Source organism: Dipodomys spectabilis, unplaced genomic scaffold, assembly GCF_019054845.1.
Source record: "Dipodomys spectabilis isolate Male_0828 unplaced genomic scaffold, ASM1905484v1 ptg000492l, whole genome shotgun sequence".
NCBI lineage: Eukaryota > Metazoa > Chordata > Mammalia > Rodentia > Heteromyidae > Dipodomys > Dipodomys spectabilis.
In genome coordinates this window covers 1-257,194 of record NW_024871169.1, presented here as the reverse complement: position 1 = coordinate 257,194, position 257,194 = coordinate 1, and the positions used below count along the sequence as shown (strand labels likewise).

The 257,194-nt window shown below is 43.9% G+C and overlaps 8 protein-coding genes and 1 non-coding gene across 12 annotated transcripts; 5 read left to right on the top strand and 4 right to left on the bottom strand.

Moving 5' to 3' along the window:
* Positions 1 to 32,719: 32,719 nt before the first annotated feature.
* On the top strand, positions 32,720 to 34,238 carry LOC122098799 (zinc finger protein 182-like). Its single transcript, XM_042669257.1, is given in 2 exon segments — positions 32,720 to 33,639; positions 33,641 to 34,238. Coding segments are annotated over 2 exon segments (1,518 nt in total).
* A 37,698-nt stretch (positions 34,239 to 71,936) lies between these two features.
* Positions 71,937 to 98,450, bottom strand: LOC122098798 (zinc finger protein 81-like). Its single transcript, XM_042669256.1, has 5 exons — positions 98,424 to 98,450; positions 97,185 to 97,343; positions 91,736 to 91,862; positions 82,778 to 82,873; positions 71,937 to 73,813 (listed from the first exon to the last, which is right to left on the bottom strand). Exons 2-5 carry the CDS (start codon positions 97,239 to 97,241, stop codon positions 72,117 to 72,119), a joined length of 1,977 nt encoding a protein of 658 aa, XP_042525190.1. The 5' UTR covers positions 97,242 to 97,343; positions 98,424 to 98,450; the 3' UTR covers positions 71,937 to 72,116.
* On the bottom strand, positions 82,148 to 82,255 carry LOC122098822. The gene has a single exon (XR_006145812.1). It is a non-coding gene; the product is annotated as a U6 spliceosomal RNA (small nuclear RNA).
* A 13,924-nt stretch (positions 98,451 to 112,374) lies between the features above and the next one.
* Uxt (ubiquitously expressed prefoldin like chaperone) lies at positions 112,375 to 121,551 on the top strand. The gene is made up of 7 exons (XM_042669238.1): positions 112,375 to 112,425; positions 112,602 to 112,708; positions 114,538 to 114,619; positions 114,766 to 114,833; positions 115,122 to 115,229; positions 121,216 to 121,279; positions 121,452 to 121,551. The coding sequence occupies exons 2-7, from the start codon at positions 112,611 to 112,613 to the stop codon at positions 121,503 to 121,505; spliced, it is 474 nt and encodes a 157-aa protein (XP_042525172.1). The 5' UTR covers positions 112,375 to 112,425; positions 112,602 to 112,610; the 3' UTR covers positions 121,506 to 121,551.
* Positions 121,552 to 122,646: 1,095 nt separating this feature from the next.
* On the top strand, positions 122,647 to 141,154 carry Elk1 (ETS transcription factor ELK1). Of its 2 annotated transcripts, XM_042669237.1 has the most exons (7): positions 122,647 to 122,781; positions 134,332 to 134,575; positions 137,154 to 137,337; positions 137,512 to 137,603; positions 138,515 to 138,946; positions 139,584 to 139,685; positions 139,770 to 141,154. In XM_042669237.1, the coding sequence occupies exons 2-7, from the start codon at positions 134,366 to 134,368 to the stop codon at positions 139,866 to 139,868; spliced, it is 1,119 nt and encodes a 372-aa protein (XP_042525171.1). In that variant the 5' UTR covers positions 122,647 to 122,781; positions 134,332 to 134,365; the 3' UTR covers positions 139,869 to 141,154. The 2 variants fall into 2 exon arrangements, with proteins under 2 accessions (XP_042525171.1, XP_042525170.1); XM_042669236.1 differs by having other exon boundaries at positions 137,154 to 137,603.
* A 4,769-nt stretch (positions 141,155 to 145,923) lies between these two features.
* Positions 145,924 to 152,731, top strand: LOC122098766 (complement factor properdin). The gene is made up of 9 exons (XM_042669186.1): positions 145,924 to 146,078; positions 146,172 to 146,322; positions 148,371 to 148,546; positions 148,930 to 149,100; positions 149,239 to 149,430; positions 149,625 to 149,798; positions 150,041 to 150,232; positions 150,374 to 150,485; positions 152,506 to 152,731. The coding sequence occupies exons 1-9, from the start codon at positions 146,015 to 146,017 to the stop codon at positions 152,666 to 152,668; spliced, it is 1,395 nt and encodes a 464-aa protein (XP_042525120.1). The 5' UTR covers positions 145,924 to 146,014; the 3' UTR covers positions 152,669 to 152,731.
* A 5,283-nt stretch (positions 152,732 to 158,014) lies between these two features.
* On the top strand, positions 158,015 to 226,443 carry Syn1 (synapsin I). Of its 3 annotated transcripts, XM_042669183.1 has the most exons (14): positions 158,037 to 158,520; positions 169,622 to 169,679; positions 169,784 to 169,875; positions 171,328 to 171,484; positions 172,003 to 172,092; positions 220,142 to 220,204; positions 220,847 to 220,989; positions 221,082 to 221,156; positions 221,250 to 221,352; positions 223,133 to 223,279; positions 223,592 to 223,679; positions 223,791 to 224,105; positions 224,190 to 224,379; positions 225,358 to 226,443. In XM_042669183.1, exons 1-14 carry the CDS (start codon positions 158,144 to 158,146, stop codon positions 225,491 to 225,493), a joined length of 2,034 nt encoding a protein of 677 aa, XP_042525117.1. In that variant the 5' UTR covers positions 158,037 to 158,143; the 3' UTR covers positions 225,494 to 226,443. The 3 variants fall into 3 exon arrangements, with proteins under 3 accessions (XP_042525118.1, XP_042525116.1, XP_042525117.1); XM_042669184.1 differs by having other exon boundaries at positions 158,015 to 158,520; positions 223,791 to 224,379; positions 225,396 to 226,443; XM_042669182.1 differs by having other exon boundaries at positions 158,015 to 158,520; positions 223,791 to 224,379.
* Positions 211,086 to 214,651, bottom strand: Timp1 (TIMP metallopeptidase inhibitor 1). Its single transcript, XM_042669187.1, has 6 exons — positions 214,539 to 214,651; positions 213,524 to 213,652; positions 212,317 to 212,396; positions 212,015 to 212,141; positions 211,681 to 211,805; positions 211,086 to 211,329 (listed from the first exon to the last, which is right to left on the bottom strand). Exons 2-6 carry the CDS (start codon positions 213,642 to 213,644, stop codon positions 211,159 to 211,161), a joined length of 624 nt encoding a protein of 207 aa, XP_042525121.1. The 5' UTR covers positions 213,645 to 213,652; positions 214,539 to 214,651; the 3' UTR covers positions 211,086 to 211,158.
* Positions 226,434 to 240,375, bottom strand: Araf (A-Raf proto-oncogene, serine/threonine kinase). The gene is made up of 16 exons (XM_042669185.1): positions 240,210 to 240,375; positions 238,150 to 238,304; positions 237,917 to 238,020; positions 235,019 to 235,121; positions 234,770 to 234,924; positions 234,560 to 234,658; positions 232,860 to 233,001; positions 232,732 to 232,759; positions 232,487 to 232,632; positions 232,185 to 232,387; positions 228,881 to 229,057; positions 228,746 to 228,792; positions 228,136 to 228,254; positions 227,790 to 227,921; positions 227,193 to 227,327; positions 226,434 to 226,998 (listed from the first exon to the last, which is right to left on the bottom strand). The coding sequence occupies exons 2-16, from the start codon at positions 238,243 to 238,245 to the stop codon at positions 226,864 to 226,866; spliced, it is 1,821 nt and encodes a 606-aa protein (XP_042525119.1). The 5' UTR covers positions 238,246 to 238,304; positions 240,210 to 240,375; the 3' UTR covers positions 226,434 to 226,863.
* Positions 240,376 to 257,194: the final 16,819 nt, after the last annotated feature.

Sequence of the window (257,194 nt, the reverse complement as noted above, 5' to 3'; positions counted from 1 at the left end):
AAGCTACATGCCCAGCCTTCTCAGGGGTAGTCTGTGCCTCAGAAACATTTCTTTTTTCTTTCTTTCTTCTTTTTTTGTCCGTCATGAGGCTTGAACTTTGGGCCTGAGTGCTGTCCCTCAGCTCTTCAGTTCAAGGTGAGCGCTCTACTACTTGAGCCACAGTCAGTTTTCTGGTGATTAATTGGAGATAAAGAGTGTCACAGACTTTCCTGCCTAGCCTGGCTTTGAACAGCAATCCTCATATCTCAGTCTCCTAAGTAGCTAGGAGTGTGAGCCACTGACACCTGGCTCAGAAACATTTCTGGAGCTGACCATCAACACATCTCAGTTTCAATAGGAAATGTACTCATTACCTTGCTCATGTACTTATGTAACTGTAACCTCTCTGTACAGTACTTTTACAATAAAAAAGTATTAAAAAGAAAAAAAAATCTCAATTTCAAGCAACTCTAAAAGAGATCCTCCCCTTTTCATAAGTGTGTGTATGTGTATGTGCACACTCATCACACTTAAGATGGTGAGGGATGGTGTTTAGAAAAGAAAGGAGACAGATTATGGTGGGCCTTATAGGTCCAGCCCTGCTTATTTTCCACCTCTTAATGAATTGAGGGAGTGGACAAATATTATACCCATAGGGTTCTGATTCTTCAGGGAGCAAGAGATTTGAGTTCCTTTTTTGCTTTCTCTTTTTGCCTCTTATGCTAGGGATCTCCATTCCTTGGCTGGTTTTAATTGTTTTAGAATTACTTGGACACTTTCTAGAAAGTCTGTTGGAAAGTGAATAAACGGAAGAAGAGTAGTAATGGATGTAAGTTATGCATATGAGTTTGGAACGTGTGCCCATTAGCAAGTTACTTAACTCTGTGGCTCACTTTCTTTAAATCTGATTAAGTGGGGATGACAGAACTCTTGTAGTGACTATTGGAGGCAGGCTGTCAAGTGCTTTAGACAGTGCTGGGTACTCAGAAGATTCAGATTTATCTCATTTCCTGGTCTTCTCATTTTCATCCTTGCTCCACAAAGCATCCTAAAAGTCATTTAAAAATGTTCCTTAATAAAAAGATATAACATATACACACCATATTTCATTTAAATAATAAAAACAGCCAGCACTTGCTGTGTAGCAGACTTTGTTCTAAACCCTTTAAAATCATGAACTTATTTGTCACCGCCACTTTAATGAGCTAGGCACTCTTATTATACCTATTTTATAAATGAGGAGAACTGTACAGAGAAGTTGAGTCGCACCCTATATCACATAGCTGATAGGTGGAGATTTAAACTTGGCTATTTAAACATGACTATTTGTGGCTGTTTTCCTTCCTTGCTATGCTAGCATACTGGCTGTCATACAAAGGAGATACTTTAGCAAATCCCACAAGAGGTTATTATCCTAATAAGCAAACAAGTAAACAGGTAATAAGCAAACAAGTAAATATATATATATGTGTGTGTGTGTGTTTGTGTGTGTGTGTGTGTGTGTGTACATTTTTCCTTACTATATAATGCGAGGTTGCTTTGTTCTGGTCTTTCGGTTTCCCATCCTATAGAGAGTAAATGAGACTCCTTCCTGGCTATGCCTAGTTGCTACTCAAGACCTCCTGCATCCCAACATCCTGAGAGTGTCTCTCATCACCTCCCCCAAAACAACAACAACAACAATAACAATCTGTCAGCCACTGCTTAATTTTTTACCCCCGTTGAGTGTGTATCGGCTCCCTCTGTTTATATTTCAGCTTGTTTGGCCTTTCGATTCTAGAACGTAAACACCCAGCACTAGCCACTGGATGGAGCCAGCAGCTTGTTCCAAGTCTCTTACTTGGTGCACATAGAACATTCTGCCTAGCAACCAGTCTTTGCGTTCAATTACACCTGCAAACTCCATTGCTACCCGCTGAATTCAAGTCACGAAACTCCCGCCTGCTAGAATCTTTTCGTTAATTAAGCACCTCCTTTCCTTTCCCCGCGGTAGTATATTGGCTGCTGGAATGTTCGCCCGCAGAACAAACTAAACACCCGCTCACTGGGCACAGACAACCCTGTGGGGATGAGCGGCAGTGGCCAAAGTAATCTCCCATGGGCACAGTGACGTCACCGGTGCGTTCACCTTCCCTCTGCACCTGCGTTGTGGCCCCACCGCCTAGGCTGCCCCTTACTGACTATTGGCAGATGCGGTCCCAAATGCAACACTGAGCATGCGCAAACTGTGCTGCTGCAGCTCCTTAATGCTGGAGAATATTCCCGAAGTGGAAGCACTTCTCAGGGCCAGTTTGTGTAACGGTCTCAGAAGCTAGCCGAAAATTTATTATGGAGAGAGTGAGAAGATGGAGGGGAAAATGCCGGGGGTTGTGGGCTGAATGATGATGAGCCCAGTAAGTGGGGAGTGGGGAGGAATGAGTAAAGGGAGGTTTGAGAGGATCATTGATGTTGAGGGGCTTGTCGGTTGAGTGAAAAGTCAGTGAATGAGTCTTAGAGCGAATAAAGTTAGGATTGAGGAGGACTCATTTGACTTTGACACTTATTTTTGTTGGTCATGGGGCTTGAACTCGGCTTGGGCGCTGTCCCTCAGCTCTTCAGCTCAAGGCTAGCACTCTACCACTTGAGTCACAGCACCACTTCCAGTTTTCTGGTGGTTTATTGGAGATGAATCTCACAGACTTTACTGCTGGGGCTGGCTTTGAACCACGATCCTCAGATCTCAGCCTCCTGAGTAGCTAGGATTACAGTGTGTGCCACCGGCTCCCAGAGACACTTTTGTTCACTACAGTGACAAGCAGTCTTTCAGACCTCTGTTGAGACGCCCCCTCCCACACATCTCTTCCTCTGCCACCTACCTTCTCCCAAGGTGGGGGCCTGGGTGCGAATGCTCCAGTTGAAGTGAATTTGCACCTGAAGGTCTCACTTCTGACACCTGGGAGAGACGATCCCAGTGAGGTGAGAAGGAAAAAGAGGCACTAGAGAGATCCACCCGACCTCGATCCTTGGCCTTAGTTTGAGGTCTGCGGGTGGAGAGAGCAGGACCTGATGCCATGGCGGGCTGAGTGCGTGGGGGGGGGGGGGGGAAACGTTAGGAATAATTCGTAGTTCTAAAGTTCAGAGCGCTTTTGTTTGATTTGTCAGTATTGACTGGGGCTTGAATTCAGGTCCTTAGTTTTCTTGCTGGTGATCTGCTCACCATGGGTGAGCTCCAGTTTCAGTTCTGGCTTTTTGCTGGCTTTTAAGAGTTTCACAGACTTTTCTGCCGGGCACCTGGCAGGTTTTTTTTTTCATTTTATTTATTTATTTATTATTATTATCTTTTTTTTTTTGCCTATTCTGGGCCTTGAACTCGGGGCCTGGATGCTATCTCTTAGCTTTTGTGGGTGCTATACCACTTGAGCCCCAGCTCCACTTCTTTTTTGTGTATGTACTGACTAGCACTTGAACTGGGGTCCTGGGCACCATCCCTGAGCTTTTTAACTGGAACTCTCTCCCTTGAGCCTCAACTCTACTTCCAGAGTTTTGCTGGTTAATTAGTGGTAAGAGTCTCACAGGCCTTTTCTTCTAGGAGCTGGCAGGCAGAAGTTTTTGGTTTTTTGGTTTTTGGTTTTTTTTTTACTATCCTGAGTCTTGAACTCAGGGCCTTGCTCTGTCCCTTAGCTTTTTCACTCAAGACTGTCAACTGAACCACAGCTCCAGTTCCAGCTTTTTGCTGGTTAATGGGAGGTTAGAGTCTTAAGGATTTTTCTTCTGTGGTACCTGGGAGGTTTTGTGTGTGTGTGTGTGTGTGTGTGTGTGTGTGTGTGTGTGTGTGTGTGTGTGTGTGTGTGTGTGTGTGTGTGTGTGTGTGTGTGTGTGCGCATGCGTGCGTGTGTGCTTGTACTAACTGGAGGTTGAGCTCAGGAGGTGGGCATTGTTCCAGTTTTTTGCTGGTGCTTTACCAATTGAGCACCACTTCTGACTTTTTGATGATTAATTGGCAAGTCTCACAGTACTTTTCTAGCTCTCTGAACAATCTTTTCTTTTTCTTTCTTCCTTTCTTTCTTTCTTTCTTTCTTTCTTTCTTTCTTTCCTTCCTTCCTTCCTTCCTTCTTTCTTTCTTTCCTTTCTCCTTTTCTTCCTCTCTCTCCCTTTCTCCCCCCCCCCTCTTTCTCCCTTTCCTTTTTTTGCCCCTGTACTCACTGGGGCTTGACCTTGGGGCCTGGGCACTGTCCCTTAATTTTCCTTCTGGCATTCAACACACTTGAACCATAGCCTCACTTCCAGCTTTTTGCTGGTTAATTGGCAGTAAAAGTATCACAACACTTCTTCCCACTGCCCTGCGGTGTTTTTGTCCCTTTGGTGGCTAATTGGCATTTTGATGGTTAATTGGAAATGAGAGTCTCATGGACTTTTCTGCCAGGGCTGGCTTTGAATCAGGATCCTCAGATCTCAGCCTCCTGAGTAGCTAGGATTACAGACATGAGACACTAGCATTTGGCTTAAAGTTCAGGGGTTTTTCATGTTTTATAAATGACACATTTGAAGAAAGGAGTAATTGGGGATGAGAGGAAAAGAAAATAATTTTACTTTTTAAATGTCCATTCTTAGATGTATAGGGGTATGTCTTTTAAAACATTTAACTTAGGAGTTTTAAAATATGTTATAGCAGTTTTACAACCTACTTCTTTTCATTTAGATGTTTATTTAATATAATTCATCCAAGTGTGATGGCACATGCCTGTAACCCCAGCACTAGGAAAGCCAATGCATGAGAATCATGGAGTCCAGAGTGGGCTGCATAGTGAAACCCCATCTCAGAAATCCCCCCCTAAAAGTTTACTATAATTCAACTTAAGATTTTTTTACCATAATTCTAAACGGAATTGCGATATATGTACCACAAATTACATAGATACTAACTGTACAGTTCCATACAACATTTTAACAGTGCATCACTCCCTTTTGTGAGCTTACTACTTCCTTATTATGAGTCATATGGGATTATTTAAATTTGGTATTACTAAAACCAATGCTAGCCAGGCACTGGTGGCTCACACCTGTAATCATACTCAGAGGCTGAGATCTGAGGATTACTGTTCAAAGCCAATCCTGGGCAGAAAGTCCATGCAACTCATTTCCAATGAATCAGCAAAACACCACAAGTGTAGGTGTGGAGCTCCAGTCTTGAGTTTAAAATGTTAAGCAAGAGCTCAAGGTCCTGAGTACAAGCCTCAGCACCAGCACAAAATCAAACGAAGCAAACAACAACAAACAACATTGCTAAGGATTGTGGGTGGAATACTTGCCTAGTATGTGCAAGACCTTGTGTTCCATACCCAGCACTGCAAGAAAAATAAAAATTAAGATTGTGTTATAGAGAATTTATATATTATGATAAATTATTTCATTAGGCCAGGCACTGGTGGCTCAAACCTATAATTCTAGCTACACAACAAGATGAGACCTGGAGGGAAGAAAAGTCCTCAAGATTCTCCAATTATTCAGCAAAAAGCCACGCTGGAGAATGAGTCAAGTGGGAGAGCACCAGTTGTGAACAAATAAGATAAATGAGTTCAAGACCCTGAATTCAAGCCCCAGTATAGACAAAAAAAAGATTGCATTAAGGAAAATATCTAAATACATGATTTCTATGTCAATGTATAGTTTTTACATATAGATGAATATAGCCTTTTGTGTTTAATGCTCACATGATGAAAAATAAATACACAGGTCATTATTATTATTATTTGTTGGTCGTGGGGCTTGAACTCCAGTCTAGGCACTGTCCCTGAACTCTTTTGCTCAAGTCTAGTGCTCTACCACATTGAGCCACAGTGCCAGTTCCAATTTTCTGATAGTTAATTGGAGATAGTCTCACAGACTTTCCTACCTAGACTAGCTTTGAACCGTGATCCTCAGATCTCAGCCTCCTGTGTATCTAGGATTACAGGTGTGAACCACCAGCGCCCAACCACAGGTTATTAAAACTACATTGTTCCTTGGATATAAACAATTGAACTATTATGTTTTTAAAGGCATTAACATCACACATAGAGCCAATGTAAAATAAGTACATTTTTATAATTACAGTTGACTCTGTAAAAGTGAAGACAAACAATGCATAGTTGCCCAAACTCTCAAAATGTGGCCTCTTATGTGAGGTTTCTAGGCAGATAATTCTGGGCACTGCTCTGCTCTCCTCTATCTGTTTCAGCTCAGCTTTCACAGTTCTGCCTTTTTCTAAGAACAGGAAGAAGTGGCCAAAGCCCAGGTAAGCATGTTGTCTGTCTGCCTGTCTGTTCCTCTATTCTATCATACATATGATGAGATGTCTAGGTATCTTCCATGTAAAATGGGAAATTAGTTGTAAATAAGAATTTGGATCAGGAAAAAATGAGAGACTGTTAATGTAGGCCAAATTAGAGTTGTAGATAAGTAGAGATTTAAGAGTAATAGATGCATGGATGTTTCTTGACTTATGATAAATTCATCACAATTTGAAAATTCATTTAATACCTTACTGACTGAACCTGAGAGCATGGCAGTACTTTCACCGTGTGTGAATTTCTTTTTCCCTGGTGATATGACTGACTCGAGCTGCTGCCCAGCATAATGAGCATACTGTCACAGATCACTAGTCCAGGAAAAGTTCAAGATTGCAAATATGGTTTGTACTGAATGTTTATCACCTTTGCACCACCACAAAGTTGGAGAATCATTGAACCATTAGTAGGGGACCACCTGTATTAATGTTGAGCTGCCAGTTTGGCTTTGAGCCTTCTGACAGCCAAAGGAAAATACAACTAATATCTTGGCTCACTTCACTCATTAGAAGAGAGCACAGCAAGGCCTAGGGACACCAACAACTTCCTGGAATTGTATTGGAGGGCAATATTTTTTGCTGGGTTTTCATGTGGTATTATCTTCAACCACTGTTGATAAGTGCAATCCCTTATTTCCTATATTTATTTCTCATATCAGTGACCCGGAGACATGGTCAAATTATGATTTGGAAATTAAATATCTTAGGGAACCTCCCTGTCTTTGAAATAATTTTCCTGAAATAATTTTCTCAGTTGGACTTCAAATTCACTTTTGGCTTAAAGACAAAGTTCATAGCCCAAAGCCTACCATCTTTTACTTTCAATTTTCAATTTTTTTTTTTGGTCAAGGCTAGTGCTCTACCACTTGAGCCACAGCACCACTTCCAGTTTTCTGGTGGTTTATTGGAGATAAGAGTCTCATGGGGGGACTTGGAAGGTGGCTCAGTGGTAGAGTGCTTGCCTTGCATTTATGAGGCCCTGGGTTCAATTCCTCAGCACCACATAAGCAGAAAAAGCCGGAAGTGGCACTGTGGCTCAAGTGGTAGAGCACTAGCCTTGAGCTGAAAAGCTGAGGGACAGCACCCAGGCCCAGAGTTCAGGCCCCATGACCAACAAAAAAAAGTGTCATGGACTTTCCTACCGGGCTGGCTTTGAACCATGATCCTCAGATCTCAGCCTCCTGAGTAGCTAGGATTACAGGCGCAAGGCACTTCAATTTTCAATCTTTTTTATATGGAAGTAGTAGAGTTTGAACTTAAGGCCTCAGGCCATAGTGCTCTACCACTTGAGCCATTCCCTGCAAGCAAGGCTCAATTTTCAAATATTATTTTTCCCCTGTATAACATGTAGGTTGAGCCCAGGTCCTCATGCTTGCTAGGTAAGCATTCTATCACCTGAGTTATGCCACAAACCCTTTTGTTCATAAATTTTGTTTTTAAGATAAGATCTGACCAATTTTGCCTGGAGTGACCTTGAGCTATGATCTTCTTGCTTCTATTTCCAGAGTAGCTGGGACTACAGGTGTGTAACACCATACCTGGATACTGTTTTATTTTATTGTTTAGATTACAGGGAAATTGATTTTTCTCTTGTACAAGTTGATACATGTTGACACATTTGGATTGGTGTAACTAGGCTATGGGATAAATAATAGTTTCATCACTCCAGAAAGCTGCCTCATGCTACCCTGTGTGGTCCTGTCCTCTCCCACCCCATATCAGAAAGCTATAGATCTGTTTGATGTCATAGTTTTGTCCTTTGAGGACCTTAACAGTTTCTCTGTTCTACTGATTCGTGTATCCCTTCATTATTGCCACTTTCTAATATAAGTCATAAAATCAGGTAGTGTGAGGTCTCCAACTTTATTTCACTCTTTCAAGATTGTTTGACTCTTCTTGTTTCATTCTCTTTGCCTTTCTTTATAAATTTTAGAATATTTTTCCTACATATTTTAATTACATTACCAGAATACCTTATAGATCATTTTCAGAGAATTGGCATGGAGACTTGCCATCCAAGAATATAATACGTCACTACATTTATTTAGATTTCTGATTATTTCACATTTGTAATTTTCAGCGTTCAGATCCTATACATGTGCTTTGGTACGTTCAGAATACCATAAGAAAATACCATAATTTGTCTTCAACAATACAGATTTCAGTGTGTGTGTGTGTGTGCGCGCGTGCGTGAGCGCATGTGCACCCATGTGCATGTGCACTCTCATGCATGTGCATATGTGTGTGCCTGCTCATACATGCCAATGCTAGGGCTTGAACTCAGGGCCTGGATCCTGTCCTTGAGCTTCTTTTGCTCAAGGCTAGCCCTCTGTCACTTGAGTCACAGCTCCACTTCTGGATTTTTTTGGTAGTTTATTGGCAATAAGAGTCTCACGAACTTTCCTGCCCCAGCTGCTTTTGAACCACGATCCTCAGATTTCAGCTTCCCAAGTAGCTAGGATTAGAGGCATGAGCCATCAGCACCTGACTGGGATTTCAGGTGTGTTTTACAGTTATAGAAACCAGCAGAGTGGTTTCCAACAAGTCATCTGTTCTTGTTTAGTCAGCTGCCTTTGTGTTGTATCTTTGCATTGCTTTCCTACCCTGAGAGAGGAGTTTTGGTGTCTCTCCATATGAGGACATCTGTTCTATTAGATGATAGTCCACCCTTCTGGCCTTATTTAAACTTAATTACCTACTTAAACATCCCATCTCCAAATATAGACACATTTGGGATTGAGACCTCAACATGGCTATTTTGGGGGACACAATTCAATCTATAACGGTGTAGATTGATGTGGTTCAGTTTTTAAGTTATTGTAATGATTTCTTTTGGCCTGGATGCTGTCCCTGAGCAATTTTATACTCTACCACTTCAGCCACAACTCCACTTCTGGCTTTTTTGGTCCCTAATTGGAGATAGGCTGTGGTGATATCATTTTTTTACTTGTAGTGTTTTATTTTGGGGAATGTCTTCTATTTAAATATTTAATTTCAGAGGCTAAGAGTGTAGTTCAATGATAGAGTGCTTTCCTAGTGTGTATAAGCCCATAGGTACTAGCTCTAGCATCACAAATATAAGTAAATAAATTATATTAAATAAATAAAAAGTAAACATTCAATTTTTGTCCTATCCTGGGTTTGAACTCAGGGCTTGGGTGCTGTCCCTTTAGTTTTTCACTCAAGATTAGTGTTCTACCACTTGAGCCACAGGACTACTTCTTGCTTTTTTTTATGTGTCAAGCTATATATTTTTCATTTTTTATATTTTTTTATTGTAAAGATACTGTACAGAGGGGTTACAGTTGGGTTACAGTTGCATGAGTAAGGTAATGAGTACATTTCCTATCCAGCATTGTTATCCTCTCCTTTGTTTTCCCCTACCATCCCTTTCCTCCCCACCTCCCCAACTCCTCCTTCCCCCCACCAAGTTGTAAAGTTCCTTTTCTTTTTTTGGGGGGGAGGGTCCAGTTGTGGGGCTTGAACTCTGGGCCTGGGCGCTGTCCCTCAGCTCTTCAGCTCAAGGCTAGCTCTCTACAACTTGAGCCACAGCACCACTTCCGGCTTTTTTTTCTTTTTTTGCTTATGTGATGCTGAGGAATTGAACCCAGGGCCTCATGCATTCAAGGCAAGCGCTCTACCACTGAGCCACCTTCCCAGCCCCGTAAAGTTCCTTTTCAACAAGTGTCTTGTACATCTCTTTGTTACAATGGGTCAACCTATATCCTTGTTTCAGCATTTTGAATTTTTTATTTCACTTCTGCTTTTTTTTTTTTTTTTGGTCTGTCATGGGCTTGAACTCTGGGTCTGGGCGCTGTCCCTGAGCTCTTCAGCTCAAGGCAAGGACTCTACCGCTTGAGCCACAGCACCACTTCCAGTTTTCGAGTGGTTTATTGGAGATAAGATTCTCATGAACTTTCCTGCCCCAGCTGGCTTTGAACCCCGATCCTCAGATCTCAGGCTCCTGAGTAGCTAGGATTATAGTCGTGAGCCACTGGTGCCCGGCCACTTCTGCTTTTTTTGCTGTTAGTTGTAGGGCTTGAACTTAGGGCCTGGACACTGTTCCTGAGTTCTTATGTTCAAGGTTAGTCTACCACTTTGAGCCACAGCTTCACTCCTGGTTTTCTAGTGGTTAACTGGAGATAAGAATCTTAGGGGCTTGCCTGTCCAGGCTGGCTTTGATCTCAGCAAGCTAAGTAGCTAGGATTATAGGCATGAGTCATCAGTGTCCAGCATACTTCTGGCGTTTTTGGTGGTTAATCGGAGATAAGAGTCTCTCAGACTTTCCTGCCCCAGCTGGCTTCTAACTGTGTACAGCCTGAGCAGCTAGGATTACAGGCATGAGCCACTGTCATCCAGAAAAGGTTCAATGTGTTTTTATTAGCTCTAGAACCATCCATCTTGAGTGAGTTTTGGAAGTTTGTGGTTTAAAGAAAACTGGTCCATTTCATCTATGTTGTCAAACTTTTGCTTTCAGAGTTTTATGGAATTCCCTTTTGCCTTTTTAGTGTCTAGTTTATTTTTGTATGTCTGTTCTGGAACTGGTGCTCAAACTCAGGGACTTGTGCTTTTTCTCAGCTTTCTGCTTACTGCTGGCACCCTAGCCCTGGAACCATGCCTCCAGTCAGGCATTTTGCAGGCTAATTGGAGATGGTGTCTCATGGATTTTTCTTTCTGGACTGGCTTCAATACTTGATCCTTCAGGTCTCAGTTTCCTAAGTCACTAGGATTATATCCATTAGCTATGGGCACCTGAACTTATAGTTTCATTTCTGATATTGGTATTTCATTTCTTCTATTTTCCCTTTGTCAGTCTTGTGAGGACTTTGTGTTATTGTCCTTTTCAAATTATCAACTCTTGATTTCACTGATTTTTCTACTTTAAATTTTATTGATTCCTATCTTCTATTACTTTGTCTTTTTCTTTTTTTAGTTTTTTTTGGGAGGGAGGTCCAAGACTGGGACTCGAACTTAGTACCTGCCACTTTTACTCCTTGGCTAGCTCTCTACCAACTGACCCATGCCTCCAAACCCTTTTTTTCTAGTTTACTGAGAATTTAATGGTGTAAGAGTTCCTCTAAGCACTACATTGTAGAAGTTTTTGTGTGTTATATTTTCATTTTTGTTCATTTCAAAGTTCTTTCAGTCTTTCTCTTTAGCCAGTATAATATTTAGAAAAATGTTTAATTTCCAATGTCTAGTGATTTTCCTCTTATCTGTTCCTGTTCTTCCCTACCCCCTTTCTGGTCCGGGAACATACATAGCATTATTTCAATTGTTTTAAATTTGTTAATGCTTGTTTTCTGACTCATGGTCTATCTTGTTAAGTACTCCACATATACTTGAAAACATGTATATTCTGTTTTTCTTGGAATGTATAAGTCACTTGCCTATAGTTAGTTGGTGTTATTAAATGTTTTATTTTCTGTATACTCATTTTATTAGTTTCAGAGAAAGGCATATTTTGGTTTCCAATTAGAGTTGTAGGGTTGCCTATTTATCTTGTTAGTTTCTTCAGTTTTTGCTTCTTGCATTTTGAAGCTCTGTTGGTAGGTACATTCAAGTTTAGGAATATTACATATTTAGTGTCAGTCATTATCCTGAGTGCCTTTTTATTGGTCTGCAGTCTAATTCGGCTCTTATGAATATGGCCAGTCACTTGCCACTTTAGACTTTTTATTAATGTTTCCATAGTATTTGTTTTCCTTTTTTTTGTGGAACCAGGGATTGAAACCAGGGCCTCATGTATGCTAGACTGATCTTACTTTTTGCCTAGTTATATTTTTACATTTGAAATGAGTTCTTTTCGACAACATATAGGGTATATTAGCCTATTAGAGCTACCATAACAAAGTGCTACAGACTGAGTGGCTTAAGTAAAAGAATTTTTTCACATTTCTAGAGTTTTAGAATTCCCATGTTAAGGTGCCATCTGATTTATGTTGAAAGCACTCTTTCTGACTTGCAGGTCGCTAATTTACTGCTGTGTCTTTGGCTTTTCCTTTCATTATCATTATGTTGGATGTCATTATGCTTCCTTTTATCTTTCTCTCTCTTTCTTCTCTCTCCCTCTCCTCCTCTATCTCTTTCTCCCTCTCCTTATTCTCCCAGTTTCTCCCCTCCTTTTTCTTTTCTTCTTGTGCTGAGAATTGAATGTAGGGCCTAGAATGTACTCTACTTTAACAATTTAAGCCTCACCCCAGGACATTTCGGGTTTTTGTTGTTGTTGTTCAAAACAAGGTCTCTCTGACTTTAGCTTTCATGAAGTTGTGACTCTTCTGTTTTCAACTTCCTAGGAGCTGAGATTTCAGGGATTCATTGATTAATTACAGGGATTAATTACAGGGATTACCATGCCTATCTTGTTTTGTTGAGATTGGGTCTTCTTAACTTTTTGGCTGAGACGGCCTTAAATTATGATCCTACAAATCTCCCTGTCTTCTAAAGTAAGAACTAGTATTTGTTATTTTGTTGGCTTTTTTCTTATTATCATTGAAGTTGGGTATATTTCTGTTTTATTTATTTTTATGTTTGCCAGTATCAGGGCTAGAACTCAGAGGCTTCAGGCCTGCTCACCTTTGTCACTCAAGGCTGGCACTCTGCCACTTGAGCCACAATTCCACTTCTGAGTTTTGAGTAGTTAATTGGGGATAAAACTTTCATGTACTTTTCTGCCAAGGCTGGCTTCAAACCATGATTCTTAGTTCTCAGTCCCTGAATACTAGGGTTGCAAGCATAAGCCACAAGGGCCTAGATAAGCCACAAGTGGCCAGTTTATTTTCTATTTATATGTCTTTTTTGGGGGGGGAGGTCTAGTCATGGGGCCTGAACTCTGGGCCTGGGCGCTGTCCCTCAGCTCTTCAGCTCAAGGCTAGCACTCTACCACTTGAGCCACAGCGCCACTTCCGGCTTTTTTCTTTTTCTTTTTGCTTATATGGTGCTGAGGAATCAAACCCAGGGCCTCGTGCATGCAAGGCAAGTGCTCTACCACTGAGCCACCTTCCCAGCCCTATTTTTATGTCTTTTATGAATTCTTTTTGTTAACCTAATATTTTACAGTATTTCTTACAATTAAGGACATTTTCCTTTTATCTTTCATGTATGTTATAACAGTCTTTTCACCTACTTTTTCATTTATCTTTGGCTGTCTTTTAAAAAAATAAGAGTTTTCTTCTTTTTTGGTGCTTATACTTAACCTTTTATTCCTTACACTCAGGTCATAGAGGCATTTGCCTGTGCTTTCTTCTAGAACTTTATATGGATTCACTCTTTTTGATTCATTTGATATTTATTCTTGAATATGGTATGGCATGAGCATCTAATTTAACCTTTTCAAAATGGTTTTCCTATTGTCCTAGTGCCATATATTTAAGTAAGTCTTTTAGCTGAGTGTGGTGATATATGCATGTTATCCTACTAGCACTCTGGAGGCTAAGGCAGGAGGCTAAGGCTAATCTGTATTCCAGACTGAGCTAAATAGTGAGATCCTGTCCCTCCAAAACTGAGTGTATTACTTGATGCTTTAAGAGAATATATGTATCAAAACATGTTTTAGTATCCAATAGGACTATTCCCTCTCTCAGTGTTTCATTTCCAGTAATTTTCCAGGTGTTCTTATATATTTGTTTTTATACTTATGTTTTTATTAATTTTGGGGAGAGGACAGAGTCTCACTGTGTAGTCTATTCTGTCTCAGACTCATTATGTAGCCCAAGCTGCCCTTAAACTCACAATCTTCCTGCTTCTGTCTTCTGAGTGCTAGGATTACAAGCATGTGCCAATATGCAAAGTATCATACTTTTATTTTTATCAGTATTTGGGTTTGAACTTAGGGTATCTTGCTTGCTTGGCTAGTGCTCCACCTGAGCCACTCCCCCAACTCTGTTTTCTAGTTATTTTTGAGATAATGTCTTCCTGTCTGTTAGGGTGTAAACCTGAACCATGATCCACCTGCTTTAGGCTTCCTTGTTGCTGAGCTTACAGGGACATGCTACTATGTACAGCTTCCTTATGGAGATGGATCTCAATCTCTTTATTTGTTTAGCTGGCCTAGGACTGGGATCCACTTGGGATGAAAAGCATGACACTACTCAGCTAGGATTAGGAAGAGGTCTTAAGAACTTTTCTGTCCAAGATGACCTTGAACTGCCACCTTCCCATTCTCTGCCTCCCAAGTAGCTCTGATTATGAGTATGAGCTAGTCATTGGCTGTGCTTACTTTTGTATATGTGTGATGGTACTGGGGCTTGAATACAGGGACTAGGCACTGTTCCTGAGCTTATTTTGCTCAATGCTAGTGCTCTACCACATGAGCCACAGCTTTGCTTCTAGCTTGTTTTTTGTTTTTGTTTTTTTTATTTTTTATTTTTATTTATTATTTTTTGGTCGCTATTGGAGGTAAGAATCTCATCAACTTTCCTGCTTGGACTGGCTTTGAACCATGATCCTTAGATCCTCAGATCCTTAGCTCCTTATCTACCTCCTTAGTAGCTAAGATTATAGGGGTGAGCCACTGGCACCCAAATTATGCTTACTTTTGTTAGTGTTAGGGATTGAGCCAAGGCCTTTCATGTTATAAACACATACTCTACCACTGAGCTACACTCCATCTAGTATTGCCTTCTTTAGCAATATTTAAAAGCTTGTATTTAATTGGTATGTCATTAAATGTACATATTATGAGATAATTATGTGTTTATTACTTTGTTTTCACTTGGCAACTGTGAATTGAGATAATCCCCAGACAAGACCACTTTAACTTCTCACACTGATCAGGTATCCCAAGACTATTACTAGGTTTGTAACTCACTTCAGAATGCACTAAAAGCTGTTATACACATAGAGATGGCCTAGTACAGTGAAAAGTTACAGATTGGAATTAATCTGTAGTCAATCAATGAAAAGAAGTACATTGGCAGGATCCAAGAAAATTCCACATTGGGGCTGAGAAGGTGGCTCAGTGGTAGAGCGCTTGCCTTGCATGCATGAGGCCCTGGGTTCGATTCCTCAGCACCACATAAGCAGAAACAAAAAAGCCAGAAGTGGCGCTGTGGCTCAAGTGGTAGAGCGCTAGCCTTGAGCTAAAGAGCTGAGGGACAGCGCCTAGGCCCAGAGTTCAGGCCCCACGACCGGAACCAAAAAAAGAAAAAAGAAAAAAAAGAAAATTCCACATGTGGAGTTCCCATTTTCTTCTCAATGTAGAATAAGAATTCATTCCTTTTTTATTTTTTTGTGCCAGTCCTGAGACTTGATCTCAGGGCCTGGACTCTATCCCTGAACTTTTGTGCTCCAGGTTAGTGCTCTACTATTTGAACCACAGCTCCGTATCTGGCTTTTTTGGTGCTTAATTGGAGATAAGAGTCTTGGCCTTCCTGACCAGGTTGGCTTTGAACCACAGTCCTCAGATCTCTGCTTCCTGATTAGCTAGGATTATAGGTGTAAGCTACCAGTACCCAACAGAACTCATTACTGTCTTGTCATCTGTGTGACAGTCCAGATTAATATCAACAAGGGATGCTGTCCCGACCCTCAAGTGTTCAGAATTTTTGTTTGGGCTTCATCATATAGGCATGCTTGATTGTTTCTGTGGCTAAGTCTCTGTCTCCAGCTTCTTGAGTATGACCCAGGATTGCTACCCTGTGTCTTTCTATGGTGATAAGGCCCTTGTGCAAGCAAAAATATTATTAGGCATGATATCTGAAAGAGTGTCTCCTAAAATCCAAGGACAAAGGCCATTTTTTATTTACTATGCACTACCAGGAACAGAGGATATGCTTAATTTTGTGTTCAGTAGTATTTTAAAAGTCTTCTTCATGTAAACTTTTCACTTCTTTTAAAGATTGCTCCTGGATATTGTATTTTCTTTGTTGCTATTATAAATTTTGCTCTTATTTATCTCTTTTAACTGACATCTGCTTGCATACATGAAAGTTAGTGAATAGTAAATGCTTGTTTTATTTAGTGCTACTTTTCTGAATACTTGAAATGATTGTTCATCTTATTGCCAATAATTCAATTTTCAGATATTCACATGTGTTTTACAAGTAGTTTTCTTTCTTCTCAGTTCTTGTGACTTTATCTTTTCATAATTAATTACATTGGCTCATTCTTATAATAAAACATTTCATAGGAATGGTGATAATAGTCCTTCTTGCTTTGTTCCTGATGTTAATGGAAATGCCTCTAGAATTTTCCCATTAAGTAAAATGCTGGCTTTAAGATTGATCTATATTGATATATCTCTACCTTAACTAAATTACCCTTCAATTTTAATCATCTTCAATCTTTGTAAAGTCAGAATTGAATAATAAATTTTTTGTTAGCATTTTTCAATCAACATTTTTATGTTAACCACACAAATTTTCTTTATTTAAGTGGTGAATTATACTTTGGGTTTTCTGATAATAAATCATTGAATTCTTGGAATAAATTTTACTTAGTCATGTTGTATTGTTGTCTTAATGTACCTCTGTTCTCTTTGTTTATATTTTATTTAGGATTTTTGCACTGACATTGTTTCTTTTTCTTTTCTGTGCCAGTTCTGGTGCTTGAACTCTAGGCCAAGACCCTGCCCGTTAACTTTTACCCTGAAGCAAGTGCCCTGCCATTTGAGCTGCAACTCTGCTTCTGGCTTTTTGATGTCTAATTGGAGGTAAGAGTCTCACAGACTTTCCTGCCCAATCCGGCTTTGAACCATGATCCTCAGATCTCAGCCTTTTAAGTAGCTAGGATTACAGGCGTGACATCAATGCTCAGCTTGTATGAATTGGTCAACAATTTTCTTATTTTGTACAATCTTAAAGTCATTTAAATATCAAAATTATAGTTGATTTATATAAAGAATTTTGAAACCAAAGTTTCAAAAGAAAAAGAAATAAATAAGTGCATTTTATTAAATTACCCAGTCTCAGGTACTCTGTTTCAGCAAACAAAATACTCTATAATGACATGATAGGCTTTTCTGGTATGGTGAGCCCTACCCTGAGTCATTTCTTTAGATGAAATACCTAGGATCCCATCTGGAGCTACTTCATTAAGATCCACCATGAATAACAAAAGACACTTAAGTCAGTTGAGAGTTGTAGTTAAGTTATTAAATTGAGGTCTTTTTTTTTAAGTGTGCTTATAGCTATACTTTTCCCTCTTACTACTGGTTTTACTTCATGTCATAAGTTTCATATTTTTTTTTTTTTTTTGTCGGTCGTGGGGCTTGAACTCTGGGCCTGGGCACTGTCCCTCAGCTCTTCAGCTCAAGGCGAGCGCTCTACCACTTGAGCTACAGCGCCACTTCCGGTTTTCTGGTGGTTTATTGGAGATAGGAGTCTCACGGTCTCTCCTGCCCGGGCTGGCTTTGAACCACGATCCTCAGATCTCAGCCTCCTGAGTAGCTAGGATTACAGGCGTGAGCCACCAGCGCCCGGCATAAGTTTCATATTTTTGTGCCAGTACTCTGGCTTGAACTTGAAGCCTGGGTGCTGTCCCTTATCTTTTTTTGCTCAAGGCTAAGGCTCTATAGTTGAGCCACAAGTCTACTTTTAGCTCTTTTGCTGGTTAACTGTAGATAAGAGTCTCATGGACTTTCTTGTCTGGACTGGTTTCAAACCATGATTCTCAGATCTCGGGCTCTTGAATAGCTAGGATTACAAGTGCAAGCAACCAGTGCTGGGGATATTTTGTATTTTCATTTGTCTCAAGGTGTTTTCTGATTTCATTATGATTTCTTTTTCTTTTCACTTTTTAGTTTGAAACACATTCTCATGATATAGCCCAGGCAGGCTGGCCTCAAACTTATCATTCTCTAGCCTCAGGCTGGTATTACATGTGTGGAACCATATCAGACCCCCTTGTGATTTCTTCTTTCACCCATTGTTTGTTCAGAAGTGTCAATTGCCCTATATTTGTGAATTTTTCAGATTTTCTTCTGCTATTGATTAATACTTTTATCCCATTATGATTGGGAGAGCTATTTTCCATGATTTTAATCTTTTCAAGAAATTTTTTTGTGGCTTAACATATAGTTTATCATGAAAATGCTTTATTTTAATAGCCATAGCAATACCAGACACCCATTAAGAGACTTTATGCTGAAAGTACAGAACCTTGGTGTCATTTGTTGTTATAAATTGATATATATTAAGGATGTTTTGACTTCAACTAATTGTTAGTGGCTGATTAGAAGAGGGTTAATAATAATTAGCTAGTAATTTAAAAAGACATATATGTTGAAATGGTAAAATGGTAAAAAAAATCAGTTAATATTACTTATACTTTTATAATATTAATTATAAGCTTCACCATTTTAACAGATTATAATTTTTAGAGTTACGTGCATATATATTTTCAGATTTTTTTCTTTTCTGTGCCAGTCCTGGGGCTAGAACTGAAGGCCTGGGCACTGACCCTGTGCTTCTTTGATCAGGGCTACCACTCTGCCACATGAGCCACTGCTTCACTTCCTGCTTTTATGGTGATTAACTTGAGATAAGAGTCTCATGGACTTTCCTGCCTAGGCTGGCTGTAACATGTGATCCTCAGATCTCAGACTCTTGATTAGCTAGGATTATAGGCATGAACCACCAGTACCTGGCAACAGTTTAGATTTTAAGAAACCATTACAAATATTGTTGGCTATGATGTCATGATAATGCTACAAAGAAAGCTTACCACTTGTCTATTAGAGTTAATACTGAAATCATTACTATGAACTATTACGATTATTTAGGATTTTAAGATTACAAAAGAGGGGCTGGGAAGGTGGCTTAGTGGTAGAGCACTTGGATTGCATGTATGAGGGCCTGGGTTCGATTCCTCAGCACCACATAAGCACAAATTAAAAAAAAAAGCTGGAAGTGGTGCTGTGGCTCAAGTGGTAGAGCGCTAGCCTTGAGCTGAAGAGCTGAGGGACAGTGTCCAGGCCCAGAGTTCAGGCCCCGTGACCGGACCCCTCCCCCCAAAAAAAGATTACAAAAGAATTTATTGTGACAAATGTATTTAACAAATGTCTTATTTTGGTGTTGAGTTAAAGATAAAATTTGCCTTGATTCTCAGAAATATTTCATGTACACTTGAGAAGAAGTTGTATTTTTTATTGGATGGAATATATTACAATTATCTGTTAGGTTGATTGTTACCTAGTGTTGTTCAAGTCTTTTTTCCTCACTGGTCTTCTATATATATGGTCTTTTCAGTATTGAAAACAGCATATTGAAGCCACCTGTTGTGATAGAACTACTTTTCCTTCCATTCTGTCAAATTTTTTTGGTCAATGTTATTTGGTTTATGTGTGTTTTCATTTGTTATATCTTCTTGATTACCCTTTTGTAAGTAATGCTCTTTTAACAGATTTTTTACCTTAATGTCTATTTTATTTTTTACCAGTATAGTAATCATAGATTTCTTTTGGATCATTTGTATGAAATGCCTTTTTTATTCTATGTTTCTGTTTGTGTCTTTGGAACAAAAATCAATTTCTGAAACACTAAGAGCTTTACAAAAAGGAAGAAAGCAAAACAACAGATTTTTTTAACCCAGACACCTTTGCTAATATTTAAAATTTGGCTCTGTGACGGATTACTCCTTTAACACTAAGCCACACTTGCATGGAGTCTATGCGTTAGCTTGAAGTTAGAGGTTAGCCTCTCCCCATGTTACTTGTGACTGTGTCTTATCCAGGACATGGATATGGCTTTGTAAGTTTCCCTGCACATAAATATTTCTGTATTTCCTAATTTCCCAAAGATTCTTTTCAGCAAATGACTATAGTCATTTGGCTCTGTGGCCACCTGCCATCTTTTGCCCAGGCCTTGCAATCTTATAGAGAAACCATGGCTTTTCATGTTCATTTCTTTCCCACATCTCTAAAATAGACAAGAACTTTGCACTGAGCCTTCTGGCAGCCTCCACACAGATTAGTACAAACACACATTCATTTATGAATAAGGTTTGCTCTGATTTCCTGTCTTTAAATTGCCTTTTTCTTGCTTTTATCTTTTTGTTAATTGTGAAAATACCGTACAGAGAGGTTACAATTACTGGGCAAGGTAATGAGTACATTTCTTATCAAGCATTGTTGCCTCCTCCTTTGTATCCCCTTCTCATCCCTTCCCATCCTCCCCCTCCTCCCCACCCCTCCTTGCTTTTATCTTTGTATGTTTTCTACAAACCTGTATTTTTTTTTTAGATTAAAGATCTTTAATGCAAAGCACTGGTGGCTCATGCCTATTATCCTAGCTACTTTGGAGGCTGATATCAGAGGATTGTGGCTCAAAGCCAGCTTGGGCAGAAAAGTCTGCAACATTTCCAGCAAAGCCACGTGCTAGCGGCTCATACCTGTAATCCTACCTACTAAGGAGGCTGACATCTGAGGACAATGGTTCAAAGCCAACCCAGGCAGGAAAGCCTCTGAGACTCTTATCTCCAATTAACCACCAGAAAACCAGAAGTGGAGTTGTGGCTCAAAGTGGTAGAGCACTAGCCTTGAGTGAAAAAGTGAAGGGATAGCAGGTCTGAGTTCCAGCCCCATGACTAACAAAAAATCAGGATTGCTATTAGTCCACACTGTGGGAAATAAACTTTGGGAGCAAAGCAGAGCTAGGGAATGCTCATGAGAGTTGGTCCAGGTATCCTGGCCACTCATTTCCTTTTGTAGTCATGCTATCTCACAGCCTTGTGTGAACAAATACAACAGTGGTACTCTCTGGACTTGGAAAATGAACTATACAACCTGTGCATGGGGATGGGAGGGAAAAACAGATAGAAAGCATAGGAAGGGGTAGCATTATCCAGAAAGAAATGTATTCATTACCTGATTTATGTAACTATAACTCCTCTGTACATCACCTTTATGATAACAATTTAAATTTTTTAATTAAAAAAAATCACCACGAAGGCAGTGACATACACCAGCCACCCAGGGCTGTGGCACAAACCTGTATTTTTTCTAGAGTTTTGTCAAAGTTGACTCTAATGATTTGTTTGTACGTTTTTTATGATGCTGGCATTTGAACTCAGGGACACGGGCTTGCTATGCTAGAGATCTACTAATTGAGCCATTCTTCCAGCCCTGCTTTTATGCTGGTTATTGTTTTTTTGGGGGGGGGGGAGGAATCCAGTTGTGGGGCCTAAACTCTGGGCCTGGGCGCTGTCCCTCAGCTCTTCAGCTCAAGGCTAGCGCTCTACCACTTAAGCCACAGCGCCACTTCGGCTTTTTTATTTTTGCTTATGTGGTGCTGAGGAATTGAACCCAGGGCCTCAGGCATGCAAGGCAAGCGCTCTACCACTGAGCCACCTTCCCAGCCCCTATGCTGGTTATTCTTGAGTTAGGTTCTTACACAGGTGCAAACACATCTAAGCCCAGATCCATCTACTTGAGACTTACTGATGCTGCTGGGATCACAGGCTCACACCACCTGGTTCAGCTTCACTATGGGAAGGTGGAATCTGAATAAACTTTTCTGCCTTGGCTGGCTTGTGATCTTCCTCAGCCTCCTGTGTATCCTGTAGTGACCAGTGCGCACCTCTGTGCCCAGCTATAGGTTAAGAAAGGCTCTGGAGAACGTTTCTGCCCAGGCTGATATCAAGCTCTGATCTCTTCATTTTCAGTCTTTCAAGTGGCTGGGATTACAGGTGTGAGGCACCAGCACCTGGCTTCTTTTAAAAATGTTCTATGGGAAGGTGAAAGCTTGGAGTAGACTACTTTAGCATTTTGTTGTTCGTTGTGGGAGTAATTATTTTTGTCACCTATTTTTTTTAATCAGTACTGGGGTTTGAAATAAGGGCCTTGTGCTTGATCGACAAGCATTCCACTACCTGAGCCATGTGCCAGTCCCCTGATATTTTTGTCTTTGTAGTGTTGGGGATAGAACCCAAGGTCTAGAAGGAGCTTAGGTAAGTTCTCTAAGCAAGCTGCTTCAGGCCCCAGTGATTAAAAGTTTTCTCATTTTCCACTGTCCACAAAGAAACTTTGAAAGTGCATTATATCCTTCTATTTTTGTCTGAGGACAGGATTAGGGGTTGGAGTGGTGGGCATGATTCTTTGTTTAAGAGCACTATGCTTGACAGTGATGTGGTACCACATCCTTCATGGATGACTTTTCCTTCTGGCACGTTCAAGAGAGACTGTATGATCTGCTTTGTTTTTGTTCTAGTCATTTTTGTCATAGGTGAGCCTAAATTTTCCCCTCTGAATTTCCTGCCATAATCATTTTTTCCCTTAGAAGTGATGCTTTTTTATAAACCTCACCTTGGGTCCTGAACCTCTTTCCACCTGGTTCTCTGTTATATCTGTCCAGTTTTTCAGTACTTTCATATTTATGGATGGAAAGCAGTGGGATACTTCTAAGCATGAATTTTGTTTACCCTCGGTCTCTCCATTCCCCTCTCTTTAGTATTTTCTTTCTTATATTCTAGACATATTTGTGGCAAGACTTTGGAAGGTAGCTAAGCTAGAATTTGGTATTTTTTACACCTAAATAAAGTGTAGGCTTTAATAATAAAGTAACAATATTGCTTTGTTAATTGTAATAAGTATAACACACCATTATGTGATGTAAATAATAAAGGTGCAGGGGTCATGGTAACTTTGTACAATCTTCATAGCTCTTTCTAAATCTTAGACTGCTCCAAAAATAGTTCCAAAAATACTCTTTTGAAAAAGAATGTGGGATACGTTATTTCATTTGTACAAAGTTCTCAAAGTAGCCAAACTGGAGGGGGAGCAAACTTTAGTGGTGGTCAGAGGTTTGACATGGTGAAGGGAAGAAGGGTGGTTAGCAAAGATATCTTTTTGCGGCAATAAAGCAGTTGAATATTTTGACTGCTGTGGCAGTTACACAAGGCCATACATGTGACCGAATTGTGTATAAATCACAGGCACAGCCACAGACAGGCATGGAATGAGTTGTACACACAATCAAGTGGATCTAAATAAACTCAGTGGGTTGCGCCAATGTCAGTTCCATGCTGTGGATGCCACACTGTGACTGTGAAGTGCTGGTATGAGGGAGAACAGTTGGGAGGGTGCTGCACAAGACTTCCTCCAGTATTCCTTCGCAACCTTCTCTGAATCGATAATTGTTTCAAAATAAAAGTTCCAGAAGTCTTTGGAGAACTGAAAAAAAAAATTTTCCTTGAAGTTCTTGGGGATTGAATCTAGGGCTTCAAACATGTAGGCAACCACTCTACCAATTGCACTCACCAGCCCTTTTATTTTTATTTTATTTTACATTCAGCTACTCACTAACTTTGCCTGGGCTAGAGATCAACTCTTCAATCTACCTCCCAACTAGCTGAAAGTGAAGATAAACTGAAGACATCCATTGTCTACTAGCTTAGTGAATTATATTGTCAAGGATATCCTGCTGAAGTTTGACACTGTGTGGTTTCACTGTTTTCTTCCCACCTTTCCCAACAAAGAACTGGGATGATTGTTTTGAGGGTGGGGAAATGGGGTATTTTGGAGATTGAAGCATTGCTTTCTAAAATGAGCAGTGTGTGTCTTGGGTGTGTGACTGGTGTTAGAATTCTCAGGGGCAAGGGTGGCTTGGATATTTCTAAGCAAGAATTTTGTTTACCCTCAGTCTCTCCATTCCCCTCTCTTCAGTATTTTCTCTCTTTCTTATATTCTAGACATATCTGTGGCAAGACTTTGGGAGATAGCTAAGCTAGAATTTGGTATTTGTTTTTTACTTTTAGGTAATTAGATATTTATTCAATGTCTGCTTTGTAAAATACATTATACTGAAGATACTGGTTACATGTGGTTTAGTGTGCTGTTTGCATGAATCTGTATAGTTTCTTGGAGGATATATGAAGAGATTTAAATTTATATGCATGCAGTTATTCTACATTATCTGCAAAAGCCTTTCTTAAATAAAAAAATATAGTATACATACAGTAAAAATGGACCCTGCATTTTGACAAACACAGTTGCACAAATGACCACTACAATAGTGAAGGACATAAATGAATTCGGTCATCACCCAAGGGGTTCCATTTGGAATCAGCCCCTCACTGCCCCTTCTCCCCTAATCACCTTGAATGTTGTCAGACTACACTTTTCCCTTTCACATAATGTTACATAAATGGAATGAGACATCAAATAGTCTTCCCAGCCTGGCTTATTTTATTTGGCATAGTACATTTGAAGCTAATCTATGTGTTAGGCTACACAGATGAGGTTCATCCATGGTTTTAGTTCTTTCTTTTTTTAAATGTGCTTGTCCTGGGGCTTGAACTCAGGGCCTTGACACTGTCCCTGATCTGCTTTCGAGGACTAGTGCTATACCTCTTGAGCCATAGCTCCACCTCTAGCTTTTTGGTTGTTAATTGGAGATAGTAATCTCATAGACTTTTGTACCTTGGCTGGCTTTGAACTGCAATCCTCAGATCTTAGCCTCCCAAGTAGCTAGAATTATAGGCATGAACCACTGGGGTCTGGCTAGTTCTATCATTTTTATGGTTGAGTAGTATTACAATTTATAGATTCTAGGTTGCTTCTCAATTCATTGGCTGAAAAGCACTTAGTTTACTTCTAGGGTTTTTTTTTTATTAGAAATAGAGCTGTTTGATGGGTACTGGTGACTCACATCTGTGACCCTAGCTCAGGAACATGTTTGAAGACAGCCCAGGCAGGAAACTCTGTGAGGCTCATCTTCAATTAACCATAAAAAAGCTGGAAGTGAAGCTGTGTTCAAGTGCTAGAGCACTAGCTTTGAACAAAATAGCTCATGCCCAGAGCCCAGGCCCTGAGCAAGCCCCAAGACCAGCACCAAAAAGAAAGAGAAAGAAAAAGATCAGCTAGAATGTGATGCTATCTATTGCTGGTAGAGTACTTGCCCAGCATGGATTTGATTTGGAGATAGATACAGATATAGATATAGATATAGATATAGATATAGATGCATACACATCTATATAAATGTTCATTTGTAGGTTTGAGGGTTTGCATGATTTTTATTTCACTGGAGGGAAAATACATGGAAGTAGGTTAGCAATATTGTTTGATAATATATTCTTAACTTCACAAATAACTGGAAAACCATCTCCAAAGAGCCTGTGTTGTTTTTGCATTCCTACTCGTGTCCAGAGGCCCAATGGCTCCACATAAATATCAGCATTTGGTACTATCAGTCCCACCCCCATTCTGGTAGGTGTGCAGGGCTATTTCATTATGGCTTTAATTTGTGCTCTCATGACTGACACTATACAGATTTTTATGTATTTATTTGCCATTTGTATATCTTCATTGAAGTATTTATCTTTGCCCCATTTTTTTAGTTTTGTTAATTCTCCCCCCCCCTCCCTGCTTTTTGGTTCTGGTCCTGGGGCTTGAACTCAGGACTGGGTCCTGACTCTGAGGATGTTTTGTTCAACAGTACCATTCTACCATTTGAGCCACAGCTCCACTCCCAGCATTTTTGGTAGTTAATAGGAGGTATGAGTCTCATGGACTTACCTGCCCATGCTAGCTTTGAATTTTGATCCTCAGATCCTCATGAGTAGCTAGGATTACAGGCATGAGCCACTGGTGCCCAACTTTGTTAGTTCTTATTGTATTCTCAATATAAGGTCTTTGTCAGGTCTTACCTCCAATAAAAACCACTAGAAAACCAGAAGTGGCGCTGTGGCTCCAGTGGTAGAGCACTCACCTTGAGCTGAAGAGTGCAGGGTCAGAGCCCAAGCCCAGAGTTCAAGCCCCATGACCGACCGACCAAAAAAAAAAATATTTGACCAACACAAGGTTTAAAAACTCTAGATATATTATATAGGCTTAGGCTTTATATTTAATTCCGTGATCCATTTTGAGTTAATTTTATGTATGTTAGAGGTACTAATTGAAGGTATTTTATGATATCAAATTGTTTGAGAGTTACTTGTCAAAATAGGAACTATCATTTTCAATTGATGTTGTTTATACACACACACATACACTCACACACACACATTATTTTTTCTGCTAGTACTGGGGCTTGAACTCAGGAACCTTGTACCCTCTTGGCCTTTTTCTTTAAAGCTCACAACTTTGGCTATACTTATTTGAATCAATCTTCCAGCCTGGTTTTTTGTGCACCATCACTGGCTTTTCTGCCTTGACTGGCTTCAAACAACGATCTTTATATCTCAGCCTCCTAAGTAGCTGAGATTATAGGCACAAGCCACTGGTGTCTGACAGAATTATTTCCCCAGTGGTAAAGTTCCAACTTAGGGATATATATATATATGTATATATTTATATATATAGTTAGTTAGGACTCTACCATTGAGCTACATCCTTACCTCTGTTGAAAATAAAATTTATGAATACATTTAAGTATAACATATATAAAGTGCACAGTTTTATACTATACAGCTTGATAAGTTATCACAATGTGAACATACTCTATAGCTATCACACAGGGTAAAATATAGAACACACTCAGTACCTCAGAATACCTCCACCATGACCTATCCCTAAATCATTGCCATTCACAGAAGTAATCGCTATCCTGGCTTCTAACAACATGGATTAACCATATCTCTGTTCTCTTACTCTATATAAATAGAAACATGCAGTATATTTAGTTTTTTTTGGCATTTTTCTCATTTAGTACAGCTGTGGTATTCGTCTGTTACATATGTACAAAACAGTTCTCTGGATGGCTTTCAACTAATGCCCTCACTTCTTACTCTTTTCACTTGTAGCTTATGTATATATTTATTTATTTACTTATTTCTTTTTGTAGCCCAGTCTGACCTCTAACTTGTGATCCTCCTGCCTCTGATTCCTGGAATTACAGGTGTGTATCATCAATAACACATTTTTTTCAGCTAGAAATCAAAAGTCTTGAGCATGCCAGGCAATACGTACTCTGCTAAGCTATTTTTCCCAGCCATCACTTGTAGTTGTTAGGGATAGCTGATACAAGGAATATAATAGCCTAAAAAGGAATCTGGTCAGAATTGCTTGAGCTCTATTTTAGTCCTCCCATAGAAACAAGATTTCCTTCAGGGGTTCATTTGGTCCCCAGGTATAAAACATCATGTGATGGACTGCCTTCCATGGCCTGCTCAATTATGTATAGCACTAGCACTGAGCAAAAGAGCTCAAGGGACAGTATCCAGGCTCTGAGTTCAAGCCTCATCACCAATCAAAAGAATTATCTTCCTCTCACTGCTTTACTGTGGCCACCTTGTCATGAATCAAATGTCTGCACGTTTGGTTTCTCTTTGTTGTTCTACTGTACTGTTTATCCTTGGGCTAATGTTAATTTATTACTTAACAGAATAGTTTTTCTCATGCTTGTGATTACTCCACAAAATAGATCATTAACTTACAATTAATTAGACATCCTGTATTATCACCTTATGTTCTATCTTCATGGCCCTATGGTCAGCATTTAGAATAAAAGGAATGTGTCATTACAGGAATTAGTAGCATTTGAGGATGTGGCTATGGTTTTCACCCAAGAGGAGTGGCAGTATCTGAGCCATTCACAGAAGACCCTATATAGAGATATGAGGCTTGAAACCTGTAGCAACTTTGTCTTTGTGGGTAAGATGGCTTCTCAGATAATTTTACTCTTGATGATTATTGTATTTATTGGTGGCCCTTCTTTCTCAGTTTCCCATTTTTCTTGCCTGAAAAGAAACTCAAAACCCTGGCTAAATGGACAGATTTCACCATTGTGTCAAGGTTCGGGTCCTCTGTGCTGCCTACTCCCAAATTGTAACTTCTGACCTAGGAGTTCTGAAAACCAAGGAGGTATCTGTCATTTCTCATTACCAGAGCAGCAGCTTACAAAACCAGATCACATCCTCAAGCTGGAGGTGGAAGAACTAAGCCCAGCAGATGGGAAAATTTGGAACTTTCCAGGTATGTAGGATTGACATATGCTTTGAGTACATGAGGTCCCAGCCTATCAGTTAGGGGTGAGGGCTTCTTAAAAGCCTAAGAAGAATGTCTTGAAGAGCCTGGCACTAGTGACTTATACCTATTATCCTAGCTATTTGTAAGGCATAGATAGGAAGGATTGTGGTTTGAGTCTGGACATAATCACAAGACCCCATCTCAGTAGTTGGACACAGTGGCAGATGTCTGTCATCCTAGATACGTGGGAAGTATATAAATAGGTAGGCAAGGGTCCAGGCCCACATGAGCCCCTATTCAAAAAATAATGAAGGCAAAGGGATGAAGAGTGTGGCTGAAGTGCAAGTGCACAGTTCTGACTTCAATCTTCAGTACAACCAGAAGGGGAAGAAAAGGCTAACTACTCAAGTGGCTGAGATATGAGGATTATGATTCAAAGCAAGCCCAAAGAAAGAAAGTCCATGAGACTTTTATCTCCAATTTATGACCAGAAAGCCAGAAGTAGAACTGTGACCCAAGTGGTAGAGTGCTAGCTTTGAACAATAAGGCTCAGGGACAGTGCCCAGGTCCTAAGTTCAAACCCCAGGACTAGCACATAAAAAAGCAAGGAGTAGGAAGAGCAGAAAGAACAAGAGGAGAATAAAGAGGAGAGGGGAGGCAGGGATCGATGAAGGGAGAAAAGAAAGAAAGGAATGAAAGAAAAAGAAAGAAAATTGCTTTAAGGGAAAGGTTGCAGCCCTTTGAAGCCATTGGAAGACAGTGATGTGAACACCTCAGAATAAGACTGAAACTTACTCCATCCACCCACCTCCACACCAGATCACACTACTTAAATTAGCATTCACTTGCAAGTTTCTATACAGTTCCTTTGTATTCAGTATGTGTCTTTTTGTTTTGTTTTGTTTTGGTTTGTTTTGGTTTGGTTGGTTGTGGGGCCTAAAGTCAGGGCCTGGTCCCTAAGCTTTTTGCTCAAGGCTAGCACTCTACCACTTTAAGCTACAGCTCCATTTCAGTTTTCTGTTGACTGATTTAAGATAAAAGTCTCATGGGCTTTCCTGCCTCTAACTGGCTTCAAACCAAGATCCTCAGATCTCAGACTCCTGAGTAGCTAGGATCACAGGTAGGAGCACAAGCTCCTAGCCTGTATGTGTCTTTTGAATGCTAGTATTCCCTGACTGTACCTCTTTTATGATTCTCATCTGAAGACAGCCAGGCTCACATTAATAATAGGCCTGGAGTCCAACGCTGTAATTACAGGCTAGTTCTCTGAAACATTCTTCACATTCAACCGTAGATATTCTGGCCCAATTTGCTTTCCTGAAACGTGGTCATTTTCTTTTCAGCTATTTCCTTATCTCCATGAGTATCTATATAAAAATACCTTATTGAGATATAATTCACTAATAAAAATTCAGATTTTTAGTTCAGGAATCTTGAGTACATTCTGAGTTTTGTGTCTTCATCACTGATAACTGTAGAATATTTTATTGTCCTTTTTGAAACCTCTCCCTTTGGTAGTCATTTTCAATTCTTGGTTCCACCATTCCCTGATGAGCACTAATATACTTCTTGTCTCTGTGCTATACTTTTTTATTTATTGTGGGCATTTCATATAAAACATGGCCTTTTCTAGCTGGCTTCTATCACTTCTCATATTTGCAAAATTCATCCATGTTGTGGCACGGAACAGCAATTTACTCCTTTTATGGAGGAAAAATATACTGTTGTACAAATAGAACACATTTTGCTTATCAATTCATCTGTTGATAGATATTTAGTTATTTTCATCTTTTTGGCTATTGTGAATAATGCTGCTATGTTAGGTTTTGATGATGATGTGTTTCTCATTTCTTTCTTTTTTTGTCAGTCATTGGGCTTGAACTCAGGGTTTGGGTGCTGTCTCTGAGCTTTTTTGCGCTAGGCTAGTACTCTACTACTTCAAGCTACAGATCCACTCCTGGTTTTCAGGTAATTAATTGCATAGAAGTCTCATGGACATTCGTGCCCAGGCTGTCTTCAAACTATAATCATCATATCTCAGCCTCCTAAGTAGCTAGAATTACAGGAGTGAGACACGTATGCCAAGCCTGTTCTCTTTTATTTTGGGTAGACATATAATGTTGGAACTGTGCCATATGGTAATTGTATTTAATATATTGAGGAATTGCCAAATTGTATGAATACCTTGTTTGCAAAAATGATAACCCAAGCCAGGCACTGGTGGCTTACACTTGTAATCCTAGCCACTTAAGAAACTGAGATCTGGGGCTGGGAAGGTGGCTCAGTGGTAGAGTGCTTGCCTTGCATGCATGAGGCCCTGGTTTGGTTCCTCAGCACCACATAAGCAAAAATAGCTAGAAGTGGCACTGTGGCTCAGGTGGAAGAGTGCTAACCTTGAGCTGAAGAGCTGAGGGACAGTGCACAGGCCCAGAGTTCAGTTCAGGCTGCACAACCGATGGGGGGAAAAAGGAGCTGAGATCTGAGGATCGTGGTTCAAAGCCAACCCAGGGAGGAATGTCCATGAGACTGTCATCTCTTCATAAAATTAGTTCATAAAAATCTGAAAGTGTAGCTCTGGCTCAAGTGGTACCATTGATTATAAGATATAGCACCATAAAAGAAATATTGCCACAAATATAACTATAACATATCATCAATTGTAAGGTACAATTGGATTCAGAGATTTTTCAATGTGAAATTAAAGGCAAGGACTTGCAATTTTGGCTGTCTAAATGAGTAACGTAGATGATCAAATATAATAGAAGTTAAAATTTTTATATAGGAAAGTCAGAAAAACTTTTTTTAAATGATTGAACAGGGGTTGAGAATTTGGTTCAGTGGAAGAGCACTTGCCTGGCAAGTACAAGCCCCTAGTTCAGTCCTATGCTGTGCAAAAAAAAAGAAGAAGAAATAAAAAAAAGAAAAGAAAACAATGGAATGGCCTCTTGAACATTAATCTAGATCCTGAATATATTACAATATGGAGATCAGGGCTATGACTATTGGGTAATTTTATATGAAAAGGGATTTGGAGTTTTAGGCATAGTTTTTACAGGAAATACAGGGGCAGAGATTATGGTATTGAAGATCTGTGAGTGAAAGTTTATGTGGAGACACTGTGAACCCAGAATACATAAAGATTTTTAGAGGGTTTTTTTTTTTTGGGTCCGGTTGTGGCACCTGAACTCTGGGCCTGGGTGCTGTCCCTCAGCTCTTCAGCTCAAGGCTAGTGCTCTACCACTTGAGCCACAGCACCACTTCCGGCTTTTTTCTTTTTGCTTATGTGGTGCTGAGGAATCGAACCCAGGGCCTCGAGCATGCAAAGCAAGCGCTCTACCACTGAGCCACCTTCCCAGGCCCTAGAGGGTTTTTTGAAAGCTAATTTTTTTTCTATAATTGATGGAGAATATAGATTAAGGGATATTGTAAGATGAGTTCAGTGGTACACTGTCGCATTTCCTGTTAAGTGGAGGGAGTATAAATCATATATAGTTTAAAATTCATGTGATAACTGAGATTTGAGTTTGGTGAGGTTCCCAGAGATAAGATAAACATAGAAATAAGAAACCTATAGCTAGATGCCTGAGGCCTATATCTAGATATTTAGGAAGCTGAGAGCTGAGGTTCACACTTTGATGCCAACTTGGGCATAAACTTCAATGAGACTCTTATCTCCAATTAACCACCGAAAAGTTGAAAGTGGGGTTGTGGCTCAAAGTGGTAGAGCACTAGCCTTGAGCACAAAAAGCTCAAGGACAGTGCTGAAGTCTCTGAGTTCAAGCCCCAGAACCATCACACACAAAAATAAAGAAACTGGGATGTCAGTGTAAGATTAAACACACATGCCAGTAAATAGCATTTATTAAGAAATTCTTTTTCTAGGGAAACAGGGGAAAACATACAACAGTGGGACCCATCTGCTGCACTGATCAAAATGAACTAAGCAACTCAATGGCAGCAGTGGGAGGGAGGGAATTAGTGGGAAAGAGGGAACAGTTGACACTAAGCAAAAGGAAAGGAATGTACATATCACCCAATGTGAAAGAAATAGTGATATTGTCAAAGCTCATAGAACTCATAAACTTTATAGACCACAATAGACAATTTGCCCCATGGAGATTAGAATGTGTTTGTGACTTTAACTAAGTATCACTATCCCACAATACTGTGAAATTTGTGAAGTTATATAATCACTTAATCACAATAAATAATTTGAAAAAAAAAAAGAAATTCTTTCTCCAGGGACTTGATAAAATAATAGTGTCTCTTTTTTTATTTGTTAGGACATTTCTGGTGGTTAATTGGAGATAAGAGTCTCATGGGAAGTTTCCTGCCTGGGCTTGCTTATACTGTGATCCTCAGATCTCAGTCTCCTGTGTAACTAGGATTACAGGTGTGAGCCACCAGCGCCCAGCTTGTTAGGACATTTCTAAAGAATATTTATTCTCTAATGTCAAAGTATATAGATGGCTTATTGTACTTCTTTCTAGAAGCCTATAGCCTATGATGAACAGACTAAGAAGCAGTATCAGGTTGACAAAAATAATTGCCAGTCAATCCAAGTTGGATTCCCTGATGAGGGAATAATTATAATGCAAAGTGATGAATTTGGAAACAGACCTCATCTGAGCCCAAGCCTTACTTTTCCAATACAAAGACCTCATGAACTTGAATCATTTGGAAATAATATGGTAGATAATTTAGACTTATTAAGTACCAGCTCTGCAGAAACAAAACATAATAGATGTGAGATTTTAGTCTTTCCTCCTAAGGATGAAAAAACAAATTTTGTGCTGAAACCATATTTATATAAAGAATGCGAGAAAGGCTTTAAGTGTAAGAAAGGTCTTAGCCTTCATCAGAGAATTAAAAATGGAGAGAAGCCCTTTGAATGTACTGCATGTCAGAAAACCTTCAGCAAGAAGTCTCACCTCACTGTACATTGGAGAACTCATACGGGAGAAAAACCCTTTGGGTGTACTGAATGTGGAAAAGCCTTTATCCAAAAATCTCGACTCATTATACACCTCAGAACTCACACAGGAGAGAGACCTTTTGAATGTCCTGAATGTGGCAAAGCCTTTCGAGAGAAGTCAACTGTCATTATTCATTACAGGACTCATACTGGAGAAAAGCCTTTTGAATGTAGTGAATGTGGAAAAGCCTTCACTCAAAAATCAAACCTCATTGCCCATCAGAAGACGCACACAGGGGAGAAAATGTATGAGTGCACTAAATGTGGGGAATCTTTCATGCAGAAACTTGATCTAATTATACACCATAGTACTCACATGGGTAAGAAGCCCCATGAATGTAGTGACTGCAAGAAAACTTTCAGTGACAAGTCAACCCTCATTATACATCAGAGAACTCACACTGGAGAGAAGCCTCACAAATGTATTGAGTGTGGGAAATCGTTCAATGAGAAATCAACTCTCGTTGTGCACCAGAAGACTCATACTGGAGAGAAACTCTATGAATGTGATGTGTGTGGAAAAACCTTTACTCAGAAGTCAAAGAACTCATTCAGGGGAAAAACCTTTTGAATGTAATGAATGTGAGAAAGCCTTCGCTCAGAAATCCTATCTTATGCTGCATCAAAGAGGACACACAGGTGAGAAGCCGTATGAGTGTAGTGAATATGAAAAGGCCTTTACCCAGAAGTTCTATCTCATCATACATCAGAGAACACATACTGATGAAAAACCCTATAAATGTAATGAGTGTGACAAAGCCTTTCGGGAAAAGTCAAAGCTCATTATCCATCAGAGAATTTACACTAGAGAGAAACCCTATGAATGTCCTATGTGCTGGAAAGCTTTCTGTCAGAAGTCACAGCTCATAATTCATTGGAGAACACACACAAGAGAGAAGCCCTATGCATGCCCAGAGTATAGCAAAGCCTTCAGGGAAAAATCTACATTCACTGTACATCGAAGAACTCACACTGGAGAGAAGCCATACAAATGTACAATATGTGGGAAAGCTTTTACCCAAAAATCCAACCTAATAGTACATCAGAAGACCCATACAAGAACGAAGGCCCACTTGAGGGTTCACAACCGCAAGGCATTAGGGAGGAAAAGAAATGTGTTAGTTATGTCAGTTTAATATATTAAAAGTACATTCTAGGACCTGGGAATGTGGCTTAGTGGTAGAGTGCTTGCCTAGCATGCATGAAGCCCTGGGTTCTATTCCTCAGTACCACATAAACAGAAAAGCTCAGAAGTGGCACTGTGGCAAAATGGTAGAGTGATAGCCTTGAGCACAGAGAGGCTCAGGTATAGTGCCCAGGCAATGAGTTCAAGCCCCAGAACTGGCCAAAAAAAGTACATTCTAGCTAGGCACCAGTGTATCATGCCTGAAGTCTTAGCTACTCAAGAGGCTAAGATCTGAGGATTCTGAAGCCAGCTCTATCAGGAAAGTCTGAGACTCTTATGTCCGCTAACCTACAAAACAAGCCAGAAATGGAGTTGTAGCTCAGGTGGTAGAGTGCCAGCCTCGAGCACAAAAGCTCAATGAAAGTTCCCAAGAGCAGAGTGCAAGCCACAGGACCAGCAAAAAAAAAAGTACATTCTGATTGTGCTTTAAACATGAGGAAGAAAGTTGACCTTTTTTCTTTTTTATCTCTGTATTTTGCATCTCTGCATCTGATCTAATTAGGAGATAGCTGCATCTAGAGGACTGCCAGAGGCGTAGACAATCAAGAGCCTGTGGAGATTTCAGAGCATGTTTAAGGCCACAGATATGAGGCGGCAAAGGCTAGGATGCTCCACTGAAGGTGAAGATACACTTCAGTGCAGGACCACAGACAGCTTTGACAACAGTAATAAAGTTCTTGGACAGGTAGGAGGTTTTCCAGACCATGTGAGATCTGAGGAGTAATAGGCAAGCGATATAACAAGGAATAACTCAAACAAACCTTATGTATGGAAAGTAGTTTTTACAGGTAGGAGAAATAATTGGAGGAACTAAGGGAAAGGAAGAAGTAGAACTTTTCCTGTCTCCTGACTTAGGAGCAGTAAAATCTGAAACAACTAACAAATACTTTTTGAGAGTTTCTTGCTTGTTAAAAAACACTCTGATCTGCCTAGTATGTGGCTCTCGTGTGTTCTGCCATGTGAACCTCCAGCAAATAGCAAGTTCAGGAAGAGCTCTTAACATTCAGAGAGAACCATTTAAAAGTAATTCAGAGGCTGGGAAGGTGGCTCAGCAGTACAGTGCTTGCCTTGCATGCATGAGGCCCTGGGTTTGATTCCTCAGCACCACATAAGCAAAAAGAAAAAAGCCAGAAGGGGCGCTGTGGCTCAAGTGGTAGAGTGCTAGCCTTGAGCTGAAGAGCTGAGGGACAGCGCCCAGGCCCAGAGTTCAGGCCCCACAACCGGACCCAAAAAAAAAAAAAGTAGTTCAAACCACGAATGGAATTTAAGCCAATTCCACTTCTAGAAAGGTATATATTAATTTGTTTGCAAAAAAAAATAATGAGTACACAAGTATACTTGATGTACTATTTTGTTTGTGCAAAGAGGGTTAGACAGTGTATAAATGACATGACCATGACTCTGCTTCCCAAAATTGGATATATTCATACAGCCAACTCCCAGGTAGAAAAAAAAGTAATAAAGAGCTTGTTGATATTATTTCCACAGTGATATGATAATCTGTTTGGTAGGAAAAAGCAAGCTTCAGCATGGTGACTAAACATACTGCCACATGTAGTAAAAACAAAAACAGGAGACAATAGTAAGTACATCATTGATTGTATGTACATTTGTTGATTTCTGGAAAGAGGCATAAGAAGCTGGTAGCCCAAAGTGGCAGTGGGCAGCTGCAAGGATGCACCTGGAATTAAGACCCCTGTGTGTCTTTTCATAGCTTTTGAAAATTATACTCTATGGCTGTGCTACCTTTTTAGAAACAAAAATTTTTCAAGCATATTTTATGATCATTACATTGAATATTGTTCAATATAATAAGCAGTATATTGTTATATTACTTGTTATATTGTCCTATATTTTGTAATACTTAATTTAGACCTGCTCAGTGTGTTTAATTTTTTAGTGAATACATTGAAAAACAGGTGGACAAAACAGCAGAGATTTAGTCATATTATAAGCACATAGGCAGTATTTTCTGAGAGTGTCTAAATAAAGTGATTCTCATGTCAGCTGGGACCACATTCCCTGAACTTAAATACCAGAGACTGGAATATTTTTTTCTTATTTAGGATGTGCAGTGATAGCCATGCAAAGACACTGTATTAAAGCCCACAATGTCTTACTGAATCTTAAAATGATCTGCTGTATACACATGCACATATACATACGTGTCTAAGCATTTTTACAAGAGATATAAAACATGAATCATCAGGGAAACTGAGGTACATCTCTCTCCTAAGCTCACAATACCTGATAGCACATATTTTCCAAGATGAAAAACAATATTGATTCCCATGGTCTGTTTGACCTCAACCAACAACCTCATAACAGGACTCTTGCAGCAGAACAAGAAGTCTTGGTTGTAAATTAATAGTAATAGTAGTCTTTGTAGTAGCATGGTTATGCAATGGGTACAGTGGAAGTGGACAAGGCAAGCTGTGCAAAACTTGGGGAATGGGCAGCGTTTTCATTTATCAAAACACATGGGTTATATCTGTGACCCTGTCTGTGCCCCCACCCATGATTTTTTTTTTTTGGGTCCGGTCGTGGGGCTTGAACTCTGGGCCTGGGTGCTGTCCCTCAGCTCTTCAGCTCAAGGCTAGCGCTCTACGACTTAAGCCACAGCGCCACTTCTGGCTTTTTTCTTTTTTCTTATGTGATCCTGAGGAATCCAACCCAGGGCCTTAGGCATGCAAGGCAAGCGCTCTACCACTGAGCCACCTTCCCAGCCCCCATCTTTCTTTTTATCCCCGAGTTATCTTGAACCATATGTGACACTATCCCCACAGATACTGAGACTTGAACTTAGGGCTGGGCCCTGAACCTTAGTTTTTTGCTCAAGGCTAGCACTCACAGACTTTCTTTCCTCCACTGACTTCCTGATATTATCCTATCTCGGCCTCTTGAATAGGCTGACAGCGGTGAGCCACTGGTGCCCAGTCACCCCACTCTATAATGAACTCTGAAAGTAAGACATTTCTCAGTGCCTTTCCAGGAAGAGGAAAGTGGGAGTAGACTGACTTGTTCTTGGTATATTCTAGGAAATATGCCCAAAGCAAATGAACACAGTTATTTTATCTGCCTATAGATAGAGTATTCCTGAGTTATCCGGACCATTAAAAGACATAGTTCAGTGGGGGGTGGAGGCTAGATTGCACTCATGTATTTGGATTCCTGCTTTCTGGGACACAGACTGCAAGCTGCTTGCTGGGCCATACATTGGCAAATGTGTGTGAAGCACACACCTAGAGGGGAAGGGATAAGGATGAACTACAGGATGCAGTCTTCTTTTCTTTTCACAAAAGGGATGCCTATAACCCTCTGCTAGTCACTGGAGAAGCAAAACTCTCAAGAAATTCCTTTTATCAGTGATACAGCTTTTAGCTCCTTCTTCAGCTTACAACACACACTGGTCTGGTGCTGCTGCTTTATCTCCTAGGGAGTCTACAAGGGGCCTCTAATGGGGTGTGAGGACTCAGCTGGCCTAAGGGCTATCTAAATGAACTTGAGAAGCACATAGATTTCTCCTAGAGATGCCTTATTAACTGACACAACCCACCACAGGTAGGCAACCCTCCCTTTGGACCCCCTCCCTCCCTTTTAGCAGGGGCTCTGCTTACCTTTTTTTCCAGTAACTCTTGCCAACTTGTTTATAACTCCTTATCACTGGACTCATTCTTGAACATTCTTGATGAGAACCTGATCCAGGATAGTTGTTTTCTTGCTTGCTTTTTTATTTCATGCCTGTCCTGGGGCTTGAACTCAAGACCTGAGTGCTGTCTCTGAGCTTTGTCACTCAAGGCTATTGCTCTACCACTTGAGCTACAGCTCCACCCCCAGTTTTGGTTTTTCAGTCTCAAAAGCAATTAAAGTGAAAGCTGGTAGCTTATGCCTGTAATCTTAGCTACTAAGGAGGCCGAGATCAGTGGATCATGGTTCAAAGCTAGACCAGGCAGTAAAATCTGTGAGACTCTCATCTACAATTAACCACCAGACAAACCAGACATGGAGCTGTGGCTCAAAGTGGTAGAGTGCTAGCCCTGAGTAAAGAGTTCATGGACAGCACCCAGACCCCCGAGTTCAAGCCCCATGACTGAAAAAAAAGGAAGCTAAACTGTCTTCATGCATTAGGGACTTTCCTTTAACCTGGTCTACTTGTTTTTTTCTTGTTCTGGTACTGGAGCTTGAACTAGGTCCCTTTCCCATAGCTTTATTGCTCAAGGCTACCACTTGAACCATACCTCCATGTCTTTTTTGGCTGGTTAATTGGAGATAAAAATTCTCATTTTTTTGACTGCCCTGGCTGGCTTTGAACCTCAATTCCCAGATCTCAGCCTCCTCAATTGCTAGGTTTACAGGCACGAACCACCAGCAACTAGCTTTCTACTTGTTTCTAACTGGAATCTCTCCTTGCAAAAGACTTGAGTCAAATGTTTTCTTTGGATTTGAATTCGCTGAAAGGTGAATCTGAAGCATTCACACCTGCTTCTGAAGGAGGTAAAGACCACCCTGACTGTGTCTCCCTTCCTTCTTTATGCTGGAGTCTCTCCTTCCCCTACCCTATCCAGCTCCTACAGCTTCTTCCCTGTACCTACACCCTGCAGCCTACAAAGGTGGAGCCATTAAAACAACTTGGAGAACACCAATTCTGCTTGTCCCTGTCTCTTCTAGTACTTGCCTACCCTTGCACTAGGTGGGCATAGAGCTCAAACTTAGGTCCTTCCCTCCTTCTGCTGGACCTACCTGCTCCTCTGGAGGTTCTTGTTGAGGTTCTGAGATTTAGCATCCTTCCAGCGGCTATCTTGCTGTCAAACCTGAGAGACTGGGTCACAGTCCAGAAGGAGACCCCCAAGGTCTGCATGTGGTGCCCTATCATCTGCCCCCTTCTTCCACCCATTGTAAACCACTTGGCAAGATAGCATAGTGCAGTCCTAGGAAGAAGGCCAGCTGTGTAACTGAGGCCAATGTCCCCACTTCCGCTACCCTCCCCAGGTGGACACTACTTTGCTCAACAGGGGAAACCTTTGCAGTGCTAAATCTGCTGTCATTTGTGGACAAATAGAGCAGGCTTTAATTCCAGCCCTGAGGAATAATAATAGCTTGACAAAGGGGAGCCAAGACACTGACACACAGCTCAGGATCCTGAGCTGTTCTCTGCCTAATATTCTCTCAAAATCATAATCTGTGCACCTCTCAGGGCCTTCTAGCTAAGCTTCTAATGACAAACTATTTAGCCAAGCCATTCTGGCGGAAGAGTATCATGCCCTATTAGGTTGAGAGAAGAGATGCTCCAATGAGTTAGGAAAATCTGTGGTTAAAAAAAAAGGGGGGGAGCAAAAATCAATGGCTTTTCTGTATGCCAACAATGAGAAAAGTGTGGCTGAAATTAGGAAAGCAACTCCATTTGTAATAGCCCCACAAAAAATAAAATACCTAGGAATTAACTTAACCAAAGAAGTGAAGGACCTCTATGATGAAAACTTTAAAATCTTGAAAAAGGAAATCAACACAGAACTTAAAAAATGGCAAAACCTCCCATGCTCCTGGATTGGAAAGATTAACATCGTGAAAATGGCAATACTTCCCAAGGCTATCTACAAATTCAACGCAATACCTACCAAAATTCCAACCTCATTCTTCAAGGAAATAGAAGAGGCAATCCAAAAATTCATATGGAACAATAAAAGACCCCGAATAGCAAAAACGCTCCTCAACGGAAAGAACACTGCTGGAGGAATATCAATACCAAATTTCAAACTCTACTATAAAGCCATAGTAATCAAAACAGCTTGGTATTGGCATAAGAACAGACCTCAGGACCAATGGAATAGAATTGAAAACCCAGAAATGAACCTACAGACCTATAGCCATCTAATCTTCGATAAGGGAGCTAAAACAATAGAATGGAAGAAAGACAGCCTCTTCAGTAAATGGTGCTGGCAAAATTGGTTAACTACATGTAGAAAACTAAAGCTAGATCCTTATATTTCACCCTGCACCAGAATCAACTCCAAATGGATCAAAGACCTTGAATTCAAAGCAGACACTCTGAAAACATTACAGGATGGAATAGGAGAAACCCTAGGTCTCCTTGGCTCAGGCTGAAATTTTCTGAATAGAGACCCGGAAACACAACAAATCAAAGAAAGGTTGGACAAATGGGATTGCATAAAGTTGCAGAGCTTCTGCAGGGCAAAGGACATAGCTAGCAAGATCAATAGAAAGCCCACAGATTGGGAGATCTTTACTAGCCATACAACGGACAAGGGTCTCATATCTAAAATATACTTGGAACTCAAAAAATTAAACCCCCCAACAACAAATCCTCAAAGAAACAACTGCCCAATAAATAAGTGGGCGAAAGACTTAAAGAGAAACTTCTCTGAAGAAGAAAGAACGATGGCCAATAGACACATGAAGAAATGTTCAACATCCCTAGCCATAAAGGAAATGCAAATCAAAACAACATTGAGATATCACCTTACTCCAGTTAGAACGGCAAAAATCAAGAACTCTAACAACAACAGATGTTGGAGGGGATGTGGACAGAAAGGAACCTTACTTCATTGTTGGTGGGAATGTAAACTTGTTCAACCACTTTGGAAAGCAGTATGGAGGTTCCTCAAAAGACTTCACATAGAACTCCCCTATGACCCAGCAATCCCACTTTTGGGCCTTTACCCAAATGTTTACAAACAAGACCACACTAAAGCTACCAGCACAACTATGTTTATTGCAGCATTATTTACCATAGCTAAGATATGGAACCAACCCAGATGCCCCTCAGTAGATGAATGGATCAAGAAAATGTGCTATATATACACAATGGAATTCTATGCCTCCATCAGAAAGAACGACATTTCCCCATTTGTTAGGAAATGGAAAGGCTTGGAAAAAATTATATTAAGTGAAGTAAGCCAGGCCCAAAGAAACATAGGTCCCATGGTTTCCCTTATTTGCAATATCTAGTATATGTATGAGTCAAGCGGAAAAGGTCAGATAATGTGATGTCAGGAAAATGAACCCTTAGATATGTATTTTAAGGTTTTTTTTTTCTTTCATGCATGTGTTTCTAACGCATTTATAAGATTATCTCTTTGTTGCTTTGTATGTCCCTCCCCCACAGTATAACCCCTGCTTTCACTATATTTGATGTCAGTATAACTTGTGGAGGAGATGGGGAAAAACCAGTTGTTTAAGGATACAGGTGGACCTGTTGCAACAATGAGAAGTACAAGTTGTCATGTCCAAAATGAGCTTTACAACGTCAGTGCCGGGGGGGGGGGGGGGGGGGGGGAAGGGGGGGAAGGAGAAGGATTGGGATTGGGGGGGGAGGGGGGAGGCTGGGAAGGGAGGTGAAGGGTAAACAAAGGAGGAGGCTGCAATGCTTGGTAAGAAATGTATGCATTATCCTGCCCATGTAATTGTAACCCCTCTGTACAGTATATTCACAAATAAAATAAAATTAAATTTAAAAAAAAGGGGGGGGGGCAATGGCTACTTTCCCCTAGATATTTTCTTTGTCCTCAAGCTGAGTTTTGGATGCCCATGTGCATAGGCAGATGTCAAAAGCCAGACCTGGGACTCTTGGTTATAGGGATTGTGTTGTCCTTACAAACAGGTAACCTAAAACAGATTATGGATTGTTTGTTCCCAGAATTGTACTCTATCTTTCCTAACTCCCCTACCTTAGGAGAGATCCCATTCTTACCTTTTTTGGGGGCAGAGAATCTTCTCTAAAGCTATCTAAGAATATTTCATAGTTAAGTGGGTGCAAGAGTTGGGAATTGCTATTGAGGCTACAAGCACTTGAGGAAGATGTTGTGGAGACAGTAATCTATTACAAGTGGTGCCACTTGGTAACAATCTGTGTCTGGAGATGTCCATTGATCGGTAGTTAGTAGAGCTACTAGAGAAATGTCCAGAGAACAACCAAGGCATGAATTGGGACCATGAGGATATCCTGGTCTCCAATCTACATGTTCCAAGGGCCACCCTTCTTTTTATAGTCCTCCCTGCCATTATAGGCAGGGCATTCCTGACCAGAATAAGTAAACTTCCTTCTGTTCCAGTTTAATAACAAGGGTTCTTCTACTCCTTTCCAAGTCTTTCATTTTCTTTATTCAAATAATACCAGAAGAATCCAGTTCCATCTCTTTTATTTTTTTGCCAGTCATGGGGCCTGAACTCTGGGCCTGGGCGCTGTCCCTCAGCTCTTCAGCTCAAAGCTAGCGCTCTACCACCTGAGCCACGGCGCCACTTCCGGCTTTTTTTTTCTGCTTATGTGGTGCTGTGGAATCGAACCCCGGGCCTCATGCATGCAAGGCAAACACTCTACCACTGAGCCACCTTCCCAGCCTCCCCCCCCCCCGCCCCATTCCATCTCTTAATTTGATATTTTTTGCAAGTGACAAGGGTGGTAGATGAAAATCCCTTGTCCAAGCCTTTATTGCTCTATAGTAAGTCCTCTTACCCAGTAAAGACAAAGTAGTAAGAACTAGGATGTCCCCAGATAAGGATCTGATTAGAGACTTGGACATTCTTGGTGACTAACTCTGCAGGGAGCTGCTCCTATCTCTGAGAGGAACCACAGCCTCTCCCATATCTGACAGCTCCTCCTCTAGGACCTCCTGCACCTCAGAGGAACTGACCCCTACTGAGTTCCCCCATACTCAGATGGGACACTGTACTCAGTTCATCAAGCCCTCTTCCCTTTAAAAGCAGCTGCCAGAGCAGAAGGGCTGGCTTGAGTTTAGATTCCCCTTGCAATAATATATCCTCTAGTGCAACAAAACAAGCAAAAACAATGGGACCAGGATAAGTGCCACTGCCTGGGCCTAGGAAACAATATAGAGCCCAAGCCCCATGGCTAGTCACCAGTCCTAAAGAAATAGTTCAGCTATATGAATCAGCAGACCCACCAGACTATAGGCAGCTTAAGATAGGGTTTATCAGGGGTTATGCTGGGTGAGAGGTGGGCCATTTTCTCTGTGGTCCAGCCTACCTCAGACAGTCCAGTACTGAGATTACAGGCTGTATTACCATGCCTTCCTACTGGTATCTTCTTTTAATCCTCCAAATATGGCCATTTTAATCACAATACTCTTATAGATATTGCAGGGTATTTCAGTGTTTGAATGTGTGCTTATTAGCCCATAAAGGCCCTGGGTTCAATCCTAGCAGAATGAAAAAAATCATTCAATGAAACAATAAAACCAACATTTAAATTTTATTTGACAATCTATATGTAACAAAAAATAAAACATGAAAAACAGAAATTTCAACTCAAGGGCACAAGCAGAACCTTTAATGGAGAAGAAACCAGGAATCAAGAGTCATCAGTGGGAGGCTTCAAATTTTCCCAGAATGGTTCCTGGCTTATAGAACCTTTAATGACCTACAAGTAACTATGCAGCAGGCAGCCCATTCAATACAGTGGGTAGATTCTAGATGTTCTTGGGCTACAGGGAGGTTGCTCAAGAGAGGGGCACAACTCAAGATGTGGAAGGGAAGGAGACCTGCTCACTCCCTATATTTTCTCTCTGAGAGGCTGGATTTAGGGGATGATGGTCAGGGAGAAAGGTTCACCTAAGGATAACAGGGCTAGGAGTGGAGATTAAGCCCAGGCCACAAGTGTGTGTGTGTGTGTGTGTGTGTGTGTGTGTGTGTGTTGTGGGAGGAGTCCAGGTGATCGAGGGAAGGAGGAAAAATTCTTAGCCTTGGAGCTGACAGGAGGGTAAGGAAGAGCTCCTGTGAATAGCAAGATCATGCTGAGAGACCAGGTACTAGACCTCAGGTTAAAATGAGCTGCTGACACAGATGCAGACAGGGTTCAGCAGAGAACTGGCCTTTTCTGAGTTGCATGGCTCCTGAGGATGAAGCCTAGGATACACAGGACTGCAGATAGCAGAACCTGGTGATGGGGCAAAGAAAACTGTGGCAAGGTATGGCAAAGTGGCAATGTTTTGAAGGGCAAGGCATGTTAATTTGGCCTAACTAAGAAGTATAGGACCTTCTAGTTTAGCTTGGCTGTAGATGAAATGGCATGGTGGTTTGTCCTGGCTGTTAGTTGGGCCCAGTCCCTTTGCACAATTAGAGTGGTCTGGCAGACGATATTCCACCCTGTCTATACTTGGGCGTTTTGCCTTGCTGTAGAGCTAATCTGGCTGGGTAATCTGTGCTAACTAGGGAGAGATGGTCTTGCATGAGGACTTTGAATGACAGGTCCTGGTGTTTTCCTGGCTGCCAAAGGCAGGTTGGGCTTAGCTAATTAGGGGTGGAAGTTTGGGCTTGAGGGGTGGGTTGGACTTGGGTTGTGGAGGACCAGGCCTGGGGGTGTGACATGGCTGCATAGAACAAGATCTGATGGTTTGGCCTACATATGGGATGGAAGGGCCTGGTGATTTACCTGGCTATGGAGGATAGGTCCTTCCCTGGTTGAATGACTGCCTCATGTAGTACTTGGAGATTTGGCCTAACTGTACAGGAGTATCTGTTCGGGTGGTACAGGCTGGACTTAGCATGGATACAGGACATCGTTAAAGAGGAAAGTAATAGGTGGATACATTGTTGTGGAGAAGTGAACCAGTCAGGGTACTATAGCTGCAAAGACCAGCATCTGGTAAGGATGAATGTCCTGGCAGTATGGTTGTGCTGCTAAGATACAAGTCTTCCAGAAGTGATATCGCAGTGTCCAGGGACAATTAATGTGGCCTGAGGAGCCTCCGGGCTGCTCGCTTAGTACGACGGCGGTGGCGGCTAGCACGGTGGCCCCCAGGGGAATCTGAGTGTGACAATTCAGTCTGGTTGTGGTGATGGCGACGGCGGCGGCGACGGCGACGACGGCAGCGGACAGCAACGTAGTGGGACCCAGATGCACTGCCTCTGAGGACACGGCTTGGCAAATTGTCCCGGTTGCTGAGATCAGCAACTGCATTGGTAGAATGGCTGCGGTGCTGGCTAGCATGATGGGACCCAGATGCACCACTCCAGAGGACGCAGCCAGGCAACTCAGCCCCATTGCTAACATTCAGGCCTGCCTGAGTAGTACGGTGACGACGGCAACGGTTGCGGCGACGGCGACGGTGGCGACGGCCATCACCTTGGGACCCAGAAACATTGCCCCTGAGGGCACAGCATGGTATATCAACCTGATTGTGGAAATCTGGGCCTGCACCCATAGTAGGACCATGGCTACAATTATGCTGTGACCCAGATGCACTGTCCCTGAGGGCATGGCCTGGCAAATAGGCCTGACTGTGGAGATTCAGGCCTGCTCTGGTAGTATGACCAAAGCAGCAATTACAATAGGACCAAGAGGCACTGCCCCTGAAGGCCTGGCCTAGCCAACTGGTATGGATATCTGGGCCTGTCGCAGTTGTACAGCCACAATGGCCATCACAGTGAGACCCAGATGCACTGCTATTGAGGACATGGCCATGCAAATCAACCCAGTAAGGGAGATCCAGGCCTGCTTGACTAGTATCAGGATGGCCGTGGCCACAGCCATGGTAGTGGCGGCGACCATGGCGACGACCACGGCGGCAGCGGCGGCGGCGGCCAACATGATGGGATGCAGATGCACTGCTCCTGAGGGGGTTTCCTGGCAACTCAGTCCCACTGCAGAGATCTGGGCCTGACTGGGTTATATGGGGCCCGTGGAGCCCAGCACAGTGAGACCCAGATGCATTGCTCTTGAGGCCATAGCCTGGAAACCCAGCTCCAACATAGCCTACTAGAGTGGTATTGTTTAGGGCATTAGGACCTACCACAGTATTGCAGGAGAGATCAGAACCTGCATGGCTAGGATAGCAGAGGCAGCTGGGCTGGCAATGGCTGCTGTAATCAATGCCTTCCTGCTCAAATGAGCCATCAAGTACTGGGCCAAACCCTGATGCAGTGTGTTGGGGACCACAACCTAATATCTCAGCTAGATTGTGTATAGTCTGGCTATCTGGGATAAAATGGCTCTGAAAATCAGGGTAGGACCCAATTGCACTGCCCCAGAGAACATACTCAGGAACTGTGGTCAGGTACTGTAAATACCAACTTGCCCAGGCAGTACTATAATAGACATCATGCTGGAACTCAGATGTACTGCTCTGGAGCACATAGCCTGGTAATAAAGCCCATTGCTGGAGATCTGGGCCTGGCCAGAAAGTATGATGAGGCACATTATGGTAAGGCTCAGAAACACCACTTAGGAAAATATGACCTTCTTGAGTAGCCTCTTTCGGAAGATCATAATCTGCCCTGGTGGGGTCAAGGAGGCATCCTGGATCAGAGCCTTCCTGGATAGCCTGACTATAGAAATCAGTGCTGGATCCTGATGCACTGCTCTGGAGAACAAGGCCTTGTTGACTGGCCTGGTTGCAAAACTCCATGCCTGTTTGGGCAACATTGTCATAAAGATCAGTGACTGCCATGGTGGGGTAGTGACAATCTAGTATTTCAAGAGTGGCCTGGCCATAGAGATCAGGATCAAACTCTGATGCACTGCTATGGAGACCCATGTGTGCCAACCCATCCCAGTTGTGGAGATAAGGATATGCCCAGGTACTATAGCTGAGGACATCAGGGTGGAACCCAGATGAACTGCTATTAACAATGAGGCCTTCTCGAGTTGCCTGGCTGCAAAGATCCTGACATTGGGTAAAGGGGGTCTGGACATCAGGATCTGCCAGGGCAGCAAGGTAGGACTCATCTGAAACTTCCTGAAAAGAGTCACAGAGGCTGCTTTGATCAGAGCCTTCCTGCACAGTTAGGCTACAGAGTTCAGAGCCAGACCTTGATGTGCCCCTCCCCAGACGCAGCACCGTGGGTGGCAAAGGTTCCCAATCACAAAGATCTGGAACTGCAAAATCTGAGTGAGACTCAGGGCTTTGTCTACTAGCTTGGTTGCAGATATCTGCACCTCTCTGATTGGTGCTGCCCATATCAGAAATTGCCCAGGTGGAATGACTGGGAAAATCAGTACCATGTGCAGATACAGGACTTTGCAGAACAGAATCTGACACAGATGCATGCCTAAAGAGAGCAGTACCTGGTGTGGCTGTTGGCATGGTGGCATTGCCAAGGGCAGGCTCTGGATAGGATGTCTGTCTTCCTCTAGAAGCTGCAGGCTGGCTGCTGCTAGAGGGCTGAGATGCCAGTGGAGGAGTACAGGGAGGAGGCATGGGAGACCCAGGAAGCAGATGGGGACTTGGAGGGTTTGATGCCTGTTCACTGTAGGACTGATTCCCACCAAAGTTGTCCTCAGGGTTCTGTGTCTGCCTCCAATTCTGGCCAGCTGACGAAGTGCCCTCTGGGTCTTGGCTGGTCCCTGTGGTCCCGAAGTCCGTAGGGACTTCGTAGGGGCCCCAGATTTTCTGACCCAGATTAGAGCACATTTCCCAACTGCAGTCCCTAGGGGATGGCGCCTCATCTTTAGAAAAAGGAATGGATGCTGAAGCCATGGTACCTGGTTTGTGGCTTCAGAACTGGTAAATCCAAGTCAGTCCGCATGCATGTCGAGGGCTATGGCAGCCCCTCCATGTAGCTGAGGTGCCAGGGAATTCAGCGGGTGCTTTACGGAAGCAGATCTGTAGACTCCTTCAACTCTCTGCTTAGGTGAGGCATCTCATCGACTCAATACCGGCTGGTTCTCAGTCACGAACAAACAATATGGCTGCCAGGGCACCTTCGGCAGGAGCTCTATGGACTACTTCTGCCCTCCACGTATCGTGAGGTGCCGGGGAGTCTATACCACCAAGTTCTCAGTGGGAGCCATGTGGAGGCAAGTCTGGACTCTTTCTGCTCTCTGCGTAGCTGTGGTGTCTAAGCGTCTACACCAGCAGGCTCTCGGTCATGAACAAACAGTATGGCTGCCAGAACGCCTTCAGCGAGAGCCGCGCGGTGGCGAGGCCTGTGGAAGGGGTGAGGTAAAAAATAATAACTGAATTCCACCTCCTCTGATTGGCTAGGTATCAACTGGCTACTTCCAACATGGCGGAATGTTGGGATTCGCGCGTGCGCGTGTGCGCTCGCTCTAGCATTCTCTCCTCCCACTTCCTGCATCTTGCCGCCCTTCCCGCTTTTTGCTGCCCTTCCAGGTTCCTGCTGCCCTTTTCACTTCTTGCCTCCTTTCCTGAGTCTTGCCACGAGACCCTTCCCCTCCCTCCTACCTCTGTCCATATCTGCAGGCGTCGACCCGAGGAGGACCAATGTTTTAGGCAGAATCTCTGAAAGAATTCTGCCAAAGTCTACCGGAGGATATGAAGAGTCTGCTGGAGTTTTTCAAAGGAGTTTTCTGGAGAACTCCACAGAGCACGCAGAGTCCGCCGGTGTTTCCCAAGGTCTGACGGGAGTTTCTCGAGGTCTGCTGGGAGTCTCCCGAGATCTTATGGGAGGCTTTGGGCGGAGTCTGTCGGAGTCGGCCAATGTTTTCTGAAATCTGACGGGAGTTCTTCGGCGGAATTTGCCGAAGTCTGACAGGTCTCCGCAAGGAGTTTAATAGCGTCTGACGATGTCTTCCGAAGAGTTATGGGAGTCTGGGTGGAGATTGCTGATGTCTGCCAGTCTGCTGAGGTTTGCCGAAGACTGATGAGGGTCTTTAGGCAGAGTCTGCTATACTAAGGGAGTCTGCCGAAGTCTGAAGAAGTCTGATGGAGAAGTCTGACACAGGAGGCTGGTGGAGCCTCACGGTGCCTGACCAGGTCTCGATGAGTGTGACAGAATCAGTGGTGAGTTCTGGCATGTGCCACCCATCTGTTTTCTGCCCTCCAAAGTTAATAGTGGGCATTTCCCTATCCTTAACCATAATCCTGAGAGTGTTCCAGTAAAGGGTTTTGGGGTGTACACATCTGTATGAACAGGGTAAAGCACTCCAGACCAGCTTTGTCAGCTTTCAAGCATAGATCCTTTAAAAGATACTCTTAAGATGGAAACATGCCATATCCTCCGCCTTTTCATGACCCCATGGGGAACAGATCTGGAACTCCTCTTACCTATCTTGATAAGCCCCCATGAGGTCTAGTAGCTTTTATGGCTGGCAAGAGGTGACAAAAGGTGACACCAGGGATGGGATCCACACAGTCTAGGTTGGGAATCTTCAACATGGGATGTGATGCCACTCTTAAGTCCCACACACCAAACAGAGGGGAATTCCAAATCATCAGTGAGGTACTTCCAAAAGGACCATCCCAGAAAACCATGTAGACACACAGTCACATACAGAGAAAGAGGTTTATTGTCACCAGAGGAGCTAACAAGACTAGCTTTTACAGGGTTTTCAATATAACATGTCAGTTTATGAGCTCAGTGCAACTTGATTAATGTCATTCCTTCCATCATCCCCCCACCTATCCTAACTTCATCCATCCCTTCAAGTTACTTAATTCAATTTTTACATATGTAAATTGAATATCATGTTGGATTTTTCCACTCTTCTTATCACCATTCATCTCCTCCCTATTTCCATAACTTGGCTATGGTCACTAGTGCTGCAATGAAGAGGGGTATGCAAGTGTCTTTGTTGAATTCTGATCAAGTTTAATATTTGGACACATTTCTAATCATTATTACAAAAGGTCTTTTATGTGACTCAAAACAAAAAATCAAATGCAAGCAAACTAGCACTTAAATTCTAACAAACCCGGGGCTGGGAAGGTAGCTCAGTGGTAGAGCTCTTGCATTGCATGCATGAGGCCCTGGGTTCGATTCCTCAGCACCACATAAGCAAAAAGAAGAAAGCTGGAAGTGGTGCTGTGGCTCAAGTGGTAGAGTGCTAGCCTTGAGCTGAAGAATCTGAGGGACAGCACCCAGGCCCAGAGTTCAGGCACCACAACTGGACCCCCCAAAAAAAAAATTCTAACAAACCCATAACTGTAAAATGGACATCTTTAGACGTTGTTAGACCATTCAGATTGAGTTCTCATTGTCACTTTGGTTTTTCTTTGTTAGGTCCAAGACTAGGACTCAAACTCAGTACCTGACACTTTTCACTCATTGGCTAGCACTCTACTAGCTGAACCACACTTAAATCTGTTTGTTTATTTGTGCGTTCTGTTTGTGCTTGTATTGGGTCTTGAACTCAGGGACTGTTACCTTAGTTTTTTTCTCTCAAGACTTTTGGTTAATTGGAGTCTTACAGACTTTCCTGCCTGGGCTGGCTTTGAACTTTGACCTTAAGGTCTCAGCCTCCTCAGTAGGATTACAGCAGAAAAGCTCAGAAACAGCACCGAGGACCTGAGTTCAAGCCCCATGACCAACAAAAAAAAAATCTCAGGGACTTTCCTGCTTAGGAAGGCTTCAAACCATGATCCTCAGATCTCAGTCTCCTGAGTTGCTAGGATCACAGGCATAGAGACTTTCTTTATCTAACATCCTCTAGGATCTCTGGGTGGCTTAAGGCTGAAAAGAGTCCAGTGTTAAGTTCCTCCATGGTTTCCCCTACTTTTGTGTGTCAGGATTTCTTTCATATGTGCAATTTAGTGGGGAAATAAGTATATGAATGTAAAAACCTGACTATTGGGAATGTGGAAGGAGAAGGGAGGAGGTGTGAGGGATGACAAAGAATTTTAGGGGTGAATATCACTAAAGTATGTTATATGCCATGTGAAAATATAATAAAACTCTTTTTTTTTTTTTTTTTTGCCGATCATGGGGCCTGAACTCTGGGCCTTAGCACTGTCCCGTAGCTCGTCAGCTCAAGGCTAGCACTCTACCACTGGAGCCACAGTGCCACTTCTGGGTTTTTCTGCTTATGTGGTGCTGAGGAATCGAACCCAGGGCCTCATGCATGCGAGGCAAGCACTCTATCACTGAGCCACCTTCCCATCCCCAATAAAACTCTTTTTTTTTGCTTAATATTGCCTTATGAAATATTCTACCCATGCTGCACACTGTCTTGGGACATACAGTGAAATTCCATCACCAAAACAGAAATGACATACAGCAAAAACAAAGACCTATTTCCACCAAAACTAGCCATAATCCTCTACTTGGTTTGTTATAGTTCCATTACCAGGTAACATAAATCAGCCAGTGCCTTCTAAGCTCAAAATAATGGAGGTTGACTAGAATTGTAGCTAAGGCCCCAAAGCACAATTCAGTTCTCCGTGTAGGCAGGTATGGGATCATTTAAGCCCTGTGCTTATTGTATATGTCTTAACTTCTCTTAAGAAACCCCATAATTCCTTTTCTTTCTTTCTATTTTATTGTGAAAATACCATACAGAGGGGTTACAATTTCATGGGCAAGGTAATGAGTACATTTCTTACCAAGCATTGTTGTCTCCTCCTTTGTCTTCCCTTTCCCATCCCTTCCCATCTCCCTCCCCACCCCACCCCCGAAGGAACATGCCCCATGATTAGCTAGGTCAAAAATATGCCAGGTACAGGGAGCAGCAAGTGTAAAGGCCCGGATGTAGGTATGAGCCTTGCAGATCCAAAAAAGAGTAAGGAAAACTAGGGTATGTAATCAAGGACCAAATGCACACCAGCCTTGTCAAGAAGCCTGAATTACAAAACACAGATTTTTGCCACCCAAATTGGTTAAAAAAGAAATAGAGGTATTACTGTAAAATGGAGACCTTTATGAGACTTTCCTAAGTTTAATTGTCTTTAATCATCTCAGATAAATTTTAATTTAAGGGGGGTATGATTGGGTGGGGGGGAGGGGGGAGGCTGGGAAGGGAGGTGAAGGGTAAACAAAGGAGGAGGCTGCAATGCTTGGTAAGAAATGTATGCATTATCCTGCCCATGTAATTGTAACCCCTCTGTACAGTATGTTCTCAAATAAAATAAAATTTAAAAAAAAAATTTAAATGATTTTAGCTTTGAAGTTGGGACTGATTCCATAGTGTGACACATGATAGCTAAGTATTCCACCACCCAGGTCCAGCTCCAGCCATCCAGATAATTACTTTCTTATTTAAGATGTTTCCTGTGTGTGTGTGTGTGTGTGTGTGTGTGTGTGTGTGTGCGCGCGCGCGCGTGCGTGCATGCGTGCAGCATGCACTATACCACTCTCCTCCACAGCTGGTCTTCTCACACTCGTGGGATGACAGGTCTGTCCCACAGTGCCAGGCTTATTTGTCAAGATGGACACAATGCTAACTTTCTTGCCTGCACTGGCCTTTAACATTGAAGCTCCTAATCTCTTGTCTCTGAGGGGCTGGGGTTAATAGGTGTGAGCCACATACCTGTCCTCTCAGTTAATTTTTTTTGTGCCGGTAGTAGAGTGTGAACTCTGCACATGGGCACTGTCCTTTAGGTTTTTTTTTGTTTTTTTTTTTTTAATTTTATTTTATTTTATTTGAGAACATACTGTACAGAGGGGTTACAATTACATGGGCAGGATAATGCATACATTTCTTACCAAGCATTGCAGCCTCCTCCTTTGTTTACCCTTCACCTCCCTTCCCAGCCTCCCCCCTCCCTCCCGCCCAATCATACCCCCCTACCCCCCCCCCCACCGACATTGTAAAGCTGGTTTTGACATGACATTTTGTACTTCTCATTGTTGCAACAGGTCCACCTGAATCCTTAAACGACTTGTTTGTCCCCGTCTCCTCCACATGTTATACTGACATCAAATATAGTGAAAGCGGGGGTTACACTGTGGGGGAGGGACATACAAAGCAACAAAGAAATAATCTTATAAATGCGTTAGAAACACATGCATGAAAGAAACAAAAACATTAAAATACATATTTGAGGGTTTGTTTTCCTAACATCACATTATCTGACTTTTTCTGCTTGACTCATACATATACTAGATATTGCAAATAAGGGAAACCATGGGACCTATGTTTCTTTGGGCTTGGCTTACTTTGTCCTTTAGGTTTTTCACTTGAAGTTGGTGCTATACCACTTGAGCCACAACTCCACTGCTGGAATTTTCTACTAAATTGGAGATAGGTTTCTTAGGCACTTTCCTACCTGGGCTGGACTCAAAAAGGGATCCTCAGATCTTAGAACCTTGAGTAGCAAGGATCACGCCTGTGACCCCCAATACCCTGATCTTCCAGATAATTTTCATGTGTGTACATAATCTTTTTCTCCACCATTTTGTGTGCTGTGTATGTGTATTTCTCCATGTTCAAGCTAATTTGCTCTTCATTTTTTTTTGTTGGTCATGCAGTTTGAACTCTGGACTTGGGTGCTGTCCCTGCTCTCTTCAGCTCAAGGCCCTTCCGGTTTTCTAGTGGTTTGTTGGAGATAAGAGTCTCACGGAGGGCTGGGAAGTTGGCTCAGTGGTAGAGCACTTGCCTTGCATGCCTGAGGCCCTGGGTTCAATTCCTCAGCACCACATAAGCAAAAAAGAAAAAGTGGCACTGTGACTCAAGTGGTAGAGCGCTAGCCTTGAGCTGAAGAGCTGAGGGACAGCTCCCAGGCCCAGAGTTCAGGCCCCACAACCCGACCCCCCCAAAAAAAGTCTCATGGACTTTTTCCTGGGTTGACTTTGAACCATGATCCTCAGATCTCAGCCTCCTGAGTAGCTAGGATTACAGGCGTGAGCCACCGGTGCCTGGCTTTCTCTTCATTTTTTATGAGTGTGCACCTGTACTGGGGCTGTCTGTTAGGTCCCTTTCTCAAGGATTGAGCTCTACTTTCACAGCCACAACTCTACTTAATTTTGTGTGTGTGTGTGTGTGTGTGCGCATGTGTGCGTGTGTGCGTGCACATGCGCGTGCGTGCAGGTCATGAAGCTGGAGATCAGGATGATTTGGGTACTGTCCCTTAGCTTTTTTGTTTTTTATAATTTTTTTTGGTGAAAATACCTTACAGAGGGGTTACAATTACATGAGCAAGGCTATGAGTACATTTCTTATCAAGCATTGTTTCCTCCTCCTTTGTTTCCCCTTACCATTCCTACCCTCCCAGCTCCCCCCACAACCCCTCCACCAAAGTTGTAAAGTTCATTTTTCAACATAACGTCTTGTACATCTCATTGTTGCAATGGGTCCACCTGTATCCCTATGTAAACAATTTGTTTTTTCCCTTCCCCTCCACACATTTTTATACCAACATCAAATACAATGAAAACAGGGGTTATACCATGGGGGAGGGACATACAAAGCAACAAAGAAATATCTTATAAATATGTTAGAAACAATAGCAAGAAAGAAAAAACATTTGAGTCCTTATCTTGGGGTTCATTTCACCTAACATCAACTTATCTGACCGTTTCTGCTTGTCTCAGACATATACTAGTTATTGCAAATAAGAGAAACCATGGGACCTATGAAGAAACCCCATATTTCCTTATTGTCTTTAAGAATTAAGGTTTTATTTTGTTTTTAAAGATTGCCAAAGCTTGTCTTATTGCTTTTGCTGTCAGCTGATGATCACAATGGAAGTCCACACTCTTGCTTTTTTACTTTTTCTTTTGTTGTGCCAGTCTTGGGGCTTGAACTCAGGACCTGGGTGCTGTCATTTAGCTTTTTACTAAAGGCTGACACTACTACTTGAGCCACAGTCCACTTCAAGCTTTTTGGTGGTTACTTAGAGATAAGAGTCGCATGGACTTTTCTGCCCAGGCTGGCTTCCAACTGCAGTCCTCAGATCTCAGCCTCCTGAGTAGCTCGGATTACAGAAGTGATCCACCAGCACCTCGCCAAGTCTGCAGTCTTGTTACAATCTCAAATAATAGGTGCAAGCCATCAGAACCTGACTCTCCCAATAGTTTCATAGTTTGGGCTTAATCTCTACTTCTAGATCTGCTAGCCTTATGTGAACCTTCCTTCCTGACTATCATCCTCTAAATCCAGCGTCTCCAGAAAGCAAACACTGGGAACAGATCTCACTCCCTTCTCACTTGAGCTGTGACATCCTCCATGAGTTCTGTGAGCTCATGTAAGATGCATCCTCCATGAGCTCCAAATGCATCTGCCTGCTGCATAGTTCCTGTAGGTAATCAAAGGTTCTGTAAGCCAGGAACTATTCTCCTGAGCAAATTTGAAGCTTTCTCCCCATCACCCAGGCCTCTCCCACTGATGACCCTTGATTCCTGGGTCCTTCTCCCTGAAAAAGTTCTTGTACTTCTGAGTTGAGATTTCTATTTTTCAGGGGTTTTTTGTTATGTATGGATTGTTTAACAAATAAAATTTAAATGTTGGCCTTATTTTTTTTTTCGGTCATGGGGCTTGAACTCTGGGCCTGGGCACTGCCCCTCAGCTCTTCAGCTCAAGGTGAGTGCTCTACCACTTGAGCCACAGCGCCACTTCATGTTTTCTGAGTGGTTTATTGGAGATAAGAGTCTCACGGACTTTCCTGCTTGGGCTGGTTTCAAACTATGATCCTCAGATCTCAGCCTCCTGAGTAGCTAGGATTACAGGCATGAGCCACCGGTGCCTGGTGGCCTTATTTATTTTTACCTTTTTTTTCTTACTGTTACGGATTAAGTTTAGGTTCTTCTATATGTTATGCACACATTCTAATACTGAAATAACTATACTGATGCATCTTACAGTAGTTTATGTTGTGAAAAATGGGTAATTTCTTGACACATTTGGAAGATTAAAAGAAGGTAGCTGTAACCATGCATCATGATACCGGCCTGTAATCTCAGCACTGGGGAGTCTGAAATAGGAGGATTATGCATTTGAGAACAGTCTCAGCTATATGGTAAGACCCTGGTTCAGGAGAAAAGCTAAATTAAATACAAAATAAAAGAATGAAGAGGCCACCATGTTCCGGTGGTTCACACCTATAATCCTAGCTACTCAGAAGGCTGAGATTGAGGATCACAGTTTGAAGCCATCCAGGCAGGAGAGTCCATGAGACTCTTATTTCCAAACAAGTACCAAAAAGCCAGAAGTGGAGCTGTGGCTCAAAGTGGTAAAGCACTAGCCTTGAGCAAAAAAGCTCAGGGACAGCAAGCTGTACAACTGACAAAAAAAAAAACAGAATAAATGGGACATGCTATTTGAAATTTTAAAAGTGAAGTGGAGTAAGATCAAACTGTCAATCATTTAATGTCCCTCAAGTGGAAGTCTGTTCAGAAAGTTTGCACTTTGACACTATTATACACTCTTAGCACAGGTAATCTGTAACTTCAATGAGACAATTTTGCAGGATTTAACACAACATGTGTTTAGAAAAGGAAGAGGGATAGAGATATCTAGGGTCAGAAACATGGCATGTTCAAGTGTGACTGGGGCTTCTGGGAGGAAGGCCTAGAAACAGGAATGGAGGAAAGGGAATCAAGGAGCCTGAGGGCATGGCCTCAGTTTCTAGAAAATCTGTATGCTGGCCATTGGGACTGCTGATATCAAGTGGAGGGGCCAGGGGTGGGATGGGGAATGATTGACATTAATGATTGACATAAGAAAATTTCAAACATTAACCAGAAAACTTCATGCAAAATCACATTGTAACAAAGAATTCTGACCTACTTTGTGAGAAGGTATAGGAGGCTGAGTGTGTATGTGGGTTGGTAGTGGTTTATATATATGTGATTGGCAGGAACTTCATGGGCATAAACCATCCTATAGACAGGCTTCATTCTGGATTCTTGGATAAACTGGGGATGTGGTCTACTTCTTTGCATGTTGTCTTCTTGTTTTCCTTTCAGCTGCAAGCTGACAGTGTTTCTGCTTGAAGTTCCTAAGAACCAGGTGGGAGTCTATATGCATTTCTCTGGCATTTGCTCTGTTAAAGTAGTCCCATCCATACTTTTGGTGAATAACCACATTCTTTATTTGGGGACTGCTGACACGGCTTAGAGACAGCAACTTAAAATTCTCAGAGGCTGCTGGTAGGGCTAAGACAATCTGAGATGCTCAGCTCAAGTCTCTTGAAATGTGTTTCATGGGACTGAGTGCTCTGAAATTTTGTTCTTTGAGCTTCATTAAAAGTTTGGACAGAGGGGCTGGGTAGTTGGCTCAGTGGTAGAGTGCTTGCCTTGCATACATGAGGCCTTGGGTTCAATTCTGAGTACCACATAAGCAGAAAAAAGCCAGAAGTGGCACTGTGGCTCAAGAGGTAGGGCATGAGCTTGAGCTGAAGAGCTGAGGGACAGTGCCCAGGCCCAGAGTTCAGCCCCCACGACCAACAAAAAAAAATAAGTTTGGGGGCTGGGAAGGTGGCTCAGTGGTAGAGCACTTGCCTTGCATGCATGAGGCCCTGGGTTCGATTCCTCAGCACCACACAAGAAAAAAGAAAAAAGCCAGAAGTGGCGCTGTGGCTCAAGTGGTAGAGCGCTAGCCTTGAGCTGAAGAGCTGAGGGACAGCACCCAGGCCCAGAGTTCAGGCCCCATGAGTGGACCCAAAAAAAAAAAAATAAGTTTCGAGAGATGAGTCATGTGCTAAGACTGACATCTGTAATCCTAGTTATTTGGGATGCTGAGGTCAGAAGGATCTTGGTTCCAAGGAGCCAGCTCAAGTTAAAAAAAGAAGTTCCAAGAGACTCCTTCTCAGAGAAAACAGCAGGGTGTGATGGGGCCTGCCTTTCATTCCAGCAATGACTGGGATTGTGAAATGGATATATCATGATGTAGGCATGGGCATGGTCCAAAAGTGACACCCTGTCTCATATTGGCAGTGCAAAAAAGGTCTGGAAGTGTGGCTCAGCAGTAGAGCACATGCCCTAGCAAATATTTGGCCTTGAGTTCTGCCCTTAGAATCTCCAAAAATATTGGACAGGCACAGCCTTAGCTTTCTTCCTATGCCACAATTTCAGAAGTAATCTCTTCATGTTCTCTTTTCCCTGTGTAGATAGACAGAATTGCCTAAGTCTGTGAGCCTTGTTTCCTTTTTTGTTTTATAGTTCTTTCACAATTTTCTTTCCTTTCCAATGTCCTACCATAGCAGTAAGAGGAAACATGGCTACTCCCTGGACATATGTTTGGAAGGCCCCTTGTCTACATATCCAAATTCATCGTTGGCAAATTCAGCTTTTCACACCCCTGGAGAATATAATCCTGCTAAGGGTACTGCCAGTATACAACAAGGATACTCTGTGTTGTTTGTTGTTGTTGATAATTTGATTATATTATATTCCAGTGTGTTACAGTGGAATACACACTAAGACATGTGTGTAGGCACAAAAATGTGGTTTAATCTGGCATTCGGATCAGTGCTCTCCTTTGTTCTGGATATGTGCTATACTTTAGTCATATTTGTTATTACACTGTCTCGACATTGGTTGAGAGCAAATTTAATCAAGTCTGTTTACTAAATTTGAGCCATTAAAACATAGATGTCTGTTTTTCTCAACTCTTTAAACAAAGAATGTATTTTACCAGATGTTCCTTTTTGTTTGTATGTGCCAACAGTGGGACTTGATATCAGGGCCTCACACCCTTGCTTAACTCTTTTACTCAAAACAGGTACTTTACCATTCAAGTCAATGCTTCACTTCTGGCTTTTTGGTGGTTAATTAGAGATAAGTTTCTCATAGACTTTTCTGCCTGGGCTGGCTTCAAACCTGGATCCTCGGATCTCAGCCTGTTGAGTAGCTAGTATTGCAGGCATGAGCCACCAGCACCCATCATCAGGAGTTTCTTTTTATCTGTACCAGTCCAGGACTTGAACTCAGGGTTTAGGCATTGTTCCTAACTTTTGTGCTCACGGCTAGCACTCTAATACTTAAACCACAGCTTCACTTCTGACATTTGTTGTTTGTTTTTGCTGAAAACCAGGACTCAGTATCTGACACTTTCTCTAACTGAGTATCTGACACTTTTTCTCACTGGCTGGCCCTCTACCACCTGAGCCATGCCTCCAACCCCATGTCAGATAATTGTGGGTGTTTTTTTGTTTTGGAGTTGTTTTTGGTTAATTGTTAAGGAGTTTCACTGACTTCCCTGTCCAAGCTCACTTTGAACAGTGAGCCTCAGATTTCATCCTTCTGACTAGCTAAGATTACAGTCATAAGCCCCCAACACTAGGTTCTCTCTGTTCCTTTGTTGATATTTAAGATCTTTGACCAACTTTAGACAGCTGTTTAAAAGTGCTCATTTTGTAAATCTAACATGTGGTCTACAACAGATCTCCTACAGTTTGGTTATTTCTTGTCCATTCATTGGGCTGTACTTTTCCTATTTCTTTGACTACCTTGTAGCTTTCATTTGAAAAGTGAAATGGAAGTCTAGGCCAAGTAGTCAAGCTTCAGCTTGAGTAAAAAAGCCTTGCAAGAGCACATGGCCCTGAGTTCAAGTCCCAATACCAATTCACTCACACACACACACACACACACACACACACACACACACACACACAAATGTACAACCTGAAGGAGGGGAAAGTTGGTTGTAAGTTTAACTACATGCATGTGTGTGTGTGTGTGTGTGTGTGTGTGTGTGTGTGTGTGTGTGTGTGTGTGTGTTGGTATTGGTATTGGTATTGGAACTTGAACTCATGGCCATGCGCCCTTGCAAGGCTTCTTTTTAGAAAATACTGCATAGGGCTGGGAAGGTGGCTCCGTGGTAGAGTGCTTGCCTTGCATGCATGAGGCCCTGGGTTCGATTCCTCAGCACCACATAAGCAGAAAAAAAAAAAGCCGGAAGTGGCGCTGTGGCTCAAGTGGTAGAGTGCTAGCCTTGAGCTGAAGAGCTGAGGGACAGCGCCCAGGCCCAGAGTTCAGGCCCCACAACCGGATCAAAAAAAAAAAAAAGAAAAGAAAATACTGCATATAGGTACTGTACCTGAGATAATCCTGAGGCATAAACTGGAAGTATTCTCAGGTCTTTTCTTTTTTCTTTTTTTGTTGTTGTTCATGGGGCCTGAACTCTGGGCCTACGTGCTGTCCTTCAGCTCTTCAGCTCAAGGTTAGCGCTCTACCACTTGAGCCACAGCACCACTTCCAGTTTTTTTCTGCTTATATGGTGTTGAGGAATCGAACCCAGGGCATGCAAGGCATGCATGCAAGGCAAGCGCTCTACCACTGAGCCACCTTCCCAGCCCTCTCAGGTCTTTTCTGAGAATACAGCTTTCAATGAGCATGGTCAGTAACTTTCTCTTTTTTTTGGTCTGTCATGGGGCCTAAATTCTGGGCCTGGACACTGTCCCTCAACTCTTCAGCTCAAGGCTAGCTCTCTACCACTTGAGCCACAGTGCCACTCCAGCTTTTTCTGCTTATGTGGTACTGAGGAATCGAACTCAGGGCCTCATGCATGCAAGGCAAGCACTCTACCACTGAGCCACCTTCCCAGCCCAGTAACTCTTAAGCTTCTCTATATATGTTCTGGTCCCAAAGAAGAAAAATAGAATAAATGTGGGGTAGAAAAGGCAATGGACCAGCACATTGCCTACAAATCACTTTAGCTGGAGGAGGAGGGTCTTACAACAATGGCACTAGTATTTGTGTAGTGTGTGTGTGTGTGTGTGTGTGTGTGTGTGTGTGTGTGTGTATGTGTGTGTGTGATATGTATTGATCCTGGGGCTTGACCTCAGGTCCTAGTTGTTGTCCCTGAGCTTTTGTGTTCAAGGCTAGTGCTCTATCACATACATGAGCCTCACTTGTGGCTTTTTGCTAGTGAATTGGAGATGACTCTCATGGTCTTTGCTTCCCAGGCTGGCTTTGAACCACAACCCTCAGATCTCAGCCTCCTGAGTTGCTAGGATCATAGGCATGAGCCAAAAGTATCCAGCCATTTAAAAATTTTTATATATGCAAAATATTTGTAATATGTATTTGTTCTATGGGTTTTGACCATGGCTGACATCTGAGGGTCGAGGTTCGCAGCCAGTCCAGACAGGAAAGGCCATGAGACTCCAATAAACTACTCAGAAAAATCTAGAATTGGCACCATGGCCCAAGTGGTAGAGTGCTAGATTTGAGCAAAAAGAAGCTCAGGGATAGCACCCAGACCCTGAGTTCAAGCCCTTGGACCAGCAAAAACAAAAAAACAAAACAGCTAGAAACTACTAGATGCTGGTGGTTCACAACTATACTCAGGAGGCTGAGATCTTAAGATAATGATTCAAAGCCACCCCAAGCAAGAAAGTTTATAACTCTTATCTCCAATTAAGCACCAAAAATTTTGAAAGTAGATCTGTGGCCTAAGTAGTATAACACTAGCCTTGGGTACAAATGCTCAGGGAAAGTACCCATGCCCTAAGTTCAAGCCCCAGAATCAGCAAAAATTTAGCTAGAACAAGCCAGGTGTCTGTCACTCCTGCCTGCAATCCTAGCTATAGGGGAAGCTGAGATCTTAGGACCATGGTTCAAAGTTAGCCCATGCAGAAAAGTCTGTGAGACATTTATCCCCAGTTAACAGCTAGAAGCTGGAAGTAGAGGCATGACTTAGGAGCACTTGCTTAGCAAGTATGAAGCCCTCAGTCCAGTCCTGAGTACCACACACACACACAAATTGAACATTTTGTTCTTCTGTTGTTTAAGTGATGAGACAAACGTGGGAGAAAATGTTTATGAAATATATAGCCAGAGGATGAAGGATGGAAAGGGTGACATTGACCACCATGCATTATATTTGTAAACTGACATGTTGAGTTTAAACCCTTTTGTCCAACTGCTTAAATAATAAATTTTTAGAAAAGAAAAATATAAATCCAGAAAGGACTTATATCTAGAATACACAAAAAAAATCAATTCACCAACAGAACAATTCCCTTAAAAAAATGGTTCACTAGGAAGTGGAGCTGTGGCTCAAGTAGTAGAGTGCTAATCTTGAGCAAAAGAGCTCAAAGACAATGTCCAGGCTGTGAGTTCAAGCCCCAGGACCTAACACCAAAATAACAAACAAACAGGTTCACTATCCAGGTGCGAGTGGTAATCTTAGCAATTCAGAAGGCTGAGATCTAAGGATCAAGGTTCAAAGACAGCCCAGGCAAGAAAGTCCATAAAACTCCCAATTAACTACAAAAGCCATAAGCAGAGCTGTGGCTTAAGTGGTAGTGTCCTAGCCTTGAGCAAAAAGGCTCAGGCACAATGCCCAGGCCATGATTTCAAGCCCCAGGACCAGATGCACATACAGTCCCAACTACTCATTAGGTGAGGCATCCAGATCACTTAAGTCTCTTAAGTTCAAAACCCCCCTGGCCAACATAGCAACATCTAGTCTCAAGAACGTATATCCAAAAAGTATGGCCAAAATATTTTAAAAGCTGTATCATCCAAGATAATCATTATATGACCAATAAATGCATGAGAAGATGCTCAGTAGTATTAAGGAAGCATGAATTAAAACATCATTGAGCTAACAGTACACTTCAGTTGGGTGTGGCTCAAGTTGTAGAATCCTTGCCTAGCAAGCACAAGGCTCTGAGTTCAAATCCAGTACAACCCCCCCCCCAAAAAAAAAGTAAAAGCAAAGAGAAAGAACAGTATACTCACGACTAAAATGAGAAATAACAATTACATCCTGCAAGGGCAAAAACAGGAAGCAATTTTTTTTTTGGTCCTGTCATGGGGCCTGAACTCTGGGCCTGGGTGCTGTCCTTCAGCTCTTCAGCTCAAGGCTAGCACTCTACCACTTGAGCCACAGTGCCACTTCCGGCTTTTTTCTTTTTGCTTATGTGGTGCTGAGGAATCAAACCCAGGGCCTCAGGCATGCAAGGCAAGCGCTCTACCACTGAGCCACCTTCCCAGCCCAGGAAGCAATTTTTATACTTACATAGAGCTGGCAGAAATTTAAATTTGTGAAACAGTCTGTCAGATTGTGAGTGTGTGCGTGTGTGTGTGCGCCTATCTTGGAACTTGGGTGCTGCCCTTGATTTTTTCTCAAGGCCAGTACTTTATCACTTGAGCTGTAGCTCTATTTCCAGTATTTTTTGCAGAGATATGAGTCTCATGGACTTTCCTGCCCAAGTTGGATTCAACTAGCTATCCCCAGATCTCAGGCTCTGAGTAACTAGGGTTAGAGGCATGAGCCACCAGCACCCAGCTAGTTTGGCCTATTCTTAAATAGTTAAATATACCTACCATGTGCCTGAACAATTCACTCTAGGAATTTATCCAAATCAATAGAAACTGTCCACACAGACAACTTGCATCCCAATGTCTTTTAAATCAATTTTATTTGTAATAGACAAAACTAGAAATACAAGTTTCCATCAGTATATGAATGGACAAAAATTTTGTTCATACCATAAAATACCATCAAGCAATAAAATGTAACAACATATATAAATTTCAAAATAATTTTGCAGAGTGAAAGAAAGTCAAATACAAGGATTTACAGTATAATTCCAGTTGTATTAAGTTGGATAAAATGCAAACTAACCTTATGAGAAAATAAGCCTATGGGGGGAAAGGGGAGGGGAGGAGGGCTAGATGACAGAGACCTAAGGAAACTGTTTCATGGTAATGGGTATGTTGGTGATATTTATTGTAGTGATGGTTTGAGAGTGACACCCTTAACATCAAAACTCATCAAATTAAAGCCGGGTGCCGGTGGCTCACACCTGTAATCCTAGCTACTCAGGAAGCTGAGATCTGAGGATTGTGGTTCAAAACCAGCCCAGGCAGGAAAGTCCGTGAAACTCTTATCTCCAATAAACCACCAGAAAACCGGAAGTGGCGTTGTAGCTCAAGTGCTAGAGCACTAGCCTTGAGCTGAAGAGCTGAGGGACAGCGCTCAGGCCCAGTGTTCAAGCCCCATGACTGACAAAAAAAAGAAAAAAGAAAAAAAAACTCATCAAGTTAGTTGGGCACTGGTGGCTCATGCCTGTAATCCTAGCTACTCAGGAAGCTTGATCTGAGGATCATGATTCAAAGCCAGCCCAGCCAGGAAAGTCCATGAGACTCTTATCTCCAATTAACCACCAGAAAACCCGAAATGGTGCTATGGCTCAAGTGGCAGAGGGCTTGCCTTGAGCTAAAGAGCTGAGGGACAGTGCCCAGGCCCAGAGTTCTAGCCCTATGACCAACAACAACAACAACAACAAAAAGCTCATCAAAATGTTTAAAGTCAATACTTCAAGCAAATTAAATCAATCATGTGATAATTATGCCACAATAAAGCTATAAAATATATTGGGGAAATGAGAGCAACTTGAAAATATATTAGATTTGACACACAATAAAATGAGATTGATAATGATATTCCAGTTATGTGGGAAAACTGTTCTTATTTGTAAGAGAGTTGTGCCAAATTAATTAGGGGTGTGATGTTATATTGTCTATATCTTACCACTGGTATTTCAGGAAAATGTAAATATATGCATTGTTAAACTAAATGAAAATTATATGAATATATATTGTATTATTCTTTCAAAACAGCTCTACATTATTGAAAATGTACATAAAAACAACACATAGGAAAACACTATGTGACTGTTTTATTGCCCAACCTCCTTTTCAGATCAGAGACATCTTTACTATCCTGGAACAGAACGACATCTACTCTGAGAATGTTTCCAGAGAGAAAGACATTTCTCCTTTATATCCAAACATGAAAGTACATCTGAACAAATTGGAAATTCATTAAAAAAAAAACTGTCTCCCACCAGAAGGCTAGACTCAGTCACATAAAACCAAAAAGTAAAGCCAAGCACTAGTGGCTCAGGCCTGTAATCCTAGCCACTCAAGAGGCTGAGATCTGAGGATTGCAGTTTGAAGCCAGCCCAGACAGAAAAATCCTTGAGACTCTTATCTCCAACTAACCAGCAAAAACCCAGTAGTGGAGGGGAACCAAAAAAAGCCAAATAAAAACACAAGTCCCAGATTTCAAGGCCCAGGACAGGCACCAAAAAAAATGATGATATGAAATGAATGCAGAGTTGTACCAAAGATATGTATAGATTGACAAAAATATTTTATATATGAATAGCCAATGTTCCCAAAGAGAAGAAAAATAGATCAGAAAAAAATATTAAGAGAAATAAAATTTACTTGAACTGAATATTTGTCATGACTGTCTATAACCCAGGTAACTTTAACACTCAAACATCAGGAGCAAGGCATAAGCTTCATAGATCCTTCAAGAACAACAAAAAGAATCATATGACCAAAAGGTATATTATATACAAGAAAGAAAGACAAAATTGTTCTAAGACTTCTCAATGGCATCATTCAATATTATAACAACTACTAAGTTCTCAGGGAAAGTATACCTAAGTTTATCAATCAAGAAAACATAACCAGCCAGGTGCACACATAACCAGTGGCACACACTTGTAATCCTAGCTACTCAGGAGGCTGAGAACTGAGGATTGTGGTTTGAAGTCAGCCTGAACAAGAAAGTGTGTGAGACTCCTATCTCCAATTAATCATTGAAAAGCCAAAAGTGGAGCTGTGGCTCAAGCAGGAGTGTGCTAGCTTTGAGCAAAAAAGCTCAGGGACCGTGTCCAGTCCCTGAGTTCAGGCACCAGGACTGGCACAAAACAAAAAAGCATAACCACTATGGAATACAATATTAAAAATAGTAATTAGATCATTGACACTTTATAGGAGTCATTGGAGGAGGGAAGCAGGCAAAAAAAAACAACTGGAAGATTCACCATTGGGATAGGAAATAAAACAAAGTAAAGTAAGAACTCTTCTGATAGGAAACTTTAAAAAGTCTCTGGGCCATAGGCCAGTAAGGAAGCAGCTATTGACAAAAGGACACAAAATCCCATGGGCTCACCTATAATACTAATGCCTGAAGCTACTGCATGCAGAGCAGCAAACTCTGTTACCTCCAGAACACAGATGAAGATATATTATAAGTACAAGGAAAAAGGGAAAAAACCCACTCTTCTATTCATTAGTGAAGGGCAGGAAACCATCCTGGGCCCAGACCATAAAAGAATTTCTACCAGAGCTAGACACGTGAGAGCATGCCTGTAATCACAGCACTTTGGAGTCTGAGGCAGGAACATTGGGAATTTTAGGTCAGCATGGACTAAATTGTGAGATCCTGTGTCAGAAAACCAAAAAGAACTTCTAGGGCATGGGTCAATTCTGCACAACTCCCTACACATTCCTGATCATCAAGAACCTAGTAACAAAAAAAAAAAAAAAAAAAAACAGTAGTACTGAAGGAGAAATAAGAATATGAAGAAAACGCCTCACTGAGATGGAGGCCCACAGGAAAGACCTAAGAGTCCGTGTGGTCCTAGGATACTGAGAAAGCCAGACTGGTGGCTCATGCCTGTAATTCTAACTACTCAGGAAGCTGAGATCTGGGGATCATGGTTTAAAGACAGCCTGGGCAAGTCAGGAAAATCCATGAGACTCTTGTCTCCAATAAACCACCAGAAAACCAGAAGTGGTGCTGTGGCTCAAGCAAGTGGTAGAGCACTTGCCTGGAGCTGAAGAGATCAGGGACAGCACCCAAGCCCAGAATTCAAGCCCCATCACCACCACCAACAACAACAACAACAAAAAATGAAAAAAAATCTCTGAGGGAACCAATGAATGTCTACAAAAACACAAGATAACATTAGAGAAATCTGAAGCCCATGGCATTCTGAGTTACAATAGCAACAACAAAACCCAAAGCTAGCCCAACTCCTGACTCAGTTCCACCATGCTAACAGCCTAGCAGAAGAGCAGCCATACTTATTTCTGGAGATAAACTAATTTACCTCAGTTTCTATTATCCTGCATATAATAGCTATCATTCGGTTAAAAAAAAAATCATTAGATTCAAAACAGCACTCACGGCTCACACCTGTAATCCTAGCTACTTGGGAGGCTGAGATCTGAGGATCATGGTTTGAAGTTATCTGAACAGGAAAGTCTGTGAGACTCTTATCTCCAATAAACTGCTCAGAAAAAAGTTGGAGGTGGTGCTGTGGCTCAAAGTGGTAAAGTGCCAGCTTTGAGCAAAAGGAGCTCATAGATAGCACCTAGTCTATGAGCTCAAACCCAATGACTCAGGGCAGAGGGGGCCAGGGGGGAGACGGGGATGGAGGACAGTAAGAGAAAGCAACCCATTCTCAAAAAGAAGATGTAATCAGTAGACTCAGACTCAGTCTCATTCAGCCCAGTTACTTCAACTATCAGACAGGAAACTTATAATAACAATGATTGAAATGTTAAAGGGGCTGGGCCCTGGTGGCTCTCACCTGTAATCCTAGCTACTCAGGAGACTGAGATCTGAGAATCATGGTTCAAACCCAGTCCGGGCAGGAATGTCCGTGAGACTCTTATCTCCAATAAACCACTCAGAAAACTGGAAATGGCGCTGTGGCTCAAGAGGTAGAACACTGCCTTGAGCTGAAGAACTGAGGGACAGTGACCAGGCCCAGAGTTCAAGTCCCACAACTGATAAAAAAAAAAAAAAAAGTTAAAGAGTATTACAGAAGTTAGTGTCTCTTAAAATTTGTATGCTGAAATCCTAATCCCCTATGTGATGGTTTTAGGAGGTGCTGGCCTTTGAGAGGTAGTTGTCATTAGACAGAGCCCTCATGGGCGGGATAGTACCCTTAAAAAACTCTCTAGCTGTCTTCTTGCCATGTGAGGATATAATAAGAAGTTGGTAGTCGCAACTCAGAAGGCTTTCACCAGTACATTACCATGCTGGGACCCGAATCTCAGATTTCCATCCTCAGCACATTGAGAAGAAAATTTCTGTTGCTTATAATCTCTCGATCTATAGCACTTTGACACAGTAGTCCAAACAAAGACAAAAGAAATGTTGGGAAGTGGAAATAATATACATGAGTAGATATGAGAATTTCAGTAAAAATTTGAAGCTGGCACCAGTGGCTCACACCTTTAATCCTAGCAACTCAGGAGGATGAGATCCTTGGATCTTAGTTCAAAGACAGCCTGGACAAGAAAGTCCAAGAGACTCTTGAATTGATCACCAAAAAGTCTGGAAGTGAACCTGTGGTTCAAGTGGTAGAGTACTAGCCTTGAGCACAGAATGTTGGGGACAGCGCCCAGGCCCTGAGTTCAAGCCCCAGGACCTGCACCAAAAGAAAAAGAAAAAGAAAGACAGACAGAGGGGGGAGGGAAGAGGGAGAGAGAGAGAGAGAGAGAAAGAGAGAGAGAGAGAGAGAGAGAAGGAAGGAAGGAAGGAAGAAAGGAAGGAAGGAAGGAAAGAAAGAAAGAAAATTTAAAGACTATCAAGTGTCAAATGGAAATACTAAAAATAAAAAAAGGAAACTGAGCTGGGCGCCAGTGGCTCAGCTAGGATTACAATGGCGCCTGTAATCCTAGCTACTCAGGAGGCTGAGCTCTGAGGATCCCGGTTCAAAGCCAGCCCGGGCAGGAAAGTTCCTGAGACTCTTATCTCCAATAAACCGCTAGAAAACTGGAAGTGGCACTGTGGCTCAAGTGATAGATCGCTAGCCTTGATTTGAAGAGCTGAGGGACAGTGCCCAGACCCAGAGTTCAAGCCCCACGACTGACAAAAAAAAAGGAAATTGAGATAAAGAATGACTATCATGAGTTTATCAGTAGACTTGATAGAACCAGGATGAGGAGAAAAATTATTGTACTTGAAGACAAAATATTAGAAATTATCCCAATTTAAACAGAAATAAAAACTGAAAGGAGATGTACTTAAAGTCATGCAAAAACTTTTTAGCATTTTTCTTACATGGGTGTATCTTCTGATCAGAAATTATTCACATTACCAGCCCATGCAAAATATGCTCATTCCTATTCCTCCAAATATCTCATCCAAAATTATGACATCAGGCTTAAATCTAAGATATCAAACCTGTATTTGGTTCAGATGTGGCTGAGGCTCCTTGAGTGATTTTTCAGTTTCTTGATTCAGACACCTGTGAGCTAAATGAAACGTTAAAAGAACCCTCTTCTGAATACACACACACACACACACACACACACACACACACACACACACACAGAGTGCATATACTAATATTAGGATAGAATAGCTGCAATACACATTCCCATTCAAAAACAAGAGGAAAGAAAGATTGGTTCAAAATAAGACAATTCTGAAATCCCATGGAGTAAATGATCAATCCTCTTGTGTACAAGCAGATAGTGCTTCATGATTGGGGCACAGTTCTCCCTGGGAATGGCTCCCCAGTCCATGTTCATCTATTGTTCTTAGGTCTTTCCTCTGATGTCCTTTATTTACCACAAGAAACAGTCCATATTTGCAGCTGAGCAAAGTTCTTGGTTTGCATCCTCTTCACAGAGGCTAGGGAGGAAAGTCCAGAGGCCATTTTCAGTCCCTTTAAGGACAATCTGGAGGTAGTTCCACTGGTAAAACTCTATTCAAAACTTTATAGGTTTTTCTATTAATTTTGTTGGATCTAGCTCATGCTCCAAATGTCACACTAATAAGTTTTTTTTAAGAGTACACATAGCAGTATGTCAAGCCACTGTGGGATATTGTTATAAAGATTTTTTTTGTTTGGTATTGGTCTTGGAGCTTGAACTTACAGCCTAGGCACTGTACCTGAGCTTTTTTGCTCAAGGCTAATGCTCTAGTATTGAGCCACAGCTCTACTTCTGGCTTTTTTCTTTTTTCTTTTGCTGGTTAGATAGAGGTAAGTTTCATGGACTAGGTCTCTTGTGTAGCTAGGATTACAGGTGTGAACCACCGGTGCCTGGCTGTTATGAAGATTTTTAGATGCTTATTTTTGGTTGTTTCTTTTTGTTCAGTTTTATTTTTTGTTGGCCGTGGGGCTTGAACTCCAGGCCTGGGCGCTGTCCCTCAGCTCTTCAGCTCAAGGCAAATGCTTTACCACTTGAGCCACAGTGCCACTTCTGGTTTTCTGGTGGTTAATTGGAGATAAGAGTCTCATGAACTTTCCTGCCTGGGCTGGTTTTGAACTGCAATCCTCAGATCTCAGCCTCCTGATTAGCTAGGATTACAGGCATGAGCCACCAGCACCCAGCTTAGATGCTTATTTTTAAATGCTCATTAGTTACTGACTCGCTCCAGCACCAACATAACACAATATCTCACACCATAACAAAGAGTAGTCTTATAAATACACTCATTATTGATCTTTACCCTGAGGCCATTTTTTAACACGGCAAATAGTTTGATAGTAGAATAGATTATGTGAATCTGTTATTTCCCAATCTAGAAACTCCTGACTTTTCCGTATTCGGATTCTGCTGCCAGTGGAGGTTTTCTACTAAATTTTTTCTCCTTCTGTACTTTATCATGTATATCTAAAGAAGCAAACTGACCCTTTTTGTATTCTACTGCAAATCCCCTAGTCAGATCCACAAGTTCCATTTGGTTTAATCTCTATCTTCCCACAAGGATAATAACTGTTTAGCCATTTTCCCCTTACTAAATACTACAGGCTGCCTTGCTAAGTTTTCTTACTGTTTTTCTGGTCTCCAGCTGCTGCAAAGGCCCAAAGACAGTGCCACATTATGTTTTGAGAAAATACTCTCCACGCACATATACAGTTATACATGTGTTATTGGAGTTTGACCTCAGATCCTCAAGATTGCTCAGGTTGCTTGCCCACAACTGGCACTCAACCCCTTGAATCATACATCCAGCCCTGCTTTTTGCTAGTTAATTGGGAATGGAGTCTCAAGGACTTTTCTTCATGGGCTGGCCTCAAAACATGATCACCCATATCCTAGCTTCTTGAATAACTAGAATTACAGATGTGAGCCATCAGTACCTGGCAAAATTATGTTGTTCTTTTTTTGGTGGTCATACTGGAGTTTGAACTCAGGGTTTCACACTTTGTCTTACTTATCTAGTACTTGACCACTTGAGTCATACTTCCAGCCCTTACACATATATACTTTTATCGCTGCTTAGCATTTGCATGTAATAAAACAGCCCAAAGTATAACTATTCAAAACAATGAACATTTTATTTGTCTGACTATTTTGTGTGTTGGCTTAGATAACTGATACGGCTATTCTGAGCTTGGCTGTCCTGAGTGGATCTGGAGGTCTAGCAAGGCCTCGCCTCATGTCTGACAGTTGGTAGTATAAAGGGTCTCGTCTAGGCTGGATTGTCTTTCTCATCTCCCTGCGGAGCAATCTGAGCTTATTCACATAGAGGTTCCTAGATGCCAGACAGCAGCAAGAAAGGGTAATTAGCAAGGCAGGCTTTCATACTTCTCAAGCTTCTTTTTCTAGGGACTTAAGACAGCACAGATATATTGTCTAACATCCCCTAAATCAGAAGTCTAATATGGTACTTGCTGGGCTAAATACAAAACAATGTCAGGGCTGTGTTATTTTCTGAAAAATCAAGCCTCTTCTTAAATCTTCACTAATGACCATTGGCCAAAGCAAGCTTCACAGCTAAGTCCAAAGTCAAGAAGCAGAGAAAAAGAAGCTACTTCTTACCAAGAGAAACAACAAACTGACATTGCAAAGGATCATGCATGAAGGGTTGGGAGGAATCTGTGGAGAACTTTCTTCATATCCACAGTCAAAGAAGATAGGAATGCTATGTCAGGTATTCCACTGTAATTACACTAATATGTCTGCACATTGGGTATCTAGAAAAAAAGAACTTTAACTGTTCCTCCTGTTATGAAATGTGTCTTGCCATAAATACTCTACAGAACTGAGAGGTTTACATATCAAATACATTCTATTCTTATTCTTCTTTTCATTTGTGTGGTACTTTAGAGTATCAATTTAATGTTATTTATAAAGTGTAAAGTAGTTATAATAGTACACACTCACATTAGTGTCCTGATTTTGCATGGTTTTGCACGATTTTTGCATCTTTCTTCCTATAGAGATAACAACTTGCCTTGTTATGCTTCCAGCAGAAAAGTTTTTCCTAATGCATCAAACCTATAAATCCAATTATATTTTGCAAGGCTGTGCAAGCATGGAAACTCCCTTCTTCTGATGCACTCTTACAGGGTACCTTCTATGTCATTTTTTCTCATCTTGGGTGAGATAGGCTAATGAACACTTTCTCAGACAATGCATTCATGAAGGATTGGTCTCAGGTGAATGGTGTAATGTACATATGGGCCCAGCATCTGTGAAGAGGCTCCCTCTCTTTAGGAAATGGGATTTACTTTCAGGAGTGAATATTGCGATGCATACTGAGCACTGATTTCTGGGTGAAGCCCTTCCCACAGTCACTGCACTTATAGGGCTTCTCTCCAGTGTGAATGGTCTGGTGTTTGTTGAAATTGGACCTGTCGGTGAAGGCCTTCCCACATTCAGCACATATGTATGGTTTCTCCCCAGTGTGAATTCGTTGGTGCACCTTCAGATGTGGTTTCTTGGAGAAGGACTTCGCACAGTCAGGACATTTATAAGGCTTCTCAGTAGTATGGATTCTTTGATGTGCAGTTAACTCTGCCTTATGGATGAAGGCTCTCCCACAGTCAGCACACACATATGGCTTCTCTCCAGTATGAATGGTCTGGTGCTTGTTGAAATTGGACCTGTCCGTGAAGGCCTTCCCACATTCAGCACATATGTACGACTTCTCTCCGGTATGAGATTTTTGGTGAGTGTTGAGATTTGACCTGTTGGTGAAAGCCTTCCCACATTCAGTGCATACGTAGGGTTTTTCTCCTGTATGGACTCGCTTATGCATCTGGAGTTGGGACTTGGAGGGGAAAGACTTGCCACAGTCACTGCATGAATATGGCTTTTCTCCTGTGTGAATTCTCTGATGAGCAATCAAGTGGGCCTTCTGGATGAAGGCCTGGCCACACTGGGCACACACATAGGATCTCTCCCCCGTGTGAATTCTCTGGTGCATTCTGAGTGTTGACTTTTGGGTAAAGGCTTTCCCACACTCATTACATTTATGGTGCCTCTCTCCAGTATGGATTTTCTGGTGGACACTGAGGGCTGAGTTCAGGGAGAAGCCTTTCCCACACTCACCGCACTCGTAGACTTTTCCTCGGGTATGAGTTGTCTGGTGCCTGAGGAGAGACGATGGTTGGAAAAATGATTTCCCACATTCACTGCATTTATAGGGTTTCTCTCTTGTGTGAGTTTTCTCGTGCACCATTAATTCTGAATTTTGGAGAAAGGCCTTTCCGCATTTTGTACATATGTACAGTTTTTCATCTCTGTGTACTCTCAGGTATATGCTGAGTAGTGGCTTCTGTGGTAAACCATTTGCACATTTGCTAAGGTCATGATGTTTTTCCACACTGTGAATTCTTGGAGGTGTGAAAAGGCGTGATTTAGGGGTACAGACTTTCCCAAATTCAGTACACGTGTTTGCTTTCTCCACAATAGGAGGCTTTCCATTTTGTTTAGGGCTAGAGACTTTTCCACATGGATTACTTCCATAGAATGTCACTCCTGCAGGTGAATTTGCATGGTTAGTATAAGAAGTGCCCTGGGTAAAAACTTCACCTTGCCCAATAATTTTATCTAAGTTCTTTTCTGAACTGTGTTTATTATGAATATGGACATCTAAATTATGTTTAAAATGCTTCCCCAATGAGTTAGGTTTGGGGGGTCTCTTCTGTGCAGGTGTAAGTTCTGGACTTGGAAGTACATATTTCCTCATGTCTGTATATTTGAATTCCCACTCTGTACTCAATGTTTTCTTAGTGAGGAAAGCAGCATTGCTCAGCAGCTTTTTCTGGTTTTCCTTACACCTTTGTATCTGTTCAGCATCTTGCCATAGGTCTTCTAAAATGGAATACAATGGATCATCTCTCCTATGGTCAATTTCTATTTCACTATGAAATGGATTTTGGCTGGAAATTCTTCTTTGTGAGTTCTTGCTCCCAAACTTGCCATCTAAAGGGGAAGAAGAAAAAGTAAAATTGACATGAAGAATATCTAAAAATAAGTGCCCATAAATAAATCCCAGTTGAACACCTGAAAGTCAGTAAAGATGATGATGACAGTGACAATGGCAAAGGTTATAAGAAATACATATAGATAAATTTTTATTGCTGACCTCTTCTGTGACTCCTCTACTAGCTCAGGCATTGTCCTGGGAAAATCATACATATGAATTCATATAATACCTTCCAAAGTTCTCTTTGTCTACCTTCTGTAGACAAGGAAAGTAAAGTCCTTAATTGTTATATGATTTGCCAACACACCTGGTTATAAAGTAGTGGAAACTGGAATTTAACATAAGAGCTTAGTTCTATGCTAGTAGGAAGCTTGGCTATCAAGTGGGTTGAATCAATAATGGATAAGACAAGGATTTGGGCCAAGTGTAGTAGCTCATGCCTATAATCCTAGCTACTCAGGAAACTGAGATCTGAGGATCATGGTTCAAAGTCAGCTTAGGAAGGGAAGTCTGGGGGCTGGGAAGATGGCTCAGTGGTAGCGTGCTTGACTTGCATGCATGAGGCCCTGGGTTCAATTCCTCAGCACCACATAAGCAGAAAAAGCCGGAAGTGGGGCTGACACTCAAGTGGTAGACTGCTAGCCTTCAGCTGAAGAGCTGAGGGATAGCGCCCAGGCCCAGAGTTCAGGCCCCACGACTGACCAAAAAAACAAAACCAAAACAAAAAACGTTCAGGAAGGGAAGTCTGTGAGACTCTTATCTCTAATTAGCCAGAAAAAAAGCCAAAGTGAAGTGTGGCTCAAGTGGTAGAGTGTCAAACGAGTAAAATCCCAAGCAAGAACATGAGGCCTTGAGTTCAAGCCCCAGTAATGGAAAAAAGGAGAGACTCCATCTGTGGTAGAGTCAGACAACTGTCAAGTAGGGTATCTCCTCATTTGTTTGCATTAAAGGAATATGGCTGCCTAACCATACAACATTTTTCAGCCTCCTTTGCAGATTGCTATGGCTATATGGCTATATGGCTACTTTTCTGCCCACTGGAATGTGGAATTAGCAGCAACACAAGATCAAACAGGTAGATTCTAGAAAAATCTAAAAGATGGTGGATTACTGTACTGAAGAAGCCTGGATTCTGGAATAAACATAATAAAAATGTATTCCTCTATAAGAGGAGTAACTTTATTTAGCAGTTAAATCGATGTATCTCATAATCTCTTCGTTACTGCAAATTAACTTTAACATAATTCATACAGCACTCCCTTCGAGAGTATGGACATTTCCATGAGGTACATTAGATTCTTCTCTTTTCTTTTTCCAGTGTTGAGGATTAAATCCAGGGCCTTGCACTTTCAAATGCTTTATCACTTCAGCCATGGCCCAGCCTTTTTATTTGTATTTTCCTTTTAAGATAGTATCTCCTTAATTTTGCCAGGCTGGCATTCAATTGAGATTCTCCAAGCTCTTCCTCCTGGGTTACAGGCCTGCACATCACACTTGATCCTTGATATCATTTTAATGTAATTTTCATTATTTTTATGTGGTTGTTCAAGGGAATTTCAATTCAACATAAATACAATGCATCTTGAACAATGTCACCCCCTCTATCATTTTTCCCCAATCTTTCTCAACCCCATCCATTTACTATCATTTTAATGTCTATGAAATTTGTAAAAATAAATTGGATGCCTATGGCTCATGCCTATAATCTGAGCTACTCTGGAGGCTGAGAACTGAGGATAATAGTTTGAAGCCAGCCCAAGCAGGAAAGTTGGTAAGAGCCTTATCTGCAATTAAACACCAAAAAGCTGGAAGTGCAGACCTGTGGCTCAATTGGTAGAGCACTAGCCTTGAGCACAATATCTCAGAGACAGCCCAAAATGTAAAAAAAAAAAAAAAAGCTTCTTTTATTTATAGCCTTTCTTTTTCTTTCTTGACTAATCATAGTTATTAATTAATAGTACTGATCTTTAAAGAACCAAGTTTTTATGCTCTTGAGAATGGAGCCAAGGGTCTTGCACATGCTAGGCAAGTACTTCACCACTGAGCTATACCTCAAGCTACTCACAGAATCAACTTTTAGCTTTCTTAGTTTTCACTAGGGTATATCTTGACTTGAAAACAAAAGGAGGGCTGGGAAGGTGGCTCAGTGGTAGAGCGCTTGCCTTGCATGCATGAGGCCCTGGGTTCGATTCCTCAGCACCACATAAGCAAAAAGCAAAAAGTCAGAAGTGGCGCTGTGGCTCAAGTGGTAGAGCCAAGTGGTAGAGCACTAGCCTTGAGCTGAAGAGCTGAGGGACAGCGCCCAGGCCCAGAGTTCAGGCCCCACAACCGGACCCAAAAAAAAAAAGAAAAAGAAAAAAAGAAAAGAAAAGGAGGCAGAATTTAGAGGGGAGTTAAAAGTTGGAAGTAACCAGTATGCAAGTGCTTCCCTCTTTTCATGAGTTCCTGTGGAATAACTATACTCTTACCAAGAGTGTGGAACCACTGAAATTTCTTTAAAATCTTGTTATCCTTTTGCGAGAGGAATCAGGAGAAGGGGGACAGGGTGCCCAGGAGCACAACCCCCAAAGGAAAAACAAAAAGGTATAAACCCCAAATACCATATAAAAACTCTGCATGAGTCTCTGCCTGACACCTCCATGCTGCATGGCCTGGGCAAACAGAAAGCAAAGTGGGACTGAGGGCTGGGTGCTAACACTTAAAGTGAGACTGTGTTTCCTGTTTGAGTCCAACATAGTTAATTGCCTGCTACAACAAGAACATGAGATGCTTCAAAATAATGTGACCTGTGACTCAAGCCTTGTAATACTAGCTACTTGGGAGGCTGAGATCTGGGATCACAATTAAAAGGTAACTAAGACCCAAAAATCCTGAATTGGAGCTGTGTGGCTCAAGTGGTAGAGCACTAGCTTTGAGCACAAAAGGGCAGAAATAGCACCCAGGCCCTGAATTCAAGCCCCAGGACTGATACAAAAATTCCCATCAAGAAAATTTCAGATCCCAGCACTCAAGAGGCCTGGACAATAAGACTGTAAGTTTGGGTCCAGCTTAGGCAACATACTAATCTCAGTATGTTGTCTTAAAGAAGGGAAGATACTGGGCACCGGTAGTTCATGCCTGTAATCCTAGCTACTCAGGAGGCTGAGATCTGAGGATCATGGTTCAAAGCCAGCCCTGGCAAGCCCATGAAACTCTTATCTACAATCAATCACCAGAAAACCAGAAGTGGCACTGTAGTAGAGCACTAGCCTTGAGCTGAAAAGCTCAAGAGCTGTGGCCCAGCACCCAGACCCAGAGTTCAAGCCCCACGACTGACAAAAAAAAAAAAAAAGAAGGGAAGACGAGAAAGAGGGAAGAAGGGAAGGAGGGAGACTTCAGGTCTAGATTGTTTTCCTGGTGAATTCCATGAAGCATAAAAACAATAGTCTTAGAGAGGTATTTCAAAAAAGCAGAGCTGGGAATGTGGCTTAGTGGAAGAGCGCTTGCATAGCATGCATGAAGCCCTGGGTTCACTTCATCAGTACCACATACACAGAAAAGCTGGAAGTAGTGCTGTGGCTCAAGTGGTAGAACACTAGCCTGGGACAGTGCCCAGGCCCTGAGTTCAAGCCCCAGGACAGGCAAAAAAGGCAGAAAAAGGAACCCTTCAAAATTCCTTTTATGTGGTCGGCATAACTCTAATATCAAAACAAGACAAAAACATTGCAAAAAACGAAAACTGTGGAATCAGAATTACTCATGAAAACTGCAAATGTTTTAAACAAAATATTAGCAAATAGAATCCAACATTATGTATTAAGGAGAGTATGCCAAATCTAACCAGTATTTATCTGAGAAATGCAAGGTTAATTCAATAGTTAAAAAATCCAGAAACAAACTCACCATATTAGCAGAAGTAATGAGAAAAAAAGAAATAAAGTACTTGGCAAAAGATAACACTCAACCATGTTTAAAAAAAATAAGCACTTCACCAAGCTAGGATTGAAAGGAGCTTACATAACCTCATAAAGGGCAGCTAGCAAAATCCCACAGCTTACATAACAGTTAAGGGTGAAAAACCTTGATTCTCCTTCCTAATATCAGGAACAGGGAAAGAAAGCATGCCCACGCTCACAGCACTCAACTATACTTTAGTCTTAGTTTTTTTTTTTTTTTTAAAGGAAAGGCAAAGCAATCAAAAGCCTGAGATTGGAAAAGGAGTCAACGTGTCTCTATTTTTAGATAATGATTACTTAGATGAAAAAGCCCCAAGGAACTTATAAGAAAACGAATTAGTAGATTCAGTAACATACAAAGTCAGTGTACAAAAATCAATTGCCAGCAATTTGTACTAACAAGCTGAAAATTTTTTTAATTTACATTGTTATTATATATTAGCAAAGAACAATCCCAAAATAAAATTACAATGCAGACATTTATAACAGTTTGAAAAAAACATCAAATACTTAGAGATAAAATTAATGAAGGGTGCATAAGATCTCTACATTGAAAAGAATAAAACTCTGCTAAAAGGCATTAAAATACATAAATGACTGCAGAACTATGCCATGCTTAAGATGCCAATTCTCCTAAACTTCATCCTCATGGTCAACTGAACAAAACAGTGGTAGGTTCATGAATTACTTGCATTCTTGCCTTACATTTGCAGTTTTAATGTGTTTATTGGGATTTAACCGCTCCGGTAGTTCAGAAAATAAATCAATTTTAGGAAACATGCCAAAGAAATTCAATGAAACAAATCAAACTTCTTCAACAATTTAGAACAAATAGATATCAGTATTTTAAAAATGAGCCTTAGCTGGATGCCAGTGGCTCATGACTATAACCCTAGCTATTCAAGATGCTAAGATCATGGTGCGAAGCCAGTCTGGGCAGAAAAGTCCATGAGACTCTTTTTATTTTTTTTGGGGGGGGGGGGGTCCAGTCGTGGGGCCTGAACTCTGGGCCTGGGCGCTGTCCCTAAGCTCTTCAGCTCAAGGCTAGTGCTCTACCATTTGAGCCACAGAGCTACTTCCGGCTTTTTTCTTTTTGCTTATGTGGTGCTGAAGAATTGAACCCAGGGCCTCATGCATGCAAGGTAAGCGCTCTACCACTGAGCTACCTTCCCAGCCCCCATGGGACTCTTTATTTCCAATTAAGCATAAAAAAGTCAGAAGTGAGCTGGGCACTCGTTGCTCATGCCTGTAATCCTAGCTACTCAGGAAGCTGAGCTCTGAGGATTGTGGTTCAAAGCCAGCCCGGGCAGGAAAGACCATGAGACACTTATCTCCAATAAACCACCAGAAAACCAGAAGTGGTTCTATGGCTCAAGTGGTAGAGCACTAGCCTTGAGCTGAGGAGCTAAGGGACAGTACCCAGGCCCAGAGTTCAGGCCCTATGCCCGACAAAAAAAAAAAAAAATTCAGAAGTAGAGCTGTGGCTCAAGTGGTAGAGTGCAAGCCTTGAACAAACAATGTTCAGGGACAGCACTCAGGCCCTGAGTTGACCAGCACACACACACACACACACACACACACACACACACACACACCACAGAGAGCGAGCCTTGGTCCTTCCATCACATACATATATAAAAAGAATACTATGCACCTAAAACAAAAAAGATGATTAAAAAAAATCTACTATGCCTGGTGGGGTTCACCTATAATCCAAGCACTTAGGAGACAGTAGACAGGATTGAACATTTAAGGCCAGTCTAGCCTACATAGAAAGACATCATTTTCAAAATAAAACAAAACACCCTCAATAATAAGACAAAGACAAACAACCCAGTAAAAGCAGGAGACATGAATAGATGTTTCATTAACAAATGTATAAAAGACGCTAAGCGGGGCTGGGAAGGTGGCTCAGTGGTAGAGTGCTTGCCTTGCATACATGAGGCCCTGGGTTCGATTCCTCAGCACCACATAAGCAAAAAGAAAAAAGCCGGAAGTGGCTCTGTGGCTCAAGTGGTAGAGCACTAGCCTTGAGCTGAAGAGCTGAGAGACAGCGCCCAGGCCCAGAGTTCAGGCCCCACGATCGGACCTTTACTCTTATCAGAGGAATAAAACTTAAATCATACTGCAACACTATTGTGCATACAGTTGAATAACAAAAATGAAAGACTGATACTAGTAAATGTTGAGGAGGAGGTGAAGCAACAGGAATAACTATATTATTGCTCTTGGGAACATAAAATCATATAACTGATTTTGCAGACAGTTTGGCAATCTTTTGGTTAAAGGCCAGTATACATGTATGTATGATTCAGCAAGTCCAATCTCTGGAATTTTCCCAAAGGTTAGGATTTAGGTAAAAAATGCCCCCCTAATCCACATATTGAAGACTTGGTTGAAAGCTGATGGTCTTCTGTGAAGTGATTTGATCCTAGGGGCTCTGATCTCATCAATGGATTAATTCCTTGATGTGGTCATAACAGGATGGCATTATTGGAAGGTAATAAAAACAAAGTTGGGGCCTAGCTGAAGGAAGTAAGTCACTGGGGACATGTAACAAGCCAGCCTGAGAAAAAGAAAACAACAGTTCACAAAAACCCATCTCATCAGAGAAAGCTGGTCATAGTGGCATGTGCTTGTCATCTAAGCTATAACAGAAAGTATAAATAGGAGGGTTGTGGTCCAGAGTGGCCCACTCAATAAAGGAAAGCCTATCTCAAAAATAACCAGAGCTAAAATGGCTAGAGACATGGCCCAAACAGTAGTGCACCTGTTTGGCAAACATGAAGCCCTAAATTCAAACCTTGGTACCACCAAAACAAACAAAAAACAAAAATAAGAAAACAGGAATGGTTATCTTATAATCCCAGCTAGGCAGAGGTAGAAGTAGGAGGATCACAATCTGAAGTCAGGCAAAAAGTATGAGATCCTATTTCACAAATAACCAGAGCAAAAAGGGCTAGAAGCATGGCTCTAGTGGTAGAGTGCCTGACCAGCAAGTGAAAGAAATTGAGTTCAAACTTCAGTACCACCAAAAACAAAACAAAACAAAACAAAAAGAACCAAATTTGACTGCAGCAGCTTCATTTATAATTACCAAATTTTAATAAGCTATCCATAGACACATGTATAGATTAACAAATTATAAGTCTGTTTAAGTACCTTTTATCCAAAATAATTGAGACAAAAAGATTTCTAGATTTTGGAGATTTCTGTGTGTATGTGATTACTGGGCCTTAAACTTGAGGCCTGGATGCTATCCCTTAGCTTTTCTACCCAAGCTGGTGCTCTAACACTTAAGTAATAACTCAACTTCTAGCTTTATGCTAGTTAATTAGAGATAGAGTCTTGATGATTTTTCTGCTCAGGCTGGCTTCAAACTGCAGTCCTCACATCTCAGCCCCCTGAGTAGCTAGGATTACAGGTGTGAGCAGAGGTTTTTTTCTTTTTCTTTTAGAATATTTGCATTGATTTTATCAGTTAAAACATCCCTACTTCAAAAATAATTAAGCAGCCAGGTACTGGTGGCTCACACCTGATATCCTAGCTACTCAGAGAGCTGAGATCTGGAAATTGCAGTTCAAAGCCAGCCCAGGCAGGAAAGTCCATGAGACTCTTATCTCCAACAAACCACCAAAAAAATAAGAAGTGGTGCTTTGGCTCAAGTGGTAGAGTGTTCAACTTGAGCTGAATAGCTGAGGGACAGCGCCCAGGCCCATAGTTAAGCCCCATGACCAACAAAAATAAAATAAAATAAAAATAAGCAATCCAAAATCAGACTTCAGAGCATTTTAGCTTTTTAATTTTTTAATGAGTGATGCTCAACCTGTATAGTCACACCATGGAATATTTCTCAGAATTTAAGAGGAGTAAGACTAGTGACATATTTGGTAACAAGGATAAATTACAAAATCATTGTACTAAATGAATGAAGTCAGGCTCAAGAGAGTACACAGGATATGATTCCATTTACATGAAGCCCTAATAAAGACAAGTCTCATCTGCAGTGAAGAAAAGCATGTCAGTGGTTGCCCAGAACCAAGGTGGTTCTGGCTACTGAGTCCAAGGGGCATACAGAAACATTCTGTGTTGGGCTGGGAAGGTGGCTCAGTGGTAGAGCGCTTGCCTTGCATGCCTAAGGCCCTGGGTTCAATTCCTCAGCACCACATAAACAAAAAGAAAAAAGCTGGAAGTGGCGCTGTGGCTCAAGTGGTAGAGCACTAGCCTTGAGCTGAAGAGCTGAGGGACAGCGCTTAGGCCCAGAGTTCAGGCCTACGACTGGAACCCCCCCCCCCAAAAAAAAAGAAATATTCTGTGTAATGGAATGTCACATACATGATTCAGTGGGTTGTTAAACTGGTGTATCTTTATGAAAATACATCAAAATGCACACTTTATTTTTTGGAACACTTCTTAAATTTGCACATCATCCTTGTACAGGGGTCATGCTAATCTTCTGTGTATTGTTCCAATTTTTAGCATATATACTACCAAAGTGAGCACAAAGTGTACACTTTAAATGGATACATCTTATTCTATGTAAATAATACCTTAACATTTATTTCAAAAGAAAAAATGAGCTGGATACCAGTGGCTTATACCTGTAGTCCTAGTTACTCAAGAGGCTCTGATCTGGAGGATCACGTATCGAGGCCAGCCTAAGCAGAAAAGTCCATGAGCCTCCATCTCCAAAACAACCAGCAAAAAACAGGGCTAGAATATGGCTCTAGTGGCAGAATGCCAGTTGGGCAAGTTTGAGACACTGAGTTCAAACCCCAAATACTGGAAAATAGGAAAGAAAAATTGCTAAGTGACAGTGACCATAAAGTCAGAAGATAGGAAAGAGGATGGAAGGTGTAGAGAAGTGAGGAATCTAAAAGCAAAAGGAATGAAAGCACAGCTTAAATGACAAACATGAGGTCCTGAGTTCCATCCCCCATATTGGGAGGAAAAACAGTAGCAATGATCACCGGTTTCAGAAGGAAAGAAAATACTTACTTATCTCTGTGCCTGATTCACACTTACCAAAACAGCTCTGATGTGGGACTTCATCCTCCAACATCCATGGTTCCTCTCCTTGCTCCAACTTGAAGATGACCTCTGGCTTCGGAACTTCAAACCCTGTCAAGAGAATATTATAGATAAAGAATTGTGTTCAGACATTTGCTTTCTATTTACTCTTTGGGAAGTAAGTACATTTCTTTGAGAACAGTGCAATAATCACAGAGGTGAAAAGCAGATGAAGGACCTCAGACAAATCAAGGTCAATATCATCCCATATGCCACAAGTTCAGCAGGTGGCCCAGCAGCTGAAAGTGCTCTCTCTCTCTCTCTCTCTCTCTCTCTCTCTCTCTCTCTCTCTCTCTCTCTCACTTTTTCTCACCAGGTCTTTGTTCCTTTTCTAGTGCTACTACATGCAAAAAAACATTGAGTCAAGTGTCAGTGGCTCACACCTGTAATCCTAGGCTACACAGGAGGCTGACGTATGTGCATTGCAATTCGAAGCCAGCTTGGGCAGGGAAGTCTGTGAGACTCTTATCGCCAATGAAACTACCAAAAAAAGCTGAAAATGGGGCTGTGGTTCAAGTGGTAGAGCATTAGCCTTCAACAAAAGAAGCCCAGGGACAGTGCACAGACCCTAACTTCAAGCCCCAGAACTGGCACCAAAAAAATCATTGAAAATTGGTAGCTTTAACAGCCTCTTCAGTAAATGGTGCTGGAAAAATTGTTTAATCACTTGTAGAAAACTAAAGCTAGATCCTTATATATCACCCTGGACCAGAATCAACTCCAAATGGATCAAAGACCTCAAAGTCAAAACAGACACTCTGAAAACATTACAGGATGGAATAGGAGAAACACTAGGTATCCTTGGCACAGGCCGAAATTTTCTTAATAGAGACCCAGAAACAGAACAAATCAAAGAAAGGTTGGACAAATGGGATTGCATGAAATTGCAGAGCTTCTGCATGGCAAAGGACATAGCTAGCAAGATGAATAGAAAGCCCACGGATTGGGAGAAGATCTTCACTAGCCATACAACGGACAAGGGTCTCATATCTAAAATATACCTGGAACTCAGAAAATTAAATCCCCCAACAACAAATCCTCAGAGAAACAACTCCCCAATAAGTAAGTGGTGTAAAGACTTAAAGAGAAACTTCTCTGAAGAGGAAAGAAGGATGGCCAATAGACACATGAAGAAATGCTCAACCTCTAGCCATAAAAGAAATGCAAATCAAAACAACATTCAGATACCACCTCACCCCAGTTAGAATGGCTGTAATCAAGAACTCTAATAACAACAGATGCTGGAGGGGATGTGACCAGAAGGGAACCTACTGCATTGTTGGTGGGAATGTAAACTTGTTCACCCACTTTGGAAAGTAGTATGGAGGTTCCTCAAAAGACTCCACATGGAGCTCCCCTATGACTCAGCAATCCCACTTTTGGGCATTTACCCAAATGATCACAAATAAGACCATACTAAAGCTACCAGCACAACTATGTTTATTGCAGCATTATTTACCATAGCTAAGATATGGAACCAACCCAGATGCACTTCTGTAGATGAATGGATCAAGAAAATATGGTCTATATACACAATGGAATTCTATGCCTCCATCAGAAAGAATGACATTGCCCCGTTTGTTAGGAAATGGAAAGACTTGGAAAAAATTATATTAAGGGAAGTAAGCCAGGCCCAAAGAAACATAGGTTCCATGATTTCCCTATTTGCAATAGTATATGTCTGAGATAAGCAGAAAAGGTCAGATAAGATGATATTAAGCGAAATGAGCCCCAAGATAAGGACACAAATGGTTTTTTCTTTCTTGCTATTGTTTCTAAGGTATTTTAAAGGTACCACGTGATTTTTTTTTTGTTGCTTTGTATGTCCCTCTCCCATAGTATAACTCCTGTTTTTACTGTATTTGATGTTGGTATAATTTGTGGAGGGGAAGGGAAAAAACAAATTGCTTAAATAGGGATACAGGTGGACCCATTGTAACAATGAGATATACAAGACGCTATGTCAAAAAACGAACTTTACAATTTAGGCGGGAGGGTGGGGTGGAGTGTAGTTGTGGAGAAGGGAGGGAAGGATGGCAGGGGAAAAACAAAGGGAGAAGCAACAATGCTTGATAAGAAATGTAGTCATTACCTTGCTCATGTAATTATAATCTTTCCGTATAGTATTTTCACAATAAAAAACTTATTTAAAAAATGCAGCAATAGTACTCACTGGACACTATGTTGAAAATGAACTTCAAACTTGTGGATGGGGGTGGGAAGGAAAAACTGGGAGTGAAGATAGTTATGACATTGCTCAAAAAGAAATATACTAACTTTTCATTAAAATCAGTACAGAAAGACAAGGACAGACACTACATATTAATAAAGGGAACAAACCAAGAGGAGGATATTACCATCATCAACTTATATGCCCCAAATATTGGTGCACCCAGATATGTCAAACAAATGCTCTCAAACTTACAGAATAAAATAGATCCCAATACAATAATACTAGGAGACTTTAACACACCACTCTCACCAAAGGACAGGTCTACCAACCAGAGGATTGGCAAAGAAGCTACCGAATTAAGTGAGGCCATACTTCAAGCAGAATTAACTGACATCTACTGAGTATTTCACCCTAAAACAACACAGTACACATTCTTCTCAGCAGCTCATGGAACTTTCTCCAAAATAGACCATATCATAGTTCATGCAAGGAACTTAAGCAAATACAAAGGGATCGACATAATCCCCTGTAACCTATCTGACCACAGTGGAATCAAGCTAGCTCTCAATAACAAAGCATACCGCAGAAATTTCTCTAATACATGGAAATTGAACAGCACACTCCTTAACAATGCCTGGGTAACAGAAGAGATCAGAGAAGAAATAAAGCATTTCCTACAACTCAATGAAAATGAAAACACCTCACAAAGAAACTTGTGGGACACAGCAAAAGCAGTCCTGAGGGGCAAATTTATTGCCCTCAGTGCCCACATCAAGAGAATGGAGACAGACCAAGTAAATAATCTCATGTTGCAATTAAAACAGCTAGAAAAACAAGAAAAAATGGGACCTAAAGCTACTAGACGAAGCCAGATAACCAAATTAAGAGCAGAGATTAACCAATTAGAAAATCAGAAAACCATAACCAAAATAAACCAAACAAAAAGCTGGTTCTTTGAAAAAATAAACAAAATTGATGGCCCGTTGGCAAGATTAATTAAAAAAAAGAAGAGAGGAAACCCATATTAATAGGATTAGGGATGCCACAGGAAACATCACAACACGTACCCAAGATAGCCAAACAATTCTAACAGTCTACTTTCCAAAGCTATACTCTCTAAAGGAAGAAAATCTGGCAGAAATGGATGCATTTTTAGAGAAATACAAGTTGCCCAAACTGAGCAAAGAAGAAGTTAACAAATTAAATAAGCCAATATCCTATAATGAGATACAGGAAGCTATCAAAAGTCTTCCAACAAAAAAAAGCCCAGGACCAGATGGATTCACAGCAGAATTCTGTAAGACCTTTAAACAAGAACTAATACCCATACTCCTCAAGCTCTTCAGAGAAACAGAGAAGGAGGGAGCTATCCCAAACTCATTCTATGAAGCCAATATCACACTCATCCCCAAACCAGGCAAAGACCCAACCAAAAAGGAGAATTACAGGCCAATTTCCTTGATGAACACAGATGCAAAGATCCTTAACAAGATTCTAGCTAACAGAATCCAGAAACACATAAAAAAAATCATACACTATGACCAGGTAGGCTTCATCCCAGAGACACAGGGATGGTTTAACATACGTAAGTCAATAAATGTAATCCAACATATCAACAGAGCCAAGGTCAAGAATCACATGATTATCGCCACAGATGCAGAAAAGGCCTTTGATAAAATTCAACATTCATTCATGCTAAAAGCTCTGGAGAAAATAGGAATAGAAGGAACATTTCTAAAAACAATAAAAACCATTTATGACAGACCAATAGCCAATATTATACTTAATGGGGAAAAGCTACAACCAATTCTCCTAAAATCAGGAACAAGGCAAGGATGCCCACTGTCTCCACTTCTCTTCAATATAGTCCTAGAACCCTTAGCCAGGGCAATAAGGCAAGAAAAAGACATTAAAGGGATCCGCATAGGGAAAGAAGAAGTTAAACTATCCCTTTTTGCAGACGACATGATACTATACCTCCACGATCCCAAAAACTCCATCCCCAAACTTTTAGAAATCATAAGTCACTTCGGCAAAATAGCAGGATACAAAATAAACCCACAAAAATCAGTTGCCTTCCTATACACTGATAATGTACAGGAAGAGAGGGAAATAAAGGGAGCAACCCCATTCACAATAACCTCCCAAAAAATAAAATATTTAGGAATTAACCTAACCAAAGATGTAAAAGAACTATTTAATGAGAACTATAAAAAGTTAAAGAAAGAAATTGCAGAAGACACTAGGAAATGGAAAGACCTCCCATGCTCCTGGATAGGCCGACTTAATATAGTAAAGATGGTAATACTTCCAAAACTAATATACAAATTCAATGCAATTCCTATTAAAATCCCAATGACATACATCACTGAAATACAGAAAACAGTCCAAAAATTCATATGGAACAACAAAAGACCTAGAATAGCCAAAACAATTCTAGGGGATAAAGACAATATGGGAGGGCTATCCATGCCGAACTTCAAACTCTACTACAGAGCTATAATAACAAAGACAGCCTGGTACTGGCACAAAAACAGACCCGAAGACCAATGGAACAGAATAGAAGATCCAGAAATAAATCCACAGGCCTACAGCCAGCTGATATTCGACAAAGGAGCCAAAGACATACAATGGAAGAAACACAGCCTCTTCAACCGCTGGTGCTGGGAAAGCTGGGCGGCCACATGCTGAAAACTAAAAGTGGACCCCAGCCTATCACCATGCACCAACATCAACTCAAAATGGATTAAAGACCTTAACATTAAACCTGAATCTCTGAAACTACTGCAGGACAGAGTAGGAGAGACACTTGAACTAATAGGCACAGGAAGGAACTTCCTGAACAGAGTCCCAGGGTCACAACAAGTTGGAGAGAGACTCGACAAATGGGACTACCTTAAAATAAAAAGCTTCTGCACAGCTAAATCTATCGCAACTAAGCTAGAAAGACAACCAACTAATTGGGAAAAAATATTTACCAGCAATATATCAGACAAGGAGTTAACATCCTGTATATACAGGGAACTCAAGAAACTAATCCCTCCCAAACCTAACAAACCAATTACTAAATGGGCAAGAGAACTAAAGAGGGACTTCTCAAATGAAGAAATAAAAATGGCAAAGAAACACATGAGGAAATGTTCATCATCCCTGGTGGTGAAGGAAATGCAAATAAAGACAACCCTGAGATACCACCTTACCCCAGTCAGAATGTCCCACATCCCCAACTCAGCCAACGACAAATGCTGGAGGGGATGTGGAGAAAGAGGAACCCTATTACACTGCTGGTGGGAATGTACACTTATACAACCACTTTGGAAAGCAGTCTGGAGGGTCCTTAGAAAGCTAAAGATTGATCTCCCTTACGACCCAGTCATACCACTTCTAGGCATCTACCCTGAACAACAGGAACCAATATACAAGGACATGTGCACCTCCATGTTTATTGCAGCACTGTTCACAATAGCTAGGATATGGAAACAACCTAGATGCCCCACCACAGATGAATGGATCCAAAAATTGTGGTATCTATACACAATGGAATATTATACAGCCATTAGAAATGACAAAATAATGGCATTTGCAGGGAAATGGATGGAGCTAGAAGGAATCATGTTGAGCGAGGTTAGCCAAGAACGAAGAGACAAACGGTACATGGTCTTCCTGATAAGTGGATGCTAAATCCAAAATGTTAGGTGATATGACAAAACTAACAGGACTTAAACAAAGAACTCCCACTCATCTGGTTGAACCACTACTAAATATCCCCATGCTGCTGATCACATATATGGTATATAACATGTGAACACCGTTATATATTACAGACTGTGATAGACAATTTGCTCCAGGAAAGTTAGAATGAACTTGTGACTTTAAATGAGCTTCATTATTCCACAATACTGTGAATTTCCGGAAATTATGTAATCACTTAATCACAATCAAAAAAAAAAAAAAACAAAGAACCTCGGGGAAGGGAGGGAGGGAGGGGATGGTAGGGGGAAAACAATGGAGGGGGTAACAATGTTCAAGAGGAAGTGTACTCATTACCTCACTCATGTAACTGTAACCCTCTGTATAGTATCTTTACAATAAAAAAAAAAAAGAGGCAAACGCTAAAAAAAAAAAAAAAAAAGAAATATACTGTTTACCTGACTTATGTAGCTGTAACCAATCTGTACATCATCTTTATAATAATATTTTTAATTAAAAAAAAGAAATAATCTGGGGCTGGGAAGGTGGCTCAGTGGTAGAGCGCTTACCTTGCATGCCTGAGGCCCTGGGTTCAATTCCTCAGCACCACATAAGCAAAAAGAAAAAAGCTGGAAGTGGCACTGTGGCTCAAGTGGTAGAGTACTAGCCTTGAGGTGAAGAGCTGAGGGACAGCGCCTAGGCCCAGAGTTCAGGTCCCACGACCAGAACCCCCCCCCCCAAAAAAAGAAATAATCTGACATTTTGAGGATTATGGGACACTTGTCCTAAACTACCACTAATGCCAGGAGACTTTAATGCTACTGTGACTAACTAGTCAGTGGAGAGAATTATGAAAGAGAAGGGAGTGGCTTGGGGTGTGGCTCAGCAACAGAATACTTGCCTAGCAAGTGTGAGAGTTTGAGTCCATACTCTAGTCTTGCCAAATAAAGACAGAGCTTGGCATCACTGGCTAAAGCCTGTAATCCTAGCTACTCAGGGGGCTGAGATCTGAGGATTGTGGTTCAAAGTCAGATAGGGAAGGAAAATCCACAAGACTCTTATCTCAAATTATTCACAAAATAGCCAGAAGTGGAACTGTGGCTCAAGTGGTAAAGATCTAGTCTTGAGCAAAATAGCTTAGGGACAGTGCCTGGGCCCTGAGTTCCAACACCAGGATCAGCTCAAAAAACAAACAGCTAGGTGCTGATGGCTCATGCCTGTAATCCTGGATACTCTGGAGACTAAGATCTGAGGATGATGATTTGAAGCCCATCTGTCAGGAAAGCCAGTGAGATTCTTATCTCCAATTAACCACCAGAAAACCAGAAGTGGAGCTATGGCTCCAAGTGGTAAGTGATAGCCTGGAACAAAAGAGCTCAAGGACAGTGCTCAAGCCCAGAGTTCAAGCCTGTCCACAACCCACAAAATATAGAATTGAAGCAGAGAAAGAATGGAGTTTTAGCTCAGGTCACCTCCCAATGGGACCAAGGGATCCTTGAACCTGTCCTGTGATTATATTCCCAATTCTAGAATATTAACTGGAACCCACAGTCTCAGACCTGTAACATGAGGGCTCTGATGGTGGGACAGACCAAGTAGAAACCACTAAAACCTAGGAAAAAAGAAAAGCCAAAGCCATACCATGCTCCTAGAGTGATTTCAGAGACTATTGCTACCATCAAGGACTTGAAAGGGGAGAGCTTGGGACTCTTACCACATCCTCAGTTCATTTTGCCTATGTAACCTACACAGAAAATGCTGGAGAAACATCACAAACTTAACTAGCTGGGGGACTCTACCTACAGGCATTGTTCCAGATGTAGCTTTATTGCTTGAAAAAATTCCTTGCTAAATAGTATATAACAATGGATCCAACAAATGCTTTTTCATGGTACCTGATAGTAAAGACAGCTTTTATCTGGCTCCTTATGCTAAATGAACCTACTGAGCAGCAAGCAGCAACTACTCTAGAATTATACGTAAGACATCTGCTTACCAGAGGACAGAAAATGAATGGGACAAAACTCAATGGTAGTAAAGTAAATGTGACAAAAAGTAGACTTTCTACCTCATAGAAATTTCTAGGGATCCAGTGGTGTGGGATATGTCAAGACATCCCTTCTAAAGTGAAAGATAAATTTTATCTGGTCCTTTTCACAGGAAAAAAAAGGAATACTCTGTCACTGGGCCTCTGAGGCCTTTGGTGACAAAAACTCCTTATTTGGTTCTGCTACTCTGACACATTTACTATGAGATTTAAACAGCTGCTAAATATTTGTGTCTGTGTGTGTGTGTGTGTGTGTGTGTGTGTGCATGCACGCACACACACATATACATTCACTAGCTAGTATTCGAGCTGGAACTCAGAGCCTTGTGTTCTTGCCTAACTTTTTCAAGCCCAGGGCTCTACCACTTGAACCACACCTTCACTTTTAGATTTTTTCTAGTTAACTGAAGATAAGAGTATTTCGGATTTGTCTGGCTGGGCTGGTTTTGAACCAGAATGCTCAGATCTCAGCCTCTTGAGTAGCTAGAATTGCAGTCACTGATGTTTAGCTGAACACGGCTAGTTTGGAGTGGTCACATTATTAACCCATTTCTAAGTATGAAATATTGTGTTGGTTTCCTGGGGCTTCTGTAACAAAATGCCATGAACTAGGAAGCTTACAATAGATGATTAGTATATTATTGTTCTGGCAATCAAAAGTCCAAAATCAAGGTGTGAGAGATGAGTCCAGGTTGAGTCACCTAGCTTCCAATAAATTCCAATGTGTCATGTGTAGTAGATTGTCATTCTAATATCAAGCAATTTTCTTCCAGTATGTCTTCACACTATCTTTCTTCTCTGTGTGTGTGTTTCTGTGCCTACATTTTCTCTTTATAAGGACAATAGATTGGATTAGGTCCCCTTAATTACCTCAGTATAGCTTCATTACTTCTGTAAAGAGTATTTCCAAATGAAGTTACATTCTGTGCACTAAAGTTTTCTTGGGGACACAATTTAGCCTATAATAGGCTCATGCCAGTCCCCACAGGATAGCTATACTTACCCACTGAGAGCAGGTGGCTGTAGTTCTCTAGCATGACATCTTGGTATAGGCATCTTTGAGTAGAGTCCAGTTTCTGCCACTCCTCCCTGCTGAAGTCCACAGTCACATCCTCAAATGACACTGGGACCTGTAACAACACAGTCTTGTTCAAGGCAACAGATCAAAACTTGGGGAAGAGAAAAGACAGACAAGAAGTTGCCTCTAAGGATTGCCATCATTATATATTGTATGCCTATTGAACACACATAGATATATATAGATATAGATATAGATATATCACAGCTGGGCACCAGTGTTTGATGCCTTTAACCTAGCTACTCAGGAGGCTGAGATCTGAAGAGAGTCCATTAGACTCTATCTCCAATTAACCAGAAAAAAAGTCAGAAATACAGCTATAGCTCAAGTAGTAGAATCCTAGCCTTGGCAAAAAAAAAAAGAAAGAAAAGCTCAGGGACAGTACCCAGGCCCTGAGTTTCAGGTCCCAGAATTGGCACCAAAAAAAGTACATAAATCACATCTACCCATGAATTTTAGCTATTTATTATATTTGAGATTTTTGTCTCGCCAAGTTTCTTTTGAATTGATGTCCTTAATCTCATGTGCCACCTCAACATCCAGAGCCATATCTAACAACCAATAAATGAATAAAATGGACCATAATGGCTTTCCATCAGTACAATGAGCACAATGACCAGTGTCTGAAGGTACAAGAGAGAGACACTAGTGACCTCTGTCATTCACAAGCATGCCACGGTCCATCTCTCCAAACAACCATCATCTTTTTGGGTGGCTGCATCCCACACAGGAAACACTTGTCAACACATCCAAAAGGTTTCTCCAATCCCTTCCCCCAGCTACTGCTCAGCCAATTCTGTGGAGCAGAAGAATGTTATGTGGTTGTCAACATGGACTAGTAGGAATGGCTGCCCTTTGGTGGTTACTCCAATAACAAGAACAAAACTCAAGTTTTCACACACGACTGAGGACCCTTGAAAACACTGAACTTCTCCAGAGCCCTGAAAATAGTTATGAAATTCCAAGTTTGTCCCAACACTTAGGAGAGGGGAGAGCTGAAACAGGAGGATCACAAGTTCAAGGTCAGTTGGGGCTACATAGTGATTTCAAGGCCAGCCTGGCCTAAACAGCAAGACATTCTCTCAAGAGAAAAGGAAAAAATCCCTATATGTGATCCTTTATGAAGAACTATTTGCCACAAAGCAATCATTCATTGAGCCTGCCCCTAGCCTTCTGCAAGCTAAGGCTTGCACTCTCTGGCATGAGTCCAGTAAGATTCTCAATTACTCCACTATCTAACAAGGCCAAATATAGACCTTCCCCTATTGGCTGAACCTTCAGACAGGCCTAACATACACTATCCAACTCTGTTCTTTGTCTCATGAATGATTAACAAATCTGTCATCTTCTTGCAACTAGTCAGACACAGAGGCAATCATTTCCTGGTTGGCTGACTGATAAACACTTCCCTGATTACAACAAAAGAACCTCTTCTGTGAATCTCTTTGACTTTATTGTTGTGGTTGTGGTTGTTTTTGCAATGCTGGAGTTTGAACTCAGGGCCTTAAGCTTGCTAGGCAAGCCCCAAGCTCTTTTTGCTTGAAGTTTAGTTTTTAGTTCTGTTTTTACAGTTTTCCCCAGGCTAGTCTCAGACCTCAATCTTCCTACCTATATCTCTCAAGTAGCTTAAACTACAGACATGGACTGCTGAGGGTGGCTTGTTTTGTTGAGGTTGGAAGTCTCACTAACATTTTGCCCTAACTGGCCGTCAATAGTGACCTTCCTAATTGTCACCTTTCAAGTAGCTGGGATCATAGGCATGAGCCACCATGCCCAACCTCTTCATTTATAATTGTCTCTCCTGGGGCTGGGAAGGTGGCTCAGTGGTAGAGCGCTTGCCTTGCATGCCTGAGGTCCTAGGTTCGACTCCTCAGCACCACATAAGCAAAAAAGAAAAAAGCCAGAAGTGACACTGTGGCTCATGTGGTAGAGCACTAGCCTTGAGCTGAAGAGCTGAGGGACAGCGCCCAGGCCCAGAGTTCAAGCCCCATGACCGGACCCAAAAAAAAAAAAAATTGTCTCTCCTCCACACAAAAGTGTAAGGCAGACACTCCTTTCCCACCATGATTTTACTGTTTGAATCTGGGGTGCGCATATTATAATATCCTGAATAAAATCAACTTTCTTGTTCCTTGTTTGGCTTGGCCAATTAGTTTGGTGTTATGACTTGAATAAGACTGGAAACCTACTTCTGAACCCCTATCTCCCCCCAGATATGGGGCCTGTTCAGTCCATCCAGTCCACCTTGCTTCTCTAATTAGTCAGCTGAGGATCTGTGGTAAGTCCTGCTCCTGATTCCTGTACTCTGGACACTGTCCCTGATAGTTTAGTAAGACTGTGGATTTTCTCTTTATTGTAGTAGTATTGGGATTTGAACTCAGGACTTCACACTTGCTAGATGTTCTATCCTTTTAGTCACATCTCCATTCAATATGTCATTTTCATTATTTGAGTGCTCTTCTGGTTTTCTTTTGTGGCTGGCTTTTGTATAAGTTTAGTACTCATTGGAAACTTTCAACCTCTTCACAAAACTCTTGCTGATTCTATACTTTGCCACCATGTTAACAACTCAGTTCATTACCTTCCAAAATGTCATAATTGTACTAAGGACCACTTAGAACTCTAATGGCCAATTTACAACACTTAAGAGCTTCTGAATCGCATTCATTTGTACAGTATTCTAAATCTCTCAGCGCTTTTTTATATACAAGTCTGAAAACCTAGAAAAAGCTGAAAATCTATCTCAAAATGCACAGTTGTTTAAAAATGGTTGGTCTCAGCTGGGCACTGCTGGCTTGAGCCTCTAATCCAAGCTACTCAGGAGGCTGAGATCTGAGCGTCACAGTTTAAAGCCAGCGTGGGCAGGAAAAGTCCATGATACTCTTACCTCCAATTAACCACCAAAAAGCTAAATGGAGCTGTGTTTCAAGTGGTATAGTTTTAGCCTTGAGCACAAAATCTCAGGGACAGTGCCCAGGCCCTGAGTTCAAGTCCTAGAACTGGCATAAAAAAGGTGGGTCTCTCATCTGGGAGGGGTGATACATGTCTATGGACCCAGATACTCTGGAGAAAGAGTTAGGAATCTGGTATGAAGTTTGTTTGCTCAGGCAAAGTTAGTGAGATTCTACTTCAAAAACAAACTAAAAGCAAAGGACTAGAGACATGGCTCATGTAGTAGGATATTTGCTTTGGAAGCACAAGACCCTGAGTTTAGTTCCAGACTGTCAAAAAAGTAGATTATCTTGTGCTACCAGGTCCTCTTTCTTTTACTCCTTTACAAACTAAACTGCATAACCTTTTCTCACCTGAAACCTCCATATGTGCCAGTCCAGCCCTTTTCCAACCCCCGCCCCCACATTCCACCTCATCATGAAGATTCTACTCCTTCAACTTCCCATTTCTTTACCTTATGTGGTGCTCTTAAAATTCTCCTGTTCACTGGACGCTGGTGGCTCATACATGTAATCCCAGCTACTCAGGAGGCTGAGATCTGAGGATCATGGTTCAAAGACAGCCCAGGCAGGAAAGTCTGTGAGATTCTTATCTCCAGTAAACCACCAGAAAACCGGAAGTGGTGCTATGGCTTAAGTGGTAGAGCACTAGCCTTGAGCTGAAGTGCTGAGGGACAGCGCCCAGGCACAGATTTCAAATCCCACAACTGACAAAAAAACCTCTCTTATTCTTCTTGAGCATAGTGACTTAGAGACAATGTATATCAGTTTTACTGATATGACTGTGGACTTCATGGTTGTTGTTGAACTACTGGGTTACAACAAAAATTAGATGAATTTTGCTTCTAAAGGACTCACTTGATAAGAACCAACTTTGAACAGCCATGAGAAAATCAAATAATAGATGTCAATACAAGTAGTGCATACAATTAATTAGCTTAGGAGTCTGAATTCCTCAATAGAGCCTTAAATCAATGTGGTTTCAATCAATGGTTTGTTCATTGAATGGTTTCAAAAAAACTGTATATAATCTTAACTGAGGAGTATACAAACAAGTATGGTATCAAACATGAGCTTTAAACTGTTTGAAGTATTATAAGCATTCATTTCACAACCAGTTTGTATGGCTGTGATGCAATTCACTGCATTATTTTTTTCAATGGTGAACTTGAGCCCTCATCTTATTCAACAGGCACGTGTTACAAGTGCATTGTTGTTGGTGTTAATGGGAGAATGTATTCCTTCATTGTACTTGGGCCTTTTGTATTGCACTCTTGATATTAAATTAAATGTGTCTTCAAAAAAATTCTCCTTTTCTTAGAGTTGGAGGCATGGCTCATTTGGTAGAGTGCTAGCCAATGAGCCAAAGCATCAGGTACTGAGTTCAAGTCCCAGTCTTGGACCAAAAAAAAATTCTCCTGTTCCCAAATCTCCATCCTAGCCTGTATTGTTGGCCTTTCTCTACTTGGAATGGAAAGAATGTCAAGGACCTAAGCACTCACCTGAACAAATCATCTGTAGGCTTTAGGCTCATTAAGATTACATGTTTTTGTTAAAGACTTTCCAGACCTCTGTAAAAATAGAGAAACACTGCTGGACATACATAGCTCATACCTGTAATCCTAGCTAATGAGGAGACTGAGATTGAGAGGACTACAATTGCCTTCTCACGGTGTCTTCAAATAATAATCCTCAGATCTCAACCTCCTAAATTGTTAGATTTACACATATGAGCCACCGGTGCATGGCTTTTTTTATTTTTTTGCCAGTCCTGGGGCTTGAACTCAGGGCCTGGGCACTGTCCCTGAGCTTCTTTTGCTCAAGGCTAGCATTCTACCACTTGAGCCACAGCACCACTTCTGGCTTTTTCTGTATATATGGTACTGAGGAATCGCACCCAGGGCTTCATGCATGCTACAAAAGCACTCTTACCACTAAGCCACATTCCTAGCCTGATTTTTTTTAATTAATGTGGCCAACTGGTGGTGTGGCTCAATGGTACAAAATTTGCTTAACATTGTGAGGCCCTGGGTTCCAGTTCCAGCACTGCCAAAAAGAAAAAGTAAAATAAAGAAAGCAATGTTTAGGGCTGAGAAGGTGGCTCAGTGGTAGAGCACTTGCCTTACATGCCTGAGGCCCTGGGTTCCATTCCTCAGCGCCACATAAGCAAAAAGAAAAAAGCCGGAAGTGGCGCTGTGACTCAAGTGGTAGAGCGCTAGCCTTGAGCTGAAGAGCTGAGGGACAGCGCCCAGGCCCAGAGTTCAAGCCCCACGGCCAACCCCCCAGAGTTCAAGCCCCAAAGCCAACCAAAAAAAAAAAAAAGAAAGCAATGTTTACAAAGTAAAATGAAGAAACAATATCTTTCCTTCAAGTTCTGAAGGTCTGGATAAATTTTTGATGTGGTACCTCTTCTCTCTCCTCACCTCATATGCTTTGCCATGTTCTCCTGGGTGGAGAGAGTTCTCTGTAGAGGCCGCCATGCTCAGTTTGGACCTTTCTCTGGGCTCTCTTGCTGACAACTCCACACTTTCCAGGTTCTTCAAGCTTTAGGAATCCGTGGTCTCAAATTGAGTTGCTGGGGTCTGAAAGAAGATCCTACAGCCTTCACTAAGGGGTCTCAGCCAAGGACTCTGCAGAGACTCTAAGCAACTTTGAAAGACAGAGCACATATGCCAGACTCATACAACATGCCACATAAGCATTTTCTGGTGGCCTCAAAGTATAGTTGAATATTGTGGGGCAGACAATGTCCCAGAAACATACACTTTGTCCCAAGACAATGAGATATATACTAAATTAATAAAAGATTAAATTCTAGCCCCACCAACTTTTAGCTATGAAACTATTCAAAAGCTCCCTTGGATCTGGGACCTGTGTAGACCGTTTATTTTTTATAAAGATATGAGGTAAGTCAATAGATGAATGTTTCAATAAGTGGGGCTGGAACAATTGGATATCTATGACCAAATAAGCATGTGGGGACCTAAATTCCACATGTTATACAAAAATTAACTCACAATGTGTCATTGACAAAAACAGAAAGGAACAAATTATCATCACAGTGGAGAATCTCTCCTTTCTCAGTAATGGAAGAAGCATATTTAAAAAAGCTTTAAATTTTGCATGACACAATCAACATGATTAAACACTGTTTTTGAACTAAAGTCAGAACACTGCAAAAAATTCACCACAGATTAAGCCATAAATCTCTCATTTCAAGAATGAGCTTAATATAGGCATTTTTCCTCACACAGAAATACTAAGATTAGAAATCCATTAAGATGATAAATTTAGGAAGCCGAGTGGTGGCTCCAGCTGTAATCCTAACACTCAAAATGCTGAGGCAGGAAGATATAGAGTTCAAGGCTAGCCTGAGCTACTTAGCAAAACCCTATGCATCAAAAATAAAAATAATAAAATAAAAACTTGAGGTGATAGAAACCCCACTTCCAAATAAGTCCTAGGTAAAAGATATTGTTAACTCTTTAAAATACTGAAAATAGTGCACCAAACCGGTGGGTCTTAAATGGGTCTCAAAGTTCACTTTAAAACCTTAAGGTTGATATTCGAAAATAGAAAGCTTAAAAAATAATGGGCCAATTATCCAACTATAGTTAGACAAATGATGCTACCCTGGATCCCACAGAGTCCCCAGCACTCACCCTCCAGGGCCGCTCATTATCTCATCCCTCCCCACAGAGTTGACTCCGCTTGACAACTATCAAGCCGCCTCTTCCGGTCACCACCCTAGGAACGCCCCTTCTCGGGATTTGGTGCTTCGCTCCGAGGTTTAAAGGATTATCTGCGCTTGCGCAAAGCAAATCATAGCGTCAGCACCGGGCTTTGGGGGTGTTTGAGGCTCCTCAACAGCATTGTTAGGCAGAGAACATGGCCGCGCCCAGTTCTGACGGGTTCCATGGGGTACGCCATATTGAAAGTGGATCATTCCGTACGGAGGAGTGGGACGCCAACAAAACTCAGCAGAGATGTGGGGTTGTGTAGCTGGCAGCGGGGAGCAGAGCTGGAGATGATTCTCTGGGCTGGCTCACTACAGGATGGAGGCAGTCCGAATCTATACTCTACAGATCTGTGCAACACTCCTTCGACAAGCTGCGGGGGCCTCTTAGAAAAAATGGAAAAGTGTTTTCGGTCCTGTAAGCCACAGGAGGAGCTGTGCTAATTGGGGCATGGCTGTGGAGTTTGAATGCTCCATCTTCTACTCCATCTTCCCATCTGTCTATCTCAACTAAACAGTATTGCCAATAAAAATTTTAATATATCTTTAATGTTCTATCAGTAAAACTTTTGCCAGTTTGCCAAGGGCAAATGCATGTAATCCTACTCACAAGACTGATATCTGAGGATTGTGGTTCAAAGCCAACGAGGTAAAAAATCCCCTGAGATTCTTAACTCCAATTAGGCAGCACAAAGCTAGAAGTGGAGCTGTGATTCAAGTGGTAAAGTGTCACCATTGAGGGGGAAAAAATCTAAGGAATAGCACCCAGGCTCTGATTTCAAGTGGCAGTACCAGCACCCAAAAAGCGAAAATCCACCATTTTAAAATTTCACGCCTGTAATCCTAACTACTCAGGAGGCTGAGATCTGAGGATCGCGGTTCAAAGCCAGCCCGGGCAGGAAAGACTGTGGGACTCCTATCTCCAATAAACCACCAGAAAACCGGAAGTGGTGCTGTAGCTCAAGTGGTAGAGTGCTCGCCTTGAGCTGAAGAGCTGAGGGACAGCGCCCAGACCCAGAGTTCAGGCCCCACGACTGACACAAAAAAAAAAAAGAAAAATTTCCTCATGATGTAAAGTCTATGAAAACCGGGTGTGGTGGGGCATACTTATAATCCTAGCAGTTTAGAAGCTGAGACAGAAGGATCAAAACTTGGAAGCCACCCTGGTATAGTATATAGTAAGTTCAAGATCAGTCTGAACTGCATAATGAGGCTCTTACTCAAAAGGGCTGAGATGTAGCTCAGTGGTAGAGCACATACCTAACATATACAAGGCCTGAGTTCAATTCCCCAGCACTGCCCCTCCGCCCCCCCTCGAAAAAAATTATCTATATAGTAATAATGTCCTTATTTTTACAAATGCAGTCTTAAGTATAAGCCTGCTTCTGTCCCATCTTACTTTCAATGTGGAATTCTGGAGATGCCCCTGTCCTTCTGAGAGAACTCTTCATGCCATTCATCTAATAATACAAACCCATACCTGTAATCTTAACTACTCAGCAGACTAAGATTTGAGAATGGAGGTTCAAAATCAGATCATGCAGCAGTCCATGAGACTTGTATCTCCAATTAACTAGCATAAAGCCAGAAGTGGAACTGTGGCTCAAGTAGTAGAGTGCCCGCATTGAGCACAAAAGCTAAGGGACAGTGCCCAGGCCCTGAGTTGAAGCTCCAGGTCAAATTTCAATATGTTCCTACCTGGGGAATCCTCTGAATAGAAGTAGAAGACTCTGTACCCTGCTGAGGCCTTTCTCAATCCTCTGGTGAGAAAAGTATTTGTGTGTGTGTGTGTGTGTGTGTGTGTGTGTGTGTGCGCACGTGCGCACATGCAGGCTGATCCTGTAACTTGAACTCAGGGCCTGGACACTGTCCCTGAACTTCTTTGTGCTCAAGGCTAGCACTTTACTACTTGAGCCACAGTGCCACTTTGGGGGTTTTCTGAGTAGTTTACTGAAGATAAGAGTCTCACAGACTTTTCTGCCCCAACTGGCTTCCAGTTGTGATCCTCAGATCTATTGAGTAGCTACGATTATAGGCATAAGCCACCAGCAGCCAGCTGAGAAAAGTACTTTGGTAAGACCTGGCCAGGCTGATGTGTAGACTTGCTGGAACTCTCATTCTATCTACCCCTAGGGGCCTGAATTTAACAAACTGGGAATACAAGAGGTTTCCTACTCTAATTGGCCTAAGACATCAGGAACTAGTTTGTAGTTTGACAGATTCATCCATCAATAAGATACACCAGGGAAACAATGTGGCAGCTCACTAAACAAAAGAAAAAATTGAAATCCTTTAGGATTCTGAAGAACTGAATAATTCAAATTAGATTTAGATGAAGGAGGAGCACCAGGTAGGGCTAGTCTGTTAAGTGAACCCAGAGTGCTGTTACCTTGGAAACACTTAAGGTAGATCTTTGATGTTCTGTCTAGAAATTTCATAACTAGAGCTGTGCACCTGGGTTGGAAATCAAGGCTTGCTTTTCTGTGTCTAAGTAGCAGAATCTCCTATAAGAGTCACGCGTTTTGCTTTTACTTATGTATTATTTCAAACAGCAAAGTTTTTGATGGTGGAAAACAGAGCTTCCCAATGATTATAGTACTGCCATAAGGAAGCTCTATTTGGAGACATGGCTCACATGGTAGAATACCTGTCTAGGCAAGTGTGGGGCTCTGAATTCACCAAAAGAAGAAGAGGGGCTGGGATGTAGCTCAGTGGCAAATTGTTTGCCAAGCAAGTGCAACATCCTGGGTTTGACCCCCAATACCAAAAAAGAAAACACCAAAAAAAAAAAAAGAGGAGGAGGAGTCCTTACAGTAGCCACTCAAAATAAGTTTCTTTTTGGCAGTATAGCCATAATGTTCTAGAGAAATGTTTGCTGTTTATTTTGCATTTGGATTTATCCATGTCTATTCTCACATCTTGAATGGCAAGACATTTTTGCCTTCTCTGATAATCCCATATTGCCTTTCTTCTTCAGAATCCCTGGTCTATATCAATATTTGTTGAATAAATGAGAAAAAATAGAAGCAGAAAAAGTACATATGACATGAATACACTAACAGAGTACCAGGAATTATTGTTAATGTTTCTGACGTTCATAACGGCATTATACTTATGTTAGAAAAAAGTAAATCTGCTTCAGAAAAGAAGAAACAATAGAGCCCGTAGCTAGAAGAAGAAAATGAAAATGCAAGACTGGTGGGGTGCTGGTGACTCGTGCCTGTAATCCTAGTTACTCAGAAGGCTGACCTGAGGATCATAGCTCGAAGCCAGCCCAGACAGGAAAGTCTGTGTGACTCTTATCTCCAATTAATCATAGGAAAGGCTAGAAATGGCACTGTGGCTCAAGTGGTAGAATACTAGCCTTGAGTAAAAGGAGCCTAGGGACTGCACCCAAGCCCAGAGTTCAAGCCTTAGTCCAACAAAAAACAAAAGTTGAGGCTGTCTGCTAAAAGCAAGAGTTGGAGAGTATATGTACCCATGAGATATTCTTTGTATGATTAGAAGAATGGAAATCAGCCAGTGGTTCACAATTATAATGCTAGCTACTAAGGAGGCTGAGACCTGGAGGATAAAGTTTTGAACCCATTACAGGCCAAAAAAAAAAAAATCCTGAAGACTCCATCTTCAATTAACTAGCAAAATGCCATACTGGAAGCCAGGCACCAGTGGCTCACAACTATAATCCTCACTACTCAGGAGGATCATAGTTTAAGGCCAACCCAGGCAAAAAGTCTGTGAGACTCTTACCTCCAATTAATTGCCAGAAAGCCAGAAGTGGAGCTGTGGCTCAAGTGATAGAGTACTAGCCTTGAGGACAAGACCTCAGGGAAAGTGCCAAGGCCTTGAGTTTAAGCTCCAGGACTAGCAAAAAATGCCAAACTGGAGGTGTGGCTCAAATGGTAGAGCACCAGCTGTGAGTAAAAAAGCCAAGCCAGAGCACAAAGCCCTGTATACCAGCTCTGGTACCAGCACACACAAAAGAATAGTTAACTATTTCTTCTTTTTTCTCTTCCCATTTCCTGGAACTCATTTTGATAAAAACTATTTTGTATTATTAGAAACACATAGGCATTGTGCCTTTGTGTTCCTCCCCTAAGACTATCCTCCTTTCAGTTTGTGTGAATGTCAAGAGTCATGCATAATTTATTATGTCCCAATGTATTTTCAATCTAGCTTCTGCATATGATAGAAAACATGCACTGTTTGTTTCTCTGAGCTTGGCTTACACCATTCTCTCTTATAGTGAATATTCACATGCCTCCCAATCCACTAAGTGTAGTTTTAGGAGTAAATCTAAGAGATACTTGTGAAAGAAACCTAAATGTCTATGACTTTTGATTTACAGCAACAAAATGAGTCAGAGTGATCCAAGACAGTGCTTATCAATATGGAGGAAAATTAAGGGGAAAAACTGTAATCCCAAAAGACTATATAAGGCATAGATCACTAGTCTTGAGGGGAAAAAAAACTAAACTAAAGGAGAACGTGAGGCCCTGAGTTCAATTCCCAGTTCCAATACAAAAATAAGTAAATAAAGCATAACCCATGTATATAAATCTACAAGCCACTAATATAATGATTTAGGATTTATGTGTACAATACCATCAGAGAAGACGAAAGAGAGAGGGGGAAGAGGGCAACTGGGATAGGTGGGTATTAATTAATTCCAAAGTCATACTTTTTCTTCTGGTGTTAGAGGCAGAAGTACTAATTATATTACTGAAAACAGTTAAATCAATTGAGAAAATTAAAATGTTAGATAAACCTGCTTTGAGAGAGGGGGGAGAGAGGGGGGACGGAGGGAGGGAGGGAGAGGGAGAGGAAGAGGGAAAGGGAGAGAGGGGGGAAAAGGGGGGGGAGGGAGGGAGGGAGAGGGAGAGGGGGGGAGACTGTGTGTGTTTGGAGAAAAGTACTGTCCCTTGAGTGGGGCAAAAAAAATCTTTGGTTCCAGACCAGAGACACCATCTAATGTCAGGATGAACAGGGAGCAGGACCTCATAGCCATGATCTGCCTTGGCCAAAGATGCTCTGGCCCCTTGGTGGTGCTCTGGACCCATCTTGGGCATCCATTTAAATGTCCCTTCAAAGATATTTCTTCTCTGGCTCATTCCAACAGTCAATTCTTCACCGTGCTTCCCTTTTCTTCATATCCTTCCTTTTGATTGGAAATTGTCTTACTGGTATACTGTTTGCTCATTTTTCCCCCTGGCTGGTCCTGCAGTGATTTTTTTGTGCCAGTCCTGGGGCTTAAACTCAGGGCATGAGTGCTGTCCCTGAGCTATTTTCCCTCAAGTCTATTGCTCTACTACATGAGCCACAGCTCCACTTCTGGCTGTTTTGGTAGTTAACTGGAGGTAAGGGTCCCATGAAGGAATGGGAATGTGGCTTAGTGGTAGAGTGCTTGCCTAGCATGCATGAGGCCCTGGGTTTGATTCCTCAGTACCACTTACACAGAAAAAGCCAGAAGTGGCACTGTGGTTCAAGTGATAGAGTGCTAGCCTTGAGCACAGAGAGGCTCACGAACAGTGCCCAGGCCCTGAGTTTAAGCCCCCGGACTGGCAAAAAAAAAAAAAGTCCTATGGACTTTCTTGCCTGACCTGGCTTTGAATCATGATCCTCAGATCTCATCCTCCTGAGTAACCAGGATTACAGGCTGAGCCACAGTACCCGCCCCTGCAATAATTTCTCCATCTCACATCTATGGACTAATCAACTACTTTATTTTTCCACACCAATGTCATCTTTTTTCCTGAAGGGCTAGGGATAAAACTAAGTGTCTTACAGATGCCAGGTGAGCACTCTATCACTGAGCTCCATCTCCACCCCTCAGACCTTTTCTTTTTTATTTGACCATTTTTGGTTGAGGTACTTGTGTTTGAACTTAGAGCCTTGTGCTAGCTAGGCAGATGCTCTACCACTTGAGCCTTGCCTTCAGCACTCTGGCAATTGTTATTTTGAAATAGTCTTTTGCTTATTCCCTGGTACAGTCGGGACTGCAATCCTCCTATTTATGGTTCCAGCATAGTTGTAGTGGTAAGAGATCTCATCCTCAAACAGGAAGCCAATGAGACACTTAGGTTCTGCAATCTTATTCAAGGACACACTCAAGTGACCTAAAACTTCCTCTATGCCCCACTCCTTAAAGGTCCCATCACTTCCCACAACATCACACTGGAAATCCAACTTCCAATACATAAACCTTGAGGGAATGAACTATAGCAAAAATACTTGCTGGATGCATGTATTTGGGATTATTTCAGGGACTTTTAGAAGCCAGATCATTATCTTCTTGGAAAAGTAACTTGCAATCAATGTGAATTTTCATTAAGAGTCTATGTCATAGCCAGGTGTGGGTGGTTCACACCTGTAATCCTAGCTACTCACGAGGCTGAGATTTGAGGATCAGGGCTTGAAACCAGCATGGGCAGGAAAGTCTGTCAAACTCTTACCTTGAGCGAAAAAGCTCAAGGACAGTGCCCAGGTCCTGAGTTCAAGCCCCATGGCAGACCAAAAAAAAAAAAAAAAAAAGAACTCTACACTACATCAGTGTTTGGTTAATTTTTCAGTAGATCTCTGGTCCTCAGAATCTGGAGCCTGTAGTAACTAATGATCAATAATCTACACTGGGTAGAAGACTGGTGGACACTTGGTGTGGGCATACTGGTCTCATGCCTGTGGAATTTGGAAGTGTGAGTTTATGTTCTTCCAAAGACGTTCAGCTACACTGGTTGCCCTAAATGTACACATGAAACATGGCAACCCTATAACCTAAGCCTTCTGAAGAGAACAAGAAACAAAGTAATGTTTATTAGGAGTTGATCCTTTAGAGTATGAGTGTTGTTTAGACTATGAGAGTGATTATAAAGTAGTTGACAGCGTTAAAGTCATACCCAAGAGATCTGAATTGAATCCTGTCCTCCTTTCTAGTTTTATGACTTCCAGCACATGACTTCAGATATATGTGGCTCAAGTGGTAGTGTGCTAGCCTTGAGCACAGAGAGGCTCAGGGACAGTGCCCAGGCCCTGAGTTCAAGCCCTAGGACTGGCAAAAAAGGCCATTCTTTGCAAGTTCTATTTGCATCATCTAAAATCAGTGGGCTGGGAAGGTGGCTCAGTGGTAGACTGCTTGCCTTGCATGCATGAGGCCCTGGGTTCCATTCCTCAGCACCACATAAGCAAAAAGAAAAAAGCCGGAAGTGGCGCTGTGGCTCAAGTGGTAGAGCTCTAGCCTTGAGCTGAAGTGCTGAGGGGCAGCGCCCAGGCCCAGAGTTCAGGCCTCACAACTGGACCCCCCCCCCCCCAAAAAAAAAATGAAAAAATAAAATAAAATCAAGTCCAAGCAGGTGCAAATAGCTCATGAGTAATCCTACCTATGCAGGAAACTGAAATCTGAAGATTGTAGTTCAAAGACAGCCCACACAGGAAAGTCCATGAAAATCTTATCTCCAACTAACCAGCAAAAAGTCGAATATGGAGCTGTAGCTCAAGCAGTACAACATCATCCTGGAGCAAAAAAGCCAAGTAAGAGCCAAAGCACTTGAGTTCAAGCTCCAGTTACCATTATTTTAAAAAGAACCACTGGGTGTGGTGGCGCATGCCTATAATCCTAGCTACTCGGGGTGCTAAGATCTGAGGATGTCTATTCAAAGCCAGCCCTGGTGGGAAAGTTTGTGAGACTCATCTCCGATTAACCACCATAAAACTGGAAGTGGCACTGTGGCTCAATGTGGTAGAGTGCTGGCCTTGAACAAATGAGCTCAGGGAAAGGACCCAGGCCCCTACTTCAAGCCCCATGACCAAACAGGGAAAAAAGCATAAAAGAGTACATAGTAAAATATCTATCTATTTGTCTGTCTATCTATCTATCTAACCTACAGTCATCTCTACCCTTCACCATTTTCCTCCCCAGTGAATACCAATGTTGATGGTTTCTTAGGTTTCCTTCCAAAATATTTAGAAAGATAGCATATTTTTAAATTGTCTAGTCTATGTCTTCTCTTCTAGATCTTTTTTTTTTTTTTTTTTTTGGTCGTGGGGCTTGACCTCTGGGCCTTGGTGTCCCTCAGCTCTTCAGCTCAAGGCTAGCACTCTACCACTTGAGTCACAGCGCCACTTCCCATTTTCTGAGTGGTTTATTGGAGATAATAGTCTCACAGACTTTTCCTGACTCTAGCTTTGAACCGTGATCCTCAGATCTCAGCCTCCTGAGTAACTAGGATTATAGGCGTGAGCCACCGGCACCGGCTTCTAAATCTTTCTTTTGTTTTTTAATCATTATAGAGACTGAGCCAAGCAAAGGTTGTTGATGCCTGTAATCCTAGCTACTCAGGAGGCTGAGATCCGAGGATCTCCATTCAAAGCCAGCCCTTGCAGGAACGTTTGTAAGACTCTTATCTCCAATTAACCACCCGAAAACTAGAATTGACTCAAAGTGGTAGAGTGCTAGCTTTGAACAAAGGAACTCAGGGACAGTGCCCAGACCTTGAGTTCAAGCCCCACAGCCAACCAAAAAAAGGAGATTAATAGTATTTTATTTTTACTTTTTTTGGTGCTGGGGATCAAACCCAAAGCCTCATGTATGCTAAGCAAGCACTGTACCACCAAACTATATCCTAGCCCTACATTAGTTTTTTAAATGAAAAGGTAGAGATCAATTAAAGTATTGGAATTATTAGGATAAGTAAATGAGAGTCTTTTGTTTCTGTAGGATTCTGAGTGTTGAAAATAATTCAGTGAAACAGATTGTTTGTGGGAGGAGAAGACAGTGAAAACCAAAAAGAAAAAGGTTTTGTTCATTACAATGTGATCAGCTATTATTTAAACACTACCAAAGGATTCATGCCCCTGAAATCTTGGCATGTGAGATCCAATGCTGCTTCTGGACTCTGCCAGCCAGAAGGCCACAGAACAGACTGTGCCATTGGCTCTCTAGAACAAAAGTACCTCTTCTTGAGCCAGGTGCCAGTGGCTCACAACTATAATCCTAGCTACTCAGGACACTTAGATATGAGGATCACAGTTCAAAGCCAGCCAGGGCAGGAAAGTCTAGAAGACTCTTATTTCTAATAGACAAAAAAAAAAACCCCACCAAAACCAAACCAAACCAACAACAACAACAGAAGTAGAGCTGTGGCTCAAGTTTTAGAATGCTAGCCTAGAGCAAAAAAGCTCAGGGATAGGGCCCAGGCCCTGAGTTAAACCTCCAGGACCAGCACAAAAAATGTTGAATTGAGAGATATAAAATACAAATGAAAGTGAAATAGATACACTTGATCTCTTACACTGGCTGGGAATAGGTCAGTGTCTGTACAGCCCTGAAAGCACAAGCCTGAAAATGTCCACCTATTAGTCAGAACAGTTTATAACTAGAACCCAGAAAGACCCACGTGGCTACAGCTGAAACCTCTGCATTGGTGAATGACATGATCATGTAGAGTGCTGGCATTGGCATCTTTTGTTTATGTATTATTGGTCATGAGGCTTGAACTTAGGGCCTGAGCACTGTCCCAGAGCTCTTTTGCTCAAGGCTAATGCTCTACCACTTTGAGCCACAGCTCCACCTCCAGTTTTCGGATGGTTAATTGGAGATAAGAGTCTCACAGACTTTTCTGCCTGGACTGGCTTTGAACTGAGATCCTCATATCTCAGTGCCTCAGGATTACAAGAGTGAGCCACCAGCACCTGACATTGGCATCTTCTCTGTAAAATTCCAGGTATTAAATACTTTAGGATTTCTAGACCATTTTATCTCTTTGGCAACTATTCAGCTTTCCGTTGTAGCTTGAAAGCAGTCACAGATGATAGGTAGATGAATTACTATAGCTATGTTCCAATAAACCATTATTATCTGGGCACTGGTAGCTTTGACCAAAAAAAAAACCCAGAGACAGCACCCAGGCCCTGTGTTCTAGCCCCACACATACATTCTCAAAAAGTTATTAGCAGAAACTGAAATTTGACCTTCATATAGTAATCTATTTGTGCTTAATTCATGCTTTTTTTGGTGCCAGTACTGGGACTTGAATTCAGGGCCTGGGTGTTGTCCCTGAACTTTTTTTTCTTTTTTTTGTCGGTTGTGGGGCTTGAACTCTGGGCTTGAGTGGTATCCCTCAGCTCTTCAGCTCAAGGAGAGCACTCTACCACTTGAGCCACAGTGGCACTTCCGGAGAGAAGAGTCTCTTGGGCTTTCCTCCCCAGGCTGGCTTTGAACTGTGATCCTCAGATCTCAGCCTCCAGAGTAGCTAGGATTACAGGCTTGAGCAACTGGCCCCTGACTGTTCCTGAACTTCTTTTGCTCAAGACTAGCACTTTATCACTTGAGCCACAGCTCAACTTCTGCCTTTTTGGTAATTTATTTTAGAGATAAGAGTCTCATAGACTTTCCTACCCTGGCTGGCTTTGAACCATAATCCTTAGTTCTAGCCTCCTGAGTAACTAAGATTATAAGTATGAGCCACTGGTACCCAGCTATGGACCTCTCACTTTTTCCTTTTTCTTTTTCACTCAAGGCTGACACTCTACCATTTTTTTTTTAATTTTCATTTTTTGGGTCCGGTCGGCCTGAACTCTGGGCCTGGGCGCTGTCCCTCAGCTCTTCAGCTCAAGGCTAGCACTCTACCACTTGAGCCACAGCGCCACTTCCGGCTTTTTGCTTTTTGTTTATGCGGTGCTGAGGAATCGAACCCAGGGCCTCATGCATGCAAGGCAAGCACTCTACCACTGAGCCACCTTCCCAGCCCCTGACACTCTACCATTTGAGCTATACTTCCATGTAAAGGTTTTTTTGGTGGTTAGATATTAAGAGTCTCAGACTTTTTTTGCACAGACTGGCTTTGAATTGTGATCTTCAGATCTCAGCCTCCGGAGTAGCTAATCCTAGCTAATCCAGGAGTGAGCCAACAGTGACACACACACACACACACACACACACACACACACACACACACACACGCCAACTGGTGAATTTGAATGAAGGCTCTGAGGATTCACTAGTAACTGATCTGTAAGTATGAAATATAAATTAATGGGCTGGAGTTGGAAGCATGGCTCAGTTGGTAGAGAGCTAGCTAATAAGCCAAAGCAGCAGATATCAAGTTTGAGTCCCCATTTCAGACCTCAAACAAAGGGGGGGGGGCTGGGCGCTGGTAGCTCATACTTCTAATCTTAATTCTCAGGAGGCTGAGAACTGAGGATTGAAGTTTGAAGCCAGTCTGGAAAGGAAAGTCCATAGAATCTTATCTCCAATTAATCACCAAAGAAGCTGAAAGTGGAACTGCAGCTTATGTGGTATAGCACTAGCTTTGAGCAAAAAGGCTCAGGGACAGTTGCCAGGCCCTGAGTTCAAGCCCCGGGACTGTCACACAAAAAAATATAAATTAAAGTTGGAAACATTTAAGCAAAAAAGTTTTTTGTGAAATGTTAGTAGACTTGGACAGATTACCTCTCCATCCCACCAGACCTATGCTTTTTCTACCAAATAGACATTTTCTCTCTTCTCATAAAACATGGTTTTGATTAGGTAATATTTTTCTAACCAGTTAGTGTTTGTTAAAGCACATTAAATATAACTTTAATCACATATGAGATTTAAAGGTAACTCAATGTTTCCAAGTACCTTGATCCAAGGGCAAGACATTTGATTTGCTCAGGTTTGGGGCATCTAAGGGGCAAACCTGTACACACAAAAATCCTTGCTTTACAAACAATATAGCACACATGGCCCTGAAGACTTCCTTGGTAAGAGTGCTGCAGGTGGGAACAGCATTTAGGGAATCCTGGCATCCCTTTTCTCTCCCAGGCTCATGCCTTCACTTGCTGGATATTGTTGTTTGAAAATCTAGTACAGGAAAGAAATGTATTCAGTCACTCTAGAGCATCAAAACAAATTCATTGAAAACTTATAGGCTTAAATAAAAACATATGCATTGGCTAGGCATGTTGATACACACCTGGAATCACAGCCACTAGTAGGAAACGGAGAAGGATGACAGTTTGAGGCAGCTGAAGACAAAGACAAAATCCTATCTGAAAAACAAACTTAAAGAAAAGATCTGAGTGGGCAGGGCATGACCCAAGTGGTAGAGAACTTGCCCATCCTGAGGATCGCAATCTCCACTAGGAAAAAACAAAAAGCACAGGAACAGGTACTAGAGACTTTTTCTAACTACAAGTTAGGTTAACAGATCCTCCATGGAGATCTTCAACAACAGTCCATTCTACTATTAAGTAAGACAGAGCTTTGCCAGTCTTCACTTGTTCTCCAATTGTGAATTGCTAGTCACATCACAGGAATCATCAAAGAGGAATTATAGTAAATTTGTTTTCACTTGAAAAAAAAAAAAAACGGGCTGGGAAGGTGGCTCAGTGGTAGAGCGCTTGCCTTGCATGCCTGAGGCCCTGGGTTCGATTCCTCAGCACCACATAAGAAAAAAAGCTGGAAGTGGCACTGTGGCTCAAGTGGTAGAGCGCTAGCCTTGAGCTGAAGCGCTGAGGGACAGCGCCCAGGCCCAGAGTTCAGGCCCCACGACCTGACCCCCCCCCCCCAAAAAAAAAAAAAAAAGAAAAAAGAAAAAAAACCCTGTTCTGGTGCTGGGGTTTGAACTCAGGGCCTGGGCAGTCTCTGAACTTTCTGCTTAAGGACAGTGTTCTTACCACTTGAACCAGTTTCACTTTCAGCTTTTTTTGGGAGGGGGGGGGAGTGATTAATTGGAGATAAAGAGTTTCAAGGACTTTCCTACCCAGGCTGGCTTCAAACTGTGATCCTCAGATCTCAGACTGCCTGGGCTGGCTTCAATCCTCAAATCTCAGCCACCTGAGTAGCTGGGATTACAGGCATGAACCACAGGCTCCAGGCCATTTAAAAATACTTAAGTGCTCAACTGATTCCCATAACTGGGAGTAAAACCCAAACTTCCCTTATTAAAAATAAAAATAATGTATCTTTCCCTGCAGACTTGAACTATAATGAAGTCATTGATTGATGGTGGTACTAGAGATTTTTTTTTGGGGGGGGGGGGGAGGTCCAGTCGTGGGGCCTGAACAAGGCTAGCGCTCTACCACTTGAGCCACAGCGCCACTTCCGGCTTTTTTTTTCTGCTTATGTGGTGCTGAGGAATCGAACCCAGGGCCTCATGCATGCAAGGCAAGCGCTCTACCACTGAGCCACCTTCCCAGCCTGGTACTAGACTTTGAACTCAGGATCGGTCCCCTCACCTTGCTAGGGAGAGGCTCTACTATTGAGCCACGCCCCCAAGCTGAAAAACACCAAGAATTCTGGCCAGTTTGAAGGCCCTCCTGTTTTTTGTTTTGTTTTTTGGTCGGTCTTGGGGCTTGAACTCTGGGCTTGGGCGCTGTCCCTCAGCTCTTCAGCTCAAGGCTAGCACTCTACCACTTGAGCCACAGCGCCAGTTCTGGTTTTCTGAGTAGTTTATTGGAAATAAGAGTCTCACGGAGGTTCCTGCCTGGGCTGGCTTTGAATTGTGATCCTCAGATCTCAGCCTCCTGAGTAGCTAGGATTACAGGCGTGAGCCATCGGCGCCTGGCCCTGCTTTTTAAATTATAAATACTTTATTCCCTCGCCCTAATTCCACCTATGCGTCCTGTCTCAGCCCCCAACCCCTCCAAAGCTCATTAAACTGCAACCCCCCCCCCCCCCCACCTGCTAAACATAGTCCCCACAGACTCCAAGCGCCGATTTCTAAGTACACCACTGGGCTTTCTACGGCTACACTGCAGTCTTCCGTGACCTCAGCAATTCCGTGAAGTCCCGCCTCTGTCCTCTTCCCTTTGGTCGGTCTTCTTCCGTTCGGAATGTCCCCTTCCCCGTCTGGCTATCTGGTTGGCCAGCGTGTTTGCCTGCGTCATTTACCCGCGCCTCCCGGAAGCCGCGGTTCACACCAACAATTCTTATTGCCGACGGGCCTGAGGTAAGGGTCGCGTGTGGGTGTCCCGGGTCAATAAGTCCCGAAGTCGAGATGGGAAGAATTCGGAATCTCCAAACATTAGCCGAATGAGTCTATTCCTAATATTGAGAGGGCGGAGATAGGTGTGCCTAAGATAAAACGAGTGGTTAATGTGGCCTTTCCCCCTCCTCACTCCCCAGGAGCCCATTATGGCGACGCCCCCTAAACGCCGGGCTGTGGAAGCCACGGGGGAAAAAGTGCTGCGCTACGAGGCCTTTATCAGTGACGTGCTGCAGCGGGACTTGCGGTGAGGGACAGCGCGGGAGGTGGGGCATTCGGAACATTCCACGTGGTGGGTTGGGCGTTCTGAATTAGGGCCAAGCCATCGGATTGGTGGGCAGAGCAAACGAAAGAGGGGTGACATCCAGGGTACATTTTGGATGGAACTTGATGTTCTTAGCAGAATGGCCTTTGATACTACTTATCAGATAGAGCTGTCGTTCCAGAACCAGAGTTCTTGCGGTAGTCCTGGCTTAGCCATGTGAACACAGCGCACTCTACCTGGCCATTCTGTACCTCACAAACGTGCCTCATCTGTAACATGGGGTAGTTTGTGAAACTTCATTTGGTGGTTTGCGGTTTCTAACAGTGGTCAATCCTTGTTAAAAAAAAAAAAAAAAAAAAAGTAGCAGGGGGCTGGGGAAGTGGCTCAGTGGTAGAGTGCTTGCCTTGCATGCATGAGGCCCTGGGTTCGATTCCTCAGCACCACATAAGCAAAAAGAAGCCAGAAATGGTGCTAAGGCTCAAGTGGTAGAGCGCTAGCCTTGAGCTGAAGAGCTAAGAGACAGCACTCAGGCCCAGAGTTCAAGCCTCACAACTGACCAAAAAATAAAAAATGTAGCAGAAGTCAAATGGCCACAGATACAACTCAGGACACCGAGGCAAGAGTATTGAGACCAGCCTGGATTACAGAGAGACCTTGTCAAAAATGTTTTTAAAATAGAATTTAAGGGGCTGGGAAGGTGGCTCGGTGGTAAAATGCTTGCCTTGCATGCATGAGGCCCTGGGTTTGATTCCTCAGCACCACATAAGCAGAAACAAAGGGAAGTGGCTTTGTGGCTCAAGTGGTAGAGCACTAGCCTTGAACTGAAGAACAGCGCCCAGGCCCAGAGTTCAGGCCCCATGAACGACAAAAAAAAAAAAAAAAATAGAATTTAACTGATGGCTGAAACACAAGAGATTCATTAATTGTGAAAACTTAAAGCAGCTGGGCTGGTAGCTGAAGCCTACAATTTAGCTACTTAGGAAGCTGAGATTTGGAAGGTTATAGTTCAGAGCCATCCCAGGCAGAAAGGTCCACAAGAGCTCATCACCAAAAAACTGGGCTGGACTCATGCTCAAGTGGTAGAGTGCAGGCCATGAATAAGAAAGCCCATTGATTTTGAGCCTGAGCTCAGGTTCCAGTAATGGGAGAAAAAAAAAAGCATTGCTGTAATTAATCTCAGCAAGTGTTCAGAAGTAGGACTTGGTGAGCATCCTAAAAGGTGGAGGATATTTCAGGTCTGAGGGTGGGCCATTGATTGGCATGAGGCCTTGGAAGACATAATAGTGATAAGTAGTTGGCATTATTCTAAGTGCATTGTGGGAAGAAATGATCCTAAGGATTCTTACTGGGGTTGGGAGTTTAGCTCAGCGGAAGGGTGCCCCCCTGGCGAGCACAAGGCCCTGGGTTCAGCCCTCACCCCTGGGGGGGGGGGAAGCTACAAAAGACTAAGGATTCTTACTAAGAAATATTGTCATCTCTGTTTTATAATTGTGGAAACTAAGTCCCAAACAGGTTTATTACTTGCCAAAGTCACACAGCTAGTAAATAATACAGCTCAGATTTACACCCAGGCAGTTTGACCCAGAGTCCAAACTTAACATAAGAACTAAAATGTGTATTTTGTTTTGGAAATAGGGCCTCATTATGTAGGCCAGTCTGGTCTCAAACTTGGGATTCTCCTACCTAAGCCTCTTGAGTTCTGATATTGCAAGTATGTAACTCCATGCTTGGCTTAGAATGCCTGTTAGGGCATAATGTGAGATTTTTCCAAAAGGAATAGTGCCTATGAGTTTGTATTTTCATCCTATCAGAAAAGTATTGGACCATCGAGACAAAGTATATGAGCAGCTGGCCACATACCTTCAGCTGAAAAATGTCATTGAGCGACTCCAGGTAAAGACTTCTGGGTAGGGTATCAGTTTTTATTTGGAAGAAGTGGAATAAATAAGCAAGATGGGAAGAGAAACCCCAGATCAAAACCTGTTAATGGACTAAGAAATTGACCAATGACCCCTACCTCTTTTTCCCTGGCCCTACAGGAAGCTAATCACTCGGAGTTATATATGCAGGTGGATTTGGGCTGTAACTTCTTCGTTGACACAGTGGTGTAAGTGTCTTCCCACCTCTCTGAGTCCACAGGGCTAAGCTTACCTTTTCCTTCATATAGTAAATACTCTTTCAGTGTCTTCTGTGTACCAAGCACTATGCTTTTATACGTCATCAGAATATGAGCCAGATGCTGGGGATGTAACAGTGAATAAAATAGGTCAAAATCCTTGCCCTTCCAATGCCTCAGTTTGGGAAAGGGGAGGTAGTAAAAAACAAAGGAACTGTATACTTTGCTACACAGTAAGTAATAAGGACTTCTGATACATCCTCCGACTTCTTTTCTCAGCTCAGATACTTCACGCATCTATGTAGCCCTGGGATATGGGTTTTTCCTGGAGTTGACACTGGCAGAAGCACTCAAGTTTATTGATCGTAAGAGCTCTCTCCTCACAGAGTAAGTCTTGCTTGAGGATAGTGTCTAAAAACACCAATATTGACCAGAGATGTAGCTCACTAGTATAGTGCATGCCTAGAATGCTTGAGGCTCTGAGTTCCATCCACAGCAACACACATATATAACACAAAAATGTTACCATTTTCAACACTCTTCCCCATGGCTACCTGGGTTGTTACTTAAGGATGATGAAGGCGGGGATACATAGTTCCACCCCAGATGTGGCATGTAATTAACACCCAGTAAATGGTTTTTGTGTTGTTGGTTCACAAAAATATTTATTGAGCATCTCTTATATACCAGAATGTGTTTGGTGGTAGGAATGAAGATGGGTACAAGACAAAGTCTTAGAAGGCTTACATTCCAGAGGGACTATCCTGCCCTACATAGTTCATTTATGAGCAGGTCCATGTGGTTGCAGCCTGTATGTCAGCAACAATAAAACAAGTTATCTCTCACATCATGTTCTGCTGGTTTTCCTGCTCTTACTGAATGGTTGCACCTGATGACAAATACAGTGGTCTGTCTGCCTGCAGGGCATGTTTCATATGGCTTCCTTCCTTCTCTGTTGTCTTGAATATTATTTCAATTAGTCTTTTTGTGACCTAACGTGCGTGCGTGCGTGCGTGCGTGCGTGCCTGCGTGCCTGCGTGCGTGCGTGTGTGTGTTGGTCCTGTGACTTGAACTCAAAACCTAGCCAATATCCCTAAGCTTCTTTTGCTGAAGACTAGCACTGTACCACTGGAGTCACAGCCCTACTTCTGGGTTTTTGATAGCTTACTGGATATAAGAATCTCATGGACTTTTCCTTCCCCAGGCAGACTTCCATCTGTGATCGTCAGCTCTCAGCCTCCTGAGTAGCTAGGATTACAAGTGTGAGCTACCTGCACCCAGCTGTAACCTAACTTTTATTACTTTTAAATAGCACTCTTGACTCCTCTGTGTTTTCTCCCCACTCTCCTCTCTCCCCTGTAAATATCACCTCCCAATATGTAATTTCTTTTCTTTCTTTCTATTTCCTTCCTTCCTTCCTTCCTTCCTTTCCTTCTTTCTTTCTTTTCTTTCCTTCTTTCTTTCCTTCTTTCTTTCCTTCTTTCTTTCTTTTCTTTCCTTCCTTCCTTCCTTTTTCTTTCTTTCTTTCTTTCTTTTTTTTTGTTTGTCCTGGGGCTTGAACTCCAGGCCTAGATGCTGTCCCTGAGCTTCTTCTGCTCAAGGCTAGCACTCTACCACGTGAGCCACAGCATCATTTTCAGCTTTTTCTGAGTAGTTTATTGGACATGAGAACCTCGAAGACTTTCCAGCCTGGGCTGGCTTTGAACCACGATCCTCAGATCTCAGCCTCCTGATTAGGATTACAAGCATGAGACTCAAGCACCTGGCTTACACTGTAATTTCTTTCATTTGTTGTTTCCTCCAATTAGATTATATGTTAAAAGAAAATTTTTTTTTTTGCACTGCTGGGACTCAAACCCAATACATCTTGTGTGCTGGGCAATGGAGCTACGCAAAGTCCAGGTTACAAGCTTTATAAAGGGAGAAATTTTTTGTCTATGCCCCAACTGACCAAATTATTACACAATATATAGTAGACTGGTGAAGAAGTTTGTAAGGGCATACTGGAAGTAAATTAAAATGGTAATAGAAGCAGGTGGATGTGGTAGTGATGGGGAGAGAAAGGATGGCCTCCAGGTAAATTTAGGTTTGGAGCAGGGAACAGCATTTGGGACTGTGGATGAAGGCTTTGAAATGTACATAGGGAAGTCTTCCAGAGGAAGTGACATTTGATTGAGTGAACAAGCCATGGGGAAGAGCATTCCTAGGAAAGGGGACATTGTCTAGCATGGTAAAGAAACTGCCAAGTAAAGCAAGCATGGCTTAAATGGAGGAATACACACAGACAACCTCTCATAGTGTGACTACTAATTAAAATATTTCCTTGGCTATGTTTATTCCTACATTCATTTCTGTAATCCACTTCTGGATTTTTTACTGGTTAATTGGGCTTAGGATTTTTGCTGGTTAATTAGACAAAGAAACTTATCTGCCCAGGCTGGCTTCAAACTGTTATTCTCTGATCTCAGCCTCTTTAGTAAAATTACAGTCATGAGCTACTGGCTGTTTGCTCCAAGTCCAGTTCTTTTTTTCTTTTTTGGTCAGTCATGGGGCTTGAACTCTGGGCCTGGGCACTGTCCCCTCAGCTCTTCAGCTCAAGGGGGGCACTCTACCACTTGAGCTACAGCACCACTCCTGGTTTTCTGGTGGTTTATTGGAGATAAGAGTCTCATGGGCTTTCCTGCCCAGGCTAGCTTTGAACCGTGATCCTCAGATCTTAGCCTCCTGAGTAGCTAAGATTATAGGGGTGAGCCACCAGCGCCCCACCCGGTTTTTATAATATATCTGTGTCACGATTCCTAGGCCTTTCTAATATATTTAAAATTTTTGAGGCTTTTTGACTTTCCTTCCAATGAGGCATTTGCCAGCATCCACTCTTTTATCTAATTTTTTTTTTTTTTTTTTTTGTCGGTTGTGGCGGCTGAACTTTGGGCCTGGGCACTGTCCCTTAGCTCTTAGCTCAAGGCTAGTACTCTACCACTTGAGCCACAACGCCACTTCCGGCTTTTTCTGCATACGTGGTGCTAAGGAATCGAACCCAGGGCCTCATGCATGCAAGACAAACACTCTACCACTGAGCCACCTTCCCAGCATCTTTTATCTAATTTTTTTTACTATATTGACCTGGTCTATTAGTGTAATGGAAAATTATTGCTGACTTTCATATTACTATATTACAGCTAATAAAGCTTCCTCTTTCAAAGAGTAAGGATTTGAGTCTATATCACTAACCCTCCTTTTTAAACTTTAACACTTCAAAGTAACTTTCTAGTTACTTTATGTAAACAATATAACCTGCAGTAGTTCTTATGTTTTAGCATATTTGTTTGGAGAGGGGAGTCTCTGTATTTTTTATTGATTAGAAGTGTATCTCCATATCTCATAAATATGGAATTATTGAAGCAGTATAACATGACTATTTCATTAAATCTGTAGTAATAGATTAAAGCAACCTTTTTGTGTACCACTGGTAATTAATGAGTTTTCATTTTTCTCCCTTCCTTCTTTCCTTCCTTCCTTTCTTTCTCTCTTTCTTTCTTTCTTTCTTTCTCCCTTTTTGCCTTTTTTTGGTGCTAAAGACTGAACCCAGGGCATGCACATACTAAGTTCTACCAATGAACTATGCCTCTAATCCTCTCCTCTCCTTTTTTATCTTGTTTTGTTTTGTTTTTTTTTTTTTTGTCATGGGGACCTGGGTACTACCTCAGCTCTTCAGCTCAAGACAAGCACTCTACCACTTGAGCCACAGCGCCACTTCCAGCTTTTTCTGCTTATGTGGTGCTGAGGAATTGAACTCAGGGCCTCATGCATGCAAGGCAAGCACTCTACCACTGAGCCACCTTCCCAGCCCTCCTCTCCTTTTTTATAGCCTTTCCAAAAGCTTGTACTGTTAAGCTGATTTTTTTTGTCAGTTGTAGGGCTTGAACTCTGGGCCTAGATGCTGTCTCTCAGCTCTTCAGCTCAAGGCTAGGACTCTACCACTTAAGCCACAGCGCCACTTTTGGCTTTCCTGCCCAGGCTGGCTGATTCTCAGATCTCTGCCTGCTGAATAGCTAGGATTACAGGCGTGAGCCACCAGCACCCGGCTTAAACTAATTTTTTGTGTGTGCTGGTTCTGGGGCTTGAACTCACAGCTTGGGCAGTGACTCAGCTTCTGTGGGTCAAGGCTAGCACGCTACCACTTGAACTACAGTTCCATTTTCTGCTTTTTTATATTTATTTGGAGATAAGAGTTTCATGGCTTCAGCCCAGGCTGGTTTTGAACTGCAACCCTCAGATCTTAGCCTCATGAGTAGTTTGGATTACAGGTATGAGCCACCAGCACCATGCATAAACTAATTTTATGGTGGTACTGGGGCTTGTACTCAGGGTCTAGTATTTGCTATGCATGAAGCCCTGCATTCAATCCCCAGCACTGGAGGGATAGGAAATGAAAGACAGATCTCTAGGTTTTTTTTGAGTAACTGGAAGGATAGAGTTGTTATTATCTGAAATGGAGAAGAATGTATTGGTAGAGCAGGAGTTCAGTCAGGAGCCTGTATGAGGTGCTTATTAAATGCTGAAATGGATTTTTGCAGATAAAAGTCATAGATTGGATTCAGGAGACAGGTCTGGGCTGGCAATATAAATGTGGTGACATTAGTTTCGCTGGGTTCATATTTTTTCACTTAACATCTTCTGTTCTTTACATGGTAGTTTCACCTACCATTCAAACTGAATCCTACATTAATAGCACAATAAAACCAGCATTCCTTATACTGTGGAGACTATGTATGTGATCTAGCCCCTTCCTGCCTCCTTATTTGATACCATATCACCATTCACTTAATTCTAATGCTTTGGCCTCCTGGTTAATCCTCAAAAAGTTCTTTCCTTCCTCTTGTCTTTCTGTGGGAAAGATCTTTCTGCTATTTAACTTGTACTCATTTTCTTTTCACTCTTCATTTTTCAGAAAAGCAATCCTTGGCCCTTTTTGCCCATGCAGATTCTTTTTGACTGAGACCTGGTCCAAAAAGGTTGAACAAAGGGAGTTGACTATGTGACTCAATAGTGGAAGGTTAGGGTGGTTTCTGTCAATCTAGATTCCCAGTTGTTTATGCCTTGGCCTCTTCCTTGAGTCCTTTCTTTCATACCTGGGCATGCAACACTTTAGTAAATACTGTTGCCCCTCAATTCATATTACATCCTCCCCATTCCCTATCAAGTCCAGTCATATTCAGCACCCCAACTGCCACCACAGTGGTCTGAACTTCTATTTGTCAGTTGGGCTTGAACTCAGAGCCTGGGCACTGTCCCTGAGCTCTTTTGCTCAAGGCTAGCCCTACCTCTTTGAGCCACAGCTCCACTTCCAGCTGTCTGGTGGTTAATTGGAGATAAGAGTCTCATGGGCACTTTTCAGCCCAGTCTGGCTTTGAACCCTAATCCTCAGATCTCAGCCTCCTGAGTAGCCAGGCTTGTAGGTATGAGCCACCAGCGCCCAGCTGATCTTCTATCTCTTATTTGGACTATTGTAGTATCAGTTTCACTGGACTGCTGCCTCCATGTTTCTCTGCTCCACAGACAAATGGATGCATCCCTTCTTTGCTTCCTTTTTTCCCACCCCTCCCCCAGCTCTTGCCTCATTTAGTGTAAAAGCCAGGGTCTTTTACTATGGCCTTGCAGGCTTTATACAGTCTGCCTCTTTACTTACCTCTATACCTTCACCTCTTAGAAGCCCCCTTTACTTACTCTGCAACCAATGACCTCTTGGTTGTGCCTCAAACATGCCAGACACAACTGCCACCTTGGTGCCTTTGTATTGGCTGACCCATGTGGAATACCCATCCCCGATATAACCACATTATTCACTACACTTTAATAAGACAATTCAAATGTTTTCCAGTGGCCAGGAATGAACATGTAGAACAGTAATGCTAGCACTTGGGAGGCTGATGCAGTAGGTCAAGGGCAGCCAGAACTACATAATGAGACCTTGTCTCAAAAAATGCTTCTCAGTGAAGTCATTCCTAACTCTACTTAGAACTGAAGCCTCTACTCCCCTACTCCTTATCTTCCCTGATTGTTCAATTTTTCCTTATTCTTAACAGCCATCTGGCATACCATGTATTTTGTTCTGTCATTCATTTGTCTCTTTTAGCAAGAATTTGAACTCCATGAGGTCAGGAGATTTTGTTTCTTCAGTCTGTGTCTTTCTCCCCAGTGCCTAAAACTGCCTGGCATAAGTAGGCATTCTGTTACCTTTAAATCAGTGTAGTCCAGGTGGTAGCTAGTCTTGAGTGGCAGTCCTCCAGGATACAGGCAGTTCTTGAAATGATGAAGGGTCAACCTCATAATCAAAAGTGGGCCCCACTGTTCTCTTGTTTCTTTTCTCCAGGCTCAGCAACAGCCTCACCAAGGACTCCATGAATATCAAGGCTCATATCCACATGTTGCTAGAGGTGAGAACAGCTCAACTCCACTCCCACACTATCCCCAGATAAGTGTAGGGTGGTTAAGAAGGGAGAAAACCAAAGTAGAGCAGGACTATTTTTCCCTCTAAAGAGGAGTCTAGGGAAAGCGGGGGCAAAGCTTGGCCCTAACCTATTCAACTTTTTCTAACTTCTTTTGCAGGGGCTGAGAGAACTACAGGGCCTGCAGAATTTCCCAGAGCCAGCTCACCATTGATTACTACTTCCCATCCTCTGACATTAAAGAGCCTAAATGCCTTGGAGTCACATGGCCCTTCTTTTTCCCCTAAGCCCTGATGGTGGCCAATATGTCCTGTTTCTAGAGCACAAAGTTACTAGGACACCCAGAGATAGGGTTTCTAGGTAGAACCTTTAAAATCATCCTGGAAGTCCTGTCTCTAGCTTGTTGCTCAGTAGCATTTGTCACTTTATACTTTGCCCACTTTTCAGTCATCTTAGCAGCCTGAGCCCCACCTCACCTTTTGTTCCTTTTCCTAAACTGCTATAGAGAATGGACCAATTAAAAGTGATTTGCTCCCACTGCCAGCGGCCATTCAGTCCTGGCCCTAAGGTTTTCCCCTCTCCTATACCTCAGTGGTTCCTGAAATACCCTAAGTAACACCCATACCCAACTATAGTCTTCCTCCTGCTTCTAAATAACTTCAGGTTTCACTAGTGGGTACAGATACCACCCTCCCTACTCCAGCCCCTCGTCTCAGTTGAGACCACCTTACCTTGATTATGGAAGACCCCAGCGTCCGTCCTCTTGGAACTGGCCACAGCTCTACCTTGCCCTCTTTGTATACATTTAATTTCTGCCACTCAGCTCCTTTGCGTATTTGGCAGCCATCCAGCCCTCCTGCTTGTTTCTAAATTTGTCTTTTCTAGCCAATCACCATATATATAGTTACCTTGCCTGCCTACGCAGAGCCCACCTGACCCTTTCCCCGCGGGCTGCTACACCCATTTCTATATAAGTCCTGCTTCCGCCGGGCGGCATGGTGTGCAGCACTGCCTGCTTGGTGTTTTGGCAGCTGTCTCGGAGTCTCTACCAATCAACTGAAAGCAGGACTCACCCACCCCCTATGCTAGGTGCCTTCTCATCTGCCATCAATCCTGTTTAAGCCAATCAGTTGTTCAGTCTTACTTGAACCAATCGGGGTGGAGCGCCAGCGAGTGCAAGCCCTCTCCAGCCAGTCCATCAACTCCTTCAAGCCAATCATTGCATAGCTCTATAGGATAGGGCCCGCCCCCCAGCTCCAAAGCGATGTAGTTGGTCCCTGATGCTTTGGCCAATAAGGGAACGGCGGGATGCTTGGCTCCTCCTCCCACCCCGGGCCCACGTGAGCGGTGGAGAAACGCTGGGGCGGCTTTTAGGTGCTGCCGCCACCACCGCTACTGCTGCTTCAGAATCCGGGCTTGGGGGGCGGTGGGGCTGCGTATGGAGCCCCCGCCCCCCGGAGCTGCCAACACTGCCACCTCGCCACACACAGGTGAGCTCTGGGCCTGAAGGGTGGAGGGCCCTGTCTGTGACCCCACGTATCCTTCCCACCCCCGCACAGGGAATGTGGCTTGTCCTGTGGCCTCCTGGTGTTAGACTCCCTATAGCCACCACAAGGGTTGGTGACCTGCGTGTGCATTGCCCCTCCCTTCGTCCCTTGTAGTGAATCTGATTGTGGCGTAACCACCCTTTCCGGCTGTATAATGGATCGGTCTGCGTGCTTTTATTTTTCCCTACCCTAACTTACGGTGGACTCGTCCGTGGTCTTTCCCCCCCTCTCGGCCCCCCCCCCTCCACTTACTGGGAGGCAGTCTGTGGCATTGTCCAACCCCCTTAATAGTAGGTGCGTTTAAGTGTTTATCTTTCTTCAGGTCTCAACTTTCAGGAGACCGGTCTGTGGCCTTGTTTATATTCCACCCCTCCCAGTTCCTTGTAGTGAATCAATTCGTGCTGCCTTATATATCCAGCAGTACACTCACCTCTAATGGTGAGACCATCTGAGTTTGTATTCTTGCCTCCTTCAACGCCCTAATGCCCCTCAGTTCATGGCTTTACTCCCCACACTTTATAGTAGATTGGTCTACATGTTTGTATTCACATACTCATCAGCCCATTTCCTTAACTATTTTATTTATAGATTCCTCCCTTTCAATAGTGGGTCAGTTTAGTGTTTTATATTCAGTCATTTTCAGTAGCCCAGTCCATATCTTTTTCTGTCCTCTCACTTTAAATCACTGTAATGGCTTTTCCTCTCCTCCACTATTGTACAGGAGAAAGTTTTTTCTGCTCACTCTGCCTCTAGAAGATGAGCCAGATCCCCTTACCCCTTATAGTGGATTGGTTAATTGGCTTCATGCTATCCCTATGCTGGCATTCACACCCTCTTAAGTCCTCCCATGTGTCCAGTGCTTGCTGTCCCTCTCTCAAGAAGGTTTTTCCTAGCCAGGCACTGATGGCTCGTGCCTGTAATCCTAGCTACTCGAGGCTGAAATCTGATGATCTCAGTTCAAAGCCAGCCCAAGCAGCAAAGACCCTAAAACTCATATCCCCAATTAACCAATAAAAACCTATAGTAGAGTTGTGGCTCAAGTGGTAGAGTGCTATCCCTGAGCACAGAGGCTCAAGGATAGCACCCAGACCCCAAGTTCAAGGACTGCACACACACAAAAAAGGTCCTGCCAGGTGCTGGTGGCTCATGCCTGTAAGTCTAGCTACTCAGAAGCCTGAGATCTGAGGACCAAGGATAAAAGCCTGCCTGGGCAGGAAAGTCTGGGAAGTCTTATCTCCCATTAACTACCAAAAGGCAAGAAATAGAGCTGTGGCTTAAAGTGGTAGAGCACTAGCCTTGAGCACAAAAGTGCAAGGATAGTGCCCAGGGCCTGAGTTTAAGCCCCAGGACCAGGACCAGCGCACTTACAAAAAAAAAAAAAAAAAAGTTCCTTCCAGCCAGGCATCAGTGGCTCACACCTGTAATCTTAGCTACTCAGGAGGTTGAGATCTGAGGATCATGGTTCAAATCCAGCCCAGGCAGCAGTCTGTGAGACTCTTATCTCCAATAAACCACTCAGAAAACTGGAAGTGGTGCTGTGGCTCAAGTGGTAGAGCGCTAGCCTTGAGCTGAAGAGCTGAGAGGGATAGTGCCCAGGCTCAGAGTTCAAGACCTATGACCTACAAAAAGAAGGGAAAAAAAGGTCCTCCTTTCCATATGCCAGATAGACGGATCTTCCCTGATACCCCTCCCCCAGTCCCTTAGTAGGTCAGCCTAGTCTGGGTACTTGTTGCAAGGAATGTGTGTGTGTGCTGATCCTGGGGCTTGCATTCAGGGCCTAGGCACTGTCCTTGAGCTTTTGTGTTCAAGGCTAGTGTTCTTCCACTTGAGCCACAGTTCCACTTCTGGCTTTTTAGTGGTTAAGTGGAGATAAGAGTATCACACAGACTTTCCTTCCTGGGCTGGCTTTGAACTAGGATTCTTAGAACTCTCCCTCCTGAGTAGCCAGGATCATAGGCATGAGCTAACAGCGCCTGGCTAAACTCAGAATTTTTGTGTGTGTGTGTGTGTGTGTGTGTGTGCGTGCGCGCGCGTGCGTGCGTGTTGCGCGCACACATGCGTGCGTGTGCCCATGTGTGTATAGGTGTGTAGGTGTATGTGTGTATGCCGGACTTAGGGCTTGAACTCAGGGCCTGGGTGCTATCACTGAGCTTCTTTTGCTCAAGGCTAATGCTCTACCACTTGAGCCACAGCTTTACTTCTAGCCTTTTGGGTTATAAGAGTCTCACAGACTTTCCTGGCCAGACTGGCTTTGAACTGTGATCCTTATGTCCCAGCCTCCTTAGTTGCTAGATTACAGGCATGAGCCACTGGCCTCTGCTAAACTCAGAACGTTTTTATTGCAGAGCAAACTTTCCTCACAGATACTCTTTAGCCACTAAGACATTTTGTATTATTACAGTAAACAAATTTGTTAGTGATAACAATGAGAATAGTCACTGACATTTATTGAGCACTTGCTAAGCACCAGTGATTTATATTCACTACCTCCTCTAAGTCTCACCATAGACCTGTGAGACAGGTATTGAGTAACTGAGACATAGGGAAGGTAAAAATGCCTTTCTGAAAGGTGACCCCAGTAAGTACTCGGCACAAGAACATTTTTTTGTAGGTCGTGGGGCTTGAACTCTAGGCCCGGGCACTGTCCCTTAGCTCTTCAGCTCAAGGCGAATGTTCTACCACTTGAGCCACAGTGCCACTTCTGGTCTTTTGGTGTTTTATGGAGATTAGAGTCTCACAGGGCTGGGAATGTGGCTCAGTGGTAGTGTTTGCCTAGCATGCATGAATCCCTGGGTTTGATTCCTCAGTACCACATACACATAAAAAGCTGGAAGTGACGCTGGGGCTTAAGTGGTAGAATGCTAGCCTTGAGCAAAAGAAGCTCAGGGACAGAGCCCAGGCCCTGAGTTCAAGCCCCAAGACTGGCCAAAAACAAACAAAAAAAGAGTCACAGACTTTTCCTGCCCTGGCTGGCGTTGAACCTCAATCCTCAGATCTCACCCTGCTGAGTAGCTAGGATTACAGGCGTGAGCCACCAGCACCCGGCTTAGAACATTTTTTAAGGCATTCCTCTTTCACCTCATTGTACCCTGTGTGAGACCCCATTCTTTAGAAACCAAATTAGTTCCCACCTCTAGGCTTTTGTTTCTGCTGTTCCTTCTGCCCACAGAACCTATAGAACCATCACTGTTCCACAGCCGATCTTATTACCCACCTACCCCCAGTCCCAGTATCAGTGTGACCTTAGATGATTAACTTGATCACTTTCTCCCTTTACCTTTTGCTTTTTCTAAAACAGGACTTAGAACTAGACTTCTCTCTAATATAAAGATAGAATTCCTGTGAATTAATAAAACAGGACTTCCCTCTGACATAACTTTCTTCACCTCTCTTCCAATCCCAGACCTGTGCTCCAGTGTGATTTTCACCTTGCTGGCCTCTCCCTTGCTATCCCTCTAAACACAGAAGGCACAAGGAGCCCCAGGACCTTTGCATTGGCTATTCTCTTTTGCATTGGCTCCAACACTACTCTTAAATCTCTGCAAGGTACCTTCAAGGACCCTCTTCCAATGACAACCCCTAAAGAATGTGCCGCACACCCAGTGTGGGGAACACATTACTGCAAGATGCATGTTAAGATATTTCCAAGGAAGGCTGGGAAGGTGGCTCAGTGATAGAGCGCTTGCCTTGCATGCCTGAGGCCCTGGGTTCGATTCCTCAGCTCCACATAAGCAAAAAGAAAAAAGCCGGAAGTGGCGCTGTGGCTCAAGTGGTAGAGCGCTAGCCTTGAGCTGAAGAGCTGAGGGACAGCACCAGGCCCAGAGTTCAGGCCCCATGACCAGACCCCCCCTCCCCCAAAAAAAAGATATTTACAAGGATACCAGTGGTGTTGTGAATAAGGTGAGTGTTATTGAAAGGGTGTGTTTCCAGAAGTGTGTTATATGTAACACACCATGTAAAGGCACAGATAGAAAAGATGGCTCTGAGAGTGCTTTCGTTGCACTGCATCTGGGTTGTGTTATTTCAGTAAATCATGTGTTCATCACTGGTGCTTGGAATACAAAAAGACACATATATAAAAATGTTTCTGAAAATGCTATTTGTATAAAGAAAATAGCCAACATCCCTCTGAGCATCTGATCCTGCACACCTAGTAGGTCTCATGTCCCTTCTCTACATTCTTTCTCCCTTTGTCCTCTGTCACTGTCTGACACCTCATATAATTTGTATGTTGTCTGTCTCTCTCTCATACAAGATTTAGTCTGATTCCTCATTGCTCTGTCTTCAGCACCTAAAAATGTACGTGGTGTACAGTAAGTGAGCCAGGCATCAGTGACTCACACCTGTAATCCTAGCTGCTCAAGAGGCTGAGATTTGAGGATCAAGGTTTGAAGCTAGTCCAGGCAGGAATGCCAGTGAGACTCTTATCTCCAATTAATCACAGGAAAAGTAGGAAGTGGTGCTGTAGCTCTAGTGGTAGTGTGCTAACCCTGAGCAAAATGAGCTAAGGGACAGTGCCCAGACCCGGAGTTCAAGCCCCAGGATCAGCAAAAAAAAAAAAAAAATATATATATATATATATATATATATATATATATATATATACATATTGTTGCATGAATAAGTGGGGAGAAGTCATCTTAGACATCACTATGTGCAGCAGATGAAGGAGGAGGAATATGAGAATTTAGTAAGGTGTTAGTTCGGAACTGTTCAAACATTTACAAATATATAGTAAAAACCTAGTGAGTACAGACAGAGCCTTCTGTACTCTGGAGATGAAGAGAAGAAAAACAGGTAGAAATCCCTACATTTGTGGGACAGACATTTATTAACAGTAAGGAAGATGAGCTATGTCAAAAATGAGCAAGTAAAATTAGATAATGTGTTGGATAAGTGCTAAGGAGAAATAATGAAGTAGGACAGATAGGAATAGCGTATTGGGGTGGTTGGAATCTTGGGCACAAGGCAAACCATACTAAAGGGAGGGAGTATATCAAACAGCAAGAACAGCCAGTACAAAGATCTGAGGAAGGATCTCACGTGCTGTGATGAAGAAGCTCAAGGAGTCCAGTGTAGCTGAAGCAGTGTGGGGGAAGGGGTAGAAGACGGGTGGTGGAGGCCATGATAATACATAAGATTGAGGGGGAGGGAGAAGGATGATGTACTTGTTAACAGATGTTGAGTGTCTACCATGTGCCAGAGAAAATTTTCTAAGACTTTCACATGTATTGGCACATTTAATCCTCATAAAAAGCCTTTGAGGGTAGGTGTGCTTTTGAGTACATATGGCTTTAAGAGTAAAATATCCCTATGCTATACAGATGAGAAACCAGGAACAGAGTGGTTGAGTAATTTACTGAAGGCCACACAGAGCAGAGGAGTACAAAGCTACAGACCCTGGGAGAACAGATTTGCAAGGGCAAACAGGTTATTCAGTGCATTGAATCATGCAGAGGAAGAATGAATTCTGCCTGGGAGGGATTAGAACTTGATGTTGGTATAAACAGTTGTCCCAGGACAAATGACTCCCATTCCTGGGAGAATAGATTGTGCCTCAGAAGTAGGAGCTCTCCTGAGAACTATGCGTTGCTTGTAGCCTTTGTATGTACTGTTCTGGTCTCTTGGCCAAAAACATCCTTTGTTCTCCTTCAGATCACATGTCACTACTTCAAGGAAGCCTGGCCTGCTCCATATGTGTAGGATCCTCTAAGGTCTCTTAGACCTTGATGGTGAGGAGTGTCTAGGAATGCTGGCTGCAGCTATTTGTTTGAGTATGAATTCCAGCTGCATTGGCCTTAGCTTCATGGCTTTGGACAACTCTGCATTACCATTCCCTCATCTGGAAAAAGGGAGTGGTAATACCCATTCTTAGGTGTTGGTATGCAGATTAAATGTTTAAAGCAGTGTACGCCTGGGCATCTGTGGCTCCCACCTATAATATTAGATCTGAGGATCATGGTTTGAAGCCAGCCCAAGGTAGAGGAGGCTGTCAGACTCTTATCTCCAGATAGTCACTAAAAAGCCAGAAGTAGACTTGTGGCTCAACTAGTAGAATGGCAGCCTTGAACAAAAAAGCTAACCAAGGTTATGAGGCCCTGAATTCAAGCCCTAGCACTGGCACTAAAAACAAAAGGTATGTGGAGTTGGACATAGTGGCGCATGCCTGTAATTTTATCATGTAGTAGGGGTTAGAACAATCATGAGTTTAAGGCCAGTCTGATAAACACAATGGGATCCTGACTCAAAGTGCAGACTGAGGAGGAGCATGGTTCAAATGGTAGAGCATTTGCCTAGCACAGGCCTTGAGTTCAAAACCAATGCATACTATAAGGACTGCATGACAGTTTATATTTCTTTTTTTCTTTTTATTTTTTTTTCTCGGTCATGGTGTTTGAACTCTGGCCCTGGACGCTGTCCCTCAGCTTTTCATCTCAAGGCTAATGCTATACCACTTGAGCCACAGCACCACTTTGGTTTTCTGGTGGTTTACTGGAGACAAGAGTTTCACCGACTTTCCTCCCAGGGCTGGCTTTGAACCATGATCCTCAGATCTCAGCCTCCTGAGTAGCTAGGATTACGGGCATGAGCCACCAGTGCCCGGCAAATTTATATTTCTTAAATTACTATTCTTCATAGCATACCCCTGAGTGTCTAATGAGCCTCTGAAACTAATCATCTCCAAACCGGCTTTCTGTTTGTTCCTTTGAAACCTGTCCACCCCCTTCATACTCCCATCTAAGTTGTTCTCAACTCCTTCCAAGTAATCAGGCCCCCTACCTAGATTCACCTTGACACCTCCCCACACACTATCCATGCTATCTCTCAGTGAATGTTAGCCAGAACCCACTTCTCAGCCCTTCCACAGCTGCCACCATCTCTCACTTGGACCATCACAGCCTCTTCACCCCAATTGCTGTTCTCACCGAAGCCACAGGGATTCTGTTTAATATCCAAGTCACACAGCTTGTCAGCCTTCTATTCACAACCCTCTTATGGATCCTGTCTCATCCAAAATCCAAGTCCTAACAGTGTCTGAAAATGTCTCCCTCTGGCTGGTCCAGTGTCCTGCCATCCTTTCTCCCTCCCTCCCTCCTTCCCTCCCTCCTTCCCTCCCTCCCTCCCTCCCTCCCTCTTTCCCTCCCTCCCTCCCTCCCTCTCTCCCTGTCCCTTTCACTTATCTGGCTTTACTTCTCCCTCCAACCTGCTGGCACCCAGGCTCAGAGCCCTTCCTTTACCTTGGCTCACCTGTCACCTCAGCGCCCACCTTGCCTTGAACTAGGAGAACAGCTCCTTTGCTGCTGCTTAGATGTTGCCCATAGCCCCTTTCACCATCTGCCGGGCTCTTGACTCGTTTGCCTTGCTTATCTATCTTCCCCCAGTAAGATAGGGAATGTGTTAGAGTAGGGTGTATGTGTCCAGTCTGTGGCTTTCTCCCAGCTACCTCACTGGCCCATGGTTGTCACTCCCTGAGTATGAGTGCTTGCTCAGTGATGAGGTGATAGAAAAGTAAACCCATCTGGACAAAGTAGACCTATCTATTGCAGCACTCTTTTCAAGTGGGAGAAGAGATGAGCAGCAGAGCCCAGAGTCCAGGGCTTTGCACTCAGCGGATGGATTCTGCTGTAGCTCAGAGGAATAGTTGGCAGTGCCGCTCTTTGCCACCAGGAGTCATACCAAACACTGGGCCTCTGAAAGGAGCCAGCCTTCAAAACAAACTCAGTGAGGGGCTCTGGAGACAGGACCCTAAGCTGCCACTCCATAGCTTTGTGACTTGGACTGTTGCTTAAGACTGTGTCTGATGAATGGACTTGGAGCAAGCTTTGCCATAAGAGGATCATATTGTATATTTTGTTGTAGATTAAAGGGCAAAGCTATAAATGATAGAAGGAGGTTCTTCAAAACCTTCCGATTGGGGCTGGGAAGGTGGCTCAGTGGTAGAGTGCTTGCCTTGCATGCATGAGGCCCTGGGTTCGATTCCTCAGAACCACATAAGCAGAAAAGGCCGGAAGTGGCACTGTGGCTCAAGTGGTAGAGTGCTAGCCTTGAGCTGAAGAGCTCAGGGACAGTGCCCAAGCCGAGTTCTGGCCCCATGACTGGCCAAAAAAAAATTAAAATAAAATAAAACCTTCCAATTTAGGTTTATTCTTAATCCAGCAATCCTGGCCAGGCAGACAGTTGCTTGAATGATATTTATCCTCTTGGGCAATATGAAGGTCAAGTTTTATTTCCACTTTGCTCTAAGGAAATAATAGCAATTGATTGAATAGGAAGGTACCTGTTCTCTGAAGGCTAGGCTAAAAGGGGACCAATAACTTGAGGGGCAGTTTAAACTGATAGTTAAAAGCTTAGACCACCGGTACTTGGCTGCTTAGGTCCAAATGCAGAATCTGTCACTAGTTGTGTGGGCATCAATTAGACACCATGTGCCACAGATGCCTTATCTATAAATTCATGACAATTAGGATCTACTTATCAGAGTTAATGGGAGGGATAAAAGAGTCAATACCAATACAAATAACAGCCCATTACCTCCTCCAAAATCCCCGGGGACAGATGTGCTTAAGAATTAGACATTTTTCCGATTTGAGAAAGGTAGCGTGGTGCACATATGATACGTTACATAACATCCTCAGCTCTGGCATCAGCTCCTTTCATATTTCTGCAGCACAATGCAGACACATCTGTGCTAGGCAAGAATCAATAAAGACCAGAGAAGGCTTTGTTTTGTTTCAAATTGGGTTTTGCTGCCAGAAGAGTTATAAAGATTTCTGGTTTTACAGCTTTCAGGATTTGGGCATGGGAGATAAAGAATTAGGAACAAATAAGAAACTAATATTTATTTACAGCTTATCATACCCAGGCATTAATCTACATAGAAAGAATGATTAATCCCTACTTTAGAAGTGGAGCTGTGGCTCAAATGATAGAGCATCCTCTTTGAGCAAGAAAGCTAAGGGACAGTGCCCAGGCCCTGAGTTCAAAAGCCCCCGTACTGGCACACACAAAATTCTTCTATATTGAAGAACTGCACTAATTACTAAAAAAAATCCTATTTTACAGATAGGTGTCTGATCCCTCCACCACAGATGAAAATATTTGAAGTGCGGGCTGGGAAGGTGGCTCAGTGGTAGAGCGCTTGCCTTGCATGCCTGAGGCCCTGGGTTCGATTCCTCAGCACCACATAAGCAAAAAGAAAAAAGCTGGAAGTGGCACTGTGGCTCAAGTGGTAGAGCGCTAACCTTGAGCTGAAGAGCTGAGGGACAGCGCCCAGGCCCAGAGTTCAGGCCCCATGACCAGACCCAAAAAAAAAAAAAAAGAAAGAAAGAAAGAAAGAAAGAAAATATTTGAAGTGCAAAGAGGTTAAAGAATATGCCAAAGCAGACCTAGGTTTAAACTCTGGGAATCTAGCATTAGAGCTTAGGTAACCGTCCAGTAAGCCAGCCTGCATCTGTTTAGAGCAGAGCCTGACATGTAAGATGGGTCTGAGGGTGTAGCTGAGTGGTAAACGTACATGCTTCGTATATGCATAAGGTATATGCACCCCTACCACTGCAAAAAAATAGAAAGAAAATAAAAAGAAGTAAAACTTACAGGTACAGTCATAGGTTGGGGAGGGATGAGGATACAGGGAAAGATTCAGGAAGACTTCATGAAAAGGACCTTTGGGCTGAGACTTGAAGACTATTCAGCAGAGCAAAGCAGCCCCACTTTCAGTGACCAGTACTTGCAAGGATCTTACAAAAGGCATCTCCTAAAGATCTTAACACTGATGTGATTTTTAAAAAGCTCATAGCCTGGCATAGTAAATTACCTTGTTTTGAAAAAACAAGATATAGCCAGAGGCAGTGGCTCACTCCTGTAATCCTAACTACTCAGGAGGCTGAAACCTGAGGATCGAGGTTTGAAGTCAGCTGGGGCAGGAAAGCCTGTGAGACTTTAAGCAGCCAGAAGTAGAACTGTGGGCCAAGTAGTAGAGCTGTAGCCTTAAACAAAAGCTCAGGGACAGCACCTAAGCCCTGAATTCAAGCCCGAGTAACAGCACACCAAAACAAAACAAAAATCTCACATGAGAGGCATTGCACTAGTTTTCTCGTCCTGCTGTGACAACTTATTTGAAATTTTGCTTCTTTATTTAAAAAAAACATATTTTTGCCAGGCACTGGTGGATCATGCCTGTAAGTCTATCTATTCAGGAGGCTAAGATTGAAGATCAAGGTTCAAAGAAAAGGAAAGTCCAAGAGACTCTTATGTCCAATTAAGCACCAAAAAAGCTTGAAGTGGAGCTGTGGCTCAAGTGGCAGAGAGCTAGCTAGGCATGAGCAAAAAAAGCTCAAGGACAGTGTCCAGACCCTGAGTTCAAGCCCCAGAACCTGCACACAAAAAATGTAAGTATGCTAACACACATCTATAATCCCAGAATTTGGGAAACTGAGATAGGAGGATTGTGCTTTTGAGGTCTGGGCTACACAGTGAAACTCTTGTCTCAACAAAGAAAAATGTTATCTGACAATTCTATGTAGATCAGAAATCCCACATGGCTCTCACCAAACTAACAGGAAGGTATTGGCAACATTGTATTCTTTATGGAGGCTGCATAACATGATCATTTCCTGCTATTCAGATTGTTGATAGAATTCAGTTCTTCAAGTTGTAGAACTGAAATCCTTGTTTTCTGATTGGCTATCAGCTGAGGGTTGTTGCAGCTTTAAGGCACCCACATCACTTGTCTTGGAACCCCCTTCCTTGTATTTCAGCTGACAGGTTAGTCCTATAGCTCTGCCCTTGCCTTGCAAACACTCCTTCCCCTATCGTTCTGTCTGATCTCTTTCTGCTTTCTTTGTCTTCTTTATTCTGTCTCTGATCTCTTTCTGCTTCCTTTGTCTTTTCAGAGCTCATATGATTAAATTGCCATCACTAAATAAGCAAGAATTTTCTCTCTCATCTTAAGGCCTGTAAACTCAATTTCATATCAAAGATTTCTAATTTTTTTCCATTGTTCCTTCCTTTCTTGCTTGCTTGCTTTTCTTCCTTTTTGCTTGCTCTTTTCTTCCTTTTTCTGGTCCTGGGGCTAGAACTCAGGGCCTGGGCTCTGTCCCATAGATTCCTTGCTCATCTACCACTTGAGCCAGAGCTCCACTTCCAGCTTTTTTAGTAGTTAAATGGAGAAAAGAGTCTCACAGACTTTCTTTATCAAAGTAGCTTCCAAATGTGATCCTCAGATCTCAGCCTCTGTAAGTAGCTAGGATTACAAGTGTGAGCCACCAGAGCTGGCAGAGTTCTTTCTTAATACATAATATAATATACTCGTAGGATAGACATATTTGGGCCTTGGCATTATCTTGCCAACTATCTCTACCTCCCCCCCCTCCCCCTCGCCAAAGAAAATAGTGGTGGGATTTGGGGACAGGAGGAGGCATGATGATAAGAAAGGAGTCTTATCCTCTGCTCCTTCTCTCCACAGCTTCTCAGTTTGAGCTTTCTGCCCTCTAGGTACCCCTGGGATGGCGTGAGCGCTCCCCCAGTAATGGACCCATCTGTGACCCTGTGGCAGTTTCTGCTGCAGCTGCTGAGAGAGCAAGGTAATGGCCACATTATCTCCTGGACCTCACGGGATGGTGGTGAGTTCAAGCTGGTGGATGCAGAGGAGGTGGCCCGGCTGTGGGGGCTGCGGAAGAACAAAACCAACATGAATTATGACAAGCTCAGCCGGGCTTTGCGGTACTACTATGACAAGGTATGGCCTCTGAGACCCATGGCTTGGACCTCTGAAATTTGTATTAGAAATTTCATTTTTTGATGTGATTGCTACGGCCAGAACTCTGAAAACAATATTAACATTTAATCTTATCTACTGGTACTCTCAGACCAATGTTGGGCCCCCAAATATTTATCTCAGTTGTTTTATTTTCTTACTGCTTTGACTATAACCCTTACAGCAGTACTAATACTGACTCCTCTTTACCCTACTCACTGAGATTCCCAAAGCAATGCTGCCTTGCCATGCCCTATATATTGCTTTTGTGCTTTATTCTTTTTGTGTATGTGCTGATACTAGTGCTTGAACTTGGAGCCTAGGCACTGTCCCTTAGCTCTTTTTTTCCCTCAAGGCTGGCACTCTATCGCCTGAGTCACAGGTCTACTTCTAGCTTTTTAGGTTGTTGATGAGTCTTGTAGACTTTCCTATCCAAGCTGGCTTCAAACTATGTTCCTCAGATAACAGCCTGCTGAGTGGCTAATGTTACAGACATGAGCCACCTGCTTTTGACTTCCTGCCTTATTCTTGTAGCCAAAACTTTGAAAGCATTGTTAATAGTGGCTAGGCCCCATAGTGGTCCCTTAGAACATTTAGACCAATGCTGGGCTACCCCAGTTACTTCATAATCTTCTCTTACTCCAGAATATTCCATAGTCTTAATCCTAGAGTCAGAACCACCCTGATAGTACTTTACTAACATTTCCTTACATAATTTTCTGGAACCTCCAACACTTTCCTTCCTTCTCTTATTCTTTTAGCTAAAGCCTCCAGATGAACATGTGTGGTACCAGCTCTACACGCTATTCTCTTGGATTCCCAGAATAACACTGGTCCTTCTCAATATTTCTAACAATTGATTTATGGCATCATCATATTCCTACAGCTAAAATTTTACATTTTCTTCATCTTATCCTCTCAGACCCCCTCCAACATCTATACCAGTTTTCATTTGATTTTCTTAACAGAAACATCCAAAACAATGTCAACAAATATCTCTCTTTATTCCTGTTCTAAGAAATACAGGCCCACCCTGTGACATCATGAAGACCTCCCCAGAACCAGGAACTAGTGGCTCACACCTGTAATCCTAGCTGCTCAGGAGGCTGAGATCTTAGAATCATAGTTCAAAGCCAGCCCACAAAAGGAAGTGCATTGGGACTCTTATCTCCAATTCATTACCAAAGCTGGAAGTGGAGCTGTGGCTCAAGTGGTAGAGCACTAGCCTTGAGCAAAAATGCTTAGGGACAGTGTCCAGGAACTGAGTTCAAATCTCAGGACTGGCACAATAAAAAAGGCATCCCACCAGGTGCCAGTGGCTCACTCCTATAGTCCTAGCTACTCAAGAGGCTAAGATCTGAGGATTGTGGTTCAAAGCCAGCCTGGGCAGGAAAGTGCATGAAACTCTTATCTCCAATTAACCACCAGAAAACGGGAAGTGGCACTGTGGCTCAAGTGGTAGAGTGTTCACCTTGAGCTCAAGAGCTCAGGGACAGCTCCCAGGTCCAGAGTTCAAGCCCCACAATTGACCAAAAAAAAGGGTATCCCTAGAATACTCTGGTGCCCCACTGGTGCACTCTGGTGCACTTACTGCATTCACATATTTTATTCCCTTGGTTTAGACTTCCAAAACAATATTAATGAAGCTACCTTGTTTTGTCTTCTGAGACCACCATAACAACCCTGAGACACTTTAGAGCAGATATGTTCTTTTTTTTTTTTTTTGGCCAGTCGTGGGCCAAGGCTGGTGCTCTACCACTTAAGCCACAGCACCACTTCTGGCTTTTTCTGTTTATGTGGTGCTGAAGAATCAGCCTCATGCTTGTGAGGCAAGCACTCTACTACTGAGCCACCTTCCTAGCCCCAGCAGATATGTTCTAACATGCTCTGGGCCACTTACACCAGAAATCCTCCTCCAGTATCTATACCAATATCTAAATGCTCTTGCTTTCAGGTACTTCCTTTTCTTAGTGCTTTAGCCTAAATCGCTACCACAGTACTAATATGAGATCCCCCTGTTCTTAGCAGTGACCTGCCTTGTTCCTTGTCTGTGTCAAGAGCTTTAAATCATTCTCCATATCAATAATTAATCCCATTCACCTATATTAATGTACTATCTAGTCTCTTCTGGCATTTCTTTCTCTACTAAACTGGCTAGTCTCCAAATCTATGTCCCAGCAGACACCTGCAAGATCCAACCCTGTTAAACCCTGGGTCTTAGTCTACTCCTGTAATTGGGTCCCATTCTGAAGTGGAGCCACGTGTGTGGGGGGTGGGGGGGGGAGGGGTTGGAAGGTTGAAGATTAAGAGTAACAGGAGACTTTGAGGAATAGGGAAGGGAAGGATAAAGAATTGTGGGGAGGGGCGGAGAAGGAGTAAGTGGGGATGGGGCAGAGAGATGGGGCATCTGGGAAGAGAAAGAGTCAGTGAGAAGGCAGCCCACAACTTGAGAAAGAGATGAGCAAAGTGAGAGCAAGTGGGAAGAAAGACCCTTCAATACCCACCTTCCACCCTGCCCCTTTTCCTCTAAGGCCCTCAAATCTATCCCTTCCCTTTCCAGAATATAATCCGCAAGGTGAGCGGCCAGAAGTTTGTCTACAAGTTTGTGTCCTACCCAGAAGTTGCAGGGTGCTCCACAGAGGACTGCCCACCCCAGCCTGAAGTGTCTGTAGCCTCTGCAGTGGCAAATGTTGCCCCTGCTGCTGCACATGCTGCACCTGGAGACACTACTGCTGGAAAGCCAGGTACACCCAAGAGTGCAGGAGTGGCAGGCCCCGGCAGCCTGGCACGCAGTAGCCGAAATGAATATATGCGTTCGGGCCTCTATTCCACCTTCACAATCCAGTCCCTGCAGCCACAGCCACAAGTACCTCCTCACCCTCGGCCTGCCTCGGTGCTCCCTAACACTGCCTCTGCAGGAGCAGCAGCACCCCCCTCAAGGAGCAGGAGTGCCAGTCCAAACCCCTTGGAGGCCTGCCTGGAGGTGGAAGAAGCTGGCCTGCCCCTGCAGGTAAGTACTGGAACATGGAGATTCATAATAAAGGGTTGAAGAAGCTTGCTGTGGAAGACAGAAGGGACATAGAAGTCCTATTAAATCATGGTGGAAGGAAGGAAGGAAGCTCCCTTTGAGAAAGAGGTGAGAGTTATTGCAAATCATGAGAAGGAAGAGGGAGGATAAGCATGGTACAGTTAGTAGCTCCTCAGCATGTAGTAGGTGCTCTGCACATATTTAATACACAGGTTCTCACCCCCTTTGCACTCATCAGAATCACCTGGACGGCTTGTTAATCAACAGATAGCTGGGGCCCAACAATCTGATTTGTGTATGTCTGGGGCCAGGACCCTAGATCTGTACCTTAAAGAGTCTTTCTCAGTTAAGCAAATGCATCTGGTCTGTAAAAACACATTCCTGAGCCAGGCACTAGTGGCTCACACCTGTAATCCTAGCTACTCAGGAGGCTGAGATTTGAGGTTTGCATTTTGAAGTCAACTGGAACAGAGAAGTCTTCCAATTAAGTATTAAGTATTCCAATTAAGCACCAAAAAAAATTGAAGTGGAGCTGTGGCTCAACTGGTATAGTGCTAGACTAGAGCAAAAAAAGCTCAGGGACAATGCCCTAGGTCCTGAGTTTAAATCCCAGGACCAGCACAAAAAAGCACATTTCTGAGTGCCACTGTTCTCCTGAATGAGGGTTTTATCTCCTAATGTCTCATTATTAAATTGTCTCATCCTAGAACCCCTATCCCATAGAAGGATCTGCCGCAGAGAAAACCTCATTTCCATAAAGTCCAGTGTCTTAGTGGTGGACATACCCTCATGTACAGCCATGCCCCCAGGACTAAATATCAGGGAAATAATTGGCCCATCGGAAAAAAGTTCTCCATCCTTATATACCTCCTTTGTGCTCACTCTTCTTCCAGGTCATCCTGACCCCACCTGAGGCCCCAAACAAGAAGTCAGAAGAGCTGAATGTAGAGCCAAGTCCGGGACGCCCATTGCCCCCACAAGTGAAAGTGGAGGGACCCAAGGAGGAGTTACAAGCTTCAGGGGAGACAGGATTGGTGCGGGAAGCTGTCAAGGGTGATCCGGAAGTCCCTCCCACGGAGGGCCTGCTGGCGCGGCTGCCCACAGTACTTATGGAAACAACAGCCCCGGTGGGCGGCCTCTCAGCCTCCACCACTGAGATTGCTCAGCCCCAGAAGGGCCGGAAGCCCCGAGATCTGGAACTTCCACTTAGCCCGAGCCTGCTGAGTGGGCCAGGACCTGACCGGACTCCCGGATCAGGAACTGGCTCTGGTCTTCAGGCTCCGGGACCGGCGCTGACGCCCTCTCTGCTACCTACGCATACATTGGTGAGTGTCTGCGAGGGGCGGGGCTAGCATCCGGATGAGAGGGATTGGCATTTGGAGGGTGACTGACTGGAATTAGAGGTTGAATCCTAGGAGGGTGGAGCCTTTGAATGAGATTGTCTGAGCTGAGGCTTAGTCTGGAGTGAGGGGCCTTGATTGAAAATGAGCCCGTCTAGGGACTTTGTGGGTGGCATTTAGAGGACTCAGGCTTTCTATGGGAACTATTTCTGGGTAGGACTTGGCTGAAGGAACCTTAGTGCAGCAGGGAAGGGGGGGGGCGTGTAATGGGTCTGGGATTTGTTACTGAGTTTCCCAGTGAGGTATTCAGATGGGACCTAAGAATTGCAAATTGACATAAGCTGTTAGGAGGATGGTCACTTGTGAGGTCTGTAAGCAACAAGTGAATAGAACTACTGAGTAGTCTTGCCCAGTGAGGTCTCAGCAACTTGAGAGAGGGTGAGTGGAGAGTTTGATATACCATGGGCATGGCCTTAGTAGTTATGGTCCAGGTCTGTGAACTTTTGAGGAACAACTATAGAAATCTGAGTAGGAAATATATGGTGGGGCTGAGGCCAAGTTCCCTCCATCTTCCCACACCTTTCTTCTGTTTACTTGAGCTCTGACCAACCCTTCCTCACAGACCCCGGTGCTGCTGACACCCAGCTCGCTGCCCCCCAGCATTCACTTCTGGAGCACCCTGAGTCCCATTGCGCCCCGCAGTCCAGCCAAGCTCTCCTTCCAGGTAGGATTTCCCTCACACCATCTTGGAGAGGGTGAGAGATGCAAGCATGGCCCCATCTATGACCTCTCCCTATTTTTCCCCCAGTTTCCGTCCAGCGGCAGCGCACAGGTGCACATCCCTTCCATCAGCGTGGATGGCCTCTCGACCCCCGTGGTGCTCTCCCCAGGGCCTCAGAAGCCATGACTACCACCAACACCACCACCACCACCACCACCCCCTTCTGGGGTCACTCTATCCATGCCCCTGAACTTCTCTCCAGCCAGCCATCTCAAGGAGAAACATAGAACAACTAACTGACTTGTGCTTTGGTTGTGATGGGGATTCCTGGGAAGAAGGATCTCTCACTCACTAACTCTTCCACCGAAAACACACAACTTCTCTTTGTCAGTCCCTCAGTGGCCGCCATTACTCGTCTCCTACTTCCGTGGTAGGGACGGTTTATTTATTTATTTTTTGAAGGCCACTGGGAGGAATCTGGCCCAGTCCTTTTAGGGGGTGGTTTAGACATCTCCTTCATCTCCTCATTTTTTTTCCTCAAAACAAGACAATCGGGGTCTGGCTTGAGAAGGATCTTTCTTTATTTCTCAGCCTACCCTTGGGGAGATGAGGGGGCCCTGTCACTATTTTGGGGTGTGGGAAGAAGAGCTAGTTTGTTTTATTATTCCTGGCTATACCTAAGGATCCAGGAAGAAATTGTACAGTTTAATAGTTTGAGAGTCCTGGGCAAGGAGGAATCACACCCTTGGGATAGCAATTCCCACCTCCCCAACTTTTCTCTCAGACAGTTTATCCTTTTCTCAACCAACATTTTGGCCAGGGAAGAACACCCGTTTTGCTGTTCTTCCCACTGAGAAGCCATTCCTTTGTCTGCAAACTCCCTGGGGTCCTGCCTGTTGCCTCCCAATGGAGGGGTTTTTTTTGAGTGGTCCCCGTCTGGGGGGCCTCTCCAGCCAGTACTCCAGATCTCCCTGTCTCCCACCCCTTGCCATTTTGATAGTATAATCTATTTTTAAATGAGGCTTTTCAATATGGGAGAGGGAAGCATCTCTTCCTGTTTTGGGGTGGGTGGGAAGGAAGGGATTTGGGGGGAATCTTCCTGCCACCCCCCCAAGTGTTTATTTTTGATACCAAACGTGTATTTTCAGCTCCCTCCCTCCCAGCCCCCCAATTTCCTGCGGGCGGGTGCAAAGGACCCTTTAAGTGTCCCTGGAGTTGGGAGGGAGGAATGGGGCATATAAAGCCTGTCTTGTAGTTTGGGAGTTCCAGTCTGGGAAATCCAGGCTGGACAGGGTGGGTTCAAAATACTCCTGTCAATACCAGCCCAGGCCTGGAGACCTGAGGGTTGGTGATTTGGGGGACGGTGCTACACTCGTCTCCACTGTTTATTTTATTTCCCCAAAATGGACCTTTTTTTCTAAAAGTCCCAGAGAATGGGGAATCGTTCCTGTAAATATATATTTTTAAAGGTGTTCCTGGAGGCTACTGGTATTTTTTCCCCTGCTGATCTCAGGATGAACTGAATGTGACAGGCATGATTTTGTGTGAAGGGCAAAGGGTGTGAGGTAGAGGTTGATTGAGAAACACTGTTGGGATAGTATCTGTCAAAACCAGTAATCGCGACTATAAGTTAGTAGTCAATGTGGTGAGAAAAACTATAGGAAGTTGTGATTGTGTGTGTTCTGTGTATGAGAGATGTCAGAAATGTTTACCACAACGAGGCATCAGTATCTCATGCCTGTAATCCTAGCTATTCAGGAGGCTGAGATCTCAGGGTCATGGTTTGAAGCAGCCTAGGCAGGAAAGTCCGTAAGACTCTTTAACATCCAATTAAGTACCAAAAGAGAAAGAAGTGGAGCTGTGGCTCCAGTGGTAGAGTGTCAGCCTTAAGCAAAAAAGCTCAAGGACTGTTCTCAGGCTCTGAATCCTAATCCCTGGACTCGATTTTTTTTTTTTAAAGTAAGACGTTGTGACCACAAATGTTTAACAGTGTGTTTATGTGAAAAATATGGCTGTATTTCAGAAACAACTAAGACTGAATAATATTGTATAAGAGCCTAGCGTGGTTGCAAAAATCTGCAAAACTGTCACATACAATACATACATAACTTCGAGTGTCTGAGGTATGATTGTGTATGCTTGTGAGCCTCTTTATAAAAGAGACAACAGAGGCTCTAAACCCAGAACTATATGTAGGTTAAGAAAACAAGCATGAGGAAGTGGCGCTGTAGCTCAAGTGGTAGAGCGCTCGCCTTGAGCTGAAGAGCTGAGGGACAGCGCCCAGGCCCAGAGTTCAAGCCCCACGACCGACAAAAAAAAAAAAAAACGTAAAAAAGAAAACAAGCATGAGAAAACATGATGGAGACCAGATAAGACCATGTTTGTCTGTCCTCTTCCTCCACAGTCCTCTCCTACTCCATCCTCTGGGCTGGCTCTTTCCATTTCTCCAAAACATGAAAAACTGGGATTCCTCTAAGGTTTTCCTGGGACTCCCTTCTCATGTGCCTTCTATAGATGGTCCTATCTGGTCTTGGCATGAAACAGGGTTTATCCCCCAAGATGATGCTTTTATCTCCTGCTCAAACTGTTCTGTTAGCATTTACTCAGCAGATCTTTATTGCACATTTGTTTGTCAACACCCATTTAATGCACCAAAGTCCCAGAAGTTAACCAGTCAAAAATCTCGGTAGCTCAGCAGTAGAGTGCATGCCTTGCAAGCATGAGGCCCTGGGTTCGTTTCCTCAGCACCACATAAACAGAAAAAGCCAGAAGTGGCGCTGTGGCTCCAGTGGTAGAGTGCTAGCCTTGAGCTGAAGAGCTGAGGGACAGCGCCCAGACCCAGAGTTCAGGCCCCATGACTGGCAAAAAAAAAAAAAATCTCTGCCATTTCCAGGGATGGAGATAAATTTCTGCAGTCCTGGCACTCAGGTAGGAGACTGAGACAGGAGGCTCACAAACTCAGGACAGACTAGGCCAAATATTGAGACCTTGTCTCAAAAGAAAAAAAGAAAAGCCAGGTGTTGGTGGCTTGTGCCTGTAATCCTAGCTACTCAGGAGGCTGAGATCTGAGGATTAAGCCTGGAAGGAAGATCTGTGAGACTCTTATCTCAAAATAACCACCACAAAAAAAGGAAGTGAAGCTGTGGTTCAACTGTTAGAGCACTAGTCTTGAGTAAAAAAGCTCGGGGGAATAATGCCCAAGCCCTGAGTTCAAGCCCCAGGACTGGCACCAAAAAAAAAAGAGAAAAACTACCCTCTGCCATTTTGGGGTGAGGAAAACTGACAAGAAACAGATAATATATTAATGTTTTAAATAAATACCCTAAATGTATTCATTAATACATTAATAATGTGGTAAGACCAGACATTCCCTTATTTTTCTTTGTTTCTAAATAAGCAATCTGCTAAGGCATTTGAATACCTGAATGTGTGGGAGAAAAGGCACCAACAGTCTTCATCCACAGAGAATCCTGAATAGTTAATACAAAGGAAATATCGATTATAACATTATTTCCAGGGCAACAAGTGATTAATAAAGCAGCCAGGCAGAATTGCAGGTTTCTTGAGGAGTTTGTTTTCACAAGATAATACAAGCCCTGACAGCTGAAGTCTTAGAATCTTAACAAGACCCCTTTGTTCAAGTACATGGTCAGAGAACACAGTATATCTGTAATGGATACAAATATTAACATACCAGATCGCCCAGAAAATAAGAGCAGCATTCTTAAAGAGTTGTTTTTAACCCTTGACCAAGTTGTTTTAATTTGCAGAATGTTTTTTTTCTATGTGAATGCAGCAGAAATGAGGCCTCAGCTTTCTATCTTTAGTGTGTGTGTGTGTGTGTGTGTGTGTGTGTGTGTGTGTGTATTCTACCACTGAACTACATCCCCAGCCCACAAGATACTTTTTGTCACAGTTAACCTCACTATATAGCCTAGACTGGCCTCAAATTCATAATCTTCCTGTCTCAATCTTCCAAGTGCTGAGATTATAAGTCTGTGCCACCACACCTGGCCTAAGACTTCTGCATTTAAAACAGACTCTTGAATTTTGCTCACTAAGGCACATGAAAAAGGAAAGTAGCAGGTCTGTGGAGCTCAGGTTTACTGGCAAGAAAATGGGCTAAAGAGGAGTTCATTATTAACAGTAAAACAAGGAGCTCATAGCATTGTTTCCTTTAGATGAGACCCTTCCCCCCCCCCACACACACGGAAAAATAAAGCTTAAAGGACTAGACTGGTAAGTTTAATAAAAGTGTGTTCCCCAGACCAGTAGCATCAGTGTCTTCTGGGAGCTTGTTAGAAATGCAAAATTAGCTAGGCACCTGTGGCTCAGTACTGTAATTTTAGCTACTCTGGTGGCTGAGGTCATAGGATTGCAGTTCAAAGTCATCCTCAACATACTGTAAGACACTTACTTCCAATTAACTAGCAAAAAGTCAGAAGTGGAGCTGTGGCTCAAGTGGTAGAATGCCAACCTTGAGCAAAGAGACAAAGGAGGCTGGGAAAGTATGTGTCTTAGTGGCAGAGTGCTTGCCTAGCATGCATGAAGCCCTGGGTTTGATTCCTCAGTACCACATAAACAGAAAAAGCCAGAAGTGGTGCTGTGGTTCAAATGATAAGAGTGTTGGCCTTGAGCAAAAGAAGCTCAAGAGACAGTGCTCAGTCCTGGAGTTCAAGCCCCAGGAGGAAAAAAAAAGACAAGGGAGGCTGTGAGACCTTGAGGTTAAGCTCCAGTACCAGCACACAAACAAAAGAAATGCATATTCTGAAGCCCTACTCTGAACCTATTGAATCGGGTAGATAGGGCCCAGCAATCTACAGTTTTATCAAACACTGAAAGTCATCTGATACACACTAAAATTTGAAAGCCACTGGGCTAGAGAATAGCAGGAATGCCATCCAAGAAGGGTATCTGGAGAGGGCCTCTAAATGTTACTGCTTGTCTCCACCTTTAAGTCCCTAGGGGATCAGAATTGTTGTCCTGTTCTCTGCTCCATATAATTCTGAGAACCACATCTCAAATCCTATAAGTACTCAATAAATGGTGAATAAAGTTGCATGTGGTGGTTTAATCTCAGCACTCTTGAGGCTGAGGCAGGAAATTTTCACATTCAATGCCAGCCTGGACTACATAGTTTCATGCCTGTTTAAGCTACATAGTAAGTGGTTATTTCAAGAAAATCAGTGTTGAACAGATAATTTAACAAGCAGCCTCTCCTGTATGGCAGGTGCTATTCTAAGTACTTTGGAGGGGCAGTACTGAGGGTTGAACTCAGCCTAGGCACTGTCCCCTAGCTTTTTTGCTCAAGGCTGGTACTTTTGCCACTTGAGCCATAGTCCAACTTCCTATTTTTTGGTGGTTATTTGAGGAGTTACAAAGACCTTCCTTCCAGACTGGCTTCAAACCTCAATCCTTAAATCTCATACTCCTGAGTAGCTAGGATTAGAAGTGTGAAACACCAGCACCCAGCTCTAAGTACTTTTTAAACCTTAACTTCCACAGTTCACCTCAAACCTGACCTATGCTGTGTAGGTACTATCTGTGAGCAGGAAACAGGCCCAAAGATGGGTTATATTACCTGCCAAATGCATTCTGATGAACCATGGCCCAGCCTATTCCCTCCTTTCCATCGCCATCCCCACCCCCATCCCTACCCCTGAGCCCCCCCCCCCCAGGGCAGTGGATACCCAATTCCACTCCCTTTGGAATCCCCACACCATGCCGCTTCCCCTTCTCACTTCCCTTGGGTTCTCCCCACTCCGCCATGCTGACCACAGGGAACGTCACTTTTAGGAAAGAAGAGGGCAGAGTGAAGTCAGGATGGAGAGCCAAGTAATTGCCTAGATACCTCTCTACCCCTTGACCAGGGCCACCCACATCACACCCTTACCCAACACCCCCACGAACATGAGGCTCTCTCTTGCATTGTGGGGATCATGCATTTTCCATACTGGGTACCAGGCTCCAAGATGAAGTTACTTGCCCAAGACTACATCTATAAGAGGTTCTAGCTCCAAACTCTCAGGCTCCATTGTTCTTCAAGTGAGAGTTTCTCCGAGGGCCATAGAGCACTGAATGGTTGCTAGGTGAAGTGGAGGAGGGTGCTGGGGATTGGGTGACAAAGAAAACAGTACCAAGGGTGACACAGGAAATGTAGAAGGGAGGAGGCAGAGAGGACACTGGAGAAGTCAGAGCTGAAGAGGCCTGCACCATACCCTCTCAGTTCCTCCTGCTACCCCTAGGTTCCTCTTTTCCAGAGCAGGTCAGCCCAGATAAAGACTGGGCCTTCTCTCTTCCTCTCGCGGGTCAGCAGGGTTGGCGTATTCAACATGACTGTCCAAGTACAGGTCCCTGGGTTGCTACTACTGCTGCTGCTCACGCTACCAGTCACAGGTAAGTGGGTGAAGGCCTAGCTGTCTACCAGGGGCATCCAGGATCACCAGACCCCTAACCAGCTGTTCTCCTCCTCCCCTGGTCTTGTTACAGGCTCAGACCCAGTGATCTGCTTCACCCAGTATGAAGAGTCAACTGGCAAATGCCAGGGCCTGCTGGGGGGAGGTGTCCGTGCAGAGGACTGCTGTCTCAACACTGCCTATGCTTTCCAGGAGCATGGTAGTGGGCTCTGTCAGGCATGCAGGTTCGGTGGAGCTGGGCTAGGGGAAGGCCAAGAAGACTGTCACCCAGAACTGGGCTTAGCTTTTCTCCGGAGCTTCCAAGGATGGCCCACAAGGCCCAGATCATGACATTTACTCTGTCTCCCTTCTTTGCTTCTTTCCTTCCTTCCTTCTTTCTTGCCCCTCCCCACTCTCTTCCTCCTGCCCTTTCTTTCATGGGGGTATTGGACTTTGAACTCAGGACCTTGTACTTGCTAGGCCAACACTACCACTCCAAGCCCAAAGCTTTCGATTATCAGATAGGGTTTTACATTTTTTACCTGAGCAGGCCTCGAATCATGATCGCCCTACTTATGCCTCCCAAGTAGCCGGTATTACAGAAATGCACCACCGTACTGAATTTGTTTGTTGACATAAAATCTTACTAACATTTTGCCTGGGCTGGCCTTGAACCACAATCCTAGTTTCTGCCTCCTCAGTAACTGTGTTTATAAGAGTGAGCACTGTGCCCAGCCCCATAGTTCAGAGTTTCTCAACCTTGAAACTATTGTCATTTGGAGCTGAAAAATTCTTTGTCAGGGGTATGGATGCTGACGTGTGCTTTGTAGGATATTTTATAACATTCCTGGCCTCCTCTCAAATGCTAATAGCAACTCCTCACACCTGTTGAGACAATCAAAAAATATCTTGACATTGCCAAAGATCCTGGGTGTGGTGAGGAGGAACAGCCCTAATTGAGAACCAGTTACAGCACTTCCTGTAAGCATTGCAGGTAGAGTGCAATTTGGATATTTCCAGAAGGTAACTCCAGTCCCCTAGATGTGATGACAGCCCATGTTTATTGAGTGCTTACTGTATACAGACACATTGTGGGAATGGAGAAGTTTGGGGGAATTTAGGGGTGGTTCTGGGCCCCTAATTATGATGACACTCCACATTCACTGGGTACTTCCTCCATAGTAGACACATTGCAGGGTCTGAGTGGCAGCTTGGGGATCTCAGAGAATCTGTAGTCTCCTAATCATGACTTTTGGCTTACATTGATGGAGTCCTCATTATTGTCTTCTAGATGTATTTTACCACCACTTCCTGTGTATTCCAGAGACACTGTGGGGATTGGAGGATTGGGATTTTTTTTTTTGGTACTGGTTCTAGAGCTTGAACTTAAGGCCTGAACACTGTCCCTGGTCTTTTATGCTCAAGGCTAAAGCTCCACAACTTAGACCACAGCTCCACTTCTGGCTTTTTTGGTGCTTAATTGGAGATAAGAGTCCTATTGTCTTTTCTGCCTAGGCTGGCTTTGAACTGCAATCCTGAGATCTCAGCCTCCTGAGTTGGAGCTTGGGGATCATCAAGAGCAGCTCTGAGTCCCTAGTTATGTCTGTAGTTCCTCCCCCTAACCTCCTTTCTCTCTCTGTCATGGGGCTTGAATTCTGGGCCTGGGTGCTGTCCCTCAGCTCTTCAGTTTAAGGTTAGTGCTCTACTACTTGAGCCACAGAGCCACTTCCAGTTTTCTGGTGGTTTATTGGAGATAAAGAGTCTCACAGACTTTCCTACCCGGGCTGGCTTTGAACTGCCATCCTCACATCTCAGCCTCCTGAGTAGCTAGGCTTACAGGTGTGAGCCACCAGTGCCCAGCTTCATATCTCTTAAACATTGGTGGACTGAGTAGGAGGTTGAGGATTTATCTAGGTAGGGTGTTTCTGAAGAGGCCTCAGCCCATTGGGAGGTCTCCCATTTACTAAACACTTCCTATCTGCCTGCTACAGTACAAGGTGGTGGGCATTTTGGGTTTCTGGGAGCAGTTTGGGGCTCCAGGTCCTTACATTTGCTTACTGTGTTCCTGGCTTTGTTCTTGGGGGGATATCTAAGGGTAACTTCAGGGACCCAGCCATGAAGGGAAGTGACATTTACTCCATTCGTTCCTCACCTTTCCCATTTAATCCCTCAGCATCCCTAAGGGCTAGTACTCCTTTTACCCAGCACCATTCTTGTGCCTATCCACACACTGGAAACCCACATGCCACCCTGTCAGTTCATCCCTGGATGGGACACATGTGCCTCTCTACAGGTTCCCACGATGGTCACCATGGTCCTCATGGGCTCCCTGCTCAGTGACATGTTCTGAAGGGTCCCAGCTACGACACCGGCGCTGTGTAGGCAGGGGTGGACAGTGCCCTGAGAAGGTGGCTCCTGGAACACTTGAGTGGCAGCTACAGGCCTGTGAGGACCAGCCATGCTGTCCTGGTGAGGATCAGGGAGGCAGGCATGTGTTCTTTGTCACCCAGCCCCTGGAGCCAGGGCCTGTGCCTGTGAGAAACTGAGAAGGCTGGGGTGGCTGGAGGAGAGTGGGTGGAAGGGAGGGCATTGGCTTTAGTCTGAGTGATTCCCATTGTAGGCAGGGAAGAAATTCCATCTGACTTGATTAAAAAACAGAACAGACTGTCCCTGAGGGGTGAAGCAATGGGACCAGTGTTTCTCTAAGTCTGCTTCCATAGTCCAGATCAAGAGCGATGTTATGCTAGGGTAGGGACAAGATGTGAGGATAGGATTAGCTGATGGAGGGTACATAAGGAAACAGAACATTGAATATCATCTCCGATTTCATCCTGTCCCCTTCTCTCCCACAGAGATGGGTGGTTGGTCTGAGTGGGCACCATGGGGGCCTTGCTCTGTCACCTGCTCCAAAGGAACAAGGACTCGCCAGAGATTGTGTGACCATCCTGCCCCCAAGTGTGGGGGACACTGCCCCGGAGAGGCCCGGAAGTCAGAGGCCTGTGATACTCAGCAGGTGTGCCCCAGTGAGTAAGGACAGCAACAAGATGTGGATGAGACACCCAGAGTCAGGGTGGGTCTGTGGGGTTACAGGAAGTAACTACCAGGGTGAGTGGACTTCCTTGTGCCTGACCACATGTGTATCTCTCCCACCTCTCTCATAGCACATGGGGCCTGGGCTGCCTGGGGCTCCTGGAGCCCCTGCTCAGGCACCTGCCATGGTGGATCCCAAGAACCTAAGGAGACACGAAGCCGCACATGTTCTGCACCAGAGCCCTCCAAGCAGCCTCCTGGAAAGCCCTGCCCAGGAGCAGCCTATGAGCACCGGGGCTGCACTGGCCTGCCACCCTGCCCAGGTGTGCAGAGATGAGGCCATTCACACACCATCAGGGACTCTTAGTTTGAGGGCACAGATGCTCTGTCATTTCTAGAACAGTTCTTATACCATAGGGCCATGAAGCTCTTCATTTGGGGACTTCCTCAAGGGTCTAGAGGCTGAAGGAAAGTTTGTGGTGGTTTATTCCCTCACTTCCTTTCCCCTCTCCAACAGTGGCTGGAGGCTGGGGACCATGGGGCCCTGTGAGCCCCTGTCCTGTGACCTGTGGCCTAGGACAGACCTTGGAACGACGGAAATGTGATCACCCTGTGCCCCAGCATGGGGGCCCCTTCTGTGCTGGTGATGCTACTCGGACCCACATCTGCAACACAGCTGTACCCTGCCCTGGTTAGCACCTCCAGAAGCACTGTTTTCATACCTAATTCCTCAGCCCATCTTTGCTACCCAATTCCTGCAACTGAAGCCTTGCTGCTTCAAATCCCCTCTATTCCTTAGTCCTCAAGCCTTGCTGCTGCCTCTGACCCCCACCCCCGCATCCACACATCTGATCACCCCTACAACTCCCATAGCCTTCCTTCCTTCCCTCTGAACTGCCTCACTGACTCCCTGCTTACCTTCTGTCTCTGCAGTGAATGGGGAGTGGGAAGCCTGGGGAAAATGGGGCGTCTGCAGCCGCTTACCCATGCAGCCCATCAACTGTAATGAAATCCCGGGCCAGCAGTACCGCACAAGGGTTTGCAAGGGTCGGAAGTTTGATGGGAATCGGTGTGCTGGGAATTACCAGGATATCCGACATTGCTACAACATCCAGAACTGCAACTGTGAGTGGACACACAGATAACACTATGGTGATGGGCAGCCCAGGCAGGGACAAAGGTCTTCCATCTCTGCTGTGAACCCTTCTATACCTTCCCACTGAGACTTTCCAGTGTTGACTCTCTGACCCCCTCCCCTCATTACAGTGAAAGGTTCCTGGTCACAGTGGACTACATGGGGGCTGTGCACACCTCCATGTGGACCCAACCCCACCCGCGTCCGCCAGCGCCTCTGCACAGCCTTGCTTCCCAAGTTCGCGTGAGTGAGGGGGAAGATTATGCTAAGTAGAGGGTATTAAAGATGAGAAAGTCAGCTACACCTAGCAAGGGCTTTCGCCACTGGGTCTAAGGTGCTTATTTTACTAAGTGCCATCTGCCAGAAATTAAGAAGAGGAAGAGGAGATATTGAGGGTTAACACACAGGCTTTGTGCCTCTCAGTCCTACGTGCAGCAGTTTAGCCATTTTCCTATGCACTCAGTACTTCAGTGTCCATTCCTGATCCCTTAGTTCCTACACTTTGAGTTTCTCAGTCACTCAAACCTCCATTCACACCACATCTCACTTCTCTGAGGCACTCTAAGGCCTTTCTGGAAATAGTTGCAGACACACCCCAGCTCTATGAATCCTCCAAGGAACCCAGTTGAGTGTGTACCTGGCAGAAGGCATAAAGAGGGATGACTGGCAGAGGGGCTGCCACCTTGCCCTGGGTCCAAGAAGCAGAGCCAGATTTCCTATGCAAGTAGAGAAAAAACATTCCTGGCATCAGGACTGAGCAGGGCCCTGAACATAGGATTAAGATTAACCACTTAAGTGTGTTTACTGGTGGTTCACCCAGGAGTTAAGTGTTTAAAAAAAAACACCAATCCCTTCCTTCCATACAGATCAAGCTACTAGGTTAAGTGAGCTGTTCCCAGGGCTTGAGCATTGTTCCTTAGCTTTTTTGATCAGGGCTGGTGCTCTCCAACTTGAGACACACCTCCACTTCCAATTTTTTGATAGTTAATTGGAGATAGGAGTCTCGTGGGCTTTTCTACTCCAGCTGGCTTCAAACCTTGATCCTCAGATCTCAGCCTCCTGAATAGCTAGGATTACAACATAAGCCATCAGTGTCCATCTTTAGAGTTAGCGATATTGAATAGAAGCACAAAGGACTTGGATTAGTGAGAGACTGTGTGGAGGATGGACCAATTGTGGAGATCCAAGTGGAAATGAATAGAGGGCTTACCTAATAGAAGAAATAACTCAGGTGAAGACCTTTCTGAACGTTGACTCAGTGTGTGTGTGTGTGTGTGTGTGTGTGTGTGTGTGTGTGTGTGTGTGTGTGTGTGTGTGTGTGTGTGTGTGTGTGTGTGTGTGTGTGTGTGTGTGTGTGTGTGTGTGTGTGTGTGTGTGTAACAGAGAGGGGGGAGGAAGAGGAAGGGGCAGGCAGAGAGGGAAAGAGAGGCTTGAAACAGGGATTTGGGCCCAAAAAACAAAACTTTGAATGTCAGGACAAGGGCTTTATGCAGGTGAAGAGTGGGGAAAAGATAATTAACAATCATCTGGGTGCTAGGGGCTCAGACCTGTAATCTTAGCTACTCAAGAGGCTGAGATATGAGGATCGTGGTTCAAAACCAGCCCAGAGAGAGAAGTCTATGAGATTCTCACATTTAATTTACCACCAAAAAGCTAGAAATGAAAGAGTGGCCTAACTGGCGGAACACCAGCCTTGAGTGAAAAAGCCAAGCAAGAGCACAAGGCCCTGAGCTCAAGTCCCAGGTCTGGCACAAACAAAGAAATGAACAATCACCAACATGTTTTCAGCATTTACTATAATGCCAGGTACTACCAAGTACTTACTTGATTTTATTCATTTATCCTCACTCAGCTTGGTGAGATGGTATCATTCCTTTAATTGCCATTCTGTAGATTAGTAATACTGAGGCACAGGAAGGATAAATAGCCCAGTATCGGCTACAACGTAGTGTTAGGCACACAATGGACATTCATTAAAACTTCTTTGAAGGTATGGATCAAGTGGTAGAGAACTTGCCTAGCAAGCACAAGACCCTGGAGTTCAAATATTGATATCTACCCCCCGCCAAAAAAAAGACTTTGTTGAACTATCTATGGTTACACACACCTATAATCCCAGCACTCTGGAGATTGAGGTAGGAAGATGGCTAGTACAAAGCCAGCTCCTGGGCTATAAAGTGAGACCTTGTCTTTAAAAAGTATCTGTTGAAAGTATTTGTGCCTTTCCTAAGCTTCTCTCATCCATTCCCTCACTAACACGCAGGCCCACCGTTACCATGGTCGAAGGTCAGGGTGAGAAGAATGTGACCTTCTGGGGGAATCCACGTCCACAATGTGAAGAGCTGCAGGGGCAGAAGCTGGTGGTGGAGGAAAAACGGCCATGTCTACACGTGCCTGCCTGCAAAGATCCTATGGAGACACCTTGACCCTTCATGTTTCCATTCTGACCACCTGTCTTCCCAGACTCCAATAAATCAGGCTCTTTTGAGTTTGCTGAAAGAAGGAAAAACAACCTTCCCTCTTTCCCAGAAATGGAGCAATAGCATTTTCTAGAGCTATGACACAGCAGCCTGTTCTGGAAAACAGTATTTCCCACTCTGGTTGCAGCCTGTGAAAGCAAGTGTCCAGCAACAAGCTCCTTTCCCCACTGTGCTAACCTTCCCCCTTTCCCAGTGCTCCAGGGCCACCCAGCACGTCCCTCTGCAGAGCTCTGTTTTGCTTTGATTGGCTATTCACTAGGGCAGTCATTTCTTGATTGGCCAATGTGCTGGGTAGTTGCAGTCTCTCTGCCTCCTGAAGCTTCTTCAGTTCCCACCCACTAGAGCTTCTCAGCTGGTCCATCCACGTCAATGACAGAGGGAGGCAGAGGCGTGGTCACGGTTGGCACCCTACCAAGGGAACACCTGCACCCACCCACTCCCAACAGCCCAGCTCTAGCACCACAATTATCCATGACAAATAACTCTGCGAGGTGGGGAGGCGGACTGAGGAAGTGGCTGTGATGTACTGTGATCTGGGGAGGGAGCAGAGAAGCTAGAGTCGGCCTCCTTCTTCAGGAGCCCCCAGGGCAAACCCAGACACATTCCTTTCACATTTGTGCATTTCACTCAACACTTAAAACTGTCTACTGCATGCTAGACCTAAAGTCTGGACATCTGGGGTGGAGGAGGACTGGTAGAAGAGGACATCTGAGCAAGGAACAGACTCAGAATAGGCTTTCCTTTTGTTCAACACTTAACGCCTACTGTATACTAACAATAGTGCTGGACTTCAGGGAACATAAGAAAAGGAATCAGAGCTGCACGTGTCTCTGCAGTAAAGGGAACAAACTCAGACACCAATGCTCTTAGCATTTGCTCATTCATTTACCACTCACCAAGTGCTGAGAGCCCCTAGTGATGAGACACATAGGAATCATCATCATAGTTATGATAATAGCTAACACTTAGAAAGTACTTATTGTGAACCCAGAAGTGTCTTAAGGCTTTCCATAGTATGAACTCATTTAATCCACAATAAACTCATGAGGTTCAGTATTCTCTCCCATTTTACAAAGGCAGAAACAGGTTCAGAAAGGTTGTAAGCTAGACATTGCTGAAGCACCATGCATTATGGTGCTAACTTAAAATCAGGAGTAGAGTTCAAGACTGCAGTGGGTAAAGGGGATCCCTCTGCATTGGAAGGTCCAAGTAGAAGGTTCATTATAACTAAATTCTCATCACCACCCTAATTTGACTTCTTGGGTCCATTTTCCATTATGTAAAATAGTCCAGGTGATGAGTTGAAATGAAAATGAGTCAATGAGTATTTGGTCATCTTGGGAAAACAGTACAAGTGCATGTAGGGGATCCTGGTTTCTACTAAAGTGTGTAAGATAGAGCACCGATGGCTCATGCCTGTAATCCTAGCTACTCAGGAGGCTGAGATCTGAAGATCGCAGTTAAGGCCAGCCTGGGCAGGAAAGTCCTTGAGACTCATCTCCAATTAACCACCAGAAAACTGGAAGTGGCGCTGTAGCTCAAGAGGTAGAGTTCTCACCTTGAGCTGAAGAGATCAGGGACAGCACCCAGGTCCAGAGTTCAAGCCCCACAACTGACAAAAAAAAAAGTGGAGATTCAGTTGTGTATGTACATTATGAGGTACATATCTATGTGTTGGATTAGATTTACAGATGTGTCAAAAATTAAGGATTGCCGGGCGCTGGTGGCTCACGCCTGTAAGCCTAGCTACTCAGAAGGTTGAGATCTGAGGATCACGATTCAAAGGCAGCCTGGGCAGGAAAGTCCATGAGACTTGTATCTCCAATAAACCACTAGAAAACCAGAAATGGTGCTGTGGCTCAAGCAGCAAGTGCTCGCCTTAAGCTGAAGAGCACAGGGACAGCACCCAAGCCCAGAGTTCCGACAAAAAAATTAAGGATCATGAAGGATGTTGTACATATATGATTTATATGTGTCACATATGTGCATATTCACTAAGGTGACATAGATACATATATCATAAATATGGATACAATACTGAGTGTAAACATGTCAGAGATGTGCTTGCACTGTGGCTCACCAAAATATAAGAAAGAAAATCATTCTTGGAGGCCCTTCTGTAGAAAGCCCTGTTGAAGGAGATAGGGATGATGTAGAGAGGTTTTATTTTTCTGCTTTGGGGAGCTAAGAAACTCCAAGGGGAAACCACATTCCTCTAAAAGATAATCTATGAATAATTTCTAGAAATTGAGCCACCTGAAGAAAGGGAATGGCACTAGAAGCCACAAGTACTAGGGAGCCAGATTCTTAGGAAGAGGCACAGACTAGAGACAGAATCCCAAGGAGCCCAAATTCAGTCCCAGAGGTGCCAAAAAGGCCTGGAAAACCACAACTACGCCTGTCCACTAGAGAGGTCACTACAGGCTGAGCAGTTTATTCGCTTCTGTTAAAACAAACAAACAAAAGTCCGATTTTTTTTGTTTGCTTGTCAGTTGGGGGACTTGAAGTCAGGGTCTGTATGCTGTCCCTGAGCTTTTTCACTCATGGCTAGTGCTCTACCACTTGAACCACAGCGCCACTTCCAGTTTTCTGGTGATTAATTGGAGATAAGAGGCTCAGGGACTTTTCTGCCCAGGCTGATTCAAACCACGATCCTCAGATCTCAGCCTCCTGAATAGCTTGGATTACTGGAATGAGCTACCAGCATTAGGCTAAAAAACAATTTTTGATTAGCAACAGAAGCATACACTTCAATTTCAAAACATTGGAAAATACTCAATTTATGAGCATCCTGGAGGGAAGAAGGACATGCCAAAGCAAAGGCCCTAGAGATGGGACTGAAGCTGAGTGGGATGGAAAAAGGAAAAGAATGATGTGGGAAATGTTTGACTTGGTGATTGTGGGAACCTACGGGAAGACTGGAATCTGAGACCTGGGAGACAGGGAGAATTTCCACTATGGCCAAAGGCAGCTGTTGAGAGAAGAGAGAGAAGGCATTCCTGGTAGAGGCTATAGTGCATGCAAAAATACAAAGGTCTGCTGGGCGCCAGTGGCTAACGTCTGTAATCCTAGCTACTCAGGAGGCTGAGATCTGAGGATTGAGGTTCAAAGCCAGCCCGGGCAGGAAAGACCATGAGACGCCTATCTCCAATAAACCACTAGAAAACCAGAAGTGGTGCTGTAGCTCAAGTGGTTGAGCACTCACCTTGAGCTGAAGAGCTGAAGGACAGTGCCCAGGCCCAGAGTTCAAGCCCCACGACTGAAAAAAAATTATATATATAAAGGTTGCTCCTCTCCTTCTGCTTAGACGTAGCTCAAATGACCATCCCCTTTTATAGATGAAGAAACCAAATCTCTTTATCACTTTTCTAACTATATTGTGGAGGCCTAACTTGAACCCACACACTGTGATGCCAAGTCCCACACTATATGCCTTATTTAAATAGACTAATGATTTAGTGAATGAAAAGCAAAAGAATACATGCTTAGTTCATTTTAAAATCCTGCAGGCAAAAGAGACTCCCAAAACTGCTTACTTGTGTATCTTCTGCTACCACTATCATTGCTCTCTATGGCCAAGGCCTTATCTAGTGTGGTCCTTGCTAAACTATGACACTATCTCCTACCACAATCCCCCTGACTTTGTTCTAGCCACGCTAGCAGTGGCTATTCTATCTTCCTGGCACCCTCTTAAAAGAAAAATAATGTATTGATTGGAAAGTTCACATGATCCCATAGGAATTAATTGGAGTTTTGAGATTCCCTCATCTGTAAAGTAGAAATTGCATTATCTACACACAGGGTTGTATGACCCAAGGCATATAAACAGTTCTGGTTCTATACAGTCAACAAGTGCTTATTTATGGATTTGTGTTTTTATTGTAGCCAGGATCTTAAAATATGATATGATTTTGGGGGGGGGGGTCCAGTCGTGGGGCCTGAACTCTGGGCCTGGGCACTGTCCCTCAGCTCTTCAGCTCAAGGCTAGCGCTCTACCACTTGAGCCACAGCGCCACTTCCGGCTTTTTTCTTTTTTCTTTTGCTTATGTGGTGCTGAGGAATCGAACTCAGGGCCTCAGGCATGCAAGGCAAGCGCTCTATCACTGAGCCACCTTCCCAGCTTCCATGATATGAGTTTTTTATCTCACTCTGGACTACCCCCACTTGCTCATGTACAGATATTATTTGGCACCCTGGTCCTGTCTGAACAATTCTTAGGTGTGGGAAGAGACAGCCATTGACACTGTTGACATTAGGTTTTGTCTATGTCCAGAGCAGAATAATGGGGCATGTAGACTGTGTGAGTGTAGGGAGGAGGAAATACAAGCATCAGAGCTACAGCTGCAGATAATGTGTCTCTATATCTGGGTTTTTCCATGATCTTCTGTAGATATGTTTTGTCTAGGTGTGTGTGCTTGTGTGAGTTTCTCTGGGTCTCTGTGTGCTTCCCATAGCTGTAAAATGCATGCATAGACTCAACATGCTCATGTGTTTGTTACTCTGGGCTTATAATCCGTTTATAAACCTGTACGTGTCCCCTGTGTGTTTCCTTACTTTTATATATGTGTGCTATTCCCTGTGTGTCTCCAGGCCCCTCACTGTCCAAGGCAAGAGTGTGTATATCACCCCAGGTATACACCTCTTCATGTCTGATGTTTTCTCTGCTGCCCCCACACCAACTCCCACTTCTCTCTGCTTGAGACTGTGTGAGTTGGAAGACAGATTTCCCGGCGGGGCACTGCGTGTGACCCCCCCAACCCCTCTCTGTGAGGGGCTTATTTTTTATTTCTATGTCTCTGAGTGTGCCTCTGTGCCCGCCCCCCACTAATTGCCTTCAGCGGTGTATATCAACACTGGAAACAAAATGGGGGGGGGGGGTTCCTGTGGAGCGAGTGGCTATGAGGACCATGATGGGACGGGCTGTGGGGAGTAGTCTGCTTGACTACCGACCCCAACCCTTTACACAAGCACCCCACCCCCACTCCCCAAATTGCGCATCCCTTATCGGAGAGGGGGGGGAGGGGAAACAGGATGCGGCATGGCGCGTGCGCACTGATGGATTCAGCACCGCGGACAGCGCCTTCGCCCCCGCCGCCGGCGCGCGCCACCGCCTCCTCAGCTCTGAAGGCGCGCTGACGTCACTCGCCATTCCTCCACCAACTCCCCTTCCCCACCGCCTTGGTCGCGTCCGCGCTGCCGTGTGCTCAGCCAGACGGCACCACTCGAGGCGCAACATAGGGGGGCACGGGCGCGACCATCCGCGCTGCGGCGGCGGCGACTCAGCGCTGCCTCAGTCTGCGGCGGGCAGCAGAGGAGTCGCGTCGTGCCGGAGAGCGCAGCTGTGCTCCTGGGCCCTTCGCGGTCCGCCCCCGCGGCTCCTGGACAGACTGCCTCTAGGACCCCCTGCCCCAAGCCGCCACCATGAACTACCTGCGGCGCCGCCTGTCGGACAGCAACTTCATGGCCAATCTGCCGAATGGGTACATGACAGACCTGCAGCGCCCACAGCCGCCCCCGCCGCCGCCCTCTGCCGCTAGCCCCGGAGCCACACCCGGTTCCACGGCCGCCACTGCCGAGAGGGCCTCCACGGCCGCCCCAGTGGCTTCTCCTGCCGCCCCTAGTCCTGGGTCCTCAGGGGGCGGTGGCTTCTTCTCGTCGCTGTCCAACGCGGTCAAACAAACCACAGCAGCCGCAGCGGCCACCTTCAGCGAGCAGGTGGGCGGCGGCTCTGGGGGCGCAGGCCGTGGGGGCGCCGCCGCCAGGGTGCTGCTGGTCATCGACGAGCCGCATACCGACTGGTAAGCCACTGCTGTGCCTTCCCGTGGGCCTGGGTCCCCAGATGATTCCACGGTGAATGAGCAACTATCGAGCACCACTTATGTGCCTGGCATCCAGCCCCCTCACCCAAATTCCTTTCCTTTAAGTCATGATACTGGGCCTTCCTATGTGCCCCGCCCTTGTCTCCCCCAAATAGTGGATACAGAGAGCAATAATCAGTTTCCTACTGTATACCTCTTCCTCAGTCCTCCTCCCCGAAAACCTTTGGCTTCAATATATCCTGTGAGCCTTCAAGCATGGAATGTGACCTGTTTCCCCTACCTAATCCTTGCCCCCCAAGGTCTTTTCCTCTAATGAATTTGTAAGCATTTATCCAGTACCTGCAGTATGCTTCGTTGAAGAACCCTTCCTTTAGGCCTTTAGCTTCAGTGAATTTAGGGAGCATGTTTTGACAGCTGGATTTAAGTCCCTATCTCCTCACCCTTGCCCGTAAGCCTTCTCTCTAATAGGTCTTGTGCGCATGTATCCTCTATCTGGTAAACATTGATTGAGTGCCTGCTGTCTATTCCATCCCTGCTTTTAGCCACAAGCTTGGCCTGTAATAGATCATGTGAACGTTCACTGAATGTCTTCTATTTGCCTCAAATCCCAGCCCTCTCTCCAAGGAGATTTTTCTCCAAAGGATCTAGAAAGCATTTATTAAGTACCTGACACATATCCCATCCTGAAGCTCCTCTCAGATCTTTCCCTCCAGTGAGTTCCATAAGCATTTTTGAGCCTTTGGTGTGTGACTCATCACCAGACTGTCTCCTCAAAGACCTTCTATAATAAATACTAAAAGCATGTATCGAGTGCCTTCTGCATCCTCCATCCCAAGCTATTTCTTCAAAGGCCTTTCCTTTGGTTGATCCATCTAGCATTTATCAACTGCTTACAGTGTTAGCCTTTTTTAAAGGTTCTTTCCTCCAATATGGTCAGCAAGCATGTTTTGAGTGCCTTCTTGGAAACCCTACACACACACACACACACACACACACACACACACATAACCTTTGCCCAATGCCTTTTCCTTCAGTGGGTTTACTCAGCATGTAATGAGTACCTTTTGCATGACTCAATCTTAGAAACCACCAAGGCCTATGCTTGTAGTTAATCCAATGCTCAGGTATTTAGCAGTTGCTGTGTGCACCACTTCAGTCACTCTTGCAGAAGACTTTTCCTTTTCATCATTCCTTAGCATGTGTAGGGAGCACAGGCTCTGTGCCTTCTCCACTAAAACCTTTCCACCCATGGATGGAGAATCCTGCTTGCAGAGATCAGGTTTCTGCATCCTCCTTCCCAAAGGACTTTTCCTCTAAAAAAATCCAGTGACTGTTTATCAAATGATCATGTGCCCACCCCTAGCCCCTGTCTTGCCAAAGCTTTCTTTTAATGGATACAGTGGATGTATTCCTTTCTGCCATGTACTACATTCTAATTACCTTCCCCGAAGGCCTTTTCCTCCAATGACTCCCATGAGCATCTGCAGAGTCTTCTGTGTGTTCCTGCCTCCTCCCCAGAGACCTTTTCTTCCAGTGGATCCAGTGAGAACATAGTAATGCCTGTTGCATGGAAGGAACACATTCCCTTCAATGCCACTTGGAGAACCTGCCCCAATCACAAGCTCTGCCTCTTCCCTACCTCTTCTTCCATCAATCCAGAGCCCAATTTAGAGGGCTCAGTCCTCTTCCACTCCCTTCACTAACCCTGGGATTCCCTTTCCCAACCTTCAGTCTATACCCCCAAAGGGCCTTTAGTCTATTTAAGCCAGTAAACACTTACTAAGCAGTTATTGTATGAGTCATTCTCAATCTCCTCTTTCCAGGTCTCTGAAGTTCCTGCCCCTGTCTTAAGAACCCACTCTCCAGGGATCCACTTCAGCTGAAATTTATTGAGTACCATTTGTTTACTAGTCAGATTACCCCACCCCCTTCCCCAAGAATCCTTACTTTGCTGCCTTTCTTTCTCTTCAGAGCCATACACACTACAGAAATTTATTACCTTTTTCTATGTGTCAGAATGTGGGAGGCATTTATTATGCATTACAATATACTAGGAAGATCCTTCCTTCTGCTCCCTTTCCGTTTTTTGTGCCAGTACCTGGGCTTGAACTCATGGCCTTGAGCTTTTGCTCAGCGTTTTTTGCTCAAGACTAGCCCTCTACTACTTGAGCCATGCCTTCAGTCCTCCCTCTTTCTTTCTAATGCCAATTACTACCTGGATTTTTCATATATTTTCTTTAATTTAACCCCACAATCTTTGGTGCCTTACCGGGGCTTAAGCTCAGGGCCTTATGCTGTCTCTGAGCTTTATTATTGCCTAAGGCTAGCCCTCTACCACTTGAACCACCCCTCTACTTTTTGGTAGTTAATTGGAGATGAGTCTCATGGACTTTTCTGCTGGGCTGGCTTCAAACCACAATCCTCAGATCTTAGCCTCCTGAATAGCTAAGATTACAGGCATGAGCCACTGGCGCCCAGCTAACCCCACATTCCTTTAACAAACAAGCTATTGTATACTCTAAAGAGTCCTATATTTCCCCCCTCTTCTAGGCCCAATCCCCCGTTTAACAATCCCCATCCTTCTTTCCACACTATATAGTCCTGAAGACTCAGTGTGGCACTATACTTCATTCTAGCTAGATGATGCTCCCCCACTTGGTAGTCATCCCTGAGCTGTCCTTCCCTGTCCCCATTAATCCAGAAAGCACTTATTAATCTCTTACTGTATTCTGTTCAAATAACTGCATTCCTATCTCTTCAGCAGGCTGCTTCACTCTTGTCTCCAGCTGCTCATAAAACATGTATTGATCATGTGCCATAATTCCTTCACCAAAGTCCTCTTCCCTCCCAATGTGTTCCCTTCCTGGCCAAATTTGCTGCATTGGGATCAGCAAACATTAACAAGGCCCCTGCTGTATATTAGGAGTCTCCTCCTTTAGGTGTCTCTTCTCTACTCCAACCCTCAAGGCAGGTTCTTCATTGCTTTTTTCTCCATCCCACCAAGTATTATCTACTAAATATTGACAAGACCTTTTCCATATTGGCAACTCCAGTGGTTTTCATTTTTGCTTTTAATCTTCCAAGCAAGCATTTATTGAGCACCTGCTCTCTTTATCCCAGAAGCTTCTCCAGTTTTTTCCTTCCAGGCAATCAAGCAAATGTTTAGTTAGTGCCTACTATATACGCGGTAACATGGACGAAGGGAAAGAGCTTTTGTACACCAGGCTCAGCATGAGAAAAAGAGCCTTGCATCACCAACTAACAGACTCCCAGACCATGGAAGCTTCCAAGGTTTTATCCTGGAATAAAGGAGGAATTTTGCAAACTGTAACAAATGTACACCTAAGTGAAGTATGATGCTTTCCCCAAAACTTCACCACTCTCATTTCTTCCTGAAGCTTAGCACCTCTGTGCTCTGAAGTTGAAACTTCTGAGTTGAGACTCATCTCTCCATTTCAGAGATAATTTAGTTCCATGTTTTTCAAAAAGGGATTACCTATCAGCCTATGACCAGCATATCACTTTATGTTGAAGGAGAAATGAAAATAGAAAATAATACCATCTTGCACACAGTAAGCAGAGTTTTTAAATAAATTGTCAGTCCAGTAAGGCATATAATATATAATGTATACTACATGTTATATATGACATATGTTGCATGTGTTATGTAATTACTTTGCACTATATAAGCTAATGTGTGTATTTTTCCTCAGAAAACAATATAGGAAATATAAAGTTGCACTTCAAATAGTAAAAGTAATTATTTACTGAAAGTTTTGACATGGGGTCTTGCTATATAGCCCAGACTCGCCTTGAACTCATGATCCTCCTGCCTCAGCTTTCCATGTGCTGGGATTACAGGTATATATCACCATTCCTGGCTAAAGCTTTAATTCCAATTATATATGTATACTTAAGTACATTCTACTATGTATCCTAGAAACATATACATAATTTTAGTATGCAACATTTATGTTACATATTATATAAGGCATATCCTATATTCTATTTGCTCTATAATGTGTCTTATATAATATATATAGCATGGGTTATTATGTAAATATGTTTATAGTGGGTTGTATAAACAATATTTCTTATTGTGGCTTCTTTCCTTAGATAGACTTCCCTGGAGGCAGACCCTTCACCTTCAGCTAGCACCTCTTTTGGTCTCAGTGGCTTACTTGGTGGGTGTTCTATTCACCTCTCTTTGAGGGATCCTTAAGCCTTGTGTCCCCACAAACTTCTCAGCCTCCAGCTGTTCTACTTGTCCACTTACCATGAAAATTGAACAAGGAGTTCCAACAGATGCCCAAGTGGATCACCTGAGTGCGATACTTCTCCTTATCCCTAAAGTGTACCAGCAGCCCTACATCCTCCTAAGTATCAAGGTCATGTTCTCCTGCCATACAGTGACACCTCTTCACTTGGCATGAGAACCCTGAAGTGCCCAGGTGGTGATCATAGTCTAGAGTTTAATGGGATTCTTGCTGTGTCCCCTGGTAGCAGTGTCCCCCCTTGAAGAACCAGGACCTCTAACCTTGCAGAGCCTTGAGGGAACAGGAAGCACAAATTCCCAAAGTGGACCACTGGGATCTATGGTAAGCTGGGCCACTCCTACTTTAACCTCCAAGTTCCAAGATCCATATGCCTTACCTATTAAGAACAAAGCACATGCCATGCCCATTGATTTAGGGCTTATACTGTGGTTTTTATTTTTGTAGATGATGCCATTGGTGCATGGTATCATCTGTCATTTAGGGTCTTAGCTACAGCTACAAAAAAAAACCATATCACTCAAGCTGGCCAACAGCTTCTGGACAGTGTGATATGTAACCAAATTACTTGGTTTCATGGTCACAGACTACTTTGCACTTCTTTACTTTGCTATAACTTGTGTCATTTGGTTTGATGCCTGATCTATGGGATCAAAAGGTGTGGTTCAAACATGGTGGGAGCCCTTGGACAGTGATGCTGGCAGAATTCCTAGTCAGAAAAGGCAAACCATGTATAAAATCTTCCATTCAAAATATATTGCTATACTTTCCATAGTGGAAGGTACCCCAATGTGTAGTCATCCTGCCCCAAGTGGTTGTTTCTTTCGTCTCCTTGAGACATGGTATCATCTGACAGACTCAATGTTGGTCTCAGTTGCTGGCAAGATGGATATTCAGCTATAATGCTGTTGGCCCACATGTAGCTTCTTTCTCTGCTGCTATTGCCACTTGATTCGTGTGCCCATCTGCTAGCACTGGGATGGCTGATTACAGAGGCTGGCTGACATCATCTGGCTGACTCATCCTATCTATCTGGTTGCTTAGTGCCACTTCCATGGTGGATGATGGCTGGTAGGTGTTGCACACAATACAAAGATCTTTCCTGCACCCTTTTTGCCCACTCCCATATGTCTACCCACCTTTTTGTATCCCAGACTGCATCTGTCCTGAAATTCAATCTTTTGCCTTCCCGGCCTTTGGGCCTTTGACCAACCAGCCGAGCCATTTACCATTACCCATAAATGCATATATAGTCTAATCTGGATCTACTGCCTTTTTCTTTCTTTTTTTTGGGGGGGGGGGGTGGGAGTCCAGTCATGGGGCCTGAACTCTGGGCCTGGGCGCTGTTGCTCAACTCTTCAGCTCAAGGCTAGCGCTCTACCACTTGAGCCACAGTGCCACTTCTGGCTTTTTTTCTTTTTTGCTTATGTGGTGCTGAGGAATCGAACCCAGGGCCTCATGCATGCAAGGCAAGCACTCTACCACTGAGCCACCTTCCCAGCCCGCTACTGCCTTTTTCACACAAAGTATAGACTACCACGTACACAGCCCAATGGTCCACTATTGGGGGCTCTGGCACTGTCTTCCAAGGATGCTCAAAGTGCAGCTGTGGTGTAGCCACTGTCCATTTTTTCAGCTTTCACTCACAGATTGGGGCAATCCATTTCTGACACAAGCTTAGTCATTATCCTCTTTTCACAGCTGATTGGAAGTCTTTTAGCTGAGGGTGAAATGCCAGCATGCTAATTGTGGACAACATGGAGATCTGGGTTATCCACTCATACAGCCTGCTTGGCCTTGCAAGGGCTCAGTCCTGAGGCTACAGGTCCCATCTGATTATTACATGTTGTATGTGACAGAACCTGGCTTGTAATGAACTGTCCTGGATGCACAGTTATTTGGTGACCCATGGTCAAGCATTCTATATCTATCTACTAGTATTCTGGTTGATTAGGTTTCTCACAGAGCATATAATTTGGCCAGGAATGATGACACACATCTGTAAACCCAGAACTGGGGAGGCTGAAGCAGGAATGAAACTTAAAGGCTAATTTGAACCACATAGCAAGTTACAAGACAGCCTGGACTATAAAGTGAGACTATCTCAAAAACAAAAAGACAAATAATTCTCAGCTACAGATGGCGTGGCATGACTCCAGGATTCTGAAGGCCTCTCACTTGGGCTTCTCATAAGCTCCACATTGTGTCTTTCCCCACTAAGACACCTCCAGTATCTTATGGTCTATGTGTCAGGACAGCATGTTCCACATCCTAGACCTGCTGCACAGCACTTTTGTGCTCTGGGCCTCAGCTTCACATGTCACCTGAAACATGGGTCAGAGCAGTATTTCCAGGTATAGAACACAATGCTTCCAGAATCTAGAAGAGGCAGTCTGGCTCTTGTGTTTCTCTTCATGATGGAAGAGGCGAGATGCAATGCTACTCTGTTTGGAGGTGCATACTTTGGACCACTGGATCCCTAAAACTTCTGCTTATGTGGTAGGTCCCTGAGTATTTGTAAGGTTTATCTCCTTCCCTCTGAAACACATGTAATATTTTTGAGAATCTCACTATGTACCCCAGGCTGATCTTGAAACCTACTACCTCTCTTCTACCTCAGCCTCCCAAGTACTGGGATTACAGATGTGTACCACCATACCCAGCTTGGAGCACATGTGTCTTATCAAGGCAATATGCTAACCATCTTTTACCCATCTTACATAATTGTATGATGTAACTGATATAATTGTCCAGTGTGATATTCTGTGGGATGTCCAGATGGTACAGATTCCTTTGGACTATATTATGACACAAATTGATAGAAATAACATCACCCTATGGCAAGACCATAAACGAATTTTGTTGTAAGTCCCATGTGAAAGTGAGATGTTTCTGATCTTCCTTTCTAATCAAAATTAAAAAGAATATGCTTGCTAGGTGCTGGTCACTCACACCTGCAATCTTAACTACTCAGGAGGCTGAGATCTGAATATCGCAGTTCAAAGCCAGCCTGAAAAATCTGTGAGACTCTTATTTCCAATTAACCACTAAAAAGCTGGAAGTGGAGGTATGGCTCAAGTGGTAGAGAACCTTGAGTGAAAAAGCCAAGCAAGAGTGGAAGGACCTGAGTTCAAGCCTGAGTACTGGTGTGCACACATGCGTGTGCATACACACACACACACACACACACACACACACACACACACACGAGAAGAGTATGTTTGCTAAATTGGTGGCCACCTGCCATATATAAGGTCTTATTTATCTACTGTAGTGATGATAGTGTGTCTGGAGGGATAGCAAAATCAGAGGTAATATCTTTTTAAGGACCAACAGCCTTCTTGGAGACCAACACTTCTGCATCCTCTAATCCTTCTGAGTAGTTCTAATTTCTACTATCACCACTGGAATAATACAGTTTTTCTTTTGATGTATTATTTTCTCATTTTGTTTTTGGAAGTATTGGGATTAAACCAAGGGCCTCATGCGTGTTAAACAAGTATGGCACCACTGAGCTGACCCCCTCCACCCAGGCTGATTTACTTCTCTGATCAGAGCACAGGGATATGTGCCATTTCAGAAGTGTCCATTTGGACATTCTTACTGTGATAGCTCTCCTCAAAGACCAAGGAACCCATGTCAGAGTCATTCCAATTATGTATTTGTGAACTGGAGAAGTGACTATTTTGTGGATCTCTGGATCCAGGCAACCCACAGTGAGCAGGACATGAGTGTTGGTCTGGTTTCCAGAAGAGGTAAGGGTAGATCCTGAGAGCAATAGACATTGACTTATAAATCACTTGTTTCATTTGAGGCCTTCTGCATAATGTTCCAACAGAGGAAAGTGCTATATCCAAAGAGAAGTGGGCTGCTTCTGTAAGCACAGTGGGTTAAAGTGAGTCTCTAAGTTCAAGGTGTTTATATCTGCTCAGATATCCCCACCCCAAGCCTCAAGGATCCACTCTCATGTTAGGGCTCTGAGCATGGCACAAGAGAATGTTAGGCCTGAAAGTTCATCTTCTCTAAAGCTCTGCCACACTTACTAGTAAATCCGGAGTCTATTTTTCCCCTTTCTGCCCTCTGGCTGCAAACGATTTCCTTAAATGAAGCCAAGGAGGTCCTCTGGTTTTACATTAGCTTTGAATTGATGATGATTCACCCGGAGTGTGTCAGATGTTTCTTCAGCTCATCAGTGACATTTAGCAAACAGTCACCCCAATCTGGTTACCATTTCCCTTGCCCCTCTCAATTGCCAAGGATATTTCACCAGCTGGCTCACTCCCTTCCACCAGATTCCTCTTACAGTCCACAGGCAGAAAAAGTCAATTGCTGCTCCCAAAGGCCAGTGGCCTGGGCTTTCATTCTCCCTGACAGGAGAAAAGATTGCATCTTAGCTGGGTGCCGGTAACTTATCCCTATAATCCTAGCTATTCAGGAAGCTGAGATCTGAGGATTGTGATTTGAAGCCAGCCAGGGCAGGAAAATCCCTGAGACTCTTATCTCCAATTAAGCACCAGAAAAGCCAAACTGGAGCTGTAGCTCACGTGGTGGAGCACTATATTGATCAAAAATCTCAGGGATGCAGGGCACTGGTTGTTCATGCCTGTAATCCTAGCTACAAAGGGTGAGATCCAAGAATCACGGTTCAAAGCCAGCCTAGGCAGGAAAGTCTGTGAGACTCATCTCCAATTAACCACCAGAAAACTGGAAGTGGTTCTGTGGCTCAAAGTGGTAGAGTGCTAGCCTTGAGCAAAAATCTCAAGGACAGTGCCCAGGCTCTGAGTTCAAGCCCAATAGCTGACAAAAAGAAAGAAAGAAAGAAGGAAAGAAAGAAAAAAAAGAAAGAAAGGAAGGAAGGAAGGAAGAGAAAGAAAGAAAGAAAGAAAGAAAGAAAGAAAGAAAGAAAGAAAGAAAGAAAGAAAGAAAGAAAAGGGACAGTGCCTGTTCCTGAGTTCAAGTCCAGGACCTGCCCAAAAGAAAAGGCTGCTTCATCTTCAACATCATAGGACCCACCAGAGCATATGGCTTGAATGGCATTCAGCTTATGACACAGCCAGACCTTCTGCATAGTGCTTTGCTTAACTCCAGCATGTCAGGGGCCATTTGAGCTGCACCTTACCTCCTACCACTGATGGATCTTTACTCCCAGGTGGCCGTTAGGAGACCTTGCTCCAGAATCACATCGAATATTCTCTGTGGTTTGACCTCTTTGGCCTACTGTCCTAGGCTAACTTCCTGCAAATGGCCTCTGAGGCAAAGGTTTGCACCCAGGAGGCTTTCTGGGAATGCTTTTGGGTCAACAAAGGTTGCATGGAGGGAGAGACTGGTTTCTCATTTGATTGGGCTTGAAGCCTCAGCTCATTTCAGAACAAGATGGTGAGGAGTCTGGAGTGAGACAAAGAGACTGAATATCAGAAATAGGCTAGGGGCTGCCCTCGGGAAGTAGGTATAACCTCAGCCAAAGCAGTTACCTATGACAGAATTCAGTTCCCAGTGGGGACAAAGCCATCAGTAGTCAGCAGCTGATATTCAAAATGCATTAATCCTGGTTAAGAAAAACATTGAGAAATGTGATATAGGCTTATCATTTATGCTTGCCATCAGTTTATATATGAAAAAAGTATATTTATAGATATAAAATGTGGAAAAATCTCTCCCAATGCTTGTAACTTGTAGTTATGAAGTATGTATGAGAGAAACAGACACAGAGACAGAGAGATCAATAGAGAGAGAGGCAGCAAAAGGAAACAGCTAGGCTAGGAATATGGCTCACATTTGCCTAACATGTGCAAAGCACTGACTCCCATCCCAAGCACCACAAAGAGAAAGGAAATCATGCACTTTGGTTCTCCTGTATACATCAGTGAAGTCACCAGAGCTATCTGTGCAGTACATATGTATCAGAAAATCTGACAATGTATGGGCATGTCAATGACTGGTAGCCCACCCCACCCCCCATCCTTTTCTTCCATGAGAAACGTGATTGAGCTTCTGTCTATGGAGAAGTCTATTAGGTAGGAATCCCTGGGCAAAGAGGCCACTGGAAACTGAGTTTAGCTAAGATGGGGCAGGGATGATGACAGAGCAGTTTGTGATGTGTCTGCTGCTGCTCCTCCACCTCCTTCCTGTGGCTTTCCCCTCATCCTCAGCTGCATTCCTTCCTGCCCCCATCACTGCTGGCTGCAGCTTCTTTAGAACCACCCCCAGCCAGCACGGCTCAATCTGCTTCTCCTCAGACACAGCTGCCCACCCACAGTGGTGCTATGGTCCTCATAGCACAGCATGCCCATGGCTGAGGTGTTTCAGCCCTTAGGAAGGGGCCAGAGAACAGGGAGCTGGGCACTGAGACCCAAATGGGTACCAAAATACATACAACCACAGGACCATGTCATATACTTGTCCTCTGTGAGGTTCTTCTCTATTTATAAACATCCATGAAAGCTTAAAATCTTTTATAATGGGCATAGCACTATTCATTTTGTAACACTTTTCTGGGACATTGATAATAGATGTGTGATGAGCAGATCATATTTTAGGAAATGCCTGCTCTCTATGGTTTATGAACACTCTTCTTTTCAAGGTCTGCAATGCCCTTTACAGACCTCCCCATGAGCATTACAATAGACTTCATTGTTCACAAAGGATTCACTGCTGATTTTTTTCAAAGTAGTTCAACAAATTGAAAGCACTGTGTTGCTTCTATAGCAGCACTGAAGGGGTAAGGGGGTCAAGGGATCAACTTGGATATTGTCTTCCTATCTGAGATTTCAGCACTGATGAATGTGCCCTTCTATTTTCCTCTCCAGGGCAAAATACTTCAAAGGGAAGAAGATCCATGGAGAAATTGACATTAAAGTAGAACAGGTAAATTGGATCAAGTGGACTTTGGGGCTCAACTGTCTAGACCAAAAACTAATTGGTCATTTTCCTATGAAATGGGTGAATCATCAATTTTCTTTCTTTTCCAGGCTGAATTCTCTGATCTTAATCTCGTGGCCCATGCCAATGGTGGATTCTCTGTGGATATGGAAGTTCTAAGGAATGGGGTCAAGGTTGTGCGGTAAGTTTTAAAAGGGTACCTATTTCAGGGGAGGGGGCTTTGCTGGTCCTGGGGCTTGAACTCAGGACCTAGGTGCTGACCCTGAGCATTTTTTCTCAAGACTAGTGCTCTACCACTTGAGTCACAGCTCCACTTTTGACTTTTTGCTGGTTAATTGAAGATAAGAGTCTCATGGACTTTCCTGTCCTGGATGGTTTCAAAGCACAATCATCAGATCTCATCCTCCTGAGTAAATAGGATTACAAGTGTGAGCCACCCAGTGCCTGGTGTGTGTGTGTGTGTGTGTGTGTGTGCAAGAGAGAGAGAGAGAGAGACAGACAGAGAGAGAGAGAGAGAGAGAGAGAGAGAGAGAGAGAGAGAGAGAGAACGTGTGCTACCATTGAAGCCTGAATTCAGGTCCTGGGCTTGGTCCCTGAGATTTTTCTTCTTAAGGCTAGAGCTCTACCACTTGAGCCAAAGCTCTGCTTCTGGCTTTTTGCTGCTTAATTGTCACTGGCAATCCAACCTAAAAAGGGTATCTTGTGGGGGAGAATGATGGGAAGGGTGACATTGATCAAGATGCTGATTTGTTTAATTGTAAACCTTTTGTGCACCTACTTATAGATGATTTTTAAAAATAGTTTTTAAAAAGGGTATACTGGTGTGGTAGGAGAGGCACAAGGATTACCTTAGAGCTTCTGCAAATGAGACCTTAGGCACAGAACATGACAAGAAAGCTTTTCTTCTGAAGAAGAGCCAAGGATCTCAGCAGGCTACAAGGCAAACTTTTCAATTATTCATTCAACATTTCTTTCACACCTACTGCAGCACTTGAAATCCAACATGGATTTATTGAGCACTTACTGTGTACAGAGAGCTTTGGATGTACTAGTGAATTAAACCCACCAAAGAGAAGACAAGAAAACCCTCAGGACATCTTTCTGTGGGATATACACAATAAATGACAAAATGTAAAAGTACTGAGAAAATATCAGAGCAATAGGGAAGATATAAGGGTTAGTGGATGCTGACTGGGTGTGAAGGTTGGATAAGGTAGCCTGCTAGCATGAAAGGCAGATGAGGAACGACCTACAGAAGGAGGAATGATCCATGCAGACACCTAGGGGGACATATTTAGGGCAGAGCGAGCAGCTCCTGTAGAGAACCTGAGGCCAGAATCTGTTACAGGCAGTTTACTTTGAGGCCAGCTGGTTGTCTGGCTGTGCCCAGGGAGGTGGCAGAGACAAATTGGGGAGCAGCACATTGACCTTGGCAAGGAGGAAGGCAGCCAGGAAGGGTTGCAAAGCTATCAGCAGATGGAAAAAGGATAAGAATGATGGTCTGGGTAGAACCTCTTCAATTTCTGGGAACTCTTAAGACTTAGAAACTCAGTCTTTATTCCATGGGTGGTGGGAAGCTTGTGGACGAACACTCAACACATCTGTCCATTCTTCCCTTCCCTCCCTCTACCAGGTCTTTGAAACCCGACTTTGTGCTGATCCGCCAGCATGCCTTCAGCATGGCACGCAATGGAGACTACCGCAGTTTGGTCATTGGTCTGCAGTATGCTGGAATCCCCAGTGTCAACTCTTTGCATTCTGTCTACAACTTCTGTGACAAGCCTTGGGTGGTAAGTGACAGAAATGCCTCATTTATGCATATGGGAGCCTAGAATAACTATGTGACTTTTACGAACTGAGGATGAGAAGTTAGTATATTTGGCAGCTTTCAATTACTCTAACAAATAGCCTGAGATAATTGACTTAGAGGAAATGTTTATTTTGGCTCAGAGTTTTAGAAGTTTCAATCCATGATAAAGTGGGCCTGTTGCTTGTAGTCTGTAGTGAGGCAGGGCCTCATGGCAGAGGAGCATGAAAAAAGCTAAGTCACTCCCATTGTGGCCTAGAAGTGAAAAAGAAAGGGAGATAGGTCCCATAGTTCCCTTCATGGGTATTCCCCTAGTGAACTGAAAACTTCTTACCTCTTCAAGTTTCCACCATCTCCCAATTATACCACTCTCAGAAACAAGTCTTTTACCACATGGGGCTTTAGAGGACATGTCAGATCTACAGTGCAGTACCTGGGGTCTCAGATTGGGAACCACTTCAGATGAAGAACTCACTGACCTATGCCTCCTGGTTCTTATAGTTTGCCCAAATGGTTCGGCTGCACAAGAAACTGGGGACAGAGGAATTCCCTCTGATTGATCAGACCTTCTATCCCAATCACAAAGAGATGGTAAGTTTGGAGAAGGAGTCAGGACTCATAAAGTATGGTCATTGGGTGTTCAGTATTATCAATCAGGGTGATATCAGAATGCCTTGGTGGGCCTGGGAAGGTCCCATATTGCTTTAGGATATAGTCTATTAAGACAAGGCAAATGCCGGGCACCTGTAATCCTAGCTACTCAGGAGGTTGAGATCTGAAGATCGTGGTTCAAAGCCAGCCCAGGCAGGAAACTCTGTGAAACTCTTATCTCCAATAAACCATCAGAAAACCAGAAGTGGTACTGTGGTAGAGCACTAGCCTTGAGCTGAAGAGCTGAGGGACAGTCCTCAGGCCCAGGGTTCAAGCCTCATGACTGACAAAAAAAAGACAAGGCAAGTGTCACTTATCCAGAATACTTGGAACCAGAAATTTTAGATTTGAGATTTTTAAAAAACATTTTAATGTATTTGCATATGCATAATAAGATGGTTTTGGAATGAGTCTCAAGTCTAAACACAAAATTCATTTTTGTTTCATATGGCACCTATACACATAGACCAAAATTAGTTGTTGCTGGTGGTAGTTTTTTTTATGCCAGTTCTATGGCTTAAACTCAAGACCTGGGCACTGTCCCTGAGATTTTTGTTTGTTCAAGGCTAGTTCTACCACTTGAGCCACAACTCTACTTCTGGCTTTTTGGTGGTTAATTGGAGATAAAAGCTTCATGAACTTTCTTGCCCTGGCTGGCTTCAAACTACCATCCTCAGATCTCAGCCTCCTGATTAGTTAAGATTACAGGCAAAAGCCACTGGTACCCAGCTAATTTGGTTGTATACCAGGGCTTGAAATTCTGGGCTTACTTGCTTGGCTGGCACAGTACCACTTGAGCTATGCTTTCAGTTCTGCTGGTTAACTGGAGATGGAAGTCTTGTACTTTTTTACCTGGGCTAACTTTGAACCATGATCCTCTAGATTTCAGCTCCTAAGTAGCTAGAATTGTAGGCATGAACCACTGGCACTCAACTTCCAAATTAGTTTCGTATTAGTTTTTTGTATTAGTTTAATGATCTTGTATTTTGGCTGAGACCTGTCATATGAAGTCAGATGTAGGTTATAGTTGTGGCATCATGTTGGAACTAAAAACATTTCAGTGTTTGGAACATTTCAGATTTTGAAGTTTTGGATTAGGAATGTTCAACTTGTACTATGAATTTATTAGTGGATATAAGTGTGATTAAGTCATCAATCCCAATATTTGTCAAACCTGTTGCTTATGTTATCTATTCTTGTTAGTATTAAAATTAATTTCAACTCCAGCACCAGTGGCTCATGCATGTAATCCTAGCTATTCAGGAGGCTGAGATCTGAGGATCACAGTTGAAATTGAGTTCAGGCAGAAAAGTCTGTGAGACTCTTATCTCCGGTTAACCACCAGAAAACCAGAAGTGGCACTGTGGCTCAAAGTGGTAGAGCACTAGCCTTGAGCTGAAGAGCTCAGCGACAGTGCCCAAGCCCAGAGTTCAAGCCCTACACCTGACATAAATAAATAAAGAAATACATAAATACATACATAAATAAAATGACTTTCAAGTGTATATTGACAGAATGAACACAACAAATACATTGCATGTATCAAGTCATTGTTACTAACATTATAAAATATTTCTCCTGATAGAATATTTTCTTTTTTGGCAGTACTGAGGTTTCACTTCAGGAACTCACACTCTTGCTGGCTTCCTGTTGGTTATTGTGGAGATAGAATTGTGCAAGACCTGGGATGGTTATGAACCACAACCCTCCAGATCTCAGGCTCCTGAGTAGCTATAATTATAGACGTGAGCCACTGGCACCTGGATGTAATAGAAATTCTACACAAATTTCAAATCAATATTGCCAATAAAAATTGAAGCAATGTTACAAATTAAACTGATCAGAAATAGAAATGAATCATTAGTTACTAGTATCATAAAATATAGTCACTATTATTGCAAAATATCAATATTACAAAGTATGCTCTCATATTGTATCTGTTTTGAAGTACATGAAAAAGATGAATTATTATTACTAATATTGAATTTAATAAATATTATAATTTATTCCTAGTATTACAAATTAGTTTTATTAATATAAATGATTAGTACTTATTGTGAATTGAGCTCTAATTACTAAGAGAAATAAAATAAATATATCTGGATGTTTGTGGCTCACACCTGTAATTTTAGCTACTCAGGAGGCTGAGATCTGAGAATCAAAGTTTGAAGCCAGCCCCAAAAGAAAAATCCATGAAGGTTGGGAATGTGGCTTAGTGGTAGAGTGCTTGCCTAGCATGCATGAAGCCCTGGGTTTGATTCCTCAGTCCCACATAAACAGAAATAGCCAGAAGTGGCATTGTAGCTCATGTGGTAGTATGCTAGCCTTGAGCACAGAGAGCCTCAGGGACAGTACCCAGGGCCTGAGTTCAAGCTCCAAGTCTGGCAAAAAAATCCATGAGACTCTTACCTCCAATTAACCAGCAAAGAGCCAGAAGTGGAGGTACAGCTCAAGTATAGAATGCCTGCTGTGAGCAAGCCAAGCATGTACTTGAGGCCCTGCCTCATACTGGCAAAAAAGAAAAGGACAAAAGCAATGTTATGACTTAAGTTCACTAAGGAAATCCAATTTGTCTATCATTATTATTATTCTACATTCTTGGAGAACAGGATAGGAGAATGCAGTTAGGAGTGTGGCTCTAGGGGCTGGGAAGGTAGCTCAGGGGTAGAGCGCTTGCCTTGCATGCATGAGGCCCTGGGTTCGATTCCTCCACACCACATAAGCAAAAAGAAAAAAAGCAAAACAAAGAACTCCCACTCATCTAGTCGAACCACTACTAAATATCCCCATGCTGCTGATCACATGTATGGTGTATATGTGTACACCGTTATATGTTATAGACTCTGATAGACAATTTGCTCCAGGAAAGTTAGAATGAACTTGTGACTTTAAATGAGCATCATTATTCCACAATACTGTGAAATTCGGGAGATTATGTAATCACTTAATCACAATCAAAAAAAAAAAAAAAGAACCTCGGGGAAGGTAGGGAGGGAAGGGATAGTAGAGGGAAAACAATGGAGGGGGTAACAATGCTCAATAGGAAGTGTACTCATTACCTTACTCATGTAATTATAACCCTCTGTATAGTATCTTTACAATAAAAAATAAAAAAATTTAAAAAAAGAAAAAAAGCCAGAAGTGGCGCTGTGGCTCAAGTGGTAGAGTGCTAGCCTTGAGCTGAAAAGCTGAGGGACAGTGCCCAGGCCCAGAGTTCAAGCCCCACAACTGGACTCAAAAAAAAAAAAAAAAAAAAAGAGTGTGACTCTTGTACCCAGAATACTGTATGGAAATCTTTGTTCCACAACTTAGCAACTACTTAACATAGGAGAAGTTATTTTAATCTCCCATATCTAAGTTTACCCATCTGCAAACTGTAGGTAGTAATAGTTTCTACTTCATAGAGTTGATGTGATAATTAAATTACTTACTAAAAGTAAAGTGGTTAAAATAGTGCTCCTGGCCAATCTTCACTACTGCCTCAGTGTTGACAAAGCTCTCCTATTTCTACTTGATTTTTTTCTTAATCAGGAGAGCATGTTGGACTTTGTGAAATGTGTTTGCTATACTTATTGACATGATCATGTAGCTTTTGTCTTTTATGAACATTACATTATATTAATTAAATGTAATTATATATTTCATTAATTGATTTTCATAAAAGTCAATAGGTTTGTAAATTTGTTTATAATGAATCTGGGTGTAGACATTTGCATTCCTGTGCTAAATCTCCCAGATCATGGTGTACATCCTTCTTAGGTGTTATAGAATTTTGTTAAAGGTTAAGTAATCTATATTCAAAGGATAATTTTCTTTCATAATGATACCTTTAATTTTGTTATCAGGGTAAAATTGTCCATAGACCATATTCCCTCCTCTTGTGTTTTTGGAAAAATTGATGTTTTTCTTTTCAACATTTGGTTGAATTTACCAGTGAAGGCATCTAGTACTGGGCATTTCTTCATAGGAAGTTTTTAATATTCTAATATATCCAGGCGCTGGTGGCTCATAATTCTAACACTAGCTAATCAAGAGGCTGAAATCTGAGGACCATAGTTCAAAGCCTTCCTGAGCAGTCCAATCCAAGAGAATATTATCTCTAATTGACCAGCAGTAAGACAGAGATGGAGGTGCAGTTTAAGTGGTAGAGTGCCAGCCTTGAGTGAAAAAGCTTAGCAAGAGCATGGGGCCTTGAGTCGAAGCCCCAGTATTGACTTGTGCGCATGTGCATGTTCACACACACACACACACACACACACACACACACACACACACACACACACACACACAGAGAGATTCTAATCTAGTCTCGGCTTATTATAAGTATGTTCAAATTTCTACCTTTTTATTCTGAAATAAAGATCTTTGCCAGGCACAGGTGGCTGACTCCTATAATCCTAGCTACTTAGAAAGATGAGATCTGAGGGTCACAGTTGGAAGCCAGCCCTGGCAGAAAAGTCTGTGAGACTCTTATCTCTAATAAAATAAAATAATTTTTAAAAATCTGGAAATGGTGCTGTGGCTTAAGTGGTAGAGCACTACCCTTAAATACAAAGAGGCTCAGGGATAGCACTAAGGCTGAGTTCAAGCCCCAGGACCAACAAAAATAAATAAATAAATAAATAAAGTATTTCAGGGCTGGGAAGGTGGCTCAGTGGTAGAGCGCTTGCCTTGTATGCCTGAGGCCCTGGGTTCAATTCCTCAGCACCACATAAGCAAAAAGAAAAAAAAAGCCAGAAGTGGCACTGTGGCTCCAGTGGTAGAGCACTAGCCTTCAGCTGAAGAGCTGAGGGACAGCACCCAGGCCCAGAGTTCAGGCCCCATGACCGGACCCCCCAAAATAAAGTATTTCATACAAAGTTAGTATTTTTATAATTATGATAAAGCAAATACATGTGGGAGCCCATTATTTCTGGTAACTAAGAGTATAAATATCTTCCATAGATTTATTTTTCATTATTTTATTGTGAACTGGTACGGGAACTTGAACTCCAGGCTTCTCATTCCTGCTTGACTTCTTTTGCACAAGGCTGGAATTCCAACACTTGGAATTCCACACCTCCACTTCTGGAGTCTCACAGACTTTTCTGCCTGGGCTGGCTTTGAACCATAATTCTCAGATTTCAGCCTCCGGAGTAGCTAGGATTACAAGCACAAGCCACTGCACCTAGATTTTCCTTATATTGTTATGAACATCAATTAGTTGTACAAGGTTTCATTTTGACAAGCCCATATGTAAATACTTGCTGCCTCCATTCCTCTTCCTCATCCGCCTTCTCTTTTACTCATATACCATATTTTCTATACCCACTTATCTGTTTGTAGGCATCTAGGCTGACTGTATTACTTGGCTATTGTGAAACAGCACTACTATAAAACATGAATGTGCCGGGTGCCAGTGGCTCACACCTGTAATCCTAGCTATCAAGGAGGCTGAGATCTGAGGATCAGGGTTCAAAGCCAGCCCAGGCAGAAAAGTCCGTGAGACTCTTATCTGCAATTAACCACCAGAAAACCAGAAGTTGAAGAACCTTACATGTTAACTGCACTAATTTACATTTCCACCCACATTGTATAAAGGTTCCTTTTCCTCTACATCTTGACAGACAGAATTTGTTTTTGTTTTCTTTTCTTATTTTTATTGGTACTGGGGTTTGAACTAAGGGTCATGTTCTTGCTAGGCAGATGTTCTACCATTTGAGCCTGTTTTGTTTTCTTGTCTTTTTTTCTTTTATTCTTTTTTCCCACACAAGAGACATTTATTTCTCACAGTTCTGGTGGCTAGTAAGTCAGAGATCAGGATACCAACATGATTGGATTGTGGTGAGGTCTCCCCTCTTGGCCTACAAAGAGCTGTCTAATGACTATGCCTTCATTAAGAGAGAGGGTGGGGCAGGCAGATGATAATAGATTTTTTTTGTTTTCCTGATTATAGCCTCTCTAATTAGGATAAGATGGAATCTCAATGTAGTTTTTTTTATTTGTATTTTTTGCTATCAGTTCTGGGGCTTGAAATCAGGACCAGATGCAGTCCCTGAGCTTTTGTGCTCAAAGCTAGTACTCTATTGCTTCAGCCAGAGCTCCACTTCTGGCTTCTTGGTAGTTTATTGGAAATAAGAGTCTCACGGACTTTCCTGCCCGGGCTGGCTTGGAATCTCAATTCTCAGATGTCAGCCTCCTAAGTAGCTAGGATTACAAGCATGAAGCTCCAGCTCCCAGTTAGATTTGTATTTTGATTTGCATCTCCTTTATGGTTTTTTCCTGGATCCTATCTGTGTGTTTTATTACATTTGTTGGCTTGCATATGTTAAACTAGACTTGCATCCATGGAAAGATACCACCTTAATCATGATGTATTATCTTCTTAATGTGTTGTTGAATTCAGTTTATAAGCATTTTATTGAGATTTTTACATTTGTGCTCATCTAAGAAATTGGTTTACACTTTTCCTTTTTTTTTTTTTTGGATCCGGTCTTGGGGCCTGAACTCGGGGCCTGGGTGCTGTCCCTCAGCTCTTCAGCTCAAAGCTAGCGCTCTACCACTTGAGCCACAGCACCACTTCCGGCTTTTTTCTTTTTGAGTATGTGGTGCTGAGGAATCGAACCCAGGGCCTTAGGCATGCAAGGCAAGCGCTCTGCCACTGAGCCAACTTCCCAGCCCTACACTTTTCCTTTTTGTGTGTCCTTAGCCAATTTTAATATCAGAGTACTACTGGCTTCATAGAATGACCTTGATAGTATAGCACTCCCTATTTATTTCTTGAAATCGTTTGAGAAGCATTGATGTTGGTTCTTTAACAATTGGGTAGAATTCAGCAGTGACTCCATCTGGTCCTGGGCTCTTCTTTGGTGGGGGGTCTCCTTACAGCTGCTTCAGTCTTAATCTTCTTACTCATTATACATCTGTTTAAGTGCCCTATATTCTCTTGGCTCAATTTTGGTAAATTATATGACTCTAGAAATTTATTTATTTCTTCTAGATTTTTCCAGATTATTGAATTATGTCTTCAAATTTCCCTGATTATACTTTGAATTTCATATCTGTCATTATATCCCCCTTTTATCTCTACATTTATTAATTTTGGTCCTCTTTCTCTTGCTTTTGGTTTGACTAAGACTTGGTCAATATTCTTTGTATTGTTCTTCTAATCTCAGTTTTACTAATTACCTCTCATCTTTATGTTGTTTTTATCTACTGATTTTAGATTTGGTTTGTCCTTGTTTTTCTAAGGCTTTGAGGTATATCATTAAGTTATAGGTCTCCATGTGTCTGTAGTGTTTCTATAGTTTCTGTTGCTACTGATATGTAATTTTGTTCCATTATGATCTGATAAAATTGAAAAAAGTATTTCAATTTTCTTATATTCGTTAAGACTTGTTTTATGACCTAAAATATGATCTATTTTGGAGAAAGATCTAAGGGATGCTGAGAAGAATGTATATTCAGCATCTGTTGGGTGGATACATTCGTAGAACTCTGTTAAGTCTATTTGTATTTTGGTGCAGTTCAATTTAGAAGTTCCTTTGGTGATTAATTTTTTTGTCAGTACTGGGGCTTGAACTCAGGGCCTCATGTTCTTGCTGGTTAATTGATCACAAGAGTCAGAAAAACTGACAAAGCTAGTCTTAAAAACTGACCCTCAGATTTAGTCACATGAGTAGCTAGGGTTACTTACTAATTTTGGTTTGAAATCTACTTAAATAGGCTTTTTTATGGGAAGGGGTGTGAGCCCTATATTCTTTCTTTGTGTTTTTTACTATAATGTGATGAGAGAGGCAGTTTTCTGGTTATATCTATTTGGGATTCTAAATGTTCTTGTACTTGAATATCTATATTTCTCTAGATTTGGGAAATTTTCTGTTATGATTTCATTGAATCTATATTCTTAGTTTGGTCTCATATCCTTCTTCTCCATAGATTCTTAGATTTTGTCTCCTTACCATATCTATGAGCCCTTGAAAGTTGTGATCATGCTCATTTTTTCTTACTTGCTATTTGATGTAATATTTCCTTGATTTATATTTATTCAGCATATTATATTATTCCTTGCACTTGATCTAATATGTTGGTGATTCTTCCATGAAATGAAGGCATTTCATTTATTATTGAGTATTTGGTTTCCAATATTTCTGTTTGTTTTAGGACGTGATGTTGCTGATTTAATCACCTGGATCTTGAGTTGAATTCCTCACTTTATTTAGATGTCTATTTCAATCTCCTTTGAGGTCATTGACCATTTTAAAATGAACTTTTGAATTCTTTGGCATTTCAGCTATTTCAATATCTTTAAATTTAGTTATAGAGAGTTATGGGCTGTTGGATGGGATCATATTGCTTTTCTTTTTTATATTTCTTGGGATTCTAGGTTATAATTTGCCCATTCATATGATGGATATCTTTTCCAATTGCATTCAGTTGAGGGCTCAGAGAGGAGAAAATAAGCCACTAAGAAGAGCAACATGTACGTTCACTTTAGAAGCTTCACATTTTTGTGTACAAGGAGCCTCTGTTGACTTGAAAGGGGTTTTGAAGCCTATGACCTAGATAGATTCCCACTAGCTCCACTAGATTCCAGATTGTGCCTCTGGGAGTAACTAATAAGCAAGCCTATGGGTATCCTCTAAAATGCATTGGAAAGTAGGGGTAGCAAAGGAAACAAAGCACTGAGTTCACTTGTATTGTAGCTTTAGGTTTCCCCCACCCAGGGTACTAGCTTTGGAGCTACAGACTGACTCCAACAATTCTTTGCATCACTTTTCTATTTATCTATGATTTTTAGCAATCATGTCAACTTTTTTTATGATTCTTGTTCTTTCTCTCATTCTGTATTTGGAATGTAGTTCTCTCTGTTACCCTGTCTCCTCTCATTCATAGAGTAACATGAAAGTACATTTCTGTTTTAAAGTCTATTTTATTGATATTAGTGTGGCAATTACAGTACTTTGTATGTGTCTGTGTATGTTTCTCTGTGTGTGGGGGGGGCTGGTACTGGGGCTTGAACTCAGGGAATGGATACTGTTCCTGAGCTTTCTTGCCCAAGGCTGTCATTCTACTACTTGAGCCACAGCTCCAATTCCAGTTTCTGGTGGTTAATTGGAGAAAAGATTCTCATAAACTTTCCTGCCTGTGCAGGCTTTGAACTGTTATCCTCAGATCTCAGCCTCCCAAGTAGCTAGGATTCCAGTGCCCATCTACAGTTCTTTTTGCCTGCACTGAGGCTTGAACTCTGAGTCTGGGCACTGTCCCTAAACTTTTGTACTCAAAGCGAGTGCTCTACAACTTGAACCGCAGCTCCACTTCCAGCTCTTTGTGGTTAATTGGGGATAAGAGTCTCATGGACTTTCTTGTTTGGGATGGCTTTGAGATATGGCCCCAGATCTCCCTAGGATTACAGAACTCCCTCAGATTGCAGTCGTGAGCTACCAGCACCTGGCTACAGTTCTTTTTGTATGATTTCATTTGTAAATCTTTTTCCATGTACTCACTTTCATCTACTTAACTTTTTCAATCTAAAATGTGTCTCTTGTAAACAACATGCATTTTCTTCAGGTTTTTTATCCAGCTAATCTATTTATGCTTTTAATTAATTAATTCACTTATTTATTTTTGTGCTAGTACTGGGTTTTGAAATCAGGGCCTCATGCTCTCCCTTGCTGTTTTTCACTCAAGGCTGATATTCCAGCACTTGAGCCATACCTCCACTTCTAGCTTTTTGCTGGTTAATTGGAGATAAGAGTCTCATGGACTTTTCCCTGGGCTAGCTTTGGGCCTTGATCCTCAGATCTCAGCCTCCTGAGTTGCTAGGATTACAGGCATAAGCCACCAGTATCTAGCACCCAACTATATTATCATTCTTTATTTTTTGTCTTTCTAGATTTTTTTTCAGAGTTTAGGCCTTGCAATTGCCAGGCAAGTGTTCTTCTGCTAAGCTAAATCCATCCAACCCATATATCTTCACCTTTTAAATGGAGTGTTTGGCATATGTGTGTGTATATTTGTGTGAGTGTGTGTGTGTGTGTATTATTATTATTTTTTGTCAGTAATGGGGCTTGAACTCTGAGCCTGGGCGCTGTCCCTCAGCTCTTCAGCTCAAGGGAAGTGCTCTATCAGTTGAGCCACAGTGCCACTTATATGTGTGTGTAGTAATTCTGATAAACGAGACTTTTTTTGTGCCAGTCCTGGCCCAAAACTTGGCTTGAACTCAGGGCTTGGGTGCTGTCCCTAAGCCATTTATTTCAAGGCAGTGCTCTTTCATTTGAGCCACAGCTTCACTTCTGGCTTTTGGTGGGTAGTTAGAGATAAGTGTCTCATGGACTTTTCTGCCTAGGCTGGCTTTAAATCACAATCATCAGATCTCAGCTTCCTGAGTAAATTGGATTATAGGCATGAACCACTAGCACCCAGCCTGACAAATTAGACTTGATTATTGTAAACTTTCCTTCTTTCTTTTTTATTTATTGAAACTCATTATGTAGCCCAAGTTGGCTTCAAACTTGTGATTCTCCTGCCTCTGCCTCCTGAGTGCTGGGATTACAGGTATGTACCACAATATCTGGTTTTCTTTTATTGTTATGCTTGAAATTTTGCTATTTTTATTTCTACAATCCTCCATAAATGCTGTGTTAAATACATATCTTCTAATGTACGTGTGTGTGTGTGTGTGTGTGTGTGTGTGTGTGTATACATGCCAGTTTTGGGTATTGAGCTCAGGACCTGGGTACAATCTCTTAGCTTTTGTGCTCTAGACTAGAACTTGAGCTAGAGCTCCACTTCTAGCTCTTAGTGGTAAACTGGAGATCAGAATATCATGGACTTTCCTTTCTTGACTGGATGTGAGCCAGGATCCCCATATCTCAGTCTCCTGCGTAGCTAGGTTTATGGGTGTGAGCCACTGGTGTGCAGCTCATTTCATATTTTTAATTAATTTTTATGCATAGTATGCATAAGACCCAGGATTCAATCCCCTGGTAGATAAATACATTTATTTACTTAGTTCAGTAATTTCCCTGGGAATTAAAATGGACATCATAATTTATACTAATTAATATCAATACCAAAACATTATCAGTAATAAAATATGCCACTTTTATTTTTGCCACTCATGAGGCTTGACCTCTGGACCTGGGCTTTGTCCCTAAGTTTTTGTGCTCAAGGCTAGCACGCTACCACTTGAGCCACAGCTCTACTTCCAGCTTTCTGTGGTTAATTGGAGGTAAGAATCTCATGAACTTTTCTGCCTTGGCTGGTTTCTAATTGTGATCCTCAGTTTTCAGCCCCCTGAGTAGCTAGGATTACAAGCATGAGCCACCCATACCTGGCCCCCCAAAAGTACTTCTTTATAGCTATATTATCATATCCCTTCTTTGTGTTATTGTAATCTATATGGGCCCATAAAATATATATTATGCCTTAATGAATTTATCACAGTTTTTTCTTACTATTCATATTATAATATCTTTTCTTTTCTTTTTGTTTGGTCGTGGGGCTTGAACTCTGGGCCTGGGCGCTGTCCCTCAGTTCTTCAGCTGTCAACTAGCACTCTACCACTTGAGCCCAGCCCCACTTCCAGCTTTTTCTGCTTATGTGGTGCTGAGGAATCGAACCCAGGGTCTCATGCATGCAAGGCCAGCACTCTACCACTGAGCCACCTTCCCAGCCCATATTATAATTCCTTGAAAGATAATTTTGATGGGTACAATGTTCTTGGTCGATAGTCTTTTTTTCTTTCAGCACTTTGGATATGTTGTTCCAATACATCCTGTCTTCCAAAATTTGTAATGAGATCAGCTGATAATCTATTGGGAATCTTTGTGCATATATCCCATGTCAAAATACACTACTTTCAAGATTATCTCTTTTACCTTTCATTAGTTTGTGATGTGTCCAAGTATATGTCATCGAGGCATATATTTATTTGTATTAATTATACTTGAAGTTCAGTGATCTGTTGACTGTATGGATTATTGTTTTTCACCAAATTTGGAGGTTTCAGCCATCATTCCTTAAAATATCCATCCTTTCTTTTTTTCTTTCTTTCTTTTCTTTCTTTCTGTTTGTCTTTCTTTCTGTCTTTCTTTCTCTTCCTCTCTTTCTCTTTCTCTTTCTTTCTCTCTCTTTTTCTCTTTCTCTTTCTCTCTCTGTTTCTTTCTTTCTTTCTTTCTTTCCTTCTTTCTTTCTTTCTTTCCTCTTTTTTTGCTGGACCTAGGGCTTGAACTCAGGGCCTGAGCACTGTCTCTGAGCCTCTTTGTACTCATGGATAGCACTCTTCTACTTGAGCCACAGCACCATTTCTGGCTTTTTCTGAGTAGTTTATTGGAGAAGAGTCTCAAGGATTTTTCTGTCTGGGCTATATTTGAACTGTGATTCTCAGATCTCAGCCTCCTGAGTAGTTAGGATTATAGGCACGGGCCACCAGTGCCTAACAAAATATTCTTTCTTTTTTTGTCAGTTGTGGGGCTTGAACTCAAGGCCTGGACACTGTCCCTGAGCTTCTTTGTGCTCAAGGCTAGTGCTCTACCACTTGAGCCACAGTGCCACTTCTGGTTTTTGAATGGTTAATTGGAGATAAGAGTGTCATGGGGACTTTTCTGCTCAGGCTGACTTCTAACTGTGATCCTTAGATCTCAGCCTCCTGACTAGCTAGAGTAGCCACCAGCACCTGGTAAAATATTCTTTCTTGAATCTCTCCCTCTCTTCCTTCTCTTAGGATTCCCATTCATTCTGTGTGTGTGTGTGTGTGTGTGTGTGTTATGCTTGATATGTTTGATGTTGTGTGTTATGCTTGATATGTCTCTAGGAAGTGGCGCTGTAGCTTAAGTGGTAGAGTGCTAGCCTTGAGCTGAAGAGCTGAGGGATAGCACCCAGGCCCAGAGTTCAAGCCCCACAACCGACAAAAAAAAATGTCTCTAATGCTCTGTTTATTTTACTTATTTTGATTTCTGTTGCTTATATTGGATAATCTCAACTGACTTTTCTTCAAAAACACTTATTCTTTTCTTACACCTCAAATCTGAGCCCCTCTAGTGAGTTTTCATTTCAGTTATTGTGCTTTTTATTTCCAAGATTAATATTTTCTATAATCTTCTTTAGTATAGTATCTATGGTGACAGTAGTCATACAGTTCTTTAGTTCAGTAAGCATAATTTTGTTTAGTCCTTTAGAAAATATCAAAAGTCATTGCTTTTTAGTTTTTGTCCATTTAACATATCAACTGAGGAGATTCCTTCATGGCAGTGTCTATTGACTGATACTATTACAAGAGTTCCTGGACCTAGAGACTCCCTATGGATACAAATGCTTGTCTGCAGTAAGAGAAAATAATGTAAAATATAAAACAAGAATTCATTTATTTGGGCCTAGACAGAAGAGTGAGAAATTGTTAATCTATCTCTATTTTTCCTATACAGCATTACAACTTACAGGGGGAAAAAGACACAAAAGCTAGGAAAGATGCATATGGAGATAATCTGTCTTCTATATGTTGAATTTTGTGGTATCAGGATTATTGTAGGTAGCTCATTTTCACTCCCAGTTTGGTGTTTCCTGCAACACTCACAATTCCTAAGCCCCCATTAAAATGTCTCCATTTTCCTTGTTTATTTAGTTAGTCTTGAGGATTTGGTATGCTATTTCTGAGTTAGTATAGATACCATCAATGGCATCTGAAGCATATTGGTTATTAAAAAAGAGATCTGGGTGCTGGTGGCTCACACCTATAATCCTATCTATCTCAGAGGCTGAGATCAGTTGAAGGTAGTTTGAAGCCAGCCCAGGTAGACAAATCTTTGAAGCTCTTACCTCCAACTAACAAGCAAAACATCTGCAAGTAGAAGTATAGATCAAATGGTAGAATGCCAACCAGGAGCAAAAAGTCAAGCAAGGCCCTGAGTTCAAGCCCCAGTACCAAAAAGAAAGAAGGAAAGAAGGAAGGAAGGAAGGAAGGAAGGAAGGAAGGAAGGAAGGAAGGAAGGAAGGAAGGAAGAAAGAAAGGCAGGAAGGCAGGCAGGCAGGCAGGCAGGCCTGAGAGAAATACCATGAACAGAATTTAAGTAGGAGCCAAGGTTGGAAGATACTTCATAGTGCCACCTAATGGAAGGATAGGTAACATGCATAAGAACCTTTTTATAAGCTGCTCATTTTCTTTTGGGAGGCTTAATTAAAAAAAAAAAAAGTCTCTATTTTGATCTTGATATTTTCTCCAAATTGTCTCTGAATGAACTTTTTCTCTAATTAATCGTTCTTTGCTGTGGTCCCCATAACAGGTGTCCTTTCCCACACTGAAAAGGAGTCAATAGATGAACAGAGTCAGTATAAAAAATGCCCTTTTGGCCAAATGTGAGCAATGAAAGAGGTTTGAAAAGATTGGCCTTAAGTCACATGCCACAGAAATATAGACTCCAAGCCAGGCGCCAGTGGCTCATGCCTGTAATCCTAGCAACTCAGGTGGCTGAGATCTATGGATCACAGTTTAAAGCCAGCCTGGGCAGAAAAGTCACTGTGAAATTCTTATTTCCAATTAACCACTCAAAAACCAGAAGTGGCACTGTGGTTCAAATGGTAGAGTGCTAGTCTTGAGCACAAAGAGACTCAGGAACAGCGCCCCATAACTGACCAAAAAAAGAAATACAGACTTCAAAAGAGTTAGTGTTTACTTACCAATTATAAACACGGAAACACATAATTAATATGTACTTGGAAATAGGACTTTATTTTCAGATGTTTTGAAAGAGTACAGTTGAGCAAAGCTCTTTGAAATAGCAAATCATATATATATATATCTTACATTAAAATCTTAATTTTAAATTTATTTTCAAATAAGGATGAATATACACAGTTGTGGTGATGCATTGAAGAGGCAGAGGAAGGATTGTGAATTTTAGGCCACTCTAGGCTGCATAACAAGACTCTGTTCATAGGGATAGAAAGAGGAAGGGGGGCTGAGAAGATGGCTCAGTGGTAGAGTGCTTGCCTTGCATGCCTGAGGCCCTAGGTTCAATTCCTCAGCACCACATAAGCAGAAAAAGCTGGAAGTGGCACTGTGGCTCAAGTGGGAGAGTGCTAGCCTTGAGCTGAAGAGCTGAGGCTCTGGCCCAGGCCCAGAGTTCAGGACCCAGGACTGACAAAAAAAAAAAAAAAGAAAGAAAGGAAGGGAGGCAGGAAGGGAGGGAGGGACTGAAGAAAGAAATGCTCCTTATTGAGTTACAGAGACATGGCTCATATAATTTTAAAAGATTATATATATACATATTTATGTATATATAAAGTGTTGAGTAACTCAGGAACCCAATTTAACTTTTTTTGCAAGTTAAGACAATAATCATAGCCAGGTGCTAATAGCTCACACATATAATCCTAGCTACTCAGGAGGCTACAACCTGAGGATTACAATTTGAAGCAGAAAATCTGTGAGACTTATGTCCAATTAACCACCAAAAAAACTGCTAGTAGAGGTGTAGTTCAAGTGATAGAACTCTAATCTTGAGTAAAAAAGGTAACGGTCAGTGCCGAGCCCCTGAGTTCAAGCCCTAGTACTGGCACAAAAATAAGAGTTAGCCATCATGATAGCATTATATTAGGTTGATTAGGCATTTAAAGTTCATAAAACTTTATAAGACATATTATATATTATAAAGTCATGACTTAGTTTAACCAGAGTTTAAATTAAACTGCATTCAAAAAATCAAAACATAGCGGGGAGCTGGTGGCTCTCACCTGTGACTACTCAAGAGGCTGAGATCTGGGGATCGTGGTTCAAAGCCAGCCTGGGCAGGAAAGTGCATGAGACTTATCTCCAATAAACTACTAGATATCCGGAAGTGGAACTGTGGCTCAAAGTGGTAGAGCACTAGCCTTGAACTCAGAGACAGTGCCCAGGTCCCAAGTTCAAGCCTCATGACCACAAACAAAAAGAAAAAAAAAGATAAAAAACAGATGCTTTAATCAACTTGAATTTACTTATTATTTGTTTTCCCTAGGTAGTTAAACTCTAACAGCAAAAAAAACCAAAAAACAAAAAAAGAAAACTAACAGCAGAAAATACAAGCTGTCTCAGAGGAGCTCTTTTGCTCAAGGGAAACTTTGAACCACAGCTCCATTTTTGAGTTTTGAGTAGTTAATTCTGCCCAAGCTGGCTTTGAACAGAGATCCTCAGATCTCAGATTCCTGAGTAGCTAGGATTACAGGCACGAGCCACTGGCGCCCAGCTAGATTAATCTTTTATAAGTGTGTTGGGATGGTGGATCAGTCTAGGATTAATTTTTTATAGCCAGGTGCTAATGACTCAAGCCCGTAATCCTTGCCTACTCAGGAGGCTAAGGTCTGAGGATTGTAGTTCAAAGCCAGCATAAGCAGTTCATGAGATTCTTATCTGCAATTAACCACTAAAAAGCTAGAAGTAGATGTGTGATTCAACTGGTAGTGAGCAAAGAAGCTCAGAGACAGTGCCCAGGCTCTGCATGCAAGGACTACAACCCTTCTGTAATACTGTGAAACTTATATAACTCATTTAGGTCTTTATGACAAAATCACTGTCCTTAGCTTGTTAATAGATGGCACCAGACTAGAACTCAGAAACCATGTGTATGCTACCAGTAGTTTTTTAATATATTATTTCTTTCCAGTCTTTAGTTTTGGAATAAGTAAAAGAAATACCAAATAAAAGACCAAATAAAATTAGATTTCCTTTTTTTTTTGGGGGGGGGGGGGTGTCTGGTAGTGGGGCCGGGGAGCTCTGGGCCTGGGCGCTGTCCCTCAGCTTTTCAACTCAAGGCTAGTGCTCTACCACTTGAGCCACAGTGCCACTTCCAGCTTTTTTCTTTTTGCTTATGTGGTGCTGAGAAATTGAACCCAGGGCCTCATGCATGCAAGGCAAGCGCTTTACCACTGAGCCACCTTCCCAGCCCATAATTCGATTTCTTGAGTTAAAGAATTCTGACAGTATTTTTTAAAAATCCTTTAATTATAAACTTATTGAAATTCACTTTATGTCTATATTTAGTATGTAGCATCCTTTCTAGATTTCTAAATTTTCATTGACCAATTAATATGCACATAAGCTCATATACTCCACATAAAGTATGCTGCCATTTACAGATATAAGCTCTGCCTCTGTGAAAAATATAACTTGGGGGCTGGGAATGTGGCCTAGTGGAGTGCTTACTTGGCATGCATGAAGCCCTGGGTTCCATTCCACAGTTCCACATAAACAGAAAAAGCTGGAAGTGGCACTGTGGCTCAAGTAGTAGAGTGCTAGCCTTGAGCCAAAGAATCTCAGGGATAGTGCCCAGGCCATGAGTTCAAGCCCTGGAACTGGGTATGACCATATATAGTTTGGACCAGGTACTGGTAACTCAGGCCTGAGGAGGCTAAGATCTGAGAATCACAGTTCAAAGCCAGCCCAGGCAGAAAAGTCCATGAGACTCTTATCTCCAGTTAACCACCAAAAAGCTGGAAGTGGGCCTGCAAGTTCAAGTGGTAGAGTGCTAACTTTGAGAACAGAAGCTCAGGGGCAGTGCCCAGACCCTAATTTCAAACCCCAGAGCTGGCTGAAGAAGTCTCAAGTGGTAAAGCACTTGCCTAGCAAGCACAAGGCCTTGAGTTCAAATCCTAGTACTGCCAAACAAACAAAAATCCATAATATATCACAAGTGTGAATAGCTGGAGGTTTTTGTTTTCTTTTCTTGCCAATACTAGGGCTTGAACTTAGGGCCCTGTGATCTTGTTTTGCTTAACTCGCTGGCATTCTTCCATTTGAGCTATGCCTTCAGCCTGGCATTTTACTAGTTAATTGGAGATGCAGTCTTATGGACTTGTCTGCCCAGGCTGGAGCATCAATCCTCTGAACTTCAGGCTCCTAAGTAGCTAGGATTACAGGTGTGAGTCACCAACGCCAGACTACAAATCTTTTTAACCAATGTTGTTTGACAACATGAAGGTTTTTTCTGTCAAACAAAGAACTGTATTTATATGCAAACACATCTAAAAACTATAACAAATGTGAGAAAATTTTCTGATGACATTTCTACCATGTTGCATCTGGCAGAATCTCACTGACATATGCAATATTATACTATGCAAATTATAAGAACATTTTCTGTTATGTATACTACAACATAAAACCTGAGCCCAGTGACTCAATGAACACAGAAAATCTAAATCTGACATTGGTTTTTGCAAACAATACTGAGTCTGTCTTAATAATTTCATAGGTGGGCTGGGAAGGTGGCTCAGTGGTGGAGTGCTTGCCTTGCATGCATGAGGCCCTGGGTTCGATTCCTCAACACCACATAAGCAGAAAAAGCCAGAAGTGGTGCTGTGGCTCAAGAGGTAGAGTACTAGCCTTGAGCTGAGGAATTGAGGGACAGTGTCCAGGCCCAGAGTTCAGGCCCCACGACTGACCTAAATAAATAAATAAATTATCTAGGGCAAGAAAACCCAGAATTTAAAAAAATTCATAGGTATTTATAATTGTATCAATATATATAGTAGTTTTCACATTAACATATTTAACAAAATATATTATGACAAAATATATAATAATTTCTATCAGCAGTGAATTAATATGAAGTGGTAACTTTTTATCCCCATAGCAAAATTAATCTACCTTACCATTAGAAATCTTTGAAGTTATGTATAACACAACATTATCCCATAGAGTAAACCCTAAATGCTATATAAAAATTGCCTTTACACATAGGACCAGGGTCCAAAAGTCCATCCTAAATCCTAAATCCACATCTTAATTTTTTCTAGTACAGCACAGTTTAGAAACTGAGCAATCAGTAAAATCACATACTAGCAAGATAATAACCCTCATGCAAAGTGCCAGCCATTCTTTACTTGGTAAGACTTACCAATGCAGTTGATAAAGCAACACAGAGCCCCACCCCATTCTGAATATATGATTAGTCATAGATGTTGGTGTTTTCTGTACTTTTTCATGGAAGGGAAATCTCATGCCATGTAAAATTAACATAAAATTATTATTTTTTTTTGGGTCCGGTCGTGGGGCCTGAACTCTGGGCCTGCGTGCTGTCCCTCAGCTCTTCAGCTCAAGGCTAGCGCTCTATCACTTGTGCCACAGCGCCACTTCCGGCTTTTTTCTTTTTGCTTATGTGGTGCTGAGGAATCGAATCCAGGGCCTCAGGCATGCAAGGCAAGCGCTCTACCACTGAGCCACCTTCCCAGCCCCTAACATAACATTATTTAACAAACATATATATTCATGATTTTCATACATATAGCAACCTTAATAAAATCTAATTTAAAAATTGTTCTTATAATGTATACCTGGAAGGTCAACTATGAGCCTGTAGAAGACTGAGGCAGAAGGACATGAGTTGGAGGCCAGCCTGTATATAGTAAGATCTTGCCTCTTCACCCCCCCTCAAAAAAAGAGGTATCCCTGGAAAAGAAACTCACAGCAATAATTGAATAAAAAGATTTTTTATGAAAATGGAGCTGTGGCTCAAGTGGTGCACTGCTAGTTTTGAGCACAAAAGCTCAGGGACATGCCTAGGCCCTGAGTTCAAGCCCCAGGACCAGCACCAAAAAATAGATTTTGTTATACATTGTTCAGAGATATTCTAATTCTGTTTCTATAATTATATATTAAGGTATTTCTGTACATTTTAGCGATTGAATGACTAACACTCTCCTTATATATCAAGAAAATGTCAAGGCAGGCACTGGTGGCTTATGCTAGTGGGAGGGGGAGGGCTGTGAGGAAAGTGAATGAAAGTGCAATGATGAATGCAGCCTGTTGGAGTGGTAATGAGATGGGGGAGTAGGATCAGGGAGAGAGATGGAGGTGTAAGGTTGATCAGAATGTATTATATACATGTGGGGAAATAACACAGTGAACACCCTCCTGCCTCTCATAACCAATGTATGCCAAGAAAAAATTTTTTTCTAGAGGAAACTAACTAGTATATCAAAGCAACCATTAAAAAAAAAATCTTGGAGCCAGGGGCCAGTGGCTCACACCTGTAATCCTAGCTACTCAGGAGGCTGAGATCTGAGGATCGCAGTTCAAAGCCAGCCCAGGCAGGAAGCCCATGAGACTCTTATCTCCAATAAACCACTCGGAAAACTGGAAGTGGCACAGTGGCTCAAGTGGTAGAGTGCTAGCCTTGAGCTGAAGAGCTGAGGGACAGCATTCAGGCCCAGAGTTCAAGCCCTATGACCGATCAAAAAAAAAAAATCTTGGGGGTTGCAGGACTTAGCTCAGAGGAAGAGCACTTGCCTAGCAAGTTCAAGGCCCTGAATTTAGTCCTCTAAAATAAATTTTAAAATCTTAACAAATACCTTCCCACCATTTAGGCATTTTCTTTTCACTAATTAGATTTCAAAGAGACCTAATCAATAAGACTAAAATAAGAGAACGATAAGATGCAGATGTAGTAAGGCAAAAGGTAACATTTGTAGGACCATATTGTCTAAGCAGTCATATAAAATTGTTAGCAACTTAAAACCTCTGTCTGAGAATTTAATGGGTGCTATTTTGTATAGGTGTGTGTATGTGTGTGTGTGTGTGTGTGTGTGTGTGTGTGTGTGTGTGTGTGTGTGTGTGTGTGTGTGTGTGTGTGTGTGTGTGTGTGTGTGTGTGAAGCCTGTATATACACACATACTCTATGGCTCAATCATTCTTTTTTTTTTTGGTGCCTTATGCTGTGTTTTATTAAAAATCATAGTGGAAAAAAAATAGGAGGCTCAGTCATTCTTATAAACCAAAGGCTAAAAGTTTAAAACAATGATAATTAGGGGCTGGGAAGGTGGCTCAGTGGTAGAGCGCTTGCCTTGCATGCATGAGGTCGTGGGTTAGATTCCTCAGCACCACATAAGCAAAAAGAAAAAAGCCGGCCATGTAATTGTAACCCCTCTATACAGTATGTTCACAAAAAAAATTAAATTAAATTTAAAAAATTTTTAAAAAAAGAAAAAAGCCGGAAATGGCACTGTAGCTCAAGTAGTAGAGCACTAGCCTTGAGCTGAAGAGCTGAGGGACAGCGCCCAGGGCCAGAGTTCAGGCCCCACAACCGGACCCCCCCCCAAAAAAAACAAAAACAAACAAACAAAACAGTGATAATTACACACTATGACATTTTCCTAACAAAATCCCCTTTCAAGCCAAGTGCCCATGGTTCATGCCTATAATCTTAGCTACTCAAGAAGCTGAAGGTCTGATGATAATGAGATCTGAGGATTGAAGCCAGGCTGAGCAAGCAAGTCTGGGAGACTGTCATCTCTAGTCCACCAAAAAGCCAGAAGTGGAGCTATGCTTCAAGTGAGTTCAAGTACCAGTATGTGCGTGCACACACACACACACACACACACACACACACACACACACACACATCACCCAGCGAGGCACTGGTGGCTCATGCCTGTAATCTTAGCTACTCAAGAGGTTGATATCTGAAGATCGCAGTTCAAAGCCAGCCAAGGCAGAAAAGTCCCTAAGATTCTTATTTCCATTAAAACTACTCAAAAAATATGTAAGTGATGCTGTGGCTCAAGTGATAGAGCAATGGCCTTGAGTACAAAGAGGCTCAGGGACAGGGCCCAGACACTAGTTCAAACTCCAGTACTGGAAAAAAGAAATCACCCTGCAGCTGCTTTTATCCGCATACATGGGCCACCTGACAACTATTGGAGAGGTAAAATAAATTCCACTAGGTATATTCAGAAGAATGAAGGTAGAATATTTCCTATGCTATAAAAATAAAAATGTTATGTACATATATAGACAGTAGCTGCTAACTGTACTTGAAGTGGTTTTTTAAGGGTTGTTTTAGTTAATAGAAAAAATTTTTTGGGGGGGGGGAGATGGGAAGGGATAGAAAGGGAAAACAGAAAGAAGAAGAGGCAACAATGCTTGATAAGAAATGTACTCATTTCTGGGGCTGGGAAGGTGGCTCAGTGGTAGAGCACTTGCCTTGCATGCATGAGGCCCTGGGTTCGATTCCTCAGCACCACATAAGCAAAAAGAAAAAAGCCAGAAGTGGTGCTGTGGCTTAAGTGGTAGAGCACTAGCCTTGAGCTGAAGAGCTGAGGGACAGCGCCCAGGCCCAGAGTTCAGACCCCACGACTGGACCCCCCCCCCAAAAAAGAAAGAAATGTACTAATTTCCTTGCCCATGTAATTGTAATCCCTCTGTACGGTATTTTCACAATTAAAAAAAAAAGAATAAAAAAGAAAAATATTTTCTATGGGGCTGTGAATGTGGCTTAGTGGTAGAGTACTTGCTTAGCATGCATGAAGCCCAGGGTTTGATTCCTCAATACCACATAAACAGAAAAAGCTGGAAGTGGTGCTGTAGTTCAAGTGATAGAGTGCTAGCCTTGAGAAAAGAAGCTCAGGGACAGTGCCTAGGTCCTGAGTTCAAGCCCCAGGACTGGCAAAAAAAAAAAGAAAAATATTTTCTTCTAAAGACACATGCTATCTAAAATAGATGACTGTTTTACAACTTAAATATCACATGTATTGCTCATATAACTTATAGACTCGGGGGCATTTGAAATTTATGGACAAAATGATCCTCAATCATATTTTTTGGTGGTACTGGAGTTTGAACCCAAGGCCTATGCTTCTTAGACAGATGTTCTTGAACCATAATCCCAGCCCTTTTTTTTGCTTTACTTTCCCAATAGAGTCTCATACTTTTTTTTAACCCAGGCTAGCCTTAGACTATGACTCTCCTACTTATTCCTCCCATAGCTGGGAATACAAGATGCATCATATCTGACTTTGTTGAGATGAGATTCCCAGTGACTTTTTGTCTGCACTGACCTTGAACCCAGTCTTACTGATCACTACCACTCCAATAACTTAGATTATAGATGCACTTTGAGTTTATTTTTGTCTGTTTGGTGCTGGTCCTGGGGTTTCAACTCAGGACTTAGGCACTGTCCCTGAGCTTTTTCACTCAATTGCTCCACCACTTGAGCCACAACTCCACTTCTAGCCAGTTATTTGGTAGTTATTTGGAGATAAGAGTCTCATGGGTCTCTTGAGTAGCTAGGATTACAGGCATGAGCCACTGGTATGACAGTTTTCTCTTTTAAGATAATATCGCACAATTTTGACTGGGCCAATATACTAATGCCTCCTGGGTAGCTAAGATAACAGGTGTGGATCATCACACCTAGACTGTTGAGATAGGTTCTCACTAATTTTTTTCCCAGGCTGACCTTGAACTATGATCCTTCTGAACTCTGCCTCCTTTATAGCTGGGATTACAGACATGAGCCCCTGTGTGGTTATTATTTACATATGACTCTGGTGTTTTACTACTATTATTTGTATTTATAAACATTTATCCCATTTTATTCTTTTATTTTTATTTTTGGCAGTTACTGTCTTTACCTATGGAATTTAAGAATTCAGAGTTGCAGAGTAACTATTTTAACTCATTTCTTTATCAAAGGAAACCCCTGTAAGATCACTGTACTTGAGACATAGTACTGTATAAGATAAAGAAATATAAATTGACCAATTAGCTAAACATAGTTAAAATAAAAATCATATGTGTAACAAGCTGAAATAAGTTGAGGTATTTTGGTTAGATGGCTAAATCTTAAAATTTGTAAATCTTTTTTTTTAATATTAAATTGTTGGGATGCCTTTTATTTATTTCTTTTTTTTAATTTTTTTTTTGTCAGTCATAGGGCCTGAACTCTGGGCCTGGGTATTGTCCCTCAGCTCTTCAGCTCAAGGCTACTTGAGCCACAGTGCCACTTCTGGCTTTTTTTTCTGCTTATGTGGTGCTAAGGAATCGAACCCAGGGCCTCATGCATGCAAGGCAAGCACTCTACCACTGAGCCACCTTCCCAGCCCAAAATTTGTAACCCTTGTAAGTCTTTTTTGTGTGTGAATATTATTTATGTGGCTTGAATTAAAGGCTTGGTCACTGTCCCTTATCTTTTTCAATCAAGGCTGTCCTTCTACCACTTGGAGCCTTAGAAATCTTTTTGTTGTTGTTGTTGTTGTTGGTCATGGGGTCTGAACTCTGGGCCTGGGTGCTGTCCCTCAGCTCTTCAGCTCAAGGCTAGCGCTCTACCACTTGAGCCAGAGAGCCACTTCTGTCTCTTTATGCTTATGTTATGCTGAGGAACTGAACCCAGGGTCTTATGCATGCGAGGCAAGCACTCTACCAACTGAGCCACATTCCCAGCCCCTGAACCTTAGAAATCTTGAGTCAAATTTTCTGTAGCAATAATCAGGCACTGATTCACACCTTTGGTCCTAACTAATCAGGAGGCTGAGATTGGAGGATCTGGTTTGAAGACAGCCCCAAGCTGTCTGTGAGTCTGTGAGACTCATATCTCCAATTAGCCAGCATAAAGCCAGACTGGTTCAAGTGATAGAGCACCAGACCTATATGGACAAAGCATATGTGAGACTGTGAGTCCCTGAATTCATGCACCAGTGCACACACACCCACACACAAACATCATCTATATCAGTTAAAAAAAAAAAAAAAAACCAAAAACAAGGTTTGGGAATGTGGCTTAGTGGTAGAGTGCTTGCCTACCATGCACAAAGCCCTGGGTTTGATCCCTCAGCACCACATAAACAGAAAAAGCTGAAAATGGTGCTGTGGCTCAAGTGGTAGAGTGCTAGCCTTGAACAAAAAGAAGCTAAGGAAGCCAGTTGTGGGTGGCTCACGCATATAATCCTAGCTACTCAGGAGGCTGAGATCTGAGGATCACAGCTCAAAGCCAGCCTAGACAGGAAAGTCCATGAGACTTTTATCTCCAATTAGCCACCAGAAAACCGGAAGTGGCACTGTGGCTCAAGTGATAGAGCACTCACCTTTTGCTGAAGAGCTGAGGGACAGTGCCCAGGCCCAGAGTTCAAGCCACATGACTGACCAAAAAAAAAGAGAAAGAAGAAGCTAAGGGATGGTGCTCAGGCCCTGAGTTCAAGCCCCAGGACTGGCAAAAAAAAAAGCTCAGAGACAGTGCCTAGACACTGAGGTCAAGCCCTAGGACACACACACACACACACACACACACACACACACACACACACACACACACACACACACACACACACACACACACACACACACACACCAAATAGGGAGAGAAAAAGCCAAACTATCCAATCAAGCAAGTAAAAACAAGTCGAAATAAGAGGTTATTGATTTAAGTGACCGTAACTGAAAAGCAAGGGATGGTGCTCAGGCCCTGAGTTCAAGCCCCAGGACTGGCAAAAAAAAAAGCTCAGAGACAGTGCCTAGACACTGAGGTCAAGCCCTAGGACACACACACACACACACACACACACACACACACACACACACACACACACACACACACACACACACACACACACACACACACACACACACACACACACACACACACACACCAAATAGGGAGAGAAAAAGCCAAACTATCCAATCACGCAAGTAAAAACAAGTCGAAATAAGAGGTTATTGATTTAAGTGACCGTAACTGAAAAGCAAGTTCAAGAGAAGAGGGCTAAAAAAAGGCAAAAGGCACTACAGATAACAGAATTAGAACTTTCATTTTCATGCCACTGCATCAGGGCTTTGCAAATATACTTGGGGTTTTTAAGTCTCTTAATGTCTTCAGGAACTGGCAGCAAATGTGCAAAGAACCCTAATTTTCTCATCAAGCCAACAGTTCTGAAAAGAACCCTGCACTTTTTCCCACAAGCTGTCTAAAAAGCCACAAACAACAGGAAAATGAAAGAGTAAGGCCCAACTGGAAAGAATTTACTAGGGAAACAAATTTTGGCCCTGTAGATTTAAAAAATTCATGGTTCTATTTTTTCCATAGGCAGTAAATGGCCACAAACACTGGCTAAAAGAAAGAAAGGAAGCTTCTTGAAGCAATTCAGATCCAGTGAACCGTGAGCAAAACCTTGGGATTAACACCTACAAAATATGCCCTCAAATACTGTCACTTCATGGTCACCAAGTTCTGTTACCAGATCCCCTGGCCATAAAGCCTGGCTGTGGGTGCAAATGCTCACCTACATTGAGAGGAAATTATATAATAGAATTTCAGAAAATATCTCTTGATATTTGTATACTCTACACATTCAGAAAGGGTAGCCTGGCCCTGGTTGCTCACACCTGTAATCCTAGCTACTCAGGAGGCTGAGATCTGAGGATTGCAGTTTAAAGTCAGCCTAGGCAAGAAAGTCTGTGAGATGCTTCTCTATAATTGACCAGCAAAAAGCCAAAAGTGGACATGTTGCTAAACTGGTAGAATACCAACCTTGAACAAAAAAAAAGCTAAGCCAGAGTATGAGGTCCTGGGTTCAAGCTCCACCACCACCACCACCACCAACAACAACAACAACAACAAGAATTCAGAAAGAGGAACTTTTCCTATGTAGAGTTCATTTCATTTTTTAGGGGGGTTGGGACACACTCCTGTCATCTGCCCTGTTACAGTGGATAGTCTTCCAGAGGCCTGAGACTGTGGAAGGGGGAGGCTGAGGGAAGTGGAGGGCCAGCTAAGTAGAAGGCTGTTGCAGTGAAGACTGCATGGCAGACACTCGGCCACCAGAGAAGGAAGCCAATTCCATGGCTCCATGTTCTTGCTAGTGCAGAGAAGTACACGTATAGCTCTATGTGTGCTGATCAAGGCTATGCTACAGGGAGGTGTCATGATCATTCACATTCTTGTCCTCCAAAGGGCAACAGGGACTCAGCCAAATGGGGACCTGGCATCAGTGACATCACACAGGAAACTGTAAAGGGAATGGCAAACAGGGAGCAGCAAGGAGATACAGCAGCAGAAAGCCAGAGCCTGTGCAGGGATACTAGTGAGTAGAGACCAGGCAAGAGAAAAGGAGACAGATAGAGAATTAGGAAAGGAAAAAGGAAGTGGGGAACAATAGGAAATGCCTGTGGCTGCAGAAACACAAGGGAGGGGCCACTCAGGGCCCAGTGAGATCTTTTGCTCACATTCAGAAAGCCTCTTTGTGCTTTTCTGCCCCTTTCTAGAACACAGCCCTGTACCTTGTGAGGCAGGTGTTTGTCCCCACAGAACTTGGAGGGGACAGAGGCCATGTCCTGAGTGTCAGTAAAGTGTGACCCAGCTGTGTCTTAGTGTGGTCTAAGTGGCTAGTCTCCAACATTCAAGAACCTTTAGGCTAAGGACAGAATTAACTGTGATGAACTGAAATTGGGAGTATAGTTTCCTGCAGTGGGGAGCATTTGGTGAGAACAATATCCCAGAGAAGGAGACAACCCAGTCCAGGCTGGTAGAGGGACATCTGAGGGTGAGGCATTCATCCAGGATAGGGACACACTGGCTGACCTGGGATGAGATGATTCTAAAGGGGAACTGCTCTTTACGGATGTCACCACACTTGTTCTTGATGGATGGGTGTGTACACAGAGCCACACTGATCTTTTTGGTTTGGGTTTGTTATTTTAAATCAACAACAACAACAACAAAATCCAAGGTCTTGCTATGTAGCACATCCTCCCACCCACCTGATTAGAATCATTTTTTTCCTTTTTCTTTTCTTTTTTTTTGTTAGTCCTGGGGCTTGAACTCAGGGCCTGCACACTGTCCCTGAGCTTCTTTTGCTCAAGGCTAGCACACTACGTGAGCCACAGCGCCACTTCCAGCCTTTCTCTGTTTATGTGGTACTGAGGAATTGAAACCAGGGCTTCATGCATGCTAGGCAAGCACTCTACCACTAAGCCACATTCCAGCCCCTGATTAGAATCTTTAGAGGAAAAGGGGTGAGAAGAGCACTGAAATTTAGGAGCACTTATGGAGTGGAGGGACTGAAGTCTTAGCACTACATCAGTAGCATTTTCAGGTTTTGTTTTTGCAGTGCTGAGGAGGTGCTGGAATCAAACCTAGGCCCTCATATTTGATCTGCCTCAAAGACCCACCCATTACTTCAGCCACAATGGATTTGGAAGCTTGTATTTTGCTGGGAAGACAAGTATGGAGAGGAAGTAGACAGGGTGTCCTGGTGTGTGTGTGTGTGTGTGTGTGTGTGTGTGTGTGTGTGTGTGTGTGTGTGTGTGTGTGTGTGTGTGTGTGAATGTGTGTGTGTATGCATGTGTTGACACTAGGACTTGATATCAGGGCTTGAGCTTTTTGGCCCAAGACTGGTGATCTACCACTTGAGCCACAGCTCCACTTCTGGCTTTTTGTTGGTTAATTGGAGATAAGAGTCTCATTGTCTTCTCTGCCCAGGCTGGCTTTGAACTATGATCCTCAGATCTCACCTTTCTGAATAACTAGGATTATAGGCTTAAGCTACCTATGCCCAGATCCTGATCATTTTTTGATACAGTGCTGAGGATGGAGCCCGGGGTCTTGTGTGAAGTGGACAAACCTTCTATTGCTGAGCTGCATCCCTGGCCTCCAGGTGACTTTGCACTCATGATACCATATAGTATGAGTGATGGGCATGTGCAGTAGGAATTAAGCCACAAGGATCAAGAGTGGGAGAAATGTTAGAGGAACAGTTGAACTCAAGATTTGGGCAGTCAGGATTTTCCTCATTTCATAGTGGGTGCTGGTAACTCATAGCTGTAATCCTAGATACTCAGGAGGTTGATATCTGAGGATCAAAGTTTGAAGCCAGCCCAGGCAGAAAAGTCCATAAGGTTCTTATCTCCAATTAACCTGTCAAAAGTCAGAAGTGAAGCTGTGGCTCAAGTGGTAGAACACCAGTCTTGAGCCAAAAAGCTCAAGCCCTGATATCAAGCCCCAGTGTCAGCATGTGTATACACACACATTCACACACACACACACACACACACACACACACACACACACACACGGTATTTTTCTCTCCTGAAAATATTTTTTAAAGAACTCCTCATTCAGGTAGCAGGTTTTGTAAGTCTTTCTTGATATTTCCCTAGCTTTGAGTTATAGGAAGCAGCATAGGGGAGTGGCTGGTGGCTCCAAAAGGCTTGCCCAAGAAAAAGCTTAGCCAGGAGCACAGCAAGGGCACAGGGGAAGGAAAGATAGGCTTCGCTGTAGGGTTTGAACAAGATCTTTCCCTAGTCCAGCTATGCCTAATCAGTAGAGATTTTGGAAGCATCTTTCTCTTTGGGGTCAGGGAGAGTCTCCCCTGCTGTGGGAAAAGGATAAGATAGGACATTATGCCTGGGGTTTCATCTCTACTAGGAGGATGTGGTAAGTTTTTCTTTGTGGCTCAACAGGAGACCTAGGCTTAGTAAGGAGAGAGTAAATAGTCAACAACTGGGAGGTGCAGGTCAAGCATTCCTACCAGCTTGAACCAGTCCCCTTTTACTCTCAGGTATGTCAAACTTCCTAATTTCTACTGGAGCAGGAAGTCAGTCATTATTATAGATGAGCCTCCAACAGATTTTTTTGTCAGTTGTGGGGCTTGAACTCAGGGCCTAGGCATTGTCCTTGAGCTCTATCACTTTGAGCCACAGAACCACTTCCAGTTTTCTGGTGGTTAATTGGAGAGAAGAGTCTCACGGACTTTGCTGCCCAGGATGGCTTTGAACCATGATCTTCAGGTCTCACCTCCTGAGTAGCTAGGATTACAGGTGTGAGCTACTGTGAACTTCCACATGCTAGACAAACACTCTAGCAATGAATCAATTCTCAAAGCTTTTTTTTTTGGGGGGGGGGTGGGTGTCCGTTCGTGGGGCCTCAGCTCTGGGCCTGGGCACTGTCCCTCAGCTCTTCAGCTCAAGGCTAGCACTCTACCACTTGAGCCACAGCGCCACTTCCAGCTTTTTTTTTTCTGCTTATGTGGTGCTGAGGAATCGGACCCAGGGCCTCATGCATGCAAGGCAAGCGCTCTACCACTGAGCCACCTTCCTAGCCCCAAACCTTTTATTTTTTTTTGAGAGAGTCTCACTATGTATCTAAGACTGGCCTAGAACTTGTGATCCTCGTATCTCAGCCTCCTGAGTGCTGGGATTACAGTTGTGCCCCACATACCTGGCTTAAACCTGACTCTGTCTGTGTCTGTGTCTCTGTGTGTGCGGGTGCATGCTCTCTCCCACATACTTGAACTAAGGGCCATGGGCTTGGCATTTTTACTCAGGGATGGTGCTCTAGCACATAAGCTATGCCTCCATGCCCAGCTTTTTGCTGGTTAATTAGAGATAAGAATCTCATGGGTTAGTATTCTAGGGCTGGCTTCCCTCCATTCTCAGACCTCAGCCTCCTGAGTAGCTAGGATTACAGATGTGAACCATCAGTACCTGGATGGCTTTATTTTCTTTTCTCTATTCTTTTCTTTTCTTTTTTTTTGGGGGGGGGGTCCGGTTGTAGGGCCTGAACTCTGGGCCTGGGCACTGTCCCTCAGCTCTTCAGCTCAAGGCTAGCGCTCTACCACTTGAGCCACAATGCCACTTCCGGCTTTTTCTTTTTGCTTATGTGGTGCTGAGGAATCGAACCCAGGGCCTTGAGCATGCAAGGCAGGCGCTCTACCACTGAGCCACCTTCCCAGCCCTTCTTTTCTTTTCTTTCCTTCCTTCCTTCCTTCCTTCCTTCCTTCCTTCCTTCCTTCCTTCCTTCCTTCCTTCCTTCCTTCCTTCCTTCCTTCCTTCCTTCCTTCCTTCCTTAGATTGGTAGCAGCTATGGTAGTACATGTCTGCAGTACCCTATGCTCATGACTCTTGGCTTATGAGTTCCAGGCCAGCCTGCACTACATAGAGAAACCCTTTCTCAGAGAAAAAAAAAACACCTCAGGTTTTACTACCACATCCAGAGAGAATTTGTACCCTAATCCTGTTCTTTGGTATGGGTTGTAAAGTGTAAATGGGGTTCCCTCCTCAGATTTCACCACAACTACTGGCAGAAGAGATGTCCGAAGCTGGGGAGGAAGATGTCATTCAGTCAGTATTAATAAGAGAGAAGGGTTGTTTTATAAACCCACCTCTTTTTAACACCGGATATTGGGAATATGTATATCACTATATGGGATGATATGTTAGGAGCTGCTTTCGTAGGGCATTTTTCCAACTGGAAGTATCTAAGGACAGAGAGATATGTACCTGGGGATCAACCAATAGGGAGGATATAGAAAGACTTTTACATAGACCTATCAATAAGATAATTGTCATTGGTGGGTATTTGTAAATAGGAAGATTTGATAGGGGATTCATCAGTGGAAATATTGGGGCAAATATAAATGAAGAGGTTTATCATTCCTAGTGGCTGGACAATAGGGACATAATGGAATTTGGGCAAGTTGTCATGTTAATGGGAATTATGTCATCAAAAGTTATTAAGGAGCCAGTCACTGGTGGCTTGTGCCTGTAAACCTAGCTACTCAGGAGGCTGAGATCTGAGGATTGTGTGGTTCAAAGTCAGTCCAGGCAGGAAAATCTGTCACCAGTTAACCCTCAAAAACCAGAAGTGGCACTGTGGCTCAAAGTGATAGGGCACTAGTCTTGAGCAAAAAGAGCTCAGGGACAGCTCCTAGGTCCAGAGTTCAAGCCCCATGACTGACAAAAAAGATATTAATGAACAGAGAGATTTGTCAGCCTAGGAGATGTCAATAGGTGGGTAGTTATGAAGAGAGATAGTTATGGATGAGGTCCAGATTGCTGCTGAGTATTTGTGATTTGTCAGTGGGGGTGATCAATGGGGAGATGGCACTGAAGGTATTTCTTCATGGGGTATTTTTTCATGGAGGATTTGTCTCAACATGAACAGGGTACTAATCAAAGGAAGGATTTACCAAGGGCTTGGGGATTGTCGTCGGTAGCCTAGGCAACATTAGAGGCTTATAAAAGTAGAGATTTGTCCATGGTGAGGACTTCATAGTTGGTCATGTTATCATGGTGTGGGAGGATAGTTTTCTCAGAAGTCTTTGAAAATCTTATTTTTCAGTGAAAGGATCCTTATAAAAACATCATAGGAAGTGGCACTGTGGTACTAGTAGAGCGCTCGCCTTGAGCTGAAGAGTGCAGGGACAGCTCCCAAGCCCAGAGTTCAAGCCCCACAATCGACAAAAAAAAAAAAACATCATAAAAGGGACTGGGAGGGCTGGGAAGGTGGCTCAGTGGTAGAGTGCTTGTCTTGCATGCTCAAGGCCCTGGGTTCGATTCCTCAGCACCACATAAGCAAAAAGAAAAAAGCCGGAAATGGCGCTGTGGCTCAAGTGGTAGAGTGCTAGCCTTGAGCTGAAGAGCTGAAGGACAGTGCCCAGGCCCAGAGTTCAGGCCCCACGACTGGACCCCAAAAAAAAAAAAAAAAAAGGGACTGGGAATATGGCTTAGTGGTAGAGTGCTTGCCTAGCATGCACAAAGCCCTGGATTCCATTCCTCAGCACCACATAAACAGAAAAAGCTGGAAGTAGCACTGTGGCTCAAGTGGTAAAATGCTAGCCTTGAGCAAAAAGAAACTCAGGGATGGTGCTCAGGCCTTGAGTTCAAGCCCAGGACTGATCAAAAAAAGAAAAGAAAAACATCAAAGAGGAAATATTAGAAGCTGGGTGCTGGTGCTCACGCCTGTAATCCTAGCTTCTCAGGAGGCTAAATCTGAGGATCACGGTTCAAAGCTAGCCTGGGCAGAAAAGTCCTTGAGACTCTTACTTCCAATTAACCACCAGAAAACCGGAAGTGGCACTGTGGCTTAAGTGGTAGAGCACTCGCTTTAAGCTGAATTGCTCAGGGCAGCACCCAGGCCCAGAATTAAAGCCCCACACTGACAAAAAAAAAAAAAGAAGAAGAAGAAGAAGGAAGAAGAAATATTAGCCAGGTGTCAGTGGCTCACACTTGTTATCCTAGCTGCTCAGGAAACTGAGATCCGAGGATCGTGGTATGATGCTAGCTCATGAGATTCTTATCTCCAATTAACCACCAAAAAAAAAAGAGCCAGAATTGGATCTATGGCTTAAATGATAGAAAGACAGCCTTGAGCACAAAAACTCAGGGATAGCACCCAGGCCCTGAGTTCACCCAGGCCCCAGGAGTAGTGCGCATGCAGGCACGCACACACATGGAATAGTAAAAAGAGGGGAGAGAGGGTAAAAAATAATAACAGATGGAGTTGAATATGATCAAAGTACATTATAAGCATGTAAGATTTGCAAACATTTTTTATTTTGCAATACTGGGGATTGAAATCAGTACCTGTATTTGCTAGGCAAACATCCTACCACTTGAGTCATTCCTCCAGTCCTTTTATGTATGGAAATATCACAGTTACAACTAATATACACTATTTTTTTTTTTTTTGTCGGTCGTGGGGCTCGAACTCTGGGCCTGGGCGCTGTCCCTCAGCTCTTCAGCTCAAGGTGAGCGCTCTACCACTTGAGCTACAGCACCACTTCCGGTTTTCTGGTGGTTTATTGGAGATAAGAGTCTCACGGTCTCTCCTGCCCGGGCTGGCTTTGAACCTCGATCCTCAGATCTCAGCCTCCTGAGTAGCTAGGATTACAGGCGTTAGCCACCAGCGCCTGGCCTAATATACACTATTAAAACATGACTTGTAATATTGTAATAATCACTATGGTTATCACTACTGTTAGATATTATATTAAATTCTATTTATTATAACTATATATAAGTGCTACATGCTTAGCACTGTTTAAGCACTTTATAGTACCTTGTATAATATACACTTGTATAAGTATGCTTTTAATTTTCTTTCTTTTTCTTTTTTGGTGTGAGTGCTAGTGCACAGGCTTCAACTCAGGGCCTAACTCTCTTGATTAGCTTTGTTGCTCAAGGCTGGTACTCTACTACTTGAGTCACATCTCCATTTCTAGCTTTTTGCTGGTTAATTGGACATAGGAGTCTTGGATTTGTCTACCCAGGCTGGCTTCAAAGCCCCATCTTCAGATCTCAGCCTCCAGAGTAGCTTAGGGTTATAGGCATAAGCTACTAGCATCTGACGCAGGTATGCTTTTTTGTGTTTGTGCTAGTATTGAAGCTTCAACTCAGGGCCTAAGCACTGTCCCCTAGCTTTTTCCACTCAAGGATGGTGCTCTACCACTTGAGCCACAGCTTCATTTCCTGCTTTATGGTGGTTAATTGGAGCTCAGAGGCTCAGAGACTTCCCTGAGAGGGCTAGCTTTCAGCATAGACACTCAGATCTCATCCTCTGGAGTAGTAGCCAGGATTACAGGTATGAGCTACCAGTTTTGGGTTTAGGCATGTTTTTTGTTTGTTTGTTTTGTTATTGTTGTTTTTGTGTTGTTGTTGATCTTTGGAGCTTGAACTCAGGGCCTGGATGCTGTCCCTGAGCTCCTTTGAGCCACAGCACCACTTCCAGTTTTGTGGTGCTTAATTGAGATAAGAGTCCCATGGACTTTCCTTCCCAGGCCGGTTTTGAACCATGATTCTCAGATCTCAGCCTCCTGAGCAGTTAGAAATACAGGTGTGAGCCACCAGCACCTAGCTTCAGCGTGCTTTTTATCCCTAGTTTATAGATAGGGGATAAAAAGGACAATTTAAGGAAGTGGAACTGTGGCTCACTCTGGGCACTCAAGCCCAGAGTTCAAGCCCCATGACCGACCAAAAAAAAAAAAAACAGGACAATTTATTTACCCAAGGGCATAGAACTAGGACATGGCAAGGGGTAGGATTTGAGTATGGATGATCTTTTTCCAAGGTTCACATTCTTAACACTCCTCTGCCTGTCTAGAAATTAGGTCACTGTTAGTGATAATGCATATTAACCTATTGTTATGTGGCTGGGAATGTAGCTTAGTGGCAGAGTGCTTGCCTAGCATGCATGAAGCTCTGGGTTCAATTCCTCAGCACCACATAAACAGATAAAGCCAGAAGTGGTGCTGTGACTCAAGTGCTAGAGTGCTAGCCTTAAGCAAAAAATAAAAAGCTCAGGGACAGCCTCCAGACCCTGAGTTCAAACCCCAGAACTGGCAAAAAAAAAAAAAAAAAGATATTGTTGTGAGAGTCCCAAGTGTTTGCTTGTGGCTTTGTTTTTTGTTTTGCCATACTAGGGATCAAGTCCTAAGTTTGTGCACTCTAGGCAAGGGATCTATGTCTGAGCCACACCTCCAGCCTCAGAGTTTCATGTGCTTTGACATGAAAAATACCTAATCCACAAACATTTCACAATAATCCCTTAGCCATAGCACAGACCCCTGAAAGATTCTAGGTAAGGGCTATGATATTCATTTGACTAGAGAGGAAGACTGAGACTCAGATGAAGGAAGGGTTGGTCCCCAGGACACCCACTAAGCTGGACAACCCACTGGAGTGGATCCTGGCTGCACACCTCACAGGGTTGTGATGCCTACACGCATCCTCTCAGCCTGCACAGAATCTGTCCCAGAGAGTTGTACATGGACACACTGAAAGCTTGTGCATTGCTTTCAATAGAGTTTTCTAGAAGAATAATGTGGGTATGATGATCTCAGGAGTATATAGATCCTATGGGATGCTCATGCTGGGTCTGGGGGATGGGGGAAGGAGGGTAGACTTGTATACTTTTCTGGACTAGGGTTTGGATGCAAATTCTCCCTGCAAGGTAGACAGGTTGACAGGAGAATGACCTCCATGCTAGGTTATCATCCTTCCTCTGTCACTCTGTACTTTCCTTTCCTTCAAGGGACTTAAAAGCTGAGGACACAGGAATGGGTTCCCAAAATCATGGAGCCACTTAAGACAGCTGGGAGCTAATCAGAACATTTGTTGAATTTTCAGGAGCTGCTGAAGTCTTTCAGGCTTCTGAGGGAATAGTGATAATGTCACTGGGACCAGAATTGAACCTAGGTCCTTCTTCCCTTGTAGTCATGCTCATCCACAAAGGCTGTCATTTGTCCTTTTTGGCAGGCAAGGTTCAGACCTTGCCAGACATAACTGATGTGTAGATGCCATCTTAAATGCCAACATTTCCTGCTCAGGTACATGAGTACTATATGCTCAAAATCTGCCAGTCTAAGCTAGGTATAGTGGCTCAGGCCTGTAATCTTGGCAGTTGAGAAGAAGAGGCAGGAGGAACACAAAAAAAAATCTGAGCTGGATCCTGGTGGTGGCTCACATATGTTATTATAGCTACACAGGAAGCTGAGATCTGATAATGATTTGAAGCTAGACCAGGCAGGAAAGTACCTGAGACTCTTATCTCCAATAAGCTACTCAGAAAAAGCCAGAAGTGGATCTGTGGCTCAAGTGGTATAGTACTAGCCTTGAGAAAGAGTCTCAAGGATAGGGCCCAGGCCCTGAGTACACCAGCACGAAAACAAAATTCAGCCTATCATGATGCAGGGTATAACTTGGGCCTGAAGGAAGCTCCCAGGAATGCAGAACACCCCCCTCCCAAGACAGGACCACAGAAGACTCAGGGGTCACCCTTAGTCATCTCAAGTGACCTGAAAGAGGCCTGGTTGTTTCCTTCTGCAAATATACTACTAGTGAGCTGTACTGTAGCCCGAGGCCTAGATTCTTTTTTACTTTGTTGTTGCTATTTGTTTAGGGTTATTTTTTGTCCTTATTTTTGGTTGGATTTGTTTTGTTTTGTTGCCCAGGCTGGTATAGAATTAGGGATGTATCCCAGGTTGACCTTGAATTCATGATCTTCCTGTCTCTGCCTCCCAAGTGTTGTAACTGGAATTGTAATCTAGAGCCCCAGACTTGTGAAATGTCACTATGTCAGGTCCAGCATCTCTTTCAAATAAAGATCTAAATAGTGGTAAAGGGCAGAGAAAGGAGGTTTATTACAGAACTGTGGATACCCAGGGGACTAAAGTCGCAAAGTATGTGCTTGAGCCTGCCTTTGGAATATATAGATGAGCTTAAGTGGGTTTGTTGTTGTTGGTTGTGGGGTTTGTCCCTGCGCTCTTTTGCTCAAGTTTAGCTAGTTCCCTACCACTTTGACTCACAATGCCACTTCTGGTTTTCTGGTGGTTAACCAGAGATAAGAGTTGCAGAGACTTTCCTGCCTAGGCCGTCTTTGAACTATGACCTTAGATCTCAGCCTCCTGAGTAGCTAGGATTACTGGCATGAACCACCAGTGCCCTGCTAAGCTTTAGGTTTTAATAGGGGAAGGAGGGGGTCGGGGGGCAAAAGTGTGCCTCATCAAACAGTCTGGATCACTGGTGTTGTCCCAAGGTTAGAGGTGGTCATAGGTGGACCGCTCAGTCCTCCTCTCTGGATGATCAGGTGGAACCTGGTCAAGATAAGAAAGGCATTGTTACTGTAAGTACTGACTTATCACAAGATATTATCATCCTTCCTGGTCTCCCAGGTGGCTGCAAGGTGACTGCAGAAGAAAATGGCTCAGAGCAAAGGACACAGATACAAAATGGAGGCAGGGATACCAAGCTTTTCTTCTGCTTTTAGTGTACCTTTGGACATTTACAAGTCCAAGTGAGAAGCCAATATTTTATTTTTGTTACTGAGCTAGGATTACAGGTATGTGTCACCATGTACAAGTGGTCTGATGGAAGGGAAATTGGGGATTATTTCCTTTACCAAAGAAGACCTAATGGAGCCTTTTTTTTGGGGGGGGGGTCCATTCGTGGGGCCTGAACTCTGGGCCTGGGCACTGTCCCTCAGCTCTTCAGCTCAAGGCTAGCACTCTACCACTTGAACCACAGCACCACTTCTGGCTTTTTTCTTTTTGCTTATGGGGTGCTGAGGAGTCGAACCTAGGGCCTCATGCCTGCAAGGCAAGCACTCTACCACTGAGCCACCTTCCCAGCCCCTGGAGCCTTTTAAAACAGACTCAGGTCAACAGAACTTTTGGGTGTTCCACTGAATACACCATTGGAAATTCTGGTTCCTAGAGTTCTCACTAGAGTCAGGATCTTTGGAGTTCTGGGAGCAGGACGTAGGGACTGTGTGAAAGGCTGAGGGATTGAGACCCAGCTATGGGAACTGAAAGGTCCAGAGATAGTATTTGGAGGGCTTACATTTGAGTTTTATAGAAGATAAGTTCAGAAGGTAAGGGTCAGGTCTAGAGACTTCAGTATAGGAAGGGACAGCTAAGTAGAAGAGGTATAGGGTGTGGGCTCCTGTGGCTGGGTCAACCTGATTTTATATCAGGAGGAGGTGGAGGGGGGGGAGGGGAGAAAGGCAAAGCTGAAGTACTTCCCCATCATCCTTCTTCCCTATCCCACCATTCCTACACCAACAAAACCTGGGCCATGGCTGCTCCTCCTTCTAGAATCCCTGGCTGAGACACAAAAAGGGAGTTGAGTCCCCTCCTCTTAAATTCAAGTTAAAGATAACCACCTAAGGGTGGGGATAGTGACCAAGGCTGGGGCAGGGCATCCCCACAGGACCTCAGAACAAAGCCTAAGGAAAGGATAGCTGTTGGTCAAGTGACTAGGACCTTCCCAAAGACTTCCTTAAATGATGAAGTTTGTGACTAAGAGGATTTATGGTTGTGGGTTCACTTACTATCTAAAATGCCCTGGGCAATTAGGAATTAGAAATTATTGTAGCAGAATGAAACCAGAAAGTAGTTGATAAATTAAAAGTGAAAATATTGGTTAAATGACCATTACTGATTCTGTAGATCATCAGTACGAATCCAATATTGATGTTACTACCAGTGCGTCAAGTTTTGTGTGAAATATAAAACCCCAACATCTTTTTGTGTGTGTGCTGATACCACAGTTGAACTCAGAGCCTTGTGCTGTGGCTCAGCCTTTTTTGCTAGCAGCTAGGACTCTACCACTTGAGACATACCTCCAGTCTACCTTTTTGCTGGTGAATTGAAGAGGCTGGTGGATTTGTCTAGTGGGTTTGTCTGTCAGGCTGGCTTCAAACTTTGATCTTCAAATCTTAGCCACTTGAGTAGCTAGGATTACAGCTGTGAGCCACCAGCACCTAGCCTCAACATCATCTTGGGGTTTTTGTTGTTTTTTGCCTTGTACATGTTAAGCAAGGGCCCTGTAGTGAGCATCTGAAACCCCACACCCAATACCTTGCACCCTCTCCCATTAGTCCCAGGCTATCATTGATGAGTCTGTTCCTAGGCACTAACTACACAGAGACAGTGTCTGCTGGGTGGTACTTTTTTATTTCACCATGTGGAAGAAAGGAGAGGAAAGGAGTTGAACAGTGGGACCAGGCTTCAGGCTGTCCGGGCCCGCAGGGACTGCCAGGTACAGAGCCCTGGCTCCCGTGGCAGGCAGGCAAGGTGGCGACTCTGGAAGCCCTTCTCTGAACCCAGGAGGAGCTGGTCTGTCCACAAACAATGAGAATCACTCTCCAGTTTGCAGGGAATGGATGAACATGGAAACACCTGGAAGAGAAAAGAAAGGTCAGTTTGTTTTCCTTTCACTCCCTCCCCTAGAGAGAGAACTTTCCTCAGCTGGCAACATGAGCTACATACAGGAGAGTTGGAGAGAAGAAGAAAGTTCAGTGAAAAAAAACAAGCAATCCCAAGTAATCACACATAGGGCAAAGACCCAACCAAAATTTCCAAGAGAGCAGTGTCAGGTTTGGGAGAATGACAAGAGACATCAAGGACAGAGCTCGGGTTTGGAAGGCAGCTGCAAAGCCAACAACTGCCAGAGGGGAAGAAACAAGCCCAGTGTTTGAGGAAGAGCCATGAGAATGAAATCCAGGTGGAAGGCAAGGCTCAGGCACTCACTGTGCATGCCTGACAGCCAGCACTGTAGGTCTTGGTGAAGCCTCTGCGCTGAGCAGCACTCAAACTGTGCCAGGGAGCCAGGAAACTGCAGGTGGTGATGTGCAAGTACCCATTTCGCAGTTGTCCTGGGAGGGAGAGGGGAAACCAACAGGAAACTTTCAGTGAGGGGGAGGCGGGCGGCACCTGATTAGAGCCTTAGACTTGAAGACAGCGGGACAAAGTCCTGGCCCTTCCGACAGACTGAAATTGGTTTCCCTTCAGAGTGTCGCCCCCACCCGGTAGGGGGCGGCTGAGGACGTGTGGGTGTGGCTCGGGGAAGGGGGAGGGGCCTCACCAGCGATGAGAAACTCCTCGCTGCGGTTCTGGGACTCGTGGAAGTATCCGCAGACGCTCTCCATGGCGGGGGTGTAGACGTACCGGATGTCCGCGGCAAGCCCCAAGGCGTTGAATCCTTTGAACATCTGTTGACAGATGAGGGGAAAAGTCCTTTTACCGACATAATCCTCCCACCCCGTGTGCTTCCCTGAAGTCACATACCTAAATCTCGAGATCACAGACAGCTTCTTCGCTAACTGGTGAGCAGTGGCTATTTTGAGGAGGATGTTAGGGACTGTTAGGGAGGGGTATGAGGGATACCTTAGTCATCTTGATCTCATAACGCTGGTAAAAGGTGGTCTGGTTGACTTCTGCGGTCCCCACAAACTTGGCCCTTATGACTACAGAACAGCGAGGGGGAAAGGAATGAAATGAGTGACATAAGTCGATACAAAGTCATCATAGTAGAAGCATTTATGCATTATAATGCCAACAAAGACAACACACAAAGTGGTTTATACATCTGTTCAGATTCATTGAATGCATTAAGCTTTTTTCATATCTTCATTTGTTCATTCACTCAACAAATATTTTTGGAGTGCCTTCTGTATGTCAGGCACTATGGAGTGCCAGAGAGGAACACAGCAGTGAACAAAACACAGATATCTCTTCCCTTGTGGAGCCCACACTCCCAACAGGAGGAGACAGACTAAAAATAAAGACGTAGGTGGAATGTTAGAGGATGTTAAGCGTAAGTGTGGTGAGGAATTATAAAATCAGGTAAGGGGGCAGACAAAGAATCTTTGCTTGGCCAAACTTTTTAGGCTATTGAAATTTCTCCCAGGCCCACCTGTGCAACTTTCTTGTAAAATCCATATTTAACAAAGAATACTAAGTCAGTTTAGTGAGACCCCACACACCCATATCTGATTTCCCTCAATATCTGATGGGGCTCTTCATCCTCCACCAAGCCCACATGTTGTCTCATCACCTGGGCCTGGTTTCAGCAAGAATCCTGTTAGAGAACTTTAGCCAGAATCCCCACCTCTGCGCCACCCCCACACCCCTGATGTCTCCAGTCACTGATCACTCCCTTACCTGCTCCTTGGCAGTAGAGTCCCACTTGCCCACGCTGTATTGGGAGGTGAGCCCAATCTCCCTCCCCCACTGAAAAATCTCATTGCCATGGTCCTCCTGCTTATGGGAATGGCCTTGGATAAAATCTTATTGTTTCTTCACAAGTATCATTTAGTAATTTTTTTTCTTGGACAAAATCAGGAGTCCTAGGGAGTTAAAATTTTATGGCCGCCTCCTTATCTACATAACCTGATGGCAGGTTTTGGCAGAAACAGGGAGCAGCCAGCACACAGGCGATGAGGGGAGATTGAGAATGGCATACTCTTGGAAGCCTGAGGATGCCAGTGTGGCCAAAACAGAGAGATGCTCGAATGAGTAGAAATGTGCTGGAGATAGCTGCCACGAAAAGCTAAGCAGATAGAGCATGTGGCCAGGGAGGGACCAGACTCACCGAGGTCAGAGTTGCAGAAGGCTGTCTGTGGGTGGGGTGGGGCACAGGTGCAGGCCCTGCTGGGGGATATCAGTGACAGTAACAGGAGCATGCCAGAGGCCAGGGGTGCAAAGGGGGTCATGGTGGCTTCTGTTGGGAAGGAAGAGTGTTAGACAGCCCCCACCCCAGCTGATCTGTAGACCCTGATAGCCTAAAGGGTTATCGAACTCAATTTGGGCATGGAGTTGGGGAATCTTAAAGGGGTTAGGGAGCTCAGAGTTTAAGGCTTAGAGAGTTAGGACAATTATTTAGGGGACTGATTGAATTGGGAAATTATAGGGTTGTGGAAGTTGGTGAATAGGGACTGCTGGGAAGTTTGAGAAGTTTGAGCGTTTAAGGGAGTTGGGAGTGTCTGAAGGCTGAGGAGTTTATGGTTGAGAAATCTGATGTCTGGGAGCCTAGAGAAGTCTGGGGAAGGTCGGGAGTTTAGAGTCTGTGCCTATTAAGAGACAGAGGTCCTGGAGGAAATTTAGGAAGATTGAGGAAATCTTAGGAGATTGTGGGGTCAGGAGCTGGGGAAGTTGGGAGTTAAGGGATTTAGGAAGTTTAAGGCAAAGGGGCAGCTTGAGGGATTTGAGACCAAAGGAAATTTTGAGATTTAGGGAGTTGGAGATTGAGGAGTTTAGGGAGAGGGAGTTTAGGAGCTTCAGAAGGGCTGCAGTGGGAACTGGGGGGGCGGGGGACAAGGAATGAGAGATGTTGACAAGTTGGGAGCCCTTGGTAGTATAAGGAAGTCATGGGTTTGTGGTGATTGGAGATGGATGATAGGAGCTCCAGGGAGTTTAGAGAGTCAGGTTGGGGGGGGGTATTCCATTTCTCCCCTTTTATCTGTCCCCCCCCCCCCTCGGTGAGACCAGAATCCTGGTGCCCACAGGAAGTCTGTGCAGGCTGGCATCTGGCAAAAGACTTGGATGGGCCTGGAGGCTGGCGCACAGACTCCATCCTCAGCCTGGCCAGGACACGGGGCCCCGCTTACCGCTGTGTCTCTCTAGGCTCCTGATCTGCGGCGATGGCGGCAGGGCCTGAGCGGTGGAGAATAAATGTCCACGCGAGGGGCGGGGTTGGCGCGGAAATCACAGCCTCCAGGCTTCCAGGATGCATTACTCATCCCTAGCCCAGGCCTAGGGGCGGGCCGAGGGTTGCCCAAAGAAGATACACCCTCCCCCGCCTGCGTCGCCGCTGCTGCCCCCTCCTCCTCCCCCTCCACGTCGTCGCAAACATTCCTTCCCGCAGCCTCAAAGCAGCTGCAGGCAGCCCGAGCCGAGCCGAAAATCTGCCAAATCTCTCCCATCCCACATACCCCAAGGTTCTCATGCCTGAAGCCCGAATTAGTTCAGTCCTCAGACGTTTACTGTGCATCTACTGTGTGCCAAGCCCTCAAGAATCACTTTCCTGTTATGTCTAACTTTCTGGTGAGGGGTGGCAGAAGGGAAACTGAAGAAAAGCAATGGAAGGACAAAAGGCAAGTGAAAAACGCGGTAGGGACACACTAAGAGGTTATGCGGCTTATCCAAGATCACAGAGCTAACAAATGGCAGAACTGGAACTGGAATGAAGGTGGCCTGGAACTAGAGGCACCGTAATATCTGTTCTCAAAAACAACAAGAACCTGAAATGTGGGTCAGAAGAAGGGTGCATGTGTGAATGGGTCCAGAGTTCCATTCCCTGTGCCATTGGGTGACACACACACACACACACACACACGCACACACACACACACACACACACAGAGGCAAATAGCCAACATTTATATGTCACTGGCTGTGTACCAGGTACTCGATATAATTTACCTCCCTTAAAAGCTTACAGCAAGCCTCTGAGGTGGGAACCAGGAGAAAATGAGCCATAGAACTAAAGAACTTTCCCAGGGTCACAGGATATGGCTGAGATTCAAATGTAGGCTCCCAGGCCCTGGGATTCTAACCCATGCTTGGCACAATCCTAGCAAGTTTGGAATGGTGGGGGTGAGCATTAGTGAGCACAGAAAGTGGGGGGGTGAATGGTGGTAAAAGCTAATGAGTCAGTAGAAAACCAATCCCCACCCCATCCTGCCCTACCCCTTCCCCACCAACCATCCCACGCCCCTATTTGAGGATAGGATGAGGCAACCCCTGCCCACCAGCTTCCTGATGATGCAGGAAGATTCCCTGGGGTCTTGGGGATGGGTTCTGAGGGCTGATTAACAGCCTCGGTTAATTCAGGGATGACAGAACAACAATAATGATGATGATAGCGATGACAGCAGCCACTTATTGAGCACTTACTGTGTACGGTGAGCTTAGGTCTTTGTATAAATTATCTCAGTAACTCTCTATTATCCCCTTGCTAATTAAGCTTGATTAACTTAGGGAGGTTAGCTCAATAACCGCAGCAGAATAAAAACCACCTCCGGAGACCAGCAGCTTAACTGTGTACCAAGCACTGTTCTAAAGGGTTTTTTTATTTGTTTTGTTGGTCGTGGGGCTTGAACTCAGGGACTAGGTGCTGTCCCTTAGCTCTTCAGCTCAAGGTGAATGCTCTACTACTTGAGCCACAGTGCCACTTCTGGTTCTCTGGTGGTTTATTGGAGATAAGAATCTCATGGAAGCCCGGTGGTGGCTCACATCTGTAATCCTAGCTACTCAGGAGGCTGAGATCTGAGGATTGCAGTTCAAAGCCAGCCCAGGCAGGAAAGTCTGTGAAACTCTTATCTCCAATAAACCATCAGAAAACCGGGAGTGGCGCTGTAGCTCCAGTGGTAGAGCGCTAGCCTTGAGCTGAAGAGCTGAGGGACAGCGCTCAGGCCCAGAGTTCGAGCCCCATGACCGACAAAAAAAAAAGAATCTCATGGACTTTCTTGCCCAGGCTAGCTTTAAACCTCGATCCTCAGATCTCAGCCTCCTAAGGATTATAGGCATAAGCCACCGATGCCAGGCTTGTTCTAAAGTTTTTATGTGCACATATCCCACCCCATCCCCCCACTCAAGGCTAGCACCTGGTAGGGCTGGCTTCAAACCAGGATCGTCAGATCTCAGCCTCCTGAGTAGCTAGGATTACAGGCTTGAGCCATCAGTGCCCAGGTTCACATTATTTCTTTCAATCTAAAGAACTTCCTTATCAGCCAGGTGCCAGTGGTTCACGCCTGTAATCCTAGCTACTCAGGAGGGTGAGATCTGAGGATTGCAGTTCAAAGCCAGCCCAGGCAAGAAAGTCAATGAAACTCTTATCTCCAATAAACCACCAGAAAACTGGAAGTGGCGCTGTAGCTCCAGTGGTAGAGCGCTAGCCTTGAGCTGAAGAGCTGAGGGACAGCGCCCAGGCCCAGAGTTCAAGCCCCAGGACCGACAAACAAAAAAGAACTTCCTTATCCTTGTTCATTAATGTTAGCTAATGAAAAGATGTTAAACTGGTAGTGGTGGAAATGGTGGTGGTTGTGGTGATGATGGTACCCAACACTCTTTTTCTGGTAGTACTAGAGTTTGAACTCAGGGCCTTGTGCTTGTGCTCTCTATTACTTGAGCCATACCCTTAACTCAGCCTCCAACACTTCTTTTTGCCAGTCCTGGGGCTTGAATTCACGGCCTGAATGCTATCCCTGAGCTTCATTTGCTCAAGGTTAGCATTCTACCACTCAAGCCACAGTGCCACTTCCAGCTTTTTCTGTGTATGTGGTACTGAGAAATTGAACCCAGGGCTTCATGCATGTTAGGCAAGCGCTCTACCACTAAGCCACATTCCCAGCCCAGCCCCCAACATTTTTTAAAGACAAGTTTACTGAGGTTTGCCAGATAGTGAGCTAAGAGGGGTTCCCCCCTCCAAAAGAAAATATCTGACTTATTCCTCACAACATCCCTGTGAGTTTATCTGATGAGGAAACGGACACAAAGTGGTTGAAAGACCTGTCCAGGAATGAGAGTGAAGAAATGACTATTAGAGGACTAAAGAGGGAGAAAAGGAAGGAAGAAACCAAGAATTTCTAGTAGCTGATTGTGAAAGTGGGGAGTGAGAGTGAGTGAAACAGGGTGCTGAGTGACGGAGTGGCGGGACTGAAGGAGAAGTGAGGACAGGGAAAGTCCTGTCCTGACCCTGCTTCTGACGCCAGCTCTTTAACTCTGAAACTTGACTCAGCACACAGTTTGCTGCGTGTTTATATGTGAGGAGTAGTGTGGATGGGGTCAGCTGTTTCACAGATCGTGTGTGTGTGTGTGTGTGTGTGTGTGTGTGTGTGTGTGTGTGTGTGTGTGTGTGTCCTGGAGCTTGAACTCAGGACCTGGGAGTTGTCTCTGATCTCTCCTTTTTTTTTTTTAATCTCAAAGCTAGCACTCTACCACTTGAGCCATAGCTCCACTTGCAGCTCTTTAGTGGTTAATTGGACATAAAAGTCTTACAGACTTTCCTGAGTTGGCTGACTTTGAACTATGATCCTCAGATCTCAGCCTCCTATGCCTGCCTTGTTTTGAAACAGGGTTGGTGTGGGCTTCCGAGAGGGTGTCTAGGCCTGTGACCACCTAGCTAGTGAGCTTAATAGGTATGGAGGGCCTATGGGGACTAGCTATCATGTGCAGAGCAAACACCTGAAGATTCTATCATGCACCAAGTGTTTGGGCTTGATTGGGCTCTTTGTACAGATCAGAAACTGAGGCCCACAGAGGGGTTAAGCTATGATAATGTGAGAGCCTTAGGATCCTGGTAGGGGAGCTTTGGAAGAGAATAGGCCCAAATTCAAGCCTGGGATTATCCAAGAGATCTGCTGAAGGGATTATGGTAGGCACACACTTACACGTACTGAACATTGTTTCCACTTGGGTTTATGAAAAGCTGGACCTAGCTGAGGTGTAGCTCAATGATAGAGCTCATGCCTAGTGTGACAAAACTCTGACACTGAAAAGAAAGACCTAGAAGGCTTGGAAAATTAGAGTGGGCAGTCATGTGTGCCCATAGGTCTCTGGTGAATGTCTGCTCTGGGAAGGGCATGCATGCCTAGCTGTGTTCTGTCTGTTCCTGAGAATCTGTTTGTGCCTGAGTATTGTGCTAAGGATGCTTTGGTCCCTTGTGCGCTGTGGGGATGCTTGAGTGGAATGTCACTATTTCCCTGGCATGCTGCCCAGACAACCTACTTCACCCCAACCAGTCCCGAAACCATGCCTTTCAGCAACACTCTCCTCCCTATAAAGCAAGTCATTTAGGAAATGAGGAAGGGAAAGGGGAGTGTAGAGGGTCAAACCTGAAGGTCGATGGATCACCTTGAGTATCTGGGTTTCTTGTGCCTGTTGGGAACTGCCACCATCCCAGCAGCCTGGGGAATACTACCTTTCTACCCTGCTCTAACAAGTTCTCTCTAACTTGACAGAGTTATGGGAGACTGAAAGTCTTTCCTCCTGAGTGTGTGTGTGTGTGTGTGTGTGTGTTGTGTATACTTAGGAGAGCTGTGGTATCTCTGCTTATGTATATGTCTCTCTGTGTTATGCATACAGCAAGGCATGCTGTGTACGTGTGTCTATATGTGCATTTCGTCTGCCCAGGTATGTGGGGCAGGCTCGAGTGATGAGGTTATGGTTATGGAGAATACCTAAAAAGCATGTATGTCTTGTGTAGTCCCTTCTGTTGGTTGTGCATATACCTAGGAGTGTTGCAAGTTTACCTTGGAGTGTTGAGTATGTGTCCAGTTCTGTTTTGTGTATTACAAAGGTGATTTTTTACTTTGCATGTCCCTCAGACAGTTATGTGTCTTTAGAGGAGGGGAGGGAGGCTATGTGTGTGGGCTCCAAAGTGCTGATTTTGTATCTAAGCGTATGGATTGTGTACTGCCTAGGAGTGCTAGCTTCTGTCCCCAGCTGTTAGCACATAGTTGGTGTGCTTTGAGCACGTGTCAATTGTCCATCTCAACATGCACGGACATATCTGGATTTAGCTGGGCAGATCTGAGTTTTGAGGATTTGGGAGTGCCTGTGTGTGTGTGTGTGTGTGTGTGTGTGTGTTCCATACAAGGCTTGGCTGAAAGGTCTGTTGCTACATGCTAACCACCACACCCCCATACACACACTCACTTTTGCTATCATCCATTCACTGTAAAAACAAACTTTCTCTTTTCTGGAAAGTCCCCCACCCTCATTCCATGCCTCTGCCTGGGAAAGCAGGGGCGGGAAGTTTGGCACTGAGAGAGTGGAGGAAGGGACATGCAGATAGGGCTTGGGGTTGTATTCTGGGCTTGGGTTCTGGGTTTGGAGATGCTGTGTGACTCCCAGCAGCTGTCTGCCTTTTCTGCAAAATGGGTCCTAGTGTGGTTCATTCTGAATGGGGTCACTGGCATCTCTCTTCCTCTTTTGTGTATGTGTGTATGGAGGTCCTGGGGCTTGAACTTAGGGCTTGGGTACTGTCCCTGAGCTTTGTACTCAAGGCCAGTGCTCTAAGTTTTTTGGTGTTCAATTGGAAATAAGAGTCTCATGGATTTTACTGTCTGGACTGGCTTTAAACCTCAATCCTCAGATCTTAGCCTTCTGAGTGGCTAGGATTACAGACATGAGCCATCAGGACCTAGCACCTCTCTCATTCTTGGTAGTCAGCACTGCAGCCTTACCATGCTGCCTTTGTCCCCACCAGCTCAGCAGCACAACATACCCTGTGGTCGTAAAGATGGGGCATGCCCACTCTGGGATGGGCAAGGTGAGTCCCCAGCTGGAGGGCAGGCATGCATGTGGGCGTTTGTGAATGCATGCTTCTGGCCCTGGTGTGTATAGTGGTAAGTGGTTTTGTGTTTAATGCATGCCAGTAATTCTGTTTGACAGTATGTCCTGGGATGTCTTCCTCTATTCAACTAATTTAGCTAGCCCATTTTTCTATCATGCTTTCAGCCACTTTTGTGTCCTTTTATTGTGCTGATGTGTCTGATATTGAGCCTGTGTGTATGTGCATGCCTGTGTGCTGAATATGCACTGTGTCACCTTTTATGTTGCAGGGTCTTGGGGGTCCGGTATGCTTTCCATCCAGCTGATTTTGTCTGTGTGTATGTGGCAAGCTGACTTGGCATTTGTAAGTCTGAGTGTGTCCTAGCCTCTCTATGCCTGTTTTTTTGGGGGAGGGGTGAGTCCTATGATCCTGTGTATGTGTCCCATGTGCAGTTTTTTCACAACTGTATTAAAATGGGCATTACACATTCAAAATGGACAACACAATGGTTGTAGTATGCTCAAATACGCTGCTGGCTTTGTGTTTGTGTGCAGCATCTGCCACACTGCATGCTTGAGTACCTGTGTGTCATGTGTACATACCCCTCCTGGTGCCTGATCCTCTCCTCTATGCATATAGGTCAAGGTGGACAACCAGCATGACTTCCAGGACATTGCAAGTGTTGTGGCACTGACCAAGACATATGCCACTGCCGAGCCCTTTATTGATGCCAAATATGATGTGCGTGTCCAGAAGATTGGGCAGAACTACAAGGCCTACATGTAAGTGGAAAGACTAGGGCCTAGGAGGTTTCCTGCCCTGCCTCCTACATCTCAGCCCCCTCCCCCTAAACCTCTTCCTCCTTGTTCCCCAGGAGGACGTCGGTGTCAGGGAACTGGAAGACCAACACTGGTTCTGCGATGCTTGAGCAGATTGCCATGTCAGACAGGTGAGGGATTCACACTTGGGAAAGGAGGAGGAGGGTAGGAAAGTGGCCACCTTGGCAAGGTACTGACAGGCTGCACTGCTCTTGTCTTGGCAGGTACAAGCTGTGGGTGGACACATGTTCGGAGATTTTTGGGGGACTGGACATCTGTGCAGTGGAAGCTCTGCACGGCAAGGATGGAAGGGACCACATCATTGAGGTGGGGGCAGCCAGGGACTGGTGGGGCAGCAACATTCTAAATTGGGAAGCACTTGTCACACAGAAAGTCCTCAGTGAATGGCAGTGTGCTCTAGTAAACTGTAAAGTGTTTGGTGAACTGGGATATCCCGAACTAATGGCAAAACCGTAAACTCTAGTTGGGCTCTGTGAACTTGGACACCCTTCACAAATGGCAAAAATACTTGTCAAGATATAAAGTGCTCAGTGAATGGAGACACCTTGGTAAATGGCAAAGCAGTTAGTTACCTTTCAAGTATCCTGTGAACTGAGCCAATAGAGAAGTACTTTGGTTTATGTTTGTTTGTTTTCATGCCAGTATTGGGCCTTGAACTCAGGGCCTAGGTATTTTTTTCCTTAAGGCAGGTGCTCTACCACTTGAGCCACAACTCCACTTCTGGCTTTTTTTGTCAGTCATGGGTCTTGAACTCTGGGCCCAGGCACTGTCCCTCAGCTCTTCAGCTCAAGGCTAGCAACCTACCACTTGAGCCACAGTGCCACTTCCAGTTTTCTGGTGCTTTACTGAAGAATCTCATGGATGTTCCTGCCTGGGCTGGCTTTGAACTGCAATCTTCAGATCTCAGCATCCTATATAGCTAGGATTACAGGCGTGCCACCGGCACTTGGCTTATTTCTGGCTTTTTTTTTTTTTGGGGGGGGGGTCGGTCATGAGGCTTTTACTCTGGGCTTGGGCGCTGTCCCTGCACTTCACCTCAAGGCAAGTGCTCTACCACTTGAGCCACAGTGACACTTCCAGTTTTCTAGTGGTTTATTGGAGATAAAAGTCTCATGGACTTAACTGCCCAGGCTGGCTTTGAACCATGATCCTCAGATCTTGACCTCCTGAGTAGGTAGGATTATAGGTGTGAACTGCCAGTGCCCGGCATGCTCGGCTCAAATCTGGCTTTTTGATGGCTAGTTAGAGATAAGAATCTCATGGACTTTCCTGCTTGGGCTGGCTTTGAACATTAATCCTCAGATCTCTGCCTCTTAAATACTTAGGATTATGGGTGTAAGCCACTGGCACCAAACAATAGTGAAGCACTTTGGAAAGGACAAAATGCCTACCTGGAAAACTCTAAAGCTGAGACCAGCAAACATTTTCTGTGAAGGACCAGACAGTGGATGTTTTAGGCTTTGTGGGCACTATAGTCTCCATTGGATTGGCTCAACTCAGAAAGTAGCCATAGGCAAGATGTAAAATCCTAAATGTGGCTGTATGTATGGATACAACTTGTGTGTTTCTGTCTAAAACCTTTGTTTATGGGCACTGAAATTCAAATTTCATATAATTTTCATCTGCCATGAAATATTGTTTCAAACCATTAAAAGGTATCAGCCAAGCACAAGTAGCTCACACCTGTAATGCTAGCTACTCAGGAGGCTGTAATCTGAAGATCATGGTTCCAAGCCAGCTCAGGCAGAAAAGTCCCACATGAGACTCCCTATCTCCAATTAACCACTCAAAAACAGGAAGTAGAGCTGTGGCTCAAAGTGGTAGAGTGCTAACCTTGAACAAAAGAGCTGAGGGATAGAACCCAGGCCCAGAGTTCAAGTCCCACGAGGAAAAAGTCAATTCTTAAGTGATCTGGGCCTTGTCACAGACAAGCCTTCTTCGAAGTACACAACCAATATACCTCTTTGGAACCAGACCTCACTTCCTGCAAGTGTCCATGCCTTTGGTCAAGTGAATACATGGTGTCATTGTGACCTCCTATGTCCTTTCTGCTTCTTCTCTCACTGGCCTCCCGTTCCTCCCCCAGGTGGTGGGCTCCTCCATGCCACTCATTGGTGACCACCAGGATGAAGACAAGCAGCTCATCGTGGAGCTTGTGGTCAACAAGATGGCCCAGGCCCTGCCCAGACAGCGGCAAAGGGATGCTTCCCCTGGCAGGGGCTCCCACAGCCAGGTCAGGCCCTTGGTAATGAGTAGTGGCAAGGAGACCAGCCTTTGGTCAAGCATGGGCCATATACCAGATACTCAGTAGGCTACCAGCATCACCTATGGCCTCAATTGCCAATTGTTTAAAGCAATGATACATGCCTGCAGCTCTGTCCTCCACCTGAGTGTGGATGAGGGGGAGGACTCAGCCCCACATCCCTTCAGCTGCCCACAAAAGGGGCAACACCCAGTACACAGGGAATGAGGGCCATTCTGATTGGATGGTGTACTATGGCTGGTAACTATTTTTAACCTGTCCTGTTCCACTCCTCCGCCGCAGACTCAGTCCCCAGGGGCCCTGCCCTTGGGCCGCCAGACCTCCCAGCAGCCTGTGGGGCCTCCAGCTCAGCAACGACCCCCGCCTCAGGGTAAGTGACAGGCAGCTTTCTCCAGCCTCACTGGCTTTGTCTGCCCCCAACCTTCTCCAGTTAGATGATCTCTCACTCCCTCTTACTTGTTCTTTCTTCTCTGTCCACCAGGCGGCCCTCCACAGCCAGGCCCGGGACCCCAACGCCAGGGACCCCCACTGCAGCAGCGCCCGCCCCCACAGGGCCAGCAGCACCTTACTGGCCTTGGACCCCCAGCTGGCAGCCCTGTGCCCCAGCGCCTACCGAGTCCCACCTCTGCGCCCCAGCAGCCTGCGTCGCAGGCCACACCAATGACCCAGGGGCAAGGCCGCCAATCCCGTCCAGTGGCAGGAGGCCCTGGGGCGCCTCCTACAGCCCGGCCGCCTGCTTCTCCATCTCCCCAGCGCCAGGCGCCTCCACAGGCTACCCGTCAGACATCGGTCTCTGGCCCGGCTCCGCCAAAAGCCACTGGGGCCCCACAAGCTGGGCAGCAGCGTCAGGGCCCTCCCCAGAAACCCCCAGGCCCCGCAGGCCCCACACGCCAGGCTAGCCAGGCAGGTCCCGGACCTCGCACCGGGCCACCCACCACGCAGCAGCCCCGGCCCAGCGGCCCAGGTCCTGCTGGACGACCTGCCAAGCCACAGCTGGCCCAGAAACCGAGCCAGGATGTACCACCACCCGCCACCGCCGCTGCCGGGGGTCCCCCGCACCCCCAGCTCAAGTAAGGAGGGCCCTACAGCAGCCTTCTCCTTGCTGCTCACAAAGCGGGTTCCCGGCCTGGTAGGGCAGCCCTAGCATCACTGCTCAGGCCCTTCCCAACAGAGAACCCTGCAGCCTAAGCCAAGCCCCTCCTCCTGGATGGCGCTCCTCCTCTCCACCTACATCCTTGTCTCCATCCTGGGATTTGATGCCAGATCCCAGACACTTTCGATTCACCTTCCTCCACTCGTTTCACAACAGGCCCTGGGAAAGTCCCCAATTCCAGGCCCATAGTCCGTGCCTGACAGACCCGTCTCCAGCACCTCCCTGCCCAGCCCGACTCAGGCTTTCCTGTCAAACTTGCCCTTGCCCTCCCTACTCCTCCCAGCCCATCCCTGAAATGTGTCTAGCCTTGTCACTCCATTCTTCCCAGACAATCCTTTCCAGAACAGCCTAGGCAACTTTTTGGTCTATCCCCCAATTTCTCCTGGCCCATCTATCTGCCCCTCCATCATCCTCCCAGCCTCCTCTGGGTCTATCCCACCCAACCCCAACTCCAAAGTCCTACTTGCCCCCACCCAACTGCTTCCCTTTAAACTGACTGGCCCCTACCAGCCTGTCCTTGGCCCAAGTCCCTCAGTCTCTTCTAGAATCCTTACCTTTAGACTGGAAATCTCCTTCATCTTCCTCTGTACATCAAACAAACCTAGACTTGGGCCAGGGATCTTTCCATTAATCCTACCCTTCTTCATTTTGCACCAGTCTTCCCAGCAGTGCTGTTTCAGCTCCCTAGTCCCGGGCCCAATCTGTTCCAAAGTTCTCCCAGCCTAGAGAACCATAAGGGCCCCAGGCCCAAAGTGGTGGGTGGGAAGGTCACAGGCAGAGCCCCAGGATCAGAGGGGCAGGGCTGGGGCCGGGCCTGGGGTAACATTGTGTTTCTCTCCCTTCCTCCCTTCCTCTTTCCCCCTTCCTCCCATGCCTCCACCTTGTCTCTCTCTAGCAAATCCCAGTCTCTGACCAATGCCTTCAACCTTCCAGAGCCAGCCCCGCCCAGGCCCAGCCTTAGCCAGGATGAGGTGAAAGCTGAGACCATCCGCAGCCTGAGGAAGTCTTTCGCCAGCCTCTTCTCCGACTGACACCCCATCCCAAGAACCCCTAAGTCCCTGGGCAACCCTCTCTGGGCCCTGAATCCATTTCTGTTTGGGATCTTCAAATCCCTTGAGAACCCTTCTCCTGGTTCTACATCATCCCACTTCTCATTCCTCAAGATGCCCAAGTCCCTTGAGAAACCCGGTCCTAAATCCAGGTCTCACATCTGGGATCCCCAAATCCTTTAGAGCTCTCTTCCTTCACCTCAAGATCTACAGTTTTAGGCCCTGAAAATTCCTGAACACCTCTATTCCTGGTAACCCTAAAAGAGTACTTCCTTTCTGGAACCTCTCCAATACCAGGCAACCTGTTTCTGGCCCTAAACACCATCGAATCCCCTCCTGGAGCCCTGAAATTCCTGGAAAACCCTACTCCTGGTCCTGAATCTTTCCGACACACTTTGTTCCTAATCAAAAAATTCCAATGCCGCAAGAAACCCCTGCCTTTCAGCCATTTTCCACGTGAGCTCCATCTCTCTAGTGCTCACATTCTCACATGCCATCCACCACCCAGCTCTATAAGGATTTACCTTCACTGCTCCCCTCAATTCCACTCGGGAGCTCCTCCTACTTCTAGGACCCCTCAGTTACCCCAGGGATCCCTCCCCAGTTTCCTGCCTCTAACAGCTGTCTAAATATGCAAAATCTACCCATCCTCCCAGAATCCTTTGCACAGGGAAGGCCAGTGGTCTCCCACTTCCCCACCTTTGCCGTGATGTCTGTGTCTGTGACTGAAGTGGCCTCCTCTTGTGCCGTGCTTGGCATATGTGGTCCTCATTCATTGTGCTGCCTGTGGTGATGCGTGCAGTGGCGCTGTCTGTGTGGTCTGCACCTCCCCTCAACCTCTACTCCTTGCCTGGATTCCCCCACCCCTCAGCGGCTCTCAACCCCAAGAGAAGAGTCGGGAAGCAAAATAAACAAGCAAAGGCCCAGCAGAATTCTGTGCTTCTTGGTGAAGAAAGAGGGGAGTCTTTGAATGGCAAAGGAGACACAGAAGAACCCCTCCTAATCCATATGGGGGTGCTGGGGACCCCAAAATCCAGTGAAGGCACAACAGGCACAAATTCCAGAGAGGCTGAGTGGAATCCTTGCCACAAATCCCAGCCATTGGAGAAGGAGGAGCACTCCCAAGTTAGAAGTATTCCCCCCAAGAGGAAACTAAAATTATGGAGACAGGGGTCTAAGTCTCCAATTCCAGAGGAACTGGAAGAGCATGTAGGGACCTCCACACCTCCCAGAGTAGGAAGTAGGGGGTCCTGAGGCAGTATCAAGGCAGAGATGGAACAATGATTGGCTGGTAGGCAGAGCTCCTTGGCATGGCAGGCTGAGATTGGCATCCCCCTCCTGGCTAGGGGAGCCTAAGGCACAAGGCGGGCTGCACTGAGGAGGCAGGCCGGCAACTCATCAGCCTGGGTGCGGTGCAAGGAGGGTTCTGAGGCACTCCGCTCAATCTTGGGGAGTGACCGTTGCAGCAGCTCAATTGTAGCCAGGATCTGGGGACAGGTGAGAATGAGGAGGGGTGTCCTGTGTCCTATGGGCACCCCACCTCCTTTTGACCCCAGCTAATGGAGACACACACATTGTGTACCTCTGATTCAACAGGACTAATGCCTGCCTCCATCTCTGCACCCCCTCCCACCACCCCATCACACTCCTTCCCAGGTATCAGCTCATTTCCCCAGCCTACCTGGGGGAAGAGGGGCCGCTCCTCCCGCTGGAACTTGAGGCAGTCAGACAGTAGACGTCGCATGGCTTTGGGGCAGTTGCTAGAGACTTTGCTGAGGTCCGGAGACAGATAGCCACGGCCCACCATAAAGATGATCTTGAATTGGGGGAGGGGAATGGGGTAATCCTGGGTTCAGTCTTGGGCTCAGAACATTATGAGTGCCAGGGCCCTAAAGCCTGAGTGATTGTGGGTATCTGGAAGGAAGCCTGTTTCTGGGAGAAATGGAATGCTGAAGTTGGGAGACCTGGGGTATTCTGAACACCCACAGCAGAAGATGATAGACGTGTAGGAATCCAGAGGGCTTCTAGGTATTTGGAAGCCTAGGAGCTTTCTGAATATCAGGATTCTGAGAAATGGGGAATTTGAGGATTCTGTCCCAGGAGTTGTGGATGTGGAGGAAGAAGTGGGGTCAATATTCAGTACCTAAGAGATTAACACTGGGAGTTCTCATTCTACAAAATTCTAAGTTTCTGGGGGGAAGTATGGCATCCTTGGTATGTGTGATGAGGAATCTAAAGTATGGAGGCCTAAGAATTGTGGGGGAAGTGTAGAGCTCACCTGGTCACGGCTGCCAATGTGGCTGTAAGGCAGTGAGCCGGTCATGAGCTCATAGAGCACAACCCCATAGGCATAGACATCCGACTGGAAGCTGTAGGGGTTCGGGTCCTGCATCCGGATCACCTCAGCAGCCTTTGATAGGCCAGAAAGGCAGGGGAACCATTGAGGTCAGCAAATGGCTAGCCCACAGTCCCAGATCTTGCTGGCCATACTGGGTACCCTCCCACAGGAGCTGTCTAGGTACCCACACATGGCAGAGGCACTGCTGTTCCTGCTTGGTCCCATAATGTCCCAAACCAGGAGCCCTTGCCTCCCTGAGCTCTGTGTCCAATTTGGCCCAACTCACCATCCACAGCACAGAGCCTGAAGGCTGTTCCAAAGGCTGAGCCCCACTCCACCGTGTCTTCACTGTGGCCAGGCCAAAGTCACCAATCTTCACTGTGAGCCCCTCATGTAGGAAGATGTCCACGATGGTTAAGGCCACTACAGAGACTCCTAATAGTCACTCCTCTTGTCCTAACTTATAAGTTCCCACAAATGCCCTGCCCCAACACCAGTCATGCCTCTGCCCAGAAGCCTCTACAATTTCATACAAACTATCCACAATCAATGCCCTCCACACTTGGTCTCCTTGTCCCCTGTGATTCAGACTCTTGAATGGCACCCTAACTTTTCATATCTTTGAAACTCCATGTAATGTCCTCCACAAACATCACACTTCACACCTTGACCAGAATACCCAAGAATATCACCAAATTAGCCACATCTTTAACTCCTAACCAAAAGCCCTCCATTAAAGCCCCTTCATCAGCTATGGCTCCGCCACCTGGCAGAAACCAGGCAACATGTGCCCTTTCCTCTTTACCTCCAGAAGCACACCCCCGCAAAAGCCCTCCCGCCTGCTAAATCCTTTATTCAGTTAATGCTCCACCCCACCCTCAGCCAGTGACAGATACTGTTAGACTTGAGGTCTCTGTGGATGATGCTCTTGGCATGCAGGTAGCTATGGGGCAGAAGTAGGTGGTTAATTGACTGAAGCCACTTCACCGCCACCCACTGCGCTCCCCCAATGCCCAAGATGGGAGGCTCACTCCATGCCCTGGGCAGTCTGCCTGGCCACGTCGATGAGCTGGACCATATCAAAGCGCGTGTCGGCCACATGCAGGTGGTGATAGAGGCTGGAGCCTTCGCACCACTGAGTGATGATGGCAAACCCTGGCCTCGTCATGAAGCCCATGAACAGCAAGATGTTGACATGTCGAGTCTTCCTGCATGCAAGGAGGAAAGTTGGTGGTGGGGTGTGGGGTTAGCACCTGCTATGCATTAACTAAGCATCAGGATCAGGATTGTCATTGTTCATTGCCTTCTATGGGATTCATTTCACCCTGATGTTTAAGTTGTTCAGGGCCAGACCACTGTCTTATACCAAGTTGTGAAATATGCTTGCTGAGTAGGATTCTCTATTGGGGGCTGATGGCCTGAAATTCCTCATGAGTCTTCCAACAAAAGCAGGTAGAAAGACAACCTCAAATGGCTCATACCTCTAATCCTAGATACTCAGGAGGCTCAAGGCCAGTCCAAGTAAATTCATCTAAGAAAATCTTTAATTAGCCAGCAGAGAGGCAGAAGTGGGATATGTGGCTCAAGTGGCAGAGTACCAACCTTCAACAGAAAAAACTAAGCAAGAGCTCAAGGCTCTAAGATCAAGCCCAGTACTAGCACAAAAAAGAAGGTAGGAGGGATTGCTCACCAACAGAATCTCTAATTATTATCATCCACCACAACTCAGAGTCTAGCCACTGCCTAGACATGTGACCATATCACAGATGAGAATGTGGGATGTCAACCTTCTTCACTGATACATCAAAATATTGATAACTGGTCAAAACATGGGTGACAGGTGAGAATTACAACCTGTCAGTCACTGTGAGAGGCTTAGAGATAAAGGGCTTTTTTTGGTCAGCTGTGGGGCTTGAACTCAGGGCCTGGGCACTGTCCTTGAGCCTCTTTGTGCTCAAGGCTAGTGCTTTACCACTTGGGCCACAGCACCACTTCCGGTTTTTGAGTGGTTAATTGGAGATAAGAGTCTCTCAGGGACTTTTCTGCCCAAGTTGGCTTTGAACCACAATCCTCAGATCTCATCCTCTTTGAGTAGCTAGGATTACAGGCCTAAGCCATCGGTGCCCAGCAAAAGGGCTTTAAGTCTAGACTCAGGTTACAACATACTTAGTTCAAATCCTGGCTCCACCAGTTACTCACTGTGCTAGCATGGGGAGGACATTAACCTCTCTAGTCCTTACGTAAAATTGAGATCATATAGTAGCTACTGTACAGGTATGCTGGAAGGGGTGAGCAAACAACCTGTAAGGCCCTTAAAACAGCTGAACACACAGTAAACACTCTGAAAATGTCATTGCCTTTGTTGTTATTACTCTTATGTACCTAGGTCTATCTCAAGGAAACTGTCACATATGAATCATTTTACTCTCATTTATGAGAAAAACCTTCATTCCTTATAGAAATATTAACCACAGTTTTAGATGGTAACACAAGGGCTGAAGGACTGGCTTAAGTGTTAGAGCACCTGCCTAGCAAGCTCAAGGTCCATGAGTTCAATCCTTAGTATAGAAAAAAATATTCTTTTTATATATTTTTTATTTTATTTATTTTATTTGTCAGTCATGAGGCTTGAACTCTGGGCCTGAGCGCTGTCCCTTAGCTCTTTAGCTCAAGGCTAGCATTCTACCACTTGAGCCACAGTGCCACTTCCTGTTTTCTGGTGGTTTATTGGAGATAAGAGTTTCTTGGATTTTCATGCCTGGGCTGGCTTTGAACCATGATCCTCAGATCTCAGCCTTCTGAGTAGCTAGGATTACAGGCATGAGCCACCAGCGCCCAGCTTTATGTGTAATTTATTTAATTTTTGAGGCAGTACTTGGGTTTGAACTCAGGGTCTTGTGATTCCATGGCAGACACTGTTACTCAAGCCACAGCTCTGGCAAAAAAAAAAGAGATTCTAAAGACATGATAACATAAGCATATGGTTAAAAATAGGAATCAAGTTACCACATGCTCAAGTCATTGCCATGCCACAAAGAGGACTTGAGAACAGAAGTTTTCTTACTTTGGCATCTGTTATGAGAAAAATAGTAACATGGCACAAGTCATTATGATATATCAAATGTAACATCATGAGTCCATCTGACAGGACAGAACCTAAGCTGGCATCATCCAGAGTGGCAAACATTATATTGTCCTGGGGTTGAGGAAACAGCTGAGTGGTAGGGCACATGCTTAACATGGGTGAGACTATGTCTTATAGAACACAATTTGTAGAGTTGTGCTCCACAGTAACACAGTGGCCAAGAGGTTTCTCAATGTGAATGAATTCAGAATATTAAATGCAACATTAACTATAGCAATTATAATAATGAAATGATTATATTGGGGTAATGATTACACTTAACAATACTATGCTTTGCATTAGAGTGCTCATAATTAATTCATCACATGATCACCTCTTGGTAAACAGAACATGAATGGTAGAGCCAAGGGGAAGGAACAATGAGAGCCTTCCTGATGCTGTGGTACTTAACATTATGTTCTTCATGGCAAGTGCCTGTAATCTAGCTCAGGAAGCTGAGATATGAGCATCATGGTTCAAGGCCAGTCTTGGCAGGAAAATCCATGAGACTCTTACTCTACTAAAAAGGCCAGAAGTACTGTGGCTCAAGTGGAAGAGCATTAGTCTTGAGCAAAAGAAGCTCAACGACAGAGCTCAGGACCTGAGTTCAATCCCAGTACTGGCACAAAACAAACAAAAATTATTATGTTCTTCACAAACATGCCAGTGATCGTGGGAATAATGGCCCATGGTCAGACCCAGCCAACAGCAGGCAAATGTGAAGACTCATGTGGGAGGCAGAGCCACTAACTGCTGGCAGTACCAACCCCAACACAAACTAACATCAGTTGCACTTCCCCAAACATGTCCGATGCCCGGAGGCAAAATGATACCTTTGAAAGAAAAATGGCTAGTGACTGTGCCTCCAAAATGACACAAATACCCCAGCATTGATAGCTCCTTCCTATAATCCTAGCTACTCAGGAGGCTAAGATCTGAGGATCATGGTTCAAAGTCAACCCAGGCAGGAAAACAGGTGACACTCTAAGTACTAAAAAAGCTGGAAGTGAAGTTGTGATTCAAGTGACAGAGTACTAACCTTGAGCAAAAGAAACTCAGGGACAGCACCCAGGCCCTGAGTTCAAGCCCCAGGACTGATAATAAATAAATAAATAATAAAGAAAAATGACACAAATGCAAGTGACCATCAGTTTTTTTCCCCAAGATACCAAAGTTCTGCCTGCCCTCACTATGCTCCCAAGAGATCTCACCTGAGCACCTGCATCTCGTTCTTGAAGGCCTGGGCCTGCTCAGCGGTTGGTTGGGCCACCTTGAGCACCTTCACAGCCACATCACCATGCCACCGTCCTCGAAACACAGTGCCAAAAGAGCCTGTCCCGATCCTCTTCAGCAGCTGCACCTCACTTGGTGGCACTTCCCAGTAATAGCCTGAATCCCGGTACCCCAGATTCTTCTGTGGGCCAGACAAGGGGCACCTGAGGGACCTGCTCACACCCTTCAGCCACGTCACTCAGTCCATGGTGTCCCCCCACTAAGGTTCCCCTGAGCATACCACTTTTTTCTTTTCATCAGCCAAGGACTTCCGTTCCCGCTGCTCTGAAGATGACTTGGAATGTGGGGATTTCCTCCCCGAGGACAAACTGGCCAGGGTGGGGGTTCCCCGGGGGGCTCCATCACCACCACCTCTATTGGCAGCAGCTGTCATTGCAGAGCAGATGTAAGTAAAGGTGAATGAAGGGGGTAGGGTGGGGAAGGTGCAGGGGCAGGCAGGGGTCAGGTGGCGAGGGGGGGTCTCACCGTTGGTGCTGAAGTTCTGGGTTGTAAGCTGCAAAGGAGGGGACAGAATCAAGGTAAGGACATGGAAGTCCCTAGGAATAGCTGTCACTGTCCTGTCCCGTGCTCCTGAACTGCCCCTTTGCACCCACCTGCATGAGGCTGGAGTCCATGGGGGCTGTGGTGCTGACCATGTGGACATTGGGAGTAGATGTGGAGCGGATGCGCTGCAGGGGGGGGTTGGGTGAGGCAGGGAAGGGAAAATGCTCCTGGTCACAGTGCTGAGTGCAGGGGCTGATGGAGGAAAAGGCCATGAAATCTCTGTAGAATGATCCAGAAAGGCAACAGCGCCCACTCTGGCCACCTGAATATGCATTTAGCTCATATAGACAATTGTACTACTAGTACTTATATGTTCAAGAAAATTATTGATGGTATGGGAAGGTGGCTCAGTGGTAGTCTGCTTGCCTTGCATGCCCTGGATTCCCCGGGGGGCTCCATCACCACCACCTCTACTGGCAGCAGCTGTCATTGCAGAGCAGATGTAAGTAAAGGTGAATGAAGGGGGTAGGGTGGGGAAGGTGCAGGGGCACCTTCAATTCCTCAGCACCACATTCGCAGAAAAAGCCGGAAGCAGAGCTGTGGCTCAAGTGGTAGAGTATTAGCCTTGAGCCAAAGAGCTAAGGGACAGCGCCCAGGCCCAGAGTCCAGGCCCCATGACCAACAACAACAACAAAAAAAATTGAGTGCTACCTTCTGTGTGCCAGATACCACTCTAGGTGGTGAAGTTAAAACTGTGGATTACATAAATAAAAGTTCTTGCTCTTGTGGGGCTGATATTCCAGTGGAAGGAGGGAGAAAATATAAACAGAGAAATATGTAATATACCTGCTAGGTACATGGGCACAAGAAAAGCAAAACATTAAAAAAAAAGGAAGCTGGGCACTAGTGGCTCATGCCTATAATCCTAGGTACTCAGGAGACTGAGATCTGAGGAGGGGGGTTCAAAGTCAGCCCTGGCAGGAAAGTCCATGAGACTCTTATCTCCAATGAACCACCAGAAAACTAGAAGTAAAGCCATGACTCAAAGTGGTAGAGCACTATCCTTGAGCAGAAGAGCTCAGGGACAAAGCCCAGGCCCCGAGTTCAAGCCCCATGGCCAACAAAAAAAAGGAAGAAAGAAGGAAAGAAAGAAAGAGAGAGAGAGAAAGAAAGAAAGAAAGAAAGAAAGAAAGAAAGAAAGAAAGAAAGAAAGAAAGAAAGAGAAGGAAGGAAGGAAGGAAGGAAGGAAGGAAGGAAGGAAAAGAAAAGGGGGCTGGGAAGGTGCTCAGTGGTAGAGCGCTTGCCTTGCTTGCATGAGGCCCTGGGTTCGATTCCTCAGTACCACATAAGCAAAAAGAAAAAAAGCTGGAAGTGGCACTGTGGCTCAAGTGGTAGAGCGCTAGCCTTGAGCTGAAGAGCTGAGGGACAGCGCCCAGGCCCAGAGTTCAGGCCCCACGACCTGACCCCCCCAAAAAAAATTGAAAAGAAAAGAGGGGCTAGGATTGGGGCTGGGAATGTGGCTTAGTTGTAGAGTGCTTGCCTAGTGTGCTTGAAGCCCCATGTTCCATTCCTCAGCACCACATAAACAGAAAAAGCCAGAAGTGGCACTGTGGCTCAAGTGGTAGAGCACTAGCCTTGAGCAAAAGGAGGTCAGGGACAGTGCCCAGGCCCTGAGTTCAAGCTCCATGACCAACAAAAAAGAAAAAGAAAAGAAATGTTTGTCAAGTAAACAAAGGAATAGAACTATGGCTTGTTATTTATAAAAGCACCTAGATCTGCTTCTCTCCCAGTAGCCCTAAGGCATCCCTACCTGGGGCCCTCAGAAGTTAGCGGCTCATTCAGGGGGCGGTTGGAGGGAGCCTCGTGCTGTCTGGAGCCCCCGGACAAATCCTGAACACTGTGGTAGAACCTTGAGAATAGTAAGGTTGTAAAACAAGAGAACATGAGTCAGCTGTCTATAAGGGACTTGTGGCTAGGCCTCTGGCCTCCCCATCCACCAGCCACCCAGAGCTGGGCTCACTGTCGGCGGTTGGTACTCATGTCAACGCAGACTGTGGGGACCTTTGAGGAACAATGCTGGTGGAACTTGTAGCCACAAGTCTGGCAGCGGAAGCCATGGAAGAGAAACTTAAGGCAGAAGTCACAGAACACCAGGCTGAAGAAAGTCTTCCGTACCTGTAGCCACAGAGCAGAGACAGTCGAGAACTGGTCAAGGGCTTTCTCCCTCTCATTCCCCATGACCTGCACTGACTAAACCCACCATACTCACAAAATTGTGCATGGTCAGAGGCACGTCTTCCAGGACCTCTACGATGAGCTCCTCGCCATCCAGGGGTGCGATGGCAGTGTCCCAGGCAGTAACCGTCTTTCGCCTGTAGAGGGCATGGGAGGATTGGGGGGGGGAGTAGACTGGGGCTAAGCCCCCAATCCATGCACTGATAGCTGGCAGTTTTAATTCTTGTTAAAGTAGTCACTATTCTTCTTTTTTTTTTTTTAATTTAATTTTATTTTATTTGAGAACATACTGTACAGAGGGGTTACAATTACATGGGCAGGATAATGCGTACATTTCTTACCAAGCATTGCAGCCTCCTCCTTTGTTTACCCTTCACATCCCTTCCCTGCCTCCCCCTCCCCCCCAATCCCAATCCTTCTCCTTCCCCCCAAAGTAGTCACTATTCTTGTCCTGGATTTACAGAGAGGAAACAGGCTCAGAGGGAATAAACTGATTTGTCCAAGGGGACTCTGAAGAATCTATGCTGTTCACCATAAGGTGACAAGCAAATGAAACAAAATCTCAGAAGTGACAAGCCAGCACAGGAAAGGAAGGAGTAGATGAGGCACAGAAACAACAACCCAAAACAAGGCATGACCTGGATTAAAAAAAATAAACTAATCCCAGGGCAGTCAGTGAGGACGAACTCAGCAGAGAATGGGAAAACTGAGGAAAGAAAGGGCTACTGAATTCATGAAATCATGAAAAAGAAAAATGAACTGGGTGATAATGGCTCATAGCTGTAATCTAGCTACTCAGGGAGCTGAGATCTAAGATTCATGATTTGAAGCCAGCCCCTAAATGAAGTATCCCAACTTCCCAGGGCCAGTGGGACAAAAACCCACGATCAGCAAAAGTTATCTTTTAATAGCCATGGCAATTGAACTCCACTATACCAAGATAGTGAAGACCAGCAGTGAAGTCAAATAGATAAGGGTATTTAAAGGCAAGATCCGTGCAGGGGTGGTGGTGGTACGCACAGGTGGTCAGTGGCATATTCTTTCTTTGGTGGGGGGGGGCATCACAAAAAGAAAAGTCTTTGAGATTCTTTCCTCCAACTAGCCACTAAAAAGATGAAAGTGCAAGTGTGGTTCTAGTGATAGAATACCAGCCTTGAATGAGAAAACTAAGGGACAGTGCCCAGGCCCTAAATTCAAGCCCCAATACCAACACACAAAAAAGGGAGAGAGGAAGAAAGAAAATAATAAATTCGGGCTGGGAAGGTGGCTCAGTGGTAGAGTGCTTGCCTTGCATGCACAGGCCCTGGGTTCGATTCCTCAGCACCATATAAGTAGACAAAGCTAGAAGTGGCTCTGTGGCTCAAGTGGTAGAGTGCTAGCCTTGAGCTGAAGAGCTGAGGGACAGTGCCCAGGCCCAGAGTTCAGGCCCCAAAACTGGCAAAAAATAAATAAATAAATAAAAATAAAAAGAAAGAAAGAAAAGAAAAGAATAAATTCTGAAAGGAAATGACAGCAGGATAACAACTTGGGGGCTAAGGAAACAGTGAGTTGCAGACATTCCAAGCCAATGAACTAAGGAAGAAATGAAGTTAGATGCTGGTTGGCTAATGTCTGTAATCCTAGCTACTCAGGAGGCTAAGATCTGAAGATCTGGTTCAAAGTTGGCCAGGGTAGGAAATGTAAGACTCTTATCTCCAATTAATCACAGAAAAAGCTGGAAGTAGAACTGTGGCTCAAGTGGTAGAGTGCTAGTCTTGACCAAAAGCTCAGAAACAGTGCCCAAGTCCTGAGTTCAAAAACAAGGACCAGCACACAAAAAAAGAAGAAATTAAGTCAGCCACCAGTGGCTAATTTATGTAATCCTAGCTAATCATAAAGTTGAGAACTGAGGATCTTGGTTCAAGTCTGGGGCAGGAAATCCCATGAGATTCTTTTTTTTTTTTTTGGTACTGGGGATCGAACCCAGGACGTTGCACTTGCTAGGCAAGTGCTTTGCCACTGAGCTACATCCCAGCCCCTCCCATGAGATTCTTATCTCCAAGTAACCACCCCCCAAAAAAGCTGGAAGTGGAGCTATGGCTCAAATGGTGGAGCACTAGCCTTGGGCCAAAAAGCTCAGGGACATGCCACGGTCCTGAGTTCAAGCCCAAAACACACACACACACACACACAAAACACAACACATGGAGTGAGGAGGTGGGAAGGAAAGGGGAAGGAGGGAGAGGTGGACAAGGAAAAGAAGGAAAGAAGGGAAGAAGAAAGGAAAAGAAAGCCACGTGTTGGTGTCTCATGCCTATAATCCTAGCTACTCAGGAGGCTGAGATTTGAGGATCACAGTTCAAAGCCAGCCAGGGCAAGGAAAGTCCATGAGACTCTTATCTCCAATAAACCACTCAGAAAAATGGAAGTGGTACTGTGGCCCAAATGGTAGAGAGCTTGCTTTGAGCTGAAGAGCTGAGATAGTGCCCAGGCCCAGAATTCAAGCCCCACAACCGACAAAAAAACATGGGGCTGGGAAGGTGGCTCAGTGGTAGAATGTTTGCCTTGCATGCATGAAGCCCTGGGTTCGATTCCTCAGCACCACATAAGCAGAAAAAGCTGGAAGTAGGGCTGAGGTTCAAGTGGTAGAGCGCTAGCCTTGAGCTGAAGAGCTGAGGGACAGTACCCAGGCCCAGAGTTCAGGCCCCATGACCAAAAAAAAAAAAAAAAAAAAAAAGACAAAGAATGAAGGAAAGGACCAAAAAAAAAAAAAAAAGGAAAAGAATGAAGGAAAGAATGAAGGAAAGAGAGAAAGGGAAAAAAAGAGAGAAAGGAAGGAAGGAAGAGTAAAGAGATAAAAGGAAAGACAAATGGGCTCTCTTGTGATCTCTGAACTAATGCAAAAGGAAGGAGATGACAGGGGAGGTAGGAGGTATGGGGCTGCCATACTCACCCTTTGATGAGTCTGTAGACCACACAGCAGTCCTGATTGAGGCCCCGCACCTTGAGGGCCTTGTCTAGAGAGTCATAGACACTCATGCCATCCCGGACAGTCACCTGTACATTTATGTAGAGAAGTGGTAAGCCCCAGCTGATTCTCCCATCCCTCTGTCATGATACCCTTCCAATCCCAGCCTTACAACTGGATCCATCTGCAATCTTGCCAGTTTGGGCCCAGTGACTCACCACTGTGCGTTGCTTGTTGGGCAGGTACACTTTGACAGTGCCCACTGCCCGGGATGGCTCAGCCCCGTTGGCAGGGAGGCCCCGTGGTGGCTCCATGGAGCCTAAGACTTTGTCAAGATGGGCTGAGATGAGGCTGGGCAGGTGCCATGGGGCTCCTAGGAGAGAACAGGTAAAGGAAGAACTCAGAATTTCAATAACCTGGAAGCAAAATGGCATAACACAAAATCAGGTTTTGCCCCCAGCTGCTCGATTTCTATACAACAGCCCAAGAAGTCTAACTCCTAAAGTACATCCTGTCTCCTCTGCCTGGTCTCTTCTGCTGTTCGTTTCACTCTTGAATGTCAAAGTCTTAAATTCACCGCAGGGAGGTATGTGAACAGGTATAGGGGATGAACCACAGTGAGAAGCAGCATACACTGTCCTGTTGAGTACAGTGCACACAACTCTGCTGAGAACTGAGATGTCAGCACATACTGCTCCGGGGGCTCAAGGAGGGGAAAGGTACATAATGGGCATGACAGGGTATCCTGGTGTTTCATGGAGATGTGGGGTGATCAGAGGCTGTGGTGAGGGAGGAGGCATAGATAGGGTGATGGGAAAGGGAGGATCATCAGATATATTGCTCTTGGTTTGGAGGAAAGAGGTCACATCAATTTTTTTTTTGTTTCTTCTGTTTGGTTTGGTGCCAGTACAAAGGTTTGAACTCAGGGCCTTGTGCTATCATTTGGCTTTTTTTTTTAATCAGTGCTGGTACTCTACCACTTAAGCCACACTACCATTTCTGAATTTTTGCTGATCAACTGGAGATAAGAGTCTCCTGAACTTTTTTTTTGGGGGGGGGGGGCAGGGCTATCTTTGAACTTCAATCCTCAAATCTCAACCTCCTGAATAGCTAGGTTGCAAATATAACCCACCAACTTTCCCCCTTCCCCCCCCCCCCCACCTCCAGCTTCACACCAGTAATTTTTTTGTTTGTTTGTTTTTCTTTTCCCGATCCTGGGGCTTGAACTTAGGGCCTGGGCACTGCTCTGTGCTTTTTTTTTTTTTTGCTTAAGGCTAGCACTCAACACCTTAACCACAGCACCACTTCCGGCTTTTTCTGAGAAGTTTGTTGGAGAGGAGTCTCACAGACTTTCTTCCCCAGGCTGGCTTCAAACCACGATCCTCAGATCTCAGCCTCCAAAGTAGCTAGGATTACAAGCATAAGCCACCACTGTCTGGCCACACCAATGATTTTAAAGGGCACTGTGGTCATCCCTGAGCCCTGTGTCATGTTGATGGTGAGATCAGAGACACTTGTGTTAGATGTCTAATGGAGATCACCAAGCTCTAGGATGAGGAGTTCATAGAGACAGAGGGCGTCACCAGATACTATGCTGAAGGAAGATGTAGGAATCGCTAGGTACTGTAATAAGAAAGGGATAGTGGGGGTTATCACACTGCCACAGGAAAAGGAAGATAATGGTGTCTAAGGTGACAAAAATGGACATTAATTGGGGAAAGGTCTCCAAAAATCTCCTTGAAAGCTAATGAGTCACAGCTTAATGAAGTAGAATGAGTGAATAATCAGGGAACAGTGGAGAAGGTAAAGTGGGGATAAGGGAGGAATCCTCAGATGTTTCCCTAGGGATCAGACATTGATCCATAATAAGGAACCCTAGGAGTGAACCACATCTCTACACACACACCCTGACCTTGGTAAGGAAGGGTCATCAAACACTTCAAGGGCTTCAAAGATGCAAATGGGAATCACAGGCCCAAGCCCCCAGCCCCATTCGGCCAGGTCCCGCCTCCTGATTGTCTTGAAGACCTGCGCAGGCGCGCGGCCAGTCGCAGCGGACCAAACCATCCCTGCAGCCTTACCAGTCGAATGCCATCTACCCACCCTACCCCCGCTGTGGATGATGGTCTCGCCCCGGGACAAACCACTCCTCTGGTTCCGGGGCAGGGGGCGCCGGAATCCAGACACAGCCATTCTGGAGCTGAGATTTTGGTCCGGACTCCCTACCAATGCTTGACAAGCAGCTCCAAAATCCAAATCCTTGCGGGCCCGCCCTCACCTGTCACGCCGCTACAGCCGCCACCGCCTCCATCTTGGGTTTGTCTTCTTGTTTCCTCACATAGACCGCCTCCACCACACCTTGAACTTTCTCTATTGGCTCCGTGGGACTCAGCCCTCTATTTTTATTGGAAATGGGTCATGCCTGTTAAGCCCGGACGGGCGGAATGTGGGTCGTGTTCCGGATTAGGAGGGGCAGCCTGAAACGTCAGTCAGGGGTAAATTCGCAGGTCATGACTGGCGCAGGCGCAGTAGGGTGAGAACTGCGTGCAAGGACTTTAACCTCATTAGTTCCATAAAGAAAAATGTTTATTTTATGGTCATTTGGTGCTGACCTTAGGTGCTTAGAATCTGTTTGGAGAAGTCCTTAAATTCAATTTGGGACTAATACTGGAAGTATTCATTTAGGATTGTCCCTAGTCTCAATTTTACTCCCTTTAAAATGGGTTGGAATCAGATCAGATGATTTTAGTATTAACCAGCAGGAGACTGGAGATAATAGCAGGTCTCTGGGGTGGTTGGGGCTGGAGATCCTTTAGGAAAGGGGTAGATGAGACACCCACACACACACACTTGGGTTTGAACTCAGGGCCTTTCACTTGCTAGGCTGTCACTCTACAACTTGAGTCATGCCCCCACCCATTTTTGCTAGTTAATTTTAAGATAGGGCCCAGGCTGGCCTCAAATCTCTATCCTCCCAATGTCAGCCTCCCAAATTTATAGGAGTACAGACATAAGCCACCTGGGTGTGTGGGGAAGTATGTGGAGATTTTGAAAGACAGGTCATAGGTGAATGGAGTCACTGATTGGAGGTATTGTAGAATAAACACAAGTTTTGTTATATTGAAAGAGACTTTCACCTTCCTTTTTCTTGGAGTATTTCTTTTATTTTGTTTCTTAGAGTATTTCTTTTAGGAAACTTGTAAATATTTTCCCACAGTCCATTTTAGAAGTATGTAAATCTTTTTCAAAAGCTAAGGGGGATGCTGGGGATATAGCTTAGCAGTCAAAATAGTCTCCTAACTTGTGCACTCCAGACAAGCTCTAGAATCACACACGAACATAGGTCTCTTATCTGTTTTACAAGTTCAAGTTTACAAGTTTACAAGGCCCCTTAAGGGCCTTGAAGTCATCTCTTTGAAAAGTAAACAAAATTATCATCATATCTCTAGTCTAGTAGCCCCAAGTTGTGAGATTGTCATAGACATCTGAGTCTTAGTTTTCCCTTGGGTAAGTGCCTGGAGCCATCTGTTTGAAAGGTAAGCAACAGAAAGTAACATTTCATTCTCCTTGCCTCTGAGGCAATTTCTTTCCCTCCTCATTTTTATGGGAAAGGAAGCTTTTCTGTTTTTTTTTCTTTTTTGGGGGGATAGAGGGGGTCTGGTTATGGGGCCTGAATGCTGTCCCTCAGCTCTTCAGCTCAAGGCTAGCGCTCCACCACTTGAGCCACAGCGCCACTTCCGGCTTTTTTCATTTTTGCTTATGTGGTGCTGAGGAATGGAACCCAGGGCCTCAGGCATGCAAGGCAAGCACTCTACCACTGAGCCATCTTCCCAGCCCCAAGCTTTTCTTTTTTTTTCTTATGTTGGCACTGGGGTTTAAACTCAGGGCCTGGGCTTTGTCCTTTAGTGTTTTCCACTCATGGCTGCTACTTTACCACTTGAGCCACAACTTTGCTTCCTAAATGTTTTCATGTAAGTGGAAACATGTACAAGAATGTTTCTTACAGCTAGGCACAGGTGGCTCACACATGTAATATCAGCTACTGAGAGGCAGAGATGTAAGGATCATGGTTCAAAGCCACCCAGACTGGCCAGTCCATAAAACTCTTATCTCCAATTAATCACAAAAAAATCTGGAAGTAGAGTTTGTGGCTCAAGTGGTACCGTGGCAGCCTTGAGCAAAAAAGCTTAGAGACAGCACCCAGGCCTTGATTTCAAGCCCCAGGACTGGCTTAGAAGTACAAGTGTGAATCAAGTGGTAAAGTACCAGCCTTGAGTGAAAAGGCAAGCAGGAGTATGAGGACCTGAGTTCAAACCCCAGTACTAGCACAAAAATAAAGTAAAACAAGATTTAAAAGTCGTGATAAGCCGGGCGCTGGTGGCTCACGCCTGTAATCCTAGCTACTCAGGAGGCTGAGATCTGAGAATCGCGGTTCAAAGCCAGCCCGGGCAGGAGAGACTGTGAGACTCCTATCTCCAATAAACCACCAGAAAACCGGAAGTGGCGCTGTAGCTCAAGTGGTAGAGTGCTCGCCTTGAGCTGAAGAGCTGAGGGACAGCGCCCAGACCCAGAGTTCAAGCCCCACGGCCGACAAAAAAAAAAAAAAAAAAGTCGTGATAAGCTGGAATGTGGCTTAGTGGTAGAGTGCTTGCCTAGCATGTATAAAGCCTTGGATTCAATTCCTCAGTACCACATAAGCAGAAAAAACAGGAAGTGGCAGAGTGCTAGCCTTGAGCACCTGGAGCACAGAGATGCTCAGGGACAGAGCCAAGGCCCTGAGTTCAAGCCCCAGGACCAGCAAAAAATAATTGTGGTATTCCAGGCACTCTGGTATACATTTGTAATCCTAGCTATTCTATTGTGGAGAAATACATGGAGTTCAAGCCCAGTTTGGGCAACACGGTGAGATCCTACATTTTTATTCAAGGATAGATTATTGACTTAAAAGTGAAGATTGGAAGACTTTCACCCCATTTACATGTAAGTTTTTATATCAGCCATAGGGCTGGAACTCAGGGCCAGGGTACTGAGGGGAGGGGGTAGTTCAAGGCTAGTACTCTACCACTTTGAGCCACATGTCACTTCTGCTTTTCTGGTAGTTAATTGGAGATAAGAGTCTCATGGACTTTCATGCCCAGGCTGGCTTTGAACTACATTCTCAGATCTCAGCTTTCTGAGTAGCTATAGGATTACAGGCATGAACCAGCACCTGGCATAAGGGTTTTTTCTGTGTGTGCCAGCACCGGGGTCATAGCTCAGTATTCAGGGTCTCCTGCTCTCACTTGGCTTCTTGCTCATAGCAGGCACCATAACACTTGAACCATGCCTCTAGTCAAGCATTTTGCTAGTTAATTAGATATGGAGTCTCTTGGACATTTTTTTCAGACCTGCATCCCCAATCTCAACTTCTTGAACTTAGCTAAAATTACAGATGTGAGCTACTAGTGCCTAACTATGTTAGATATTTTTTGTTCCCAGGAAAATTGGACTGATTTCTGACCACAGACAGAGTGAGTAGGTACTATTACTGATCAGAATTCATTGATCTCTCTCTGCCAAGATGGATGATGATACCCTTCAGGTTTGTACCATCTTAAGCCAGAAGAAATTTTCATATTCTGATTTTTCTATGGGCTTCTGTCTCCCAGTAGTGTAAAGATAGAGATAGAGATAGAATTCCACTATATTTTCCTCAACCTTCTAAACACCAAGTTTGTCAGTTGTCTTCTTAGGATGAATTCAGAGTATAGCTGATTCTCAATTATTTGTAGTTATGCTATTTTCAGAAGTTTCAGCCCAAGGTTTAATGATTCCACTCTGTGTGTGTGCACGCGTGCATGCATGCATGCATGCGCGCATGCGCTTACTAACATTGAGGCTTGAACTCAGCCTGGACATTTCTGGGCATTGTTCCTTAGCTTTTTTGCTCAAGGCTAGCGCTCTACCACTTGAGCCACAGCACCACTTCCCTTTTTCTTTTTTTGAGACAAGGTCTCACTATGTAGCCCAGGCTGGCCTCAAACTTATCATCCCTTCTGCCTCAGCCATCCAAATGCTGGGTTTACAGGAATCCACTACCACATGATCCACATGAGACTTTCTTTCCATTTATTTCCCCAATGGCATGATGAGCCACATTTGTGTTAGAAATAATTACACTGTCTTGCTTAGAGACTGAACATTCCTTTATAATAAAATGGGAAGAAGCTGAGTGGAAGGTTATTAAGTCAGGGTGCTTCACCTTGCTTCCACCTGTATATAGGGAGGACCTGCTTTGCCTATTAAAGAGTTTTGCTTAATAGGATGTCTTGTGACTCCCATTTGCCATCTCTTTTCCATCCAGATGTTTACCATTCAATGTCTAACATTAAAAAGACTAAGCTGTGGGCTGGCAATGTGGCTTAGTTGGAGAGTGCTTGCCTAGCATGCATGATGCCCTGAGTTCGATTCCTCAGTACCACATAAACAGAAAATGCCAGAAGTGAAGTTGTGGCTCAAGTGGTAGAGCGCTAGCCTTGAGCAAAAGAAGCTGAGGGACAGTGCCCAGGCTCTGAGTTCAATCCCCAGGACTGGCCAAAGAGAAAAACTAAGTTGTACATAGTAGTGTTAGGTTTGAAAGAAGAGGTTGCCAAGTAAGAAGCACACCACGCACGTGGTATTCAGGTAAGGGGTAAGTTTACTCATCATTCTGGCTGGTACCAGGCCATGATGGCACACCATGTGGCTGGGAAAGAGACCTAGGAAAGAGAGTGTCTGGACCTGGGCTAGACCTTATCTAGGGTAGGGGTGGGGAAAGGTGTGGCCACATCGAATCCAGATGTGACCTCAGCGGATGCAGATGTGACCTCTTCCAGGTGTGCCAGTTGCCTAGGTAACGCAGGTTACCTCTGCCAGGAGGGTAGAGTCTGCTCACCATCCAGGAGTGGATCTTACAAGTAGTATATACCTATAACTCAGCACTAGGAGGATGACGCAAGAAGAGAGTCTAAAGCCAACCTGGCCTATATGGTAAGACCCTGTTACAGACAAAAATAATAATGTAAAGACTGAGAGTAGGAAATAGAATTGTGACTCAAGTGGTAGAGGACCGGCTTTGAGTGAAATAGCTAAGGACAGTGCCGAGGCCATTAGTTCAAGCCCCTGTACTAGCAAACACACACAAAAGACCTTAATTATTAGCCAGGTGCCTGTAATCCTAGCTAGTGAGGAAGTTGTGGTTTGAAGCAAGCCTGGGTAAGAAAGTCAGTGAGATTCTTAGCTCCAATTAATCATCAAAACACAGGAAGTAGAGCTGTGGCTCAAGTGGTAAAGTACCTACCTTGAGCAAAAAAAAAGCTAAGGGATAACACCCAGGACCTGAGTTCAAGCCCCATTACTTGCATGTGCACGCACACACACACACATACACACACACACACACACACACACACACACATACACACACACATACACACACACACACACACACACACACACACACACAGAACACAAGACTGACAGTGCCACATATTGATGGAATGTGGAACAACTGGAGCATTCCATACACTAGAAGTGTAAAATGATACAACTACTTTGGAACCAGATGGTCAGCTTTGTATAAGGTTTTTTTTTAGATTTCCAGAGTGTTTCTGTTAAAAAAAAATTAATTTTATCATCAAGGTGATGTTCAGAAGGATTACAGTTACATACATAAGGTAGTGAGTACATTTCTTGTCAATCTTGTTACCCCTCCCTCATTTTCTCCCACTTTCCTTTCCCCTGTATAAAGTTTAATATAAATGCACCATGTAATCCAACAATGTCCATTCAAGGTCAGTTGGAATCCTTGCCTAGAATGTACAAAGTCCTGAGTTTGATCCTTAGGAAGTCAGGAAGGAAAGAATACAAGAAGGAAGGAAGGAAGGAAAAAAAACTTGAAGCCGAGTGCCAGTGGCTGCTCATGCCTGATAATCCTAGGTACTCAGGAAGCTGAGATCTGAGGATCACGGTTCAAATCTAGCCCAGGTAGCAAAGTCCATGGGACTCTTATCTCCAATAAACCACTAGAAAAACGAAAGTGGCGCAGTAGCTGAAGTGGTAGAGTGCTCACCTTGACCTGAACAGCGCAGGGACAACGCCCAGGCCCAGAGTTCAAGCCCCACGATTGACAAAATAAAAATAAAAATTAATAACTTGAAGTCTTGGACCTTTTTGATAAGCCTCCTTCTTGAGTCTGACTGCTCTCCCTGCTTGAGAGTTAACTTCTGCATTGCATTAACACACCTGCTACTGCATAGGTCTCTGTTTCTGTCCTCAAATTCATTCTCTAACGGGAAAGAACCTTTCTAGGCCCTGGATTTTGTGCCCCAAATCCAATAGCATGAGAATTTTAAGTTTGAGGCCATCCTGACTACAAAGCTAGGACAGGGACTCCTCCCTGCCCCTGTCTGAAAAACAATTACGGATCATGTTTACTGCATTCTCTCTTTGTAGGCAGGGAGAGGAGTGGAAGTGTGGGGCACAGTCTACTCAAGGGGAATCCTTTCTCTCTTAGTCTCACTCCAAACCCATCCCAATACCTCAGGCAGAGTCCTGGCTGAAGACCATAATCCTCACATTAAAACTCTCAGAAATACTATATACAGATGCTTCTCTCTTTATGACAAGGTAATTTCCAGATAAATTCCTTGTAAATTTAAAATAGTCTGAGTTAAAAGTGCACATGTGCTGGGCATTGATGGCTCAAATTTGTAATCCTAGCTACTAAGGCCAGTAAGATCTGAGGATGGACGGGGGTTCAAAGTCAGCATGGGCAGGAAAGATGGTAAGACTGGCCTCCAATTAAACACCAAAAAGTGCCGGGCGCTGGTGGCTCACGCCTGTAATCCTAGCTACTCAGGAGGCTGAGATCTGAGGATCGAGGTTCAAAGCCAGCCTGGGCAGGAGAGACCGTGAGACTCCTATCTCCAATAAACCACCAGAAAACCAGAAGTGACACTGTAGCTCAAGTGGTAGAGCGCTGGCCTTGAGCTGAAGAGCTGAGGGATAGCGCCCAGGCCCAGAGTTCAAGCCCCACGACCGACAAATAAAATAAAATAAAATAAACACCAAAAAGTTGGATATGGAACTGTGGCTCAAGTGATAGAGCACCAGCTTTGCATGAAAAGCTAAGGGACAACACCCAGGCCCTGAGTTCAAGCCCTTGTACTGGGACACACTCAAAGACAGTGGAAATTTAATCTATGGGTTCATTTACCCTTTTAGGAGACAGGGTTTCACTATGTATCCCAAGCAATTTTTGAACTCATGATCCTCCTGCCTTAGCTTCCTGAGGGCTGGAAATATGCCACCTAATCCTAGCTTCTCATGACCTACCTTAAAAATATTTAAGAAAGGGCTGGGAATGTGGCCTAGTGGTTGCCTAACATGCATGAAGCTCCGGCTTTGATTACTCAATACCACATAAACAGAAAAAGCCAGAAGTGGCACTGTGGCTCAAGTGGTAGAGTGCTAGCTTTAAGCAAAACAAACTCAGGGACAGTGCCTATGCCCTGAGTTCAAGCCCCAGAACTGGACAAAATACTCAGGAAGATGTCGGGCGCTGGTGGCTCACACCTGCAATCCTAGCTACTCCGGAGGCTGAGATCTGAGGATCTCAGTTCAAACCCAGCCCAGGCAGAAAAGTCCATGAGACTCTTATCTCCAATTAACCCCAGAAAACTGGAAGTGGTTGCCTAACATGCATGAAGCTCCGGCTTTGATTACTCAATACCACATAAACAGAAAAAGCCAGAAGTGGCACTGTGGCTCAAGTGGTAGAGCGCTAGCCTTGAGCTGAAAAGCTGAGAGGGACAGTGCCCAGGCCCAGAGTTCAAGACCCACGACTGACAAAAATGTGGAATTTCATGTATTTCATTGAACATTTACAGAATACTGTAGTCTCCATTTCTTCCTCAGGGTCTCAGGGCTGGTTGGGAAATACAAGTATCTCCCGGCTACCTGGCTGAGGTAGTGGAGGTACCAAACAGGCTCTCATGACACCTTACTACCTAGGAAAAAAAAATCTACCAAATGTCTAGATGTGTCTCACCATTCTAGAGGTGAACATTCAACCATCTGAGTAGGAAAATATGTTTTAAAAGAAAAATGAAAACCCAAAAGCAGGGCATTGGGACACATGCTTATATTCCTAGCACTTAGGAGGCTGAGGCGGGAGGATCTATACTGTGATGTCAGCCTAGGTACATAGCAAGACCCTGACTCAAATAAAATAAAATAAAATATGAACTAGCAGATTGTTTTTCTGATGTCCTCCTTATAAACCCTAGAGAGTGCTCACAGATTTCAATGTGGTTGCTATGTTGCAATGTGGTTGTTTTTACTATGGGTAATTTTAAGTTCTCAGAAACATGACTGAAAAGCATTTAAATCTCAAATGTTCATCATTTTGCAGCAGAGGAAAAGTAAGGTTCAAGCTGTCCTAACCAAAGGGAGGGGAAGAGAGCCTCAGGAATTCAGGTTTGATTAGAATGCCTAACAAGGGTGCGCGCCAGGGCCACCTGCTTAAGGAATGTTAACTCCAACCCAGCTGTCCTGCATACCAAAAGGACTTCTTCCAAAATAGGCCACTCTCAAGTCCCAAAGTTGCTCAGTGGCCAACTGCTGTCTTGGCCTGGACACAGCCATATCTGAGTCCTCCATCACATCACTGATCTCTTGCCTCCCAGTTCCAAGGAAATGAAAGCAAGTACACATTTCCCTTAGATACTGACTGCAGACCCCAACAGTTAATTCCTATGGGCTAAGGCAGCCAATCCAAGGAGTCACTCTCCTAGTCAGGCCCCAGACTGGGAGAAAGATCCACCAATGGCAGCACAACAGAGGCGGCTTTGGGATGCTATTGGCATTAACAAGCTGTACTTCAGCCCTGAAGCTAGTAGCAGACCAATAACTATTTGCAGAAGGTAGGCCTACGGGGTCGTCCAAGCCTTGGGAAATGGTGAAAACCTAGGCCTTGCTATCTGAGGGCACTTAAAGTCATGTTTAAATTACTGACTATCCAACTGTGCCCTAGAAAGGTAAAACATGGAAGTTTCCACTTCTGCATATTTCGTTTTTTGTGTGTTTGTTGGTCGTGGGGCTTGAACTCTGGGCTTGGGTGCTGTCCCTGTGCTCTTCAGCTCAAGGTGAGTGCTCTACCACTTGAGTCACAGCGCCACTTCCGGTTTTCTGGTGGTTTATTAGAGATGAGTCTCATAGACTTTCATGCCTGGGCTGGCTTTGAACCATGATCCTCAGATCTCAGCCTCCTGAGTAGCTAGGATTACAGGCATGAGCCACAGGCACCCGACACTTCTGTATATTTCTTGAAGAGGTTTTTTTTTTTAACTGAAGCGGAAGGATTGAGAGTTTGAGGTCAGCCAGAGCTACACAGTGAGACTCAATCTCAAAATTTAAAAAAAGAAAAATAAAACTAGTTGGGCGAGGTGAAGCTCAGGTAAAAGCACTGCCTAGCAAACTGAAGACCCAGATTTCAAACTCCAGTGTGTGCAAAAAAAAAAAGAGAGAAGGGGAAAAGTTATTCTGAGTAGAATACTGTAAAATACAATATTGACTATAGATACAGTTGGAATATCATAGTGAGGGGCTGGGAAGGTGGCTCAGTGGTAGAGCGCTTGCCTTGCATGCCTGAGGCCGTGGGTTCAATTCCTCAGCACCACATAAGCAGAAGTGGCGCTGTGACTCAAGTGGTAGAGCGCTAGGCTTGAGCTGAAGAGCTGAGGGACAGGGCCCAGACCCAGAGTTCAGGCCCCACAACCGGACCCCCCCCCCAAAAAAAAAAAGAAATAGTGAAACTCCTTGGTACAATACAATTAATATACATTTAAAAAGCAACAGAAAGGGGCTGGGAAGGTGGCTCAGTGGTAGAGTGCTTGCCTTGCATGCATGAGGCCCAGGGTTCGATTCCTCAGCACCACATAAGCAGAAAAAGCTGGAAGTTCGATTCCTCAGCACCACATAAGCAGAAAAAGCTGGAAGTGGGGCTGAAGCTCAAGTGGTAGAGCGCTAGTCTACAGCTGAAGAGGTGAGGGACAGCGCCCAGGCCCAGAGTTCAGACCTACTAGCAAAAACAAAAAAAGAGAGAAAAAAAAAAACAAAAACAAAAACAGAAAGCCAGGCGCTGGTGGCTCACACCTGTAATCCTAGCTACTCAGGAGGCTGGGATATCAGAATTGCGGTTCAAAGCCAGCCCAGGCAGGAAAGTCCATAAGACACTTTTTTTTGGGGGGGGGGTCCGGTTGTGGGGCCTGAACTCTGGGCCTGGGCGCTATCCCTCAGCTCTTCAGCTCAAGGCTAGCGCTCTACCACTTGAGCCACAGCACCACTTCCGGCTTTTTTCTTTTTTGCGTATGTGGTGCTGAGGAATCGAACCCAGGGCCTCAAGCATGCAAGGCAAGCACTCTACCACTGAGCCACCTTCCCAGCCCCCCCCATAAGACTCTTATATCCAATAAACCACTAGAAAACCGGAAGTGGCACTGTGACTTAGGCAGTAGAGTGCTAGTCTTGAGCTGAAGCACACAGGGACAGCACCCAGGTCCAGAGTTCAAGCCCCACCACTGACAAAAAAAAATAACAGGAAAGTAAGACAGGCTCTGTTGTAGGATGGATATCAGCAGGAGGGTAATTGAGGGTGAATATGATCAAAATACTTTGCATATAGAAAAATGAATTAGTTGAAACTGTTTTAAGAAGGGAAAGGATAGGCAGGATAGGCAGGTGTGGGTGGCTCAAGCCTGTAATCCTAGCTACTCAGGAGGCTGCTATGTGAGGCTGGGGATTCATAGTGAGCCTGGGCAGGAGAGTCCATGTGATTTAAAAAAATAATTTTTTTGTTAGTCATTGGGCTTGAACTTTGGGCTAGCACTCTACCACTTTGAGCTACAGCACCACTTTTGGTTTTCTGGTGGTTAATTAGAGATAAGAGTGTCATGAACTTTCCTGCCAGGGTTGGCTTTGAACCAGAATCTTCAGATCTCAGCTTCCTTAGTATAGGCTAGGATTATAGGCGTGAGCCACCAGTGCCCAGCTTCATGAGATTTTTGTCTCCAATTATGGAGCAAAAATCCAGAAGTGGAGTGTTGGATCAAGTGATAGCATTCTAGCCTTGAGAAAAAGGTCAGGGACATCACCCAAGCCTTGAGTTCAAGCACAAGCACTAATATGGAAAATAAAAAGAAGGGGAAGGTAAAGGGAGATTCAGGGTGAGGTTGATGGAGAGCATTGGACGCACATATGGGAATGTCAGGATGAACCCCTCTGTTTTACGAGTAATGTGTGCTAATAACAACATTTTAAAAGAAACTTAATTCTAGCCAGGCACCTGTGGCTCATACCTGTAATCCTAGCTACTCAGGAGGCTGAGATCTGAGGATCGCAGTTCAAAGCCAGCTTGGGCAGGAAAGTCTGTGAAACTCTTATCTCCATTAACCACCAGAAGACTGGAAGTGGCTCTGTGGCTCACAATGAGCTGAAGAGCATAGGGACAGTGCTCAAGCCCAGCATTCAAGCCCAATGACCAACCAAAAAAATTCTTATTACTGTCCAGGCACAGAACAAAATGCCATGAAGTATGGAGCCATGAACTAAATGCCATGAAGTATTGATCTTCAGGAAATAGTGCGTACCTTAAATAAAGATCTTTCTGAGGGCTGGGAAGGTGGCTCAGTGGTAGAGCACTTGCCTTGCATGCCTGAGGCCCTGGGTTCAATTCCTCAGCACCACATAAGCAAAAAAAAAAAAAGAAAAAAGCCAGAAGTGGCGCTGTGGCTCAAGTGGTAGAGCGCTAGCCTTGAGCTGAAGAGCTGAGGGACAGTGTCCAGGCCCAGAGTTCAGGCCCCATGACCGGACCCAAAAAAAAATTTAAAAAAAAGATCTTTCTGACCTCTTACCCTCCTCTAGATTCCCTTCCTCCCCTCAGGCAAGTCATAAAAAGTAGAGGACCTCTTCCCTAAATCTCTGCTCTAGCCTTCCCCTCCCCTTGTACAATACGTTCTCTGACCTACTTTATATAATAGTAGATCATCAGTCCTCCTTCAGAGGGGACTTGTGTCTAGGAAGAAGGAATGCCATATAGAAAATCCAACACGAGTCTGAAACCCCTTACTGGGTTTCCCCACTCTATACGTTAGCTGATTTCTACCATGGTTAAAAACAAAAAAATGGCTGGGAATGTGGCCCAGTGGTAGAGTGCTTGCTTTACATGCATGAAGCCCTGGGTTTGATTCCCCGGTACCACATACACAGAAAAAGCCGGAAGTGGCACTGTGGTTCAAGTGGTAGAGCACTAACCTTGAGCCAAAGAAACTCAGGAACAGTACCCAGGCCCTGAGTTCAAGCCCCAGGACTTGCAAAAAAAAAATCCTGCCAGATGCTGGTGGTTCATGCTTGGAATCCTATCTACTTGGGAAGCTGAGAACAGCAAGATTATGGTTTGAGGCCAGCCAGGGTAGGAAAGGTCATGAGACTCTATCTCAAAAATAACTCTCCCTACTAAAAAATAGAATCACTAGCAAACACAAGGCCCTGAGTTTCAAGCCCCAGCAACCAACTCCCCACCCCCAATAAAAGTCCAGATATAATCAATTATGTTGTCCGTCATAAGGCTTGAATTCAGGGCCTGTCCACTGTCCCTGAGCTCTTTTGCTCAAGGTTAACACTCTACGAGTCTGAGTCACAGCTCTAGGTCAGGTTTTTGAGTGGTTAATTAGAGTTAAGAATTTCATGGGGTCTTTTGTGCCCAGGCTGGCTTCGAACCAAGGTCCTCAGATCTCAGCCTCCTGAGTAAGATTATAGGTGTGAGCCACTAGCACCCGGTCCAAGCACAGGTGGCTCACATCTGAACTCCTAGCTGCTCAGGTGGCTGAGATCTGAGTTCAAAGCCAGCCCAGGCAAGGAATATCTGTGAAACACTCTCTCTCCCTCTCCCTCTCCCTCTCTCTCTCCCTCTCTCTCTCTCTCTCTCTCTCTCTCTCTCTCTCTCTCTCTCTCTCGTGCTCACACTCTTGCTCTCTTGCTCTCTCTCTCTCTCTTCTCTTTTGTTGGTTGTGGGGCCTGGGCTCTGTCCCTCAGCTCTTCAACTCAAGGCTAGTTCTCTACCACTTGATACCACTTGAGCCACAGCACCACTTCTGGCCTTTTCTGCTTATGTGGTGCTGAGGAATCAAACTCAGGGCTTCATGCATGCAAGACAAGCACTCTACCACTGAGCCATCTTCCCAGCCCTCTGTGAAACTCTTATCTCCATTTAACCAGGAGAAAACCAGAAGTAGTAGTCTGGCTCAAGTGGTAGAGCACTAGCCTTGAGCTGAAGAGCTGAGGGACAGCACCCAGGCCCAGATTTCAAGTCCCATGACCAACAACAACAAGAAAAAAAGAGGAGAGGTCTGCTAGACACTGATAGCAAATGTCTGTTATCCTAGCTTCTTAGAAAGCTGATGTCCATCTGGTTCAAAACCAGCCCAGACAGGAAAGTCTATGAAACTCATCTCCAGTTAATTATTGAAAAGTCAGAAGTGGAACTGTGACTCATATGGTAGAGTACCCATCTTGAGTTGAAAAAAGCCAAGCCAGAGCTCAAGGCCCTGAGTTTAAGCTGCAGTTTAAGCACAAAACGAAAGACAAAGCAAAAGTTAAAAAATAACAAAACCAGACAAACCCAAACTGAAACAATCGAGCTGTAATCCAGTAATATTTTTCCTATCATTTCTATTTCTCTATACATTTGCCACCAATTTAAAATAAGAATAGGACTCTTAGAAGAATAAAAGCTATGATATAAATACTTTTCACATAATAAGAATGTTCATGAGCCACTAGTTATTCTTAGAAACCATTTCTGCCGGCTGTGACTAAAGGGCGTGCAGACACCTTCTGTTCTAAGCAGGCCAGCTGGAACTGGAACTGAGCACTAGGAGAGGAGGGTGGGAGGACTGGAGTCCTCAGGCCTGATTTGCTGCTTGGTTGGTGCAGTGGCATTGGTGCCAGCCACATCATGACTCAGAACACAGGGCCCTCTGCTGGCTGTGCATGAAATTCCAACTAGAGATTTTCTGGAACAAAACAAACCATGGAAGAGGGTATGGGCAAAATTCTGAAGACAGAACAAGAGGAATGGCAATCAAGTATTCATTTGAATTTGCAAATAGATTGGAAACTACTTTGAAGATTTATATGGGTCATCAGATTAGAGAATGCATTCTCCCCTTTTCTGTTAGCTCTACCAAGGATGTATTGAACATAAGTCTATCTTTTAAAAGTAGATGATGGAGGGCTGGGAAGGTAGCTCAGTGGTAGAGTGCTTGCCTTGCATGCCTGAGGCCCTGGGTTCGATTCCTCAGCACCATATAAGCAAAAAGAAAAAAAGCCGGAAGTGGCACTGTGGCTCAAGTGGTAGAGCGCTAGCCTTGAGCTGAAGAGCTGAGGGACAGCGCCCAGGCCCAGAGTTCAGGCCCCACGACTGGACCCCCCCAAAAATAAATAAATAAAATAAAAGTAGATGATGGAATGGGCTGCCGGTGGCTCACACCTGTAATCCTAGCTACTCAAGAGGCTGAGATTTGAGGATCCGGGATCAAAGCCAGCCTGGGCAGGAAAGCCATGAGACTCTTATCTCCAATAAGCCGCCAGAAAAACCAGAAGTGGAGCTGTGGCTTAAGTGGTAGAGCACTAGCCTTGAGCTAAAGAGCTGAGGGACAACGCCCTGGCTCAGTTCAAGCCCCACGACCCACAAAAAAAAAAAAAAAGGACTACATGAAAGGATGTGAGATTTGAGGGCAGACTACTACCTAAACAAAGAGAACTGGCCACTGTGTAATTCTGAACAATATAACACTGAAGAGCACAAGGACAGCACCCAAGCCCAGAGTACAACCGACAAAAAAAGGAAGTAGAGCTGTGCCTCAAGTGCTAGAGCACTAGCCTTGAGCACAGAAACTCAAGGTCCTGAGTTCAAGCCCCAAGACTGACAGAAAAGAATCATTAAATGAGCTCAACAGTAGAATGAGAATAAAAGAAGAGAAAATTGGAAGTTGAAGGAAGAGAAGTTTTTTTTATGTGCTAGGGCTTGAACTTAGGGCTTAAGTCTTTGAACTTTTTTTTCTCAAGGCAAATGTTCTACCACTTGAACTACAGCTTCACTTCTGGCTTTTTGGGTGGTAAATTGGAGATAAAAGTCTCTCGAACCCGGGTGCTAGTGGCTCATGCCTGTAATCCTAGCTACTCAGGAGGCTGAGATCTGAGGATCGTGGTTCAAAGCCAGCCTGGGCAGGAAAGTCCATGAGACTCTTATCTCCAATTAACCACAAGAGAACTGGAAGTGGCGCTGTGGCTCAAGTGGTAAAGCACTCAAGGCCCAAAGTTCAAGCCCCGACTAACAAAAAAGTCTCATGAAGCCAGGTGCCAGTGGCTCATGCATATAATCCTAGCTACTCAGGAGACTGAGATCTAAGGATTACAGTTCAAAGCCAGCCTGAATAGGAAAGTCCTTGAGATTTTTCTCCAGTCCTGGGGCTTGAACTAAGGGCCTGGGCACTATCCCTGAACTGCTTTTGCTCAAAGCTAGCACTCTTCTACTTGAGTCACATCACCACTTCTGGCTTTTCCTGTGTATGTGGAACTGAGGAATAGAACCCAGGGCTTCATGCATGCTAGGCAAGCATTCTACCACTAAGCCACATTCCTAGCCCCATGAGACTCTTTTATTTCCAGTAAACTACTCAGAAAAAGCCAGACATGGTGCTGTGTCTCAAGTAGTAGAGCACTAGCCTTGAGCAAAAAAAGGTCAGAGCTATGAGTTGAAGCTTGCAGACCAGCGAGCACACACACACACACACACACACACACACACACACACACACACGCACACACACACACACACACACACACACCATAGCTTGGAAGCCTGTTGCTGGTGGCTCATGTATCTAATTAACCACCAGAGAACCACAATTGGTACTGTGGCCTTTTGCCTTAAAACAAGCTCAGGGACAGCACCTAGGCCCTGAGTTCAAGCCCCACAACTGACAAAAATAAGACAGTTGAACAACACTATTGCCTAGAGGCTGAGATCTGAGGATTGCAGTCCAAAGCCAGCCTGTGCAAGAAAACCCGTAAGACTCTTCTCTCCAGTTAACCACCAGAAAACCAGAAGTGGCGCTGTGGCTCAAGTGGTAGAACACTAGCCTTGAGCTGAAGATCTCAGGGACAGCGCCCAAGCCCAGAGTTTTCAAGACCCATGACCAACAAAAAAAGAAAGAAAGAAAGAAAGAAAGAAAGAAAGAAAGAAAGAAGGAAGGAAGGAAGGAAAGAAAGAAAGAAAAGGAAGGAAGGAAGGAAGGAAGGAAGAAAGAAAGAAAGAAGACAAAAACATCAATTGCTTGGATAGTGTGACTCAAACAGGTACCCACCCAACAAGGATGAGGCTGAGTTCAAATCCCAGTAGTGCCCCCCCCCCCCCCCCCCCCCCCCCCCGCAATCAACTACTTACACTTATATGGTACAATTTGAAGTTTATGTACTGTCCACTACTCTGAATGTCAGTCTATTCCCTCTCCAGTACCAAATTCTCTTGATAACTGTGTTATACTGTAAACCTTAATATCAAATTCAGGAATTTTAGTTAATCCTTTTTCTAAAGTCACTTCCAGGCTTGAACTGTTTCTCATTCTTGCTTGGCTTTTTTGCTCAAGGCTAGCACTCTACTACTTGAGCCATACCTCCACTTCCAGATTTTTTCTAGTTAATTGTATATAAGAGTCTCTTGGGGGGGCTGGGAAGGTGGCTCAGTGGTAGAGCGCTTTCCTTGGATGCCTGAGGCCCTGGGTTCGATTCCTTAGCACCACATAAGTAAAAAGAAAAAAGCCAGAAGTGGCGCTGTGGCTCAAGTGGTAGAGTGCTAGCCTTGAGCTGAAGAGCTGAGGGACAGCGCCCAGGCCCAGAGTTCAGGCCCCGTGACTGGACCCCCCCTCCCAAAAAAAAATAGTCTCTTGGGGGCTGGGAAGGTGGCTCAATGGTAGAATGCTTGCCTTTGTATGCATGAGGCCCTGGGTTCAATTCCTCAGCACCATATAAGCAAAAAAGGCCAGAAGTAGCACTGTGGCTCAAGGGCTAGAGCACTAGACTTGAGCTGAAGAGCTCAGAGACAGTGCCCAGGCCCAGAGTTCAGGCCTCGGGATCGACAAAAATAAGAAAGGTCTCTTGGACTTTCCTGCCTGTGCTGGCTTT

Bases quoted from the DNA above. Each gene is read 5' to 3' on its own strand.
- Elk1 (XM_042669236.1), top strand. From the start codon at position 134,366: ATGGACCCATCTGTGACCCTGTGGCAGTTTCTGCTGCAGCTGCTGAGA. The intron at 134,576-137,153 runs GTATGGCCTCTG...TTCCCTTTCCAG, and splicing joins TGCGGTACTACTATGACAAG to AATATAATCCGCAAGGTGAG. The intron at 139,686-139,769 runs GTAGGATTTCCC...TTTTTCCCCCAG, and splicing joins CAGCCAAGCTCTCCTTCCAG to TTTCCGTCCAGCGGCAGCGC.
- Araf (XM_042669185.1), bottom strand. From the start codon at position 238,245: ATGGAGCCACCACGGGGCCTCCCTGCCAACGGGGCTGAGCCATCCCGG. The intron at 228,255-228,745 runs GTATCTGTCACT...TAACCATCGTGG, and splicing joins CAGAGACCTCAAGTCTAACA to ACATCTTCCTACATGAGGGG. The intron at 226,999-227,192 runs GTAGGCTGGGGA...ACCTGTCCCCAG, and splicing joins AGCGGCCCCTCTTCCCCCAG to ATCCTGGCTACAATTGAGCT.
- Uxt (XM_042669238.1), top strand. From the start codon at position 112,611: ATGGCGACGCCCCCTAAACGCCGGGCTGTGGAAGCCACGGGGGAAAAA. The intron at 114,834-115,121 runs GTAAGTGTCTTC...TTCTTTTCTCAG, and splicing joins TTCTTCGTTGACACAGTGGT to CTCAGATACTTCACGCATCT. The intron at 121,280-121,451 runs GTGAGAACAGCT...CTTCTTTTGCAG, and splicing joins ATATCCACATGTTGCTAGAG to GGGCTGAGAGAACTACAGGG.
- Timp1 (XM_042669187.1), bottom strand. From the start codon at position 213,644: ATGACCCCCTTTGCACCCCTGGCCTCTGGCATGCTCCTGTTACTGTCA. The intron at 212,397-213,523 runs GTGAGTCTGGTC...GCTGTTCTGTAG, and splicing joins CTTCTGCAACTCTGACCTCG to TCATAAGGGCCAAGTTTGTG. The intron at 211,806-212,014 runs GTGAGGCCCCTC...TCTCCCTCCCAG, and splicing joins CGAGGAGTTTCTCATCGCTG to GACAACTGCGAAATGGGTAC.
- LOC122098766 (XM_042669186.1), top strand. From the start codon at position 146,015: ATGACTGTCCAAGTACAGGTCCCTGGGTTGCTACTACTGCTGCTGCTC. The intron at 148,547-148,929 runs GTGAGGATCAGG...TCTCTCCCACAG, and splicing joins GGACCAGCCATGCTGTCCTG to AGATGGGTGGTTGGTCTGAG. The intron at 150,233-150,373 runs GTGAGTGGACAC...CCCTCATTACAG, and splicing joins CAACATCCAGAACTGCAACT to TGAAAGGTTCCTGGTCACAG.
- Syn1 (XM_042669182.1), top strand. From the start codon at position 158,144: ATGAACTACCTGCGGCGCCGCCTGTCGGACAGCAACTTCATGGCCAAT. The intron at 220,990-221,081 runs GTAAGTGGAAAG...CTTGTTCCCCAG, and splicing joins CAGAACTACAAGGCCTACAT to GAGGACGTCGGTGTCAGGGA. The intron at 224,380-225,357 runs GTAAGGAGGGCC...GTCTCTCTCTAG, and splicing joins CCCCCGCACCCCCAGCTCAA to CAAATCCCAGTCTCTGACCA.
- LOC122098798 (XM_042669256.1), bottom strand. From the start codon at position 97,241: ATGGCGGCCTCTACAGAGAACTCTCTCCACCCAGGAGAACATGGCAAA. The intron at 82,874-91,735 runs GTAAGTATAGCT...TTCTCTTGACAG, and splicing joins CAGCCACCTGCTCTCAGTGG to GGTTTGAAGTTCCGAAGCCA. The intron at 73,814-82,777 runs GTAAGTGTGAAT...CTTCCCCTTTAG, and splicing joins CCCACATCAGAGCTGTTTTG to ATGGCAAGTTTGGGAGCAAG.